General features: G+C 37.7%; 3 protein-coding genes, 1 non-coding gene and 2 pseudogenes across 8 annotated transcripts, besides 2 other annotated features; 4 read left to right on the top strand and 2 right to left on the bottom strand.

The window, feature by feature from the left end:
- LRCH2 (leucine rich repeats and calponin homology domain containing 2) lies at positions 17,465–140,945 on the bottom strand. Of its 4 annotated transcripts, none has more exons than XM_006724724.4 (21): positions 140,542–140,945; positions 95,075–95,219; positions 91,260–91,386; positions 86,495–86,600; positions 86,276–86,412; positions 77,148–77,281; positions 73,104–73,191; positions 72,711–72,801; positions 72,407–72,504; positions 72,254–72,312; positions 70,525–70,632; positions 63,451–63,516; positions 56,871–56,919; positions 56,676–56,792; positions 37,004–37,048; positions 33,692–33,742; positions 30,794–30,851; positions 29,929–30,041; positions 29,609–29,746; positions 29,376–29,453; positions 17,465–20,184 (listed from the first exon to the last, which is right to left on the bottom strand). In XM_006724724.4, the coding sequence occupies exons 1-21, from the start codon at positions 140,888–140,890 to the stop codon at positions 20,065–20,067; spliced, it is 2,277 nt and encodes a 758-aa protein (XP_006724787.2). In that variant the 5' UTR covers positions 140,891–140,945; the 3' UTR covers positions 17,465–20,064. The 4 variants fall into 4 exon arrangements, with proteins under 4 accessions (XP_006724787.2, NP_065922.3, NP_001230892.1 ...); NM_020871.4 differs by having other exon boundaries at positions 72,690–72,801; NM_001243963.2 differs by lacking the exon at positions 33,692–33,742 and having other exon boundaries at positions 72,690–72,801.
- Positions 33,165–33,291, bottom strand: SNORA35B (small nucleolar RNA, H/ACA box 35B). The gene has a single exon (NR_145764.2). It is a non-coding gene; the product is annotated as a small nucleolar RNA, H/ACA box 35B (small nucleolar RNA).
- TMSB4XP7 (TMSB4X pseudogene 7) lies at positions 39,762–40,343 on the top strand (annotated as a pseudogene).
- Positions 96,259–99,717, top strand: RBMXL3 (RBMX like 3). Its single transcript, NM_001145346.2, has one exon. It carries the CDS (start codon positions 96,291–96,293, stop codon positions 99,492–99,494), a length of 3,204 nt encoding a protein of 1,067 aa, NP_001138818.1. The 5' UTR covers positions 96,259–96,290; the 3' UTR covers positions 99,495–99,717.
- Positions 96,381–96,882: an enhancer, noted in NCBI's record as "H3K4me1 hESC enhancer chrX:114424095-114424596 (GRCh37/hg19 assembly coordinates)". NCBI's record gives its function as "activates a minimal SCP1, AML or CMV promoter by ChIP-STARR-seq in naive H9 embryonic stem cells {active_cell/tissue: H9 hESC(naive)}" and the evidence as "EXISTENCE:reporter gene assay evidence [ECO:0000049][PMID:30033119]".
- RPL36P18 (ribosomal protein L36 pseudogene 18) lies at positions 105,248–105,645 on the top strand (annotated as a pseudogene).
- Positions 196,564–214,412, top strand: LUZP4 (leucine zipper protein 4). 2 transcript variants are annotated; one of them, NM_016383.5, is made up of 4 exons: positions 196,564–196,699; positions 208,841–208,972; positions 210,149–210,267; positions 213,054–214,412. In NM_016383.5, the coding sequence occupies exons 1-4, from the start codon at positions 196,609–196,611 to the stop codon at positions 213,651–213,653; spliced, it is 942 nt and encodes a 313-aa protein (NP_057467.1). In that variant the 5' UTR covers positions 196,564–196,608; the 3' UTR covers positions 213,654–214,412. The 2 variants fall into 2 exon arrangements, with proteins under 2 accessions (NP_057467.1, NP_001305769.1); NM_001318840.2 differs by lacking the exon at positions 210,149–210,267.
- Positions 224,826–225,403: an enhancer, noted in NCBI's record as "OCT4-NANOG hESC enhancer chrX:114552544-114553121 (GRCh37/hg19 assembly coordinates)". NCBI's record gives its function as "activates a minimal SCP1, AML or CMV promoter by ChIP-STARR-seq in primed H9 embryonic stem cells {active_cell/tissue: H9 hESC(primed)}" and the evidence as "EXISTENCE:reporter gene assay evidence [ECO:0000049][PMID:30033119]".

A 247,766-nucleotide genomic window follows, 5' to 3' on the forward strand; every position in this document is an offset into this window, starting at 1 on the left:
CACAGCAAAGGAAACTATCAGCAGAGTAAACAGACAACCTACAGAATGGAGAAAATATTTGCAAACTATGCATGTCACAAAGGTCTAATATCCAGCATCTATAAGGAACTTGAACAAATTTACAAGAAAATAAAACATTAAAACGTAGGCAAAGGACATGAACAGACATTTTTCAAGATAAGACATACATGTGGTCAACAATCATGAAAAAAAGCTCAACATCACAGATCACTAGAAAAATGCAAAACAAAACCACAATGAGATGCCATCTTATGCCAGTCAGAATGGCTATTAATAAAAAGTAAAAAAAAAAAAAAACAGATGCTGGTGTGGTTTCAGCAAACAAGGAACACTTATACACTGTTGGTGGGAATGTAAATTAGTTCAACCATTGTGGAAGACAGTGTGGCAATTCCTGAAAGATATAAAAACAGAAAACAGATATAACACTTTTCAAAAACAAATATAACTTAATCCACAAACTAAGCAGGCATAATTAATTCCTTAGAAGGGACACAGAACTTTATTTCCCACAGGCGATGTGGTAGAACAAACATTCTTTGATGTGGCAAAGGCTCGGAATCCTAGATTTTACACCTACAACATGGGTAAACTTGAGCAGATTACTTAACCTCTGGCCTGTTTCCTCATCTGTAAAAGTAGCATGAGAGTACTCTTCTCATAGTGTTATTCTGAGGATCACACAAGATAATACTTAAAGCATACAGTACAATGCTATGTACATATGTATTAATAAGAACTCAATAAATCTTGGGTTTTATTATTCAGCAGTCCCACTTCATCCCTTTAGCAATAAAACATACTTCTATCTAGTCTGCCTAAAAGACACTTAGGTGTAGGTCATAGGACTAAACAAGATAATCTGTGGCATTTTTCTCTTTCATTCCTGTGGATCAACCAAACTGAAAAGTACAGAAGCAACATTAAAGAGACATGTTGGTTTATAAAAATATCCAGTGGAGAGAAAAACATTTCCATTTGTATTCATCAGCTGCAGGTTTGCCATAGGAAGAAAGAGAAAACAATATATATGCACACAACATCAGAACACCCAAATACATAATGCAAATAGTAACAGAACTGAAGGGAGAAATGGATAGCAATACAATAATAGTAGGGGACTTCAATACCCCATTTTCAACCATGGATAGACCATCCAGACAGAAAAATCAATAAGGAAACAGTATACCAGGACAAAACTCTAGAGCAAATAAACCTAACAGACATATACAGAACATTCCATCCAACAGCAGCAGAATACACATTCTTCTCAAGTGCACACAGAACATTCTCCAGGATAGGTTGTATGTTAAGCCACAAAATGAGTCTTAAAAAATTTAAGTATGAAATATTATCAAGCATCAATTCTGACCACAATAGTATGAAACTAGAAATCAGTAACAAGAGGGAAACTGGAAAATTCACAAATGTATGGAAATTAAACATCACACTTCTGAACAACGAATGGGTCAAAAAACAAAAGGGAAATCAAAAAATAAATGGAGACAAACAAATATGGGAACACAACATACTAAAATGTACTGGATGCAGCAAAAGCAGTTCTAAGAGAGAATTTTATAGTGATAAATGCCTACATTGAGAAAAAGAAAGATCTCACATAAAACATCTAAATTTACACTTCAAGAAAGTAGAAAAAGAAGAATAAATTAAGCTAAAAGTTGGCAAAATGAAAGAAATAATAAAAATCAGAGCAGAAACAAGGCAAATAGAGACCAGGAAAACAAGAGAAAAGATCTGTGAAACTAACAAGTTAGTATACTGAAAATATAAACAATTTACAAACCTTAAGAAAGATTAAAGAATGGCAAAAGACTCAAATAAATAAAATTATAAATAAAAGAGGAGACCTTACCACTGATACCACAAAAATGCAAAGAATCATAAAAGACTATGAACAATTATACTGCAACAAATTGGATAACCTTGAAGAAATGGATCAACTCATAAAAATATACAACTTACCAAGAATCATGAAGACATAGAAAATTGAAACAGATCAATCAAGAATAAGAAGATTGAATCAGTAATCAAAAATCTCTCCATGAAGAAAAGCCCAAGAACAAAGGCTTCACAGGTGAATTTTACCAAACATTCAAAGAATTAACACCAATCCTTCTCCAACTCTTCAAAAAAATTAAGAGACGAGAATACTTCTAAACTCACCTTACAAGGCCAACATTACTCTGATACCAAAGCCATATGAAGAGAGTACAAGAAAAGAAAATTAGAGGCCAATATCCCAGTTGAATATAGATGCAAATAGCCTCAGTAAAATAGTAGTAAATTGAATTCAACAGCACATTAACAGATCACACACCATGATCAAGTGGGATTTATCCCTGGGATATGAGGGTGGTTCAACTTTCACAAATCAATAAATGTGATGCACCGCATTAACAGAATGAAGGACAAAAATCATATGTCATCCGAATAGATGCAGAAAAAAGCATTCAACAAAATTTAACATCCTTTTGTGATTAAAAAAAACTATCAACAAATAAGGTGTAGAAAAAATGAAACTCAACATGATAAAAGCCACATATGACAACCCCACAGTTAATATAATACTCAATGGTGAAAAGCCAAAAGCTTTTTGTCTAAGTTCAGGAACCAAATAAAGATATCTACTCTCACCACTTCTATTCAGGATGATCCTGGAAATCCTAGCCATAGTAATGAGGCAAGAAAAAAAAAAGATATCCAAACTAAAAAGGATAAAGAAAAATAGTCTCTTTGCAGATGTCATAATCTTATATATAGAAAACCCTAAAATCTCCACCAGAAAACTGTTAGAAATAATAAATTCAGTAAAGCTGTAGGATACGAAATCAACATACAAAAATCAGTTGCATTTCTATACGCTAACAATAAATTATTGAAAAAGAAATAAAACAATCCCATTTACAATAGCATCAAAAATAAACAAAATACTTAGGAATAATGTTTAAAAAGGAGGTGAAATATCTGTACAATAAAACTATAAAAAATTGATTGAATAAGACACAAATAAATGGAAAAATATCCTGTACTCATGAGTTGGAAAAATTAATATTGTTAAAATGTCCATACTACACAAAGTGATCTGCAGCTTGAACACAATCCCTATCAAAATTTCAATGACATTTTCCATAGAGATCAAACAAAATAATCATAAAATTCATATGGAGCCACAATACACCCAGAATAGCCAATGCAACTGTTACCAAGAACAAAGCAAGAGGCATCATATTACCTGATTTCAAAATATACTACAAAAGCTATAGCAATCAAAACAGCATAGTACTGAAATAAAAACAGACACATCAACCAATAGAATAGGATAGGAAGCCAATAAATAAGCCTACATATCCATGGTCAACTCATTTTTGACAAAGGCCCTAAGAACACATAATGGGAAAAAAACAGTCTTCTCAATAACAGTGTTGGGACAACTGGATATCAACATGTAGAAGAATGAAACTGGACCCTAATCTCACACCATATACAAAAAAACAACTCAATACGGATTAAAGACTTAAATGTAAGACCTGAAACTGTAAAACACTAGAAGAAAACATAGGGGCAAAGCATCTAAACATTGGTCTGGACAAAGAATTTTTGAATATGACCCCAAAAGCAAAAATAGACAAATGGGTTTGTGTCAAACTAAAAAGCTTCTGTGCTGAAAAGAATCAACGAAGGGAAGAGACAACCTTTGGTATGGAGAAAATATTTGCAAACTATATATCTGATAAGGGGCTAATATCCAAAATAAATAAGAAACAAACAGGAGGCGAGGCGTGGTGGCTCACGCCTGTAATCCAGCACTTTGGGAGGCTGAGGCAGGTGGATCACGAGGTCAGGAGATCGAGACCATCCTGGCCAACATGGTAAAACCCCATCTCTACTGAAAATACAAAAATTAGCTGGGCATGGTGGTACATGCCTGTAATCCCAGGTACTCAGGAGGCTGAGGCAGGAGAATAGCTTGAACCAGGGAGTCGGAGGTTGCAGTGAGCCGAGATCACGCCACTGCACTCCAGCCTGGCGACAGAGCGAGACTCCATCAAAAAAAAAAAAAAAGAAACAAACAAACAGGGTTGCATCAGACTAAAAAGCTTCTGCACAGCAAAGGAAACAATGAACAAAGTGAAGGGACAACCTATGGTATGGAAGAAAATATTTGCAAACTATACATCTGACAAGGGGCTAATATCCAAAATATATAAGAAACTCACTAGCAGGAAAACAAATAACCTGATTAAAAAATCGTCAAAGGACCTGAATAGACATTTCTCAAAAGACATACAAATGATCAATAGGCATATGAAAAAATACTCAACATCACTAATGATCAGAAAAATGTAAATCAAAACCACAATGAGATATCACCTCACACCTGTTAGGATGGCTGTAATCAAAAAGTAAAAGATAACAAGTGTTGGTGAGGATGTGGAGAAAAGGGAACCTTTGTACAGTATTGGTGGGAATGTAAAATGGTACAGTCATTATGGAAAAACTATAGAGGTTCCTCAAAAAATTAAAAATAAAAATATAATCCAGCAATTCCACTTCTGGATATACATCCAAGGGAAATGAAATCAGTATCTTGAAGAGATATCTGCACTTTCCTGTACATTGCAATGTTATTCACAATAGCCAAGATATGAAATCAACCAAAGTGTCCTTTGATGGAAGAATGGATAAATAAAAGTTTTCTATATACACACATATAGTGGTATACACAAACAAAAAATGAAATACTATTCAACCTTAAAAAAGAAGGAAATTCTGTCATTTGCAATGATACAGATGAACCTGAGGGACATTATGCTAAATGAAATAAACCAGGCGAAGAAAGACAAATACTGCATGATTTTGCTTAGATGTAGAATCTAAAACAGTCAAACTAGGCATATAACTAAACAGTAGAATGGTGGTTGCCATGTTCTGAATGTGTCCACCTCCAAAATTCATATGTTGAAACCTAATTCCCAGCATGATGGTACTAACCTGGACTTTTGGAAGGTAATTGGTTTATAAGGATGGAGCCCTCAGGGAGAGGCCAAGATAGCCAACTAGAAACAGCTGCAGTCAGAGGCTCCCGCAAGAACAGAAATGGTGAGTGAATCCTGCACAGGCAACTGAGGTACACAGGTTCTCTCACTGGGACTGAGTAGGCGACTGCTGCAACCCACGGAGAGCAAGAAAAAGCAGGGTGGTGCAATGACCCACCTGGGAGCCACACAGGGCAAGAGGAGCTCCCACCCCCAACCAAGGGAGGCAGTGAGTGATCCTGCTATCCCACCCAGGAAACCAGACTTTTTCCACACGTTTGCACAACCCAAGGATCAGGATATCCTCATTGTGAGCCCATGCAAATAGAGCCTTGGGTCCCAAGGACAGCTGTGCAGATTCTCAGTGGCCACTTGGCTGGAGACTGCCTAAGTCTACCAAGTTCCCAGGGGGAGGGACAGCCATCATCACTCTGGCTGCCTGCTGCCTAAGATGACTGAGCTCCTGCAGGGATGGGTTGCCACCATCATTGTAGCTCTAGGCTGCCATTTTTCTCCTGCTGGTACCAGGGAGACTAAACAGTTTGAAACCAGGAGGAATTCCCCACAGTGCAGCACAGTGGTTACAGCAGATCACGGTCAGACTGCTTCTTTAGGCCGGACCCTGACCCATCCCTCCTCACCGACAGGGCCTCCATGCAGGAATTTCAGCAACTCCAGCCAGGTGTTTAGGGACAGAACTCTGATCTCCCTGGTACTGAGCCCCTGTGGGGAGGGGTGGCCAAAATCTATGCGGATCAGCAGACTTAGTCTTTCCTCCTGCTGGCTCTGAAGAATCTGGGCAGTCTGGATAAGTGGGACTGCCCCCAGTGCAGCACACTCCATCTGCCAAGGGGCAGCCAGAGTGCTTTGTTAAGCGGGTCCCAGATCTCGTGCCTCCTAACTGGGTGAGACCCCTAAACAGGGGCCACCAGATCACCAGACACCTTATACAGGAGTGTTCCTGCTGTACCAGTGCCCATCTCGGATGGAGACCCCAGAGGGAAAAGCAGGCAGCCATCTTTGCTGTTTTGCAGCCTCCACTGGTAACACCTCCAGGAGTGAGAGGGACTCAGGAGAATAGGGTCCGAAGTGGACCCCCAGCAAATCGCAGCAGCTATGGAAGAGGGGCCTGACTGTTAAAAGAAAAACAAACAGAAAGCAACAACAACAACAAAATCAACAAAAAAGTCCCCACAAAAACCTCATCCAAAGGTCAGCAGCCTCAAAGATCGAAGCTAGATAAATTCACGAAGATGAGAAAGAATCAGTGAAAAAACGATGAAAATTCAAAAAGCCAGAGTACTTCTCCCCCAAATGATCACAACGCTTCTCCAGCAAGGGCACAGAACTGGGTGGAGGCTGAGATGGATGAATTGATGAAAACAGGCTTCAGAAGGTGGATAATAACAAACTTTGTAATAAGAGAGTAAGACAAGATTAGAGAAAAAAGAATGAAAAGGAATGAACAAAATCTCCAAGAACTATGGGATTATATAAAAAGACTGAACCTATGACTGATTGGGGTACCTGAAAGAGATGGGGAAAACAGAATTAAGTTGGAAAACATACTTCAGGATATCATCTAGGAGAACTTCCCCAACCTAGCAAGACAGGCCAGTATTCAAATTAAGGAAATCCAGAAAACCCCAGTAAGATACTTCATGAGAAAATCAACCCCAAGACACAAAATCATCAGATCCTCCAAGGTTGAAATGAAGGAAAAAATGTTAAGGACAGCCAAAGAGAAAGGCCAGGTCACCTACAAAGGGAAGGCCATCAGACTAACAGCAGACCTCTCAGCAGAAACCCTACAAGTCAGAAGAGACTGTGGGCCAATATTCAGCATTCTTAAAGAAAATAATTTCCAACTCAGAATTTCACATCTGGCCAAACTAAGCTTCATATGTGAAGGAGCAATAAAATCCTTTTCAGACAAGCAAATGCTGAGGGAATCAGTTACCACCAGGCCTGCCTTGCAAGAGCCCCTGAAGGAAGCACTAAATATGGAAAGGAAAAACTGCTACCAGCTGCTATAAAAACACACTAAAGTACAAAGACCAATGACACTGTGAAGCAACTACATCAACAAGTCTGCAAAATGACCAGCTAGGATCATAATGACAGGATCAAATTCACATGTAACAATATTAACCTTAAATGTAAATGGGCGAAATGCCCCAATTAAAAGACACAGAATAGCAAGCTGGATAAAGAGTCAGGATGCATCGGTGTGCTATATTCAAGAGACCCATCTCATGCACAAAGACACACATAGGCTCAAAATAAAGGGATGGAGGAAAATTTAACAAGCAAATGGAAAACAGAAAAAAGCAGGGGTTGCAATCCTAGTTTCTGACAAAACAGACTTTAAACCAACAAACATCAAAAACGACAAAGAAGGGCATCACATAATGGTAAAGGGTTCAATTCAACAAGAAGAACTAACTATCCTAAATATATATCCACCCAATACGGGAGCAACCAGATTCATAAAACAAGTTCTTAGAGATCTACAAAGAGACATAAACTCCCACACAATAACAGTGGGAGACTTTAACACCCCACTGTCAATATTAGATCATCAAGACAGAAAATTAACAAGGGTATTCAGGACTTGAACTCAGCTTTGGATCAAGTGGACCTGATAAATATCTATAGAATTCTCCGCCCCAAAACAAAAGAATATACATTCTTCTTGGTGCCACATGGCACTTACTCTAAAATCAATACAAAATTGGAAGTAAAACACTCCCCAGCAAATGCAAAATAAACTGAAATAATAACAGTCTCTCAGATCACAGAGCAAACAAATTAGAACTCAAGATTAAGAAACTCACTCAAAACCACGAAACTACATGGACATTGAACAACCTGCTCCTGAATGGCTCCTGGGTAAATAATGAAATTAAGGCAGAAATCAGGAAGCTATTTGAAACCAATGAGAACAAAGAGACAACATACCACAATCTCTGGGATACAGCTAAAGCAGTGTTAAGAGGGAAATTTATAACACTAAATGCCCACATCAAAAAGCTAGAAAGATCTCAAATTGACACACTGACATCAGAACTAAAACAACTAGAGGATAAACAGCAAACAAACCCCAAAGCTAGCAGAAGACAAGAAATAAACCAAGATCAGAGCAGAACTGAAGAAGATAGAGGCATGAAAAGCCATTCGAAAAATCAACAAATTCAGGAGCTGGTTTTCTGAAAAAGTTAATAAAATAGATAGACTGCTAGGTAGACTAATAATGAAAAGAAAAGAATCTAAGAGAGACAATAAAAATGATAAAAGGGATATGACCACTGATAACTCAGAAATACAAACAACTATCAGAGATTACTATAAACACCTCCATGCAAATAAACTAGAAAATCTAGAAGAAATGGATAAATTCCTGGACATATACACCCTCCCAAGACTGAACCAGGAAGATGGAATCCATGAATAGACCAATAATAAGTTCTGAAATTGATGCAGTAATAAATAGCCTAGCAACCAAAAAAAAAGCCCAAGACCAGATGGATTTACAGCTGAATTATACCAGAGAGATACAAAGAGGAGCTGTTACCATTTCTTCTGAAACTATTCCAAACAATTGAAAAGGAGGAATTCCTCCTTAACTCATTTTATGAGGCCAATATCATCCTGATACCAAAACCTGGCAGAGATACAACAACAACAACAACAACAACAGCAGCAGCAACAACAACAACAACACTTCAAGCCAATAACCCTGATGAACATCGATGCAAAATTCCTCAGTAAAATACTGGCAAACCAAATCCAGCAGCACATCAAAAAGCTTATCAATACGATCAAGTCAGCTTCATCCCCAGGATGCAAGCTGGTTCAACATACGCAAATCAATAAAAGTAATTCATCACATAAACGGAACTAAAGACAAAAGCCACATGATTATCTCAATACACGCAGAAAAGTCCTTTGATAAAATTCACCATCCCTTCACGTAAAAAAATCTCAATAAACTAAGTATTGATGGAACATACCTCAAAATAATAAGAGCCATTTATGACAAAGCCACAGTTAATATCATACTGAATGGGCAAAAGCTGGAAGCATTCCCCTTGAAAATCCACACAAAACAAGGATGCTCTCTCTCACCCTCCTATTCAACACAGTATTAGAAGTTCTGTCACGGAAATCAGGCAAGAAAAAGAAATAAAAGGTATTCAAATAGAAAGAGAGGAAGTCAAACTGTCTCTTTTTGCAGATGACATGATCCTATATTTAGAAAACCCTATTGTCTCAGCCCAAAAGCTTCTTAAGATAAGCAACTTCAGCGAAATCTCCAGAAACAAAATCAATGTGCAAAATTCACAAGCATTCCTATATACCGATAACAGACAAGCAGAGAGCCAAATCATGAATGAACTCCCATTCACAATTGCTACAAAGAGAATAAAACACCTAGGAGTACAGCTAACAAGGAAGGGAAGTGAAGGACCTCTTCAAGGAGAACTACAAACCACTGCTCAAGGAAATCAGAGAGAACACAAACAAATGGGAAAACATTCCATACTCACAGATAAGAAGAAGAAATACTGTGAAAATGGCCAAACTGCCCAAGGTAATTTATAGATTAATTGGTATTCCCATTAAACTACCATTGACACTCTTCAAAGAATTAGAAAAAAAACTACTTTAAAATTAATATGGAACCAACAGAGAGCCCACATAGCCAAGACAATTCTAAGGCAAAAGAACAGAGCTGGAGGCATCACGCTACCTGACTTCAAACTATACTGCAAGCCTACAGTAACCAAAACAGCATGGTACTGGTACAAAAACAGACACATAGACCAATGGAACAGAATAGAGATTTCAGAAATAAGACTGCACACCTACAACTATCTGATCTTCAACAAAGCTGACATAAACAAGCCAATGGGGAAAGGATTCCCTATTTAATAAATGGTGCTGGGAAAACTGGCTAGCCATATGCCAAAAATTGCAACTGGACTCCTTCCTTACACCTTATACAAAAAATAACTCAAGATGGATTAAAGACTTAAATATACATCCCAAAACGAGGAAAACCCGAGAAGAAAATCTAGGAAATAGTATTCAGGACATAGGCACAGGCAAAGATTTCATGATGAAAACATCAAAGGCAATTGCAAGAGAAGCAAAAATTCACAAATGGGATCTAAATAAACTAAAGAGCTTCTGCACAGCAAAATAAACTATCATCAGAGTGAACAGACAACCTACAGAATGGGAGAAAATTTCTGCAATCAATCCATCTGACAAAAGTCTAATAGCCAGAATCTACAAGGAACTTAAACAAATTTACAAGAAAAAAAGAAACAACCCCATTAAAAAGTGGGCAATGGACATGAACAGACACTTCTCAAAAGAAGACATTTATGTGGCCAATAAGAGAAACACAAATCAAAACCACAATGAGATACCCTCTTGTGCCAGCCAGAATGGCAATTATTAAAAAGTCAAGAAACAACAGATGTTGGCAAGGTTGTGGAGAAATAGGAACACTTTTACACTGTTGGTGGGAAGGCAAATTAGTTCAACCATTGGGGAAAACAGTGTGACGATTCCTCAAAGACCTAGAACCAGAAATATAATTTGACCTAGCAATCCCATTATTGGGTATATACCCAAAGGAATATAAATCATTCTATTATAAAGACACATGCATGCATATGTTCACTGAAGCACTATTCACAATAGCAAAGACATGGAATCAACCCAAATGCCTATCAATGATAGACTGGATAAAGAAAATGTGGTACATGTACATCATGGAATACTATGCAGCCATAAAACGGGATGATATCATGTCCTTTGCAGGGACATGGATGGAAATGGAAGCCATTATCCTCAGCAAACATACGCAGGAACAGAAAACCAAACACCACATGTTCTTGCTTATAAGTGGAAGCTGAACAAAGAGAACAAATGGACACAGGGAGGGGAATAACATACACTGGGGCCTTTCAGGAGGTAGGGAGTGGGGAGGGAGAACATCAGGATAAATGGCTACTGCATGCGGGGCCTAATATCTAGGTGATGGGTTGATAGGTGCAGCAAACCACCATGGCACATGTTTATCTATGTAACAAACCTGCACGTCCTGTACATGTACCCCAGAACTTAAAATTAAATTAAGTTAAAATTTAAAGAATGAAGGAACCGTCATGAATGGCATTTGTGCCCTTAGGAGGCCGAAGGGAACTTGATTGCCCCTTCTGCCATGTGAGGACACAATGAGAAAGCATCATCTATTAACCAGAAAGTGGGCCCTTACCAGACACCAAGTCTGCCTGTGCCTTGATCTTGGATTTCTCTGCTTCCAAAACTGTGAAAAATAAAATTCTGTTATTTATAAGCTACAAAAGTTATATGGTATTTTGCTATAGCAGGCTGAATAGACACAGTTGTTTCCAGGGTTTAGGGCTAGGGGAAATGGGTCAAAAGGTGTAAAGTTTTAGTTATGCAGCATGAATAAGTTCTAGATATCTAATGAACAGCATGGTGACTATAGTTAGTAATATTATATTGTATACTTTAAATTTGCCAAGAGGGTAGATCGTAAATGTTTTCACCACCAAAAAAGAAAGGTAATACTTTGAGGTGATGGATATGTTAATTAGCTTGATAAGCGTTATCATTTCACAATGTATACATATATCAAACATCAGGTTGTATAGCTTAAATATATAATTTTTATTTGTCAATTATACTTCAATAAAGCTAGAGAAAAATGAAATGGGAAAAAATAAACATGTAAAATTATTTTTCAAAAAAATATAACTGTTAGAACCAACTAGCAGCAATAAATATTCAATTACGATGTTTAGTACTAAGAAGTAAACTTTAAAAATTGCTTACAAAACGTAAGAATTAAGAATAATACATTTCTTCTTTCCTTTTTTGAGACAGGTCTCACTCTGTAATCACAGCTCACTGTAGCCTCAGTCTCCCTGGGATAAGGTATCTTCCCACCTCAGCCTCCCAAGTAGCCGAGACCACAGATGTGCACCACCACATCAGGCTAATTTTTGTCTTTTTTGTAGAGAAGGAGTTTCACCATGTTGCCCAGGCTGGCCTTGAAGTCCTGGGCTCAAGTGATCTGCTTGTCTCAGCCTCCCAAAGTGCTAGGATTACAGGCGTGAGCCACCATGCCTGGCCAATGATAAATTTCAGCAACAAAATTTAATATTATAAATGTTGATCTATTTTAATGCAACAGCCAGAAGCCAGCAACTGATTTCCTTTGTAAAGCTCTCTACAAAAAGACCATGTCCTATTCATTGCCATACCCACAAGGCCTGCAATACCAATACTTGGTATGTAGTAAGAGCTCAAAAAAGTGTTTCAAATTAACTAATTCAGAATTATTTTTTCAGAGTATGACAATGTTACCATATTGAAAACAAACGGTCATACATAAAAGCTTTAAAGACTTGGAAAAAAAATCATACATACAAACTATGTTTTAGTACAGTAGGTAAATGATCCAGGGATGGTTACGAAAAAGTTCAGTCCTTAAATAATTGTTCAAATCATATTTCTGGGCCTTAGTTTCCTAGCCTGAAGAATGAAAACATGGCAATACCCAAATTCTAAAAATCTTTAATGGTTTAAAATTTTTTTATGATTATACCTAGGAGTATCATAAACTCTTCTTTATCTTTCACAATGAAAAACTAAAAACTTTGATGGTACAAATACCTAAAAATTATACCCATATTTTAAAATGTATATTTGTAAATATATTTTATTCACTACTAACCATGATTATATCCAAGTATGTGGGATTTTAAAATTTGAGTTACAGCATGATATTCATTTCTACTCAGTTGTTAATCTTAGATGTTAAAGATAATGAATGACAGACATATATAAAGATATATTTTATTTATAATTCAATTATAGAAAAAGGTTCTAGTTCAATGTTGCACGTCTGTGCTCTTCCTTTTCATATTTAATTATTAATATTTCCATCTATCGTCAAAGTAAATGAGTCATATCTTGCCAAGAAAGGCATTTGACTGCCTTTGGCATTTCAGGCTAACTTGGATCTTAATGTTTTCGAATTAGCAATGTATCCAGAACTTTTGTAAGGCTATTAAAATGAGTAAAATGATTCCAAATGTTTTAAATGAAGGAAATAGCGTTTCTCATTTGTTTTGTGAGGGGGAGAAATTTATCTTTACCTCAAAATTAAGCTCTGATCACGGAACATAACTATTATGTTAAATATATATTAGTTTATTTGTATATGGTCTACATTTAACATGTTATCCTAAAAAAAACATTATGTATTCAACTTAAAAGCAAGAATAGCAAGAAAATGGACGGACCTCAAGACTATAAAATATTCATGTAGTTTTCTAAGTGCTCCAAAAAAGAAAGATAACACCTTTGTGCTTTAATATTTGTTAATTTAACACTACATTTGTTAATTTAACTTGTTTAGATATATATGACCATTTTATAATCACAAATACCTGTGACTAGTTTCATTTATCTTGAAAATTATACAGCTGTGTGTGTTTAAAATTTTTTCAGAAATGAAAATGTGAGATAGTACTAATCACAACAAAAAGTATACCTTTTTAAACCATAAAGAAAATCCCAAAGCCCTTAATAAAGTAGAACACATTTTAGAATAGAATTTAAAATGTTAAGTAAAGATCTTGAAACATCACTTAAAATATCAAACTACTATACTATCGTACAGTAAATTGATATTACTACAGCACTTGAAAGACTATAGGGCTTTATTATTCAAGTTGGCTATTGGACCAGCATCACTTGGAAGTTTGTTAGAAATGCGGAATCTCAGACCCCACACATGACCTATTGAATCAATCTGTACTTCGTTAACAAAATCCCTAGGTGATCCATACTGATCCATATGGATTTCTTAAAATCCAAAGTTTAAGAATCACTGCCCTAAGGTATTATTTTAATTACTACTTCATAAATTATACAAAATCACTTTGTGTTTATTTGAATTGGAAATGAATATCTGAAGTTTTATAACACTCAATTTGCTATTGAAAAATCTATTTCTATTTATCGTTTACACATGTACATACCCAATACATTTCTCACCTATTTAGGTAGATAATTAATTGATGCATATCAATAGACTAGAGTAAAAATAAATTTATTTTTCTCTAACCATAAATGGCAGGGTACTCAAAATAAAGTATCCAAGAAATGAGGAAAATATGCAATAATTTAAATTTTTAAATTATCATATTTTAAAGAAACTTCTGTTTTTATTTTGGTAACTTTCAAATTATTCAATCACCAACCTTCCATCCTAAACTCTTTATGTAAGAATTCTCATAACTTCTGAACTCTGGTTTTCCAATGCAAATGCAATAAGATTCTACTTTGCTAAAACAACTGGAGCCTTACATGAAACATACACACACACAGACACACTACTACTGTGGAAATTCTAAGCTATTTAAACACTGTAAGCATAAGGATATTTTTCATGCTTTAAAATACAGGATTAGAAAAGTTTATGCCTTAAGAAGTAGATGACATTCGATATTTTCCAATTTACCAATTCCAGAATATATCTGGGCATTTCCACATGAATCTAATATACAGTAAATGTATCAGTACCCTGGAGTGCTCTGGATAGTGAGATAGGTTCCTGAGAATTCTAGGACCATTCCATGTAGTGTACCAAAACTGTACATTTACTGAAGGAGAAAACAAGCTTAGTACCATTATCTAAAGATAATTCAAAATTCTGTGATGAACTTAGAATCATTTTCAAACAACTTACACCAAATATTTACTTACTTAAGTACTTGTTTAAATCTGAAAGTTTAGGATGAGTAACTATAAAACAGGGAATAATATTATCTTCAATAACATTTACCTGGATGACTTTCTACTTGTAGGGTAAATCACAATTACAAATTAATAAAAGTTATTTTAATAAAATATGTGGATTTTTAAAATATTAAATTTACCTGAAAAAAGAAAGATTAATTTTTTATCATACAGCTTAAGGGCAATTCAATAATATACCTTTCACTAAAACTACAATAAAATTAATCACAATTGGCTGGGCGTGGTGGTTCACGCCTGTTAAATCCCAGTACTTTGGGAGGCCAAGGCGGGCAGATCACCTGAGGTCAGGAGTTTGAGACCAGCCTGGCTAACATGGTGAAACCCCATCTCTACTAAAAATACAAAAATCAGCTGGTGTGGTGGTGCACGTCTGTGGTCCGAGCTACGAGGGAGGCAGAGGCAAAAGAATGGCTTGAACTCAGGAGGTTGAGGTTGCAGTGAGCCAAGATCACTCCACTGCATTCCAGCCTGGGCAACAGAGCAAGATGCTGTCTCAAAAAAAAAAAAAAAATCAAAATTTTACCTATTCTACATTTATTTAACATAAGGTTCTCTTATATTGGCTGGGTGCGTTGGCTCACACCTGTAATCCCAGCACTTTCAGAAGCCAAGGCAGGGTCGTAACTTGAGGCCAGGTGTTCAAGACCAGCCTGGCCAACACGGCAAAACCACATCTCAACTAAAAATACAAAAATTAGCTGGGTGTGGTGGTGCGTGCCTATAGTCCCAGCTACTCAAGAGGCTGAGGCATGAGAATCGCTTGAGCTGGGGAGGTGGAGGTTGCAGTGAGCTGAGATTGCACCATTACACCCCAGCCTCCGCGACAGGGCAAGACTGTCGAAAAAAAAAAAAAAAAAAAAAAAAGTTCTCTTATATTTATGTTATATAGTTTATCTAACATAAAGGCAATATTATTTGGTGAGGATATCATAAAAATTATTGTTATTTAAAGAAAATACTACCTACTGAAAATGACATATTGTGAACCCCAAATATCTGAGACAGCTCTCAGTTAATTTAGACAGTTTATTTTGCCAAGGTTGACAACACAGAACACCCCAAAAGGGGTGAGTGATGCCTTTGTTCTGAATTTTTTAAAGTGGTTCAAGTCATTAGAAGCCTCCTCTAGATTTTTTTTTTTTTTTTTTTTTTTTTTTTTTTTGGTACTGCAAATGGCAAAAAATAGGGTGGAAGAAAAGTAAATGAAAGAATGTTTGTTTTTCAAGACAGGAAGCAACACAGAAACCAAGTGCACGGTTTTTTTTTTTCCTCTTTTGCAGCTGCAAGGAATTTTAGACAAATTAGAGAGGCTTTCTTACCCATAATTTGGAATCCTCACTCAGATTTGACGAAATCAGGTAGAGATGGTCAAATCTGATGGGAGAAAGACCAGAACAAACAACAACAAAAAACCCAACAATATGATCACTGAGTGCTCTAATGGTAAGGAGAAATTAAAACCAGCTGGTTGTTAATTTTAGTCAAATCAAAACCTCAATTCAGTTACTTACCTAGGGATGGGTCTCAGGCTGAACAATGTTCTCTACCATCCTAAAAGCACGAAAAAACTCAATCCCATCTTCCCTGTTGGGAGCGAGCTCAGACTCCATAAAGGATTACCTGCCTTCCATTGTCATGGAAGCAGGAAATCTTCCCTTCCTTGTTGGGAGCAAGTAAAACTCCAAAAAAGGGAATCATACAGCAAAATAAACTTTAGATTTCGACCAGATTTTGGGAGATCAGGGATTCTCTGGAGGGGGTGCTCCCAGACCTCAGCAAATTGCCTTATTCGTTTGAGCCATACAGTTAGCTCATGTTGGTACCAAGCACCAATAAGAGATTTGTCAAAGGTCAGGGGTACCTCCAATCAGAATCCCTTCATGGTTACCAAATGTGAAGCCTGAATATCTGAGAGAGGTCTCAGTTAATTTAGAAAGTTTATTCTGCCAAGGTTGAGGATGGTGCCTGTGACACAGCCTCAGGCAGTCCTGATGACCTGTGCCCAAGGTGATCAGAGCACAGCTTGGTTTTATACATTTTAGGGAGACACAAGACATCAATCAACATATGTAAGACAAATATTATTTCAGTCCGGAAAGGCGGGAAAACTGGAAGTGAGGAGGGGGCTTCCAGGTCATAGGTAGATAAGAGACAAATGGTTGCATTCTCTTAAGTTTCTGATTAGCCTCTCCAAAGGAGGCAATCAGATAGGCATTTATCTCAGTGAGCAGAGTGATGACTTTGAATAGAACTGGAGGTAGGTTTCTCCTAAGCAGTTCCCAGCTTGACCTTCTCCTTTAGCTTAGTGATGTTGGGGCCCCAAGATTTATTTTCCTTTCACAATATAAAGTGAATCTGGACCTCTAAACCACTTACTTTGAATATTCCCTCAAAGTCTGGCTATTTTTCTACACTAGGGAACACAGACACCATCTATCAAATGCTGACAAAAAATGGATGATGTGATGGTAAGAAAGGAGGTAGAGAGGGAGAAAAGAAATACCAGACTTAAATTTTTTCTTTCAACTTTATCCACAGTTTGCATCGGTAATATACATTTAAGTGTTCCATTTATTTTTAAATGCATCAGAAAAGCAATTATGATAGATCTGTGACCAATACAAACATTTCTGATTTATTCAAAAAATTCAGTTAAAAAAGTCATTAAACTAGCATTCTGTAAAGATAATTATTAAACAAATGGTAATGCATTTTTACTCCTTATTTCATTTCTAACATACCCAATGTCACTTCTTTCTTGTGCCATACAGTAATAAAATGTAACAGAAATAGATATCTATTAAATTTTGGGGGCCTAATAAAATATTTTTGATTATTCAACTGTCATTAAATCACAAATCCCACTCAAGTAATGAAAATCATTCTTAATTCAATAACTGATGAAATAGATAATAGCCATAAAAACATTTAGAATAAATTTTACACTTAGAAACTACTAAAAGAAATACATCAGAGCCTTGGTATAACATTGTAGGGGACCATGCTGTGAAACTGCTTTAGACGTGGTGTTGCCATTTGGCACAAGAGTAAATGAACTGCCATGATGTGGACCTCAGAGAAGCCCATCTTAAATTGAATTTTGCTCTGCAGTAAAGAATGCTACAGTGAGGTTCTGCTGTATTTTCTTTTTAAAGGAATAATTAACTGAAAAGTAACTGAAATGTTATAAGAAAATGGCCTACAATTTCACTACTACTTCAAAGATATGAAACAGGACAACACTTGTAAAATAATTCATACTAGATTGATTAATCAGAGACTATCATAACACCTATGAAAGCAGTATGAATGATTGCTGTGTTTTTAATGGTCACTTAATTTGTAATGCTGTCAAATTTCTACATAAAAAGTCATTAACTAAGGTATTTATTTGCCATTTCTTACATATATTACCCAAGTTTTCACTAGGGAGATTATGTCAGCGAGTTTTTTTTTTATCCAACTAAAAAATTAACAACTAATGAGGTCAAATATTTAAAATAATAAATTACTAATAATTTAATTCTTAAACCATATACTCATAGAAGCTTTAATTCTTTAAAAGCTCCAATTTGACCCTTGGGGAATGTAATGAACACATCTGTATTCTAAAGCCAAAATTTAATTCTATGGCTTCATGCCAACTGATCAAAAAAAGTACAGTTGTTCCTATACCATTTGGCACACTAGTTTTTTACCTTTTATATATACCCTTTGAAATACCCAGGCCAACATTTTTAATAAGTTGCATCCATATTAAGAGGTAACAAGTGCAAATGATCACATACTTAAGATATGATGCTTGCTTGGTTACTACAAAAGTAATTATTCAGGTTCTTCTATAGGAAACTCAGTTATTCATTACAGTAATGTTTTTGAAAAATTCCTGCAATACCACCAATGTAAATTTACCCATACCTAAGTTAAAACAAGGACTTTGTGTAACACAGTATCTCATGAAAATATTTATAGAAGAGTCTGTGTTTAATTTAACATCAAAGTAATTGAAGATCACAAGGTTTACAGGATTCACAAATGGCCAGATTTTGAGTAAAAACCTATTCCTCAACTGCTGCTCTCTGAGTATAGCTAAAGGCAGCACTGATAGAATGCTGCTCAAAGGGAAGATATAAACCCAAACTTTGGCAGTTTTATCAAAATGTCCTTGATAATTAGTACTTCACTAGTTCTCAAAAACTTTACTGCTTTGTGTAACATTTTCAATACAGAAATAAAATACTCTTCAAATAATACATTTTAAAAGATGATTAAGTTTCACAAAATTAAATAGCATAAATTAATCATATTAACATTGGTATTTTTGACAACATGAAATAACCAATTTAAGGGAAACTGCAATGGACTAACTAAAAAACCACAAATGTCACAATGTGAGGCTCATTTAAATCCTCACATATTACTGACTTTACAAAATCTACTAAAATATTTTAAAGTTCCATTGACTCTATTAATACATTTAAAAAATTGCAAAAATGCTTAAGACTATGTAAGAGTCATCAATTACACAGGCACTTCACATGTAAACAATCTACAGTACAACTGAAAATATTTTGGCACCAACCTATAATACTAAAAGAATTTAATATAAAGCCAGAATTGTTTTTTCTACTCCTTTTTTCTAGAAAACTAAGACCAAAGATTGAAGAAATTGTGTATAAACTAGAATTAGAAGTGTATTAAATAACTCAAATATAGAATTGCTCTAAATTGCTAAAAAAAATTACCTTTATCCAGATGTTTACTAATATGCTATGATGTAAAAAAATTAAACCTAATGTGATTATTAAATTGAAACTACATTTTAAATTTAGTATCAGTCTGCTTTCTGAAAAATAATCAAGATTATCAACTGACTTAGTAAAAAGAGAATTTGAGTTTATCAAATACTCTTATTAAGTTAATCCAGTTTTCCCCCAAAGAAGTTCGGGCAATTCAATGTTTAAGTTTGATGTTTCAATGTAATTTTTTTAAAATCCTAAGGCGTGACCTAAGGCAAACTATTTTTGACGGAATATTCTTATTCATGAATTTGAAATATTTGAAATCACTTCAAATAAATGAAACTATACACTTAGAATTTTAAAATGTTATATTAAGCCACAGAAAGCTGAGATGCCTTGGTTGTTGGTAATTCAAGGAGCGCCTGAACTGTGACACCAACTTTCACAAGTCCTCGTTCTTCCAAAATATGATGAGGCAAACAAAGTCTTTCCTGGAGAAAAAAAAGAGATATTTGAACATTCATTTTTTAGAAGTGTAATAAAATTAAGTCAGAATTTGATTTTAAAAACATGATTTCTATAAAATGTCAAGAAAACTACATAATTCTAAGTTTTCTCTTATAAATATTGTAATCTAAAATGTTTTTAGATTCTTAATTTATACTAAGAAAAAAGATTATAGAAGTCGGCCTTGTTTGAAATGCTGTCATTCCACACTTGTACCTCTTTCTCTACAAAGAAAATGTTTATAAAAGAGTTGGTCACCACTTTTGGATTTCCCACTCACTACTCAACCACTGCTATCTTACATCTAACCCTAAAGCATATGCCCACTAAAACTATTTTAGTAAAAATCACCAATGCCATCTTAAATGTCAAATGTTGCACATGTCTAGTTGACTGCTCAGTCATATTATGCCTTTGATTAATGCCTTTCTGGGAACCTTACTCCTCCCCTGTCTTGTGTGACACCATTCTTTTCTACTTCAACTTTTCTGACAGCAATTGTGCAGTAGCTTTCATTAATTAGCCCTCACCGATCCTCTTCCAACATTCCAAATGTTTCCAAGGGTTCTGTCTTCACTCTCTTCTCTTTTACACTATACCCTCTCTTTTGGTATTCTCATCTATTTCTAGTTTTAACTACCCCTTCCATACCGATGGCTTCCAAGTTTTTATTTCCTCCCAAGATCTCTCTATTGATCTCCAAATACAATATCAACTGGACACAGCCAAATGGACATCTAACAGACATATCAAAATCAATGTGTCCACAACAGAACTACTTTACCAAATTAATTTGCCCTTCTGCGATCCATGTCTTAGTAATACACTATTCAATCTCCATTGACAAACCTGTGAAATATAATAGTCTTCCTCTTTCTTCCTTACTCCCATAACCCATTCTCCAAATACTAATGATGGTATCCCATAAAGAGTTCTCAAAATTATTGCCTCATCTCCATCTTCACTGCTATATTTGTTGCCCTCTTAATATTTTGCTTATTTATTCAAATAACCACTGAAGTGTATGCTAGAAAAGAAGGAAGGCTTCAAATCAATGACTTCAGCTTCCACCCTAGAAACTAAAAAAAGAAGAGCAAATTAAACCAATGGCAAAAGAATGGTGCAAATAATGAGAATGAGAGAGGAAAACAATAAAGTAAAAAAACAAAAAACAATAGATAAAAAAAATCAATGCAACCCAAAGTTAGTTCATTTAGAAGATTTTTAAAAATTCATAAACCTCAAGCTAGGCTAATCAGGAAGGAAAGAGAGAATACACAAATTACCAATATCATAAATAAGGGAAGTGACACCACAAGATATTCTACAAATACCAAAATGATAATAAGGAGACATTATAAATAACTTCATAATAATAGTTTGACAAGTTAGATGAAATGGATGAATTCTTTGAAAGAATAATTAAATGATTCTGTAAAGAGAAACTCCTAAGGCACAGAAACACACACAAAAAAACTATTATAGAACTAATAAATGAGTTCTGCAAGGTTGCAGAATACAAGATCAATAAAAGAAAATCACTTCTATTTCTATGAAGTAGCAATAAAAAATTGACAGTGGAATTAAAGAAATAATTATATTTATAATAGTACCAAAGAGAATAAAATACTAAGCATTTAATTTAACAAATCTAATGAAAGACTCATACACTGAAAACTACAAAACACTGTTGGAATAAAAATTAAAAGATATAAATAAATGGAAAGATGTCTCATGTTAATGGATCACAGGAATAAACATTGTGAAGATGACAATATTCCCCAAATCATTTTAGATTCGGTAATCCCAGCAAAATCCCAAGTGGCTTTTTTGCAGAAATTGACAAGCTAATCAATCCTAAAATTGATATGGAAATGCAAGGGACTCAGTATAGCCAAAACAACCTTGATACAGAACAAATGTGGAAGACTCACACTTCTTGATTTCAAAATGCATCACAAAATTACAGTAAGCAAGACAGTGTGATACTGGAATAAGGAATTTAGTGGTAAAAAAAACTGAGAATCCAGAAATAAAGCCTTATATTTATGGTCACCTGATTTTTGACAAAGGTGCTAAGACAGACAATTCAATGGGGAAAAGAAGAGTCTTATCAACAAATGGTGCTGGGAAAATTGGATATCCACATGTGAAAGAATGAATTTGGATCCGTACCTCATACCATGCACAAAACTGATCTCAAAATGGATCACAGACAAAAAGGTAAGCCCTAAAACTATAAAACTTTTAGAAGAAAACACAGGTGTAAATCTTTGTGACCCTGAATTACACAATGTTTTCTTAGATATGATATCAAAATCATAAGCAGCAGAAGAAAAAATGGGATAAACTACACTTCATCAAATTAGTAACTTTTGTGCTGTAAATGATACCATCAAGAAAGTGAAAAGACAACCTGCAGAATGGGAGAAAATATTTGCAAATCATGTATCTCTTAGGCAATTTGTATCCAGAATACATAAGGAACTACAACTCAAAAAAAAAAGATAAATAATCTAACTCAGAAATGAACACAGGGTTTCAATAGACATTACTCCAAAGAACATATACAAATCAATAAGCACAAGAAAAGATGCTCAACATCATTAACTACTAGGGAAACGCAAATCAAAACCGCAATAAGATATCACATCACATACACACTAAAATAGCTACAACCAAAAAGGTAGACAGTAGTAGCCATTGTTGGTGATGATGTGAAGAAATTAGAACCCTCATATATTGCTGGTGGAAATGTAAAAATAGTGCAGCCACTTTGCAACATATTTTGTCAGTTTCTTAAAAAATATAAACATAGAGTTACCATATAACCTAACAATTTCACTGCTAGGTATAACCAAGAGAACTGAAAACAAGTGTTCAAAGAAAAACTTATTCACGGATGTTCAAAGCAACATTATTCATAATAAACAATGAGTGATAACAATCCAAATGTCTATCAACTGATGAATGGATAAACAACATGTGGTATGTATTTAGAACAGAACACTATTCAGCCATAAAAAGAAATGAAGTACTGATTTAGGCTACAAATGGATGAACCTTGGAAAAATTATACTAAGTCAAAGAAGCCAGACACTAAAGACCACATATTGTATGATTTCATTATATGTCATGTCTAGAGTAGGCAAATCCATAGAAAGAACAGAGGAAGGACTGCGAATGGGCAAGGGCTGTGTTTCTGGGGTGACGAAAATATTTTAAACAGATTGTTGTTAACTGTTGCTGAACTCTGTGATTATGCTAAAAACCATTTAATTGTACACTTTAAATCAGTGAATGCTATGGCATTGTAATTATATCTCAATAAAAATATTTTCTTAAAAAAATCAATGTATATGCCCAATCTCAGGCTTAAAAAAAGAGAACTTCAATCCATACTTTTTAACCACATACAAAAACTAACTCAAAATTGATCATAGACATGAACACAAAACCTAAGATTATAAAATTTCCAGAAGTAAACATAGGAAAGAAATCTTTGTGGCCTTGGATTATACGAAGATTTCCTAGGTTTGACACAAAAAGCACAGCCCATTTTAAAAAATAAATTGTACTTCAATAAGTGAAGATCCTGCTCCTTGAAAGACACTCTAAGGACAATGAAAGGACAAGCCAAAGATTTGGATGCAATATTTATAAATCTGGTAAATGTCTTTATCCATAACTTGTAAAGAAATCTGAAATTCAATCATAGGAAAATAAACAACCCAATACAAAATATACCTCAGATTAGAATATGTACTTCAAAAAAGAAAGTATACTTCAAAGTACTTCAAAAAGAAGATATACAGGTGGCAAATAAGCCTTGAAAAGATGATCGGCATCATTAGTCTTTAGGAAAATGCAAATTAAAACTGCACTGGCAAGTCAGTACATACATATCACAATGACTAAAATTTTTAGAAGATTGATCATACTGAATGTTAGTGAGGATGTGGAGGAACTGGAACTCTCACATACTGCTGACAGGAATGTAAAACAGTACAACCACTTTGGAAGAGTTATGTAGTTTCTTAAAATGTTAAGTATGCACTTCCATATGTTCCAGTTATTCCACTGCTAGGTATTTACTAAAAATTAAAGAATGTATAAATCCATACAAAGACTTGTATACAAATGTTCATAGCAGCTTTATTTGTAGCAGCCGCTAAAACTGGAAACAACCCAAATGTCCATCAGCAGGTCAAGGGATTAACAAACTGTGGTATATCCATACAATAAAATACTATCCAGAAATGAACAGCAATGGTCTATTCATACATGCAACAACACTGACGAGTCATAAAATAATTATGCTGAGTGAAAGAAGATAGAAAAATATAATACATATTGTATCATTCCATTTATATAAAACTCTAGAAAGTGCAAACTAATCTGCAATGACAGAAAGCAGATTAGTGGTTGCTGGAGAAAGAAGGATTGCAAAGACACATGAGGAAATTTTGGGGGGCAGTAGATATGTTCATTATTTTGACTGTGGTGATGATTTCATGGTGTATGCATATGTCAAAATTGATCAAATTGTACACTTTATTTATATGCCCTATATTGTATGTTAATAACTCAATAAGGCTGTTAAAAATTGGAAAACATCCTAAAACAAAGAAAATTAATTTAAAAATTATTATATATTACCAATTCTGAGTTCAGAGAAAAGCAATGAAGCTAAAAATAAAACCCTTAAAACAAAAATGACATAATATTAGTGAGGTAGTGAATGCTTGTAATCCCAGTTATTTGTGAAATGGAAGTCTAGAGCTCAGGAGTTCCAGTCCAGCCTGGGCAACACAGTCAGACTCCATCTCTAAAAAAAGGGTTTTTTTTAACCCTTCAAAAAATTAATGAATCCAGGAGCTGGTTTTTTGAAAGGATCAACAAAATTGATAAACCGCTAGCAAGACTAATAAAGAAAAAAAGAGAGAAGAATCAAATAGACACAATAAAAAATGATAAAGGGGACATCACCACTGATCCCACAGAAAAACGAACTACCACCAGAGAATACTACAAACACCTCTACGCAAATAAACTAGAAAATCTAGAAGAAATGGATAAATTCCTCTACACATACACCCTCCCAAGACTAAACCAGGAAGAAGTTGAATCTCTGAATAGACCAATAACAGGATCTGAAATTGTGGCAATAATCAATAGCTTACCAACCAAAAAGAGTCCAGGACCAGATGGATTCACAGCTGAATTCTACCAGAGGTACAAGGAGGAACTGGTACCATTCCTTCTGAAATTATTCCAATCAATAGAAAAAGAGGGAATCCTCCCTAACTCATTTGATGAGGCCAGCATCATCCTGATACCAAAGCCGAGCAGAGACACAACCAAAAAAGAGAATTTCAGACCAATATCCTTGATGAACATTGATGCAAAAATCCTCAATAAAATACTGGCAAACTGAATCCAGCAGCACATCAAAAAGCTTATCCACCATGATCAAGTGGGCTTCATCCCTGGGATGCAAGGCTGGTTCAATATACGCAAATCAATAAATGTAATCCAGCATATAAACAGAACCAAAGACAAAAACCACATGATTATCGCAATAGATGCAGAAAAGAACTTTGACAAAATTCAACAACCCTTCATGCTAAAAACTCTCAATAAATTAGGTATTGATGGGACGTATCTCAAAATAATAAGAGCTATCTATGACAAACCCACAGCCAATATTATAATGAATGGGCAAAAACTGGAAGCATTCCCTTTGAAAACTGGCACAAGACAGGGATGCCCTCTGTCACCACTCCTATTCAACATAGTGTTGGAAGTTCTGGCCAGGGCAATTAGGCAGGAGAAGGAAATAAAGGGTATTCAATTAGGAAAAGAGGAAGTCAAATTGTCCCTGTTTGCAGACCACATGATTGTATATCTAGAAAACCCCATTGTCTCAGCCCAAAATCTCCTTAACCTGATAAGCAACTTCAGCAAAGTCTCAGGATACAAAATCAATGTACAAAAATCACAAGCATTCTTATACACCAACAACAGACAAACAGAGAGCCAAATCATGAGTGAACTCCCATTCACAATTGCTTCAAAGACAATAAAATACCTAGGAATCCAACTTACAAGGGATGTGAAGGACCTCTTCAAGGAGAACTACAAACCACTGCTCAAGGAAATAAAAGAGGATACAAACAAATGGAAGAACATTCCATGCTCATGGGTAGGAAGAATCAATATTGTGAAAATGGCCATACTGCCCAAGGTAATTTACAGATTCAATGCCATCCCCATCAAGCTACCAATGACTTTCTTCACAGAATTGGAAAAAACTACTTTAAAGTTCATATGGAACCAAAAAAGAGCCCGCATCGCCAAGTCAATCCTAAGCCAAAAGAACAAAGCTGGAGGCATCACACTACCTGACTTCAAACTATACTACAAGGCTACAGTAACCAAAACAGCATGGTACTGGTACCAAAACAGAGATATAGATCAATGGAACAGAACAGAGCCCTCAGAAATAACACCGCATACCTACAACTGTCTGATCTTTGACAGACCTGAGAAAAACAAGAAATGGGGAAAGGATTCCCTATTTAATAAATGGTGCTGGGAAAACTAGCTAGCCATATGTAGAAAGCTGAAACTGGATCCCTTCCTTACACCTTATAAAAAAATTAATTCAAGATGGATTAAAGATTTAAACGTTAGACCTAAAACCATAAAAACCCTAGAAGAAAACCTAGGCATTACCATTCAGGACATAGGCATGGGCAAGGACTTCATGTCCAAAACACCAAAAGCAATGGCAACAAAAGCCAAAATTGACAAATGGGATCTAATTCAACTAAAGAGCTTCTGCACAGCAAAAGAAACTACCATCAGAGTGAACAGGCAACCTACAAAATGGGAGAAAATTTTCACAACCTACTCATCTGACAAAGGGCTAATATCCAGAATCTACAATGAACTCAAACAAATTTACAAGAAAAAAACAAACAACCCCATCAAAAAGTGGGCGAAGGACATGAACAGACACTTCTCAAAAGAAGACATTTATGCAGCCAAAAAACACATGAAAAAATGTTCATCATCACTGGCCATCAGAGAAATGCAAATCAAAACCACTATGAGATACCATCTCACACCAGTTAGAATGGCAATCATTAAAAAGTCAGGAAACAACAGGTGCTGGAGAGGATGTGGAGAAATAGGAACACTTTTACACTGTTGGTGGGACTGTAAACTAGTTCAACCATTGTGGAAGTCAGTGTGGCGATTCCTCAGGGATCTAGAACTAGAAATACCATTTGACCCAGCCATCCCATTACTGGGTATATACCCAAAGGACTATAAATCATGCTGCTATAAAGACACATGCACACGTATGTTTATTGCGGCATTATTCACAATAGCAAAGACTTGGAACCAACCCAAATGTCCAACAATGATAGACTGGACTAAGAAAATGTGGCACATATACGCCATGGAATACTATGCAGCCATAAAAAATGATGAGTTCATGTCCTTTGTAGGGACATGGATGAAACTGGAAATCATCATTCTCAGTAAACTATCGCAAGAACAAAAAACCAAACACCGCATATTCTCACTCATAGGTGGGAATTGAACAATGAGAACACATGGACACAGGAAGGGGAACATCCCACTCTGGGGTCTGTTGTGGGGTGGGGGGAGGCGGGAGGGATAGCATTGGGAGATATACCTAATGCTAGATGACGAGTTAGTGGGTGCAGCGCACCAGCATGGCACATGTATACATATGTAACTAACCTGCACATTGTGCACATGTGCCCTAAAACTTAAAGTATAATAATAAATAAATAAATAAATAAATAAATAAAGGGGTTTTTTTAATTTTAAAAAAGAAAAAATGGCAAAACGGGAAAATCTGTATAATGTAATGGCTGCAGAAAACGTTGCTAAGTTTGCTATTTCCCCACTGAAAGATTGAGAGTAGAAAAAAGAAACAACAAACATTTTTAAGAATTAAAAATTTAAAACATCACATCAGCCAAGCACAGTGGCTTGTGCCTGTAATCCCAGCACTTTGGGAGGCTGAGGCGGGTGGATCACTTGAGGTCAGGAGTTCAAGACCAGCCTGGCCAACATGGTGAAACTCCGTCTCTATTAAAAATAAAAAATTATCTGGGTGTAGTGGCATGTGCCTGTAGTCCCAGCTACTTGGGAGGCTGAGGCAGGAAAATTGCTTGAACTGGGAGGCGGCGGTTGCAGTGAGACGAGATCGTGCCACTGCACTACTCCAGCCTGGGCGACAGCGTGAGACTCTGTCTCAAAAAAACAAAAGCAAAAACAAAAACAAAACCATCACATCAACTATATACAAGAGGTAATTAGAGAACATTATGTAATTTCCAAATTACCCAACAATTCAGATTCTCTACACATTAAATTATGTTTACTTACTTGAGGGAAGAGATTAAAGTGGGATCTGTAGACCAGATTATTAAGACACTGTTCAAAAGACAGCTTAACAAGCACAACTTAATTGTGCTCTGATAACAATGTCATTTCTCTCCATAGTCATTCATGTTGAGGTTAGGTTTATAACACTTTACAAAGAAGCAATATTGTGATTATATATCTTCCTTACATATTTACAATACTGCTTTAATGATTATTGTATAGTAGTGCAATTATTACATGAAACATAAGACAATTCCTAAAAATTTCAAAGTTTGTCCAATACAGGTATTATCATAATATGCTGGTATAATTTCCAATTTTGCATTTTAAATAAAGTTTAAAAAGCTATTCACACTGAATGCAAATCTTCCAATCAGAATCTATCCAGTGAATTACAATGGGGTCCAAATGTTCTCTAGCAAAAAAAAAAAAAAAAGAAGGAAAAAAAGATGGTAACAATGACATCACAACCAAGTTGTAAATATGGCCACCGAGTTATGTTTGGTCAGTGATGTGCATGATTTTCCATATTTGTAGCTATTTTATAAATTACTTTAAAGGTAGCTTAAAAACATTCATTAGATAACTGCTACAGTGAAAGCTGGAGCTTAGGAGAAGGTACCAAGAGAAGGCATTCATTTTCATGTTCAGAAAGCATTATTCATTGCTCTAAGAAGAACCCCAGTTTGCATGTAATAAATTCAAATTTAAGTGATCACGTTGTTAGATAAATAACAATTACCTGTGAGACACCCAACTTTTTACAAGCATCAAGAAAATTTTCTACATTTCTTCGACATTTTGCCATGCTCAGTTTGGGCTGTAAAGTAAGAGGGAAAAAATGTACTTTTAGGCATTTTTCTATGGAACTTAATCAAAACTGAAAACTAAGTTCACTGAGGTATATTATTTAAAGACAATTTTAAGAAGCTATATCTTCCTTTAGAGAACTAACAAATTGTAAACAAAACTTACCACTGCTGGTGATGGTACATGAATACTAGCAACAGAACGTGGCCTTATATGATTGGCTAAATGGCAAAGAACAACCCCATCCATCAGTGCAGCTCCAATGTCATCAGGCAAAATTACTTTTAACCTGGATTCAAGATTCTATAGAAAAACAGGTATAAATCAGATACTCTATCTAAACATACATGTTAAATGTTTATATTACTAATTGTTGTATATCCAAACATTTTAAGGAGCATTGAAAATGAAATCTGTACGCCTTATTAATTTTCCAAGTTAAACCCATTTCCACAAAGCAGATCTGAAAGAGCAATCTGACTTACGTTGCGAAGTTGTCGTATTTGCTCTCGCTCTTCCCGTAAATGTTCCATCTTTCTTCTCATTGTAAATCCTGGATCTGCTGCCCCATATTCTTGGCGAGATGAGCGGCTAAAAGCTATAAAAACAGAAATTTCCTAACTTGTTACAAAGTTAATGGGAAGGAGCAACTATTGATGGGGAAAGAGGCATGATGAATCAATACAAAATTACATAAAATATTATTACTCACTAATACATTCCAAATATTTTTAGAGAATATATTTGAACTCTATTTATGTGCATAATTGAAAGCAACAGGGAAGATAAGTGTAATGATTTCTACCACCTATACATGTTCTTATTCAAACATACGTTATTAGAAACTTATGGCCCAGGTTAAAAATGATTACTGAACATATGTCAGCCTTTTATCTTTTAAAAAAGGAAATTATTCTTGAAGGTCAATACAGTTATTCAGGAATAAAAACTATAGTTCAATACCTTGACAAGTAACATGGATCCATTTTCTTTTGGGCTTGCCAAATGCGAAAAGATCCCTTTATAAAACCACAATATAATGGAGTGCTATAATTTCAAACAGTGTTTGGTCTGCTGGCAGAGTGGTCATTCTAACAGCAGTCACAGTAGAGTAGAAATAAGACTGCAGTATATCTAAGGCAAAAAGCTGAGGTTTCAGGAGCTTGAAGGTAAAGAGGAAGAAAGAAATGGGAATGGGAATTGGAAAGACAAATATCGTTAAGAGAAAATTGCTTTTAGGAGAGGGGAAAGAATCTATGTGTACTTAAGACTATGGAATCAATCCCATTTAAGCTGGGAAACTAGTTTCATATATAACTAATAAATTTTATTTACAGAATATCTATTTACCTGATCTAGGCTTCAAGCCAAAGGGACTGTGTGAAAAACCATCAGTTCTGTCATATTCCTAAAAAAAAATTAAAAAGTTAAAAATAAATAAATAATAAAACTTCTTTTCTTTCAAAATAATCAAGGTGCTTATTCACATCCATTCCAATTTGGGGAAATACTTATTTTCCTATGATTAGTGAAGAGAAAAGTAACTTGCATTTCAATTCAAGTTGATACATGTCACTTTTAAGAGGTCAACTAATATTTGCTAGTTGAGCTAACCATATAGGCTTTAAATACTTTCATAGTAGAAAGAAAATGAAAATCATTAGTGAACTGTATAAAATAGATCATACTTTTTGAAAGAATCAGACTGAAGTTTCCGAAAAAAAGAAGTAAGCTTCAATGAAAAGGTAAGTGAATTTAGCATTTACTCAGCATCTACTATGGACTTAACACCTAACAGTAGATAATCTGAAGGCAAACATATTTGTATAGGGACTGCAGAATGATAGATGATAAATATCATCTCTTCTATTTGAATGAATATTTTTTCAAATCTTTCACACACAGTGGTTTGCTATGGAAAGATTTGTAGTACATTAAACAAATCTGAAGATGGAGTTAGAAAGCTTAGGCTATGTTTTGAGCACAACATATAATTTCTCTGTGATTGTTTCTTCATCTTTCAAATGAGGTTACTGTGAAGATTAAATGAGATAACTAAATGATGATAAAATAATGTAATCTTAGCAGCACCTTATTTAATCTGTGCAACAACTCTGTGAAGTGAGTAGGGCTCAGCTTCAGTCACTTCTCTGCCATTTATTAACTAAGATAGTTTGGAAAGTTACCCATCTCTTCAGCTGTAAAATGATGAGGATCATACCTATTTTATGGGGCTGCTTTTAGGTACAAATATACAGGCAAGCACTTTGTTAATACTAAAGCATTACACCAATTAGTTTTACTCTTTTCCATTCACACATGAAATTAATGTAATCAGAATTCTGTAGATTACCTAAATCTTCTGTTAACACGTGATATGCAGTTCAGGTTAAATGTCAGTTGAGTTACCAAAGCACATACATACTCACCACCCTATCCAAATCTACAAGCCTCCCAGTTTGTCTTCACTATTTTGGTTAAATTAATATGAATTCCTAGATGAAAATTTCACTGATCCAAATGAAATAAAAAATATATTACAAAACTCACACCTGTAATCTCAACATTTTGGGAGGCCAAGGCAGGTAGATCACTTGAGGCCAGGAGTTCAAGACCAGCCTGATCAACATGGTGAAACCCTGTCTCTACTAAAAATACAAAAATTAGCCAGGTGTGGTGGCATGTGCCTGTAGTCCTACCTACTCGGGAGGCTGAGGCACAAGAATCGCTTGAATGTGGGAGGTGGAGGTTGCAGTGACCTGAGATCGTGCCACTGCACTCCAGCCTAGGCAACAGAGTGAGATCATGTGTCATATATATATATATATATATATATATATATATATATATATATATATATATATATATATATATATATATATATATATATATATATATATATATATATATATATATATATATATATATATATATATATATATATATATATATATATATATATATATATATATATATATACACACACACATATATATATACACATATATATACGTATATATATATGTATATATATACATATATATACATATATATATACACGTATATATATACGTATATATATATCAATGTAAATTATTTGGGAAATTTGGTATGAATAGTCTTCCCTGTGAACACAGATCATAAAATCATATATCAAGCAGACAAATAAGTAGTAGTCACTTATATGCTTATACTTGTAACTTAAAGTAAAAGAATTACAAAAGCATATGACAAAGACTAATTTTAAGATATCCTAATTTAAATTGTTTTCTAAAAGTGTGTATACCATTTTACCTATCATATGAATAATTTAGAAACATGTTTATAAAATTAATGTCCAAATCCATTCAAAAGTTTTGTAATGCAGATCACCCACAACAACAAAGAATCCTAGCCTATTAAAAAAGCAACACCACCTACATATAATGAAATATTAGCAGCATCTATGTAACCAAAGTTACACAGTGAATTTGGGCCATCCAACACTTTGAGCAAAGTGTTGAATTCATCAAATGAATGTGTAATCATTTACTTACTAATGCCAATACACTTTAAGGTAATCTTAAGTAGAAGAGATAGAGTTTAGAATTTTTTAAATTTATCTCTTGTTGTAAAGCAATAGACTTGAATAAATAAATTAGAAGAATCAGTCATTCAAGCCACCAGAGTATTTGATCGAGATTTCACAAACTCTAACTTTCTGATACCCATTCTCCCAAAAACGTGTAACCTCCTGTCGATAGGAACAACCCACTGCAGGGATGTTTCTCGTGGAAAAAGGAAATTTCTTTTGCATTGGTTTCAGACCTAACTGGTTACAAGAAAAACCAAAGGCCATTGCACAATGCTGAAGTACTTTTTTCAAATTTAAAATTTGAAAGTTGTTCTTAAAATCTATCATTTATTTTAAAATACGGATGAATGAGAAAGCATAGATTTGATAAAGTGAATTCTTTTCTGCAATCTACAGACACTTCCAAAAATCACTACAGACACTACAGACACTACAGAAAATCATAAATAAACAAGTGCTAGTATCAATATTTTTACCAAAAAATGGCATTCTTAGAATTTTTTATAGGCTAGAAGGTTTGTACAAACTAATCTGCCACGGATTTTAAAATATGAGTGAATAAATTATATTGCAAAAAAAATCAGGTTACAGAGAACTGGCAAGGAAGACTCTTATGTAAAACACAGAAAACATACAAAACGTATTTTTAAGACAAATAAAAACAGAACTTGTACCTCAGATGATACTGGAGATTGTGTTGACATATTAGCATTATCACTGTCTTGCTAAAACATAAAAATAAAAAGATGGAAGATGAAATTACAATACAAATGATGATTTAAACATATAAAAGGAAAATAAAAATTGTTCTGACCAACTACTAAAGGAAGACCTACTAAAGATATGCCATCCAGCACATTGCCACTCTACATGTGGTCTGTAAACCAGCAGCATAGGGATCCTCTGGGAGTTTAGAAATGCAGAATCTCAGGCCTCACCCGAGACCTAACTAATCAGAATCTACATTTCAGTAAGACCCTCAAGTGGTTCGAAATATAGTAAAGTTTGAAAAATACTATCTACATATAATAGCAGGGACGTGTTACCAATCTGAGACATGTAAATGAAGGCATGCAAAATCTCCATCACCCCAAATAACTTTCATCTGAAAATTTACATGTATCTAATATAGGCTTATTGATAATTACAAAGAATTTAATTTAATAAAACATTAAATGGTCCATGATTTTTAAATGACTATTCTACTGCCAACCAAATATGAAAATTTTGACATTTAACTTTGAATATGCACACTACATAGAAAATGTATTCATTCAACAAATGATTATTGGCTACCTACTATATGTCAGACACTATGCTAGACAGTGAGAGTACTGAAATTTAGTAAAATATCACCCATTCAAGGACCTTTCAGTCGAGGACAGAAATAGATTAATGTATACAGGTAATACAACATTCTCAGTATAATACAGAACAATGCATGGCATATTATGAGGCACAGATAAGGGGCACTTGGGGGGGATGATGAAGATGGTAGAGAAAGGCAAGTTTCCTGAGAAAGTATAAATTCAGTAAAAAACTGAGTGTCTACCAGAAAAAGAAAGAAGGGAACAACATGCTAAGATGAGAGGAGAAGAACCAAAGCATGGAAGCAACAAATGTAAAGATGAGTGCAGAAAACCTCTGAGCAGTTTTGTCTTGTTGGAGGGTAAGGTGAATGGAGGGTAAGGTGAAAGAAGAGCAAGTTGTGAATTAAGGCTGATGTGGCAAGCAAGGGCTTGATAAAGGAGGATCTAGAATTTATCTTCTAAGTTATGGGGGGAAACTGAAGGTTTCCAAGCAAGGGAATGGCCTGATTGCATCTGTGTTCTTTGAAACGACCACTCTGGCTGCAGTGAGAATGGACTAGAGAAAGGGAGAAGTGCAAGGAAGTTATTGCAGTAGAACAGGCAAGAAATGGACGAGGGCCTCTGCCGGAGCAGAAACAGTAGAAATAAAAGGGGAATGTATGCAAAATATTTTAGTGCAAATAAACAAACAGTAAGTCTTGGCTGCTGATTAGATATTGAGGCAGGCAAGAGAAAAGAGGGTATGAGGAGGCAGGGATAAGAAAATGTTTTCTGTCAAAGGCAGATGACAAATATTTTAGGCTTTGTGACAACTAACTGTCCCCCAATTCATGAGGAATATGTTCCAAGAACCCCAGTGAATGCCTGAAACCACAGATAGTACCAGACCCTTTATAATATATGTGCTATGTTTTTTCCTATACATACATACCTATGATAAAGTTTAATTTATAAATCAGGTATGAGATTAACATCAATAACTAATAATAAAATAGAACAATTATAACAATGTATTGTAATAAAAGTTATGTAAATGTGGTCTCTCTCTAAGTGTCTTATTGTACTGTACTCACCTATTTTTAGACTGTGGTTGACCACAGGTAACTGAAACCTTGGAAAGTGAAATGGAGAAAAAAGGAGAGCTACTATACTCAAACACTGCCACAGTAATGAAAAAGTAGCCATAGGCAAATGAGTATGGCTGTTTTCTGATACAGCTTTACTTACAATCCCATACAGCATGTCAAATTTGGCCCCTGGATCATAATTTGCCAGCCCCTGCTCCAGCTAGATGATGGAAGGTGATTCCATTAACTCAGTAGTTCTCAACCTTGGCTGGACATTAAACTCACATGGGAAACGTTAAAAACTTCATTGCTCAGTCCATACCACAACATACCACATGTCAATTAAATTATAATATCTAGGGGGTGTGACCCAGGCGACAGTATTGTCTAAAGCTCACCTGGTAATTTTAGTGTACAGCCAAAGTTGAGAGCCACTACACAAACTGTCGGATATTAGCGAAAAAGTGGGTTTAGAAGCAAAAACTTTTTAAAAACTCAGTTTTGAACATATTTAGTCCTATTGGGTTTATGAGATATATCCAGCAGAAATTCTAAGCAGGTAGGAAGATGGATAAAATATTGCAAGGGCTTGAACCTCAGGGGAGAGGTCTGGACTACAGACAAATCTGAGAGGCTTCAGCAGGTACACAGGTGTTATTCACTGAAGGCTTGACAGCTGGTGAAGACATGCTAGAGACCACACAGTAGGCCATTCCCTGGGAATAATATTTAAAGGGTAGGCTGGGATCTTGTGGAGTTGGTGCAATGGAAAGCTTGGGCAGGTGTACAGGAACTGATTGTGCTGATGCATGGGTAAATATTGCCAAGCATACCCATACAAAACATGTAATTTAGGCTTAAATATAAATACTAACAGTGAAAATATGACCAGCTATAGCCATAACTGACTTTTATTCATCCCAGTAAATACTACTGGAGAGGCCAATGGAGAGAAATCGGCATCTGAGCTGGCAGACGACCAATCATCTGGCTCTATTCATTATTTTTCCCTGTGTGATTCTATTTCCTAAAACTGAAGACATTTTCAGAAGCCCTGCCAAGTACCCAACATCAAATTAAATACCAATCTCTCCAACAAAAATACACAAAACTTAAGTATTTATGGTAATGAGAATATATCTTTTCAACAATGATAGGCTGCTGCATAGTTTACACTGTGCAGTAGAAAGGTTTATGGTAATGCACAAACTGTAGAAGTCGAATTTTAAATTTTAAAATAGCATGCAGAATTTGTGGAAGGAGTTCCTAAACAAAGTTCCTAAAAAAAATCTCAATTGACGACCAGGCTGATTTAGAAAGATAAAAGATGTGAAAGACAACACACACTCACATATGACAGGTCTAAGACGAATGATGATAAAATTCTAAAACTGAATTATTAGTAATTCCATTCTAAAGGACATATGGAAATTAAATGATTAAATTAATAATTGTATGATGATGCTCATATGTTTTTATTGTTGAAAAAAAACCATGCATTAAATCAATAACAAAGAAACTGAAAAATGGATTACATTTTACTCTCACTGAGCCAACTTCATATGATAAGTAAACATTTCAAATAATTATTAATATTATCTTTTCTCACCTCATCATTTTCATTGCCACTTGAACTCTTCCTCATTGATTTATACTGAAAAATATTTAAAACACATAATTTATTTTCCCTTGAACATATAAATTCTCTACTAGTAAATTATGTACAAGGTTCTTTCATATTTTGGTAGCTTTATTACATTACCTGATAACAAATTTAAGTATATAACAGGTGTAAATAGTCCTACTACTAATAACTAACAAAAATAATGCTTTCCATGTGCAAGGCATTGTTATAAGTACTTTATACAGATCAAGTAACATTTCTTTCTTAAGCCAAGCTATTTCCCATTCATTCAGGTGTGCAATCTGAGGGTTGTCTTAGAATTTTCCTTTTTCTTAATTCACTATATCCAATATGTCATCAAGTCGATTCTTTTTTTAATCTCTCTCAGACTTACTTCTTTGGAATTCTCACAACTACCACCCTTTTCCAGGCCCTCATTATCTTACACCTGGTCTATAATCTCACCATTCTAAGATGTCATTCATTATTAAGAAACCTACTGCTTTCATGTTAAAAAACACTACATTAAATGTATATATTGATTGTTCAATAACTGTAATAATGATGACAGCTAACACTTGTACTAGTGCTTGCTATATGCCAGGCACTGATTTAAATGTCTTACATGTATTAACCCATTTAATCTTCTTAACAACCCTACTACATAAGAACCATGCTTATATGTGAAAAAATGCTTCTTAGAGTCAAGAAAATACAGTATGACAACCACTGGAATTCTTACTTCTGACTCCTCTTCACTGCAAATGATCCTGCAAATCAGTGGCAGATTAACCTTCCGTTTACAACTCATGACTGCCCTGTTGTAACACCTACTAACTTTCAGATTATGTCCAAATTTCTATGCCTGGCATTCAAGGTTCTTTTTTGTAAATTTTTTTAAATTATTATTATTTTTACATTTGTATATAGTTATATTTGTGGTCAATTTTTTTTATTATATTTTAAGTTCTAGGGTACTTGTGTACAACGTGCAGGTTACATATGTATACATGTGCCATGTTGGTGTGCTGCACCCATTAACTCGTCATTTACATTAGGTATATCTCCTAATGCAATCCCTCCCCCCCCCTCCACACCATGACAGGCCCTAGTGTGTGATGTTCCCCACCCTGTGTCCAAGTGTTCTCATTGTTCAATTCCCACCTACGACTGAGAACATGCGGTGTTTGGTTTTCTGTCCTTGCGACAGTTTGCTCAGAATGATGGTTTCCAGCTTCATCCATGTCCCTACAAAGGACATGAACTCATCCTTTTTTATGGCTGCAGAGTATTCCATGGAATATATGTGCCACATTTTCTTAATCCAGTCTATCATTGTTGGGCATTTGGGTTGGTTCCAAGTCTTTGCTATTGTGAATAGTGCTGCAATAAACATATGTGTACATGTGTCTTTATAGCAGCATGATTTATAATCCTTTGGGTATATACCCAGTAATGGGATGGCTGGGTCAAATGGTATTTCTAGTTCTAGAACCTCGAGGAATCGCCACACTGTCTTCCACAACGGTTGAACTAGTTTACAGTCCCACCAACAGTGTAAAAGTGTTCCTATTTCTCCACATCCTCTCCAGCACCTGTTGTTTCCTGACTTTTTAATGATCGCCATTCTAACTGGTGTGAGATGGTATCTCATTGTGGCTTTGATTTGCATTTCTCTGATGGCTAGTGATGATGAGCATTTTTTCATGTGTCTGTTTTGAGAAGTGTCTGTTCATCTGCTTTGCCCACTATTTGATGGGGTTGTTTGATTTTTGCTTGTAAATTTGTCTGAGTTCTTTGTAGATTCTGGATATTAGCCCTCTGTCAGGTGGGTAGATTGTAAAAATTTTCTCCCATTCTGTAGGTAGCCTGTTCACTCTGACGGTAGTTTTTTTGGCTGTGCAGAAGCTCTTTAATTAGATCCCATTTGTCAATTTTGGCTTTCGTTGCCATTGCTTTTGGTGTTTTAGTCATGAAGTCCTTGCCCATGCCTATGTCCTGAAAGGTACTGCCTAGGTTTTCTTCTAGGGTTTTTACAGTTTTAGGTCTAACATTTAAGTCTTTAGTCCATCTTGAATTAATTTTTGTATAAGGTGTAAGGAAGAGATCCAGTTTCAGCTTTCTACATATGGCTAGCTAGTTTTCCCAGCACCATTTATTAAATAGGGAATCCTTTCCCCATTTCTTGTTTTTGTCAGGTTTGTCAAAGATCAGATGGTTGTCGATGTGTGGTATTATTTCTGAGGGCTCTGTTCTGTTCCATTGGTCTATTTAATGGTCCCCTTTACATACGCAGCATTATCTTCCATAACCCTTGGAAAAATAGATAACCAACCTGATATCTCAACCACAACCCTTGGAAAAATAGATAACCAACCTGATATCTCAGCCAAAAACTGGGAAGTGAGCTATATTAGGGATAATAAATACAAAACGTATTCTTCCTCCACTGTCTCTCCTATGGCAACTATCACTAATCTAGCAGCATGTTCTTTCCAGGTGATCTCACACAGAATCTCAATATGCCTTCAACCCAGTGTGCCAGAGAGCCACTGAATGAAATTGGCACGTGTGAAAAAATCCTATTTATCAGGCAAGACAATCACTGAAGTCACTTATTTTTGGTTTTAATCTATGTCAATGAAACAGTGATACTTGAGTGAATATGCTAATATTTACTAAGTGGTTACTCTGTGGCAAGTGTAATTCTAAGTACTTTTATTATTAAATAATTTAATAGTTATGAGCAGACCAGATTCTGCTTGCTCAAACGCCTTACTCCACTTCCTTGGCAACCACATCCAACAAACCCGATATGGCTGGGATTGAGAAATTTGGTAAGTCAAAATTGAAGAAGACAAAAAACACAAGAAAAAAATCCACTGCCTTCCAAAGAAATGACCAAACAGGAGAAGCAAGCAGACAAATCATAATGAGGTATACATCATGAAAACGAACTGTACATTGCACAAGCATTGCCTTCATATTTTACTTCTTTTGGCTGATTGACTTTGCAAGATGCAAAGAGGTTGGATCAAGTTTAAACGACTGTGCTGCTCCTCTCACATCAAAGAATCAAGAGCTACTGAAAATGAAGACCGCTCTTGCCTCTCCGATCTGCCTGGCTGGCAGATAAGGAAAAGAATTTGAATGTTGGTGAAGGAAGAAGCAGGGTGGAATGACAGTGAAAGCTAGAGTAAAACCAAGCTGGCCCAAGGTGTCCTGCAAGCTATAAAATTCAGTTTAATCAGAGTATCAGTTTTTTTGTTCCAGTGATTTTATTTATCGGGATACACAATTTTTTAAATGTGCAAATACAAAGTTTCAAAATGTGCAGAAAAAGTTTGTGGCAACCCTGTATCAAGCAAGTCTATTGGTGTCATTTTTCCAATAGCACGTACTCACTTCATGTCCGTCAAATTTTGAGAATTCTCACAATATTTCAAACTTTTTCATTATTATCATGTCTGTTATGGTGATCTGTGATATTGATCTTTGATGTTACTATTGTAATTTTTGAGGGGTGACTCAAACGACGCCCATATAAGAAAGCGAACTTAATCGATCAATGTTGCATGTGTTCTGACTGCTCCACTAACCAGTTGTTCCCTATCTCCTATTCCCTGACACACAATAATATTGTAATTAGGCCAACTAATAATCCCACAATGGCCTCTTTAAGTGTTCAAGTGAAAAGAAATAGTATGTCTTTCCCTTTAAATAAAAAGCTTGAAATGATTAAGCTTAGTGAGGAAGACATGTAGAAAGCAGAGATAGGGTGAAGCTAGGCCTCTTGCTCCAATTAACCAAGCTGTGAATGCAAAATAAGTGTTGAAGAAAAGTAAAAGTGCTACTCATTCCAGTGAACACACCAAAAATAAGAAAGTGAAACAGCCTTATTGCTGATATGGACAAAGTTTGAGTGGTCTGGATAGAATAGCAAACCAACCACAACATTCCCTTAAGACAAAGCCTAGTCCAGAGCAAGGCCCTCTCTTCAATCCTATGAAGTCAAGGTGAGGAAGCTGCAGAAGAAAAGCTGGAAGCTGTAGAGGTTGGTTGGTTCATAAGATTGAAGGAAAGAAGCTGACTGCGTAACAAAAGTGCAAGGCGAAGTAGCAAGTGCTGATGTAGAAGCTGAAGCAAGTTATAGAGAAGATCTAGCTAGCTAAGACAATTGATGAAGGTGACTACGCTAAACAACAAATTTTCTATGTAGACAAAATAGCCTTCTATTGGACTGCTGTAGATAGAGAGAAGTCAATGCCTGCTTCAAAGCTTCAAAGAACAGGCTGACTCTTGTTAGGGGCTAATGCAGCTGCTGACTCTAAATTGAAGCCAATGTTTATTTAACGATTCCAAAACTCCTAGGTCCCTTAAGAATTATGCTAAATCTATTCTGCCTGTGCTTTATAAATAGACCTGCAAAGCCTGGATGACAGCACATCTGTTTACAGCATGCTTTACTGAATATGTTAAGCCCACTATCGAGCTCAGAAAAAAAGATTCCTTTCATAATATTACTGCTCATTTACAATGAGTCTAGTCAACCAAGAGTTCTGATGAAGACGTTCAAAGACATCAATGTTTTCATGCACAACATCCATTCTGCAGTGCATGGATCAAGGAGTAATATCAACTTTCAAGTCTTACTAAGTAATAACATATCATAAAGCTATTGGGGCCATAGATAGTGATTCTTCTGATGGGCCTGGGCAAAGCAAATTGAAAACCTCTGCAAATGATTCATCATTCTAGATGCCATTAAGAACATTTATAATTCATGAGAGGAGGTCAAAATGTCAACATTAACGAGAGTTTGGAAGAAATTCATTCTGATCGTCATGGACGATTTTGAAGGGCTCAAGACATCAGTGGAGGAAATAACTGTAGATGTGGTGGAAACAGCAGGAGAACTAAAAGTAGAGTTTTTATTTCCTTTTCTTTTCTTTCTTTTTTTTTTTTTTTTTTGAGACAGGGTCTCACTTTGTCACCTGGCTGGAGTGCAGTGTCGTGATCTTGGCTCACTGCAGCCTTGACCTCCTGGGCTCTAAGAATCCTCTGGCCTCAGCCACCCCCGACCAAGTAGAGGGGACTACAGGCATGTGCCACCGTGACCAGCTAATTTTTTTGTATTTTTTGTAGAGACGGGGTTTTGCCATTGGCCCAAGCTGGTCTCAAACTCCTGAGCTCAAGGGATCCACCTACCTCAGCCTCCCAAAGTGCTAGGATTACAGGCATGAGCTGCCACGCCTGGCCTAGAAGTAGAGCTTAAAGTTGTGACTCAATTACTGTAATCTCATGATAAAACTTTAACAAATAAGGAGTTGCTTTTAATGGATGTGCAAAAAAGGTAGGGATTTTTAAGGTAGAATTTACTCCTGGTGAAGAAGCTGTGAACACTGTTGAAATGACAACAAATGATTTACAATGTGACATACCCTTATTTGATAAAGCAGTGGCAGGGTTTTAGAGGATTGACTCCAATTCTGAAAGAAGTTCTACCGTACGTAAAATGCTATCTAACAGCATCGCATGCTACAGAGAAATCTGTTGTGAAAGGAAAGTCCATTGATGTGGCAAACTAGAAATTGCCATATTCACCCAATTTTCAGCAACCACCATCAACATCTACACAAGACCCCCCACCAGTAAAAAGATTATGACTCACTGAAGGCTCAGATAATTGTGAGTAATTTTTAGCAATAAAGTATTTTTAATTAAGGTATATCATTTTTTCATACATAATACTATTACACACTTAGATTATAGAACAATGTAAACATAACTTTTATGCACTGGGAAACCAAAAAATATTCATGTGACTTGCTTTATTGATATATATTCATGTGACTTGCTTTATTGAATAGATATTTGCTTTAATGGCATTGTCTGGAATCAAACCCACAATATCTCTTAAGTATGCCTGTACTGTTACACTCATTTATAAAGTTTTAAAAAACAAACTTAATTAAGGTTACATGACTTGACAAAGTCACATAGTTAATAGGTATCCAAGTAAGGACTGGAACACAAGTGGTTTGATTCTATAAGCCCAGGCACTGTGCCATAAAATCATCTCTTGATATCTGCAAGGGATTGGTTCCAAGACCCCTACCCCCGCCTCACCCATGCCAAAATTCACAGATATTCAAGTCCCTTCCCTTACATAAAATGGCACAGTATTTGCATATAAGCTACTCACATCTTCCTGTATAGTTTAAATCATCTCCAGATTACTTATAATACTGAATACAATGTAAATGATATCTAAACAGTTGTTACACTATATTTTTTATTTGTATTATTTTTACCTTTTTTTTTTGCCTTTTTTCCCCACATATTTTCAATCAAGGTTGGCTGAATGCATGTGGAACCTGCAGATACAGAGGGACAACTATACTCCCATTTCTAAACACTAATTAATAGGAATTTGCCAGAGATAAAAGGGCTAATGGGCATTCTCAGAAGAAGAAAAGCAAAAAGAACTAAGAAAGCACAGCCTGTGTAGAAAACAAAGAGCAGTTTAATGAGGCTAGTGAGGAAAGTGAATTTTGGCAGGTAATGAAATATAGAAAAGGAAAGAAGGAATGGTCCACGAAGATTTTAACAAATCCAAACTTTATCTTATTGGTAATGGGAAGCCAGTAAGAAGTTTTTTGGATGATTTACAGTTTTACAGATTTAAGAGAAAATTTACAGATTTACAGTTTTATTTAAGGGCATTTTCTCACATTGTCTGATAATTATTTTTTATTGATACATAATTGTACATATTTATCAGGTACTTGTGATATTGTGATACATGCATACAATGTGTAATCATCAAATCAGGGTAATCACCTCAAAGACATTTATCATTTCTTTGTGCTGGGAACATTATCAATCTTTTCTTCTAGCTATTTTAAAATATATAATAAATTATTATTAACTATAGTCAACCTATGGTGCTACTGAACACTAGAATAAAGAAATTTAAAGCCAGAGAATTATCCAACGGCTGAGAAAGGAGGACCATTAATCAGTTATCACAATTGCCTGGGCAAGAAAGTATGAGGGTTCCAAAAAGGGCAAGGGCAATAGAGATAGACATGAATTGCAGAAACGATGCATATATTAGGGCTGATAACCAATTAGGTGATGGGAATGAGGGCATCCAAACAATTAGAAACACAGATTTAGGGAACAGAAAAAAAGTTATAGGATGTAAATTTAGACACAGCAGAATATAAGAAACATCTAGAGTCATTAACACTCCAGAGAGAGCTTTTTAGAGTAATAAAATGAGGATCAGACCCTAAGAGCAAGCAGAAGAAAAGTTAGAGAAGGACATCAAAATGATAACAGGGAAGAAAAATGAGATAGAAACCAAGACAGGAGTATCAAGAAGGAAGATGTGGTCATCATTGTCAAATGCTACACTGGATTTTGCCATTAGTAGGTGCATGTTAAAATCTAGCGAGGGGCTATTTCAATGGAGAAATGGAAGCGAACGCCAGATTGCAGTGGGTTAAGGAATGATCAGAAACTGGAGAACTAGAAATAGAAAGTTTGGCCCTGGCCATGGTCAGGAGTTCAAGACCAGCCTAGCCAACAAAGTGAAACCCCTTCTCTACTAAAAATACAAAAATCAGCCGGGTGTGGTGGAGGGTGCCTATAATCCCAGCTACTCGGGAGGCTGAGGCAGGAGAATCACTTGAACCCGGCAGGCAGAGGTTGCAGTGAGCTGAGATCACGCCATTGCACCCCAGCCTGGGTGACACAGCGAGGCTCCGTCTCAAGAGAAAAAAAAAAGAAAGTTTAGCCCTAAAAGAGAGCAAAGAGATAAGGCAACAGCTAAAAGGGCAGTCAGGGATAATGGTAGTGTCAGGGCTCAGAAAATACTACCCCAAGATATGGCACCTTCAAGGTCACTCTCTGACCTTCTCCAGGCCCCCCTTTCTTCGCCCCCCTTCCTCTCCCTAAGGCAGGTAATAGAAACTAGAATTCCCCGTCTCACAAAGCAAGCCATACAATCTAGAAAGGTCACTCTCTGACCTCCTCCCTTCTCCCTTTAAGATGCATGTGACAGGTTTCCTGCAGCATACCGAAGGAGAAGGAATGTCATAGAGAGACACAGAAAAGATTCTCAACAAACAGGCCCAGTTTGTTACCATTAGATCATACCCTTTTTTGTTCAATCACGTGTCTCCACAACTATTCATTTCTTTCATCAGACTTAGCATGAACATACGGTTTTCCCTGGGTCTTTGGGTCTTCATTTCTGAAGGATCCTGTGTCACATAAAAACTTGAGTAAATTTTTATGCTTTTCTCTTGTTAATCCATCTTTTGTTATGGGGTGTCAGCTATCATTCTTGCAACGAGTAGGGAAAAGATACTACTTTTTCTTCCCTATAACAGAGGTTTGAGCATATTTATAAGGTGAAAGGTAAAGAGGCAGGAAAGACATAGAAGAATAAGAGGATAACTGAAATGCAAAGAAATACAAGATGATATACTTAAGAACTTAGAAAATGGGAAATGTATTACTGTTACTCAACTATAATTCTAATTTAAAATACTCATTATACATGAAAACTTAGAAAGATGCTAAGTTTGCATTACTGCACATATTTAAATGTCTTGAAACTCCAAACCTAATATATACATAGATTTGAAAATACTCTCTAATTCCAAGTTTTTACTAATTCAACTCGGCTATCCCCAACTAGTATTAATCTGAATTCTGAATTACTGAAGTTTTATTACATCTAAATTCAAATGTTACAATAAAGGCCTAGTTTAAAAACCAGAAAAACAGAAAGGTCAGTCCATCTCAGAAGCTTTTATGTACATATACATATACATATACATATTTTTTGAGGCTAGTCAAGTGAAGCAGCAGGAGTGGAAAATAAACAAATGTGTAATTGTGAGCAATTCGTTGTAAACACCATTGAATTCGGACTAGCCTCAGAAGCTTGTAATAATTTCAAAAGAGAGACAATAACTTGTGCATAAACTCTGACTCAGAATAAATCAGGTTATTTTACAATCCCAGTGGCTTCTTTACTCCCATATAAAACGAACAATGATCATAGAAAATGTGTCAAAATATTTTCCAGGGGGTTAACCTTTAAATAAAAATAGTGTACTATATTTATGAAATCAATATGTATTTTATGAGTTATTATGTTTTATCATAATAGTAATGAGATACATTTGAAGACATATATGCCACTTAAATAAATCAAATAATATTTAAAACTAACTGGCTACAGATACTCTAATACTTTTTAACTGTTTTGTCTAGAAATCAATTATTAAATGCATTTAGAAATTCACCTGTGGCCGGGCACGGTGGCTCATGCCTGTAATCTCAACACTTTGGGAGGCCTGGGCAGGCAGATCACGAGGTCAGGAGTTTGAGACCAGCCTAGACAATATGGTGAAACACGGTCTCTACTAAAAATACAAAAATTAGCCAGCTACCCACAGTAGCCAGCAGTGCAGGGAGAGAAAGCCTGTATACTTGGGGGAGGGAGAGCACAGGGACTGGGGGGCTTTACATTGAACTTAGTGCTGCCCTGCCACAGAGGGGAACAAAGTTGTGCTGTGCTCAACAAGCACCCAGGCATGGCGGGAGCATTTGGATCAGCCCTAACCAGATGGGAATCGCTCATGCCAGCAGCTTGAACTTAAGTTTCTCAGTAACCTCACCAATCGCAGGCCAAAGTACTCTGGGGTTCTAGGTAAACTTGAAAGGCAGTCTAGGGCACAAGGATTGCAATTTCTAGGCAACTCCTAGTGCTGTGCTAAGCTTAGAACCAGTGTACTAGGGTGGCATGTGACTTAGGGAGACACCAGCAGGGGTGGCTAAGGGAGTGCTTGCACCACTCCTCCCCCAACCCCAGACAGTGCAGCTCGCAGCAATGAGAAAGAGACCCCTTCCTTTCACTTGAGGACAGGACAGGGAAGACTGAGGAGGACTTTGTCTTACCTCTTGGATACCAGCTCAGCCACAGTAGGATGGGGCACTGGCCAGAGTTGTGAGACCCCCATTCCAGGCCCCAGCTCCTGGATGACATTACTAGACATATACCCCTGGGCAAAAAGGGAACCCACTGCCTTGAAGGGAAGGACCCAGTCCTGCCAGGAGTCATCACCAGCTGATGAAAGAGCCCTTGGGCCCTGAATAACCAGCAGAAATACCCAGGTAGTATGCTGTGGACCTTGGGAGAGACTGAGATGTGCTGGCGTCCGGTAAGACTTAGCACAAAACCAGATGTCGTGGCTACATGGAGAGTCTCCTGTTTGAGAAAAGCAGAGGGAAAAACAAAGGGGAATTTGGCACCTTAGGAACCCACTCAGACACAGTGAGGTAAGCAACAAGCAGTCTCTTGGAGTTCAGGAATCTAGGCCTCGGCTCTTGGGCAGCATTTCTGGACCTGCCCCAAGCCAGAATTCAGGGTGAGTCCCAGGACTGGCAGCATTCACCACAAGCTGATTGAAGAGCCCTTGGGCTTTAACAGAACATGAGCAGCGGGCTAGCAGAACCTCCCATGGGCCAGTGGTGGTGGTGGCCACTGAGAGAGGTTCCTCTACCTGTGGAAAGGGGAAAGAAGAGTGGCAAGGACTTTGTATTGTGGTGTGAGTGCCATCTTGGCCGCAGTAGAATAAAACATCAATAATAACACTAAATGTAAATGAACTAAACTATTAAAATAAAAAGACATAGAATGGCTGAATAGATGAAAAAATAAGACACAATGACCTGCTACCTACAAGAAACACACTTGAGGCCAGGCGTGGTAGCTCATGCCTGTAATTCCAGCACTTTGGGAGGCCGAGAGGGGTGGATCACGAGGTCAGGAGATCGAGACCATCCTGGCTAACACGGTGAAACCCCGTCTCTACTAAAAATACAAAAAAAAAAAATTAGCCAGGCATAGTGGCGGGTGCCTGTAGTCCCAGCTACTCTGGAGGCTGAGGCGGGAGAATGGCGTGAACCTTGGGGATGGAGCTTGCAGTGAGCCGAGATCACGCCACTGGGTGACAGAGCAAGACTCTGTCTCAAAAAAAAAAAAAGAAAGCTTATTTTGCCAAGGTTGAGGATAGTGCCTGTGTCACAGCCTCAGGCAGTCCTGATGACCTGTGCCCAAGGTGGTCAGAGCACAGCTTTGGTTTTAAACATTTTAGGGAGACACAAGACATCAATCAACATATGTAAGACAAACAATATTTCAGTCCAGAAAGGCAGGAAAACTGGAAGCGGCCAGGGGACTTCCAGGTCATAGGTAGGTAAGAGACAAATGGCTGCATTCTCTTAAGTTTCTGATTAGCCTCTCCAAAGGAGGCAATCAGATATGCATTTATCTCAGTGAGCAGAGTGGTGACTTTGAATAGAATTGGAGGCAGGTTTCCCCTAAGCAGTTCCCAGCTTGACCTTTCCCTTTAGCTTAGCAATGTTGGGGTGAGGCCGAGGGGGGTGGATCACTTGAGGTCAGGAGTTCAAGACCAGCCTGGCCAACATGGTGAAACCCCATCTCTACTAAAAATACAAAAAATAAAAAATTAGCTGGGCATGGTGGTACATGCCTGTAGTCCCAGCTACTCAGGAGGCTGAGGCAGGAAAATTGCTTGAACCCAAGAGACAGAGGCTGCAGTGAGCCGAGATCATGCCATTTCACTCCAGCCTGGGTGACAGAGGAAGACTCCACCAAAAAAAAAAAAAAGAAAGAAAGAAAAAGAAAAAAGAAAAAAAAAGAAACACAGTTCACTTACGAAGATACACATAGACTGAGAATAAAGGGATGAAGAAAGATATTCCATGCCAATGGAAACCAAAAAAGAGCAGGTGTAGCTATACTTATATCAGACAAAATGGATTTCAAGATAAAAATGAACAAGAGACAAAGAAGGTCATTATATAATGAAAAAGGGGTAAACTTAGTCAGAGGATATAGTGATTTGTAAGTATATATGCACCCAATACTGGGGCACTCAGATATATAAAGCAAATATTATTGGAGCTCAAGAGAGATAGATCTCAATACAGTAATAGCTGGAGACTTCAACACCCCACTTTCAGCACTGGACAGATCTCCCAGACAGAAAATCATCAAAGAACAATTGGACTTAATCTGCACTATAGACCAAATGGACCCAACAGATATTTACTGAACATTTCATCCAGTGGCTACAGAATATATGTTCTTCTCCTCAGCACATGGATCATTCTCAAGGATAGACCATATGTTAGGTCACAAAATAAGTCTTAAAACAGTCAAACAACAAAGAAGTTGCTGAGATAACATGAAGCAACTTCTCTGACCACAATGAAATAAAACCAGAAATCAATAAGAAGAAGAATTTTTAAAACTATACAAACAAATGGAAATTAAACAATATGCTCCTGAATGACCAGTGGGTCAATGAAGAAATTAAGAAGGAAATCGAAAAATTTCTTGAAACAAATGATAATACAAATACAACATAGCAAAACCTATGGGATACAGCAAAAACAGTATTAACAGGAAAATTTCCAGCTATAAGTGCTTACATCAAAAGAGAAGAAAAACCTCAAACAAATAACATAATGATTCATCTTAAAGAACCAGAAAAGGAAGAGCAAACCAAATCCAAAGTTAGTATAAGAAAAGAAACAGCCCAGGTGTCATGGCTCACACCTGTAATCCCAACACTTTGGGAGCGTGAGGTGGGCAGATCGCTTGAGCCAAGGAGCTCAAGACCAGCCTGGGCAACATGGCAAAACCCCATCTCTACAAAAAATACAAAAATTAGCTGGGTGTGGTGGTGCCTGTAGTCCCAGCTACTTGGAAGGCTGAAAGGTGAAAGGATGGCTTGACCCTGGGAGGTCAAGGCTGCAGTGAGCCATGACACCACTGCACCTCAGCCTGGGAGAAAGAGTGAGACTCTGGTTTAAACAAACAAACAAACAAACAAAAACAAAAGAAATAATAAAGATCAGAGCAGAAATAAATAAATTTGAAATGAAGAAAAATAAAAAAGATCAATGAAACAAAAATATGGTTTACTGAGAAGATAAACAAAATTGACAAACCTTTAGTCAGATTAAGATAAAAAGGGGAGAAGACCCAAATAAAATCAGAGATGAAAAAGGAGACATTACAACTGATACCACAGAAATTCGAAGGGCCACTACTAGCTACTATGAACAACTATGTGCCGATAAATTGGAAACTCTAGAGGAGATGGACAAATTCCTAGACACATAAAACCTACCAAAATTGGATCATGAAGAAATCCAAAATGTGAACAGGCCAATAACAAGTAATGAGATCAAATCTGTAATAAATAGTCTCCCAGGAAAGAAATGCCTGGGACCTGAGGGCTTCACTGCTGAATTCTACCAAAAACTTAAAGAAAACCTAATACCAATCCTACTCAAAGTATTCAAAAAATTGAAGAGGAGGGAATACTGGCAAACTGATTCTACAAGGCCAGTATTAGCCTAATACTAAAACCAGACAAAGACACATCCAAAATAGAAAACTACAGGCCAAAATCTCGGATAAATATGGATGCAAAAATCTTCAATAGAATACTAGCAAACCGAATTCAACAATATATTTAAAAGGTCATTCATCATGACCAAGTGGGATTTATTCCAGGGATGCAAGCATGGTTCAACATATGCAAATCAATTGTTGTGATACATCATAACAACAGAATAAAGGACAAAAATCATATGACCATTCCAATTGATGCCGGACAAGCATTTGCTAAAATCCAACATTCCTTCATGATAAAAACCCTCTGATATGGTTTGCTTGTGTCCCCACCAAAACCTCATCTTGAATTGTAACTCACACGATTCACAAGTGTCATGGGAGATACCAGTGGGAGGTAACTAAATCATGGGGGCAGGTTTTTCCCGTGTTGTTCTCATGATAGTGAATAAGTCTCATGAGACCTGATGATTTGAAAAACAGGAGTTTCCCTGCACAAGCTCTCTTCTCTTGTCTGCCACCATGTAAGACGTGCCTTTCACCTTCCACCATGATTGTGAGGCCTCCTCAGCCATGTGGAACTGTCAGTCCAATAAACCTCTTTCTTTTGTAAATTGACCAGTCTCAGGTATGTCTTTATCAGCAGCATAAAAATAGACTAATACACTCTCAAAAACTGGGGTATAGAAGAAATATATCTCAACATAATAAAAGCCAAAACTCATAGCCTTTCCCCTAAGATCTAAAAGATGACAGGGATGCACATTGTCACCACTGTTATTCAACACAATACTAGGAGTCCCACCTAGAGCAATCAGACAAGAGAAAGAAATAAAGGGCATCCAAATTGGAAAAGAAGAAGTCAAATTATCCTTGTCTGCAGATGATATAATCTTGTATTTGGAAAAACCTAGACTCCACCAAAAAAAAAAAAATAGAACTGATAAATTCTGTAAAGTTGCAGGATACAAAATCAACATACAAAAGTCAGTAGGATTTCTATATGCCAACAGTGAACAATCTAAAAAAGAAATTTTAAAAATAATCCCATTTACAATACTCACAAACAAAATTAAACACCTAGAAATTAACCAAAGAAGTAAAAGATCTCTACAATGAAAACTATAAAATACTGCTGGAAGAAATTGAAGAGGACACACAAATATGGAAAGATATTCCACATTCATGGATTGGAAGAAACAATATTGTTAAAATGTCCATACTACTCAGAGCAATCTATAGATTCAATGCAATCCCTATCAAAATACCAATGGCATTCATCACAGAAATAGAAAAATCAAGCCTAAGATTTAGATGAAACCACAAAAGACCAAGAATGGCCAAAGCTATCCTGGGAATAAGGAACAAAACTGGAGGAATCACATTACATGACTTCAAATTATACTACAGACCTATGGTAACCAAAACATCATGGTACTTGCATAAAAACAGACACACAGACCAATGGAACAGAACAGAGAACCCAGAAACAACTTCACACACCTACAGTGAACTCAATTTCAACAAAGCTGCCAAGAACATACACGGGGGAAAAGACAGTCTCTTCAGTAAATGAGGCTGGGAAAACTGGATATCCGTATGCAGAAGAATGAAACTAGGCCCCTATCTCTTGTTGTACACAAAAATCAAATCAAAATGGATTAAGGACTTAAATCTAAGACTTCAATCTATAAAACTGCTATAAGAAAACATGGGGGAAAATCTCCAGGACACAGGTCTGGGCAAAAATTTCCTGAGCTACCCCATAAGCGCAGGCAACCAAAGCAAACATGGAGAAATGGGATCACATCAAGTTAAAAAGCTTCTGCACAGCAAAGGAAACAAGAAAGTGAAGAGACAACCCACGGAATAGGAGGAAATATCTGCAAACTACCCATATGACAAGGAATTAATAACCAGAATTTAAGGAGCTCAAGCGACTCTTTAGGAAAGTATCTAATAGTTAGATTAAAACATGGGTAAAAGATGTGAATAGACATTTCTGAAAAGAAGACATACAGATGGCAAACTGGCATACGAAAAGGTGCTCAACATCATTGATCATCAGAGAAATGCAAATCAAAACTACAATGATGTATCATCTTACCCCAGTTAAAGTGGCTTATATCCAAAAGACAGGCAATAACATACTGGTGAGGATGTGGAGAAAAGGGAACCCTCGTACACTGTTGGTGGGAATGTAAATTAGTACGAACAATATGGAGAACAGTTTGGAGGCTCCTCAAAAAACTAAAAATACAGCTACCATACAATCCAGCAATCCTACTGCTGGGTATATAACCCAAAGAAAGGAAATCAGTATATCAAAGAGATATCTGCACTTCCATATTTATTGCAAAACTATTCACAATAGCCAAGATTTGGAAGCAACCTAAGTGTCCATCAATAGAAGAACAGATAAAGAAAATGTGGTACACATACACAATGGAGTACTATTCAGCCATAAAGAAGGAGAGTCTGTCATTTGCAACATGGATTGAAATGCAGGTCATTATGGTAAGTGAAATAAGCCAGGCACAGAAAGACAAACACCACATGTTCTCACTTATTTGTAGGATGTAAAAACAATTGAACTCATAAAGATAGAGAGTAGAAGGATGGTTACCAGAGGCTAGAGAAGGGTAGTGGGGGAGTAGAGGGTAGGTGAAGATGGATAATGGGCATAAAAAATAGAATAAATAAGACCTAGTATTTGATAGCGCAATGGGGTGACTATAGTCAATAATAATTTAATTGTACATCTCAAAATAACTAAGAGTATAATTTGATCATAACACAAATGATAAATGTTTGAAGGAATAGATACCCCATTCCCCATAATGTGATTATTGAACATTGTATGCCTTTCAAAATATCTCATGTATCCCATAAATATATATACCTAATATGAACGCCAAAAATTAAAAATTTAAAATAAAAAAAGATGTTTAATAAAATACTTCCTGGCATCATGAAGTTCCCTGAAATACAGTGATTTTATTTTGGCTATAAGAACACTAAATTTTATATACTAGAATAATAATCTATACGATAGCGGCCTGGGAATCTAAAAGAGTCAATGTAACTTTCCTACCATGATTTACTTACTAACTTAACCTGACCCAATTTGTGTTCTTGCTCACATAATCTAGCCAATATGTTGAAACAGTTTTACCTAGTTTCAGGGACTTACCTGAAAAAAATACTATCCAAAATTAGCCTTCAAAACTAAGAAGAAATACAGTTGGATTTCTTACATACATACACACACACACACACACACACACACACACACACACACACACACACACACACATTCAATAAATACACTGAATAACCATGACAAATAATTTACCATGGGACAGAAACAAAGAAATCCTGTGCCTCAGTCATTTATACGTATTAAGATAAAGTTGCACAAAAGTTCTGTACATTTCGTAACATAGCAAAACCTAAAAGAGCCACCATTGAACAAACTCAGTGATAATCTGATATAAACCTCAAGTGTAGTGTATTTTACTGTTTAATGAACTATAAATCCAGATTAGCTTTAATAATACAACCTACCAATAGCACTTTCAATTATCGGGAGATAGGTGATTAAGAGAAATTTCCTCTTAGAAGCTGCTGATGTTTTAGTCATGAAAATAGTGACAATTCTGAATAATAGTGTTGATTTAATTTAGGAAACTGTATGTCAGTTTTATATTTTCTTGACATCTTAGGAAAAAAAACTAGTGACATACTCATTTTACTATGTCCTAATACTGACATCTTCTGACAATTTAGGAGAACTACACATCTCCTTAAAACATTTCCCAGTGACTGAAGCTTATCTTTGCACCTAATTTATTAAGGAAAAAAATTAACATTTGTTGAATGATGATTATGTAATGAGCACTTCAAATATTATATCATTTGATCTCTTTTAATAACTTTATAACATAACTAATATTATAGAAGATGTTTATTTTATAAAAAATAAAATACCAATAAATGATGCTATGAAACCAAAGAATTATGTTTTTAAAATGCTCAGTTTTTAAAATGCACATTTTTAAAATGTGGCCTCTATTAAGACATCTTGAGAAGTCCACTCAAGTTACTGTAAAACGTTTTTTAAACACTAAAAGTGGGCCAAAAATGTCAGTAATCTCAGCACTTTGGGGGGGCCTAGATGGGAGGATCTCTTGAAGCCAGGAATTTGAGACCAGCCTGGGCAACATAATAAGATCTCACCTCTACAAAAAATTTTAAAATTTGTAGGGCACTGGGGGACATACCTGTAGTTCTAGCTACTGGGGAGGCTGAAGCAAGAGGATCACGTGAGCCCAGAGGATGGCCTGAGCCCAGGCATTTGAGGCTGCTGTGTGCTATGATCACGCTATTGCACTGCAGTCTGGGCAATAGAGAGAGACTCTGTCTCTTAAAAAAAAAAATTAAAAACCAGTAAAACTGTGTTTGTTTGAAAGTGTTTGCTGATATGATATTAAGCTATACACAGTAGATAAAGAGGCAGCCTAGCATAGGCTTTGGGTTCAAATCTCAACTCTGCCACTTATTACTAAGTGAACTGAAGAATACTACTTTGCATCTCTGTGCCTTAATTTCATCATCTGTAAAACAGAAATAGTCATAATTGTACTTACCTCATAAGGTTGTTATGAGGATTAAATGAGTTGATCTTTGTGAAGTCTTAGGACAGTGCCTGGCACTTAATAAGTGCTATGTAAGTTTTTTGACAAATAGTCAGAATTGGTATTGTTACTATGATAAAGGAGAACTGGTTTTGTTATACTACGATATTGGTAGTATACTAAGAATTTGTATTGTTATACTACAATAAAGGAGAGCAAATAAATATTAAATTTCTTTTATTATATGAAATACTACTAAAATTTCCCCCATACCATCAGTCATTCACTAAGTTTTATCTACAAGCAAATTTTATTCAGTGCTTTGTTCAAGGTCCAATGAACTAAAAAGGGAAACTTTAAAATAATGCTGGAATGTAAACACAATTACAGATGTATAAAGGGTTAGGATAAATAAACTTTCACTATTATTGACCAGGGTTCTACTTAGAATGTCCTTCCCTTTTTCCTCATGTCTTCTGTTTCTTTGTTATCTCTTATATTGACCAGGAAATGTAAGACTCATTAAAAGGACTCAGTATTTATTTGTTGAAGGCTTAAATTTACCACAGATCCACTAAGACATATAACAGTTTTGTTTTAGTCATGATACTATTTCCAAATGTATGTTACACACCCATATATAGAAACAAACAAATGTGCATACAGACCTATTTCTACCAGAGAAAAACAGAGAATATAATCCTATTTATTAGTGATATAAACTTGAACCTACAATGTAGACTAGTACTATGTTTCAGATGAAATTACTATTATCATCTAATAATAATTAGGCTTTGGGAAACATAAAACGTGTACAAAGACAACAAAATTTGCTATTCATGGAGCAGAAGCTTGTTTGTACTATTCATTTGAGTCAAATCCAGTAATGAATTCTGGCTAGTATTGAATATTATTCTGAATTCTAATGATTGGCTTCTACAAATACAGCAGACCCCAATCACAAATAGACAATAATACAATATTTACAAATGTGTACACAGTAAAATTTCATTAAAACCCTGCTAACTAGAAATGTGGGATAATTTGGATGATCTGAGCTTTTCTTTTAGCTAAGATAAAAGACACTCAAGCAATCTACTAAGGTAACAAGAAGAAAAAAATGGAAAAATCTGCCCTCAAGCATTTTCAGAACTATATAAACAACACTTATTTACATAGGAACAGTTAAATGCTAATTGTAAATATGTGTCAAATATTTATTGAAACAAATCCAATGAAAGACTTTTCCTGGACAATTCTTTTAAAACATACTACATATTGCTACAACTAGCAGTGCAGCAAACATTCGTCTATCTTGCAAAGTATTTGGTAAATCATAATTTATATTTATCTACTCAATTATTCTCAATTACTGAAACCTTATGGATATAATTAGATTGTATTACCCCATATATGTGAGAAATCAAAATAACACATTTACTACATTTAACTAGAGAGTTACAGTCTACCTTATTAACTCAAAACAAAACTGACAAAATAAAAACTAATAATTACAAAGTAAATTTAAAAACTTAATATAGAGTACCTTGAAATATTCTTTTCTAATCTGTTTGCTCCGCCTCCTTTCTTCACTCTGCCAGATTATAGGGTGAGATTCTGGCCACGGTTGTTCATCTATTTGATCCTTCTGATTTTCTAAGGGCTATAATGAGACAATTTATTTTAACTAAATAAAAGAGAACAAAATGATAGATATAATTGTAATTTAATTTCTTCTTACCTGCCAGGTGAGGGGTGATAATGGTGAATTAACTTCATCTGCTGAGACACTAAAAAATTGAAGATGCCTTAATACGTTAAAATATTTAGAATAAATCCTTAAATATATATTATGAACCTTAGATGTTATCTTTTTAAAAACATTGTAAAGAATTTACCCATGTCTACACTTTGGCCTAACAACATAAAACTTAAAGTTGACAGAAATATATTTAAGTTTCTAAAACCTGTTGCTCTACAGGAAATATCAAAATGGGTTTATTCTATGTAGGCCCTATGCATAGGTCTATTCTAAGGAATTCCCAGAAGCTAAAATAAGTGAAATATCTAAAGATATATTGTCAAAGGACAGACAGGATATTTATTATATTAAAATAATTAACAAAGACTAAAAAAAACTAATAATTTCCTTTGTCTAAATGCCAAAGAGCTCAAGCGAGTAGTTATTTTTGCCTACTGAATTACTGATTATGAGATGCAACCTGTTCATTCTAACAAAACAGGGGCTATGAAGGAAATTATTTTCATCTAATTTTTTGTTGTTGAGATAAGGCAGACTATGCATGCTGTTGTTAGATGGCAATTTTGAACAAGGAGTTCCTGTGGAAAAAATATATAAACAAAATGTCCACTGAAGCTGCTATAACTTAACACTATTGTGGAATTTCTGTATAGTGCAATAACAAAAAGAAAATAAAAATTGGATATAAAGATCCAATTTTTAAAATTTATAGAACACATGATTATCCAAGAGAAAAAGACAAAAAATCTATTATTATAAGAGGTAAGGTTACCAGTTAAAGAAAAACATACAAAAGTTAATAGCTTTCCTACATATCAACTATAATGAGTTAAAAGATATATTAGAAAAAAATGCTATTCATAGAAGGAAAGAAAAGTATAAAATACCTAGGAAGAAACTTAACTATACTTCTACAAGACCTACATGAAAAAACTACAAATGTCTAGTAAGAGACTTGAATAACCAAAAGGTTCTTGGATAGATAAGTATTACAGGTATAACTTCTCTTTCAACTTAATTAATAACTGAAATGAACTGTAATAATAATTTTTTTAACTCAAGAAGTATTTTTTGGTTTGTTTTAAACATTTGACAAAGGAGTTCCAAAGTTAATTTGGAAGAATGGATGATCACGAAGAGAAAAGTTATATAATAAAGAGGACTTTTCAACCCTCCTTTCTACTAGCTCCAGAATCTACAGATTTTTCAATGGAAGAGGAGTACAGGACCACGAGTATAATAACTTCTGAAAAAAATGACATTTAAGATCATTGTGAAAGTAATGGCTTATATAACAAGTAGTAGAGAGACACCTGATTGATCACGTGTAAAATATACACTGAAAGAAAGAATAAAAAAGGGGGAGGAGACACAGTGAGAAAAAGGTGGGGGAGGAAGAAAACTAGATTCCTTACCTCATACCAAATATCAAAATGAAAAATTAAAAGATTTAAATATAAAGAAGAAATCACAAAGTATCAGAAAAATACAGGCAGTAATTTTTTAAATATTGGAATAGAGAGAGCCTATGGGACAAACAATCAAAATTAAATACTAACAAATTTGAACACATAAAATGTAAAAACTAGACTTTGCTAGTGGCCAAGATAGGCTAACAGTGACCAGATTTATATCCTGACTGAAAAAACTAAAAGAATGGGCAAAATATTTAAAATTATGCCTTCCATGACATTGAATATTAGGCAAAAAATGACATTATCCTTTAGAGATGAGTAAGGAGGTAAATCCCATAACTGAGCCAAGTTGCTGCATGGAAAGAGTTTCCAGTCCACATCCCAGGAGAAAAAAACTAAGGCAGAGTCTAGCAGGCCCAGAATTCAGGAGACAGAGCTGGAGCCAGGGAGAAAAGGGCAGAGTGAGTTCATAGCACACAGTAACAAACAAAAGGGCAATGCACAGAGAAAGGAAAGAGATCTACAGAGGCATCCCTCAAATTTTCATCTGAGCGTACTGATCATTGAACATGTATGTGAGGAAAATACCCTAGGCAAAAGGATAAAATCACCCTCAAAGCTTAGAGGGAATAATTCCCAGATTCTCAGAGGACCAGGAGTAGTACCAGTTCCCACCAGCTAAACTGGAAAACCTCATAATTCACAGGACATCCAGTAGAGAAATGTCTTGCCTCATTAAGGGGACAAATTTATTCCTAGACTAAATGCTGCACTGGTCCCACATAAATAAATTATAAAACCAAGTCCCAAAATATCAAATTATTTCCAAGTAATTTAACCATATCCCAGAACAAAAGTCAAAAGTATGTATAATAATACAATATCCACACTCAAGAATGTAAAGTACACAATGTCTGTCATTTAATCAAAAATTCAACCAAGCAATGTTCAAGAAGCTAAAGGAAAAGACTGAACATGTTAAGTACAGACATAATCAAACTTCTAGAAATAAAAAGTGCAACATCTGAAATTAAAACAAACTGGATGGAATTAACTGCAGATTAGACATTTCACAAGAAATGACTAGCAAACACAAAGACAAAGCAGAAGGACTTGCCAAAACCCAACACAGACAGAAAAATATTAAAGAATGAATAGAACATCAATGTTCCATGGCAAACTTCAAGTGGCCTAATTGGAGTTCCATAATAGAAGAGGTCAAATGATAGAAAACATATCTGAAGAAATAAGGGCCCCAAAATTTCAAATTTCATGAAAATAAACCCACAAATTCAAGAAGCTCAATGAACTCCAAACAAAAGTAACATGAAGAAAACTACACCAAGATATATCACCATCAAATTACTTAAAACGAGTGATAAAAAATGTTACAGACACCCAGAGGAAAAAAGGACACATTAGGCAAAGTAAAACAAAGATAAGAATATTCTCATAGAAAACAGTACAATCCAGAGGATGGTGGAGAAACCTCTTCAAGGTACTCGAAGAAAACTAAAATGTCAAACTAGAATTGTGTATGAGCCAAAATATCTTTCAAAAACGAAGGTGAGCTAGGCATGGTAGCTCATGCCTGTAATCCCAACACGTTGGGAGGCCAAGGAAGGAGGATTCCTTGAGACCGAGAGTTCAAAACCAGCCTGGGCAACATAGTGAGACCCTGTCTCTACAAAAAAAAAAAAAAAAAAATGTTTAAGTTGGCTGGGTGGGATGACACATGCCTGTGGTCCCAGTTACTTGGGAGGCTGAGAGGTGGGAGGATCACTGGAGTGCAGGAGGTCAAAGCTGCAGTGAGCTGTGATGGCGCCACTGCACTCCAGCCTCGGTGACAGAGCAAGATCCTGTTTAAAAAAAAAAAATTTAAAAAAAGACTTTTTCAGACATAGAAAAGCTAAAAGCATTCAATCAGCAGACCAGTAGTAAAATTATGTTAAAATCTCTCTTTTAGGCAGAAAGAAAGTGATGCACATGTAAATATGAATCTACACAAAAAATAAAGGGCACTGGAGATAGTAACTAAGGGATTGAACACATAAAAGACATTATTCTGATTATCTAAATGTTCTTAAGAACAAATAACTGTTTAAAGCATAAATAACAACTTGTTATGGTACACATAACAGATACATAAAAAGTAAAATGTATGACAACACACCAAGGCTAAAAAGGAAAAAAAATAAGTATACTGTTCTAAGGTTCTCACATGACACACGAAATGGCATAATAGCCCTTGAAGATAGACTGTGATAAGCTAAATATCATACTCTAACCCCTAAAAAAACCATTAACATAACAAAAAGTTACAGCAAATAAGCCCACAAAGGAAATAAACAAAAATTTTTAAATATAATTCAAAAGACAACAGAGAAGGAGGAAAAATGAATAAAAAGGATAGAACAGAAAGAAAACATACAGCAAACCTCAAAATATCATTAATTACAAAAACATAAATGATTTTTAACATTGCAATTAGAACGTAGATTGTCAGATTCAATAAAAAGCAGGAAGATACTACCATATGCTAACTATAAGAAATGCGCTTTCTCTACAAAGACACAAATCAGTTAAAAATAAAAGGATGGAGAAACACGCATCATGCTAATACTAAACAAAAGAGAGCTGGACTGACAATATTAATATCAGAAAAGTGGACTTCAGAGCAGAGAATATTATCAAGAATATAAAGAAAAGTCATTTCAGAATGACAGTACAAATTCACCAAGAGGACAATACAATCCTAAACATTTATATATCTAATAATAGAGCTTCAGAATGTATGAAGGAAAAATTATAGAACTGCAAGGAGAAAGATAAATCTACAATTAGTGTTGGAGATTTCAATAACCTTCTCTTACTAACTGATAGAACAAGAAAACAGAAAATAGGTAAGGTATTGAAGATTTAAACAATACTATCAACCAACTTAACATAGTTGACATTATATAAGACTCTAACCAATAACCACAGAATACATTTTTTTCCAAGTTCCTAAAGAACTTTTACCATGATAGGCCATATTCTGGGCCATAAAAATACTCAATATATTTCAACAATAGAAAGTGCTTCTGACCACAACAGATGCAAACAAACAAATTACAAAAGAAGCAATATAGATAGGCAATAAAAACTTGAAATAATACTCATCATCACTAATTTAATCACTGAAATGAAAAATAAAACATTTTGATATAATTTGTTCTTTTTAGAATGGCAAAGATTAAATAGATTGATAATGTATAGTGTTAACAAGTATGGAAGTAAAGCTATCCATGTGTTACTTGTGGGAATGCAAACATAAAAGCTTCTGGAGACAACATATCAAAAGCTTTAAATGTACACTCATGTTTTAATCCATCAATAACATATCTTTAAGCATTTAAGTTAAGAAAATAATACAAGTGGGCCAGGTGTGTGGTGGCTCACACCTGTAATCCCAGCATTTTGGGAGGCTGAGGCAGGTGAATCACTTGAAGTCAGGAGTTCGAGACCAGCCTGGCCAACATGGTGAAATCTCATCTCCGCGCCACTGCACTCCAGCCTGGGCGACAGAGCAAGACTCTGTCAAAAAAAAAAAAAAAAAAAAAAAAGAGAGAGAGAGAGAGAAAGAGAAAGAGAGGAAGGAAGGAAGGAAAATACAAGTGTACAGGATATATAAAGTTCATCAAAATGTATATTTAGATTTAGTAGGTATATAAAACCATCACTATAATATTAAGTGAAAACTGCATATTACTAAATAGTATACTCAGTATGATCTCATTTTTGTTAACAGAAAGTATGTGAGATTTTTCTAAAGGTGGGGAAGGGGTGGGGTGTGCTCACCCACGTACTGCTGAAAAAAGTCACAGAATTTAAAATATATTCCCATAATTTAATGTGTTTTGATACGTGCAGCAAACCATCAGAGCACATGTATACCTAGTAACAAACCTGCCGATTCTACACATGTATCTCAGAACTTAAAGTATAATTTAAAAAAAGAAAAAAAAGTTAAGGTCATATAATACTTCTTAATACCAGAAAAAGAATACCCACAAAGCTATTTCCCTTTTGAACAAAAAAGGAGGTTAGAATTGAAAAAGGAAGGGCTGAGATACAAAAGAAAGGAAAAATAAGAAAGTTCACAATAGTAATAACTTAGTTTAACAACTAATAACATATGTGACACTTTCTGTGTGCTAATCACCGTCATAAGCAATTTACTACATTAACCCATTTCATCCTTACAGTAACCATGAGGTAGACACTGTTATTATTTGTGTTTTATAGAAGGGGTAAATGTGGCTCAGAGTAAGCTAAATAACTTCCCCAAGAGAATGAAGAAAGAAGTTCTGTTCCTAAATGCAAATGGTGCCAGTGGGGGAATGTACAAGATGAAGCTCTCAGGGTAAGCAGAAACCCACCTCAATCTTATGGGTTAAGTTAAATATTTTAAGGTTTATTCTAAAAGTTGTAAAGAGTCATTAGAAGATAATAAATGGGAGTCACAAGTAAGATTTGTTTCAGAATTATCACTCTTCCATTGTGCAGAAGACAGACTTAAAGCTAGGCAAACCTGAAAAAAAGGAGCTATGTCTTGGGACTGCTGGAATAAGCCAAGCAGAAAAAGACTGGGCCTGAACATTCTCAGAGGATTGACTCAGGAGTTGAGTCTAATCTAAATTCAAACCATCAAAAAGAATAAATAGAAACTTTCAAGGTCTTCTAGTTCTCAGGAATTCATATATGTGGATTTATATCATGTATTCACATAGAAGAATTTAGTACCACCCAATTGAAAAGAAATGAAAACATAAACAGTATCATAGAGAATAAACACAATCAATGATAAAGAAACACATTATTCCTGGCAGGAATAGCAATATAATAAATGTTCACTGAATGAACAAATAAATGATTCTATCAAGACAAAAATGCATCTATGAGCAAAAAAGATCAGCATTTTTTATTTTGCTTACATCAAAAGTAAATTTAACTCATGTTCTAAAACATTTCCTATTTAAATTATCTAGTTATATTAAATCTGTATCACTTATTTAATTAAAGCCTATATACAAAAACATCACTGTCAAAGGATCAATACTCATTATAAAATATTAAATGTAAAAACTAAGATATTTTTATACCTCTTTTCACATTCCACAGTTTGTTTTGGCTTGTTTCTCATCACAGAAGTTGAATGATTAAGAATCCTAGAAGTAAATCAACACATTAATTCCCAAATCTATTAAGAATATTACATCACATGATATAAAAAAAATCTCTAAAATAAACTGCATCTGGTCCTTGAAGATCTTTGCTAGAAAATAATATTTAAATATTATTTAGATCAGATGCCCATAAGTGTACTATTTTATAACAAAATGAAGCTCGGCAACTTTTCCATGCATCTTCGTTTATAAACCCTTTCTCAAAGTTTGGATATCTTCTACCCATGCTATTATTGCCCTTTGCATATCTAACTTTTGGCTGAGATAGAAGATAAAGAGATACAGAGGTACCATCGTGACTGATTTATTTTTCCCAGCACAGCAAATGATATGAGGTATGTTTATGTAATACATAGTTATTTTGCCAAATGAAAAATTTTAATTCTAAATGCAAAATCAGCGCTCCAGTCCAATTCTTTAAAAAAACACAAGTTTCTTAAACTTTTAATAACTAAATAAAACCATTCAAAGAAAACCAAAGAAAGAAAATGATGAACCATTATAAGAGAGAACTATTTCTACATAATGTTACATAATTCTAAGTATTAATCTCAAAGTCAAAAGTAATGAATTACTGTCCTTAACATAAGGAACTATACTTAAGAGTTCTTAATGTTACTATATATAAATATAATTTTCACTTTTAAAATTTAATATAAGTAAAATCTCGGCCTTTTATTCAAAATAAAATCTCCAGACGTCAACTGCCAAAAGAATACAGAAATGGATTTTAAATAAAAGCTATATATTGACTAATAAAATACATAATGAATTAAATATAAGTTGGTAATTACAGAAATATGGTTAGCATAAAGAAACCAAAGTCCATTACGCTGGATTCCTCACTAGCGTGGATCTAGTAGGGCCTCACTAGGAAAAAGTGATAATGAGATGCAAAGGACAAGTATCACACACCAATCAGTGTAGCTTTGGGCCAAACAATTTCAGAATTAAGGACACTTCTTCTTTGTATAGGCATGCATTAAAATTGCCTTAAATTCTTAAATACAGAAAAATTAAGGTAATGAAATATCTAAAACTATTAGGAAAAATATATTTTAAAAGAGTGATTTTTTTTTAAAGAAGAGACCGCAGTAAGTACTACCCTGGGGGAAATTTCAGAATTATTGCAGGGGAGGGGACTCAAACTACAATGGCCTTCACTATAGTAAATTCTAACTCCTTCTCACCACACATTCATTAGCATTGTGATTACGGTTGTGTATGAGTTATATTGAAACAGAAAAACAAGTTGAGATCCACTTACCTATACAATATATTTTATGTACTTGAGAATTCACCTATGTAAAATTTTGCTATGTTCATTATTTTATGATTTACTCTGATACCAAAAGTCAAAACAAACATCTATTCTAATTAAACATCTAGATTATTAACATACTTCCCTAATCCAGTTACTAGTACTTATTTTAAGTAAAAGACTATACAATTCAGCTATGTCAACCTGGCCCCATAATACTTGAAGGCTTCCACAAACTCTAGATACCTTGATTCATGTCCTGCTGCTCTGGTCCTCTGGAAGAGTTTATCACTGAATGATGCTCCTACAACTTAAAGGCCTCTGTCTGTATTCATATTTCACATAAATCAACCAAACCAAAAGATGGGAGAAGATGTTTTTGGAGAGACAGGGTAGTCATTTGTAAAGAAAGCAGAAACAAAAGAATACATAGATTTCAAGGACTGAGAGATCCACCTAATTAGTTATAACAAGCTAGAGGTTAACATGATGCTCCTCAAATTGAAATGTTCACATGATCAGGGAAAAATCATAATAAAACAGGTAATGTCCATAATTTCTATAATTCTAAAACAAAATTATAAACTTCCTAAACCTAGTTTTGCTTTCCATGATCCTTAATTATACTTTAATTATAACTTTTCATAATTGCTTTTTGTTATTTAGCTGTATCACATAGTAATTAGAAGCACATCTTTCCACAATAAAGAAAAACTCTCAAGACACACCTAAAAGCAAATAAAATAATTACTAAAAGGAAAGACACAACAGAAAATACTACAGCGTAAGTTAGCAGGAACAAACATGCAATGGGAACCAGTTAAATGAAGCTATTTACTGCAAAATCACACATATATTTTAATCCTTTCTTTAGAATAGTAACTAAACAAAATTTAAGAAGCCAGCTAAACATCTACTTATTACGCCCCCAAAGAAAATCAGTATAAGAAAAAGAGCAGTAGCCACCTTTTCAACACTAACATAAATGAGTAAGACTCATGGAAATTTGTAAAACTGGCTCAATAATTAATAATACATATCAACTTTTTTGTTTTTCAACAGAATTTCCTTTTTTATTATCAAGTTAATATTAAGAATATTCTAATAGTATCATTTTATTCTCAGTTCCTTCCTTGATTTTTCTTGGTCTAAAAAACATGCTCCCTTTTGTCAATTTTATTTTATTTTGGTAAGAACATTTAACAAGAGATCTACTCTTTTAACAAATTTTTAAGTATACAATACTGTACTGTTAATTATAGGCACAATGTTGTACAGCAGATCCCTAGAACTTACTCATCATGCAACATTATTTTTAAGATAATGATTTTTTTTCAAGACTTGTTTTTATTTCCCAAAATAATAGTGAAGGTAAAATTAGAACTTGATGAATAGCTATTTAAATATAGTCAAAGTCATTGATTCAGAGTGACTTCAATACACTCAGATGCAAGTAGAAATAATAATCCAATATTTTGACAGGGGATGATAAAGACTGTTTATCAATTAAAAAAAAAAATTCAGGCCCGGCGCGGTGGCTCACGCCTGTAATCCCAGCACTTTGGGAGGCCAAGGCAGGCGGATCACGACGTCAGGAGATTGAGACCATCCTGGCTAACATGGTGAAACCCCGTCTCTACTAAAAATACAAACAATTAGTCGGGCGTGGTGGCAGGCGCCTGTAGTCCCAGCTACTCAGGAGGCTGAGGCAGGAGAATGGCGTGAACCCAGGAGGCGGAGCTTGCAGTGAACCGAGATCACGCCACTGCACTCCAGCCTGGACGACAGAGTGAGACTGTCTCAAAAAAAAAAAAAAAAAATTCAACAATAAACTGTAAACATAAAGTAGCTTAACCTACACATCTTAATCAGACAAAGTGGAGGCAGTCTTCTAAACAACTAGGCTTCAGACTTTAAAACCTTATGAGTTACCAATTTGATGGTTTATTTGCTGATCTCTTTTCTCACCCTTTTTGAGTATTAATTCTGTACAATATCCTCTTGCTGCTCCCCTAGGATAGTTTCATGTACCAAGTACTGGCATAAAGTTTCTTAAAGAATCAAAGACATTTTAAAAAATAATATGAACTGCCAGGCGTGGTGGCTCACACCTGTAATCCCAGCACTTTGGGAGGCTGAGGCGGGCAGATCACGAGGTCAGCAGTTCAAGACCAGCCTGGCCAACACAGTGAAACCCTGTCTCTACTAAAAATACAAAAATTAGCCAGGCATGCTAGCGCATGCCTGTAGTCCCAGCTACTTGGGAGGCTGAGCCAGGAGAATTGCTTGAACCCGGGAGGTGGAGGTTGTGGTGAGCTGAGATTGCACCACTGCACTCCAGCCTGGGCAACAGAGTGAGACTCCGTCTCAAAAAATATTAAAAAAAAATAAATTAAAAAATTAAAAATATATATGAACTAAGCAAGTGGCAAAACTGCCATAAGGAAATCATCACTGAACTCAATGTAAGCTGTTTTTTAATTACCTCTAGTTTGGGAGAAGATACATGGCTTCATTTAGCTGAGAGCTAACATTGCATTTGTCTTCTACTAGTAGCAAGTTAAAGAACAGTTAAGTAATATACAGTCAAAGTAGCAGTCCTGGATGATATTTCCTGGTAGGCGAGGGTAATCTTAATCCAGTTAAATTATTTTTAATCAAGACTAAAAACAAACAAAATTTACAATAATTATTTTAAAACCTAAAAAGAGATGTTACAACTCCTGGCCTACAATTTTAAATAGCATTTCAGATCCTTCACTAATATATTTGGAATATAAGACACAATAATACAGCATGAAAAGGAAAATCCACAACCAGAGAAGGTATAAATTATATCAAATCCACTGTAGGATATATTCTCATATAGGATTACGCTTAGATTTTTGGTCTCATTCAAATTCAAGTATTGTGACAGTAAACTAAAAATTTTAAGTCCCTAAATCTAAAAGATCTAAGCAATAGTAACATATTGTAGAAGGAAGAAAGATTATTTAATAGAAAAAATATTAGATTTAGCATTTAAAAATTCTGAGATCCAGTTTAAGTTCAGGCATTAACAGAATTGGCTAGGGATCTAAAATTCTCCATACGTTATAAATTTTAAAAGTAAAATGTGCTCTTTGGCCGGGCGTGGTGGCTCACGCCTGTAATCCCAGCACTTTGGAAGGCCGAGGCGGGTGGAACCCCTGAGGCCAGGAGTTTCAGACCAGCCTAGCCAACATGGCGAAACCCCGTCTCTACTAAAATACAAAAAAAATAGCCGGGTGTGGTGGCACACACTGGTAATCCCAGCTACTTGGGAGGCCGAGGGATGAGAATGACTTGAACCCAGGAGGCAGAGGCTGCAGTGAGCCAAGACTGTACCACTGCACTCTAGACTGGGCAACAGAGCAAGACTCTGTCTCAAAAAAAAAAGTGCTCTTTACTTTATGATCATATTATAAATATTTTAATGTCTGAAAAAATTAGACATACTTATCACAACAATGTCACTGTATATTAATATTTAATCTAAAAAGTTCTTATATTAGTATGTACTAACATCTAAAAAGGATGATAAAGAAGAGAATTAGAAAAAGAAATTACTTTTGCATACATCTTGAAGAACAGCAGAAGTTTTTTTTAGGGAGAACATATAATTTTTTAACTAATTTCTCCTACTAGTTTTAAATGTATTGATTTAATTTTCAAGCAGTCAATCAAAAATATTATGTATTTACTATGTATAAGGCACAGTGCTAGATGCTATTTTGTACTGATTACAAAACTATCACAAAAATAAAACCAATGAAAGATTAACTATTCAGTCAATGTTGTACCTAGGCTAGAAAGAATAATTTAAGTCACATGGATAGATGAAAAACTAATATGCTAATAAGAAAATGGAAATACAGAAATATCGTATATGACAATGTAAAAATCTATAATTATGCACTCAAATGCTATTCCTAATACCACGAGAAAAATGGATAGGCCTGTCGGTTTTTTTTTTTTTTTTTTGAGATCTGTCACCCAGGCTGGAGTGCAGTGGCATGATCTTGGCTCACTGCAACCTCTGCCTCTCAGGCTCAAGCGATCTTCCCACCTCAGCCTCCCAAGTGGCTAGGACCACAGGTGCACACCACCATGCCCGGCTAATTTTTTGTATTTTTGGTAGAGACGGGGTTTCGCCATGTTGCCCAGGCTGGTCTTGCACTCCTGAGCTCAAGCGATCCACCCACCTCGGCCTCCCAAAGTACTGGGATTACAGGCATAAACCATGGCACCCAGCTAGCTGTGGGTTCTTAAAAAAACAATATTATCGTCCCATAATGATAAATACAATTCTTTCACCTGCTAGGTAGAGGAGACAGAAACTTTTTAAGCTCCACAGAACAGGTGGTGGCTTGCTTCATCAAACCTTTTAAATCACAGGGCAATCAACACTTAAATTATATTGGAGGGGGAAAAACAAACACAGCCTCATAAGTAGCCAATTTTTAAAAGGCCCATTAGAAAAGAATCACAGGAAAAGTTGAAAAGATAAACATCACAGAAAAAGCAGACCGAAAGTTACAGCAGAAGAAAAATGTGAACTGCTGATGAAGATACATTTGATATGAAAGGAATAAAGGTTAGTGATTTTCTAGTATGATTTTGTATATCTATAAATGTAGCAACTGTGCAAAAAAGACACTTAGGCAATTTAGCTTATTAGCTATTATATAGATTGCCCCTAAAAAGTGGCCCCTAGAAACCATATATTTGTCATTTGATAAGTTTTAGTTGTATTTTTCAATGTACATTTAAACAAATGCCAGTATATTTAAATTTGAAACTTCCCAAAACATGGTCATATTAACCATAAACATTTATTATTTTGAATAAATGAAATAAAATATTTTACTTATCCATGTTAAATGCACCAAAATTATTCTCTTTTCTCAAAGCAAAAAAAAACCATTCAGATCTTTATCATTTCAAAACTATAAATGTAGTCCTCTCAGTACATGAAGATGGCAATAACAGCTGACCCTCAGCAGCATATGGAACTTTTCCTGCATTAGAAGTGGACATGTCTTGATTTTATTCTCATTCACACAGTACCCTTCTCATTGCCAACAACATGTACTTGAAGAAAGCCTAGCCAAAAGATGAGGAAAATGGTCTTTGACCAAGAAACAGACCAAAGTGAGCCAGTGACCCTCAAATCATCATACTGATTTAATCAACTCTTGCAAAATTCAACTCCATTCTAAGGAGTTTAGACGTATGCCAAGTTTGGAATCTGAGTTTTAAAAAGCACGTTATATTCATGACATGTACCTAGAAAAAAAATGCTTACAATGTAAATAATGCTACTGTGAGCTAAAATTAATATCAACAAATAAATCAGTTATTATGATTCAGCACACACACAGGAATAAAAAAGAAATACCTAGGCAATATTAAATATAGTGACTATATATATGAGTACATTCTGTTAGTTGTAAATGTAATTTTATATTCCCGTCCTAAGTATTTCCTATTGCCTTTTAGTACAGGTTGAGTATCCCTTATTTGAAATGCTTGGGATCCGATTTCAGATTTTTGAATGAGGAATACTCAATCTGTAGTTAGTCCCTTGAGATAGATCTTAAGAGGGCACTATTGTTTACTCAAAACTTCATATACTTTGATAATCTTTAAATAATCAATTTAATGATTATAAAATTTGCCAATTCAAATCTCATTACTGAAAGGAATACCTGTTCTTCTGTTCTTGCTGCAATAACTGAGCAGCTATTTTCCTCAAATCAGTTACTTCCTTCAAATCATCATCCTCTTCCTCTGCCAGTAACTGTTCTTTCTCAAGTCTGAAAGGTGACACAAACATGGTTATCCAAAAAGTAAGGCAGACTACATTTTATGCCAGCTTCCAGAAATAGAAACCATTTTTGTTTTTAACACCATATGAAAGTTAAAATCCTAGGTCCTTCTTTTAAAATGCTAAAATAAGAAATAAGGAAAACTTCTGTGTTCTCTACTCATTATGAAATGTAGCATACTGGCTGTATTAATATAATTAATGACTAACAAATAATAGCAAAGTATATAAACCATTTTTTAGATTTCTGAAATGTGTAATGGTTAATAGTAATCTAAAAATGTATATTCTCCAGCCTTCAGTATAAAAAGGACTGCAGAGTTCTATATGGCCTGTCTTAATACATAAATTTAAAATATTGTAAAATTTTGTCATTTAATTGCACCATCCTGTTTTTATCAGTTTATTGATTTTGATTTTAAAAATCTGTATATGTCTAAATAAAGAAAATCCAAAATAGGTTCAAATAAGATTGGCAAATTTGCGTGAAAATACTAATATGTCATCTTTATAAAAGAGAACAAAAAAATTTTAAAATAGTTATCCAAACTCTAGTCATTTTATCTTTAGATTTCACTTTAAAAACAGTATCAAACCATGAATCTTTGTGACTTTACCACATCGTACATGCTACAGGTGTTTCTCAAGTTTAAGCAACTGACCTCATTAGATGAGGTGAGAAAGTAAAAGAATGAAATCTAAACAGTTCAAGACAAAGCAATGTACCTCCTTACAGGACATCAGAGATGATTAACTAATAACTGTGAAGTCATTTGGAGGAAGCATAATGTAGAGAAAAGAGAAAAGTTTAAAAATCAAAGAGAGCTACTTTCACACTCTAGGTACTAGTGGACACTGGCTAAGTGGTTTTAGGCATAAAACTTAAGAGTCTTTGAACTTCACCTTCCTCACCTGAAAAAATGAGGTCAGTATCTACCCTACAGGATTTTAATGAAGATAAAATGAGAAACATGGGAAAGCACATAGCACTAATCCTGGTATATGGTAGGTATTCACCAAATGTTTCTTCTTTCCTTTCTGCATCTATAAAGCAACCTGAAGGAGTAACTGAAAAAAATGTGGTAGGTCATATTTCATCATTTTATAAGATGAATGGTTCAAAAAAGATCCAAAGCACAATTATTTTAATAAAATATGGACATAAGTACCCTTAAAAGTCATAATCAGCATGACCAAATGGAAAGTATAGTAGAACAAGAGACAATACATCTGAGTTCCAGCCATTTAAAACTCCTGGTTTCAGTGTCTTAATTGGTAAAGTGATGTCAATACCATCTATTGTTATGGTTGTTAAATAGCTCAAATGAAGCAATGTATATGACGGTATAGTCCTCCTCAATAATAATAATAGAAGTCATCATTACACTTCAGGGGTAAAAATAGTGCACATCCTACACTCAAACGCTTACTATAATTTTGTGTTTACTTGAGGAATACAGACAGATGTGAAGTATTTATAAATTAACTATCTAAACATAAGAGGTAAGTGAACAAAAAATTATATTTTTTTCAAGTACTCTTTCAAGTAGGAATATCTAATGAATGGCTCAAGGGCTTATAAATAACATTTCATTTTCATATGTGCTTACCTTTTTTCATCTCCTAATTCTTCATTTTTCCGAGATTTTTCAGAACATTTTTCTTTTCCCTTATATAAAAGAAAGTTACATTTTAAATTGTATAGTCCACTTTTATAAGATCAAGAGAACATGTTATTAATATTTGTTCAAAGTTTTATTTACCTTAAAGAATGATACAAATGATCCAATATGTGCATTTCCCTGTTCAGGAACTGCTACATCTTCTGTGTTGGGGTCAACAAAATCATATACCTCCTGGTCTAGGTACAGATTAATATTTATTAGAAAATGTACATAGTAAACTGTATGCTTGACACTGCTGTCCTTAGAAAAATGTGTATTTTCTCAATGTAAGAGTTTGCTAAAGACAATATAATTTTTCAAAGCCCATTTTTAATGTGGGCTATGTACATGAAACAAAAATAGCAGGTACCATATGAATTACCTTTCTGAGAATCAGTCTTACTTCCTATTATGTGACTGTCATTTCTTGATGTCTGCTCTCTATTTGATTCTGAGACTTGAGAATGAAGGCTGACTGTGTCATCATCTGATGGCTAAAAGGAATAAGCAAAAAGTACAAATGAGGCATTTTAAACTTACGATATGGATTATGTTACTTCAATTTTACATATGAATTACAGAATGTCTGCTTTACATCTCCAGTTTTCAAACCCAAAATTAACATAAGGTTTACTGCTCAGCTTTAAAAATCAGCATGCCCTTTTTTTCAGTTTTAGTCATAAAATATAATGATCATATTTTCAAGCAAAATAAACTCAAGTATGCACAAGGGTCTCTATTTCAATGCTCTAATAAAATTGTAAAACAGAATGGATCAGCAATAGAAAATACTCACTTCTGTTGTGGATAATCGTTTCTCTCCATTATCACTTCCAATTCCAGAGTCAGGGCCATGATTTTTATTTGGATAAAAATCTTCCATACTATGGAAATAGAAATCCTAAGAGCAGTTAGGATTTTCTTCTTAAATAGATAATGCACATTTGACCTAAAATTTCCCTAGATAATACAGAATATATACTTTTGATGTCTAAGATCCTTAATTAGGGACATGAGGAGAAAAATATCAGAACTCTTCCTACAAAACATTTTATTCATGCCACTCATGCAATATTGTTCCCTTCGTGTACTCTATAGTGTCAATTGTCAACAATAACCTATTATTTCTCCTCAGAGATTCAGAAAATCAGGCTGCCTTGTTAGAACATTATCTTGATGGAAGACCTGTTTTTCCCATTGGTTTGTCAAATTTCATCACAGAGCTTCGAAACATCTTTTAACTTCAATTTATATGCTTTACTCTTCATTGGCTCTAAAAATGTTTTATTTATATAAATAATGCCCATCTAATAAAGAGAGGATGTAAAAATGAAAGCTACAAAGTATTGAATATGCACTTTAATACTTTCAAATTCACTTTGTCCTTGCAAATTTCTGATTTACAAAATATGCCACCCAGGAAGCAAAGTATTTTTCACTTAATTTGCAATTTTACCACACAGTCTACAATGACCACTTATTATGTATGAGGAACTGTGCTAAATGTTTAAAAGACAAAACATTACATATTTATTGTGAAAAACTGTAGCAAATTGATGGTGTTTTCTCATTTTATATATGATAAAACTTTGACTGGAATGGATTAAGCAATTTATCCAAGGATACGCAACTTGCAGCCAGCAGTCCAAATTTGATCCCTCAATTATCTAGCACCAAAGTCCCTGGTGGTAATCACTATGTTTTAATTCCGCTCCTAAAACCAGTTTCATGCTAAAAAAAAAAAAAAAAAAAAAAAAAAAACAATAACAACAACAAAAAAAAACTTTTTTTTGTACTTTTCAGAAGTATATGAATACATTTAGGGAATCACCTACCAAGTATCAGGTACTATGCTGAATGCTTAAGAGAAAATACATTTTTAAAACTTGCCTCCAAAGAGCTAGCTCTCAGCCTAGAGGAAAAATGAATGTGTTTAAATGTTTTGAAGACTATGACAAAGGTAAATACAAAGTGCTATGAGAAAAAAAAAAAAGGTCAACTAATTCTCCTCGGTAAAGTTAGGAAAGGCATCACTCAAGAATGTGGCATTTGAGCTTAGTCTTGTGGATGAAGAGGCAATAACTGTTAGCATTCATTGAGTGTCTATACTGTGTTATGTACTGTGTTAGATGCACCTCATATTTTAGACATAATTCTTACAGTCTTGAAGTTATAATTATTATCTTTTTACAAAAAAAAATAAAGCTTACAAAAGTTAACGTCCCAAGGGGAAAAATTATAACATTTGCTGTTTATCATTTATTGAACTAATTGCTAGGCACACATTTAATTCTCACAACTGTAGAAGTGGGTATGGTTAACATTTTAGGTATGGAAACAGGCTCAGAGAAGTTAAATAACTTACACAAGGCCACAGAGAAATTAAGTAGTTAAACCATGATTAGAGCCAAAATTCATCTGACTGCACTGCACAAAATACTCCATGTATTTGTAGTAAATGACAATGATGATAATAAGCTATTTGTTGAGGAAATGTTATGGGTAAGGCATTGCACTAAGTGCTCTACATACATTGCTTCATTTAATCCTGACAGCACCTGTGTAATTATTTTCTTTTTTACATATGAGAAAACTGAGGACCAGAGACATTAATACACAAGGACATACAGTTATTAAGAGTCATAAAAGGGCTTCAAAGCCATATTATGTCTGACTCCAAAAGCTATTATATGTAAGTACTGTAGTGCCTATCTATGTATAATAAAGAGTTTACAAAACAGACAAGGCATGGAAGGGCATTCTAGGTAGTAAGAACCATACAGCCAAGAGCCTGAGTATGAAAGTGGAAAGCACATACAAGAATTTTCTAAGTAGTTCAATACAGGCTGTGAGTGAGAAATTAATACAACTGACAACCCACTCTATAGACCTGCACTGTCCAATACGGTAAGCAGCCAGTAGCCATATACAGCCATTCCAAATCGAGACACACTATACACATAAAGTACATACCAGATTTCAAAGATTTAATATTAAATAAGCATATAAAATATCTCACCAAGTTTTCACATTAATTACATGTTGAAATGATAATATTTTGGATATACTCAAATAACATGTATTTCTTTTTACTTTTTTCAAAATGGGTAACAAAAAATTAAAAATTATATATGTGGCTCACATTATATTTTTACTGGATGGTCCTGCTAGAGAATATCTCCAAAATATATCTTAATTCTGCCCATTTCTTTTCATCTGTATTGCAATTACTTTATTCTAGACCCCCTGATCTCTTGGCAATACTACAACAATCCAACTGGTCCCTGTGCTTCTATTTTTGCTTACTTCCAATCTATTCTCCTATAAGCCAAAATAGTTTTTTTTAAAAAAATGAGTCAAATCATGTTATTCCCCCACTTAAAACTGTCCAATGACTTCCCACTGTACTTTAAGTAAAATTCAAACTTCTTACCACATCCTACAAAGCACCCACATGACTTGAACTCTGACTACCTCTCTAAAATCAACATGTACCACGTTTCCCTTCAGCTACTCTGCTCCAACCACGCTGGTCTCCTTTCAGTTGTTTGAACACACAAAGTTCCTTCCTAACTTAAGGCCATGGCAATGTCATTCTTTCTGCCTAAGATGCTCTTACTTTGCTCTTCACAGAGCTGGCTTTTATTCATTCCCTGACGACACTCTTGAAATACATTCCTTCATAGCACAGAATACAATTTGAAATTTTATATGTGTGTGTATTTCCTTGCTTTGTTTATTCACTGACTCCTGCTCCACTACATTGTGAGCACCAAGAGGCCAAGACCAACATATATGACATTCAACAAAACATAACTGAATCTACCAGTAGGCATTCAACTGATATTTGTAAAATAAATGACTAAAACAGTAAATGCCATTACTAAAAGTAAATTCATGTTAAAATAAATATAAAGCAGATTAATAGAGATTAGAATGCCTTAATTCCAATTTTTGGAGCCTTGTTTGGTCTAATACTGTTCATAATATTAAACAAAATAATCTTTAAAAACTGAATCTAATGTTTAGATACTTAATTCTACTTACAAAATAAAAATATTCAAGAAAAAGTCCTATTTGGGAATTCACAAACTTGTGCTGTTAACAATAGTACTTACTATATTGCCATTCAAAGCAATATAAAATTTATATATATGCAATGACAAATCTTTAAATATTTTAGGCAAGGGCATGGTCTAGCTTTCTGTAGTCTCACCCCATTCTAGGTTATTTTCTAAACTATTACATGGATTTATACTTTCATAAAATCTTTCAGACCAATCTACATCTTGAAAGGATGAATTAAAAACAGAATGTTCAATCTACTATCTCAAAATCTCATGAGGATCAAAACACTGAAATCATAAAGAACATCAAAGATGTTCATCAAAGATGATATATCATTATATGTCATTATGATATATCATCTTTGATCCAGACATAAAGACTATGATGAAAGGGAAAAGGTACTCCCCAAATGTCTTGCTCTTCCACCAACCTCAGTTCAAAGTCAAATTCTACTTGTTGTTACAAATGTACAATACAGTGATCACAAAATAAATTAACAGTTGTCACATGCTGAGAAATTAGTGTTTCCGTAATATAATGTCAAACATTTACATTTTTACTACTAAAACTTTAATGATTGAGAAAATGTCAAAAATATTCTAGTATCCTAGAACTTCATTCTATGATGGTGATATGTAGCTTCAGCCAATTATTTATTTTAGTGCTGGACCAATCAGCCTAAATATATTCGGAACACTCAAGATTAATAAGTATATTTCATAAAAAGAGAAGACAGCAATCATCAAATGAAACTGTAAGAATGTTACATTACCTGTCTGTGAGAGGCTGTGAGGGCATTCGTTTACTCAATGATGGAAGATCCAGGGAATCTGGTTTCTTATCCATTCTGCAACATGCTTGAATATTTAAGTACTTAAATATGTGCACCTTACCCTTTAAACATATCTGTCAATAAAAAATAAAGATTTAATTATATAGTTCCAAATATAAATGACATCTATCATTTTAAACCATTCAATAGTCTCAAATTACATTGAGACATCACAATCTTGATTGATACTTTGCATATTTAAATAATTTGTACTTCTGACACCAGGTGGAAAAATCTGACAACACTGATACCAACTAAAATTCTATTGCCATCTCTGTTCTTATTGAAAAAAGTTAATTTTTCTATATTTCACTAGAGTTTTCTTGTCAAAAGCAGAATGTACAAACTATTAAACAATATGAAGTTTACAACTCATAAAAGTGGCCTTTATTTGAAAAAATGAAAAATATATATTCATTGGAATGGTAAGAAAAGAACAAATAATCTATGTGATTCTTTAAAGTAATCTCATCAGAACCACTAAGATGTTTGGCATAAAACCTGGAGAAGGCTAACATAAAAAATATAAATATAGGAAAAATGAATTTTTTGAAAGGTACGATATTAGGCTGGTGAGACTGAAATAATAAAAGAAAACACTGGTCAATTCAACTAGAATAATATCCTAAGAAATTACTTTCGTTGGCCATAGAGAAAATGAATAATGAGGAATAAAATACTATGTGAGCAAAGATACTCTGTATAAAAACAATAGAAAATGAGAGGTAAGAAAACTGTAAGTCAGCTTTATCAAGGTTAATTACAGTCACTAAGTGACATCAAATAAATATTTCTCAAAATTCTAATAAAAAATGTAACATTTTATGGGCTCACATAAGCTTACCTCACATGCAAAAAAATCAGCAAAGAAAACAGTAAGACAACAACATTAAAAAGCAATTATCATTCCAGGTCCAAAGGAAGAATGTTTCTTAGATAATTCTAACAGATACTAGGTCTGACTTGACCACTGAAAAATTTCATTTAAAAGGAAAATTAAAACTTTTGAGCTATTAGAATATAAATATATTGCCAATTAAATGTTGTAAATATCATTGATTTTTCTATTAATTATAAATTATTAATATTAAATACTATCAACTAAAATGTGCTAAAATTAAAATGTGAGGTAGTATTCTATTATACGTCCAAACTAAACAAAAATTTATCTTAATTACCAAATTAAGTGCTGGTAAATCACTCTCTTGTAAATTTTAACTTTTTATCATAGTACTTCATGTACACAGTTTTTAAATTTAAAAATAATTACAAAGCTGACAAGACATAATCCTCAATTCTACTTCTCCTTTTTTTTGTTTTTTTGTTTTTTTTTTGCTTGTTTTTGGAAAACAGCGTCTCATTCTGTCGCCCAGGCTGGAGTGCAGTGGCACAAACATGGCTCACTGCACCCTCGACATCCTGGGCTCAAGTGATCCTCCCAGATTAGCTGGGATGAAATTACAGGCACACACCACCATGCCCGGCTAATCTTTCTTATATTTTGCAGAGACAGGGTCCCACCATGTTGCCCAGGCTGTTCTCGAACTCCTGGGTTCAAGTGATCCTCCCACCTCGGCCTCACAAAGTGCTGGGATTACAGGCATGAACCACCGTGCCCAGCCCATTCTAATTATTTCAATCTCTAAGATCAAATTCCCACTTTAAACTCTTTTAGTTTAATTTCTATTTGCCCTCATATTTATTAATAACATGCTTCTACTGCTATTTGTTTTAAATTTTCCAATGGTAGATTTATTGGAGTATCACTAAGGAAGATGAGGACTTGGATTTCTTACATTACCCACACCACCACCACCATCCCAGCCTCCCCGCTTCCTATCAATTCACATAAACATACTTCTCTCTTCAGAAGTATAACATAGTGGTTAAAGAGCATGGACTCTGCAGTCACACTGCCTTAGGTTGAATCCTGGCTCTAACCCATGCTAGCAATGTGACCTTGAACAAGTCATTTAACTTCTATGCCTCTGTTTTCTTACATGTAAAATGAGGATAATGACAGTACTTGTTTTACAGGGTTAACATAAGAATTAAATGAGTTAATATATGTAAAGCATTTTCAACAGTGTCTAGAACACAGCAAATACTATATAAATCTCTGCTATTATAACTATGTCACAGTTTTTCACTAAATCAAAATCTAGTGTTTATATTATTATGACCAAGAAAATATTCACAGATAAACTCTACAGAGTAATATGATTACATTTCCTTTCTCCTGTAAGTTTTTGTTTTTCCTAAAGTAATTAATGGCCCCATTTTTTCTTTTGAAAAATTTTCTATATGCCTATTATAAATTCATTCTTGACTCTGACAGAAGTATAAAACATCTCTCCATGTGGACAAACGTATCAAATCATCTCTTACTTTCTATTTTTTTTTTTTTTTTTTTGGAGACAACTCCTGTACTCCAAACTACTGACTGGCTGCTTACTAGGCCTATGCATATCTGTCAATCTCAGACAAGAAGAATTCCCCTTTTTTTAGTTTACTCCCTCACTTTGGTATAGTACACCCTCTGCTAGCATCCTAAGAAAGGGTACATGGGAGTAAAAATTTCTAAGATCTTGCATGTTTGAAACCTTTTTCTACCTCACATTTGATGACAGTTTGAATGTAGAATGTTAGAAATACTCCCTTAGTCCTCGAAGGTATCATTCCAACATCTGCCAGTTTCCACAACTGCTGCTAGAAAGCCATGCTGATTAGCACTCCTATGAATATGCTCCATTTTTCCTCTTTATTTTTTCTTCGAGCTTTATTAAAGTATGAGTTACAAATAAAATTTTTTTATATTTAAGTGCCATGTCCATCCCGCTGACCCTGACCCAATGACGGATGAAAGACGTACACTGACACAGATACTTTGCCTGTCAGTCTGGCTAAGGGGCTCTGCTGCCTGAGTCTGCAGCATCTGCCTCGATAAGCCGGGGAAGTTCGCATTTATTTAGTACTGATTAAATTACAAAGGTCTCGAGTAAACACCGCTAGAAGGTAATTAACACTGCCAACCCCTCGAGTAGAGAGCAATCATGCACTCACAGATGATAAAAGGTTGGGCTTAGGGCCACATGAGTAAACAAGCTATTTAGATAAACTCCCTTACATTCCTTTGTACCTACTTTAAACTATTAACTCAAGGTAAGAGGATTAGGCTGACTTCAGCTGAACTTTTTACTGAAGCTATGCAACCCCCCCAGCCTTCCAAGAAGGTTTGTGTCTATTTCCTATAACTATCTTCATAACTTTTCTTCTATAATTTTTCCCACCACCCTGACTGAACTCCCAAATTTAAGGTGTACAACGTGATGCTTTGATATACAGTTGACCCTTGAACAACACAAGTTTGAACTGTGCAGGTCCATTATACATGGATTTTCTTCCACCTCTGCCACTCCTGAGACAGCTAGACCAACCCCTCCTCTTCCTCCTCTTCAGCCCTGTTCAATGTGAAGACCATGGGGATGAAGATCTTTATGATGATCAACTTCCACTTAGTGAATGGTAAATATATTTTCTCTTCCTTATGATTTTCTTAATAACATTTTCTTTTCTGTAGCTTACTTGATTGTAAGAATACAGTAAATAACATATAACATATAAAATATGTGTTAGTCAACTGTTTGTTATTGATAAGGCTTCCAGTCAACAGTAGGCTATTAGCAGCTAAGTTTTTTGTGATTCCAAAGTTATACATGGATTTTTTACAGTATGCAGGGTTCGATGCCCCTAACCCTCATGTTGTTCAAGGATCAACTGTATTATACATTGTGAAATGATTACCACAGTCAAGCTAATTAACATGCCCATCACCTCATGTAGTTACCTTGTTTGTGTGTGTAGTGAGAACACTTCAGTTCAACTCTCTTAACAAATTTCAAGTAAATACAATATTATTAACTATTATCAGCATGATATACATTAGGTCCTCAGTACTTATTCATCTTATAACTGAAGGATGGTACCGTTTAAAATCTCCCCTTTATCCACACCCCCCAGCCCCTGGTAACCACCATTCTACTCTCTGTCACCAGGAGTTCAACTTTTTTTTTTTAAGGTTCCACATATACGTGAGATCACACAGCATTTATCTTTCTGTGTCAGGCTTATTTCAATTAGTATAATGTCCTTAAGTTTCATCCATGTTGTTGCAAATGACAGGATTTCCTTCTTTTTCTAAGGCTGAATAATATTTCATTACACACAAACACACCCCCCCCCCCACACACACACACACACTATATTTTCTTTATCCATTCATCTGTTGATGGACATACAGGTTGTTTCCATATCTTGACTGTAGTGAATAATGTTGCAATGAACATGGGAGTGCAGATTATTTCTTTAAGATGGTGATTTCATTTCCTTCGGATATTGTAATTTGTAAGGAATGTATACTTGGTTTTGCTCCCATTTCCTATACACAGCTCCTAAAACTCTTACACGATCTCTTAAGTGGTAAGTATCCCTTTGCATGCTAATGAATGACTGGTGGCTGGGAGCTCCTGGATAGCCACAGGATAAGGGACTGATTGCCAGGAAAACCAACCATGGGATTAGGCGGTTGAAACTTTCAATCCTACCTCCCTCACCTCCAGGAACCAGAGAAGGGCTGAAAGTTGAGGTGATCACCAATGGCCAATGATGTAACCAATTGTGCCTCCACAACGAAGCCTCCATAAAAACCAAAAGGACAGGGTTCGGAAAGCTTACAAATTGCTAAACACGTGGAGGTGCCTGGAAGGTGGCGTGCCCACAGAGGGCACAAAAGCTTCATTGAGGTTCAGAAAATGATACCCCAAAATGAAAGCCTCAGAAGCAAAGTTTTTCTCTGACCTTCTCCAGACGCCCCTCCCCTGTCTCTCACCTCCTCATTCTCACTAGAGGCAAGTCATGGAAACAAGAATTTATCGTCCCCAAGGCCAGTCATAGGCACTAGAACCCCTTTTTTCCAAAGCCAGCCATAAAGCCTAATCTAACCTTCCCCTACCTTTCTGTGTAACCACTGGCCATAAACAAATTAAAACCCTCATTCCAGAGAAGTATTACCCTACACCCAGAAGGAACAAACGCTACAACAGAGACACCAAGAAAAGGCCTTGCTAGGTTTTCCCACTCCATCTATTACCATTAGCTCATGCTTTTTTTGTCCAATCACATTTCTACACTGCTGTCCCAGTCTGAATTGAATCGAAGCATAAAGTCAGCTAACTTTCTCTATATCCTTGGGTCCTTATTCTGAAGGCTCCAGTGTCACGTAAAACTATGATCAAATAAAGTTGTTATCCTTTTATCTTGTTTACTTGTTTTTTGTTATAGGGGTATCAGCCGTGACCCTTATGATGGGGAGGAAAGGGAACATCCCCTCTCCACCCCTTCAGTTAGCACCCCTTCTCATATGCCTTGTCCTATCCTTCTCTTCCATCTGGCTATTCATTTGTATCCTTTGTAATAAATTAGCAATAGTAAGTAAAGTGTTTCACTAAGTTCTGTGAACCACTCTAGTAAATTAACTGAACCTGAGGAGGGGGTCATGGGAACCTTAACTTATAGTTGGTCAGTCAGAAGTATAGGTGAGCAGTCTGTGGGACTGAGCTCTTAACCTGTAGGATCTGATGTTAACTCCAGGTAGTGTCAGAATTGAATTGAATTATAGGATACCCAGTCAGTGTCTGCTGGAGAACTGCTTGGTGGTGGGAAGAAATCTGACGCATTTTGGTGACCAGAAGTGAAGTATTCTGTATTGAGAATTAAAATAGAAAAAATAGTTTGGTTTATTTTTCTATCTCTTACAGATGTATACCCAGAGGTAGGACTGTAATATTATATGGTAGCTCTACTTTTAATTTTTTGAGGAAGCACTATACTGTTTTCCATAATGGCTGTACCATTTTACATTCCCATCAATAGTGTACAATGGTTCCCTTTTCTCCATATCCTTGCCAGCACTGGTTATCTTTTCTTTTTGATAACAGGCATCCTAACAAGTGTGAAGTGATATCTCATTGTGGTTGTGATTTACATTTCCCTGATGATTAGGAATGCTGAATATCTTTTCATATAGCTGTTGGCCATTTGTATGTCTTGTTTGAAAAAATGTCTATTCAAGTCCTTTGCCTATTTTTCAATTTTTTTTTTTTTTTGCTATTGAGTTATATGAATCCTTTTTGTATTTTGGCTATTAACCCCTCATCAGATATATGGTTTACAAATATTTCTGGATATCCACACACACACAAAAAATAAATGTGCTCCCTTTCGTTTCAATGAAAGCCTTTGGTGTTTTGGTCTCTGTCTTTCATGTTAGAGATTACTCTTGCAATGTCTAATGATTCTTGGCTGGCTGTTCATTTTCTTTTTTCTTTTTTTTTCTTTTTTTTTTTTTGAGACAGAGTCTCACTCTGTAGCCCAAGCTGGAGTGCAGTGGCACGATCTTGGCTCACTGCAACCTCCTCCTCCAAGGATCAAGCGATTCTCGTGCCTCAGCCTCCCCAGTAGCTGAGACTACAGGCGCGTGCCACCACACCCAGCTAATTTTTTGTACTTTAGTAGAGACGGGGTTTCACCATATTGCCCAGGGTGGTCTCAAACTCCTGAGCTCAGGCGATCCATCTGCCTCAGCCTCCCAAAGTGCTGCAATTACAAGTGTGAGCCACCGCACCCAGCCTTTTTTTTTTTTTTTTTTTTTTTTTTTAAAGACAGAGTCTCACTCTGCTGTCTAGGCTGTAGTACAATGGTACAATGGTGTGATCAGGGCTCACAGCAGCCTCAACCTACTGGGTTCTAACAATCCTCCCACTTCAGTCTACCAAAGTTCCAAAGTACTGGGATTATAGGCATGAGCTACCATCCGACCTGTCTGTTAATTTCCAAAAGGGATAATAAAAAACAAACTGGAAGCTCTGTGTGCATGGGGAAGTTTCCTGATGGTGAGCTTCCATCTATCTGGTGATCAGACACAGACTAGCCATTTCATCAGGTGACTCCAAAAATTCAGTATATAGATAGGTCTCTTCTCCTGCTGCAGTTTACTAAGGAAGAAATCCACCAATTCTGCCTGAAATATGTAAGACAGGTTGCAAGCATTCTGGGAGCCAAACTGGAGCGTCTCAACATTCAGTATGCAACCATTCACTGTTTTCAGTATGCGGTCTCGCTCTTGCTATATAAGCTGTACCTGGAGCCCCTGACTCTGTTTCAATCCCTTTATAGCTTCACTGTCCAATAGGGTACCACTAGCCACATGTGTCTATTTATTTATTTTACTTTAAGTTCTGGGATACATGTGCAAAATGTGCAGGTTTGTTACACAGGTATACATGTGCCATGGTGGTTTGCTGCACCTATCAACCCATCATCTAGGTTTTCAACCCCGCATGTATTAGGTATTTGTCCCAATGCTCTCCCTCCCCTTGCCCCCCACACCCCCACAGGCCCCAGTTTGTGACATTCCCCTCCCTGTGTCCATGTGTTCTCATTGTTCAACTCCCACTTATGAGTGAGAACATGTGGTGTTTGGTTTTGTGTTCTACATGTGTATTTAAATGTAAATTAATCAAATCTAAATAAAATAAAAATTCAGTTCTTTTGTCACACTATACACTTTCAAGTACTCAGTAGCCACTATGGCTACCGTATTGGACAATGCAGATACAGAACATGCTCATCACCACAGCAAGTACAAATGGGATGGTGCTTCTCTAAGGAGTAAACACCAGTCTTCTGCTGAGGCAAGAAGTGAGTCATCATCTGGCCACTGAGCTAACGGAGAAAACCTAAGGATCTACCTACTCCTTAGAATAAATTCCGGACTTCTGCTGATGCAAGTAAGGAATGGTCTGTGGCTGTGGGGCTGAGGGCAAGAATCTGAGGGTGTAAATCTTAGAGCCGTGGTGTTTAATATGGGAGCTACCAGTCACATGCAGCAATTTAAATTTAAATAAATCAAATTAAAATAAAATTTAAAATTTGGTTCCTTAGTTGCACTAGCTATATTCCAAGCATTCAACAGCCACATAAACAAGTGGTTACAGTATTGGACCAGTGTCGATTATAAAACATTTCCATCATTCAGAAAGTTCTACTGGACAGCACTGCCTTAGACATTCCACAAACCATCATGTTTTCAGTACTTAATCCCTATATTCAGAGTTACATGTTTCCTCCAATACTCAAGCCATTCCCAGGTTTGACGCTGTAAATCAACTTGAATCTGATTGCCTTCTCCCATAGCAGGCACAAGTTTCAGCTTTCTTCATTCTGCTAAGGTTGCTACCACCAGGACTCTAGCCAGTCTTTATTTGAATTAGAAAAGGTAACCCCTTTAGAATGAGTGGAATGTACTTTTGTAGGAAGAAAAAGAAGACCTTTCTTCTGGATGTCTGCAAACCCTCTGCCAGGGCACACAGCATAAAGTACCATTTCACTGCTACTTGCTCCTCAGCCAAATAATTTTGGGCAATCTAAGTAAAGGTACTTGTTTCTACTATTCTATTTTCCATTTTCAGAAATTCTATTGACATCTCTTCCCCACTGTCCTCTTTCTTCTCTTTCATACTTTGTCCATAGGGGATTATATCATAGTTTATTCCTTAACTATCATTTAAGAGGATTCCACATGGATTTAATCCTCACTAAACTAAAAGTCATAATTAATATTTTCCACTTGTATTTTGTTCTTTCTGTTATAATTCCATCTCTCAGTGCCAAGAATGTACTCCAATCAATCCCACAACAAATCCCAAGTAGATATATACCTGAGTGGGAAATAGGTAGAGAGACTTCAGAGTCACTTTTGTAAATAACTAACAACCAGAATTATCAGTTCACAAGCAGAAAGTTATTATCTGGGTTTTCCAAATGCTATCCTAGAGCCTAAGCTAAAACTCCTACCAAAGTGCAAAAGGCAATGCTCAGAAAAACTTTAGACAACAGTGCTTGAACAACAAATTGGCTCTTGATTTAGGTGCTTTTTGATTTACCAGTCATAAACAGATAAAATTATGAATAAAAATGAGAAGAAACATTATAATATTTTTATTACAAACCTGTGCTGGTGGTACTTGCAATGGATTGTTATCCAAAATTATTACTTGTAAATGATGCAGCTTTCTGTAACAAACTGGAATTTCGGTCACTTTATTACAAGAGAAATCCAGCTTGACTAAGGGAAGGTCTCCTAATTCTGGTCAGAAATGAAAAATAATTAATTAAATTTTACATAGTTACTCTCTTATTCATGTGAGTAAAAACAGTGAACATCTTACCATCTGGCAAAACATGAAGATTATTTCTTCTTATATTTAGCTCTCTAAGTGAATGTAATTTTCCCATTTGTTGGGGAAGGACTTGAATCTCATTGCAGCTAATATCCTAAGGAGAACAATAAAACAGAATTATAACAAGCTAACTGAGAAATACATATATTATATATATATATTCTAATTTTTAAATTAAAGCACATGGTTAATAGCTAGCAAAAGTTATCCTCTAATGTCATTGCTCTAAAGATGGATTATCTGGCAGATTTCTATTTATACGACATCATGAAGCCGACCTAGTACAGTAAATAGAAACTTCCCATACAAAAATTTGAGGTTATATCTTAGTAACTACAACCTCTCGAAAATCTCAACTAAAGGCCAACTCATACCAGCCAAAACCAGAAGTAAGAATGATCCAGCACTCTTCACGTGGAGGTAAAGTAAAAGACTAACAACTCTCAAACATTGTGTAATCTGTCAATTACAGTAGTTGTCTCGAGATACTTGGCTGGGCAGAAGCTAAGAAAGTCAAGGATTTATAAATGTGCACTGGCGAAACAGACTATGATAAAGATTGATTTAACTAAATCTCTTTCTCCAAAGGGATACAAAATGAGAAGTTACAAGCCCCAACACTTGTGACTCATCTCATAGCTCAAAGACATTCTAAGAGATCTGAGTTGGAAATCTCTCAGGTTATCTAAGGTGTCTCTCAGGAAATCTCTGTGGTTAAAATCCAAGCCCCAATTTAAAGGCAAACGATATCAAGTTTCCATAATAACAAATTGAGGTTTTTATTTATTATCATAATTAAAAAAAACAGAAAAAAGAACAGTTTAAGTTAACTGTGCTCTCTCCCCTCTTTCTTATAATAACATCAACAACAAAAAAAAGAGAAATCTACAACATGGTCTCAGACAGTAATCATTCCAGACACACTTCAAATGAAATTCATATTCTAATGCAACTGCCCCCAATTTCCAACTTTTAGTGAAAATGATAATAGCTTGGAGGGAGGAGAATAGTACATACATTCAGTTTTCAAAATAATATTAAAACCATGTAGGGAAGAATATAATAATGCTATAGATGATTAGGAAAATATATCCTACATACCTCTTTCAAACAATATCTAAGGCATCTTCATTCAACAATAAATATTTGTTGAATACTATTAACATTTGCTAGGTACTGTTCCAGGGACTGGGGATTTATCAAGGGGCAAAACAAAATTTCCTGCTGTCATAGCTCCTCATGGAGTTTACATGCTAGCAAGGGGAGTAAATTATATAATATGCTAGAAGGTGATAAGTGCTATTTAAAAAAGATAACAGGGTAGGAAAATGGCTATGCTCGCAATAGTGGGGAGGGATACTACTTTATCTCATAGAGAAGGTGATATTGAGCAGTACTGTCAGAGCTAAAAGGTGAACCATACTAATATATAAGAAAGGAATATTCCAGACAGAAGGAACAATAAAAGTGAAGGCGCTCAGGCAGAGCGCACCTGACAGGTACAAAGAACAGCAAGGAATCCAGTGTAACTAGAGGGAAATGGGCAAGGGAGAGAGTAGAATAGAGGGAGGGATATGACTTTAGCTTTTATTCTGAGAGATGTGGGCAGGATCCAGAAACTTTTGAACATGGGATTGACATGATCTGACTTATATTTTGACAGGATCACCTTAGCTGCTATGTTCAGAATAGACTACTATTCAAACGATGGATAATAGAAGTTTGTGAAAATGTTATTTAAACATTATTGCTTCTTTCTAAAGGTATTTGATACTTATGATTTCCATATGGAAAATCCATAGAAATTTGAGAGATAGCTGTCATTTCCCAAGAGAAATAAACCCAGGCATAGGAAATGAACCCACTCCAGTGGGTGCTCTACAAAATAGTCTGCAAAGGATTGGAAGCCAGAGAGTATTTCCTAGGTTTCTAATGACAGAATTTCATTGCAGTTGATTATCACATGATGTGGAAAAGTATCAAGAGAAAATATTCCAATGACAGGGAATATCCACCAATTCAATATGTGATTTACAACTGTCAATTAGCCCTCCTAATGCTATCTACCCATCTACTGTTACTGATTTCAAGAGTTTAAAGCATAATAATTTTACAGTACCTAGTAAAATAATAGTGTTAAACATTTTAGAATTTTCTACATAAATTAAAAAACAGTTGGTCCTCTGTATCCATGGGTTCTGCATCCATGAATTCAACCAAATACAAATCAAAAATATTCAGGAAAAAAAAAGCATGGTTGTGCCTGTACTGAACATATATTAACTTTTTTTTCTTGTCATTACTCCTTAAATAATACAACGTAACAACTACTCACACAGCATTTACACTGTATTAGGTATTATAAGTAATCTAGAAATGATTTAAAGTATATGGGAGAATGTATTTAGGTTATATGTAAATATTACTATTGTATATAAGAGACTTGAGCATTCGTGGATTTTGGTATGGGGTGAATCCTGGAACCAATCCCCCATAGAGGGACAACTGTACTAGAATTAATATAAAACTCCTAATTATTTTTTACATTTCATTTATCTAAAAATTACATCATGTAATGTAATTAAAAACGTAGGGCCAAAAACTAAATTAAAAACAAATAAATTACGGAGACATAAAATCTTAAATTATAACCTTTATAAAATCTGGAAAAACATTAATAGTGTTCAAGTCAAACAAAATAATGGTACCTTTTATTATGAACTTGTTAGATCATATCTGGAATCTCTGTTCATTTTTTAGTACAACATTAAGTGAGACTTTAACTAAAAGGAACATTTTCTAAATCGAATTAGCTAAAAGTAAAAAGTCATAAAAAGGAATAAAGGTAATAAGGATGTTTAAGCTATAGAAAAACACATCTTAAGAGTTTGGTACGCTGGGCGCGGTGGCTGACGCCTGTAATCCCAGCACTTTGGGAGACCGAGGCAGGTGGATCACGAGGTCAGGAGTTCAAGATCAGCCTGGCCAAGATGGTGAAGCCCCATCTCTACTAAAAATACAAAAAATTAGCCGGGCGCGGTGGCAGGTGCCTGTAATCCCAGCTACTCGGGAGGCTGAGGCAGGAGAATTGCTTGAACTCAGAGGGTGGAGGTTGCAGTGAGCCAAGATCGCACCACTGCACTCCACCCTGGGCGACAGAGTGAACTTCGTCTCAAAAAAAAAAAAAAAAAAAAAAAGAGTTTGGTAAAATGGAGTGTAAACACACAACAGATTACAAATATCTGAAGGGGAGAGAAGTTGTCATTATCTATATTTCTTCACATGGTAGTCCCAGGCCCAATGGAAAAAAATGATAGAAGCATGTATTTTGGTTCAAAATAAGAAAGATTAATAACAAATAGAGTTTTGCAAAGAAGAATTAGGACAGTCACGCATGCACACGCACGCACACGCACACACACACACACACAGAGTTGTCCACCATTGAAAATATACAGTAGATGTATCAGGGATTCCTACATTAGAAAGTGGTTGTATCTGATCACTTCTAAGATCTTTTATAACTTCAAAATTATATGGTTCTAAAACATAAGGTGAAATTCAAGGAAGTTTCCTTGTATTATAATTGGACATGCAGGTATTCCTTAATGAATAAAAGGTATTCCTGAAATTTCTGCTCATTACATTCTGTTAATATTAATTTCTCATTATGAAATTGTAGGTAAGTTCCTCAAGAAAACTTTTGACCTCCCCGGACATAATAAAGTCATACATAAGAATATTTTAGGACTTTAGTCCATGCACAGTGGCTGACACCTGTAATGCCAGCACTTTGGGAGGCCGAAGCAAGTGGATCACTTGAGGCCAGGAGTTCAAGACCAGCCTGGGCAACACAGTGAAACCCCATCTCTACGAAAAATGCAAAAATAAGTTGGGTGTGGTGGCGCATGGCTGTAATCCCAACGACTTGGGAGGCTGAGCACGAGAATAGCCTGAACCTGGGAGGCGGAGGTTGCAGTGAACCAAGATCATGTCACTACACACCAGTCTGGGCAACAGAGCGAGACTCTATCACAAAAAAAAAACTTTAAAAATACCTGTTTATTAGGAAAGCATCATTCAAAATAAAAGAAAAACATGAAGCATGGTATACTGCGTAAAGTGGAGGTAACCAGAAGATATGAAAAATAGCTGAAAGCTTCGAGGCTCTGAATATGTTTCTCTCAGAATTCAATGTCCTTTAATACCTAAAATGTTATGTCCAAGGTAATTAATTTAAATTATTCTGTATTTCTACAATCAATTGCATATAATGGCCTTTTACCATTTATTTCAGTCTAAAAAGTGTCATAACGTCACATAAGCAAACAGTGAGGAAGAGTTATGTTGCTAATTCTGTTTGCAGACACTCTCTTCTTTTATCTCCTTTGTTTAAGGATATATCATAGTCCTATAAAAGTTTTATTTTAAAAATTCCCTTAGCTTTCCTCTAAGACCTTTACTGTCCACAAAATGAGTAAACAAATGCTTATTCATTTGAAAAGTATTTCTTAAAGTTTGTAAGCAAGCCTTCTGACGTCACAAGGACTAAGGAAGAACCATGCTATTTTGTGACTGGAAAAACTCAGACATATAGTATCTCAAGATTTTACTAAATCTTACTGAATTTAGACATATACCAAGTTAGTACTTTTTTTAAAAATTACAATTAAATTCCATTAAAAATAGGTAATCTTCCAAAATGTAGATATATTACGCATATTGCATTAATTAATACAACTAAGTTACTCACCAATTCCATTAAATCTTTTAACTTCCCAATTTCTTCTGGAATGGATACCAGTTTATTATTACTGACGACCAAAACTTTAAGGGGAAGATCAAATAGGTATTTTGGCAATGTTGATAAAAGATTTCGGCTGAAAAGAATGAGAAAGTTTCATTACGAGAATATGTATGTAATGTGACATATTAAAAACGAAGAAATCACTTTGTAAGTAAATAATATTCTATCACTAAGTAATAACTTAATAAGTACTTGCTGAGTGCTCACTTTGTATCAGGCACAGTGTTAAATTTCTTATATGCACTGTCTCATTTAATCCTCATGTTAATGATACAAGATTAAGTAGTTATTATCTCCATTATACAAATCAGAAAATGAAAGTTAAAACTGGTTAAGTGATTTGCCCAACTACAGCAGAGATCCATAGCATAGCAAACCCTATGCAGGCAGACCTATGATACTACTCCACACACCATCAGTTCTCAAAAACCCAGAATGATTCCTCCGAGCTCAATAATGTCAGAACTTTGCTCCTTGATATAATTCTGGTATATTCAATACTTCCATGCTAGGGAAAGTCTCCAGGGATAAATGTGCATGCACTATGTTTAAGTTTATAAAAGAGTGAATAGGACTATATCTTCAAAAACATGTAGTAACCCTAACCCATTCCCTTTTAAGGTTTAACAGCCTATTAGCACCTTTATCTCAGCTCAAAGTTGATAAAACATTCTTATCTCTGTAGATACATTTAAATATAATAACTAACATTTACTGAGTGCCTACTATTGCCAGGCCATGTTCAGGGCAGCTCATGTGAATTAACTCTCACAGTGATCCTCATTTTGCAGCAGGTCATGTGAATTAACTCTCACAGTGATCCCCATTTTGCAGATGAAGAAATAGTCACAAAGAGTTTAAGTAAACTGCTCAAAGTCACACAGCTGTTAAATGGGAGAGGCAGGATTCAAACTCAGGCAATCTGGCTCTGGGGTCTTTGCCCTCAAAGTACTATGGTCAAATTTATATGCCAAAACAGACTGACTGACCCAAAGGAACCACTAACAAAATGTATATTTTTCCATTCCATTTACATACTAACAAGCACTGGTAAGCGATAAGCTATTATTTTTCCTGTTTTTCAAAGTGTCATTTATAGACCTATACCTAGCATTTCGTGTAACATACACAGCAACAAAAGTCCAGTGTTACTCAAGGGGGACTTGAAAGACCCTCCTCCCCATCTTTTCTCTGGCAAAGGACATCCAGAAATACTAGACTGGCTTTAATAACACGGCACAAACAAACAAACAAAAAAATGGCAATGCCCCTCAACAAGCAATAATGGCCAGACTGCTGGAATGTCAAATGTGCTAGGGTCCTGTCATAATCCTTCATACTTTCAGGATGAAGCAGGCTCCTTGGAAAAATGGTCAGTCTGGGTCCCTTCATACCAGGGCACACAAGGATCTTTCTACAGGATTCTACTGAAAAAGGGGGGTAGTATATAGGAAGAGAGAAGAGTTGAAAAATTATTTTACAAGTTTATTAAGAGATTTTCACCAAAATAAATAAATACATGGAAGAAATAATGGCAAACTCATTCTAATACATCTTCAGGCCAAAAATAGCTTAAAAATCAATTTATTTTCTTCCCTTAAAAAGCATATTCAGGCCGGTCACAATGGCTCACGCCTGTAATCCCAGCACTTTTGAGAGGCCGAGGCGGGCAAATCATTTGAGGTCAGGAGTTTGAGACCAGCCTGGCCAACGTGGTGAAACACTGTCTCTACTAAAAATTAGTCGGGCCTGGTGACAGGCGCCTATACTTCCAACTACTTGGGAGGCTGAGGCAGGTGAAACATTTGAATTTGGGAGGCGGAGGTTGCAGTGAGCCAAGATGGTGCCACTCCACCCTGGGAGACAGAGCAAGACTCCGTCTAAAAAAAAAAAAAAAAATGCATATTCATTGAGTTAACACAATCATCTTTCACCAGAATCTGGTTTCTTAATACCGGCAAATAAATTATTAATTGTCACTATTTTACTACATGCCTTAGAGAAGAATTCAGTCACTAGAACAAATGTTATTTCAATATAGTTTGCTCAAAAATTTTTGTGACTGTAAAAAAAGATCAAAGTTGACTTTTACAGATCGTGACAGGATAGAATCAGAGAAAGTTTTAGTAAAACTAAGATTACCATATGTGTTAATAGAGAAGTGTAATTCAGTTTTTGGCGAATCACTTTTTCCGCAAAAGAACAAAATGAAACAGAAACAAAGACAAAACTTAAAAATACCTCACTTTCCTCAAACCTCTCCTAAGCCAGGCCAAGGAGATTTATACCTACTTAGAGAAAGGAGCAACCCAAATGATTGATATCTTTGGAAGGAAACTTCCCTCACACTTTTTTTTTTTTTTTTTTTTTTTGAGACAGAGTCTTACTCTGTCACCCAGGCTGGAGTGCAGTGGCGCGATCTCGGCTCACTGCAAGCTCCGCCTCCCAGGTTCACATCATTCTCCTGCCTCAGCCTCCCCAGTAGCTGGGACTACAGGCGCCCACCACCACGCCTGGCTAATTTTTTGTAATTTTAGTAGAGACAGGGTTTCACCATGTTAGCCAGGATGGTCTCGATCTCCTAACCTCGTGATCCACCCGCCTTGGCCTCCCAAAGTGCTGGGATTACAGGCGTGAGCCACCGCACCCAGCCAGGAAACTTCTCTCACACATTTTAAGGTGTAAAGTGGTTTCAGTTAAAATAGCTTGTACTGTCAGGTAACACCACTGGGGGAGTCATACAAAAGAACTGATATATCACAGTGAGAAGGGAACATTATCATTTATGTATATTAATTATATTTACTACTTCTCTATATGGGAATTTAGACAAGTAACTTGGTTAATGAGGAGATTATCCCTTCCAACTGAATAAAAAAAGAAAAAAATTCTAAAATTAAGTCACAATATATCAATTTTCATTCAATGTTACTGATTTGGCAGGGAAAGTTTTTTTCTTATACTTACTGAGTGTTCATTCTTTTACATATATAGGGTAAAAGCTATGTATGAATGAGAGCTCTATAGCCAGACTGCTTTGATTTTAATCTTGGCTCTACCACTTGCTGAATATATCTATGAATTTGGACAAATAGCTTAACCCAATTTCCTCATCTGTAATGCAGGGATAACAATGGTACCTATCTCAAAATGCTGTCATGAAAACTAGATAAGGTAATATGGGTAAAGCGTTTGGAACACTGACTGCCTGGCACATGGTAAGCACTTACTAAGTATAAACATGAACTGTCATCCACTTCCAAACCTTTCAACATTCTCACCCCACTCTAACCATCCTTGAAGTAGAAGCAAGAAGTCACAAAAGTGAGAAAAAATAACTCAAGCACTGTTTGTTTCACATATCTAAGGATGCATATAAAATCTGTATCGTGGTGCTATAATTTCAGGAAATATTTATGGTCTAAAGCCTTGCTACTCAAACTGAGGTCTAAGGACCAGCAGGTAGGCATGAGCATTGCCAAGGGGCCTGTTAGAAATGCAGGCCCCATAACAGACCTAAGAAATTAGAATCTGCATTCTAACAGATCCCCGGGTAATTCCTGTGTGTTAAAGTTTGCTAAGCTCTGCTCTCAAGAACAAGACAAAAGCCTACAAAATAATGTGAACATATAAAAAACACAAATAAGATACTGTTGAGATAAATTTAAGCTACACAGCCAAATCAAACATATTCCTTTGCGACTAAAAAAGGATTAGAACAACAATAAAAACCAAAATTTATTTTTAAATTGTTTCCTTACCTAATGTTAAGGTATGTTAACATCTGCAGATTTTTAATGGCTTCAGGAATGGTTTTGATGCAATTATGATATAAATTTAATGTTTCAAGGGGTGCAAATAACCAGACATCAGAAGGAATTTCTGTAAAACGATTTCTGGAAAGATCTGAAAAGAAAATAGTGAGTATTAAACATATACCTATATCTATGGTAATTAAAAGAACTATTTTCACACTTGCTGAATCACTTAGAATCTAAGCAACTACTTAAAATACTTTAAAATATACAATATTATCCATCAATACCTTGAAGGCAAAAAACATCATTTAGAAATACACTCATACGGCTGGGCGCGGTGGCTCACATCTGTAATACCAGCACTTTGGGAGGCCAAAGCAGGCAGATCTTTTGAGCTCAGGAGTTGGAGACCAGCCTGGCCAACATGGCGAAATCCTGTGTCTACTAAAAACACAAAAATTAGCCGGATGTGATGGTGGGCCCCTGTAATCCCAGCTTCTCAGGAGGCTGAGGCAGGAGAATCGCTTGAACCCAGGAGGCGGAGGTTGCAGGGAGCTGAGATCACGCCACTGCACTCCAGCCTGAGTGACAGAGCGAGACTCTGTCTCAAAAAAAGAAAAAAACCTCATAGAACGCATGTTTATTAACCAGATGTATTTGATATGCTTCAGTATACCTAAATTCCAAATATGCTATTTGTCTTTTAAAATACCAACGAAGAATTATCTCTGATCTTTAAAAGCAAACACAAAAATACCTCCCACGATCCCACAACCCCCTCCATCTGCCTCTTCTTTTACAGCCAAACTCACATAAACCCACAACACAACTAAATTTCTTACTTACCATGGACTTCTTAACCCACTGCAATTTGGTTTCTATCCACTCTCACATCCACCAATGTAACCAACAACCACCATATCAATAACCATTCCATATGTCTGGAAAGATTATTTTCCTCTGGCTTAGAAGACTACACTTCTGGGATCTCTTCCTACCTCTCTGGCTACTTCTTATTTTCTATTCCTAGGATTTCCTCTACCTGTATCATAGACGTTGGTGTTCCCAAGAACTATGACGTAAGGTACTCTTTTCCTTCTTGAGACATCCACCCCCCCAACCGGTAGGAGCCGCCCTCCACGAGAGCGCTCGAAGGCCGCGACTGAACTGCCGCGTCATCACTTCCCACTTCCTCTGACCCACCATTCGGCAGGGAGACATGATGGAAGCGGATCGCCCAGAGAAGCTTTTCATTGGGGGCCTCAACCTCAAAACCGACGAGAAAGCCCTCAAAGCCGAGTTTGGCAAGTATGGCCACATCATCAAGGTGTTCCTGATGAAAGACCGAAAAACCAACAAGTCGAGGGGCTTCGCGTTCGTCACCTTCGAAAGCCCTGCAGACGCCAAGGCTGCCGCCAGAGATATGAACGGCAAGTACCTGGATGGTAAGGCCATCATGGTGGCCCAGACCATCAAACCGGCATTCAAGAGCAGCCGATGGGTCCCGCCAACCCCCGGCAGCGGCAGTCGCTCAAGGTTCTCACACAGAACCCGTGGGGGTGGCAGCAGCCCACAGCGACCCCCCTCTCAGGGCAGGCCTGATGACGGCCGCGGCTACGCGGGGTATTTCGACCTGTGGCCCTACAGGGCCCCGATGCCCAGGAAGCGCGGGCCGCCACCGCGGCACTGGGCCAGCCCACCCCACAAGAGGGCCACGCCGTCGAGCCTGGCTCACAGCGTTGGCTGTGGAATGCGCGGGAAGGCACCGACTGTGTCGGGGCAAGATGGCTACTCAGGCTTGCAGCCACGGCGCTGGGCCGGCCCACCCCACAAGAGGGCTGTGCCCCGGTCAAGCCTGGCTCGCATTGGCGGCAGTGGAATGCCTGGGAAGGCCCCGGCCGTGTGGGGGCAAGATGGCTACTCAGGCCCGCGGGTCCGGGAGCCACTGCCCCCGTGCCGCGACCCTGGGGATTTTGTCCCTGCGCTCAGAGACTACAGCCGCCGCTATTATGGCCACTCCAGTGTCCCGGACTACCGTCCCTTGAGAGGCGACGGCAACCAAAATGGCTACAGGGGTCGCGACCATGAGTACACAGATCATCCCAGCAAAGGCTCCTACCGAGAGCCCCTCAAGAGCTACGGAGGCCCATGCGGCGCTGCCCCTGTGTGGGGGACACCGCCATCTTATGGAGGAGGATGCCGCTACGAGGAGTACCAGGGCAACTCGCCCGATGCCTGCAGTGAAGGCCGCTCGTCCGAGGCCTTGCCAGTCGTCTTGCCAGACGCCTACAGCAGGGACCACTCGCCCAAAGCCTATAGTGGGGGCCGCAGCAGTTCCAGTAACGGTTACAGCCGGAGTGACCGCTACGGAGAAGAAGGCTGCTACGAGGAGTACAGAGGCCGCTCGCCCGACGCCCACAGCGGGGGCCGCAACAGTTCCAGCAACAGTTACGGCCAGAGCCACCACTATGGAGGAGAAGGCCGCTATGAGGAGTACCGAGGCCGCTCACACGAGGCCCGCAGCGGGGGCCGCTCCACTGATGCCCACAGCAGGGGCCGGTCCGACGACGCCTACAGTGGGGGCCATGACAGTTCCAGCTGGAGCGACTGCTGCGGAGGAGGAGGCCGTTATGAGGAGTACCAAGGCCGCTCGCTGGATGCCAACAGTGGAGGCTGCTCGCCCGAGGCCTACAGTGGGGGCCACGACAATTCCAGCTGGAGCGACCGCTACGGAGTAGGAGGCCACTATGAGGAGAACCGAGGCCACTCTCTGGATGCCAACAGCGGAGGCCGTTCACCCGACACCCACAGTGGGGGCCACAGCAGTTCCAGCAACAGTTACGGCCAGAGCCACCGCTATGGAGGAGAAGGCCGCTATGAGTACCGAGGCCGCTCGCATGACGCCCACAGTGGGGGCTGCTCTGCCGACGCCTACAGTGGGGGCCACGACAGTTCCAGCCAGAGCAACCGCTACGGAGGAGGAGGCTGCTACGAGGAGTACCGAGGCCGCTCCCTCGATGCCAACAGTGGAGGCCGCTCGCCCAATGCCTACAGCGGGGGCCACGACAGTTCCAGCTGGAGCCACCGCTACGGAGGAGGAGGCCGCTACGAGGAGTACCGAGGCCGCTCCCTTGATGCCAACAGTGGAGGCCGCTCGCCTGATGCCTACAGTGGGGGCCACGACAGTTCTGGCCAGAGCAACTGCTACGGAGGAGGAGGCCGCTACGAGGAGTACCGAGGCCGCTTGCTCGATGCCAACAGTGGAGGCCGCTCGCCTGATGCCTACAGTGGGGGCCACGACAGTTCCAGCCAGAGCAACCGCTATGGAGGAGGCGGCCGCTACGAGGAGTACCGAGGCCACTCGCTTGATGCCAACAGCGGAGGCCGCTCGCCTGACACCTACAGCCGGGGCCACGACAGTTCCAGCCAGAGCGACCACTATGGAGGAGGAGGTCGCTCACTCGATGCCAACAGCAGTGGCCGCTTGCCTGACGCCTACAGTGGGGGCCATGACAGTTCCAGCCGGAGCCACCGCTACGGAGGAGGAGGCCGCTACGAGGAGTACCGAGGCCGCTCGCTCGATGCCAACAGCGGAGGCCGCTCACCCAATGCCTACAGCGGGGGCCACAACAGTTCCAGCCGGAACGACCCCTGCAGAGGAGGAGGCCGCTACGAGGAGAACCGAGGTCACTCTCTCGATGCCAACAGCGGAGGCCACTCACCCAACGCCTACAGTGGGGGCCGTGACAGTTCCAGCAACAGTTACGACCGGAGCCACCGCTATGGAGGAGGAGGCCACTACGAAGAGTACCGAGGCCGCTCGCACGACACCCACAGCAGGGGCCGATCGCCCGATGCCCACAGCGGGGACCACTACACCGAAGCCTACAGCAGGGGCCGCGACAGTTTCAGCAACAGCTATGGCCGGAGTGACCATTACGGAAGAGGAGGCTGCTACGAGGAATACCAAGGCCGCTCGCCCAATGCCTACGGCGGGGGCCGCGGCCTCAACAGTTCCAACAACAGTCATGGCCGGAGCCACCGCTACGGAGGAGGAGGCCGCTACGAGGAGTACCGAGGCCCCTCGCCTGACGCCCACAGTGGGGGCCGCGACAGTTCCATCAAGAGTTACGGCCTGAGCGACCGCTACGGAGGAGGAGGCCACTACGAGGAGTACCAGGGCAGCTTGCCTGACGCCTACAGCGGCGACCACGACAGATCCAGCAACAGTTACGGCCGGAGCGACCGCTACTCGAGGGGTCGAGACCGGGTAGGCAGACCGGATCGTGGGCTCCCTCTGCCCATGGAAACGGGCAGCCCTCCCCTGCATGATTCTTACAGCCGGTCAGGCTGCAGGGTGCCCAGGGGCGGAGGCCGTCAAGGAGGCCGCTTCGAGAGGGGGGAAGGCCGGAGCAGATACTAAGCAGGAACAGACTTGGGCCCAAAAATTCCTTTTCAAAGAAACAAAAAGAAGAACCTGTTCTATGTTAACTACCCAAGGACTAGTATAAGTAGGAGTTGTTTTTACCTTTTAAGAATTTCCTGTTAAGATCTCCATTTTTATGCTTTTGTGAGGAAAAACTTAAAATTAGTTTGAAATTGTTAATGTTTCTTTCAACAAGTTCTTGTTAAAAGTATAAGATATGAACCTGAGTCTTAGTCTTCTTCTATTTACAAGTTGAAATACGATTAATGGCTTCTTCCCTTGTAAATGTTCCTGATAAATGAGGCAAACAGTTCTAAGATCTTTCATAAACATCTGCTCACCTAAAATGGAAAAATGGATCATTCTGCTCACTTAAACCAACTAGATTGTGGGTGGAGAGTGGGAGGGATTGGTGTATACTACTCTTAAGATTTTAGGGTATCTTTCAAACTGAATCTCTGTGTTCCCAGTATTAAAAACCAAACAACCAGCAACAACAACAACAAAAATGATTTAGATCAAATGTTTATGAAAAATTATGTTCACTCAGTAAATCTGAAAAGTAAATGGAAAAAAAAAAGATACTCTACTGGGTGATTTCATCCAACCTAGATCCAAATTATATTTACATACCGATGAATTGCAAATTAAGGATATGTCTAAAAGCCTATGTTCTGATCTTCAGGACTTCACCTTGATATCTCTCAGGCACCTCAAATTCTACAAATATAACATCTGAAATGAAGATCTTTTCCCACAATTTTTTTTTTCTCATCTCAATGTCAACAACATCCTCCTGGTGAGTTGCTCAAGCCAGAAACCTGGTATTCATCCTTGATTCATTCCTCTCCTAAATTATTGCAAGTACACACAAATATACTTCCATTCATTTAAATTTTCACAAAAATAAAATCATGGAATCGTTATAACCATTACTCCTATTAAGGGTTTATTTGTTAAATGAAATTTTGAAAAATACTTAGGACATTATAGCAGTGGGTTGAAAAATAAATACTCTAGAAGAGAGTTGCTCAACCCCACCACTGTGGACCTTTTTGGTCTGGATAACCATTGTAGGGGGCTATCCTGGGCACTGTAGGATATTTAGCAGCATCTCTGGCATCTACCCACTAGATGCCAGCAACAACCTCTATTCATGGCAGACAAATAATGTCCCCAAAGGTGCAAACCCCCAAAAACTACCTGAGTAACTATCAAGTTAGTTACCTTATCATAGAAATTTACTTTGCTCACACTAGCTCATACTTATTTAGTTAAAAATGTAAGAAAATTTTGTGCCTCTGTCAGGAAGAGCATCCAGCCTAGCTCAATGTACCTCATTTAGCATCTGGTCTGCCCTCATAAAAACAACCTCCTCTCAGTAATGCTCAACTTCCTCATTCCAAGGGATGAGGCCTATTCACTTAGCAATATAGTAAATTCCTTATTCAGAACATTAACATATGCATTACTATATATGTAATATATAGAGATACATATAGAGAAGGAGAGAGATATATATTCTCATTCTTAACCTTATGTAAAATTGTATAACTGGCAAAAAATAGCTATGTTTATATAATATGAAAATTTCTATTCTTCCTCCTCCCACCATAAAATTCTGAATAACTAAAAAAACAATAGAATTACTAGAAACCAAAATCTAAACTAGAAATAAATGTTTCCCAATATTCTGGCTTACCTCCTCTGGATACCCAAGCATCACACAGTTCTATTGGGGAAGAAAGTGAAGTCACTGTTTTTAGTTTAGGATATGTTTCTTTATATTTAGGGTTTTACCTCTTATTCTTGTAACTTCAGAATTCTGGGAGTTCAAAATTACTGTTTACAAGTAATTTGAAATCCTAAAAACAAAATCATGCCCAGTTTGTTATTCTGTATAATACCTAGTATTAAGTACTCATAAATAATATAGTGGTCTCAGAGATTAGACGATAGTAACTTGTATTAAGATTGCAAGAATAGGGTTAAGAGAAAATGGATAAAATTTGAAATATATTTTGAAATTAGTACTCATAGGGGATGGCAAAGAGCTAGGTATGTGGAAGAAATGAGAGGAAAGAATCAAGAATGGCACCCAGGATTCTGGCCTGGACAGCTAAAATAATAATATCTAATAAACAGTGGGAGTGTAACAGGATTTTTGTAGCTTCTTCTACTGGTGAGGTTTTTGCTTTTTTGAAACAGAGGTGCAATGAAGGGTTCAAGTTTATATCTGTATAAACCGAGACATCTGAGAGAGACTCAAAGAGGGGCTGTTAAATGGGCATTAGACAGATGAATCTTGATCTCCTAAGTGAAGTCTGGGATGGATATATAAAATTGAAAGTTGTGGCCAGGCACAGTGGCTCATGCCTATAATCCCAGCACTTTGGGAGGCCGAGGTGGGCGGATCACAAGGTCAGGAGTTCAAGACCAGCCTGAAGAATATGGTGAAACCCCGTCTCTTACTAAAAATACAAAAATTAGCCAGACGTGGTGGCGCACGCCTGTAATTCCAGCTACTCAGGAGGCCAAGGCAGGAGAATTGCTTGAACCCGGGAGGCAGAGATTGCAGTGAGCCGAGATCGTGCCACTGCACTCCAGCCTGAGTGACAGAGTGAGACTCCATCTCAAAAAAAAAAAAATTGAAAGTTGTAGGAATATGGTTAGTTCTATTAAATCACAGAAATGGAAGGCATCACCTAATATCAGAGTATTGAATTAGAGAGATCAAGAATGGGCTATCAGGAAGGCCAACACTTAGTGAGTAGAGAAAAAACAGCAAGCAGAGAAGGCTGAAAATAATAGTCATGAGAAAACACAGTAACCAAAGAAGTTCAAAAAGTGACAGGAGGATGACCTTTGTTTTCCAAGATAGCTGACTAAAAACATTTCCAGCACACCTCATCCACTTAGAAAAACCAAAGTGGTATGTAGACAATCACACTTTGAATACATTACCCAACAGGGAACACAGGGTTCAACAGAAAAAGTGAAAGGAAACTCCAAAATCTGGGAATGAGAAGAAAAGCAGACAGCCTGTCGTGGTCAAGACCGGCTGGGAACTGGCAATGAATCCCTAAGAGAGAGTGAGTGAGTATCTTTCTGCAGTCCACTTTCCCACTGGGGAATCATACAGTCCAGGCCACAGCAGAGCACCCTGACCCACCCAAATCCTGAATCTGATTTAGGGAGCATCCAAGAGACTGTGAGAAGGAACTGCTTCAAGGAGGCAACATGCCCTGGGTCCCACACAATTCCTGAGAACTAAGTAGCCACAGTAAGATGCGATTCTTAATCCTAGCTCTTAGCAAACTATGAGTGGTCCTGGGAATCTGCAGCACCAGTCTTGGCCATTGGGGAAGATCAGGTTGCATCTTGTGGAGCAGGGGCTTGAGCAGGAATGGGGATCAATGGGGAATCCCACAATCAAAACTAAGAAACGGACATGGCATGGGCTCCAGCCTCTGGCACTGGAACCAGGCTCCCAATGCTCCAATCCTGAGCAGGATGAGTTACTGCAGAGGCTTGGTCTTGAGCTGGGTGCTGGCTTCTATGGCTCATGGCTGAATTATGGGCTGGGTGCAAACTGCCATACTAACAGAACAGCCAGGTTGGCTGCCACAGATGGGATGAGGGAGGGACAGCAGTGGTCTCATCCTCCCTGGCACCCATGGCAGGACCTCAGCACAGCAGCAGTCACCTCTCACCCAAGCATTTCACCAGGGGCATGACGACTACACTGCCTGCCCCACCCCCACATCATGGCTCATGCACGCACTTGCCATTGGGAGGTGTTGAGTACAAGCTTGCCCAGTCTGGATCCACCCAGCTTCACCCTCCTAACCCTATGCCAACATGAACTGTGGGGGCCAGGTTCTGGGTGTTCCACAACCCAATCTACCACCAGGGGCACATGAGCACCAAGGGGACAGAGACTGAGCATAAACACCCTGCTTCTACAGTCTCAGCTGGCTCTTACCTGAAAGCACCACCTTCTGGCCTAGAAGCCAGTTTGCACAGCCTGTTGCAACCACTTCCAACACAAGAGCACAGTGCATGGGAACAAGGAGACTATCTCACCACCACTGCTACCTCTATCACCCACACTACTCCAACTGCTCAGGAGCTTGAGAGCCTGCTTATCTGCCTGGTATACTGCTACTAAAACTGGCATCTGAGGAAGCCACCCAGATGCCCAAACATGAGCCTGCCTGGAAACTGCCAACACAGGAGCCAGCATATGCTGTCCCAGGTCACAAGGATAGACATACTTAGCACACCTCTGCTACCATTACAACCTGATGATGGGCCCATCAGGCATTCCAGTCACAAGCACAACTTCACCACAGGCCCCACCAAGAACAACACATTAACAGAATAAGGATAGCCATACAAATTATACAGAGTCTTCACTACTGCATGCACCTGGAAGCAAAGCCAGAAGGCCTTACCCAACGAACATCATTGTCATATCTTCAAGAAAAAAGTCCCCCATCCACGTGAAAGTTATTTTTTTAAAAAGATGTAACTATGAAGCCAGATGAGCAGAAACCAACATAAAGATACAGAAAACATGAAAAAGCTAAGTAATATTATGGCCTCAAATGAATGTAATAATTCTCCAGCAGTAGATCCTAACCAAAAAAGAAAAAAAAATCCTCAAAATCCCAGATAAAGAATTCAAAACATTGATTTTAAAGAAGCTCAATGAGATGCCAGAGAAATCTAAAAACCAATACAAAGAACTCAGAAAATCAATTCAGAATACAAATAAAAACTTATAACATGGAGATAAATATCTTTAAAAGATAAAAAGCCCGAGTGTGGTGGCTAACACCTACAATCTCAGCACTTTGGGAGGCCGAGGTAAGAGGACTGCTTGAGCCCAGGTGTTTAGGACCAGCTTGGGCAACATAGAGAGAACCTGTCTCTACTAAAAATACAAATATTAGCTAGGCGTGGTGGCACATGCTTGTAATCCCAACTACTCAGGAAGCTGAGGCAGGAGGATCACTTGAGTCCAAAAGTTTGAGGTCATACTGAGCTATGATCACACCACTACACTCCAGCCTGGGCAAAAGAAAAAGTCTCTCTCTCTCTTTCTCTCTCTCTCTCTCTCTCACTCTCGCTCTCTACTACACTCCAGCCTGGGCAACAGAACAAGTCTCTCTCTCTCTCTCTCTCTCTCTCTCTCACACACACACACACACACACACACACACACACACATTCCGAAACTAAAGGATTCATTGAAGAAAATACAAAATACATTTGAAATACTAGATCAAGCAGAAGAAAGAATTTCAGAACTTGAAGACAGGTCTTTTGAAATAATCCAGTCAGACAAAAATAAAGAAAAAGAATGAACAAAGCTTTTTCTTTTTTTTTTTTTTTGAACTTGCTTATTGCTTTATTTTATTTTTTTATTATACTTTAAGTTCTGGGATCCACATGCAGAACATGCAGGTTTGTTACATAGGTATACATGTGCCAATTGAGACTGCATAAAATGACCAAACTTACAAATTATTGGTATTCCTGAGGGATATGAGAGATTAAAAGGCTTAGAAAGCCTATTTAACAAAATAAGAAACGAAACTTTTCCAAGTATAGCAAGATTTAGACATCCAGACACAGGAGACTCAGTGATTCCCAGGAAAACACAATGCAAAAAGGAGTTTGCCACAGCATATTATAATCAGACTGTCTAAAGTAAAAAGAATTCTAAAATCAGCAAGACAGCATTCCACCACAGCCACCATTGCAGAGCAGCAGCAATGGTTCTGTGCTACACTATGGTCGTGGGCCTCAACAAGGGCCACAAGTTGACCAAGAATTTGAGCAAGCCCAGACACAGTCGTAGCCTTGGGCGCCCGACCAAACACACCAAGTGTGTGCGGGGCATGATCCAAGAGGTATGTGGCTTCACCCCATACGAGCGGTGCACCATGGAGTTACTGAAGGTCTCCAAGGACAAACAAGCCCTCAAGTTCATCAAGAAAAGGGTGGGGACACACATCCACACCAAGAGGAAGCGGGAGGAGCTGAGCAATGTCCTGGCCATCACGAGGAAAGTTGCTGCTATGAAAGACTGAGCTCCCTGTCCTGTCCTCTCCCTGAAATAAAGAACAGCTTCACAGAAAAAATAAAATAAAATAAAATCAGCAAGAGAAAAGCACCCTGTCACCTACATAAGGAAACTCCATTAGACTAACATGAGACTTCTCACCAGAAACCTTAAAAGCCAGAAGAGAAGGGAATGACATATTAAAAATGCTGAAATAAAAAAAACCAAGACTGCCAGCCAAGAACTCAATATCCAGCAATAAGCTTCATAAATAAGAAGAAATGAAGTCTTTCAGAGACAAGCAAATGCTGAGGAATTCATCGCCACTAAACTGGCCCTACAAGAAATGCTCAAAGAAGTCCTAAACGTGGAAGTAAAAGCGATATTCATCATCATAAAAACACACAAAAGTATAAAACTCACTGGTAAAGTAATCACACAAAGGAGGAAGAAAAAGGAATCAAATGGCACCACTACAGAATTCCACCAAACCAAAGGCAAACATTCCAAGAAAAAGAAACAGAGAATTTATAAAACTAGAAAACAATTAACAATACGACAAGAACAAACCCTCACATATATCAATATAAACCTTGAAAATAAATGAATTAAATGCCCCATTTAAAAGATATAGATTGGCAAAATAGATTTTAAAAACATAATCCAACTATATGATGCTTACAAGAAACTCACATTACTTGTAAAGACACATATAGACCAAAAGTAAAGGAATAGAAAGACAGTCCACACAAACAAAATCCAAAAGTGAGCAGCACTAGCTGTACTTGCATCAATTAAATCAGATATTAAATAAAAGACGGTTAAAAAAGACAAAGAACTTCATTCTGTAATAAAGGGATCAATCTGGCAAGAGGCTATAACAATTTTAAATGTATATGCACCCAACACTGGAGCACCCAGATCCATAAAACAAATATCACTAGGCCTAAAGAGAGAGATAGACAGATACAATAATGGTGGGAGACTTCAACGCACCACTCACGGCATTAGACAGATCATCCAGGTAGGAAACCAACAAAGAAACATTAGATATAAATTGGACTTTACACCAAATGGACCTAACAAATTTACAGAACATTCTGCCCAACAACTGCAGAATATACACTCTTTCGATGAGCACATGGAACATTCTCCAAGATAAACCACGTTAGGCCATAAAACAAGTATCAACAAATGTTTAAAAATGAAATCCTATCAATTATTTTCTCATAACACAGTGGAATAAATAGAAATCAATACAAAAAGGAACTTCAGAAACGATACAAACACATGGATATTACACAAGCTCCTGAACAATCATTGGATCAAAGAAGAAATTAATACAAAAGATTAAAAATTTTTTGAAACAAATGAAAATGGAAACACAACAAACCAAAACCTGTGGGATATAGCAAAAGCAGTGGTAAGAGGGAAATTTGTAGCATTAAATGCCTATTATCAAAAAAAAGAAAGATTACAAATTATCAACCTAACAATGCATCTCAAAAAACTAGAAAATCAAGAACAAACCACACTCAAAACTAGCAGAAGAAATAACAAAGATCACAGTAGAACTAAATGAAATAGGGACCAAAGAAATACAAAGTATTAAAAAAACAAAGAGTTGATTCTTCAAAAAGATAAATAAATCTGATAAACCAGTAGCTAGACTAACCTAGAAGAGAGATGAACCAAATAAACACAATGAGAAATAAAAAAGGAAATATTTCAACTGATACCACAGAAACACAATAGATCATCAGAAACTATTATGAACAACTATATACTCAACAAACAAGAAAACCTAGAGGAAAGAGATAAATTCCTGGAAACATACAACCTACCAAGATTGAACAAGGAAGAAATAGAAAATCTAAACAGGCCAATAATGAAGAGCAAAACTGAATCAGTAGTAAAAAAAAAAAAAATCCCAATAAAGACAAGCTCAGGGATTGTTGAGGGAGCTTGGCTGAGGGATTCACAGCCAAATTCTATCAAATATAAAAAGAAGGAATACCGCTCCTCCTGAAACTGTTCCAAAAAATTGAAGAGGAGAGTATTCTCCCTAATTCTTTCCATGAGGCCACTATCACCCTAATACCAAAACTGGACGAGGACACAACAACCAAAAAAGGAAAACAGCAGACCAATATCCCTGATGAACATACATGCAAGAATCCTCAACAAAATACTAGTAAATTGAATACAGGACATCAAAAAGATAATGCACTGTATCAGTTCATTTTCATGCTGCTGATAAAGACATACCTGGGACTAGGCAATTTACAAAACAAAGAGGTTTATTGGACTTACAGTTCCAAATGGCTGGGGAGGCCTCACAATCATTGTGGAAGGCAAGCAGGAGCAAGTCACATCTTACATGAATGGTGGCAGGCAAAGAGCCTGTGTAGGGAAATTCCCGTTTTTGAAACCATCAGATGTCATGAGACTCATTCACTGTCACAAGAACAGCACAAGAAAGACCCACCCCCATGATTCAACCATCTCCCACCAGATCCCTTACACAACACATAGGAATTATGGGAGCTATAAGATGAGATCTGGGTGGGGACACAGAGCCAAACCATATCATACACCATGATCAAGTGGGTTTTATACCAAGGATGCAAAGATGGTTGAATATATGCAAATTAATAAATGTGATACATCACATAAACAAAATTAGGACAAAAAACATATGATCATCTCAATAGATGCAGAAAATGCATTTGATAAGGTTAAGCTTCCCTTCATGGTAAAAAAACCCTCAACAAACTAGGCATAGAAGGAACATACCTGAAAAAAATAAAGGCCATATACAACAAACCCATGTATCATACTGAATGGGGAAAAGCTGAAGGCCTTCCAACTAAGATCTAAAACAAGACAAAGATGCTCACTTTCACCATTGTTATTGAATATAGTACTGGAAGTCCTAGCCAGAGCAATCGGGCAAGAGAAAGAAATAAAACACATCCAAATCAAAAAAGAGGAAGTGAAAGTATCGCAGATTGCTGACGATATCATCTTATATCTAGAAAAACCTAAAGACTCCACCAAAAAACTCTTAGATTTGATAAAGTTTCAGGATACAAAAATTAACATATAAAACACAGTAGCATTTCTAAATACCAATAATGATCTCACTGAGAATGAAATCAAGAAGTCAATCCTATTTACCACACCTACCAGAAAATAAAATACCTAGGAATAAATTTAACCAAAGAGGTTAAAGATCTCTACAAGGAAAACTATAAAACACAGATGAAAGAAATTGAAGATGACAAAAACAAATGGAAAGATATCTCATGCTCATGGATCAGAAGAATTAATATTGTTAAAATGACCATACTGCCCAAAGCAATCTACAGGTTCAATGCAATCCCTACCAAAATACCAACATCATTTTTCACAGAATTAGAAAAAACAATCATAAAATTCATATAGAACCAAAAAAGAGTCCAAATAGCCAAAGCATTGGTCTTTTGCAGCAACATGGATAGAACTGAAGGTCATTATCTTAAGTGAAACAAACCAGACACAGAAAGAAAAATATCACATGTTGTCACTCACTCATTTTTTAGTGAATGCTAAAAAATGGTGTATACATAGATATAGAGAGCAGAGTGATAGACAATGGAGACTCAGAAGGGTGAGAGAGTGGGAGAGGGGTATATAATAAGAAATTACTTAATGGGTACAATGTATGTTATTTGGGTGACAGATTCTCTGAATCCCCTAACTTGACTACTATGCATGTAATAAATTTGCACTTGTATGCCATAAATTATATAAATAAATTTTTAGTGAAAAAACAAGAACAGCCACACTGGAAGACAGTCTGGTATGCTTTTACAAAGATAAATATGGTCTTAATTCAGCAATTGCAAGCCTGGGTATTTACTCAAATAAGTTCAAAACTAATGTCTACACAAAGTCTTCACACTAACATTTATAGCAGCCTTATTCATAATTGTCAAAATTTAGAAGCAAACAAGATGCATCTTTCAATAGGTTAATGGATAAACTGTGGAATATCCATACAATGGAATAGCTTCCAGGAAACAAGCTTTCAAGCCATGAAAAGAAATGGAGAGACCTTAACATATATTGCTTCTTGAAAGAAGCCAGTCTGAAATGTCTACATATGCTAGGATTCCTAGTAAATATCATTCTGGGAAGGGTAAAACTATGGTGGTAGTAGAAAGATCAATGGTTGCCATAATTTGGGAGGAAAAGAGGGAATAAGGGAAGAGGAAGAGAGTATTGGTCCATTTTCACACTGCTGTAAAGAACTACCAGAAACTGAGTAATTTATAAAGAAAAGAGGTTTAATTGACTCACAGTCCACATAGCTGGGAGGCCTCAGGAAACTTACAATCATGGCAGAAGGCAAAGGAAGAGCAAGCACCTTCTTCACAAGATGGCAGGCAGGGCAGGGGAACTGCCACACACTTATAAACCATCAGATCTTGTAAGAACTCACTCACTATCATGAGAGCAGCATGAGGGAAACCACTCTCATGATCCAATCACTTCTCACCAGGTCCCTCCCCTGACACATGGCAATTATAATTCAATATGAGACTTGAGTGGGGACACAGAGCTAAACCATATCATTCTGCCACAGCCCTTCCCAAATCTCATTTCCTTATCACACTGCAACACATTTGCAAAATTCCATCTCAACAGTCCCCAAATGTCTTAACTAATTCCAGCATTAAGTCAAAAGTCCAACTCCAAAGTCTCATCTGAGACAAGGCAAGTCCCATTTTGCCTATGAGCCTGTAAAATCAAGTTAGTTACTTCCTATATACAATGGGGGTACAGGCATTGTGTAAATACACACGTTCCAAATGGGGGAAATTGGCCAAAATCAAAGGGCCTCAGGCCCCATGCAAGTCCAAAATACAATGGGGAAGTCATTAAAGCTTAAAGTTCCAAAATAATCTTCTTTCAATCCATGCCTCACATCCAGAGCACACTGATGGAAGGGGTGGGTTCCCAAGGCCTTGCGTAGCTCTACCCTTGTGGCTCTTCAGGGTATAGCCCCCGTCGCTGGTTTCAGGGGATGGCATTGAGAGCCTGCAGCTTTTCCAGGTGCTCGGTACAAACTGTCAGTCTAGAGGTATGGAGGATAGTGGCCATCTTCTCACAGCTTCACTAGGCACTGCCCCAATGGGGACTCTGTGTGAGTCTCCAACCCCACATTTCCCCTCTACACTGCCCTAGTAGAGGTTACCCATGAGGGCTCTGGCCCTGCAGCAGACTTCTGCCTGGACGTTCAGGCATTACCATACAGCTTCTGAAATCCAGGCAGAGGTTCCCAAACCTCCACTCTTGTCTTCTAAGCACCCACAGGCCCAACACCATGTGGAGGCCACCAAAGCTTGAGGCTTGCACCCTCTGAGGCAACATTATGAGCTGTGCCTTGGCCCCTTTTAGCCACAGCTGAAGCTGGAGTGGCTGGGACACAGGGAACCATGTCATGAGGCTGCACAGAGCAGTAGGGCCCTGGGCCCAGCCCATGAAACCATTTTTCCCTCCTAGGCCTCCAGGCCTGTGATGGGAAGGGCTGTCATGAAGATCTCTGAAATGCCCTGAAGACATTTTCCCCATTCTTTTGGCAATTAACATTTGGCTCCTTTTTACTTATGCAAATTTCTGCAGCGGGCTTGAATTACTTCCCAGTAAATGGGTTTTTCTTTTCCACCATATAGGCTGCAGATTTTCCAAACTTTTATGCTTTTCTTCCTTTTTAAACATAAGTTCCAATGTCAGACCATCTCTTTGTGAATGCATATGACTGAACACTTTCAGAAACAGCCAGGTCACATCTTGAATGCTTTGCTACTTAGAAATTTCTTCTGCCAGATACCCTAAATCATGTCTCTTAAGTTCAAAGTTCCACAGATCTCTAGGGCAGGAGCAAAATGCCATCAGTCTCCTTGCTAAAGCATAGCAAGAGTGACCTTTACTTCAGTTCCCAGTAAGTTCCTCATCTCCATCTGAGACCACCTCAGCCTGGATTTCGTTGTTCATATCACTATCACATTTTGGTCATAACTATTCAACAAGTTTCTAGAGAGTTCCAAACTTTCCCATATATTCCTGTCTTCTTCTGAGCCCTCCAAACCGTTCCAACCTCTGCCCATTACCCAGTTCCAAAGTTGCTTCCATATTTTCAAGTTTCCTTATAGCAATGCCCCACTTCTTTAGTACCAATTTTCTGTATTAGTCCATTCTCACACTGCTATATAAAACCACCTGAGACTGGGTAATTTATAAAGAAAAGAGGTTTAATTGACACACAATTCTACATGGCTGGGGAGGCCTTAGGAAACCAATCATGGTGGAAGGTGAAGAAGAAGCAAGCACCTTCTTCACAAGGCAGAGGGCAGGAGGAGAATGCTACACACTTATAAACCATCAGATCTCATAAGAACTCACTATCATGGGAACAACATCGGGGAAACCACCCTCATGATCCAATCACCTCCTACCAGGTCCCTCCCCTGACACATAGTGGTTACAATTCAATATGAGATTTGGGTGGGGACCCAGAGCTAAACCATATCAAAGAGTGATTAATACATGGATCACAGAATTTTCAGGGCAGTTACACTCTTCTATGTGATACTGTGATGATGCATACATGACACATGCATTTGTCAAAACACATACAACTATACAACACAAAGACTGAATCCTAATGTACAGACTTTAATAATAAAGTATAGCTTCATCAATTTTCATCATCATCAAGTGTACCATATATTGGTTCATTAATTGTAAAAAATACATTACAAAAATGTAAGATGCTAAAAATAGGAAAACTATGAGCTGGAGAAAAGGAGTATGGGGTACCTGTACTATCTGCTCAATTTTTTTGTAAACCTAAAACTTCTGAAAAATAACATATGAAATAAAAAGTCAGCTGGGCATGGTGGCTCACGCCTGTAATCCCAGCACTTTGGGAGGCCGAGGCAGGTGAATCACAAGGTCAAGAAATCGAGACCATCCTGGCCAACATGGTGAAACCCTGTCTCTATTAAAAATACAAAAAATTAGCCAGGCATAGTGGCAAGCACCTATAATCCCAGCTACTTGGGAGGCTGAGGCAGGAAAATCACTTGAACCTGGGAGGCGGAGGTTGCAGTGAGCCGAGATCACGCCATTGCACTTCAGCCTGGGCAAAAAGAGCAAAACTCTGTCTCACAAAAAAAAATGCAAAAAAAAATGAAATAAAAAGGCAAATAAACTACCAAAAAGGGACAGAAAAATATACTAAAACATCAGTATTAATAACAAGAATAATTTAATGATTTAAATAATATCAAGACATTACTAATCTACACATTTTTCATGCTTCTTTATGTTCGTTCCCCTCCAAATAAAAGATTATTTAGTTAAATTACAAAGTAATATTAGAAGCTCCCTCAGGGAATTTAATTAAATGTGCATTCATAAACTATTTTCTGGATGATTTCATGTATTTATTTAGTAAACACCACTTAAAATTATAATTATTATTCTAATTTAATGGAGTTAAATAAAGAATAATAAATCTTGCTGGGAACAGGCCCCCAAATCTGGCCATGAACTGGCCCCAAAACTGGCCATAAACAAAATCTCTGCAGCACTGTGACATGTTTGTGATGGCATTGACGCCCACACTGGAAGGTTGTGGGTTTACCGGAATGAGGGCAAGGAACACCTGGCCCACCCAGGGCAGACAACCGCTTAAAGGTGTTCCTGAACCACAAACAATAGCATGAGCGATCTGTGCCTGAAGGAGATGCTCCTATCGCAGGTAACTAGCCAGACCCACCCCTTTATTTCAGCCCATCCCTTTGTTTCCCATAAGGAATACTTTTAGTTAATCTATAATCTATAGAAACAATGCTTATCACTGGCTTGCTGTCAGTAAATATGCAGGTAAATCTCTGTTCAAGACTCTCAGCTCTGAAGGCTGTGAGACCCCTGATTTCCCACTCCACACTCTATATTTCTGTGTGTGTGTCTTTAATTCCTCTAGCGCCGCTGGGTTAGGGTCTCCACAACTGAGCTGGTCTCAGCAAAATCTAATTCTTAGGTGTTTCAGATTTAAAATCAGTATAAACATCCTAAGCATTGGGTAAATACAATAACAGTGCCAAAAAAAAAAAAAAACTCAACCTTGGAAAGAAAAATGGGAAATAACATAAAACTATTTGTATCTTAATTTCTTGAACTATCTCACACTAACAGCATCTCATATTTTCCATCAAAAAAGTGAAGATTAACTTTTATATAGCTATAATTAATAAAATTTAAACTGATTTAAAATGTTTATCTTGTGATATACAATAAAGGAGCTTTTTAAACATTAAAAATCAATTAACATGTATACTAGGGCAACTAGAAAAATAAAATATGACTAATAATGAACAAATAATTGAGAAATACATGCAAAACTGGTATTTTAACTGAGTTCCAGCAAAAAATTAAATAAATAAAAATTCCACCTAAAAATCGGGGGAAAAAAAAACAGCTGGGTGCAGTCGGTGGCTCATGCCTGTAATCCCAACACTTTGGGAGGCCCAGGTGGGAGGATCATTTGAGCCCAGGTGTTCCAGACCAGCCTGGGCAATATGGCGAAACCCTATCTCTACAAAAAAATACAAAAAGTAGCTGGGCATGGTGCATGCCTGTAGTTCCAGCTACTCGGGAGGCTAAGAGGTGGGAGGATGGTTTGAGCCCAGGAGGTTGAGGCTGCAGTGAGCCATGATCATGCCACTGCACTCATGCCTGGGTGACAGTGAGACCCTGTCTTTTTCAAAAAATAAAAATAAATAAAAATCGGAAAACTGCTCACTTATTCCTCCGTGGGAGATTCACTTCACAACAATTTCAAAGCCTACCTTCTTAGGCAACAAACAGCACTTGGGAAAAGACAATTATAAAAATGGTTCACCTTTTCCACATAAAAAAGGACATTAAAATGTGTATTTATCTTCCTGTTGTAGGCTGAATGGTGGCCCTCAAAGATATCAGACCCTAATTCTGGAATCTGTGAGTGTTATCTTATATGCTAAAGGTTTTACAGATGTAATTAAGAGTCTTGTGATGAGATTAGCCTGCATCATCCATGTGGACCCTAAATGCCATCACAGGTATCCTTATAAGAGGAAAGCAGAGGGTAAACCAGACAGACTGAAGAGGGGGCCATGTGGAGAAGGAGGCAGCCACTGGAATAATTGTGCCACACAATGCCAGTAGCCATCAGAAGCTGGAAGAAGCAAGGAATGGATTCTCCCCTAGAGCCTCCCCATAGGGAGTGCGGCCCTGCCAAAACCTTGATTTTAGCTCAATTAAATTTGTTTCTAACTTTCAGTCTCCAAACCTGTGAGAGACTAATTTTCTTTTTTTTAAACTATTAAGTTTGTGATAATTTGTTATGGCAGGCACAAGAAACTAATATATACCATAATGATAGTTTATTGGAATTAATAAGAGAATGATTGTAAATATTTTTTAATTACATAGCTGTGTATTTTTTTCTTGTGCAGTATCGATATCTCAGTTAATTAGCATCCAAAGGGATAAGCACCTTTATAACCACTAAGCTGTTTTTCTTGTCTCATTTTTAATCATAAAATCCAGTATTGGCAGTAAATCAACAGTAGACAGATTGCTGTGTCCTGTTTCCTGCCTTCCTTCAAGACATTCCTTGTAAAACTGCTGGCAGTCTATTAGAGATCTTGGTCAATAATCTTAAGTAACCCAATCTAAATTATGTTCTGTATCACTCTTGAGCTTCAGAGGTCAAGGAAGCTAGAGAAGAAGGAGAGGAGTCAGATGGAATGGAAATCTGCTGTCTCCCAAGCTGCACCCACAGAGCCACAGATTGGTCTATCTGCGGCCCATTGAAATTCCTGGCCCACTGGCTACCATTTCTGCCAAATATACAAAATGACTTTCAGAAATTATACTATTATACTATACTAATTATAGTCTTAGTCTTATCTTATTCAGTGTATAAACGGGTAGAGAGAGTTTTTTGCACAAATTGTTAAACTTAAGTTTAAGTGCTGTTTAATAATATAGATTACCATAGTCTCTCCTTTTAAAAAAATCCTAGGTAATATTTGAAAGCCTGACACACTTTTATCTCTGGCCCTAAAAATGCCATCACGTGTATCCTTATAAGAGGAAAGCAGAGGGAAATTAAACAGACACATTAAGGAGAGGGCCATGTGATTTTTACCTCTGATAAAATTCCTAATAATGAAGTGTGCTGTTTGAACACATCTTCATCATTAGAGTAATCACCATAGAATTGTCTGCTTGAAGGAACATGGGAGTTAATGGAGAAATAACTTGAAATCAGAACTCTAAATTCACATCAAGAATAACCTAAGTGGAATTGAGGCAAATATTATACACATACACCCTATATGCTAGATCACAGTACTGTGCACTTTGCATAGATTATTTCTAATCCTTTTAACAATTTTGTAAGCTAGTTACTGTTTCTCATTTAACATACTGATATGGTCTGGCTGTGTCCTCACCAAAATCTCATCTTGAATTCCCACGTGTTGTGGGAGGGACCTGGTGGGAGTTAATTGAATCACAGGGGCAAGTCTTTCCCATGCTTTTCTCATGATAGTGAATAAGTCTCACAAGATCTGATGGTTTTAAAAAGGGGAGGTTCCCTGCACAAGCTCTATTCTCTTGTCTGCCACTATGTGAGATGTGCCTTTTACCTTCCACCATGACTGTGAGGTTTCCCCAGCCACATGGAACTGTAAGTCCAATAAACCTCTTTCTTTTGTAAATTGCCCAGTCTTGGGTATGTCTTTATCTGTAGCATGAAAATGAACTAATACAGTAAATTGGTACCAGTAGAGTGGGGCACTGCTGAAAAGATACCCAAAAATGTGGAAGTGACTTTGGAACTGGGTAATAGGCAGAAGTTGGAACAGTTCAGAGGGCTCAGAAGAAGGCAGGAAAATGTGGGAAAGTTTGGAACTCCCTAGAAACCTGTTGAATGGTTTTGACCAAAATGCTAATAATGATATGGACAATGAAACCCAGGCTGAGGTGATCTCAGATGGAGATGAGGAACTTGTTGGGAACTGGAGCAAAGGTGACACTCTTGTTTTGTTTTAGCAAAGAGACTGGTGGCATTTTGCCCCTGCCCTAGAGATCTGTGGAACTTTGAACTTGAGAGAGATGATTTAGAGTATCTGGTGGAAGAAATTTCTAGGCAGCAAAGCATTCAAGAGGTGACTTAGGTGCCGTTAAAAGCACTCAGTTTTAAAAGGGAAACAGCATAAAAGTTTGGAAAATTTGCACCCTGACAATGTGATAGAAAAGAAAATCCCATTTTCTGAGGAGAAATACAAGCTGGCTACAGAAATTTGCATAAGTATCCAGGACCCGAATGTTAATCCCCAAGAAAATGGGGAAAATGTCTCCAGGGCATGTCAGAGGTCTTCACAGCAGCCCCTCCCATCACAGGACTGAAGGCCTAGGATGAAAAAATGGTTTCGTGGGCCAGTCCCAGGGCCCCTGTGTGGTGTGCAGGCTAGGGACTTGTTGCCCTGTGTCCCAGCCACTCCAGGCATGACTATAAGGGGCCAAGGTACAGCTTGGGCCGTGGCTTCAGAGGGTGCAAGCCCCAAGCCTTGGCAGCTTCCATGTGGTGCTGAGCCTGCAGGTGCACAGAAGTCAAGAATTGAGGTTTGGGAACCTCTGGCTAGATTTTAGAGAATGTATGGAAATGCCTGTATGTCCAGGCAGAACTTTGCTGCAGGGGCAGGGACCTCATGGACAACCTGTGCTAGGGCAGTGCAGAAAGGAAATGTGGGGTCAGAGGCCCCACACAAAGTCCCCACTGGGGCACGGCCTAGTGGAGATGTGAGAAGAGGGCCACCATCCTCCAGACCCCACAATGGTAGATCCACCGACAGCTTGCACCATGCACCTGGAAAGGCCACAGACACTCAGTGCCAGCTTATGAAAGCAGCCAGGAGGGAGGCTGTACCCTGCTAAGCCACAAAGGCGGAGCTGCTCAAGACCATAGGAACCTACCTCTTGCATCAGCGTGACCTGGATGTGAGACATGGAGTCAAAGGAGATCATTCTGGAGCTTTAAGATTTGACTCCCCCACTGGATTTCAAACTTGCACAAGGCCTGTAACCCCTTAGTTTTGGCCAAATTCTCCCATTTGGAATGGCTGTATTTACCCGATGCCTGTATCCCCATTGTATCTAGGAAGTAACTAACTTGCTTTTCATTTTACAGGCTCATAGCCGAAAGGGTCTTGCCTTGTCTCAGGTGAGACTTTGGACTGTGGACTTTTGAGTTAATGCTGAAATGAGTTAAGACTTTGTGTGACTGTTGGGAAGGTATGATTGGTTTTGAAATGTGAGGACATGAGATTTGGGAGGAGTCAAGGGCAGAATTATATGGTTTGGCCGTGTTCTCACTCAAATCTCATCTTGAATTCCCATGTGTTGTGGGAGGGAACTGGTGGGAAATAATTGAATCATAGGGGCAGGTATTTCCCGTGCTGTTCTCATGATAGTGAGTAAGTCTCATTAGATCTGCTGGTTTTAAAAAGGGGAGGTTCCCTGCACAAGCTCTCTTCTCTTGTCTGCCACCATGTGACAAGTGCCTTTCACCTTCTGCCATGATTGTGAAGCCTCCCCAGCCACGTGGAACTGTAAGTCCAACAAATTTCTTTCTTTTGTAAATTGCCCAGTCTCGGGTATGTCTTTATCAGCAGCGTGAAAACAGACTAATACACATATGAAGCAAAGATAGACTGAATGACATGCCTTCCCAAAGGTAAAAAAAATGAAAAGCTAGTAATAACTGACAGCACTGGGGTTCCAAACTCATGTGTCTTCAAAGCCTATGTTCTATGTGTGATTTTCCACTCCTTTAACACACTACTGTGGCCTTCTGTCCCACATCTCAAATATTCTGTCCCACTGCAACCACACACCAGGGTCAGAAGAATTCTAAATCTAACAACATCCACACACCCCCCCAAGATTGCTTCTTGCAATAGGAGGCAGAATGTAAATCTTACTTCTAGGTTCAATTTTTGTTTTAGAGAATAATGAACACCATTATAAAGCCCTCAGCTTTTCCCAATTTACCAATTCAAAATTGTTTCATCTGAGATGACACACAGCTTTCTTGGCCCCTTAAAGAGATGGGCTCTTATTACTTTTCAATATTTTTAACCAATTCAATAAACAAGGATTAAAGAAAATTAGTCAAACAAATTTTGTCTAAAGGAGGATAACATCTTATAGCCAAAAGCATTGTGCTGAGTACCTGTCAAGAACTCTGAAGGGTCGGATTTTGCCCTACTTGTAAGCCAGTATGTTAGCCTAACACTGTTGTATAGATGCTAGCAGAAGACATGAGACTCCCGTGTGAGAGACAGAGGCCTTTATTGCTCACAGCACAGCAAATGGCATGAACAGTATATTTGGGTCAGTTCCCCGTACTCCCCAAAATCTCATGGGGGCAACACTGATGGGCCCAGATGGATGCATGCACATGCAGTATTATCACATTATAGGAAAGGAACCTGAGCTGAGGGAACCCAAATCTTTTATCATAGTAAGCATGCCTGCCTTTTATTCTAAGGGAGACATTATCTTTATTTTATTCAACATTAAGCATGATTATCTTTTGCTTTGGAGAGAAATACTATCTAATTTGTCCAAGGATGCAAGCAAATCTGCCCTTTGCTTTGGTTTGTTTCTGTTTTCTTTGTTTGCTTTTTAAGACAGTATCTTGCTTTGTCGCCCAGGCTGGAGTGCAGTGGTGTGATCACAGCTCACGGCAGCCTTGACCTCCCAGGCTAAAGCAGTGCTATTGCCTCAGCCTCCTAAGTAGCTGGGACTACAAGCATGCACCACCAAGCTTGGCTATTTTTTTTAAGAGACAGGGTCTTGGGTGGGGGCAGTGGCTCATATCTACAATCCCAACACTTTGGGAGGCCGAGGAGGGTGGATTGCTTGAGTCTAGGAGCTTGAGACCAGCCTGGGCAACATGGCAAAACCCCATTTCTACAAAAAATACAAAAAAATAGCCGAGTGTAGTGGCATGGACCTATAGTCCCAGCTACTTCGGAGGCTGAGGCAGGAGGATCACCTGAGCCTGGGGAGGTTGAGGCTGTGGTGAGCCGATTGTGCCACTGCACTCCAGCCTGGGAGACAGAGCAAGACCTTGTCTCATAAAAAAAAAAAGGACAGGGTCTTGCTATGTTGCCCAGGCTGGTCTCAAACTCCTGGGCTCAAGCAATCCTCCTGCCTTGGCCTCCTAGAGTGTTGGGATTACAGGTGTGAGCCACTGCGTCCAGTCTGCACTTTGTTTTGAAGGCAAACAGTAGGTTTATCTTGCAAAGCTGTTCACTGTACCAACATCATTGAAAATAAAGTTCAGAACACAGGGCAGTTAGTGTCTCACTTGTAAGATGCGCAGAAACATGAAGCCATGGTGAACTGTCTTTGAACAGTACCATTCCTTTTCCAGCAGGGCTTAGAAGTTGCAGCCTAACCACGGAAAACATACAAGGTAAAATATTCAAATATCTTAATATCAAATTATCTGTCGTCCTGCATTTCCAGAGTCTGTGATAGAGGCAAGCAAATTCTGATCCTCACCTTCCAAGCCTCATTCTCCATATTTGCCAGGTAGCATCCTGACTTGACTCACAGCCTTTATCATCCATTTGACAAAATTCCATTAAACATTAACTATAAACTAAGCATGAGATGTTAGGGTAAATCAAAAGCTCAACCAGACACCAACTCTAGGTAATATCAATTCTTATTCCACTCCAACACCAAATAATACCTGCTTAGATAGTAACACTTCAGTGAAAGAATGCAAAAAGAATCACCTCCATTTAGTTCTACTAAAATTGTAGTTTCTATAATATAAAGCTCTTGGGGCTAGACCAATACAGCATCATCCTTGGGGTATGTCTCAAAGTTCACAGAAGTCTTACTGACTAAAAAAGAGGGGAGATGAACACTAGACTTGATCTGAACTGCATTTCTGAATCTACTACTACCTATTAAATAGTGCCAAAATCACTTAATTCCTATTTCAGAGCTATTGGTAATGACTAAATATTCTGCAACAACCTAAAATCCCTAGAAGAAATAATCAATAGAAATGAAGGGAAAATTGTCAACTTGTACATAATGATAGGTAATGTTCATAAAGATAGAAAATAAAATGATGGAAATTAGACCATTATATTCATTTCTTGTAACATAAAAAATATATAGCAGAAATATGTCTTCAGGAGAGTGCATAAAATCAGCCAACTCAGATACTTATTTCCTAACATGAAAATGAAAAAATTAAATGTTCTCTGTTCTTTGGTAACTATTATTACTCAAATTTGAGCACAATTACAGTATGTAAAATCTGATTAATATGTTCTCAAATGTTAGCAATTCCTCATCTATTTTTCTATCTAAAAGAACTGTTAAGACTAGAAACAAAAGCAGCAAGAAAACAGAAGGCACCACAGCTGTCTGTCGGATGCAAGGATGGAAAGTGTCTTTGAAGTATTAGAGACTGATACTGGATGGAGCCTGATGGGAAATGACAACCCCATGGCTCTGGCATCTGCCTCAACAGATGCCCTCTGCAAAGACAGGTGATTTCTTGATTCAGTATTCCCTAGAAGGGTGTTGTGCAGGACAAAATAATGAACAGTCTATAACACTGAGACCTTGTTGAACAAGTAAGATGTATGGATTACAGAATTTCTAAGCTACTCCATGATGAATTAAAATTTTAACCATAAGTGCAGCAGAGAGAAAAAAACAACTTGTAGACATTGGAAAAAATGAAGGAAAAAAATGCTTCAAAGTTAACAATTATGATAAACAATAACAAGGAGATCTCACCGACCTGAAGCAACCAGTAATGAAAGGCTCATTTTCAGCACAGGAACCTTGAGAAGCAAAGGTGCAAACAAAAACAGATATTGCAAGGGGAAACCACAGCTGCTAACCAGAGGGCAGATACGTGCATGCTCAGTAAGGAAAGGACTGTGAGTCTCGCAACAATTAAGCCACATGGAAAGACAAGACCTTATTTAAAAGAAGAGGGAGGGGCAGCTCTATGCAGTTATCTGTAGGAAATTCTAGTAAGTTTTTCAGTTTCACCAAGAAATAATGACTAATGAATCACTGTAACAGCATTCAAACATCAAAGAGATATTTAAGAATGGCACTATACTTCAACCATTATAAAATGTATTATAAATTTGTCATTTCAAATCAATGTAGTATTACTTATTAAATGGCTATTGAATAACTATATTTTCAAGACAAATACTATTGCTTTATCACATAACTTTTACTAAAATAAAATCCAGATGGAAGAAAAAGATAAACATGAAAATGAAGCTTTAAGAAAAACATTATAGTGACTAGTCACCTAATATTAGAATGGGGAAGGAGTTTCAAAGTGTTAATATAAAGAAAGAATTCACACATGAAAGATTTCTAGGTTAAGTTACATAAAAAGAAGGAAAAACTTCAGTCTATCAAAAAGCAAAAAGATACCAACAACTCATAGATAAAACCTGGGCCAAGGACATAAACAGTTTCAAAATGAAAACTATCAACGACCAAGACGCATATGAAAATATCTTCAACCTCACTGTAATCAAAATAAACGTAAAAATTATGATAACATAATTTGGCCAGGTGCAGTGGCTCACGTCTGTATTCTCAGCACTTTGGGAGGTCAATGCCGGAGGATCACTTGAGGTCAGGAGTTCAAGACCACACTAGCCAACGTGATGAAACCCCGTCTCTACTAAAAATACAAAAAATAAAAATAAAAAATTAGCCAAGTGAGGTGCCGTGTGCCTGTAGTCCCAGCTACCCAGGAGGCTAAGGCAGGAGAATCACTTGAACCCAGGAGACAGAGGTTGTAGTGAGCCAAGATCGCACCACAAAACTCTAGCCTGGGTGACATGGGTGACAGAGCAAGACTCCATCTCAAAAAAAAAAAAAAAAAAAAAACATAATTCATTAATCAAATTTAAAGGTTTTAAAACTATCACTTGGTGTTGGCAAGGCTATTTTGAATTAGGCACTTCCATACATCATTGGTGGGAATACAAAATGAGGTAACTTCTCTGAAGTGCAATTTGGCAAAGTGAATCAAGGTCCTTAAAACTGTTCATAATAATTGATCCAATAATTCAATTAATAGCAATTTTTGATTGAAACCTAATAGAGATATGTAAAAAATATGCATATTTCAGGATTATTTAAAATAGTAAAAATTAGAAACAACTTAAATGTCCAACAATAAGATAAAGGCTAAACAAATTTTTATATCTTTAACATGGAATATCCTGTAGCCTTTAAAAATCATATTATAGACTCGATTCCTTAGTATGGAAATATGCTCACAGTATAATAACTAGAGTATTTAAAATGTAAAACTATATACACCAAGTGCAGCAATAGTTTTCTTTAAAGACCATACATAAATTTATAAAGACCTACAGGTATGTGCAAGATGATGAGTGTTGGGAATATAAAGGAAATATACCAAAATATTAATGTTTATTCAAGGTTGCTGGAATGAGAAGCAATTTGTATTTTTTTCCCTATGCTTCTATTTTCCAAATGTTCTACAATAAGCAAGCACCGCTTTTGTTGTATGCATACAAATGGCCAAGAAGCATATGAAAAAATGAAAAATATGAAATGAAGAAATACTCAACATCACTAAGCATCAGAGAAATGCAAATTAAAACAGACAAAATTTTGAGACAGCCAATGTACCACCCTACACCAGTCAGAATGGCTATTACTAAAAAGTCAAAAAATAACAGTTGGTGAGGATATGGAGAAAGGAGAACGCTTATATATTGTTAGTGAGAATGTAAATTAGTACAACCCCTGGGGAAAACAGTATGACGATTTGTCAAAGAACTAAAAATAGAACTACCATTCCATCTGGCAATCCCACTATTAGGTATCTACCCAAAAGAAAAGAAATCATCCTCTTTTTCCAGCTGGAACCATGGAGGGTGTAGAAGAGAAGATGAAGAAGGTTCCTGCTGTGCCAGAAACCCTTAAGAAAAAGTAAAGGAATTTTACAGAACTGAAGATCAAGTGCCTGAGAAAGAAGTTTGCCCAAAACATACTTCAAAAGGCAAGGAGGAAGGTTATCTATGAAAAAGCGAAGCACTATCACAACGAATATAGGCAGATGTACAGAACTGAATTTCGAATGGCGAGGATGGCAAGAAAACCTGGCAACTTCTATGTACCTGCAGAACCCTGAGACTCAGAAATGTAGGAAGGTAGGAGCGGGTTGAGGGGTGAGAAACTACCTAATGGGTATAATGTACGCTATTCGAGTGATGGTTACACTAATAGTCTAGACTTCATCACTATGTAATATATCCATGTAACAAAACTACACTTGTACCCCCAAACTCATAACAATTTTTTTATTATACTTTAAGTTCTGGGATACATGGGCAGAACGTGCAGGTTTGTTACATAGGTATACAAGTGCCATGGTGGTTTGCAGCACCCATCAACCCATCATCTACATTAGGTATTTCTCCTAATGCTATCCCTCCCCTGGCCTCCCACCCCACAACAGGCCCCAGTGTGTGATGTTCCCCTCCCTGTGTCCATGTGTTCTCATTGTTCAACTCCCACTTATGAGTGGGAACGTGCAGTGTTTGGTTTTCTGTTCCTGTGTTACTTTGCTGAGAATGATGGTTTCCAGCTTCATCCATGTTCCTGCAAAGGACATGAACTCATCCTTTTTTATGGCTATATAGTATTCCATGGTATATATGTGCCACATTTTCTTTATCCAATCTATCACTGATGGACATTTGGATTGGTTCCAAGTCTTTGCTATTGTGAACAGTGCTGCAATAAACGTACGTGTGCATGTCTCTTTATAGTAGAATGATTTATAATGCTTCGGTTATATACCCAGTAATGGGATTGCTGGGTCAAATGGTATTTCTGGTTCTAGATCCTTGAGGAATTGCCACACTGTCTTCCACAATGGTTGAACTAATTTACACTCCCACCAACAGTGTAAAAGTGTTCCTATTTCTCCACATCCTCTCCAGCATCTGCTGTTTCCTGACTTTTTAATGATCACCATTCTAACTGGCATGAAATGGTATCTCATTGTGGTTTTGATTTGCATTTCTCTAATGACCTGTGATGATGAACTTTTTTTCTTATGTTTGTTGGCTGCATAAATGTCTTCTTTTGAGAAGTGTCTGTTCATATCCTTCGCTCAGTTTTTGATGGGGTTGCAGTGAGCCAAGATTGGACCACTGCACTCCAGCCTGGGCAACAGAGGGAGCCCCCGTCTCAAAGAATAAAAAAGTTAATTAATTAATTAATTCAACAAAATCATGCTTTCATGTAACATTTTTTAAACCAAAAAAAACCCCTAATATCTGAATTGTTATGATTATTCTGATTAATGAAGTAACCAATGGCAAAACATGTATCTTAACCATGTCTAGTACATCAGAATTGATGATGTTCAATTAGTTTTGAGGCAGGAGTATAGGATCTGGAGGCAGGGCCGTTTCACGCTGACTTCCTAGAACTAAACTGAAAGGAAAACCCTAACTTTCCACACCTAAGTAACAAAAGGACCAGAGACTAGCCCCTTGGCAAACCCCCACTATTTCTGCATGGCAGATGGGAAATAGAAAGTACCTCTGATTGGTTGCTTTCTGTAACCAATCAGACTTTTGCATAGGCGTATAACTTTGTAACTTCAGCCTCTGATTGTTTGTTTTTTGCAACCAATCAGACTGATTGCACGCCAAGTCTTCGTTAACATAGCAGTGCAGCTTTGTAACTTCACTTTAGGCTCTGTTTCATCGCTTTCTGCAACCAATCAGATTGATTGCAGGCCATCACTTCATTTATATGAGGTAAACACAAAGTGGCCAATGGGAATCCTCTAGCAGGGTATTTGGACCCAAGAACATTCTGTATCGGGGCTGTGAGAGGCTGCTCGGCCTGCTGCCACCCTGTAGAGTGTACTTTCCCTTTCGATAAATCTCAGCTTTTGCTGCTTCATTCTTTCCTTGCTTTGTGCATTTTGTCCAATTCTTTGTTCAAAACACCAAGAACCTGGACACCCTCCACTGGCAACAGTTTGACTTTGATCTTTCTGCCTAGGTCAAGGTCAACCAGCCACTGAAAATCAGGTAGATCTGTGTATACAATATACATTTTATTTGCATGTTAAGATACCTTAGTACCTTTCTACTGCATGAGAAAGGAAAGTCTAATATAATACGAGAAAGGTCTGCATCCAACTGACTCTCCAGGACAACTTAAGCAGGCTTCAGATTGCAAAACAAAAGTAGTCCTTGAGAAGAGAGGAAGAAAAAAGAAAACCAAGTGCAGGCCACTGTACTAAACAAAACTAATTGCTTTATCTTTGATTTATTCAGATTAAGACTAATTTTATAGCTGCATGCTGTACCCCCTAAAATAATACTGTATTTACAGAGCAAGGACCATCCTTACCTGAGCTATTTGATAGCAAAGCACTAACCACTGAATCCTGAAATTAAAAGCAATTTACAATAAATTGACCAATTAAAAAGTAATGACAAATTCCACAAACTGGAAAAAAAAAAAATCCCATTTGTTTACATTAAGTGGTCAAGCAGCCCCTACACATCAGCACGGCGGCAGCTGCCAGTAAGACAAGACCAAATGGATTCAGATGGTTTATTACTAACACAGGCAGAGAAGGCATGATCAGTATGGTATCAGCTCCCCATGTCCCTAGTCCTACAAGAGAAACCCAAACTGGAGGGACTAAATGAAAGACAACACACACAGTGGGTTGCTCTGTTGTTGAGGAGTCAATTCTAGACTGCAGCTATGTCATTTTATAGTCACAACTGTGCCTGAAGGAAACTCCCATGCCTTACCAAAATGAAAATAGGAGATAATAAGCTGCCTTGAGGCCGCCTCCTGTAAGATACAGAGGTGGATAGGAAATGGCCTTGTGACAGCTCCTCACAAGTCTATCTTACCATGTATCAAGGAGGATCACAGAGTATTCCCCCAAGACTTGAGACAGATTGTGGTTGAGCCTTGCCTATGTGGCCTATGTGGGTACATGCAAGATCACCAAGGCACCATGGCAGAGGCATTGTCCTACACACAAATAGTATAGGAAGTCAGTATATAAAATTGTCACACTCTTTCCCATAAAGTTTAAAAATTTGAGAAGCATCTATTATAAACTATTTCAGAGAGTCATAGCATTGAACCAAACACTGTCGAGAATTTATATAGAGAATGCATTATCTGTCCTAAAGAAGTTTAAATTTCTCTGGGGAGAAAGCAATGTAAAGCCAGGAGCACAATTACACCTGGTTGTTTATTAATATTAAACAGTAACTTAAACATCTAATGATAGAGGAATGGTTAAATAAGTTATGGTGCATCCATACATTTTTCTTCAGTGGAATGGTGGCATAAGGAAAACTTTCTGAAAGAACAATGTAGAAGAAGAGTATACAATAGACTACAATGGAAAGATGTTTAAGGCAACAATATTATATTGATAAATGTGAGAAAGTTTAGTCATTCATTAAGTGATGAGGCTTTTTGCAAGAGAAGAAGCAGTGAATACAGAGAGCTGTTGTGAGTGCCTTTAAGCTCTGATCCTACTAAGGATGATAAACTTCGTAACTGAAAGGTAGCAGATCCTGGGATCTTAACTTTGCACATGGCTAATGGAGGAGAGCAGACAGTAAGAGGACAAAGTAAGACCAAGACATGCTAAAACACAATTTTAAACAATTCAGAGCTATACTACCGAGAAAACTCCTAAACCTAATCATGAAATGTCCATTTATCTCTAAATTTTTCCTGGACTTCATCTACAAACGTGATTTTCAAAATAGAATTTGTTAAAAGAACATATTAATCCTCAAAACATTTTGTAATGTAGTATTTTCAATGTCAATCTTATTTAACATCATAAACAGTACTTTCAAATCAATTTTAATGAAGCGCTAACCTAAATATTTTTAAACGGCCAGCTACTCTAAAATAAAAACATATCTAGCGGCATAGTATAAGAATATATAAAAACCGGCCAGGCGCAGTGGCTCACGCCTGTAATCCCAGCACTTTGGGAGGCCGAGGCGGGTGGATCACGAGGTCAGGAGATCGAGACCATGGTGAAACCCTGTCTCTACTAAAAATACAAAAAAAATTAGCTGGGCGTGGTGGCGGGCACCTGTAGTCCCAGCTACTCGGGAGGCTGAGGCAGGAGAATGGCGTGAACCTGGGAGGCAGAGCTTGCAGTAAGCCGAGATCACGCCACTGCACTCCAGTCTGGGCAACAGAGCAAGACTCCATCTTAACAAAAAAAAAAAAAAAAAAAAAAAAAAAAAAAATATATATATATATATATATATATATATATATATAAACTACAGCAAATTTCCAAACTGTTAAAGTTTAATACTCATATATCTGCTTATGAAGCAATAACAAGATATGTCTTTTTTCTAATTTTTTTCATTTTTAAAAATAACAAAACAATAAAAACAAAAATCAGGAAAACAATGAGGGGTTCAGATATACACCCTGAAGAACAGGGTATATATTTATGAAGTAGTGGAAAACACAGAGGAAAACCAAAGGGACAAATTGTGCAGGGACTCAAAAAGGCACCCATGGGAAGAAGCAGGCTTAATTGAACAAAATATGCTAAACAACTACTATGTACCACACACTGTACTACTAGCTACTGGAGTGGCAACAAAGTCACTATACTCAAATAACTCTAAAACCAATAAAAAGGGAAATGCAAACAAATAACCCATATTTCTTTAATTCAACAATGCATATTTTCTTCTAATGCTAACATTTTTGAAATCTATGTATGCATTTACTGAAGTGGTGTTTATTTGTCAGAAAAGTTATTAAATTGATGGTGCATACTAGGGTGAAGGAAATATATTCACTGCAATACAAAATCACAGCGGCTATAATAGAGGTATAGAGTAATCACTGTTATGTAGAAGATGAGGGGAAAGGGAAAAGATAAAGGCCTGATCTGGGATACAAAGAATCAATAGGAGTTCACAAGGTGGAAAGCCAAAGAAGGATATTAACAGGAAAAAAAAAAAAAAAGAAAAACCCTGAGGCATCGAACAGCATGATACTTTCAACGAGCAGCACATATTATAGTTTGATAGGCTGGAATGTAGAGGTCCGAGGCAGTATGAGACTAAACTGAAGTGCAGGTAGGTCAGGAATGCAAAGTGGGGTCATCTTATATTCAAAAACCAAACAATATTATATACCATGTTAATACAACAAAGGACAAAAACCATATGATTAACTCGATAGAACAGAAAAAGCCTTTGACAAAATTCAACACCCTTTCATGATAAAAACATTTGAAAAGCCAGGTATAGAAGGGAATTTCTTCCACCTGATAAAGACCATTTACCGAAAAAAACAGAGCTAACATTATATTTAATGGTTAAAGACTGAATATATTCCCCCTAAATTCAAGAACAAAACAAGAATGTCCACTTTCACAGCATCTGCTTAACATTATTGAAACTAGAAGTTCTAACGGGGACAATTAGGCAAGAAACAGAAATAAAAGGCTCCAGATTTGAAAAGAAGTAAAACTATCTCTATTTGCAGATGACATGACATAGAACACCCTAATGAATCCATTTAAAAGACTACTAGAAGAAACAAGTTCAGCAAGGTTGAAGGATAAATGATCACTTATAAAAATCAATTGTATTTCTACACACTAGCAATGAACAATCCAAAAACTAAATTTTTAAAATTCCAATTACAACAACATCAAAAACTAAAAATAGGAAACTACAAAATAATTGTTAAAAGACATTAAAGATATAAATAAATGAAAAGACATCCCCTATTCATGGATTGGACAACTTAATATTGATAAGATGGCAAAATTCCCCCAAATTGATGATTCAACACACTCCTTTTCAAAATCCCAACTTGCATTCTGCATTTTCCAAAGAAATTGTGTAGCTTATCCTGAAATTCATGCAAGGGTCCCAGAATAGCCCCAAAAATCTTGAAAAAAATGTCGGAAAATTCACACTTCCCAATTACCAAACTTACTGCACAGCTACAATAATCAATACAGTGTGGTATTGGGTTAAGAACAGAAATATAGATCAATGAAATACAATTGAGAGTTCAGAAATAAATCTTGACATTTATGGTCAACTGATTTTAAACAAGGGTCACAAGACAATCAGATGAAGAAAAAAATGACCTTTTCAAAAAATGGTGCTAGGACAACTAGATACCCACATGTAAAAGAATGAAGTTGGACCCTGATCTTACATGACACACAAAAATCAACTTAAATAAGCAGTAAAGCTAAATGTAAAAAAATGAAAGAGCTAAAACTATAAACTCAGAATACATAAGGATAAATCGTTCTGACCCTGGGTTAGGCAATGCTTCCTTAGACATGACACAAAAAGCACAAGCAACATAAGAAAATAGATAAAATAGGTGATATCAGTATGTTTTAATTTTGTGTTTCAGAGTAGATGAACCAACAGAATAGGAAAGAAATATTTGCAAGTGATATATCTGATAAAAAACTTGAATATAGAATTTTTTTTTTAAAAAAACCTCTTACAACTCAGTAATGAAAAGACACCCCAATTAGTAAATGGACAAAGGGTCCTAATAGACATTTTGCTTATGAAAATATACAAATAGTCAATAAGCACATGAAAAGATGTTCAACATCATTAGTCATGAGGAAAAGTCAAATCAAATCCACAATGAAATCCTGACTCACGCTGGGCACGGTGGCTCACGCTTGTAATCCCAACACTCTGGGAAGCTGAGGCAGGTGGATCACCTGAGATCAGGAGTTCAAGACCAGCCTGGCCAACATGGTGAAACCCCGTCTCTACTGGAAAAAAAAAAAAATACAAAAATTAGCCAGGCATGGTGGCACACGCCTGTAATCATAGCTACTCAGGAGGCTGAGGCAGGAGAATCGCTTGAGCCCAGGAGGCGGAGGTTGCAGTGAGCCGAGATTGCATCACTGCACTCCAGCCTGGGCGACAAGAACGAAACTCGGTCTCGAAAAAAAAAAAAGAAGAAGAAGAAGGAAAGAAATACTGCCTCATACCCACTAGGATGGCTATAAACAAAAAGATAAAAACAACTGCTGCTGAGAATGCAAAAAAAATTGGAATTCTCATAATACTGGTACATGCTACAACATAAATGAACTTTGAAAACATAGTAAGTTAAAGAAGCCAATCATAAAAGGTCACATCCTGAATTAAGTCATTTACATAAAATGTACAGATGGGGTAAATCTATAGAGACAGAAAATAGATGAATGGTTGCCTAGGGTTTGATTGGTTGGGGAGGAGGCAGGGAGAATGGAAAGGGATTTATTTGTACAGGATTTCTTTCAGGGGGAGATGAAAATATTCCAAAACTAAATTATAGTGATGGGTGCACAGCTAACAACCAATCAACAATATACTTTAAATTGGTCCACTTTTGGTCTGTGAACTCTCAATAAAATGTTAAAAAGAAAAGAAGTAGGCCAGGTGCAGTGGCTCACCCCTGTAATCCCAGCACTTTGGGAGGCCAAGGCAGGTGGGTCACCTGAGTCCAGAAGTTCAAGACCAGCCTGGGCAACATGATGAAACCCTGTCTCTACAAAAAAATACAAAAATTAGCTGTGCATGGTAGCACACCCCTGTGGTCCCAGCTACTCGGGAGGCTGAGGTAGGAGGATCACTTGAGCCTGGGAGGTTGAGGCTGCAGTGAGCCGTGATTGTGCCACTGTACTCCAGCCTTGGCAATACAGCGAGACTCTGTCAAAAAAAAAAAAAAAGAAAAAAGAAAGGGAGAAAAGAAGTAGATACAGAAGCCAAGGCCCTTGGTCCCTAAAGTTTCACAATTTCACTGAAAAATCACTGAAATGAGGCAGATTGATTAAAAGCAGAAAAGGCATACAAGTTTACTTAAAGTATATATATGGGAGCCTTCAGAATTAAGACCCAAAGGAGGAATTGCCTATTTTATGCTTAGGTTCAACAAAGTATGGACAGCCCAGCTGTGCAGAAATATGATTGGCCAAAAAGAATATATTCTAAAGCTGACAGACTGAGTGGGGAAACCTAGCAAGGCCTGTCTGCCTATTAAATAGATTCTTCTAGGCCTCTCTGAGCCTGTATTCCTTCCTTCTGACTGTGGGGCAGGGCCCTCTCTGGAATGGGGGTCTTAAGACCTACAGTCAAACAAGGTAGGTTAGATCATTTCTTTGTGTCCAGTTTTTACACAGAAAGGCAGAGGGGAAATTAGAGTAATATTTTTAGGTCTTATGGCTGGCTTTCAGGAAAAGGGGTTCTGGCTTCTGTGATCCTCCTTGGGGAAGAGGGATTCTAGTTTCTACGGCTAGCCTTGGAGGAGAATGGGACAGAGAGACAGGAGGGCAGGACAAAGTCAGTGCAAAACTTCTGCTTCTGAGGCTGCTGCTGAGGCCTTCATTTGGGGGTATTGTTTTCTGAGCCCCAACATAGGTAAGGATGGATCTGAAAAAAGATAATCCATATGTAAAAACAGGAACATGGAACTCCACCTCGTGCTATACATAAAAATCGATTCCATATGAATTAAGAACTTTAATACCAAAAACAAAACTAAAACTCTTAGTAAAAAATGTAGATGAATATATTTTACATATTCTTAAACAGGACACAGAAATCATTGACTACAAAATTCAAGATTGATACATTTGGCTGTATTAAAATTTACAAATTTGTCCATCAAAACACCCCTCAAAGAGCAAAAAGGCAAGTTATAAACAAGATATTCAAAATATACAAAACAAATGATTAGTATAAGGAGTATTTTTTTAAACCCATAGAATTCTATTTTTTAAAAAAGGACAACCAACCAACAGAAAATGGGCAAAATAAATGAAAAGCTATTTCACAGTACAGGAAAGACATATGACCAACAGACATCTGAAGAAAGGTTAACATCATTCGTGATCAGGGGAATGTAAATCAAGAAAGACTTCATCGAAATACCTTTTTAAACACACTTGGTCAAAATTTTTAAATTTGACAGTACTGTTTTGGAGGGCACATAGATTCATAGGATCTCCTATACATGTCAATGGAAACAGAAATGATAAATCGGTTTGAACACTGACATACTATACAACCCAGCAATTCCATTTTCAAGTATATACACAAGAGAAATCCTTGCACAAGTACAAGAGACATGTATAATAATGATAGTAGTGCTATTCCCAAGAGAAAAAGGAGGAGGGGGGAATGAAAATGGCTATCAGTGAGAAAGTGAATAAAGATGGTATATTCACATGATGCAAGATAACACAGCCATCCAAAAGAATGAACCACAGTTTTACATAACAATTTGGATGAATCTTAGCAATTTAATTTTAACTAATAAAATATAAAAATTACCACAGTTAAATAAAACATAGTGTATGTATTACTTTTTTTAATGTTCAAAACAAGGAATAAGGAAATAAGATTTTGAAACGTACGGCTTGAAAACTGGCTACTGGCTTGAAGGTGTTTTAGTAACATTGTTTTAGTAACACATGACAATCAGATTTGCATATTAGAAAGAATGGTTTAGCTACAGTGTGGAGGACTAACTAATTTAAGTTGAAGAAAACTTGAGACAGAGAGATCATTTAGAAAACTACTGACAGGTCCAGTTAAAGGTAAGGAATAGAGGAGAATCTGAACAATGACATTGAGAATAGAAAGGAATGAAACTGATCTGAAAGCTATTCAAAGAGTTATGACCAACAGGCCTTAGTCCCTCACTAGATATAGAGGCTGAGGGAAAGGGAAGAGTGGAGAATAACTCCCAAGTTTTAGATCTGGGTGACAAGGGGGCCTAGGGTGAATAACGAGAGTTCATTATTTGACATATTGAGTTTGAGGAGACTCTGAGATATCAGCATTCATGTAGTTTCCTCCATCTAAGAATAACTATAAAATCTGATGCCTCCTCTCTAAAGGCCAATCCTCCAACTTCTTTATAAAGCCCCCCTCTGCTGTTCAAACGACCAAATCAAATGTTATCCCTCCCTCTTTGAACCTATGCTGCACTTTCCATTTATCTTACTCTAACCCAGGGTTTCTCAACCTTGGCACCATGGACATTTTAGACAAGTTAAGTCTTTGTTGTATGGGGCTGTCCTTTTCAATGTAGGATGCTTGGCAGCATCCCTTGCCTCTACCCACTAGATGTCAGTAGCAACCCCCAAATTGTGATAATCAAAAATGTCTTCAGCCAGGTGTGGTGCTGCAGGACTATAGTCCAAGCTACTCAGCAGGCTGAGACAGGAGGATCACTTGAGCCCCCGAGTTAGAGCCTGTGAACAGCCACTATATTCCAGCCCAGGCAACATAGCCAGGGCAACATAGCAAGGCCTTGTCTCTTAAAAAAAAAAAAAAAAGTCTCCAGATACTGTCAAATATCCTCTGGAGGCAACCTCTCCAACCCTACCCTTCCCCACAATGAGAACTACTGATCTAGGATATAATAGGTATATGAGTTCTTATTTTAAACCATTATGAAATCATTAACTCACTGAAAGCAGCAACTTTACAACCTTTACAAAATATCTATATGACAAATCCATTCTTACATACTCATTAAGGTAGTTTAAGGACACAGTCATCTATGTTTAATTTACTATTTCTAATTCACAAAAACCTTTAAATGTAATTATTTCCCATTGACATAGACATCCCCAACCAAGTAGCTCAAAATACTAAGGATTTACGTATTGCAATTATTTTTTTAAGAAGTGAAAAACTCTAGACTATACATACTAGATTCTCTTAGGAACATAATCATTAACAAAAAGCCATTTCTGAGTGAAATCCAAATTCACAAATGTTCTAGAATCAGTTCATCTCCATATGGTTCAAAGAAAAGTTTATGTCACAGTTATCTTATACCTGTCTCTTGTCACCTTGAATCTCTAATATTCTACTGAGACAAGTAATTAATCTAAAAATAAAGTGACAACATTCTCTGTCACAAATTAGAAAAGACTACACAGAATCAAGTGTTCCTGAAAAGGAAAGAACTTACTTTCCTATTTGGAAAAAACTTTTCCTCAAAGAATTTGATATAAAAAATACATTAGAAAATATCTACTGTTGAATTATCCATTACAGTCCATTGACAGGTATTCTGTTAATGGAATGCTATCTATTTACATGAAACAAGAGAAATGTAAAGATTAAACATTACAGTTTGACCTTTAGCAGATTGAGTGCACTAGCTGAAAGTGAGAGTAAACATAAACTTACATTGTTATTAAATTGGCTTATACAGTTTTCTTTAATTACATTAAATGGTTCCCTGGCGTGTAAGGTATTTTTTTTTCTGTAAATGAGAAGCAGACAACCCTTTCTGAAACTTTCCAGATAACTGATTATAAGAGTATTACAATGTTTTAAGAAGCACCCAAATACACTCAAAGTGTAGAGAAAAAAAGAAAACTAAAATATTTCCCTTTCTAGGTCATGATGATCACTAGCCTCTGCAGAATGGGGAGGTGTGTATCATGCAGTTAAGGCATCTCACAGAGTGGGCTGCTAGGCTGGGCTGGGAGAACAAGATGCCTCTTTTGCAAAGTTTCACTGTGTGCCTAGGAACTTAAACAAATGGCACCTCCCAGCAAATCAATTTTGTAAGTCTTCAATTATCTTTATTTGTAGTAAGTGTCCCTAGCATTACTTCTTATGTTCTCAGTGAGGTTCTGGATCTTGTCTACCTTCATGCCAAATAAATGCTTCAGAATTTATATCACAAATAATCTAAATTGAAATATTAAATTTAAACCTTAAGCAAAAGTATTCCACTAACCCCAATTTTAAAACATCCCAATCAACCACTTCTGTTCTTATACCTGTCATGCAACAAATACCTAACCTAACTTTTCAGGAAGCTTTCTCAAACTAAATTAATCCCCTCTAAAATTAAGCCTTATGCCACAGTTCCAGATCTCTTATGTGTACAGTATATTAAAATATATTATTTTGAATACTATTATATATTATAGTGAAATTCTTTTCTAATGGTTATATTACTGTATACATTTGACTATTGTATAAATCCTTTAAGTACAAAAACCATGTCTCTTTTTATTAGCCATAATCATGTTTCCAAAGTAGGAGTTCAATAAATGCTTGCTTAATGAATCTATTCTAAAACCATAAGAGAGGCATGATAGCTATGCAAATACACACAAAACAAAACACACCATACCACAAACAAAAAGTATATAACCTACGAAGTTAAATAAGCATTGAATTTTCAGAATAAATAACCTATTTATTGGCATGGTGTTTAATAACTGCTTTTTTATAAAGAGAGAATGTGTTACACTGGAAATAACATTAGGATAGCACTGGAGTTGAAAAACCTAGGCTCTGACCCACACACTCTGCCAGACTCACCATTTAACTTTGGACAAATCACTTAACCTGTCTCTCAACCACAACGAGCAATTACTATGTACTCTGCCAAGCTCACAGGGTTATTATTAGGATACAATAGGATAATATATATGAAAGTACTTAAAAATGTATAAAGAGCTGTATAAATGGTATTATCTTAATGATGAATGTACCCTTCAATTAAAGATAACATTTTATTTTAAATGAAAGAAATTAAGGGATAAGTATGCTGTAGAACTTATCACTGAATAAATCAGTACAAGGTTCAGTAATTCAGATTCAATCTATAGCAATTAAAATATGAGTCAACTGTCAAAAATGTGCTTCACATTCGATTTTTCAGGAAGACATTTATTAAATGAAGCAAGGCAGATATTTGAATAAGGCCACAAAATCACAATCATGAGCTCATTCCACTAAATGCACTGAGAGGACCTTCACCTCACAAAATCAAATGCTGTGTTTATCTGGCTCCATTTTACAACCTGATACAATGCACCATGCCCTACAGTTGAAAAGGTGAACCAGCACATGTAGGAAATACTAGAGTTGACTCCTGGTTTACAGGAAAACACGTGATTATCCAGGACACGGCAGAATCTGATGTAAGAATTCCTAAATCTGTTTCACAGACCTACTGCTCATGTACATAAACAGGTATAAAGAAGCAGAGGGAGCAGCAGCAAGTACGCTGAAACATATCCACTTATTTGTAGCACTGGTGACAGAGTCAACTATGCAAGGTTTCAGGATTTGTTTGGGTAACAATTAAATTCACTTTCAAGTCAACAAATTATCATAGTATCCAGATGGACCAAAAAGTTCTATGCAATTTCCCTTCATCTTGTCAAATCTATCTACAGACCATCTCGGAGAAGACATTACAGCAAGAGTCAGCTACTTTACTGAAATGGGTTACCAACTTTCTGATCACTGTTTTATGTCCTTATGTGGGTGAAAATTTTAATCAAGGAGTATCTGGAAGGGAGATCTACTCAAAAAGGTCATGAATCTCCAATCACCAATTGGAGATTCAAGTAAATTAGCAAACTCCCCCTTTTAAATGTTAATCTCCTAGAGAGGCTGCCATAATCATTTACCTGAGCTCTATCCCAATAAAGTAAGAGGAGTGAGGTTGAAGAGAGAAAGAGAAAGGAGAAAAGTGTGATGGGGACAAAGGGAGGAGGCAAGTGAAGAACAGACACTAGAAATGCAGAGAGAGGTAAAAAGACACCAAAGATAAACTCTGCAAACAGCTGCCTAAAATACATTTTCCCTCATAGGAAGCCTGTTAGCAGAGAAAAGATTTTGCTGCTACATGTTTAGGGGGCATCATTTTCTTCACGTAAATTTATCAAACAATTTGAAACAATTTTTGAGTATTTAGTTCCTAGTTTTGGTTTTGACTTTCTTGACAAGTGGCTTTAAGGTTAATAACTAAACTTTTATCAATGTTCTTATTCACTCAAAGAACAAATATTTCTTGAGTGCTTAAAAAATAAACAATTTTAGGGTTTCTCAGCCCTGAGTGCATATTAGAATTACCTGGGAAGATTTTTTTTCCTTAAGTTCCTTGGCCCCTGAGATTCTGATTTAATTGGTCTAGGGTGGGATCCAGGCAGGGTTGAAAAAACAAACAAAAAATCTCCCTTGCAATTGTAATGTGCAGCCAGGGTGGAGAACCAGGGGTCTATTTCATCTTAATGTAAAAAAACCTTCCCCCATTTATTTTGAAATGTATTAATTTCTCCTTATTCAATATTGTTTCACCCAGATTCTCACCACCTCTCACCTAGATTAACATTAACCGCTTCTTAGCTATTTTCCCTTCCTCTTGTCTCTTCCTAATGCAATAAGGAATGCTTGTCTAACTAATCGGTTTGGTTCTGAAACAGTATTCCACTGAGTCATTTTAAGTATAACAAGATCACCAAACAGATCATTTTCATCAAATAGAGAATATACTGTATGTGTGTTCCTGTATGTATGTGTGTGTATGTATGTACATATGTATGTATAATCTCAAACACACTCTATTTTTCTTCAGTTCCAATGTACCTGCCGTCATTTACACATAATGAATAGTGGTCTCTCTACATTAAAAAATACTGCCCCTAAAAATTTCGTGGCTAAATTTTATCAAAAACAAATGGCAAATGAGTCACCCAAAGATATCTAATTTAAATGAAAAAAAAGAGCAGCACAAGATCTTGTTTACTCTGATTTTTGAAATGTTCCCACAAGAAATGCTCATTCAACTGAAGAGAAAAAGTAAAATGAAACTTATGATGAATGAATGTTTACCATGAACAGATATGGTTCTGCTTTGTGTTGAAGCTTGCCTCAGAAAACCAACTGAAGGCTTAAAAGCCAAAGGCTGTAACTGCATCAGATGATATTCATATTTATGAGAAATATTATCAAATACAATAAAGGGGATATATAATAAGAAGACTGAACAAGTATATGGCTTACACCCTGCCTTTTAAGGGGCTCTATTTCTTCTCAGGGATAGCAAGACAGAAACATAAAAAGAAAATAAAACCAGCACTGCCAAGTAAGTGGTAAAGACAATAAGTACCATGGGAATTCAAAGAAACAGGAGATTCTTGTGGACTAAGGGAGTTGGAGACAATTTCTTGGAAGAGCTGGGGCTTCAATAAAATTAAATAGACGGAGAAAAGAGGGAAATCCCAAGCATACAGATGATCTTGTACAAAGATGAGGCAGAAATGCACAAAATGTATTTGAGAGACAGAGAGTTGACCTAGTTGGAAGAGAGGATTCTATGTGGGAGCATTTTGGGGAATAAGGTTGCAACAATAAAGTGGAGCCCAACAATGAAAGTCCTGAATGCCAAGCTAGGATGCTTAAACTTTGTCCTGCAGGTAGAAGGATCCTTTATAGGTTAGAAAGAACAATAAGAAAAAAAAAAAAAAGAGGAAGAAGAAGAAAAGAAAAAAATCACTATAATGATGCAGTCTGAAACTGTTTTACTTGAAGCCTTTGAAGAACACACCAAGTTGCATAATATCTTGCTAACAGTCATGAATATGTGAACATATTATTTAGGAAATCTGTTCTGAGTGAAGGAGTAAATACTCCAACATGCTTTACAAAATATAAAATCAGTGGTCGATTACACATTCATAGTTCTTAGGATCATTGCTAAAAGAATCACTGGGTGGAAAGCTTCAATTTTAGGTTTTCCTCCTCTCCCCACTTTGTTCCAACACAAATACCTTGATTTAAGATCTAAAAACTGAATACATCTGAAATTGTCTTGTTTTGAAAATAAGTGGTATTTTACTACTCCTCATTATGGGTGAATTTACTTACTATATTGTTTCAAAATGACGACATCTATTAAAATAATTTTGTCCAGATTTATTTCAGCAAAGCAGATGAAAACAGAAATAAATAACAAATTTAAAGATTATAAAAAGTAAAAAAAAACCTTTCATCAAATCAAGACATATCTAAAATAATCCAGCATTGGTTTATAAGAGAGTGTGTCCCTAACAAAAAATGCCAGCCACAACAAAGACTACCAGAGAGTATATGAAGAACATTACAATAGCCAATTTCTCACCCAAAGTGATAAACCTTTAATCCACAACTCCATAAAGAATGGAGATAATTTTTTCTCAAAAATACCCTTAAAATTGTTGGCTTTCTACTATAAAAATTAAGACTCTAAGATAACTCAAAACAAGGATTAGCTTTCTTCTAGTAAGCAGACATGTAAGTGATTGATGATTTAATTTACCACTGCAGCAAATACTAATTTAACCACCACTACCTTCTCAACACCAGGAAAATGAAAAATCTCAGTCTTTAAAGGCATACGTGACAAGAAAGAAGCCAAGAATATCGTAGGATGATTAAACCACACAGAAAAACCATGGCAATCCTGCTGCTGTACTCTGAAAAAGGATATGCCATTCTTTCAGGCACGTATGCCTTTAAGGAATATGTAGAGATTATGATTTTTGTGTTTCGTTTAGTTTGGTTGGGTTTGGTTTTCCGGGAAAGACGGGAAGATCCAGGAGAGTTGAAAGAAGTGCATTAAGGAAGGTGTCAATGACTCCCTCCCACCCAAACTGGGGAAACTTGCTTTAACAATGATGCTCTTTCACCCCTAACATCCTACCAGTTTCTATACATCCTTCAGGCAGCATTCCTCCCCTCCCCTATTGCTTGATTCGCCCCTCACGTTCAGGAGAACGGGCTGCCCCGACTTTGTTAGTCTGGCGGTCCCCGCGCACCCGCCCAGACCCGCAGAGTCCAACAACGCAGCCACGCAGCCACCCACTCCCCGCACCTCCTCCTTCACAGCCAGCTTCCCCTCCCCCCGTCCTGTCACCTGCTTGGGTGGTGTCCGTCAGGTCGTAGCCGCTGCCCGGGAAGTCTCGGAGTTTCCGACCACTGAGGCTCAGGATGCCGGAGCTGCCCGCCTCTTCCAGGGCCCGGTCCAGGCTCCTCACGGTGTGCTGAGGCTGCAGGCTCCCCGGGTTCCACGGCGGCCCGTTGGGGAACGGCTGACCGAAAAGAGTCGGTACCGGGATGGGGACCACCAGGGTCCCGCCGCCGCCGCCGCCTCCCCCTCCAGCCCCGCCACCTCCCCCTCCAGCCGTGCCACAGCCACCGCTACTTCCACCTCCACCACAACCGCCGCCCCCACTGTTACCGCCTCCTCCCTGACTCGCCGCCATGTTCCTGGGAGAGAGAATAGCCCCCGACAATACTGTCAGCCTGTGCCGCGAGTGTAAGGGGTTCTTAGGACGCATGCGCAGACTGGGGGCGGGGGGTGGGGGGCGAGGTAGAGAGTGGGAAGGAACCAGGGGGCGGGCTGGGAGGAGGTGTTGGATAGAGAAAAGATGATGTTTGAAAGTGCAGAACGCTTGCTTTAAGAAATGTATGATAAGAAGGATGCTAAATCCCGGTTCTGCTGCTTTGGGTACCAAAGTCTTGCGAAACGACACCAGGCGAACTATAGGTCATCTGGGCTGTATGTCCCCAACTCTCTAAGTTGCTTCACTGTTTCCGTTCTGCAAAACAGAAACAAATATATGAGCTAGGGATGAAAGGGATTCGTTTCAGAATATACAGAAACAGCACTTAGAAGGGCTATGGGGCAGCTTATTGAGAAGCTTACTGCAAATGCCTCAGGAATCCTTTACCAGTGTTAGAGAAACGCTGGGGAGTCACTTGGGGAGGGAAATGAGTGCAGTGTTGAGTTTGGGGCATATATGAATTTCTCCATAGTTTAGAATTCTATAATAGGAAAAGATTTGTAAAATGTTTTCAAGGAAGCCTCTCGTTTCAATGTATGTAAGTCTCAGCCAGACTGTTGCCTTCCAAAACTTGGAAGAGTTATCCACATTCTGTTCTATCACTCTTTGAAGTTGTGCCAAGATCTCCAAAATACCTCTAGTTTCTTCTCATCGTGTCAGTACTGCCTGATGAAAATCTCTTTGATCATCAAACAATCTTAAGTTATTTCTGAAATACAGGTTTTGTTTTTAGATGGAATTCTGAAGATTTAACCCTGGGTATTATGAAGCCAATCGATCTTGAATTTTAGGAGTTCATTCTCAGAACCTGAAGATATTTTTAATGTAGAAGACATAGAGAAGAAAGTTCAAAGTCCTTTATCTGGCATTCCAGGCCTCCATAATTTAACCCCAGACTATCTAGCCGAGTTTATCACCCAACCATTTAGGCCACTGCCATCCCTTTACCCACTACCCTCTCCACTCTCAATCATAGTCATTCAAATCTTTTTCTCTAGTATTCAGTAAAGTTGATGAAGAAAACTATCAGAATGCTTGGACATATTCACTTATCATTGAGTATCCTATGTATCTCTTTTACACCTATTTCAATTTGAGCAATGTGTCAACAGCCTCATTTTTTAAGAGAAATCTCCACTTCAAAAAAGTATATCTGCCATAGGCTCTACTTTATAAAAGATTACAGGAAAGAATTACAACTTGTCTAAATTGATTTGTGGCTATACTGGTTAACTAAAATGATTATGTCATGAGAAATTACATTCACCATATGCATGACCCAGAAGGAAGAAAACAGAGAATCAGACTCTGTATAGTGAATTAGCAAGTGAGATAAATTATTAAAACACACCGGTGTCAAAAAGGCATGTTGCACCTTATATCTCATCTTCCTTATATCTTAAATCAAATTATTAATTCATAATTCATAATTAATTGAGAACTTCAGAATTAAGATGAATGAGAAAGGACACTAAGTTCATTAGAGAAAAGATTAGGAAAGAAAATATTTTAATAATTAGCCAATGAGAATTTTTGCAATTATTTAAAACAATGTATTGGACTCCAGGAAAAATATGTCCTATCAGGATACCTGTCCAGTGAAAAAAGGCATGTACAGCCAAATTTAAGAAGGAAAATAATTTTTCAAAAAGTTGAAAGATAATCTAAGAAAATGGGACGCTTATTAAGTAAGCTATGTATACCTTAAAATCAGACAAAATAACATGTTGTAGAGCTCTTTGACAAGAACACCAAGGCCAAAAGATTTAGAAGAGAGGGCATAAAGTTTAGAAATTTATTCTGAACTTTTAACTCCCTGTGTAATACTTGGGAAAGTGGCTTAAAAGCTCAGTACTTCAGTGTCTTCATATGTAACAATGGAAAATAATAATAATAATAATATTTTTAAAGTGCTTGCTACTTGCCAGGGAGTGCTTTGTATATACTTACTTGTCTATCGATCCTCATAACAACCTTGTAAAGTAGGTACTATTATTCTTCCATTTTATAGATGAGGGAAAATAGTACATACCTACTATATGATTGTTGTAGGAATAAATAAAGTCATACATGTAAAGTGGCAGGCACATACCTGACATTCATTTATTCATTTAATAAGCATTTAAGGAGCAATTACTCTGTGCCAGAAACTCTCCATGCCAGTAATACTATAGCATTGGGCACTCAATAAGTGTTAATCTCTTTACTACACCTCTACTCCTTCAAAAACTAAAATAATAAAGAACATTCAAAATGTAGGACGCCAAGGAAAAAATTAGTAAATGTCCTGATAACTGTGGGTAAAGACATTATCTGACATATTGCATGAATTTTTTGATTCAGTCTATACTAGAGGATATTTTACATTGATTACCACTGCAATGCAGTCCCTGAAATGACACATTGGTAACTGGTTGAATTACAGCCAGCAGTCAGAATTATCCAAGCCAAACTTATGAAATGTATGTTGGTAAGTCACCAACTATATGACATATACCAAAGATTATACAAGGAGAACAGAGGGAAAGTAGGGGAGTTTTGAACAAAACATGCAGCCTCTACTAAATCACTGGCAGACTCCAAATGTAGTTTCTGTTCAAAAGAACTCTAGAGAGGATTTCTGAAATTCCAGGCCAGTTTATAGTCACTGCTATTCCAAACAAACACTTATAAATATATGGAGAAAGAAAGGCACAACCAAATGTCCAAAGCTACAAATTCTATTAAAGGTCAAGATTATTGGGCTAAAGTACAGGATGTTCTTACTAATCTGTAAATAAATCAAATGTGAGATATGTTTTAGCTCAGGATCCAGAAAAAGGCAACCAACTTGGAGATTAAATAGCTCAAAGTATATTACGAATTTTTAAAAATCTTGATCAAGACCCAGGAAAAAAACATGAAAATCTCTGTAGTCTGTTTTTTGAAAACATCAGCTCAACTAAATGCTAACTTTAGGGGGAAAAACGAAATGTTGGGTGTCATCAAAACATGTATGAAAAACCTGAGAAAACATGTTGGTTTACCCCATACTAAACTATTGGAGTGAGCTGCAGCTGGAATGAGATATGCAGTTCTGCTCACTCCAATCTCAGCACAGTCTTGAATTAGAGAAAGCCTTGAGAAATGCATACAAAATGATTAGAGATAAGGAGGAGGAAATTCACTTGGCCCTCCTCTGTCTAGTAACTTGATCTTCAGTCTCTTCCAAAATCCCTGTTCTTTCATGGAGCCTTGTAAAGGACTATACATTAATGTGTTTTAGCATAATTTACCACATACTATATACAGCATCTCTGATCCTCCTTCACCTATCTGTTCTTGATTCTGCCTTTTCAGATAATCCTTTGTCCTGCTTTAACCAATCCTAACAAATTAATTAATCCCAAAGTTAATATTTATTAACTCATAAAGCATTTGGACAAATGTATGAATGATCACTATTACTTAAAAGGAGCTATTACATACCTAGTCTTCAAGGTTGATGTCAACAAGCACTATTATGTTCCATCTCGGTTAGAATCTCTGCCCTGACATTTGAAAAATGTGAGATGTTAGACAAGTCACTTAACCTCTCAAAGTCTCAGATACCTCATCTATAAACCAGAGATCATTACATTATTAGCTATCTTTAGGAGTGTAGTGAGAATTATATGAGATAATTGTATTAAGTAACTAGCATATTAATGATTATTTTCAATGGTTCTGGGTTCATTCTGTCAATAGGACACCTATCTGAGTGGACCATGAGTTAACAGCAGAGCAGTTCCTAAATTCTTCCATACTATTGTGCTACCAGCACTAATAGGCACTTCCTTTAGTGTCACTGTTGAGGTTATAGCCTTGTCAATTCACCCCAAGTTCCTGCCTCCCCTAATCATTGTGTTTTCACTATAAACAGTTAACCTGACTCCAATTTCTGCTTACTGCCTCTAATGCAATCCCGGATTTTGACCTCTGTGTTTCTAGTATTTTAACCTGATATCATGAAATTTATTTAAAATATATGTTCCATATCCTTCTTTAAAATATGTCCTAAATGTTTTTGTGTACACAACATCGGTCTGTTACAAATTTTGAAGTTTTCTTATTAGAGTAGTATGTAAAGATACAGAGATTGTTAAATTTTGCTAGTGTAGCTTGGTCAAAGGAAAGTAAGTAAAACATCACACAAAATTACTGTAAACCTGTTATGTCCAATTAGAAAACATAATGTTGAGGAAGATTTTTAGTCTTCCTTAAGATTACATTGGAAAATCTCCTCTTCATATATAAACATGGAAACACACATGCTATGATGTATAAACATGGAAAAACACCTGTTTGGGAGATGATTTGCCCCCTCCAAAACTCATGTTGAAATTTGATACTTAATGTGGTTGTGTTGGAAGGTAGGGGGCCTACTGGGAGGTGTTTGGGTCATGGGGCAGAACTCTCATGAATGTCTTGGTGCTGTTTTCGTGGTAGTGCATTTTCAATCTCTTGAGACTGGATTAGTTCCAGAGAGAGCAGATTGTTATAAAGCCATTTCCCTCCTCCTGCTTGGTTCTCTTCTTCCCACTGACCACTTCCCCTTGACCTTCTCTGCTATGTTTTGGCCTAGCACTTGGCCCTCACCAGAAGCCAAGCAGATGCCAGCACCATGCTTCTCATATTTCCCAACTTGTAAAACCATGAGCTAAATAAACCTTTTTTCTTTATAAATTACCCAGTGTCAACCGGACTTGATGGTTCATGCCTAAAATGCTAGTGCTTTGGGAGGCCAAGGTGGGAGGGTTGTTTGAGGCCAGGAGTTCGAGACCAGCCTGGGCAACATAGCAAGACCCTATCTCTACAAAAAAAAATTACTCAGTCTCAGATATTCTGTTATAACAACACAAAACAATCTAAGACCATGACATATGCCCTTTTCGGCAAGTGTGTCTTTTATATTTTCCTCTTCTTGCAGTATGGGAGAGGGAACAATTAAATAGGGTCTTTTCAAGCGAAATCCAAATGCCTAAAAGTAAAACCTAAGTAATTATCGTACTACCTCTAAGCAGGCATAATAAAGTGCCCATAATAAAATGCCCATAATCCTAACAGGTTGGGATGTGAAGGAGAGAAGATCCTTGAGCCCAGGAGTTCAAGACCAGCCCTGGCAATATAGTGAAACCCTGTCTCTACATAAAATTAAAAAAATAAAAATTTAGCCGGGAGCAGTGATGTGCACCTCTAGTCCCAGCTACTCAGGAGGCTGAGATGGGAGGATCTCTTAAGCCTGGAACTTCCAGGCTGAGTAAGCCTTAGCTGCTCCACTGCACTCTAGCCTGGGCAACAGAAGGGAAAAAAAAAAAAGAAGATTGGAATGAAATGTTGAAGAATCCAGTTGGGCATCTATGAAATTCTAATCATATTTTTTTACTTTAAAATTTGCTTCAATCTTAACCATTCTATATAGCATTTACTTCAAGTAAAGTTGACTGGTTTACAAGTTTATGTTTTTTAGTTTATCTTCCTCAATTGATTAAACTTATGAATTTCTGTTGGACTGTTATGAGGCATCTCCTAATGGCAATGCACCCAAATTACAAGGGGTTTTGTTTTATTTTGTTTTGTTTTGGTTTTTGAGAGTCTGGCTCTGTCACCCAGGCTAGAGTGCAGTAGTGCAATCTCAGCAGCTCACTGCAACCTCTGCCTCCAGGGCTCAAGCCATTCTCCCACTTTAGCCTCCCAAGCAGCTGGGGCTACAAGCACTCACCACCAAACCTGGCTAATTTTTGTAATTTTTGTAGAGATGGGTTTCATCATGTTTCCCAGCCTGGTCTCAAACTCCTGAGCTCAAGCGATCTGACTACATTGGACTCCCAAAGTGCTGGGATTACAGGAGTGAGCCACCGTGCCCAGCCACAAGGGTTCTTTTATTTTGTTTTGATGAATGATGAAATTTATTTTAAAGTCTAAATCTGTAAACTTAACACTAAACATAACAGGGTCACACATTACCCTAAAATCCAATTTTTCTATTTGGTGACAAGATTTGCTTCTTCTTGACCATGGACTACATCATGACCCTATTTAGCCTATTAGTAGAGAGTATGTGAGAAAATATTGCAGAATATCTTAAATGTGTTTTGTTTTGGTGAGGCAGTCAGAAATTCCAGCTTTCACTTACATTACAGGTTTAGGTTGGCAATGATAACCTTCAAGAGGATATTTATTTCTGCTTAAGTACATTGTCTACATTTATGGTATGATTCCACAAAGTAGGAAAAAATATATTGGTTGTTATGGTCTCATGTTTCACACTACCAGGTGTAATTAAGGTAGAAGACTAACATACTTTCCCCGTCTCTTGTGGTTTTAACAGTATCTTTATTAAAACAGCTAACACTAGTCATTAAATAATGGAGTAGATATTTCTAAGGTACTAATTAGTAAACAACTAGGTTCTTCTTGATGAACTCATCTACTTCTTCCATATTGTATATCTTAAGCACTCCTTAATAAAAACCTTCTATTTAAACACCTCTACTTAGATTAAAGCCTTTTATTCCAGGACACATACATAAAGTTTCAAGGAGCTTAAAATTTTCTTAGCTTCCAGTGGCTTCTTCTACTGGTGGTAAGCGATAGCTTTTTGAGAAGGTAGCAAAACTACAGACATTAATGCACCATACTGTTTGACCTCTGTTACAGTATGTCCCTGTATGCTTAGTCAACAGACAAAATGGACTCTTTGTGCTTAACTGAGGTGACTTAAAACAGAACCAGGTGGCCATCATGAGAGAGCCGTCATTTATTCTGTTCTCAGAAAGATGTTGTAAAGATATCACAGGACCTCACTTTCTACAGTCAAGCCAAACCAGTTCCTATTGTTGGTGCCAAGATAAACTTCAGACAGATCACCCCTCCCCAAGCTGTTTGAAAGAAAAGTCTCACAGACTTCTAGTTTGGAACTTGGAAACCAACCAATCAGAATTCACCTGCCCTGGACAATCGGGGTCAGTTGTATCAACCAATCAGGACTTGGCTGTGTCAACCAATCAGAACTAAGCAAGTTTGAATCCTTCATTTGCATAAATGGACCTCATTGGGAAACTTGGTTGGAATTTTTGCTATAAAAGACAAACTCAACAGGCACGGTGGCTCCTTCCTGTTATCCTAGCACTTTGGGAGACCAAGGTGGGAGGATCACTTGAGCACAGGAGTTGGAATCCACCCTGATCAACACGGTGAGACCCCCCATTTACAAAAGAAAAGAAAAAAAGCCAGACATGGTGGTGTGCACCTGTAGTCCCAGATACTTGGGAGGCTGAGGCAAAAGGATAGCTTGAGCCCAGGAGTTTCAGGTGGCAGTGAGCCATGATCGAGCCACTGCTCTCCAGCCTGGGTCACAGAGTAAGACTTTGTCTCAAAAATAATAATAATATTAATAATAATAAATAACTTTATTATTATTATTATACTTTAAGTTTTAGGGTACATGTGCACAATGTGCAGGTTAATTACATATGTATACATGTGCCATGCTGGTGTGCTGCACCCATTAACTCATCATTTAGCATTAGGTATATCTCCTAATGCTATCCCTCCCTCCTCCCCCCACCCCACAACAGTCCCCAGAGTGTGATGTTCCCCTTCCTGTGTCCATGTGATCTCATTGTTCAATTCCCATATATGAGTGAGAACATGTGGTGTTTGGTTTTTTGTCCTTGCAATAGTTTACTGAGAATGATGATTTCCAATTTCATCCATGTCCCTACAAAGGACATGAACTCATCATTTTTTATGGCTGCATAGTATTCCATGGTGTATATGTGCCACATTTTCTTAATCCAGTCTATCATTGTTGGATATTTGGGTTGGTTCCAAGTCTCTGCTATTGTGAATAGTGCTGCAATAAACATACGTGTGCATGTGTCTTTATAGCAGCATGATTTATAGTCCTTTGGGTATATACCCAGTAATGGGATGGCTGGGTCAAATGGTATTTCTAGTTCTAGATCCCTGAGGAATCGCCACACTGACTTCCACAATGGTTGAACTAGTTTACAGTCCCACCAACAGTGTAAAAGTGTTCCTATTTCTCCACATCCTCTCCAGCACCTGTTGTTTCCTGACTTTTTAATGATTGCCATTCTAACTGGTGTGAGGTGGTATCTCATTGTGGTTTTGATTTGCATTTCTCTGATGGCCAGTGATGATGAGCATTTTTTCATGTGTCTTGGCTGCATAAATGTCTTCTTTTGAGAAGTGTCTGTTCATGTCATTCACCCACTTTTTGATGGGGTTGTTTGTTTTTTTCTTGTAAATTTGTTTGAGTTCATTGTAGATTCTGGATATTAGCCCTTTGTCAGATGAGTAGGTTGTGAAAATTTTCTCCCATTGTGTAGGTTGCCTGTTCACTCTGATGGTAGTTTCCTTTGCTGTGCAGAAGCTCTTTAGTTTAATTAGATCCCATTTGTCAATATTGGCTTTTGTTGCCATGGCTTTTGGTGTTTTAGACATGAAGTCCTTGCCCATGCCTATGTCCTGAATGGTAATGCCTAGGTTTTCTTCTAGGGTTTTTATGGTTTTAGGTCTAACCTTTAAGTCGTTAATCCATCTTGAATTAATTTTTGTATAAGGTGTAAGGAAGGGATCCAGTTTCAGCTTTCTACATATGGCTAGCCAGTTTTCCCAGCACCATTTATTAAATAGGGAATCCTTTCCCCATTGCTTGTTTTTCTCAAGTTTGTCAAAGATCAGATGGTTGTAGACATGCGGTGTTATTTCTGAGGGCTCTGTTCTGTTCCATTGATCTATATCTCTGTTTTGGTACCAGTACCATGCTGTTTTGGTTACTGTAGCCTTGTAGTATAGTTTGAAGTCAGGTAGCATGATGCCTCCAGCTTTGTTCTTTTGGCTTAGGATTGACTTGGCCATGCGGGCTCTTTTGTGGTTCCTTATGAACTTTAAAGTAGTTTTTCCCAATTCTGTGAAGAAAGTCATTGGTAGCTTGATGGGGATGGCATTGAATCTATCAATTACCTTGGGCAGTATGGCCATTTTCATGAATATTGATTCTTCCTACCCATGAGCATGGAATGTTCTTCCATTTGTTTGTATCCTCTTTTATTTCCTTGAGCAGTGGTTTGTAGTTCTCCTTGAAGAGGTCCTTCACATCCCCTGTAAGTTGGATTCCTAGGTATTTTATTCTCTTTGAAGCAATTGTGAATGGGAGTTCACTCATGATTTGTCTCTCTGTTTGTCTGTTGTTGGTGTATAAGAATGCTTGTGATTTTTGTACATTGATTTTGTATCCTGAGACTTTGCTGAAGTTGCTTATCAGCTTAAGGAGATTTTGGGCTGAGACAATGGGGTTTTCTAGGTATACAATCGTGTCATCTGCAAACAGGGACAATTTGACTTCCTCTTTTCCTAATTGAATACCCTTTATTTCCTTCTCCTGCCTAATTGTCCTGGCCAGAACTTCCAACACTATGTTGAATAGGAGTGGTGAGAGAGGGCATCCCTGTCTTGTGCCAGTTTTCAAAGGGAATGCTTCCAGTTTTTGCCCATTCATTATGATATTGGCTGTGGGTTTGTCATAGATAGCTCTTATTATTTTGAGATAGGTCCCATCAATACCTAATTTATTGAGAGTTTTTAGCATGAAGTGTTGTTGAATTTTGTCAAAGGCCTTTTCTGCATCTATTGCGATAATCCTGTGGTTTTTGTCTTTGGTTCTGTTTATATGCTGGATTACGTTTATTGATTTGTGTATATTGAACCAGCCTTTCATCCCAGGGATGAAGCCCACTTGGTCATGGTGGATAAGCTTTTTGGTGTGCTGCTGGATTCGGTTTGCCAGTATTTTATTGAGGATTTTTGCATCAATGTTCATCAAGGATATTGCTCTAAAATTCTCTTTTTTGGTTGTGTCTCTGCCCGGCTTTGGTATCAGGATGATACTGGCCTCATAAAATGAGTTAGGGAGGATTCCCTCTTTTTCTATTGATTAGAATAGTTTCAGAAGGAAATAATAAATAATTTTTTAAAATTAACACAAACTTGCAGGGACAAGGAAGAAGCTGGAAGGGAAGCCATTATTCTCAGCAAACTAATGCAGGAACAGAAAACCAAACACTGTGTGTTCTCACTTATAAGTGGGAGTTGAACAATGAGAACACATGGACACAGGGAGGGGAGCTACACTCACTGGGGCCTGTCGAGGGAGGGTGGGTGGAGAGAGCATTAGGGAAAACAGCTAATGCATGTGGGCTTAATACCTAGGTGATGGGTTTATAGGTGCAGCAAACCGCCATGGCACATGTTTACCTATGTATCAAACCTGCACATCCTGCACATGTACCCCAGAACTTAAAAATAATAACAATAATAAAGAAAGAAACACACACTTGCCAGGTGCAGTGTCTCATGCCTGCAATCCCAAAACTTTGGGAGGCCAAAGCAGGAGGATTGCTTGAGCCCAAGAGTTCAAAACCACCCTGGGCAAAGTCCTCTTCATCTCTACAAAAAAATTAAAAATTTAACCAGCCCTGGTGGCATGTGCCTGTAGTCCCAGCTACTGGGAAGGCTGAGGTGGGATGATTCCTTGAGCTCAGGAGTTTGAGGCTCCAGTGAGCTGTGATCATGCCATTGCGCTCCAGCCTGGGCAACAGAGTGAGGCCCTGACTCAAAAAACACACACACACACTCTCTCTTTGTTCTCTGGAACACAACTTCATTTTACACCAAAATCTGTATCTCCCCTGTTTGCAAACTGTTCACTGGAATAAAGTCTCTTTGCACCAAATTCCTTTCCAGAGAACTTCTGTTCACATTACTAGCATCTCCACTGCTGTAACCTTAATTCAAGTCACTATTTTCTCTGGACTACTACAGTAACTTCCTGATTTAGGCCTTTCTGCTTCTACTCTTCTGCCACTTAATAACTATGTGGTTTTGGGCAAGTACTTATCTTCTCTTTGCCTCTGTTTCCTCATTTGAAAAATAGGGATGATAATGCTACCTACCTGATAGGAATATTGAGAGGATTAAAATTAGTTAATATAAATACAACACCTGAAAGAGCTTGTAGCACATAGTAAGTACTCAAAGAATGACAGCTAGTATTAAAGGTAAATTAACTCTCTTAATTTCACAAGAGTCTTGTGAAGCAGGCTTTTTTTTTTTTTGGACAAGTTCTTGCTCTGTTGCTCAGGCTGGGGTCCAGTGGCACAATCACGGCTCACTGCAGCCTCGACCTCCCAGGCTCAAATTATCCTCCCACCTCAGCCTCCTGAGCAGCTGAGACTACAGGTTTGCACCACCACATGGCTAATTTTTGTATTTTTTGTACAGACGGGGATTCACCACGTTACCCGTGCTGATCTCGAATTCAAAGCAATCCTCCCACCTTGGTCTCCCAAAGTGTTGGGATTACAGACGTGAAGCACCACACCCTGCCACAGGCATCATTATTATCTTCATTTTGTAAGTGAGGAAATGATTGTTCAGAGAAATTAAGTTATTTGTCTAAGGTTTCAGCTGAGAAGTGGCAAAGCAAAAATTTTAATAGAAGCATGCCTGACTCCTAAACCCAGTTTCTAAACCATTGTGACTCCTGGCAGTTATCCATCTGCATTAGTGTCCTTTCTCGCCCCCAAAATTTTTAGTTACTTTACTCCTTCCAAGCTATCCCCAAGTAGTAGTGATTGCCAATTGCTAAGTGCTGCCTGGTTAACTTAAGAAAAATTACAAAGTTTGCTCGTTAACAACTTCCATTAAACTTCAAATCAACCTACTTTCTTACATGGACTTAAATAGACTGGCTTCTTTTTTAAAGTATCATAAACGTAAGAGTATCACAACCTTTTTCAAGGTTTTTTCTTCATTATGAAAACTTACTCATAAACGCAGTTCCCAAATACAACCATTTCGTTGTATTTGGTGATGATATTTTTATATATTTGGTTCTATGTTTTCCTATTAGCACAAATTCTTATGTCATTCATTATCTATTTTATTTATAAATATTATTAGCATTTATTTTTATAGTGATATACTCTTTAGAGATGTTATAATCATATTCTATATACCATATAACAGCAGTCCTCAACCTTTTTGGCACCAGGGACAGGTTTCATGGAAGACAATTTTTCCACAGACCAGTTGGTGTTGGGTGGTGGGGTGGTTTCAGGATGATTGAAGCGTATTGTATTTATTGTAAACTTTATTTCTATTATTATTAATTATTATTATTTATTATTATCTATATATTATATATATATTATCTATTATTATTATTAATTTCTATTATTGTAATATATAATGAAATACACAATTTACCATAATGTAGAATCAGTGGGAGTCCTGAGCTTGTTTTCCTGCAACTAGATGGTCCCATCTGGGGTGATGGGAGGCAGGGACAGAACATCGGATGTTAGATTCTCATAAGGAGTGTATGACCTAGATCCCTTGCGTATGAAGTTCTCAATAGGGTTCATACTCCTATGAGAATCTAATGCCACTGCTGATCTGATAGGAGGTGGAGCTCCGGTGGTAATGCAAGTGATGGGGTGCGGCTGTAAATACAGATGAAGCTTTGCTCGCTCACTAGCCACTCACTTCCTGTTATGTGGCCCAGTACCAGTTCGTTACCCAGGGCTTTGGGACCTCTGCTATATGATATATATTACCTTATATTACATAATCATACACTACTTGACCTGTGCATTTATTATTTGCTATTTGAGTTCTTACCAATATTCCTTTATTATGTATAACCTTGTTATTAAGATATTATGAAAAAAATTTTATTTATATTTCTGTATGCTAGATTTCAAGATCAGTTAATCATACAGTAGAAATATATATATATATGCACACACACACACACACACACACATTTATTTATTTATTTATTTAGACAGGGTCTTGGTCTGTTCCTCAGGCTAGAGTGCAGTGACGTGAACACAGCTCACTGTAGCCTTGACCTCCCGGGCTCAAACTATCCTCCTTCCTCAACTTCCCAAGTAGCGGGGACCATAGGCACATGCTACCATGCCAGGCTAATTTTTATTTTTTGTAGAGACAGTTCTCATCATGTTGCCCAGGCTGGTCTCAAACACGTGGGCTCAAATGACTCTCCCACCTTGGCCTCCCAAAATGCTGGGATGAAATATTTTAAAATATTTTAGTAAGTATTGGCCAGGCGCGGTGGCTCACTCTTGTAATCCCAGCACTTTGGGAGGCCGAGGCAGGTGGATCACAAGGTCAGGAGATCAAGATCATCCTGGCTAACGCTGTGAAACCCCGTCTCTACTAAAAATATACAAAAAAATTAGCCGGGCGTGGTGGCGGATGCCTGTAGTCCCAGCTACTAGGGAGGCTGAGGCAGGAGAATGGCGTGAACCCGGGAGGCAGAAAGTGAGCTGAGATCGCACCACTGCTCTCCAGCCTGGGCAAGAGAGTGAGACTCTGTCAAAAAAAAAAAAAAAAATTTTGGTAAGTATTGCCAAGTTTCTTTCCAAAAGGTCTGTACCAATTTATATTGTCAACAATAATATATGCAAGAACATTGTCAGTGCTGGGTATGTTAAGTTTTCTAATACTTTTACTATATTATATACGACCCAAAAAACAGTGTTGGTTCTTCTGCTGTAAGCCAACATGGAAAAACAGGGACTGGATTTACCCTCCCACCTGAAATAACCAAAAACTTAGACAAAGTATATGAGACAGTGGTTTTCAAGACACCGAACATCAAGCAACAAAAACAGTAACACCTGAGTTATGGGACACAAAGGAGGTGAGACCTGCAAATGCCCAATCTTACTGCTTTAAGAGAGTTTCCAGGCCATGAAGCAAGGAGGGGAAATCCAGGCAGAACCTGGAGGGCAACCTAATTTTAGGAGAGAAAACTGAAATTTCATGGACACCAAGACAGCTACAATTTGCAGAATAGTTCACTGGATAGGAGAGAGCTACACAGAGAACTCAGGAGATATGCAGAGAGTCTACCTTAAATATTCATCAGAATGTGAGAAAACTACCCAAGGCTCAGGAAACAGCCCTCCAAAATGAGTAAAGGTAACAGTGTTTGGAACTCACACATGGCAGGGATTAGCACACATTCCTATAAACAAGACTGGAAAACCTTATAATTTGTGGGTATTGAGTACAGAGCCAAGAAGGATCTTGTCTTCGTAGTGGGGAATAATTAACCCTAAACTAAACACTGCTGTGGTTTGGCCTAACAAATCTTAAAAGTAAGAGTTAAAAGGATCAGTTTCCAAGTAACTTAACTGTGAAAACAGTTCAAGAATTTTATAGCAATACAAAAATATCCAGCAAGCAGAAAGATAAAATTAACAATTTCTGGCATCCAGTGAAAAAATTACCATACATGCAAGGGAACAGAAAAATATGACCCATGGCAAGGAGAAAATCCATCAATTGAAAACAACCTAAAATGGATACAGATGTTAAAATTACCACACATAGATATATAAACAGTCATTATAACTGTGTTCTATATGTTAAAACCTATAGCAGAGACATGCACAATTTTTAAAAAGACCCAACTGAACATCTAGACATGAAAATTGCAATAACCAAGATGTGAAAAATAACAAGATGTGATTAACTACAGGTTAGGTATTTTGGAAGAAAAGATTAGTCTAGACATAAAAATTACAATGACCAAGATGAAAAATAACAAGGTGAGATTAACTGCAGATTAGATATTGTGGAACAAAAGATTAGTGATAATAAAGACATAGCTATAGAAGCTGTTTAAAATGAAACACAGAGATTTAAAAAAGACCAAAAATAAATAAATGAATAGGGCAAACAGACACATTCAACTGGCCTAATATGTATGTAATTGGAGCCTCTTGCCAAAAAAAGGCAAGAGAGGTAAGTGACAAAAAAGTTTTTGAAGAAATAATGAAAAATTTTTTTCCCATTTGATGAAACTGATAAACTAACTCATCCAAGAAGCTCAATTAACCCCAAGCAAAAGAAATACAAAGACAACTACACCAAGGCATATCATAATTGAATTGCCCTAAGCCAATGACAAAGGAGAAATCTTAAAAGCAGCCAGAGTAAAAGATACATTGTGTACAGAGAAAAAAGCTAAAGATTACAGTAGATAGAAGCAATGCAAGTAAGAAGATATAGGAGCAACATCTTTAAAATATGGGGGAATAAACTGTCAACCTAGGTAGAGTTCCATATCCACTAAAAAAGCCCTTCAAAAATGAAGGATAAAAAAAGAGATGTTTTTCAAACATAGAAAAGCTGAAAATATTCATCACCAACAGACTTATACTGTAAGAAATGTTTGGCTCACGCCTGTAATCCCAGCACTTTGGGAGGCCGAGGCAGGCGGATCACAAGGTCAGGAGATCGAAACCATCCTGGCTAACACAGTGAAACCCTCTCTCTACTAAAAATACAAAAAATTAGCCGGGCGTGGTGGCGGGCACCTGTAGTCCCAGCTACTTGGGAGGCTGAGGCAGGAGAATGGCGTGAACCCTGGAGGCAGAGCTTACAGTGAGCCGAGACCGTGCCGCTGCACTGCAGCCTGGGCAACAGAGCGAGACTCTGTCTCAAAAAAAAAAAAAAAAAAAAAAGAAATGTTAAAGAAAGTGCTTCAGACAGCAGGAGATAATACCAAACATAAACATGGATCTACACAAAAGAATGAAAAACACTGGAAATGGTAACTTCATGGGTAAATATATATTTTTAATGTTTATTATTTAAATTTCTTTAAAAGATAAATGGCTGTTTCAAAAACAATAATGATAATGTAACATGGGCTTCTGACAGATGTGATAGTAAAATGTATGGAAACAAAAGCAAAAAGAAAAGGTTAGCAAACTATGGGGTCTGTGGGCTAAATCCAGCTCACCGTCCATTTTTGTAAATAAAGGTCTATTGGCACACAGTCATGTTAATTCATCTTTGTATTGTCTATGATTGCTTCTGTTTTGCAATTGCAGAGTTGACTAGTGACAGAAACTGTATGGCTCACAAAGCTGAGAAAACTTATTTGGCCCCTTACAGATAAAGTTTATTGACCCCAACAAAAAGGTTGTGAGAGGAAAACTGGAAATGCACTAATGTAAAGTTTTTATAATATATGTGAACAGGAAAAATATTACTTGAAAGTAGACTGTGATAAATTATACTATAAACCCTAAAGCAAGTACTAAAAAACAAAACAATGAGTTATAGCTAATAAGCCAACAAAGAAGATAAAATAGAATCGTAAAAATATACACATTTAATTCAAAAGAAGGCATTAAAAGAGGAAAAAGCAAGTAAAAGACTGGCGGAAGAAACAGAAAATAAATAGCAAGATGATAGAAGTAAGCAAAACCACACTAATAATTATTAAATGTGAATGTTAATAAATGTAAATAAAACCCCATTTAAAAGGCAGAAATGGTCAAACTGAATAAGAAAGCAAGACCTAATTACTTTCTACTTACAAAGAGTGCATTTTAATATAAAGACATAAATAGATAAAAAGTGAAAAATAGAAAAAGATATGCCATGTTAACGCTAATCAAAAGAAAGCTACATTAGTATCAGACAAAGTATATTTCAGAGCAAAGAACATTACTAGCAATAAAGAAAGTCATTTCACAATGGTAAAATGATCAATCCATTAGGAGGACATAACAATATTTTTATGAATAACAGAACTTCAAAATCCAGAAAGCAACAATGGACTATAAGGAGCAATAGATAAATCCACAATTATAGTCAGTGATTTCAATAACTCTCTCACAATAATTAATGGAACAGGAAGACAGAAAATCAGTAAGCATATAAAATACCTGAACAATACTAAACCAACTTGACCGAATTGACATTTACAGAATATTCTATACAACAGCAGAGTGCACAGTCTTTTCAAAGGCACACAGAACATTTAACAAGGTAGGCCATATGCTGGGACATAAAACATGTCTCAATAAATTCAAAAGAACTGAAAATATACAAAGTATACTCTCTGACCACAATAACAGAAAGAAATTTTGGATTCACAAATATGTGGAAACTAAATAGTATACTTTACATAGTCATAGGTCAAAGAATAAATCGTGCCTGGCTTCAAAATATATTACCAAACTATAGTAACCGAAATAGCATGATATTGGCATAAGAATAGACACATAGAACAATGGAACAAAATAGACAGCCCAGAAATAAATCCATGCATTTACAGCCAACTGATTTTCAACAAAGTTGCCAAAAACACACACTGGGGAAAAGATTGTCTCTTCAATAAATGGTGCTGGGAAAATTGCATATCCATATGCAGAAGAATGAAACCAAACCTGTATCTATCACCATATACAAAAAAAACTAAAAATGGATTAAAAACTTAAATATTAAGATGTGAAATTATGAAGCTACTAGAAGAAAACATAGCAGAAACACTTCAAGACATTGGATGGGGCAAGGATATTTTTGGATAAGACCTCAAAAGTACAAGAAACAAAAGCAAAAATAGACAAATGAGATTACATCATACCAAAAAGCTTCTGTGCAGCAAAGGAAAGACTCAACAGAGCAAACAGGCAACCCACAGAATAGAAAATATTTGCATACACTACATCTAACGAGGAGTTAATATCCAGAATATGTAAGGAACAAACAACTCAATAGCAAGAAAATATGAAAACAAATAATCCAAAGAAAAAATAGCTAAAAGATCTTAATAGATATTTCTCAAAAGAAGACATACAAATGGCCAACAGGTATATGAAAAAAATGTTCAACATCACTAACCATCAGAGAAATGCAAATTGAAACCAGAATGAGATACCATCTCACTGCAGTTAGAAAGGCTATTATCAAAAAGAAAAAAGATAACAAATGCTGGCGAGGATGTGTAAAAAAGAGATCTCTTAACCACTGTAGGTGGGAGTGTAAATTAGCACAGCTAATTTGGGAAACAGTATAGAGGTTGCTCAAAAAGTTAAAAATAGAAATACCATATGATGCAGTAATCCCACTACTGGGTATGTTGTACCTAAAGGAAATGAAATCAGTATGTCAAAGAGATATTTGCACTCTTATGTTTATTACAGAACTATTCACAACAACCAAGATGTGGAATCAACCTAAGTGTCCAACAACAAATGAATGAAGAAAATGTGATATGTATACACAATGGAATACAATTCAGCTATTAAAAAATAATCAAATTCTGTCATCCAAGAGATTAAAAAAAAGAATAAGTGACAGGATTTCATTCTTTTTAATAGCTGAATTGTTTCCATTGACAACTTGTTTACTTATTTCACATAATGTCCTTTAGGTTCATCCAAGTTGTCAGGAATACATCCTGAGGCCCAGGCTAGAGAATGACTTGTGTCCAGGAGTTCGAGATCATCCTGGGAAACATAGTGAGACCCCCTCATCTCTACAAAAAATAAAAAATTAGCCGAGTATAATGGCAGGGGCCTGTAGTCTAAGTTACTCAGGAGACTGAGGTGGAAGGATCATTTGAGCCTGGGAATTGAAGACTGCAGTGAGTTATAATCATGCCACTGCCCTCAGCCTGGGCGACAGAGTGAAACTCTGTCTAAAAAAAAAAGAAAAGAAAAGAAAAGAAAGAAAGAGAGAGAGAGAACAAACAGTGAGTTGATACAGAAAAATCAATGAAAGGGAATACTGGTTTTTTAGAAGATCAGTAAAACTGAAAAACCTCTAAACAGACTAATTAAGATAAAAAGTGAGAAAACACAAATTACCAATATCAAGAATGAAGAGGGAACATCACCACAGAATCTACAGACATTAAAGTGATAATAAAAGAATATTATGAATGGCTTTTTGGCAATAAACTTGATAACAGGTTAAATGAACAAATTCCTTGGAAGACAGACGGGTCACTCAAGAAGATAGAGGTAGACTGAGGAGCCCTATATCTATTTTAAAAATTGAATTCATAGTTTTAAAACTTCTCATAAAGAAAACTCCAGACTCAGATGGCTTCACTGGAGAAATCTACATTTAAGGACAAAATAATACCAATTCTATACAAGTCCTTCCAGGATATTTAAGAGAAGGGAGATTATACCACCTTATTATACCAGGCCAATCTTGTCATAAAAAAAGACAAAGACATTACAAGAAAACAACAGACTGATAACTTTTGTGAATATAGATGCAAAATATCTAAAAATAAAATCTAACCAAAAATTTATCAAACTGTATCAATATATTAAAAGAATAATACATCGAGACCCAGTAGGGTTTAACATTTAAAAAATCATACAGTGTAATTCACCATATAAACAAACTAAAAAGAAAAGCCATATGAGCATCTCAATTAATGCAGAAAAAGCTTTTTTTAAAAAAAGTCCGATATTATTTTTAATAAAAACTCTGTGTAAACTAGGAATAGAAAGAAACGTCCTTCTTCAACCAGAAAAAAAGAGGAAGATCTGTGAAACACATACAGATAACAAGACACTTAGTGATGAAAGATTGAATATTTTATCTCTAAGATCAGGATTAAGACAAGGATGTCTGCTCTCACTACTCATTGAACATTGTACTGAAGTTTCCAGAGAAAGAAGGCAAAGAGGAGAAAAAAAAAAGGCGTTGAAGAGAGGGGGAGGGGAGGGAGGGGGAAAAGAAACGGGGAAGGAAGGAAGAAGACATAGAAGGAAGGCAGGGAGGGTGAAAGGAAAGAAAGAAAGAAGGGAAGGAAAGAAAGGGGGAAGGAAAAAATGACATCCAGATTGGAAAGAAGTAAAACCATTATACTATTTTTATTTGCAGATTCTATGATCATTTGTGCAGAAAATCCAGTGGAATCTACAAAAAAGCTACACAAAAAAATAAACAAGTTTAGCAAAGTTTTGGCATAGAAAGTCAATATACAAAAATCAATGGTATATTATACACTCAAAGTAGATAATTAAAAATTCAAATGAAAATAAATACATTTCACCATAGTATCAAAAAATATAAAATACTTGGGTATAAATCTCACAAAAATGTAAAAACTTGCATGCTAAAGACCACAAACCATTGCTAAAAGAAATTAAATAAGACATAAGTGAATGAAGAGCTATATCAGTTTCATGGATTAGAAGAATCAATATTTTTATGATGTCAGCTCGCCCCCAAAATTTGGCAGGAATTTTTGTAGAAACTGACAAACTAATTTTCAAACTCATATGAAAACGCAAAGGATATAGAATAGTGAAAACAATCTGAAAAAAAAGAACACAGTTGGAAGACTAAGACTACCAGATTTTAAGACTTCCTAAAAAGTTACACTAATCTAGACAGTGTAGTACTGGTGTAAAGATAGAGAAATCCATCAATGGCACAGAATAGAAAATCCAAAGATAATCTCACACATATGGACAAATGGCTTTTGACAGAGGTATAAAGACAAGTCAGTGGGAAAAAGGCTAGTTTCAACAAATGCCGCTAAGCAGAATTGGATATCCATATGCAAAAAAAGATTAACTTGAATCCATATCTCACATCCTATGTAAAAACTAATCTCTAATGCATCATAGACTTAAATCTGAAACCTAAAATATAGGAAGAACTATTTGTGGCCTTGATTTAAGCAAAGATCTCTTAAGTAAGTCATTAAAAAAAAATGAAATTGGACTTCATCAAAATTATAAACCTCTGCCTTTTTTTTTTTTTTTTTTTTTTTTGAGGCAAGGTCTCCCTCTGTCACCCAGGCTAGAGTGCAGAGGCATGATCACAGCTCACTGCAGCCTCAACTTCCTGGGCTCAAGCAATTCTCTCACCTGAGCCTCCTGAGTAGCTGGAACTACAGGCCCCCATACCACCAGGCCCGTCTAATTTTTTTTTTTTTTGTAGAGATGAGGTTTTGCTATGTTCCCCAGGCTGTCCTGCTCTTTTTAAAAATAAACCTCTGTTCTTTGAAAAACACTGTTCAGAGAATGAAAAGACAAATGACAGAATGAGCAAAAATATTTGCAAATCATGTGTAGGTTAAAGAATTATATCTACGCTGTGCATACAACTCTCCAGAGGAATGAGTCACAAACAATAATAAGAAAACAAACAACCCAATAAAAAAGGAGCAAATGATTTTAACACTTTAACAAAGAAAATACATGAATGACAAATAAGCACATAAAAAGACGTCAACATCATTAGTCATTAAGAAATGAAAAATAGGTTGGGAGCAGTGGTTAATGCCTGTAACCCCAGTGCTTTAGGAGGCTAAGGCAGGAGGACTGCTTGAGTTCAGGAGTTCAAGACCAGTCTGGGCAACATAGCAAGGCCTTATCTCTACAAAAAATTTAAAAATTAACCTGGCATGATGGCACACACCTGTAGTTCGCGCTACTCAGGAGGCTGAGGCAGAAGGATATCTTGAGTTCAGGAGGTCAAGACTATAACAATGAGCTATGATCACATCACGGCACTTCAGACGGGCCAGCCTGGATGACAGAGCAAGACCTTGTCTCAAAAAATAAAATAAAATAAAAAATAAATCAAAAATAAAACTACATGAGATAATACTACACACCTACTAGAATGGCTAAAATTCAAAGGATTAGCCTTAGCCTTACCAAATATTGACAAGGATGTGGAGAAACTGGAATCCTCATACACTGCTGTTGGGAAGGTAAAATAGTAAGACCACTTTGGAAAATAGTGTGGCAGTTTCCTAAAATGTGAAACATACACTTACCATATGATCTACCCAAATGTATGATTCCATTTACATAAAACTCTAAAAAATGCAAACTAATCTGTACTGACAGAAACCAAATTAGTAGTTTCCTGGAAGGAATGTGGGTGTGGAAATATGGGAAGAGAAATTGCAAAGAGTTATGAGGAAACTTTTGGGGGTGATGTGTATATTCACCACCTTAATCCTAGCGATGGCTGCATGAGTATAAACATATGCCAAAACTTACGAAATTGTACACTTTCATTATGTGCAGTTTATTTTGTCAATTACACCTCCAGAAAAAATGTTAAGGTTGATAAATATTCATTGTAAAATTAATATGAAAGAGATTGTTTAAGATTAAAATTCCCATAAAATAAATTTAATATAGAAATATTAAAATGTTCTGATACAATTTAATAGAAAATTGGTTGAAGAGTTAAACTGAGCGAACTGGCTGGGCACAGTGACTCACACCTGTAATCCCAGCACTTTGGGAGGCCAAGGTGGGTGCATCACTTGAGGCCAGGAGTTCAAGACTAGCCTGGCCAACATGGTGAAACCCCATCTCTACTAAAAATAAAAAAATTAGCCAGGTGTCGTGATGTGCGCCTGTAATCCCAGCTACTTGGGAGGCTGAGGCATGAGAATAGCTTGAACCCAGGAGATAGAGGTTGCAGTGAGCCGAGATCATGCCACCGCACTCCAGCCTGGGTAACAGAGCAAGACTCTTGTCTCAAAAAAAAAAAAATGAGTGAACTGTGTTTATTCTTAACATACTTCTTCAACAAAAAGGGTCAGTGATATGTAATTCAGAACCAAATGCTTGTATGTATAAGTGAGAAGTCAAAATGTCTTTAGGGTCCAAATGTCATAGTCTACATTATCTACTGTATCAAAATGTTAGAATAAAAATGGCCTAAACTCAGTTGGGATGATTGAGGTAATATTGCATTATTATCCCCTTAGTGAATTTACAATGTAGTTGAAGAAGTAAAACTTGCCTATATTAAATACTTAAATTGTCTAGAGAGTATATGATTCCATCTAAAATTGTATTGGGAAATCAGAGAAGTAAGAGAGTGAAGGAAATCTTTATGAAGGGATTGGAACTTGACCTGAGCCTCGAAGGAAGATAGGGCAGGCAAAGCAGAAAGGATATGACACCTCAGGAAGGGACAAAGACGGAAATGAGCATGTAGTATTTTAGGGACAATATGCAGCATGGCCTCATCAGAGCAAAGGGAGAATGTTGGGGAGAATAGGAAATATCTTACGCAGGTAGAATGGAACTGAGTTATGGAAGACCTTCAAGTCAGAAAGAGGAAATTAGATTAGATTCATCAGTCAAGTTTCTCAGAGAGGATCTGGCATCATTATGCTCAATAGAGAAGTGGAGTGGGAGAGATTATTGTGGCAGACTAAGGTAGTGGTTTTAGAAATGTTTAAGAGACAAATTTAAGAGGTATTTTATGGGAGGATTCAACAGGACGTGGAGACAGATTAGACACTTATTTCTCTCACATTGTTAGTTCTCTCCCTTATTTCCTTAACATTGCAATCTAGTGTTAATTTAATGTTTATGTCACCTTTCACATCCATATTAAAAAATAATCACGTAATTTCATTTACATAATCTAAGCCTGGGATATTTTCTATTCTCATTCAGACATAATATTTCATGGAATTCTTCCTGATTAATTTATTTAGTATAAAGAATTTAGTTTCATCAATGTCCTGTGTATAATTGTGTTCCATTATAACTTCGTTTCATAATCCAGTACACTATTTATTCTGATTTTCGTTTTATACAAGATTCATTTTTAAATGATTATATCAATCTGTAATTTACAAAACTTTTTAAAGTATTTTAAACTTAATTCTCAGTGATTCTGCATCATGTCTTAATAATTTATTATTTATTCTGGTTATTTCTTCTTACTGTTCTTGCACATTGTGAATTAAATATCATCATCAATTGCATTCCATATGGTCTTCTGGACTCTTCCTTTGCAAAATAAACAGATTTCTGGCATGGAAAGCTTCTTTTTTGTGGGATTGCTTAGAGGGTATTTGTGCTTCTGTAAAGAAGAAAAAGAGACAGCTGGCTGATCCTTTCTCCCTCACTGTGACCCTAACTTGCCTTATTCCCACTGCACAAATTCCTAGAACATGCTAAACCACATGAGTTATTAACCCTCAATAGGCTAAGCAACCAATCTTCAGCAAATAATTACTCTTGCAAGTTGAGTAAAAAAACAAGGAATTTTTAAAAAGAGCACTTTCAGAATTAATTCTTTTTCACAAATATCTTATCTCAAATAAGCTTTTGTGATATTGCATCACACTATCCCATTGCCCTCTTTCTGCTGCTACCACATCAACTACTTTGACTTCCAAGTCAAAGTAAGCCTTGAATCAAAACAATACAAAACAAGGACAACAACAAAAGTTTTTCTCAATAGTCTCAAACCCATCTCCTTGCTGCCATCCCCTATGCTACTGCCTTTGTTGTGACCCCACTTACCTCTCTCCTCGACTATTACCACTCTTAACTAGTCCCTCTGCACTGGACTTGCCTCTGGTTCTTTCCATTCTCCATGCTGTTACCAGAATGAATATCAAAAATGGTCACTTACCAGCTTCTCTGTAGCCTGTAGGAGAAAGTTCAGCTGCTTTGGTAAGGCCTATGGGGTCTTCCAAATTTGGCTCTTGCCTATTTCTCTGTTCTCATCTCTCATCATTCACTTGCTTTGCACTTTATTATCTAGTCTAACCATGCTGAAATACTTACATATCATGCAGTTCCTCCTGACTAAAATGACCTCCTCAAACTCTTCCTTCTAGGTAAGTCCTACTTATCTTTTAGGATTCAGTTCAGGCATTGCTTCTCCAAAAAGCCTTTCTTCAACTTCTCATCAGTTGGCTTCCCTCCAGTTCACTGTGTTCTCAAAACATCCTGTGCTTAGCTCTATCAGATAAATTATTACAGTATATGACCATCCTTTTAATTGTCTTGTTTCTTCTCACCTGGACAAAAACTCCTAAAAGGCTGTATCAAATTCATATTTGTGTTCTGGCACACATTTGGTATTCAAAAATGTTTGTTCCATGAATAGAGAAATGCAAAGGTGACTACCTCCACCTCATATTTGGCTTCTAGGTACCACTTGAAAGAGTCTGATGCCAACTCTTTTTGAGGCACACATGTATGTGTGTGATCATTGAAATCATTTAATCCTAATGTCTGCAATAGTGTGATCCTTTTTTTCCTCAAAACCACATTCTAAATTCTCCTCTCCCCACATCACAGTTGCGATCATCTCTCTATCCTTGCATTCAACATAAGGCTGCTGTGTTTCAAAGTTTTGTTATTTGCAATCCTGTGTTTTCAGTTAATGTGACTATGCCCCCCACTCCCTGATTCCTGGGAGCCTCACACTCTAGCCTCGTGAGCAACAAAATTCCACTCCTTACTTCCCTAAGGCCAAATCCAAGAGAGGTTTTCTAGCTCATAAATTTTTCCTGCTGTTTAGAGTAGAAGGCACAGAGCCTGGGTGTCGTAACAGAAAGTGCTAATCTGTACACCGGGTGTATTGAGGCATGTAAAGCCAATTCATAACATTCTATGACACTTTTATGAGCTTAAAAGCATCTTTCCAGACCTATTCAAATTGTATGCATGTGAAAGAATTGTGCTTATAGCTATTTTTAGAGTTTTAGATAATCCTCCACAAATATGTGAAGGTACCCTCAGTAATCTGTTAGAGATCAAACACATTTTTAAAGAAGCATGCCAAGGTTCCAACTCCTCCTCATGTGGCAGGGTTTGGAATAAGGAAGACTGATTACAGAATTCTGATTCTTTTTGTGGGTTAAAAGGGTGGACAGCAGGTCTACTAGATTTCTCATAAGAGGCAAAGCAGACTTTAATCTGCTGATTGCAGACAGAAGATAAGTAGGTGACAGTGAGCAGTAGTTCTTGCAAATGGCTGGCTGTGAAAAACCTGATGGGCTGTGGGAAAGGGGAACTGGAGTTACTGAGAAGTCTGTGTGCCACCTTTGGTGGGAATACTACATATTGCTACCCCTCTCAGGATAAACTTTCATCTACTGTCATCTCATCCCATTCACACATCCCATTCAATTATGTTGCACATTAAAGCTTGAGAAATAATGACTTAGGAAGTACACGACAACATCCTTCAAATATTTGGAAGTGTTTTTGTTTTGTTTTGTTTTGTTTCGTTTTGTTTTGTTTTGTTTGAAACGGAGTCTCGCTCTGTCCCCCAGGCTGGAGTGCAGTGGCGCGATCTCGACTCACTGCAAGCTCCGCCTCCCAGGTTCACGCCATTCTCCAGCCTCAGCCTCAGCTGGGACTACAGGCGCCCACCACCACGCCCAGCTAATTTTTTTGTATTTTTAGTAGAGACGGGGTTTCACCGTGTTAGCCAGGATGGTCTTGATCTCCTAACCTCGTGATCCACTCGCCTCGGCCTCCCAAAGTGCTGGGATTACAGGCGTGAACCACCGCGCCCGGCCTGGAAGTGTTCTTATATGGAAAAAATAAAAAGATCAGTTTTGTGTTGCTCAAGAAGACAGAACTTGGATGAAAGAAAGAAGGTAGAGGAGTGGATGCAAATTATCACAGAAGAGTGTCTTGCTTCTGTTTTGCTTACATATTTGTGAGCTTTGAGTCATCCATTCCTGAAACTCATTCCTGCCCTAAGAGGTTTCAGTTAACAATACAATCACAGAGTAGATAATGTGACCAAGTCTACTAAAAATTGTTGAGATAATTGTGGACAGTTTCAGTAGAACATAAATCAGGTTAAATGTGATAATATCCTAAGTCCACTTCTAATTAGTCAAAATACACCTGAATATTTGGTTTCATTGTGGGGACTACACCTAAAGAGAATAGATACAAATATCCAGTGACTTTGAGGATTAAATTTTATAAGTACTATTTATTGAAACATTTAAAAAATATTTTTGCCTAGGCAGTGTTTCGTGACAAGTAGTCTGTGGACTACCTGCATCAAAATGTTCTAGTGTGCTTGTTAAAATTTTATATTTGCTGGGCACAGTGGCTCACACCTGTAATCCTAGCACTTTGGGAGGCTGAGGTGGGCAGATTGCTTAAGCTCAGGCATCTAAGACCAGCCTGGGCAACATGGCGAATCCCCATCTCTACGAAAATAATGTAAAAATTAGCCATGCATGGTGCATGCCTGTAGTCCCAGCTCCTCAGGAGGCTGAGGTGGGAGTGAAGCAGGATATTTCCCTGACCCCTTCATGGGCCTCGTGACGAGGTGCCTTGCTTACTCAGCCCACAGCACTCCACTTGCAGGAGGGAGAATGCAGGTGAGTGGGTGCAGGAGCCAGGGTGATTGCTTTTGGGCACCAACAAGAGCAAACTCCTTGTGGGGCCCCATGGCAGCATCTAGTAGGGTGACCATGACCCCTGAGGCCCCAGAGGGAGTGTTACAGTCAGTATTCTTTTAGCTCTGCCATCCGTGGACAGCTTAAGTGTTAATAGCTCAGTGGGCCCCCTTGTATCCACACTCATGGCTCTGAGCTCTTGTCCAGCATCCAGGAAAAATGAGGTCACATGAACAAACTGAATATGGTAAATGGGGAGATTTTATTGCCGATACAAGTGGCTCTCAGTGGGATGGGGAGTTAAAAAGGGGATGGGGCAGGAAAGCAATCCTCCCCTGAAGTCCAGCCATCCCCTGTCATACTCCTCTTCAAAGCTATGCTGTCAAGCTGTCCCTCTGAAGTCAAGCTGCTTCTGTCCGACATCCAACCATAGTCTCTGACGTCCAGCAGCTTATCCTCTCTCTGCCAGCTGAACCTGAGGTTTTTAGGGGCACAGGATTGGAGGCAGGATGGGCCATGGATGGTTTTGGAAAAGACAACATTCGAGAGGGAAAACAGGGATGTATATTCTCACTCTGGGTTGTGGTATCAGGCCTTTCAGCTTGAGGGTGGGGCCCTCGCTGGGGACCTGCTCTCTTCTGCCCAGAATTTCACTGCCTCCTGTCCCTATCACAAGGATTGCTGGAGCCCGGGAGTTTGAGGCTGCATTAAGCTGTGTTTACACCACTGCACTCCAGCCTGGGTGACAAAGCAAGAACCTATCTCAAAAAAAAAAAAAAAAAAAAAAGTATTTTCCTAGGATTCATACCAGACCTATTGAATGCGAGTCTTGGAAGGTGGGACCAGGAAATCTTCGTATTTAACCTGCTCCCTAGGCAATTCCATTGCAAATGAAAGCTTGAGAATTAATGGTTTAGGAAGCACATGACAACACCCTTCAAATACTTGGCAGTGTTCTTATATGTAAAAAGGAAAAGATTCATTTTGTGTTGCTCAAAAAAACAGAATATAGATAAAAGAAAGAAGGCAGAGGAATGGATTAAAGTTATAACAGGAAAGTGTTCAAGTATGAGAAAGACAAAAAATAGATATAGCCATCAATGGGATTAACTGTCTTGCAAAATAATGCATCCTTTAAAGTATTCACATAAAGATAGAGAGCTCTGTTTAAGAGATGAGGTAGTAGGGATTTTAACATTGAGTGGGAGATTGAACAAAGGGACTTCTCTAGTCCCTTCAAGCTAATGGATTTCATTGATTGATTTATACCAAAAGTTTCACATTAGTCAGATTATGCCATGGCTTCTGAAGTTGATAACCCTTGTCTCTTTGCTCTTTCCCTTAATTAGCATGCATCTGTAAGCAACTACTTTGTACTGGACACTGTGCTAAGTTGCAGGAATACAATGGTCAGCAGGCAACAGTGTTGCTGCCTTCATGAAATTTATAGCATAGTGAGGGAAATAGGTAAAGTACAAGGTTAGAGTGCTACTTGCTGTGGTGAAGGAAATAAAAGATGTGAAGGGAAAATAGAGAAGGGATACCTTATCAGACTTGGGAGTCAGGAAAAGCTTTCTGGAGGAGGTAATCTCTAAACTGAGAACTAAGGGATTACGAGGAGCTGTTGAGGTAAAGAGAGGGAGGAGCCCATGCAAAGGCTAGGAGGAAAGGTATAGGACGCCCATTCAAACAAATGAAAGTGGTTTGAATGGCTTAGAACAGAAGTGCCAGGAGACATAAAATGAGACCAAAATGGTATATATGGTCAAAATCTCTCTGAGCCTTGGATTTTATCCCAAGGGCAATGTGGAGTTACTGAAGGGTTTTAAGAAAGGAAATAGGCCAGGCACAGTGGCTCATGCCTGTAATCCCAGCAGTTTGGGAGGCCAAGGCAGGCGGATGACCTGAGGTCAGGGATTCGAGACCAGCCTGGCCAATGTGGTGAAACCCCGTCTCTACTAAAAATACAAAAATTAGGCAGGCATGGTGGCGGGCACCTGTAATCCCAGCTACTTGGGAGGCTGAGGCAGTAGAATCCCTTGAACCCAGGAGGCGGAGGTTGCAGTGAGTGAAGATCGCGCCATTGCACTCCAGCCTGGGCGAGAGAGCAAGACTCCGTCTCCAAAAGAAAAAGAGAAAGAAAGGAAATAAATTGACCAAAAACCATTCTTCAGTGAGGAGAAAGTTTTGGAGAGGAGGCAAGACTAGAGGGCCAAAGACAGATACAAAAGGCTTTTTTCAGTAGTCCAGAAGAAAGACAGTATTGCTAAGATGAGTGAAAGGGTATTGGAGATGGTGAGAAGTAAATTATTTGAGAAATATTTAGAAGCTATTATTGATGGGACTTGGTAATAGATTGAATATAAGGGCTTAAGGGAGACAGGAGTCAAGAATGACTCTCAGGTTTATGGCTTGAGCAGTTGTCTGGATAGTGGCACCACCGAGAGAGTGAGCCAGGAGTAGGAGGCTTTGTGCAGGGAAAATGGTTGTGATGAGTTAGATTTTGAACATGGAGAATTTGAGCATCCTATAAGATTTCCAGATAAGACTTCTTCCTAGGCAATAGAAAGCTGGGTATGTAAAGCAAGAGAGGGATCTGAACCAGAGATGTAGGTTTTAGAGTCATCAGCTTTTGGAACTATGTGAGTGGATAGGCTCACCCAGGGAAAATGTATTAACTGAGAGGGGAGTCTAGGACAAATCTCTTTGAAAACGATTAATTAAGCTACCAGATAAGGAAGAAGAGAATGCTGAGAATGTTCAGATTTTTTTTTACTAATTCATTTGTATTGTTATATCTCTTTCTGTGAGTCACTGAACTCTAATGATATGGTATATATTAGAATGAACTCTTTGTCCCATTTGACTAGTTGCTTTTCTGATAATTTCCTTCATGCACATAACAATCTCTTGCTCTGACTTTCAACAGCAGTGTTCTGGAATCCTACCTGCTTATCTAGTGCCTGAGTGTAATGCCTGGAACTAGTGATGGTTCACAAATGGTGGCTGTTTTTCTTATCATGATGCCTTGTTGCTCTTGGTTCTGACGTACCACTTTATCTCCCAACTGTAATGTAGTTTTCAGTCCTGGATGGACACCACTGACTCTGGGTTTTCTCCTCCTTTGCATAATGAAATTGCCATTTGCCTCAACGCTTGGTAATAGTTTCAACTTTTCTTGTATTTCTAACTCAGTGATTCTGGTTTCATCCAGACCCAGAAGATTAATACAACGTTATTTTAAAAATTCTAAAGTTAGGCCAGGCATGGTGGCTCATGCCTATTATCCCAGCACTTTGGGAGGCCGAGGTGGGAGGATTACTTTAACCCAGGAGCTCTAGACCAGCCTGGGAAACATGAGACCCTAGCTCTACAAAAATAAAAATTAAAAAAATTAGCTGGGCATAGTGTTGCACATCTGTAGTCCTAGCTACTCAGGAGGCTGAGGTGGGAGGATCACTTGAGCCCAGGAGTTCAAGCCTGCAGCTAACTATGATCATGCCACTGCACTTTGGCCTGGGTGACAGAGTGAGATCCTGTCTTTAAAAATAAAAATTCTAAAATTGTATTGATATTAAATGCTGAAAATGTATAATTCAGGATATTAAGAAAGAAATACATTGTTTACAACCTTCATAATAAAAGTCTTTGAAATTTAAGTTGTAATTAAAAAGAAAAGGAAGGTGAAACTATCAAAAACCAGAACACATTTTGATGCATTTTAAGTGCTCTCATCACCAGAAAATATTAAGTACATGAGGTAATAGATACGTTAATGAGCTTGATTTAGCTATTCTACAGTGTATACATATATCACAACATCATGTTATATACCATAAATATATACATTTTTATTTATCAATTATACAAACTTCTTAAAAAATTCAACAACTAGAAAAAACAAGAATGCATACTACAAAATTTAGTAAAAGAAAAGAAATCCTGTTAACTAATATTAAAACTGATGGGGTACAACTTTGGGTTCAGTTTCTGTTATACATTAGATATGCTCAAATCCTTAGAGAGCAAAAGCAGAAGATTTGGAAATTATGATAATGTGAAATGAATGAGGGAAAGATGGAATTGGTGAATTGCTTTGTTATCCCTGAGGCAGTGAATAAGTCTGTTTACCAGCTGTTTGCCTATTTTCCTAATGCATCTGTTGGGTATTTGCTGTAGAGATGAAAACAAATAATAGTCTTGCCAATACAGGTGAAATTCTAAATAAGTGGCCTAAATAAAAGTAATTGATATGGGAAGACAATGCATAATGTTATATAACACTGCTGAATTATGTATATTTAATGATTTAGTCTCTAAAAAGAGACATAGAGCAGTTCATGGAAAGAGGACTTAAATTTGTGCAGGCCTAATACTAATAAAATTGTTAATTTAGCCAAAGGTAAAAATACTTCAAATAACTAGAATCAGAAAAAGACATAAATGTTTGACAGTACATTGGTTAGCTCGATGTCATAGATCAGCTTTAGAATACTATTGCAGATGCAAAATTATAATACATGTATATATATTTATGTAAATATTTGAGAAATATTTGATAATACATAAGAATATCTAATTATATAATTATGACTATTATATAATAAGTAAAGAACTAATCCTATTTTTGTCCTCTGCTTAGAACTGAATTCATTCCATAACCTTTAATTAAAACAGATTTTAAAAGATAAAATACATGTTACGGTAAAAATAATAGCATAATTATATTAGCCTAATAAATCAAACCTCTTCATAGAAGAATAGGTTTCATCAGTCTATTAACTGGATTACATAATGAATCCCTATCAAAGAAGATCCTCCCAAGAACATAAATAGATTTTAAATTCATTGTTTTAGAGTATGTATAGCAACGGCCACAAAGTACAAGAAGAATGCATGAAGGATCACACTTACCAAATTAAAGGGTGTAGGCAGAAATAAGTCTTTCTCCCCAAGATTTAATATGTCTTCCTGAGAAGGAGAAAAACTAAGCAAATCTCTCTTTTCCTTATCTGCCAGTTCAATCTTGAATATAGGCCTTATTGTCAAGACTAACTAACATCTAGGAAACTATGTGTCTGCACTATAAGGTCTTTAACAAAGATGACATACCGACTGAGGCAGAGTGTAGAAGAGAATGAAACAAAAATGTGTAGCTTAAATGCTGCCAGAAAATCTCTGACAAATTAAGGCTAAATCCTGTTTACCTGTAACAGAACCAGTTCTGGAAGTCTGCAGATACCTCAAATATATTAAAAGAACTACGTTCTTCTAGCCATCTGATTTGGCAATGCAGTGCCTCTTAGTGTCCATGGTAACGCCCACAGAGTGGTTTAGAGATTCACCATTAAAAGGCTTGCTCATTGAAATATAATGGTGGGTCAGCCACAGTACTTAGGTAATGTTCAGTTTCTGAACTTCAAAGCAAGCTTAAACCATTCTACATCTTTAGAAACATATTGTCAGAGGAACATATGGAACTAGTGAGGGTCCACAAATAGTGGCTGTCTTTATTATCATGATGCCTTGTTGATATATTTTATATATATATATATATTTATATATATATATGCCCAAATTTTATTTTAATCCACAGCAATATAAGTTCTCTATTATTACAAAGTATACCTAGTGGTTAAGGGGTAGAAAAAGTAAAAACATGAAAGCATTTTAAAATCTACAGTGGCCTCACAAAATATCAGTATATATAATGTTATCATAAAAATGTAAATTTTAAAAATGGGAATTTCTATTCATGTCCTCAAATGGCCATTTTGGTTTTTTGTTCTTTATTTTAAAGGACTGTAACATGGTTGTATTTTTAAACTTCAAAACTGCTAACGTTTTTTGGTTATCCTTTAAGCAGTAAGAAGATAACTAAATTGAAGTAAGACAAGATTTAATTTAGTGGGTTGAAACTAAAGAAATGTGTCATGGTTCCTGCTTATAATCCTTCCTTGGCAGGTTGGGTATGATAATTTGAGAAATTGGTTAAATGCATGAAAATACCTCATGGGTTCATTGGTCACTTAAAAGCAACTGACCTTTACTTGGCCTTTAATCAGTGAGTGAATTCAGTGAGATGTGACTAATCCCAGAGGAACAGCTTTTGAATATACCTTAGTGTGGGTAAGAGCTGGCAGAAACTCAGGATCCATTTAGCTAAAATTAAGAATATGAAAGTCTTAATCCTTTAGTAGTTTGAATGCATTATATACATTTTAAAAGAATAGATGCCTCCATTTGAATTTTATCAGTCAACAGAACTGTAGGCTCGAAATACAATACACCCCCAGAATTGTTAGATGAGGTCAAAAAATGTTACAGTCTGAACTGGAAATTTAAAAGAAGCAACACCAAATGGATAAAATTAACCACCTGGACAAATATTTTCAGGAAAATAGCCCATGTAAGAGATGATCTCTGAGCATGTTGCCAGTTTGACTAGGGGTTCTTTGAGTCAGAACCACCTCCTTTAAAAGGAAATGTTGATTTTAAACATAATAATGGCCTATAATCAGTCTATCATGAGGAAGGATTGAAGTGGGAAAAAAGTTTTGATGATTGACAGAGCAATACATTAAAATAAGGGATTCAGAGTAAAACAATTTGTCTATTTCTCCAGTACCACACAAGAAAGGAGATTCCATTCTTGGCAACATCGTCCCTATAGAGGCAATGGATGCAATTGATTATCATAGTTGGATTACAGCAGCCCATTGAGATAATTCAGTTCTTCGTGCTATCTCTAAAGGAGACTTTTATCTGACGGTAATGCTTTTCATTGTGAACATTGCCTCCCAAGTCTCTGATGGGTAGACTGTATGCATTGTAACTCCCTCCCCCATACATATAAACACTCTGTAAGACACAACCTAAGCAGCTAGTGAGGCTCTTTCTGTGCTATCCTATGTAAAATATGGATATACTTGAGCTGCTCCTCTGCCATAGAGAATAGATGTCTATAGCTCCATTCAACGAAAATGTTCCTGATCTACAAAAGGATCTTATGTTTTATGTAAAATCAGGTGTATCCTGCTTTTAGAAAACTCAATAACATATATAAACTATGACACCAAAAACAGAAATTAGAGAATGAGTAAATTATTTATTTTAAAAGTCCTTTTCTTATGGTTTCACTATGTGTTTCTCTTAAATAAGAAATTACTCTGATAGGTTTCAAATATGAATCAGTTACAACTTTTTAGACATGCTCCTTATACATACTGTACGTAAAGTGAGAAATAACTTGAAAATATGTAGAACATTTGACAATCTTAATATCTCTATTTTTCTCACATTCTACATCTATTTGTACTCCTTCAAAATTTATTCCAAATCTAACCATTTCCCATTACCCTGTTCCAAACTACCATCGTCTCTCACCTGGACTCTTGTAATAGCACACGATTGATCTATTTCCTGCTTCCACTCTTGCCCCCTACAGTCTGTTCTCAATACAGCAGGCAGAATGACTTGTTTACAACAGAAGTCAAATTATTTCATTCCTCTGTTCAAAACCCTACAATAGTTTTTCATCACGGTCACATAAAAAGCCAAAAACTGTATGATGGCTCCTTCATAGCTGTAAGAAATGTTCTCCTTTCCTTCTTACTACTCTGACCTGATGTCCCTCTACTTTCTCGTCTCTCTCACTCTACTCACGCTACTTTAACCTGTCCCCCTAACACACCAGCCACTCATCCAACCTCATGGTCTTTGCATGTAGCTATCCCTTTTCCCTGTGAAACTCTTCCACCAGATTTCTCCTGATAGCTGACGCCCTCATCTCCTTCAGGCCTTTGCGCAAATGACACTTAGCATCAAGGTCTTTCCTGACCCTGCTATTTAATATTACAACTTTCCCACACACACAACTTCTTATCCTCCTTTATTGTTTTTTTTTTCTCCACAGCACTTATCATTATCTAATATCCTATTTATGTTACTTACAAGTTTATAGTCCACCTCCCATCACTGGAATGTAAGCTCCATAAGGGCAGGGATTTTTGTGTTCTTTGGTCACCGTTGTATCCACACAACCTAGAACACTATCTGGCTCAATAAGCATTTGTTGAGTGAATGAGTGAAGCACATGAGATGATGCTTCCAGCTGAGAGCATTCCTTCTACATATGCTATATATATTAATATGCTAAATAATTCACTATGTGTTAATATGGAGATAACATTCTCTAGGTTCTTCTTTCAAACCTCTACCACTAGACATTATTCTAAAGCATATTCTGCTAGTGATTTCTTTCTCATTCCTAAGTGTACACACTCAGAGAGCCTGCTCTCCCTTGCTTTTGCATTGCAGAGCAGTGGTAAGGGCTGAGAGCCAAATTCATGTTCATGGAGAGCAGTTCTACCACTGAATTTTATTTTCATTTTTCACTGAAAAACTTGGTCTACACATAATGACTGTGTCTGTGTATAAAGGATAGATATTTTTCATTTGAACACAAAATGTTTAAATGAACATTTAAGTAATGTATATTTCAAATTGACCATATGGTTCAGAAAGAGGAGTCAAACTCACATAGAGTTAAATATACTCCTCATTCTCCTACCCAAAGTTAACGAAAGTAGCTATAAACAATCCACCAGTTTTTAGAGGAAAAGGGGAAGCCTATAGGAAACCTTTCCAGGTGAGTGGAGTTAGTAACCAGTTTGCTGTGTTCAAGTAACAATATACATGTTTATTAGCTAGTATAGATAGTATAATTTAAAGTATGTGCATAGATGGCATTGTACATGCTATAGCAGAATTATTAGTCACAAAACTAAAGCAGTAACAACATCTAAAAAACAAGTATTGGTTCCTATCAAAACCAAAGAATAGATCCAAGGGAGTTTAAATCCAAAAGCTAAAGGTGAAGGCATTTATTTGTTATCTTTAAAAGGTGTTTCAGTTCATGTACTTTTACTTGTTTCTGTGTTCTGAAATATGAAAAGCAGCAGATGCTACATCTATTTTAAAGCATCAGTTTAGTATATAAAGCTGCAATTATGGCAAACTCTTTTTGTATTAAAAAATCAGAACAAATGGTGAATGAAACTTAACAAAACCACCTGAGCATGAATGAATACTTTCAGTGGGATACTTAAGGAAAGAAAAAAAAATTGTTATTATTATTATATGGTACTTTGTATACTAGTGGAGAAACCACAAAATGTTCCCTCCTATCCTTTGCAGAAGGTTATTAACAAAGAGCTCATATATTCCTAAGAAAATCTCAGATTTGCAGAGTATGCCTAAATATACAGCTGGTAATGCTTCACCACGCTTGTGAAAGTAGATAATTTATCTGAATATCTGAATGTAGAAGTACAACAGACAGGCTTCAGCCCAAAAAATGAAGCAGTCACATTAATAAAGGGTGTAGCTCTCCTACCAAACGTATCTTTTTACCCAATACACATAGGATATTTGATATAACAAATATGGAAAAATATGGTGGAACTGAACAATATGTTTCCCCTATTTTTAAATGTATATTTATTTGAATTTAATAGAAATAGGATTGTTTGAATACCATGTCTGTAACACGACTTTAGGGATAGATACTAAATTTTGAATTTTGAACAAAATGTTCAGATAAGAGGATGTCTTAACCAAATATATTTTCTGATTAAATGTAGGCTGAGCTAAATTCAGTTTTCTTCCAATTTTTGTTAAATAAAAATATTCTAAAGGATATTGTTCTTTGTTGAATTAATTTGTGCACCAAAACTTAAACGTTTTTTATGTTTGAACGTGTGATATACTTTAGAATCATCCTGTTGGACAGCAATCATTTTTCAGTAGTCTAAATATAGAAGGTGAAAGAATTTGTGATTGCTTGAGGTGTCAACAAACAGAAAAAAATAATCTCTGACAACAGGTTTATTGTGATGTTTCACTTTCTTTTCCAAGTGGAAGATAGCAAAATACCTGGATTAAGTAATTGGAAGTTATATTTAAGTGGATAATAGGACTGTAAGATTTCCCATATATAAAGAAAATGAATTGAATGAAAGGAATTCAAATATTTCACAGTTAGGCATTTTAATCTTTTTTTTCCTCAATTTCCAATGAAAGGAATTCAAATATTTCACAGTTAGGCATTTTAATCTTTTTTTTCCTCAATTTCCAAATTCAGGTTTGTGAATTTTCTCCATACAGCTAAAACAGAAGCTATGTGCCCGGCCCCAGCTCTGCAGCTCTGCAGCTCTGGATGTTGGTCCAAGTCAGGCTACATGCTGAGGGCTAAAAAATTCACCAGCTGTATATAGAGTGTATGAGCACAGGAGGATCTGCCACAAACTGTTCCTATTCATTGCATGGGAAAGATAAGGAACCAAAAAGAAAAAAAGAGAGAGAGAGAGAGAGAAAGGAAAGAAGGAAATTGATTTTTTTTTCTGGACTCTACTCTTTAGGAAGGACCTCAATTACATCTCTCCTCTCTATCTGAGCTTAAGTAATGGAACCCATGAAGCTGGCAACTCTTAATGAGAAAAAAAAAAAGGCTGGGGGGTAGAGGGAAGGAGTGAAGGCACCTTATCCAATGTAGTGGAAAGAGAAAAAAAGCAAAGACAATAGCTGTAGACAGAGGAGAATATGTGAAGCATGTTTCTCCTGAAAAACCTTACCATGACTCCGTGATGATTCATGAATTGATTTAAAAAATACAGAAATGCATATTTTAATGTGATTGAAAAAATACAAGGAATAAAAAAGGAGCAAGCTTAGGTCATTACTTGCCCAACTTCATGTTTTTTGATGCATTTATTTTTACCTCCCATTTATTTGAAGGTAGGTAGTTCAAAATGGTAGCAAAATTTTCACCCCAAAGTCAAACTTCTTAGCTAAGTTTTCTAAATTTTAAGACGATCTAGGTATGTTTTGACAATTAAAAAATTAAAATACCCAATTACCACCTTTCTCTCCTAAAATTTCCTTGATGGACAATGCAATGTGACTCAGAAAATCTGTTTATTCATCCTGTTTCACCAATTCCTAGTTGGGTGTCATGGGGAAAATAACAGACTTCTCAGGAGTTAAGTTTTCTTTGTCCCTAAAATGACAGGGTTGGACTGGACCACCCTCAAGGCTCTTTTTCCATTGCAAAATTCTGTACCATTTTAGAATTATTATTCCTATTTTTAAGTTGGGCCTACTTGATACAGAACAAAAGAGGGCACTGGAAGAATATGAGTTAGAAAACCAAAGCCAATTTAGGCCAGAGGAAAAACATGTAGGCTTGAATTATCCAAATGTACACAAACTAAGAGATATAATTTCTGAAATTTCCCTTCATTTTGTAGTGTACAATTGTACTATTTTGTAATGCAGTTAATAATATTCAGAATGTCACCATTTAGAGGAAGATTAATTTAAAATCTTTTACCTACAGATATAAAAGTACAAAACACCTTTAAAAATACTCAGAAAGCAAATATGTTAATTGGTAGCACCATTCAAGGCAGAATTGCTTTTCCAGGATCCTAGCAAGAGAGCATTTTCAAAGTCACACAAACCTAGGATGTTGCATACTCTTCAGTTGTGATATTTAGTTATTATAACAGGATGTATTTTTTCAGTGCCTCAGTTATTATGACATCTTTTGTGACTTGAATTCCAGGTTTGAAACTAAATGTTCCTTTGTCATCATGAAAATGGATAATGCCAAAAGGAATAAATTTAATAAACAGTTTTTTCTGACATCAAATTTAAGGTAATAAAAGTAACACATCTTATTGAAAATAATAATAAATTGTTTTCAAGACTTAATGCATTATGTCTTTTTAAAAATAGAAAAAAATAACATAAGTATCTCACTAGAGGGTGTTATTATCTAACAATTAAATATTAAAATCTGTTGTTTTCAATACAAATGATATTACATAAAATAAAATATAGCATCACCTCTCAAGCCTTATGTTTGCTATTCTGCACACAGGATATGTCATTATGTTGATTTATGAAAATTATCTTAGCAAGCCAAAAAATGGCATTATGCATATTGACCAAGAAAATTACATTTCAGAAATAGTACCCGTCTCAAGTGTGTTAAACCTCAATGTTATAACTAATATACGAAGATGCCATTTGGGTTTTTGTTTTCTTTTGTTTTTAATTTTTTATTTTTAATTTTTGTAGGTACATGAGATGTTTTGATACAGGCATGCAATGTTAAATAATCATATCATAGAGAATGGGGTCTCCATTCCCTCAAGCATTTATCCTCTGTGTAAAGGTGCAATTTTATAAACTTGCATTAGTAAATTAATATTTATAACTTTATTTTCCTCAATAACATCTTAATGCCTTGTATATTTATTTGCAAGAAGAATCTTTATTTTTCTAACTTTGTTTCAAATTTTCAATAATGGAAAATATCCATGTGGAAATTAGGCATATTTTTATAAAACCCCTAAGAATAAATAAAATTATTAAGTAGTGATCTGTAGGGAAGTAACATTTGTTGTATTTTTTAATATGTTACTGTAAGAGTATAGATTTGTTGTACAACAATGTGAATATGCCCAACACTGCTGAACTGTACACTTAAAAATAGTTAAGGTGGTACATTAAGATGGTAAGTTTTATGTTATATGTTTTACCACAATTTTTAAAATAAAAAAAATAAAGGGGTTTACATTTCTAAATCAATCAATGCTTTTGCAATGTTCTCTTGCTATTAAATGAAGTATGGGATAATATCTCAAATATTTTTTTCTGTACAAAGGATATGGCATTATGTCAATCTTTAAACAATTATCCTAGCTGGGGGAAAAAAAGCATTGCACATTTAACTTTGTGTATGAATAACCCCTTGAAAACATGGAAACAAAGAAGGTAATGCTGCCCTTTTAGGAGGTAAACTAGCCAAAATTGAGAAAGATCTGGTAATCTGGTAGGGAGACAGCTTTGATTTTGAATTTGGATATTGTATAAAGTCTATGTAATAAAGGTGAAGGTTAGTTTAAATTCAAACAGTTTCTGATGTGCATCACAAAAATCACAGACTTTCCATCAAAATCTTCTTGCCACTTTATACATATTTATGTGAGAAGGGGATCCTGAAAGACATAGATAAGGAATAGGAAATATAATGTAGTTTCCATCATGTTATAGGCAAATGTGTATGAGAGGACTTCCAATCATATGACAGGCCAAAGGCTAATATCCATAAGATTCAGAGACCTCCTAAAGTCAAGGAAATATAAATATCCCAGTTGAAAAACAGGTGTAGCATGTAAAATATATTTTGCAAAAGGAGAAACAGGAAATAGCCAGTAGACATGAAATAAAAAATCAGCCTCCACTGGGCAGGGTGGCTCACGCCTGTAGTGTTGGCACTTTGAGAGGCTGAGGCAGGAGGATTACTTGAGTCCAGGAGTTCGAGATCAGCCTGGGAAACATAATGAGACCTCATCGCTAGAAAAGATTTTTAAAATTAGCCAAGCATGGCGGTTGATACAGTTTGGGTGTTATTGTTGCCTTTAAATTCCATGTGGAAATGTAATGCCCAATGATGGAAGTGGAGCCTGCTGGGAGGTGTTTGGGTCATGAGGGAGGATCCCTCATAGCTTGATGCTGTCTTCGCAAAAGTAAACAAGTTCTCATGAGATCTGGTTGTTTGAAAGCGTGTGGCACCTACCCACCCTCTTGCTCCTGCTCTCACCATGTGACACCCTGCTCTAAAAAAATGAAAAAACAGTAATGTAGTCAGGTGTCGTGGTGTGTGTCTGTAGTCCCAGCTATTCAAGAGGCTTAGGTGGGAGGATAACTTGAGCCCAGGAGTTCAAAACGGCAGTAAGCTATGATCCTGCCACTGCACTCCAGCCTGGGCAACAGAACAAGACCCCATCTCTAAAAAATAAAAATAAAAAATAGAAATTAAACAGGTATGTTGATATATAATTTACATACCATACAAATCACCTACATGAAGTATACACTATACCCATTACTGAAAGTCTCCAACTATTGTTGTTGAATTTTCTCTTTCTCCCTTCAATTTAGTCAGTTTTTGTTTCATGTATGTGGGGCTCTGTTGTTATGTGCAAATATGCTTGTGATTGTTTCTCTACACCTTTATACCATAAGAGAGAATTTTTATTCTACTCTCCAATTCTACAGCACATTGATGATTAGTCTATTATATGACTTTTTCACAATTCTCTGTTATTTTATGATTTTGTATTTGTTGCTCTCCCTACTGCGTCTCAGTTTTCTCTGCACTACAGAACCTAGTGTGATCTGAGAGACCAAAATAGACACCCCTCTGTCAACTAAGATGAACCCAAAGGTTAAGGAAACAAAGTTATGGGTCGAAGATTCAGGGTCTGGTTGAAATGGCAAATTTCTAAATTCCTACAGCTAAACTCTCCAACAATGGGAGCTATCAGCTATAACTCTGATTGGACAGAAGACCAACCAACCACACAAACATTTTTTTTTCTGATAAGCTAACAGAAACCTTAGGCCAGTTTCATCCATCTTATAGAGGCTACACACAAACCGCTTTTGTGTCCTGGAGTTCACCTTTTCATGTAAAGAAAGCCCTGCCCCAAAGTGAACGTGGGATGTGTGTTTACTCAATCCATATGTACTTAGCTCCCCTCATAAATATGTAAAGCTTTTCCTCCAAACCTACTAAAAATGTATAATATCCTGAATATGTATGAGGCTCTGTAAGGCATAAAATCCAACCTGCCCTTCCCCTCTTCAGAGTGAGCACCTTCAGTCCATGCTGGGGATGTTCTTTTTCCAGCTTGCAAACCAGTATTGCCAATGAAGCTCTCCTTTCTACTATTTAGCCATCTTGGCAGTCTTTTGGAAGACACTAGTAAATTACGAAGGAGAAAATAGGTAGTCAACCCATGTTGTGAAATGACTGAATGAATGCCATTGTTTCGTATTAGCCTCAAAGATATTCTTGCCATGCTTAGCATTTGAGTTCAATATTCTGATATCCTACTGTCTTAGTCTATTTTTTGTTGCTGTAATAGAATACCTGAGGCTGGGTAATTTATAAAAAAGAGAAATTTATTTGGCTCCTCGTTCTGCAGACTGTACAAGAAGCATGGCTCTGACATCTGCTCAGCTTCTTGTGAGGGCTTTCGTGCTGCATGAAAACATGGTGGCGAAGGTCAAAGGGGAGTCAGGCACATGGGAAAAGAGGGAAACCTGAGGGGCATACTAGCTTTATAACTACCAACTCTGCAGGAACTAATCCATTCCATGAGAACAAATTCAGTCTGGAGAGAGTGAGAACTCAAGAATAGCATCCAAGCCACTCATGAGGGATCCACCCCATTGCCTTAACACCTCCCACTAGGACCTACCTCCCAACACTGCCACATTGGTAATCAAATTTTGACATAAGCTTTGGTGAGGACAAACAAACCATAGCCAAATTGCAGCACCAACTTTCTCAAAGGCAACTTTAAAAATGCAACCAACACTTGAAAATGTCAAGTAGAGAACCGGCAAGGTGGCTCACACCTGTAATCTCAGCACTTTGGGAGGCCAAGGTGGGCAGATCACTTGAGCTCAGGAGTTCGAGACCAGCCTGGCCAACATGACAAAACCCCGTCTCTACTAAAAATACAAAAATTGGCCAAGTGCGGTAGCTCACGCCTGTAATCCCAGCACATTGGGAGGCCGAGGCAGGCAGATCATGAAGTCAAGGGAACGAGATGATCCTGGACAACACTGTGAAACCCCGTCTCTACTAAAAATACAAAAATTGGCTGGGCATGGTGGTACGCACCAATAGTCCCAGCTACTCGGGAGGCTGAGGCAGGAGAATCGCTTGAACCCGGGAGGAGGAGGTTGCAGTTAGCCGAGATCACGCCCCTGCCTTCCAGCCTGACGACAGACCAAGACTCTGTCTCAAAAACAAACAAACAAAAAATAAAAAAATTAGCCAGGCATGGTAGCACGCACCTGTAATCTCAGCTACTTGGGAGGAGGAGACAGGAGAATCACTTGAACCCAGGAGGTGGAGGTTGCAGTGAGCCGAGATCATGCCACTGCACTCCAGCCTGTGCAACAACAACAACAAAAAAGGAAATGTCAAGTAAAATTTGGATAAAACTTCCCCCAAAATTTCCTTCATACATTTCAGCATATCCCATATGTAATTCATTTATGTGAGAAAATTAGCATAGTTACAAAGGGAGAGTTCTGCTCCTTTCTAACTTCTTCTTGTATATATTTACAACACTTTTACATAAATGATTTCATTTCTCTTGGTGTTTTTAAAGCATTTCATTTATTTTATTCATTGATAAGTAAAAATTGTACATATTCATGGCATGCAACATGATGTTTTGGTTTTTTTTTGGCTCGGAATCATTTGCTTCCAGTTATGTTTGGTTTCTTTGTATTTTTTGTTTTTTAAAACAATATTTTTTATTTATGCATAATAGATGGACATAGTTTTAGGGTGCATGTGATAATTTAATACATTCATATAATTTGTAGAGATCAAATCAGTGTTACTTGGGGTATCCATCAACTTAAATATTTGTCTTTTCTTTATGCTAGAAACATTTTAATGATTCTCCTCTAGCTATTTTGAAATGCACAAGATATTATTGTAAACTATAGTCACCCTACTGATGTATCAAACACTAGGTCTATGTCTTCTATTGAACCTTATATTTGACATGATGTTTTGATATATTATCCACCTGATTTTAAATTTCGACACCACTAATGTGTTCAGTGAAAGGCCAGGAGTAAGAAAGTGGAACAGGAAAAAAAAACTAGTAGCATTAAATATTTGCTCCACTTATATCTATTTTATTTGCTGTCTACCATTAGCCAGGCTTGTAATCTAGAATTGCAGGATAAGAGAAATAATAGATTATTTACTCTCTAGGAAAGTACTTAGGCAATTTTAAGAAATATGAACATGAGCTTTGATAAAAGTTCAAAGAGTTTACTCTCTTTAAAAGTTATATAATCCTCTCTTTATATGATTTTGTATTTATACTGCTAAATATTTGGAAACTTGTTTGGCTACCTAATAAGCAGCAGAAATTAATACTTAGAATATGCTTTTTAAAAGTCACCTTAAATAAATAATGCAGGCTGGGTGCAGTGGCTCAGGCCTGTAACCCCAGTCCTTTGGGATGATCGTTTGAGCCCAGGAGCTCGAGACCAGCCTGGGCAACATAGTGAGAACCTGTCTCTACAAAAAATAAAAAGTTAACCAGTCATGGCAGTGTACACTTGTAGTCCCAGTTACCTGGGAGACTGAGGCAAGAGGATTGCTTGAGTCCAGGAAGTCAAGGCTGTGGTGAATCATGATCACACCACTGCACTCCAGCCAGGGTGATAAAACTATATATACACACACACATATATGTGTGTGTGTGCGTGTCTTTTTAAAAACAAAAGGAAGTACAGCATCTTGAAAAGAGTTTTAAAAAATCTAATAGTATAACTAACAATCTTGTTTAAAATATTAGCCTTTAAAAGAAAGTCTCTTTAGAAACCTTATGTTTGAAACATATAGAAATATTTCTACAAGATCATAATCCATATTTTTTCTTGCAGAAAATTCAGTAACTAAGTTCTAATGAAATATTTCCAAGAAAGCAAGATGTTTGGATTGCATTCTATTAAATCAGGAGATTAAAAAATTAGTTAAGGTAATCCACCACATCAACGGGCTTAAAAAGAAAAATCACATGATCATATGAGTAGATGCAGAAAAAGCATACAACAAAATCCAACACTGATTCATAACAAAAACTCATAAGAAACTAGTGATAGAGAGGAACTGCCTCAACTTGATGAAGAATAGCTACAAAAAACCTACAACAATTAAAGTGGGTGGGGAAAGAGGGAGAAGGCAAATTTGCCTGGTTCAATCCCCTGTATAACATCGTTTCTTTTCTTCTTTCTTTTTATTTATTTATTTATTTTTTTTTTTTAGAGATGGGATCTTGCTCTGTAGCCCAGGCTAGAGTACAGGGATGTCATCACAGCCACTGGAGCCTTGAATTCCTGGGCTCAAGTCATCCTCCTGACTCAGCCTCCTAAAGTGCTGGGATTAAAACGTCATTTCTTTTGTGATCCTATAACACATTTCAATTATCCAAAGATAGAGGTGAAGCATGTGATTATATAACAAAACTAACTGACCACATGTATAACCACATGTTCCAAACATTCTTTGTTCTTTTGTCCATCAAACATCAGAATACCGACTATGTGCCAGATACTATGCTGGAAATATTGGTGGCATAAAGATGAAAAAGACTCATAAAGATGAATTCACCACCATTTAAGAATTCACAACTTAGTAGGGGTTCAGGGGATAGATTCATTTATTTATCATTCACTTACTCATGCGTGCATTCTCAGTTTAAATCCTGGCATTGTCACTTACTAGCTTTGTGACCTCAAAGAAGATACTTAACCTTTCTATGTTTCAATTTCCTCATATATAAAATGGGAGTAAAAATAATATCCAAGGCCAGATGCTTCTTAACAGCATGTACAACTGAGTTCAGTGGCTCGTGCCTGTAATCCTAGTACTTTGGGAAGCTGAGGTAGGTGGATTGCTTGAGCCCAGGAGTTTGAGAATAGTCTAGGCAACAGGGTGAAGCCCCGTCTCTACAAAAAAATATAATAATAAAAATATTAGCCAGGCATGGTGGTGCATGCCTGTGGTCCCAGCTACACGCGGGGCTGAGGATTGCTTTAGCCCAGGAGGACAAGGCTGCAGTGAGCTGTGTTCGTGCCACCACACTCCAGCCTGGGTGACAGAGTGAGACCCTGCCTCAAAAATAAATAAATAAATAAATAAATCCATTTCATAAGACTGTTTACAGAAAGTATGTTCTTAATAAATACTACTTAGTATCATTGTCATCAGAGTACTAGGTGCTGGTTATTATTATTATCATTAAACTACTAGGTTAAGAAGAGAAACATAATCCTTGACTTTTTGTAGTTGCAGTCTAGTGGAGGAGATGCATAACTGACAAATAAACAAACAAATTAATATGAAATACAAATTGTGACACATACAATTGAGGTAGATATGCAAATAATTCATATGCAACATGATATATGCTATGGTATAAGAGGGATACATAAAGTGCAACAGGAGTAGAGAGGAGGTAAAAATTCTCTTTGTCAGAAGAGATTTGGCAAGGCTTTACAGAGGTGGTGACATTTGAGATTGGTTCAGAAGAATAAATAAGTAGGGGCTTAAGTTGGAGGGAGAATCTTTAAGATCATTCTAATCTAAGGGGACAGTATATACAAAAGCACATAGTTTGCAAATGTGTTCAGAAAACAGTATTTCTTTTCATGTGGATGAAGCATGATCATGATAACATCATGCTCTTACATGGTAGGGGTGGTAGGGAGTAGCAGGAGAAGCTCTGAGAGACAGTGAAAATATTATGGGTTATGGTGTCAAAGAGTCTTAGGTTGTTATGCTGGTATTGCTACTTACGAGGGATAAAACCTTGCACAAATTACTTAAACTTTCTCATTCTTGGTTTTTTCATTTTAAAAATAGAGTTAACTGCCCCCCACCCTGTTGCTTGGGTATTAGTTCCCACTTGCCTTTGCAGTATTCAGAGTTGAGCTTAATCTCTCTCCCCTACTGGCTTTTAGGCTTTTAGCAGCCTCAAGACATAGTTTTTAGTTTCTGTCTCCAGTAATAAGCAGAAAAGAGGGATGAGGAAGGGGTTTTACTGGCTCAACCAGAAACAGAAACTAAGAACCCATGACTATATTCTCTCCCTTGCACACCCCTGCGAAGGCACTAGGAAAGAATCCTTCCTTGACTCTTCCTAGCTTCTTGTGGTTGTCAGCAATCATTGGTGTTCCTTGGCTTGTAGTTGCATCTCTTCAATCCCTTCCTCCGTCATCACATGGCCTTCTTTCCTGTGTGGCTGTATCTCTGTTATGGCTTTCTGATCAGGACAGTAGTAATTGAATTTAGGACCCACCCTAATCTACTATGACCTCATCCTAACTAATTACAGTTATGAAGGCCTTATTTTCAAATAAGATCACATTTTGAGATTCTGAGTGGACATGAATCTTGGAGGGACCCAATTTAACCTAGTACATCATGGAAGTAGAAAGCTCTATTGAGATCACATTGTGAGGGGACTCTTGTATGTTTGGATAAATGTTTTTTACTTTTGTTATGCAATAGGAAACTATCAAATGCTTTGAAAAAGTGGAATGACCTTATCAGATCTGTACATTTAAAACATAATCCTGAAGTATTAGGATGGCTAAGTGACCTAAAGTACCAGAATCATAGAAATGCAGTGGGTAAATCATAGTCTTTTATTTTTTTTTAACAAATGCTGACTCAACTGGATATATACATAGACAAAAATGAACTCTCACTCCTACTTAGCTCATATAAAGAATCAATTCCAGGCAGATTGTTTTTCTACATGTCAAAGGGAAAACAATAAATCTTTTAGAACAAAACATAGGATAATACCACCATGAACTAAGGGACAGGCAAAAATTTCTTATCAGATAGAAAAAGACCTAGCTACAAATGCAAAATTGATAAATTGAACTTCATTAAAATTAAGAACTTCTGTTCATCAAATGATAGCATTAAAAGAGTAAAAAGGCAGGCTACAGCCTGGGAGAAGATATTTGCCACGTGTAGAGCACTCATGCAAAAGATATCAAGAATCCCTACAAGCCAATAAGAAGACCAAACCCAATACAGTATGTGCAGAGAATTGAGCAAATACTTCACAGAAGAGGATATTCAAATGTCCAGTAAGAACATGAAAAGATGCTTAACATAATTACTTATCAGAGAAATATAAATTTAATTCATGAAATGATATTATTACATACCCACCAGAATAAACTCAAAAGAGGGAGAAAAAGATTGACGAGAAATTTGCAGTTTCATACACTGGATGTGAGAGTGTAAGTTGGTATAATCATTCTGGAAAACTAATAGTATCTACTGATGCTAAACATACATATAAATGATGACCCTGCTATCTATCAGTTCATCAATCTATCTATCCATCCACTAAGGAGAGAAATTAATGCGTATATTCCCCCAAAGGACTTATTGTACACAAATATTTATAATAGCCATTGACATTATGAAAATAAGATTACTCAGGAAGAGTATGATGAAGATGCTGCTAGTAATAATAATAATAAAAGTGACCATTAATATTTACTGAGGACCTACTATGTGCTAGGTGCTTTATATGCATTAACTTTAATCCTAATAACCCTTCAGGATAGATAATAATCCTGTTTTACAGGTGAAGAAATTAAGACTCAGAGGTGCCCTAGGCCCTGCAAATTATAAGTGAGCAGAGCTTGGAATTAAACTCATTTGTCTTAAGTCCCTTATTCATTCTAGCATGTCATACTACCTCCCCAATTTAAATATCTGACATAATCATGACAGATTTATTTACTTCTTTAATAAAGTTTTATTTTATTTGTTCCTACTGTATAAGCAATTAAAATAAAAAAATCTGAAAATACCAGAAAATAGAAACAAAAGTAATAACGCTTCAGTCCATGAACCCAAAACATTAGTTACCATTTGATGTATTTGTAAATCTGTTTTTTCTATAAAGGTTCAAATATAATTGTAAGTAGACTAGACTATTTTGTATTCAGCTCTTCACTTAAAATTAGAATATAAGCATTTTCATTATTTCACACCCTTCATGAGCATCACTTTAAATTAGCCATTTTGCAAAGGATCCAAAAATTCACATTGTACAGTATTGTATTTTGAAATTTTACCTAACAATAAAGGGTCCATGTTAAAACTGGAGTTATTTGGCTGTGAATTAAGCCTATCACATTTTGTTGTGGCATTGAGGTTGGCTATAGTATTCATTATCTGTAAACAATAACCTTTCATAAAATTGTTTTTTAAAATCTGGATAAAATTACCCCCAAATCAATGTCAACTGCTAGGGCTGTACTTATAATCATGAAATTAGGAATGTATCCCTTATATTTAAGTAACAACAACATTAGGTAGGTATTTAAAGCCATGCATTAAAGATTTATTTTTTTAGTTACACAACCAGAAGCTTACAAATCTGAGGCAGAAAAGCAAGAAACAAAATTTAATATATATACATACATATATCTATACTTTTTTTTTACTATGTACGGTTTTTTAACCTTTATTTTTTATTGATATATAATAGTTGTAATTATTTTGGAGTTACATGTGATATTTCGATACCTGTATACAATGTGTAATGATAAAATCAAGGTAACTGGGATATCCATCACCTCAAACATTTATCTTACCTTTATGTTGGGAACATTACAAATCTTCTCTTCCAGTTATTTTGACATATACAATAAATTATTGTTAACTATAATTTCCTACTGTACTGTTAAATGCTATATTCAAATTATTTAACGTAGAAAGTGTGGCTAGAAGGAAATAAATGAAATGTTTAAAATGATCTTTGAATATTTGGTTTTATTTACTTACTTTTTTTTTTTTTGAACTGGAATCTCATTCTGTCACCTAGGCTGGAGTGCAGTGGTGCAATCTCGGCTCACTGCAACCTCTGCCCCCCGGGTTCCAGTGATTCTCCTGCCTCAGCCCCACAGGTAGCTGGGATTACAGGCGTGCACCACCATGCCCAGCTAATTTTTGTATTTTTAGTAGAAAGGGTGTTTCACCATGTTGGCCAGGCTGGCCTCGAACTCCTGACCTCAGGTGATCTGCCCGCCTCGGCCTCCCAAAATGCTGGGATTACAGGCGTGAGCCACTGTGCCCAGCCTATTTATTTACTTTTTTATGTTTTCCAGACTGCCTACAAAAATATGAGTGAAACTGATCATTTAAAAGTATAATTTAAATATTGGGTTTGTTTTATTTTTGGAAAAGGAAGAAATAGAGGTTTGCCCTAGATATTGTTGGAACATATATCAGTTGATCTATTTAGGGATCAACTGATTACCCACGGAAGAATAAATTAAGCTTATCTTAAAAAGCACACAACCTAGCAATAGAAATTATTTTATTCCTAAAATGTGTTGGCCGAAAACAATATAACCGAGCTCTTTCTCTAAAGAACTTAACCTTGGCCAGGTGTGGTGGCCCACGCCTGTAATCCCAACACTTTGGGACGCTTACGTGATTGGATTGCTTGACGTCAAGAGTTTGAGAGCAGCCTGGACAACATGGTGAAAACCCATCTCTACAAATAATAAAAAAATTAGCAAAATGTGGTGGCACACACCTGTGGGCCTGGTTTTGCAAAGGAAATCTGCCTAAGAATTGATAGCTAAGGCCAGACACAGCAGCTCATGCCTGTAAATCCCAGCACTTTGGGAGGCCGAGGAAGGCAGGACACTTGAGCCCAGGATTTCGAGATCAGCCTGGGCAACACAGGGAGACCCCTATCTCTACAAAAAAATAAAAAAATTAGCAGGTTCAGTTTTTTACTGAAATATCATAGTGCTTAATTTCCATTCTAGGTACTTAAAATCGTTTATGTTGCTACTGCCTGTCTAGTGCAATGATTAACTATGTGTTCCTTTATTACTATGTTCATTTGTATTTTAAAAACCTGAGAAACTGAGAATGGTCTTAAGTCATGTGATTTAAATAACTAGCAAGAGAAGTCTCTGTGTGTCTGTTTTTTCTGCAATATCAGATTAAAAGGAAGCTCAGTAACCACTGAACCTAACTCATTGAAGTAGGCAGTAATCTAGCTTCTGCTTTAATATTCACAGTGTCAAGTATGTCAGTTCAATGCAGCTTCTCCTGTTGTAGTTTCGTCCCATTGTTTTAGTTTTCATTATTAGAAAGTTTGTCTCTATATAGTGCAGAAATCTGTTTTCCTGTAATTTGGGTCAACTTGGGATAATGCTGCCCTCTCCTGCCAGACCGAATAATAAATTCACTCCCTCTTCCATAAAATTATTTGAAGACAGTTATTATGGTCCCCTGAGATTTCTGTTCTACGGGCAAAATTTCTTCAACCATGCTTCAGATGACATGATTTAAATCTCCTCACAAACCTGGTTGATTTTCTTTGGTTTCACTGCAGTTTGTCCGGTAACAACTGGTGCCCAAAACTGAAGCAAAAAGCAATGAATTGTCTCCTTTATATTTCTCTTGATGCCAATAGAAAGAGTTCTTAGTTGAATGTGACAAATCCTAGCTGCTTTAAGCATAGAAGAAATTTATTGAAAGCCTGTTATGTTACATAGCTCAAGGAATAGCCATGACGTCTAAAGAATCAAGCTCAGGAAAAAGTGCAGGAACCAAGAGAGGTGAGAAATTTATAGTATTAGCTAAAATCACACATCAAAACGAATCTGAAGAGGCCACCACTGCCACACACTAGATACTGTGATTTGCAACACTGCCATTGCTGCCTCAAGAAACTGGCTTTTGCTGTTGCCACTGCTGTTGCCAGAATTCCACACTGTCCCTGCTGTTTTGTTTTGTTTTGTTTGAGACAGGATCTTGCTCTGTCTCTCAGATTGGAGTTGCAGTGGTGAGATAATGGCTCACTGCAGCCTCTGCCTCCCTGGCTCAAGCGATCCCCCCATCTCAGCCTCCTGAGTAGCTGGGACCACAGGTATGCACCACTACGCCTGGCTAATTTTTTAATTTTTTGTAGAGACGGGGTCTCACATTGTTGTCACTTTGTTGGCTGACCTCGAACTCCAGGGCTCAAGGGATCCTCCCGCCTCAACCTCTCAAAGTGCTGAGATTACAGGCATGAGCACCACGCCAAGACTGATGTTTTAAAAGGCTCACTTTGGTTTCTGCGTGGTTTTGCAAGTCTGTCCCTGGATGCTAGATTTGTGCTCATTCTTCGAATTTGAGAGAACCTATTTGAATGAAGGCAGAGAAGTTCAACTAAGAGAAGTGAAAGTTATGCAAGATCAAATTAATCAAATAACAAGCAATTTCAAGCAAAGCACGATGTCTTTCAAAGTTATCTCCTGGTCCCATCTCTACTATGGCTCAATTCTGAAACCTAGGGAGAAAGGAAATTCATTGATTATTTCCTTACTTCCTTTTGTTTATTTTTATTTATTAATTTAATTTATTTATTTGAAACAGAGTCTGGCTCTGTCGCCCAGGCTGGAGTGTGGTGGTGCAATCTCAGCTCACTGCAATCTCTGCCTCCTGTGTTCAAGCAATTCTCCTGCCTCAGCTTCCCAAGCAGCTGGGATTACAGGCGCACACCACCATGCACGGCTAATTTGTGTATTTTTGGTACAGTTGGGGTTTCACCATGTTGGCCAGGCTGGTCTGGAATTCCTGACCTCAAGTGATCTGCCTGTCTTGGCCTCCCAAAGTGCTGGGATTACAGGTGTTAGCCACTGGGCCGGCCTCCCTTTTCTTTATTTCTAATGTGTCTCTCTTTGCTAGCTCCTTTCTCATGACCTATAAGCATGTTTAATTTAATCTCTTCCATTAAAAAAAAACTACCCTCATGTCCTTTGTAGGGACATGGATGAAGCTGGAAACCATCATTCTCAGCAAACTATTGCAAGGACAGAAAACCAAACACTGCATGTTCTCACTCATAGGTGGGAATTGAACAATGAAAACACATGGACACAGGAAGGGGCACATCACACTATGGGGCCTGTTGTGGGGTGGGGGGAGGGGGGAGGGATAGCATTAGGAGATATACCTAATGTAAATGACGAGTTAATGGGTGTAGCACACCAACATGGCACATGTATACATATGTAACAAAGTTGCACGTTGTGCACATGTACCCTAAAACTTAAAGTATAATTAAAAAAAAACCACCCTATACTACCTTGTGTAAAGGTAGTAGTTACAAGCGTGATTTTTAGAGCTGAACTGCATGGGTTTGAAGTAATTGCAACATTTACCAGCTCTGTGTCCTTGGGCAATTTTTTAAATGTCTTTGTGCCTTCTTTTCCTTGCTGGTAAAAGGAGATAATATTATTTCTCATGGGGTTATTGTGAAGATTAAATTATTGAATATTTGTAAAGCTCTCAGAACAATGCCGGGCAGATAGTAAATGCTTTATGTGTTTGTTAAATAAAAATTAGTTGTTTATCAGTTTATAGCCTGCTAGAACTCTGCTGAAGGTAAAAACCGGATCTCATAATTACTAAATTTAATGAATTAATCAGTTCTTAGCTTATTTGACTTTCTATCAACCCTTGACAAGATGGACCCGTCGGTTCCTCCTGGAGTTCTCCCTTAATAAATGAATACCTCTTTCCTGGTTCTACCCATATCTCTCTGATATTTTCTACTCAATGTTCTTTTTAATTTTCTTGGGGTTCTATCTTTGATCCTCTTTCATTCTCACTTCATACCTGACAGAAAAATAAATCTGACAGAAAAAAAGGCCCAAACCATTAGCATAATATATTATAAAAGTCACTCCATGATCTAATATCTGTTGATCTCTTTAGACTCATCTCTCAGTACCCACCACATGGAATGAATAGAACTTTCCACAGTGTGTTAGTGGTGCTGCTTCCTCTGCCAAGAAATACCATTCCCACCCCTACAATTATTCCCTAATTTCTCAGGATTTAAATAATTTTTTCTTGATTCCTTGGGTGAATTTTCTCCTTTGAATCCCAAATACATTTTGTACATACCTGTATCCTCAGAACCTAACACAGCAGGAGCTCAGTATTTGTTGACAGACTAAATTACAGCACCTAAATTAATATTTTGCATGCATTTATTGTCTTCAGGCAATTGTATATGCATGGAGAAACAGATTTATTTATTAATCTTTAGGTCCCAGGTGCGAAGCATTTACTTAAATACAATAAATAGTTAAATAATTTACATTTTTCAAAATCTCTTCCGGCATTTATTTATGTTGTGGATTCTGTAATAGCTTGAACATATTTTTACCTTTGAAAATGTATTAATTTGATTTTTATTTCTACTGAAGAGCCAGTGACAAGATTTCTCTAATATTTTAAAGTAGCATTTGATTGAGCAGTATTAGGTGATAACAAGAACAATTACATTTTTCTTAAGAAATGTCATGGACACATCTTCAAGGTCATTGAACAGCATGTGGCAGGCCGGGTATGGTGGCTCATGCCTGTAATCCCAGCACTTTGGGAGGCCAAGGTGGGAGGATTGCTTGAGGCCAGGAGTTTGAGATCAGCTTGGCCAACATGGTGAGATCCCCATCTCTACAGCCCAAGAGGAGCCTGGGAGGTTAAGGCATGCCAACCTTGGCAACAGATCGAGGAAAGAAAGAAAAAAGAAAAGAAAGAAAAGAAAGAAAAAGAAAGGAAGGAAGGAAGGAAAAAAGGAAGGAAGGAAGCAAGGAAGCAAGGGAGAGAAGGGAAGGGAAGGGGAGGGGAGGGGAGGGGAGGGAAGGGAAGGGAATAGCCGGGTGTGGTGAGGGAGGAAGGCCGAGGCGGGTGGAAAGAGAGAAGTTAGGAAGAAGGAAGGAAGGGAGGGAGGGAGGGAGGAAGGAAGGAAGGAAAAGAAAGAGAGGAAGGAAGGAAGAAAGAGAGAGAGAAAGAAAGAAAAAAAGAAAGAAAGGGAAAAGAAAGAAAGAGAAAAAGAAAGAAAGAAAGAAAAGAAAGAGAAAGAAAAGAAAGAAAGGAAGAAAGGAAGGAAGGAAAAGAAATAACCAGGTGCGGTGAGGGAGGGATGCCAAGGCAGATGGAAAGAAAGAAGTTAGGAAGAAGAAAGAGAGGGTGGGAGGGAGGAAGGGAGGGAGGGAGGAAGGAAGGAAGGAAAGAAGGAAGGGAGGGACAGAGGGAGGGAGGGAAAGTGTGGGCGCTGTGGTATGAGGGTAGCACAGACGGGTAGATCACTTGAGCCCAGGAGACCAGCCTGGCCAACATGGTGAAACCCTATCTCTACTAAAAACACAAAAATTAGCCAGGCGTGGTGGCGCGCTCCTGTAATCTCAGCTACTTGGGAGGCTGACGTGGGAGAATCGCTTGAACCCCAGAGGCGGAGGTTGCAGTGAACGGAGTTGGCGCCACTTCACGCCAGCCTGGGTGACAAAGAGATACTGTGTCTCAAAAAAACAAAAAACAAAAAACAAAAACGAAAAGAAAGACAGAAAAGAAAGCGTGTGGCATTGCAAACCTGTGAATCCTCCCTAGATGTTAAATTTGTGCTCCCTCTTGGAATTTGAGAGAAGCAGAGCATCAGCCCATTAAGTCAAGATTATAAGGTTTTATTCGCCATGAATGTCAACAGCAAAGAGGAGAAATGGGTCCTAGGAACTGTGAAAGGCAAGGGCCGGAACACCACATACACTAGAAACTTGTAGCCAACTACATAGTGCTCTAGGTGGAGAGAATATTTTTAGAAAGGGGTATCGGGTGGGAGATGGGCGGGTCTTTCCTTTTTTTTTCTTCTAGCGAGCCAAGCTCCTGATAGGAGACTTGGTGAGGGGTAACGCCAAGCTCCACCCCTTGGGGCTTAGCAACACCGAAGGGAGAGGCTATGATTGGAGGATCAGGTTAGTCCACCACTCTGCTCCTCCTGCGCGGTGAGGGGGTGGTACACGCGCCCTACCTCGGAGTGTGTGGCGCCATGATGCAGGGAAGATGGCTTCGTTTCGGAAGCTAACGCTTTCTGAAAAAGTGCCGCCAAATCATCCCAGTCGGAAAAAGGTTAACTTCCTAGATATGTCTCTAGGTATGTAGATCTCGGATCCCAGTCTCCACTAGTTTGGGCTCACTGGTCTTGAGCGCAAGACCTCGGCATAGCGCTTACTAGAAGTGGCGTCGGGAGGAACACACCAGTTCGAGGAGAGGCTTCCCCTTCAGGGCATCTCCGCACCTGCCCCACCCTGACGAACCCTGGGACCACTTGGCCCCTATCCCTCCTCTCCTCTTTTTCTCCTCACCTCCAGCCCTCTCCTTTCAGGTGGGGAACTGAGGGAGGCTGACCAGAAGCGCGTGGGGATTAAGGATTGCTGAAAGGGGCAGGCGGAGAAAATAGACCGCTATTAACGTGTATTTTACTCTCCTAAGAATTGATACCTAACTACTGGCCTCCTTCAAACACATGGAGCCAAGTGCTCTTCTCAGTCCAAGCGGATGTCATAAATCACTAGATTCCAGGGCCCGGAGGAGCAAGCCTTAGGCTATTTTACTAGGGATCCCGGCGTGGTAGTGCTAGGAGTTGTTGGTGGGTTGGTGTATCTGCTTTGTTGGCTGGTGGTTATTCGAAGGGGTGGTTGGTCCATTTATTTGCTTGTTGGCTGGTGGTTATTCGCTCTGGATAGCCTTTCTTTGCTGGCGCTCTCTAGTCTCTAACCTGAGACCTCTACACGGAGAGTGGAACCTTAGAAAAAAGAACTCCTTTATCAAGGCCCCTAACCTCCTCCATTCGCACCAAACCCAGAAAAAGTGGATTTTACTTGGACCAGTTCCTCTGCTATTATCCATCTTAGAAATGGGGGAGGAGGGGAGGGAATAGACTTTCCAAGCCAGATAGGGAGTGAGCAGAGCTGAGTAGAGAGGATGGAAGCTGACTTTAGAAATGGAGAAGGGCATCAGAGCACGGAAGAAGGAAACTGTAGAAATGGGGGAAGGAGGACAAAACAGAAAAGGGCTACTTTAGTTAGGGGTGTGTGTGTGTGTGTGAAACGTGCTTGCTCTGTTTCTCAGGCAGGTGTGCAGTGGCATCATCTTGGCTCAGTGCAGCCTCCGCCCCCTGGGGTCAAGCGATCCTCCCACCTCAGTCGACAGAGTAGCTGGGACTACAGGCACGCGCCACCACACCTGTCTAGGTTTTTGTTTTTTTGTTTTGTTTTGTTTTGTTTTTTAGTAGAGCGAGGTTTCACCATGTTGCCCAGACTGGTCTCCTGGTCTCAAGTGATCCGCCCTTCTCGGCCTCCCAAAGTCCTGGGATTACAGGCATAAGCCACCGCCCCCGGCCTAGTTAGTTATTTTTGAGATAAGGTCAGGGACTGTTGTCTGGGTTGGAGTGTAGTGGCACGATCACGGCTCACTGTGGCCTCAAGCTCTCAGGCTCAATCAAGTGATCCTACCACCTCAGCCTCTCGAGTAGCTGGAACCACAGGTGCTCACTACCATGCCCACCTAATTTTTAAATTTTTGTAGAGATTGGGTCTCCTTATGTTGCCCAGGCTGGTCTCGAACTCCTGGCCTCAAGCAATCCTCCCGGCTCGGCCTCCCAAAATGATGGGATTGTGGGCCTGAGCCACTGCGCCTGGCCAAGGGCCACTTTAGAAATGAGAGGGGGAGAGGCAGAGCAGTGGGAGCTGAGCTTCAATGTGGAAGCGCAGGAGTGGAGCAAGGAGAAGCAGGAACAAGGAGGGTGGACCTCAGAAATTGATGGAGCAGTGGAAAGAGGGTTCACCTTAGAGATGAGGGTAGGGGAGCAGAGCAGGGAGGGCTGAACTTTAAAAGGGGCAGGATAAGTGGAGGGAGAGTGTACCATAGAAATGAAGAGGGTCAGCTGGGCTTGGTGGCTCATTCATGTAATCCCAGCACTTTGGGAGGTTGAGGTGGGTGGCTCACTTGAGGCCAGGAGTTCGAGACCAGCCTGGCCAACATGGTGAAACCCCATCTCTACTAAAAATACAAAGATTAGCTGGGCATGGTGTTGCGTGCCTGTAGTCCCAGCTATGCAGGAGGCTGAGGCAGGAGAATTGCTTGAACCTGGGAGATGGAGGCTGCAGTGAGTTGAGATCGCCCCACTGCACTCCAGCCTGGGTGCCAGAGTGAGACTTCATCTCAGAAAAAAAAAAAAGTAATGAAATGAAGAGGGGCGCCATGGCTCATGCCTGTAATCCCAGGAGGCAGAGGTCAGGCTGGTCTTGGAACTCCTGACCTCAAGTGATACACCCACCTCGGCCTCACACAGTGCTGCGATTACAGGCGTGGGCCACCTCACCCGGCCTAAACTTTCTTTATAGTGTCCTTTGAAGTCCCGAAGTTTCAGAATTTGATAAAATACAATTTATCTGTTTTTTGTTGTTGTTCATGCTTTGGTGTCAAATCTAGAAGATCATGAAGATCATACCCTTGTTTCCTTCTGAGAGTTTTCTAGTTTTAACTCTTAAATTTACATCTGTGATCCATTTTGAGTTAATTCTTGTATATGGGGTGAGTTAAGAGCCAACTTCATTCTGTTGCATTTTGATGTCTAATTGTTCCAACACTACTTGTTAAAAAGACTAATTTTCCTCCATTGAAAGCTCTTCTTGGTGGAATTGCTTTCTTAATTTCGTTTTTGGATAGTTCATTGCTGGTATATGTACATAGAATTAATTTTTGCATATAGATCTTGTATCCTGCAGCCTTGCTGAGTGTGTTCATTAGTGCTAATCTCCGTGTGTGTGTGTGTATCTTTAGGAATTTCTGCATACAAGATCATGATATCTGAGAACAGAGATTTACTTTTTTCTAATCTGCTTGCCTTTCATTCTTTTTCTTGACTAATTGCTCTGGATGGAATTTCTAGCAAAATGTTAATTAGATGCGGTGAGATTGGACATCCTTGACTTGTTTCTGATCTTAGGGAGAAAAGCTTTCAGTTTTTCACCATTAATCATCATTTTACCTTTGGTTGGGTTTTTGTAGATGCCCTTATGAGGTTGAGGAATTTACCTGCCTCCCACTTTACTTCTGAGGGGGAATGGCCCTGAAAAGTAACTAAGTATTTTTTGTTGTTGTTGTCTTTAAGATGTTTTTAGCAATCTATTTTAAGATCGGTATCAATTTCCTCTTCTAAGACATGGTCCCTGTTGATCCCATACTGCTACTTCCCCCTACCCCAACTTCATCACAAGTTCTGAAATATTTTGTGGCATTAAAATGACTTTAAAAATAATATTTGGTCACTGGCCAGGGCTGGGACTAGGGTGAGGTAAATGAGGCACTTGCTTCCAGTATAAAGTTCAAGGAGTCACAAAAAAAAAATTTGTTAATAGGGATAATTAATATTTTAATGAAATATTTAAAAAATCAAATGGACACACTACAGCCATCTGTCTGGCCACCTGTTTTTGTAAATAAAGTTTTCTTGACCTAAGAACTAGAGTGAAACAAGTGAAGGAGGGCTGTGCAAGTACAGGGTCTGATCTGATCCTATTTTTTTTTTTCTTTTTTGAAATGGGATCTCACTCTGTCACCCAGGCTGGAGTGCAGTGGCATTATCACAGCTCACTGCAGCCTCGACTTCCTGGGCTCAGGCAATCCTCCCACCTCAGCCTCCCAAGTAGCTGGGATACAGGCGTGTGCCACCACGCCCAGCTAATTTTTTTGTATTTTTGTAGAGACGGGTTCTCACTATATTGCCTAGACTGGTCTCGACTTCTGGGCTCAAGCGATCCATCCACCTTGACCTCCCAAAGTGCTAGGATTACAGGTGTGAGCCACCACATCCGGCCTTTGATACTATCCTTTTTTTAAAAAAAAAGCTTGATATTTTGTTCATCACGGATTGGTTTTGCATTGATTTTTATTTTTGAAAATACTGTGAGGCGGGCGTGGTGGCTCACACCTATAATCCCAGCTCTTTGGGAGGCTGAGGCAGGTAGATGACCTGAGGTCAGGAGTTCGAGACCAGCCTGGCCAACATGGTGAAATCCTGTCTCTCCTAAAAATACAAAAATTAGCCGGGCGTGGAGGCAGGCGCCTGTAGTCCCAGCTACTTGGGAGGCTGGGACAGGAGATTTGCTTGAACCCGGGAGGCCGAGGTTGCAGTGAGCCGAGATTGTGCCACTGCACTCCAGCCTGGGTGATGGAACTAGACTCCGTCTCAAAAAAAAAAAATAAAAAAAGATTGAAAAAAAGAAAATATTGTGTTGAGATATTTTAATCTTGATTACTGAGTTTTGGGGGACCTCCTTGAATTTTGTGCCTGAATTCCTCACTTACCTCACTCTAGGCCCTGCCTTGTCACTGGGACCTTGAAGGGAGAAAAACCTAGAACTGAAGGGAATTTATAGCACTGAGGTAAAACTTCATGCTTCCTGCACTTTTCTTTGTGTTGATTTCACTGATGTTTTTGCAACTGCTAACAGAAAAGACAAAACAAAACTGATAAATAGCTAAAGCAATGGGTTTATCTCAAAATTCAGAGAAATAAGGGCCATAGTTGCAGAGTGGCTTGGTCCCAAAAATGTAGTAGTTGTGTGACCTTGTGCAAGTTGCTCCATCTCTTGGGGCCTGAGTTTCCTGATCTGAATAAAATCTACATCATAGAGTTGTTGAAGATTAAATGAGAGAATACAGGTAATGTTCACAAAGTATGCTGCCTGACGTGGAAAAAGCTGAGTAAATATTTGCTATATGTGCCCCGGAAAGTGGGCCTAAACGCTCACGTTTGGGTAGCCAGCAATTTGGCAAGCTGGAGAAGTTACCTCTCCTCTTAGGATTTTGTTATCAAACTTCATAGATACAGTAGACATGAAAGAGATTAAAAACCATCTAGGTGAAAGATGGGGTTTAAACAGCTCACGTCAGTCTCTGGGAGACTGAGAGAGATGGTGGTGTCGTGTAACTTGAATAATAGTGAAGTAAACGGACTTAGGAGGCACTTATATTTTAGTAGATGATTACAGCTGGAAGGATACTGGAGAGTCTGCTTTGGGAAAGATTGCTTCAGTTATTTGAAAGGCTGAGGAAAGATGTTGAGTTGAATTTGGTAGGTTAGTTGGAGATTAAGTATGACTGTAAGATCTCATAGTCACCGAGTTGTAAAAAATCTTGAGGTCACTGTTTTATCCTTTTAAACGTTGGTTCTCTATATCCATATTTTAAACATTGGTTCTCTATATCCATATTTATACCTTTTTAGACAGATGAGAATCCCAGTTTTGATCATGTCAGGAGGAACAGCAAAACTTTCGACTAGTTATCACAGGCCCTTGCGGTTTATTTTATTTTTACTTTTATTTAATTTTTTGAGACAGGGTCTCTGTCGCTGAGGCTGGAGTGCAGTGGCACAATCACAGCTCACTGCAGCCTGGACCTCCCAGGCTCAAGCGATCCTCCCACCTTTGCCCCCAGAGTAGCTGGGACCCTAGGTGTGCACCACCACACCTGGCTCATTTTTGTATTTTCTTTGGTAGAGACGGAGTTTCGCCATGTTGCCCAGGCTGGTCTCGAACTCGTGGGCTCGAGCGATCTTCTCGCCTTGGCCTCCCAAAGTGCTGGGATTACAGCCGTGAGCCACCGTGCCAGGCTGAGGCCCTTGCAGTTTGAAGGCAAGAAAAATACACAATAAATAGCAAATACATGTTGCTTTCTATGATGTAATGAGAACGCCATACTTTTTCCTGATAAATTTCCCCATGTTTTTCTCAGTGAAAATAATACTTTTTAACAATGCATATCTTTGTTTTTAGATAACTAAACACATGCTTTAGAAAAGCAGTAGTATGTTGGATGCAAGGTTATTACTTCCATTGTAATACACGCTAAAGTAGGAAAAGGCTCTACAGATTTATTTTTGTTTTTGCCCTCAGTAAACATACCCAAAAAGTATTAGAGTCCTTTTTTTTTTTAAAACAAATAAAAGGCAAAAATAAGACCAAAATTCGAACTGGTAACAGCAAGAACTTAATAGGAACTCCACTCCCCTGTTAATTACTTTTACCTAAAAGAGACTGATGCAAAAGTGTTGTAGTTAGAAAGAAAAGAACTCTTTCTGCCTGCTAGATATGTTGGACCACGAATCCACAAATATGGATTATCCACTCTGTATTCTGTGCTAGGCACTTAGTACACTAGTAAATAAACAGTGGTCTCTTCTCAAGTACCTCCTAATCTAGCTGGAGAGACAGCTAAGTAAATATGTGCAATTATACATTGTTTTAAGTATTCTGGAAGTATGTATAGTCAGAATTTTTCAGAAGTTGAGAGGAACCTAAGTCACTTACATTTTTTGAGGTTTCCAGTGTTTTAAATATTTAAAAAATGGCAAAACAAAAATTGTGGTGTATTTTACATGTTTATAAATATAAAATAGTGGTTTCAACCCACTGTAAAATAAAATGCAATATAAGTATACTTTTCACAAGAAAATTAATTATGCAATTTAAATAAAAATGTAATTATTCATATGGCACCTCAAGCAGTGTGATCAGTTTTAAACTGTGTGAGGAATACTGTCTTTCTTCAGTCCTGACAGTTTATTTCTGAGAGTAAGTATATCAAGAATTCAAATTTAAGGCTCTTTGGTGAGGCCTGGATCAAATGTCTCTCCTTGAGAGATTGGCTAAGTGTTCTCTAGGTGGATTCAGTGGAGAATATCATTACAGAGAGCAGAATGAACAAAGCCCCGTGTCTCTGTAATGATATATTCTGAGAACTAAGGAAAAGGACATGAGAATCTGCAAAAATACTGTAGCATTAAGGACGCTTTCTTCATAACCTCATAGCCTATGTTGGAAGGGCGTTTAGACAGCTTACCCAGGTTCATAGGCATTTGCTTTCTCTTCAATATGAAGAGGCTGAGCAGCAATTTGATTTCATCTCTAAGTCGTAGCTGGTGAGATCTACCCAATTCCATTACAATCCAACAAATCAAATGGTGGTCTCTGGAACTACAAAGTCTAAGGATTAAAATTACGTATGATTTCACTTAAAGAAAAACCTTGCAACACATTCCAAGGTGTGGATAATTCAAAAACATTTTTAAAAATAAGTTTTATGCTGGGCGTGGTAGTTCACACCTATAATCCCAGGAGATGTCAGCCATTTCAAAGAAAATCAGAATCAGATTTTTTTCTTATTATTGTAATTGTTTATTATTTATTTGTAATTTTTGTGGGTATATAGTAGGTGTATATATTTATGGGGTACATGAGATGTTTTGATACAGGCATGCGTGCAATTGCAATGTGGAATAAGCACATCATGGAGATTATCCATCCTCTTAAGCATTCATCCTCTGAGTTACAGACAATCCAATTACGCTCTTTATTTTAAAACATATAGTTATTATTGACTATAGTCACCCTGTTGTGCTATCAAATAGTAGGTCTTATTCATTCTTTCTATTTATATTTTATTGTACTACCTATGTATTGAAAAGTTGTTGTAGTTATTTTTTATTGGTTCATCGTTTAGTCTTTCTACTTAGGATGAGAGTAGTTTATATACCACAGTTACAGTATTATAATATTCTGTGTTTTTCTGTGTACTTACTATTACCAGTGAGTTTTATACCTTCAGATGATGACTCATTACTCATTAATGTCTTTTCTTTCTGGTTGAAGCACTCCCTTTAGCATTTTTTGTAGGACAGGTCTGGTGTTGATGAAATCCCTCAGCTTTTGTTTGTCTGTGAAACTTTTTATTTCTTCTTCATGTTTGAAGCATATTCTCACTGGATATGCTATTCTAAGGTAAAGTTTTTCCCTTCAGCACTTTATATCAGCCCACTCTCTCCTGGCCTGTAAGGTTTCCACTGAAGGGGCTGCTGCCAGACATATTAGAGCTCTTGTTTGTTATTTGTCTCTTTTCTCTTGCTGCTTTTAGGATCCTTTCTTTATCCTTGACCTTTAGGAGTTTGATTATTAAATGCCTTGAGGTAGTCTTCTTTGGGTTAAATCTGCTTGGTGTTCTATAACCTTCTTGTACTTGGATATTGATATCTTTCTCTAGGTTTGGGAACTATTTTTTTTTTCTTTGACAGAGTGTTGCTCTGTAGCCCAGGCTGGAGAGCAGTGGCGTAATCTCGGCTCACTGCAACCTCTGCCTCCCAGGTCCCCGTTAAGCAATTCTCCTGCCTCAGCCTCCTGAGTAACTGGGATTACAGGTACATGCCACCATGCTCAGCTAATTTTTGTATTTTTAGTAGAGACGGGGTTTCACCATGTTGGCCAGGCTGGTTTTGAACTCCTGACCTTGTGATCCGCTCACCTCAGGAACTTCTCTTTTATTATCTCTTTGAATAAACTTGCTCTGTCACCCAGGCTGGAGTGCAGTGGCACTCTTGGCTCACTGCAACCTCAGCCTCCCAGGTTCAAACGATTCTCCTGCCTCAGCCTCCCAAGTAGCTGGGATTACAGGTGAGCACCACCACACACAGCTAATTTTTGTGTTTTTAGTAGAGGTGGGGTTTAACCATGTTGGCCAGGCTGTTCTCAAACTCCTGACATCAAGTGATCCACCTGCCTCGGCCTCCCAAAATGCTGGGAATACAGGCGTAAGCCACCACTCCCAACCCCTTTGAATAAACTTTCTACCCCTATCTCTTTCTCTACATCCTCTTTACAGCCAATAACTCTTAGATTTGCCCTTTTGAGGCTATTTTCTAGATCCTGTAGGTGTGTTTCATTGTTTGTTTGTTTTTTCTTTTGTCTCCTCTGATTGTATATTTTCAAATAGCCTTTCTTCAAGCTCACTAATTCTTTATTTTGCTAGATTTATTCTGCTATTAAAGGACTCTGCATTCTTCAGTATGCCAATGGCATTTTTCCAGTTCCAGAATTTCTGCTTGACACTTTTAAATCATTTCTATGTCTTTGTTACATTTATCTGATAGAATTCTGAATTCCTTCTGTCTTTGCTTGAATTTATTTGAGTTTCCTCAACACAGCTATTTGGAATTCTCTGTCTGAAAGGTCACATATCTCTGTTTTTCCAGGACTCGTCCTTAGTGCCTTATTTAGTTCATTTGGTGAGGTCATGTTTTCCTGGATGCTGTTGATACTAGTAGATGTTCTTCAGTGTCTGGGCATTGAAGGGTTAGGTATTTATTGTAGTCTTCACTGTCTGGGCTTCTTTGTACTCATCCTTTTGGGGAAGGCTTTCCAGATATTTGAAAGGACTGCAGTGTTGTGATCTAAGCAGTTTCTACTTTAGGGGACATCGCAAGCCCAGTAACGCTATGGTTCTTGCAAACTCATAGAGGTACCGCCTTGATGGTTTTGGACAGGATCTGGGAGAATTCTCTGGATCACCAGGCAGAGACTCTTGTTCTTTTCCCTTATTTTCTCCTAAACAAACAGAGTGTCTCTGTTCTGAGCCACCCAGAGCTGGGGTGGAGTGACACAAGCACCCCTGTGGCCGCCACCACTATGACTGTGCTGGGTCAGACCCGAAGCCAGCACAGCTCTGGGTTTCACTCAAGGCCTGCTGCAAATACTCCCGGCTACTGCCCAGCTTGCTCAAGGCCCTGAATCTCTACAATCAGCCAGTAGCAAAACCAGCCAGGCCTGTGTCCTTTCCTTCACGGTGGCAAGGTCCCCCAAGCCAGAGGTGTGTCCAGAAGTGACATCTGGGACTCAGGACCTAGAGTCAAAAACCTTAGAAGTCTACCTGGTGTTCTATTGTATTATGGCTGAGCTGGCACTCATACCACAAGATGCAGTCCTTCCCACTCTTCCCTTCCCTTTCCAAAGGCAGAGGAGCCTCACCCCATAGCCAGTCATCCTAGGCCAGGTAGAGTACTGTTGGACTACCATAGATGTTCCCTTGAGGCTCAGGGGCTCTTAAGTCAGCTTGGGATGAATGCTGCCTGGTCTGAGACTCACCCTTCAGAGCAGTGAGCTCCCCTCTGGCCTAGGGCAGTTCCAGAAGTGTTATCCAAGAGTCAAGTCCTGGAATCACGGATTCCAAGAGCCCACTTGGTGTTCTACCCTTCTGTAGCTGTGCTGGTACCTGAAGCCAGCAAGTCTCGGAGTCTCATCCAAGGCTCTCAACATAGTACCTGGGTATTGCTGCTAGTTATTCAGAGCCCAAGAGCTTTTCAGTTAACAGTTGATGAATTCTGCCAGGGCTGGGTCCTTTCCTTCAAGGCAGTCGGTTCCCTTCTGGCCTACGGTGTGTCTAGAAATGTGGACCAGGAGCTAGAGCCTGAAACAGGAACCTCATAACTCTAACTGGTGCCCTATCCTGCTGTGGCTGAGCTGGTATCTAAGATGTAAGACAAAGTCCTCCCCACTCTTCCCTCTCTTCTCAAGTGGAAGGGTGGGTCTCTTTTGGAGCTGTGAGCTGTCCAGCCTGGGGTTAGGGGAGGGGCGATGCCACCACTCCCTTGGCTGCCCCAGCTGGTGTCTCAGTATGTCATGTGGCCCCCCCAGTCCACACTCTGTTGGCCCAGTTCAGCACTAAGTCTTGCCTAAGAGTTGCAGTCCTTATGGCCTAGACCAGGTGTTTCCAATCTTTTGGCTTCCCTGGACCACACTGAAAGAATAATTGTCTTGAGCCACACATAAAATACACTAACATTAACAATAGCTGATGAGCTAAAAAAAATTGCAGAAAAAATCTCATAATGTTTTAAGAAAGTTTACGAATTTGTGTTGGGCTGCATTCAAAACCGTCCTGGGCTGTGTATGGCCTGCAGGCCACAGGTTAGAAAAGCTTGGCCTAGACTACCTTTCAGGTTTACTTGGAGATCCAGAGCACTGTAGCTCTTGATGGAGAGGTTTGTGGGAACTCATGTTCGGGCTGCCGGGATGGGTGATTCCTCTCTGACTGGGGCTGGTTTAAATCTTCCCTCCATGGGCAGGTGTCAGGTGAGTTTGGTCCACTTTTCCTTTCTGCTCTAACAGGACAGCACTAAATTCAATGCCTCATGATTGCTGTGTTCTTCCTTCCCCAGTGCCCAGAGATGCTCTTGGCACCACCATGTCATTGCTGCCGGGAGTTGGGGGAAGGGTGACATTGGCGATTCAGGACTGTTTTTTCTATCCCTTCAGTGCCTCTTTCAGTGATAAGAAGTTAAAACCAGTTACTATGAGTGCTCACATGATTTTTGGTTTTTATGAAGGTGTTTTTTTCTGTGTAGATAGTTGTTAAATTCGCGTCCTTGCTGGGGGGACGATCGGTGGAGGCTTCTATTCTGCCATCTTGCTTCCTATCCCAGAATCAGATATTTAGAGACCTGAGGCAGCACTAGTACTAAGCAAAATAATAAAGGAGTGGTTAATCTGTGTCACCCAACTGCCTCTTTTGTACCCTTTTCAGCTCTTCTTTTCTTTTAGAATCTCCAGTTTTTTCCAAATACCTAGCTTGTCCTTCTTTTTTTCTTTTTCTCTTCTTCCTGAGTGTAGCTTCCAGAAGGTGTGGGGGGCTTTTGCTTATTTCTAAAGATGCCTTAACATGAGTAAAGTTTTATCCACTGATAGAGCATCCCACCTGTAGACTCTTCCATTCTAAATGTTAGGAGAGATATTTTAGAGCAAGTTGTACCTGTCTGCCATTCTTTAAATTATGCCATGTAAGTGCTTTCTGCCTGAGTACGTAAATATGTGCCTGACTACAGAGTCAAGTCTGATTGCTTCCTGCTACTACAATAATCTAGGTTCCTCACTTCTGTGGTGTCTTCTATGAACTTCCATCACCACTTTCTTACTTTTGTCACTTCTTTTTTCTCTGTTAGTTTTTGATAATATACATGTAACTAATTGTCTATCACATTTAATCAGATAGACATTTAATGGTCTATCACTTTACATTTAATTGCTGATTTACATTTATTTAGTCAGCAACTTAATGACTCTCTTGCTCTATATTTCTATGACACTGAAATAACATTTAGTAAAATCATTTATTTAGATGATATCCCCCCTGAGCTATTGCAGTGTGAAAGTATTTTGCTTTTGCATAAATAAAGTTACCATATATCTAACAGGAATTGTTCTTTCTTGTTCCAGCAAACCTAAGATGTCGGTACTGTTTGACCTTTGTTAGAGTTTAACAAATTTATTATTATTATTATCATTTTTAGGGCTACCAGTTTTTAGGTATTCTGAAATATGATGAGATAAGATATAGATTATTCACTCGAGACATTATTTGGCTTTTGCCATTTTATTCATTTTTTATGTATTTTCTAATACAGACGACATTATAATCTATAAAGAGTTAGAAGGGACAAATGCTGAAGAAGAAAAGAATAAAAGACAGAACCATAGTAAAAAGGAATCGCCTTCAAGACAGCAATCAAAAGCTCATAGACATCGCCATCGGAGAGGTAAAGTATGCTGAAAATAGTCACACGTGGTAAAAAGAGTCTGAAATATTTGTGAATAACTAGATAAGTAAATCAAGAATTCACAATATTGTTCTAAAGTTGCATTATGTTGCTTGTTTTATTTTTTCTGGGCATGGGCTCATACAGGGTTGGTAAGAATTTATGCCATGTCATATGAATAAAAATTTATTTTAATTTATAAGAATTACTTCCCTAATGGAGAGTGGGATAAAAAAAGTAACCATATGAGCTGAGAGTTATTTTGTACTTGTTTACAAGCCTGGGTTGGTTGGTCCAGTTCCACTTTTAGGAGGCAATACAGGAGGGTTAAGAGCATAGTCAATAATCTGAACACTATGGCATCCACATTTTGAAAATACAGATGTTGTAAGACAAAAAGAGAAGGGTAGAACATGACAAATGTCCTCTATATACTTAACCTCATTGGTAATTGCAGTATGCATTTTTTAATATGAATGTGCTACAGATTGCCACGATACAGAAGTCTTTTCAACAATTAAAGGTCTTCATAATCTAGTCAACAGATTGGAACCATTTTGACATTGTGATTACTATAAGCCCCGACAGTTGCCTATGCAGCTTCATTTAAGTTCTTGTGTGAATCTTCAGTGGCTCAGCATGTTCTGAGAAGAGAAGCGATGATAGTTATTACAGGGGCAGAGCAGCCAAAAAGGGTAACGTGGCCCATTCTTATGTGCCTAACCAGTCATCACAAAATTGATCTTTGTGAGCCTTTTGGAGATATTCTTTGATGGGTTTTTAAACTGTCTTTATACCCAAACAAAGCAGACAATTGAGACAAATATTCACATGATTAATACAAAGCAGACAATTTCTCTCCATCTCTCCTTTTTCTACTGGAGTATTCTTTCATTTAATTTCAGATAGTATGTCCCAACTTTGGTGGCATATGAAACCAAAATTGACGTATTATATACTGAGAAGACTACCCTATTAAGGTATGCAAATTGAAATAGTATGGCAAAGACTGTTCTAGAATTCAGTGAGACTCCCAGATGATACCAGAGTAATGAAATATCAAAAGTTTTGCAAAACCCAGTGCATAGCCTTAAAAAAATGAGATCAGAGATAATACTTCTGAAAGATACATTGAATTTACTACTTGAAAATACAGAAAATATTTATTTTTCAAAGGCTACTCAAGATGCAGAAGCAACTCTGAGGAAGGAAATCATGATAAAAAACCATCCCAAAAACCTTCTGGATTCAAGTCTGGACAACACCCTTTAAATGGGCAGCCTTTAATTGAGCAGGTAGATAAGTACCAAGAATTAACCAATATTAAAAATCCTACATTTACTATATTTCCTAATATTAATGATTTACTTTAAATTCTATTGAAAGCAGGGATTGTTTCTTGGTATTCCTCCATGGTGCCTTGAACATATTTTAAATTCAATGTTTATTAGTTAATTTTTCCCCTGTAACTATTTTAATAAACATTTGATTTTTGCTATTTTCAGTCATTACTAAAACTTTTGAATTTATAAAACGCCAAAATAGATTATTAATTATTGTCATTAATCCTATATAAGAATTTTTATTTGTCCTCATACAGAGGCTTTGAGCTTAAGTTATAATATAAGAGTTTTAGTATCTTTGTGAATGAACTGTAAAAGCCAGAAGTCAGATGATATCAGATATGAAATATACTCTGGAAGCAACAGGTGGCACAGACTATCCCTGTACAAATCCATTTCCTCTAAACACGTATAGGTGAGCCAGTCAATAGACAGAAATTTGAGAGGTGCTCAGATCCAGAATCATTAGCTAACATTGGTGTTAATGTTTCATCCTAGCTTATAAACTGATTCTTCTTAAGGTGTTAAGTGGTCATTTATCAAAAATGGCAGTTCTGGGAGCTTAAATCATTTTTGCCAAATCATGTAAATGCAAATGTTTATTTATTTGCTTGTTCATTTATTTGTTTTGGAGAAAAACATGTTGCATTTTCAAATATTTAAAGGATTACTTTAAATTGTTCAAATTATGATTCAATGCCTACTCTATGCAGGCACTATGATACCAGAACAGCCTGCTTCAAATAGTCTGTGTGGTGGTGGAAGAGAAAGCTAAGAAAGAAATGTAATGCCAGGCAGTATGCAGTATGTGCTTAATAGGACATAAGTTATACATTGTGGGGATGTAGAAATTCATTCTGATTGGGATTCTTGAGAAACTTTGATGGAAGAGATGGCATATGATCTGTGCCTTATAGGATGAGGGGATTTTTTTATACAGTTTGGGAAGAAGAACATGAGCTTCCTTCTGATGCAGTCCAAGATGCATAAATAAACTGAGAATAAATATTAAACAATATTTTCAAATTGAAAGCATCCTTGTCCTTTTATTTATTTATTTTTTGAGACAGGGTCTCATTCTGTTGCGCAGGCTGGAATGTGGTGGTGTGATCATGGCTCACTGCCTCTTCTACCTCCCAGGCTCAAGCAATCCTCCCACTTCAGCCTCCCAAGTAGCTGGGACTATAGGCACGTGCCACCATGCTCTGCGAATTTTTTTTTTTCTTTTCTGTAGAGATGAGGTCTCGCTATGTTGCCCAGGGTGGGAAAGTATCCTTCTATTATTCATACTTTTGAAACTTTTGAGACTATCATAGCTGAACTCACTAGAAAAAAAAAATACCCTGCAATAAAGAAATGTATTAAAATTTAAGCATAATTATTTCACCAATAAATTGAATAATTACAGTTTTCAATAATACTTTACAATTCTATTAAGCTAGTTTCGTACTTAACAAGATTTTGTCTTATTATCAGTGGAACACAGTTGTATTTGTTCACCCCATGTATTTATTCAACACAACCTTTTGATAGAAGGCTTCACTTGTTTGTAAGGAAAGAAAACTAATGTGCATTTTGTTTTCCAAAGGTAGGAAATACATAGTACATTTCTTATATACTTATTTCTTATATAAACATTCATAAAAGGGACTGCAAGCTCCTTTGGAAAGGTACTTGGATACATACGGGTCTTTAGAAGATGGAACTCAGTCCTATCTTTCCTACTGACCCACTGTGCTCCCAACACCAATCACTTAGAAAAGAGAAAAGGTACATGTGCATTTCACCCAATCTCCTTATTTAGGTTTTTCAGTACAAAAGCTGGAGAGTGGCTATAGCTTTATGTTTTAGCAAAACAACTAATTTTTTACATTTTTATTTTAAAATAAGTTTTCTGTGCATAATACATTTTGTGCTGGTACCTTCCCTGCTGTTTAGCAGTTGCTTCCAGCTTCTGGTAGTGTTAAACTAGAAAGTCATAATGCCAAATTGAGGGGATGTTGTGTTTGTCAGGCAGCATATACTAGTAGAAAGCTTGATTTCTCAGCATGGTCTATATGACTTTATCCACTTACATTTATGTAGCATCATAGAGATTTGTCAAAGGTTTCGTTATTTCCATTTGGCTGATTCACTCCACTGTCTTTTTGGCTTAAAAATTGAAAAGGTAGAAAGGCTGTGTTGTTGCCAGGCTAATTTACTTGAATAGTATTAAGCCAACCTTCTGCTTTTTTTACAACTTCCTTTCCCCTTCCTTACTTCGTCTTTCTCTCTAGAATTAAGTATCACTTTATAATGAAAAGATAGTTTCTTTTTAATCATTGAGTAGGCAAAGAGTAAACAATATGATTTTGAACACTTTCCTTTTGATCCTAAGGACTTACACTACAAAATATTCTATCAAAGTCACAGAATCTGTTGTTTCTTTAGTAAAACATAGATCAAGAAATTGGTAGGTAGAACATGACCTTAGAGTACAGTCAAACTCATAAAACAACTAATTTTCCATATTTTTATTTTATTAAAGTTTTAGTTGCATAGCATTTTTGTGCCAGTGACACGATACAATGGAGCTATTCTGTAAGTTAGTTCTAAAAACTGGTTGATAAATAAAAGTAAGCACAGTGGAATTCTAAAAGAAATAGTTGCCCATAAAAATGGTCTTGAGAATATATCATTATGACTTAAATCATGAAGTATATGTTTCATTTGTTTTGAATAATTGGGATCCTTTTCAGGAGAAGTGCAGTGACAATTATGAGGCCCAAGCAGAGAAGAATCAAGGCCAGTCAGAGGGGAACCAGCATCAATCAGAAGGAAATCCGGACAAATCAGAAGAATCCCAGGGCCAACCAGAAGAAAATCATCATTCTGAGCGATCCCGAAACCACTTAGAGAGATCTCTTTCTCAGTCAGACAGATCTCAAGGGCAGCTAAAGAGACATCATCCCCAATATGAGAGATCTCATGGCCAATACAAGAGATCTCATGGTCAATCTGAGAGATCTCATGGCCACTCAGAGAGATCTCATGGTCACTCAGAGAGATCTCATGGTCACTCAGAGAGATCTCATGGTCACTCAAAGAGATCTCGTAGCCAGGGAGATCTTGTGGACACTCAGAGTGATCTCATAGCCACTCAGAGAGATCTCATAGCCACTCAGAAAGATCTCATAGCCACTCAGAGAGATCTCATAGCCACTCAGAGAGATCTCATAGTCACTCAGAGAGATCTCGTGGCCACTGAGAGAGATCTCATAAATCAGTCAGGGAGATCTCATGGCCAATCAGAAAGACATCAGAGATACTCAACAGGTAAAAATACAATAACTACTTAATCATCAGAACAATGTGTTGAATTCTGTGGAAATAGAAAAGCATATATCTATATTCTAATGGCTAAATATGTATTTGTTGAAACATGTATATTGGGACAAAGACATAAATATTAGAATGGAGGTAATACATACATAGTATCAATATTGTTTCAACTTGATGTCCTCTAAGCTATCATCCAGTTACCCAGGATGTCCCATTAAGTTGTTCCCGGTAGGTCTGCTTTCCCTGGAAGAGCCGTATGTACTCAGCCTTTCCTATTGGGCCTTCCCCACAATTAGAATATTTTGACTTAGTGTCCTGTCCCCCTTGGACGTTCCAACTTGACTTAGTGTCCAGTGCCCCTTGGACATTCCAACCTGGTAGGTAAGCTAATCTAACAACTAACTGCCAAATTGATAATATATAATCTATGATAATGAATATCTCTTTTGTGTCTCCTTCCTAAGCCATCCTCAGAGAGTCCTTAGCAGACAAATGGTAGATGTATCTTTGGGCAGCTGAACTTTTCTGCTTTCCTCAAATCAGACCATATGAGAGGATATATTCTATGCATAGATGTAATGCTAACCTTCTGAATATATTTTGAATACATTTATATATTCACTGTTGCCTTATAAAACTGTTAGGGTAGGTCTGTCTACCCTAGCAAAAGAAACACAGAAATTTAAATGTACTGGGAGTTATGTTGTTAAAAACACAAGATATGTTAACTGCAGTTTGTTTGGTTATTCAATAAAAGTTTTAGTTTTAATTTCTCAGTGATTGCCTTGTTTGTATTGACTGTAAATGTCTAGTCAAATATTTTAGGTTCATATTAACTGCTGCACAGAATTACTTACTTCAGCTAAAAAAAATTATTTCCGGCTGGGCGTGGTGGCTCATGCCTATAATCCCAGCACTTTGGGAGGCCGAGGCAGGCGGATCACTTGAGGTCAGGAGTTTGAGACCAGCCTGGCCAACATGGTCAAACTCCGTCTCTACTAAAAATACAAAAATTAGCCGGACGAGGTGGCGAGCGCCTGTAATCCCAGCTACTGGGGAGGCTGAGGCAGGAGAATTGCTTGAACCCGGGAGGCGGAGGTTGCAGTGAGCTGAGATCTTGCCACTGCACTCTAGCCTGGGTGACAGAGCAAGACTCTGTCTCAGAAAAAAAAAAAAAGTATTTCCAAGATGTGTGTATGAGTTATTGTGTATGTAGATGATGTCTGATGCAGGCATCATTTTAATGCAAAAGGTCCCACCCTACTTATATTAGCAGTATACACATAATCTGCTATAAAAATGAAAATGTTTAATACTGATGACAAGCAATCCATATTTCTGCATTTATTAGGGATTTGTACACATTTTACTTAATTTTACATATCAATTTTTGTTTGTCATGTGGCATAATACTTCCATTAAGGCACTAAAAATTCTATTTAAATTATTGTCCATTGGCATATTCCTATCATTTTGCAAATACATTTTAAAATATAATGAATAAGTCCACTCAGTTTTTTTCCTTTATGTTCCATTATAATTTTTTCATATTCTCAGCACAAATAGATACCACCTGAATGGTTAAGGTTAAATTAATCAATGTAGAGCTATTACTAAAGAATACATAAATTACAGAAAATTAACATGTATTAATTGATATTTTGGAGATTAATTATTCTACTCCATAACTTTCTACTCTAATATGTATTAGAATAACAATAAATTGACCAGATGGGTTTAATAGCACCCTTCAGAACTAAAATTTGCTTCTATACCAAGTATAAAATAAAGATTTCAGTGATTTCATGATCCCACTCAAAATCTTCCCCTCAGGCCAGGTTCACCAGAAGGTAAAGATATGCCAGAGAGGCTACATTTCTGCTTTAAACAAACAAGTTAAATCCAGAAGGCCATTGTGGCCTTAATAAATAGCTGGGCCAACACTTCAAATAAAATATGATAGCATATTCAGAATATTATTTATTTATGAAGTTTGGAATAACTTATTTTCATTTTTGAAAAACTAATATGCCTCCCAATAAAAACTCTAAACAGGATGTATGCAAACAAGGTGTAAATTTGAATTTTTAACTCCCTTAAAATACCTGATAATTGCAGCTTTTTGTCTTCTTTCCTGATATGGTAATAATACTCATAGTCAAATGCCTTCCTTGGCTGGACTGATAGGTAGAGAGGGATAGCAGAACAAAAACTGTCTTTTGTACCCCCACTAGGTGTGGCAAAATGAAATGTGTGGCAAAATATGCATATCTTTACATTAGTTGGGCTGTCCACCTGATTAAAGCTTTTCTAAACATAGATAATAGCTTCGGAGGAAATTACGTATTTAATTTAGTAGTGCTTGCTATTTGAACTCCAATTATAGAGTGACAACTAATATCTCATCATTTAGCATCTCTCTGGATTTTAATACTAGACAGCATTCCAAGTAATTCTTAAAATAGATTCAGGCTTGATTATAATTGACAATCAGATCTTTGGGTCTCAAATCCCTAATATATTGTATGTCATTCTGAAGACAGACGTTTTTTCTGATACTTGATTTTATTATTTGATTTTCCTATTTTTATTCCCAAATTCTTCACTTTTCCCTAGCCCCATTTGTTGCCTAGTTGTTCGTATTTTTCTTATTTCTTGAAAGAAGATGCCAGTGAGAATCTGGTTTGCATTTTTCTAAGGAATTGGCCTCTAATGCGGCATAAGTAGCATGAGTAAGTGGAAGTGACATAAGAATAAGAAGACATGTCTCCATGTCCCAAATCTGTCAAAGTATATGACATTGGACAAATTAGTTAATAACTATGCATCTCAATTTCCTAATATGTGAAAGGAGGAGTTTGGACTACATGACTTTAAAAACCTCTACCAACTAAAAACATCATATGAGTCATGAAAAATGAATGATTTATTCATTTTTTCATTAAAAAAATTGTGGTTAAAAAGATACAAAATTTACCATCTTATCCATTTTTAAATGTACAGTTCAGTAGTAAATACATTCAAATTATTATGCAATACATCTCTAGAACTTTTTCATCTTGTAGATCTTAATTCTATACCCATTAAACAACAACTCCCCTTTTCCCACTTCCCTCAGCATTCCCTACCATTTATTTTTTTCCTACAATTTTGACTACTTCATATACCTCATATAAGTAGAGTCATACAAGATTTGTCTTCTTGTGACTTTTATTTCACTTAGCATCTTGTCATCAACATTCATCTATACTGTAGCATGTGACAAGATTTCCTTCATCTATTAGGCTGGATGATATTTGTTGGAATGTATATACCACATTTTCTTTATCTACTCATCTATTGATAAACATTTGGCTTGCTTCCACAACTTGACTGTTATAAACAGTACTGCTAAGAACATGGATTTGTAAATCTCTTTGAGACTACCTTTTCATTTCTTTTGGGAATATACCCAGAAGTGGGAATACTGCATCATATGGTAGTTCTACTTTGAATTTTCTGAAGAACCCTCATACTGTTTCTATACCAGTGGAACCATTTTACAGTCTCAACAGCGCACAACTGTTCCAATTTCTCCACATGCGCAGCAATACTTGTTATTTTCCATTTTTCTGGTAATAGACAACCTAATGGATATGAAATGATATCTCACTGTGGCTTTCATTTTCGTTTCTCTAATGATTAGTGATGTTGAGCATCTTTTCACATGCTTGTTGTGCATTTGTATATCATCTTTGGAGAAATGGCTGTTCAAGTCCTTTACCTGCTTTTTAATTGGGTTATTTGAGTTTTTGATGTTGTAGGAGTTCCTTATATATTCTGGATATTAACCTTTTATTGATATATGATTTGCAAATATTTTCTCCCATTGCATAGGTTGTCATTTCACCCTGTTGATTGTGTCTTTTGATGCACAAAAGTTCTTAACTTTAATATAGTCTCATTTGCATATTTTTTGTTCTTATTGTTTGTACTTTTGATGTCCGTTCCAAGAAATTATTACTAATTCCAGTATCATGAAGCTTTCCCCTATGTTTTCTTTAGGAGTTTTATTGTTTTAGATCTTTAATCCATTTTCAATTAATTTTTGTATATGGTATATGATAAGGGTCAAACTCCATTCTTTCGCATGTGGATATTCAGTTTTCCTAATACCATTTGTTGAAAAGATTGTCTTTTCCCCGGTGAGTGGTCTTGGCACCCTGGTTGAAGATCATTTAATCATATAACCAAAGGTTTATTTCTAGGCTTTTTATTCTATTCCTGTAGTCTGTCTTTATGCCAGTATGATGCCATTTTTTTTTTTTTGGTAGGAAAAACAAAATTCCCAGTCCTCTTGACATGACAGTGGGATCTAGCAATCTACTTAGGTAGGTGTACAGAGAGAAGCTAGGATGTGCCAAGAAATGGAGGTATCCTAGACTGCCCCTACACAATTGGCACCAAGTCCTCACTTTTTTTTTTCTTTCTCTCATGCCTTTTGCAATGTTATCTCTTATTCCACCAGCATCTGTCCCCAGGCAGTTGGTTGATGCTGGAGCTAATTCCCATTGGTATGCAGATTTTCTAAGCACACAGCAGGCATCTCTCTTCTGGTGCCCCAGACATTACAGAATATCAAACTTCACATTGGAAGGTGCAGAAAAGGAAGGTGACCATGTCCTCGACAAGGCATGTACTTGATAAGTAGGTCATACTTTCTTTTTCTATATATATAGAGCTGTATGTAAACAGCATTGGGGTGTCTGTTTCTGCAGCTGGATTTCCAAAGGGTTTCCCCAGTCCTGTGCTCCAGGCCCTGTCTTTACTCTCTACTTCCTTCTCAAAGTGCCAACCGCAGCCTTTCAAGCCCTGGGTTTCCCCTCTGGAAAAAGGGAACCAGCATTCTCCAAGGACACAGGGTTTTTACCAACCTGTTTATCACTCTGGCCTGCTGTCTGCGTAGGCCCCACAAAGAAGTCCCATATTCCTGCAAGCTCTGGCTGCCAAGCAACCAGGCCGCCAGCGCCACCAGCTGTGGGGCCGCGTACAGCCAAGGCCAGTAGGTACGGTGCTCTCTGGGCGTGGGGCTGCCACGTGATGCACTGGTGCAGCTCCTTTCGGGGCTGTGGTGAGCTGCGCTGTGGCCGAGCGCAGCCCCAGGCGACCCGCGAGGCAGGCATACAAGGCCAGGGAGCTGTGGCCGCGGTGCAGGGGGCACGGGAGCATGACAGCTGGCCTCGCTCCCTCCCTGTGCTCCGGCAGCCCCTCGCCTCCTCTCTGGCCTCTGCGCCCACTGCGGCTTGCCGCCGGGGGCCTCCCCTGGACACCAAGTTTCTTCTTTTGTTGTGTGTTTGTTGTGCTGATGGCACTCACTATTTTGATTACTATAGTTTGTACTATGTTTTGAAGTCAAAAAGTGTGAGTCCTCCAACTTGGTTCTTTTTTTTCCTCAAAATTATTTTGTCTATTTGGGGTCCTTTGAGATTGCATATGAAATTTAGAATGAATTTTCTTATTTCCGCAAAAAACGTCATTGGATTTTGATAGGGATTTCATTGAATCTATATATTTCTTAGGGTATTATGGATGTCTTAACCATATTAAGTCGTATAATCCATGAACATGAGATATCTGTTTGTTACCGGTGGAGGGTGTCCAGGTTCTTGGTGTCTTGAACAAAGAATTGGACAAAATGCACAAAGCAAGGAAAGAATGAAATAACAAAAGCAGAGATTTATTGAAAATGAAAGTACACTCTACAGCGTGGGAGCAGCTGAAGCATAGGGGCTCAAGAGCCCCATAACAGATTTTTGGGGAAATACCCTCCAGAGGTTTCCATTGGTTGCTTGGCATGTGCCCTATGTAAATGAAGAGGATGAAGTAAAGTTACAAAGTAATTTACTTGGTATACTCCCTGTATAAATGGGGAGGATATTTCCTGTCGTAGCTGAAGTGTTTCCATTTGATTTAGCTCTAGGAAGTCAGCGTGAATTAGCCTTATGTTCCCTGCCTCCAGACCCTATTCTCCTGCTTCATTTCCCACCTGAGAGATGTGATCCCATAAATCTTTATGGGTGGCGGAGGGACCAATGGTCCTTGTTCTGTAACTGCTTCATACTGGCTTGGGGCATAGTCCCTACCTATTGGGGATAATAGAACTCTCGCACTGCTCTGTCTAGTGGAGGCAGGGTAGTTCCTTGATGGCCAGGGGTAGTGTCTTCACCTGGAACTGGCTGGAACCCTCGTTGCATGATCATCTGAAGCTTGATGGTCTCTAGGCAACAGGAAATGAATTTGGTTAAAAGATTTAATGGGAACTTCAGGAAGTGGATACCTCTGCTGTCAGGAATGTTTATTATAGAGATTTGCAGGAGAAAAAACAAAACCTGGTCTGTTCTAGGATCTATGTGTTTGCTTAAAGTCTTACACAAGCAACTCCATTTTGGTTTGGTTTGTTCTGTTGGGGCCTAGTGCATGAGCTCAGTCCAAAACAATGGCCTTCCTTAATTTTGTTTAAAAATATTTCCCCTTTTTGCTTAGGTTCTCACTTAGGTGAGAGTGTGACCAAAACTTAGGGCCTTAGTGCCACCCTCAGTTACCATCATTTTGCGTTTCCACTCTCAGCACATTACGCATAGGTTATGGTGTCCTCATAGTAGCACATTTTTTTCAGCTCTTGTCATTCCAGTTGAAGAGAGACCATTTGACATTGCAGAGATGTCTCCATGCAAGCATTTAAAACCTTTGAGAGAATACAGTGCACCAGGGAGACTATTATTATGACTATTGGGAGAATCATACCAAGAGTTTGGAGTATGCTTCTTACCCGGGGTCCCCATAAACCAAACCTCCTAAAATCAAATAGATCAAAGAATGAGCTAAAGAGTCTCCTCACTTAACTAAGCAGTCTCTTCATTAATCCGCTGCAACTGAATCTCTATAATACCCAATGTTTTCTCCATAGGCCATGAGTATCAGCAGCTGCACAGCTACTTCTTTGTTCAACCAATTCTATCATAACTTTCACAAGAGAATTTAAAGTTTATTGTGTAACTGTAGCCTGTACAGTAGAATTTGCTATAAGCCTATCATAAGGGATACATTTTTAATCATTGCTTCTTTTACTCCAAACCATGGAAAAAGTACCTAACGAATGATGCCCTTCTAGAAGGGTGAAGACCTCCTAGCAATGTTCTTTTTAACCTGTGATGTGGGTTAACAGGAGTGAACCAATGTTCTGTTTCTGACTGATTATGAGGCAGTGTTTGTACCATTAAAACTTCTTGGCAGGGCACGGTGGCTCACGCATGTAATCCCAGCACTTTGGGAGGCCGAGGCAGGTGGATCACCTGAGGTCAGGAGATCGAGACCATCCTGGCTAATACGGTGAAACCCTGTCTCTACTAAAAATACAAAAAATTAGCTGGGCTTGGTGGCAGGCATCTGTAGTCCCAGCTACTCGGGAAGCTGAGGCAGGAGAATGGCATGAACCCAGGAGGCAGAGCTTGCAGTGAGCTGAGATTGCGCCACTACACTCCAGCCTGGGGGACAGAGCGAGACTCTGTCTCAAAAAAAAATAAAATAAAAAAACTTCTTACCTACATTGGGAACATAATAAACATAATTATGATTGATAGCATATACTCAGACATATTAGAATTTTATAAATCCCATATAATTTTGGAACATATGTTAATATTATTCACTAAAATATAACCTGAAGATGATTAAACATTATTTTTTTAATTTTGACAATGCTTCCCATGTAACTAAACATGTCAAAGAATAAAAGACAATTGTAAAGCTTAAATTTGATTTTGGGAAGCCTATTAAATATTGTAAAGGTTTAAAAAATTTACACTCCCATGTCTTCTTATAATTTTCTACCAAAAACACATTTCACTTTTCTACACACCTTGCATGTAAAACTGTTTCTTCAGTAGTTTCAATTACATGTTATAATGTTAACTCTTAGTGGCTTTTACTTTTGGTGAAAACCTTGGTAAGTTCAGGATTTTAATTGTGTATTAGATGTGGAGCCTAGGACCCAGATAGGGTGCAGATAAGGTCTGACTCTGCAGCATCTAACTTCAAGTGTCTCAGGCATTACCTAGCTGTAAAGCAGGCAAGTTATACAGTTAAGAGTCATAGTGGCATTTTATGAAGCATTTAGGAGGCCTAATCACCTTTAAATTGTATAACACTTCTTGCATAAATTCTCCTTCATAAATTCTTTCACAACTTAACACAGTCCATCTATGACATGATTGGACTTCTGACTTGTCCTAAACATCCCTCTTTTAAACAACCAGTTATTTTACTTTAGGACAAGAATTTACCATACAAGTTCCTTTCTTATATATAATCTCTTTTCTTTATAACCTTCTTTGCATAGCTATGGGGCGTGGCTAATTTCACATGTCCCTAGGCCTTATCTAGAATCTAATGCTCCAAAATAAATTGAACAATTTTTAAACGTCAAAGAAGCAGTTTATGACCTTAAAGCATTTAGCATACCTAATATTCGACCTGCATAATTTAGACCAAATGTTTACATTTTTGAAGATATTTTTATTTTACCAATAATCTTTAAAACTGTCTTTATTTCCCAAAGATTACTTAAGTCACATAAATTAAAAGGCATTGCACTTTTTACTTTTCTGACAAAATATTGGATTTAAGCTCTTATTATTATTAAACCAGTTAAAGTTCTTTTATATTATACACACAACGCATATAAATACACAGAAGATAAAGGACTCATTCTCTAATCCAGGAATCGGACCCTAAACCCAGGCAGCCATTTTGAAAAGAGAAAGCATGGCCACATGGTTACAAAGTCAAGCTCCCAAGAACATGACTGACCAGCTTGCTGGGCCATGTTGAACAACAGCCCTATGGGGGGTCCTAGGCACACATTTTATCTTAAGGTACCCCTCTTTATGACAGAACAATACAGAAAGACACACAAAGCACACCAGATTCACAACAGCATAAGACCAACATCAGAGTTCTTTTTTATATTAATTAAAACTTTACAGAGGAAATAAACAGTGACTTTTACCTTTCATTTAACCGGTTTGCAGAGAGGCCAGAGTCTGACTGCTAAGAAATTCTTACCCTTTTGCTGGCATGTCAGATTTCTGTGTTCTCTCTCCCTGAGCAATCCTAGCAACTCTGCTTGACTTTATGCAAACAAACACATTGCCATGAATTAAGAATATTCACAAATAGTTTACAAATTTTGGACAAATTAGGCAGAAAGCAAGAAATATGACTCAAATTCTATTTACAAAAGTATACTCAACACACTTAAAGTATCAGGAAGCGTAAACTCCAAAAAGTTAGTTTAAGGTGAAAAAGCTGATGTGCTCCATTAATTCCTGTAGCCAAACAAAGGTAGCCTAGGAATTCCCGGGAAATGTAACAAATGATGACTTGCTAGAAACACATAGGAAACAAAGTAACTGTTCACAGAACCAAATAAAAGCCTTCCACTAGAAACTAAAAAAAAAAAAAAAAAAAAAAAGTGGTTTTACGTATGCATACACAAGCAAAGCCAGAGAAGAATAAACAGCAAATGAATGAAAACTAGAAGCAAAAACAAACAGGAAATCAACCCTAAACCTTTTCTATTCAGTCTTCCCTGGAGTCTACAGTGTTACCCAGGGCCCCCTAAAAACCACATAATGAATATTTTATCCCTGATACACATTTTAATATCCTTAAATTCACCACTGTCACCATACATCCTATGCAATAAAGAAATTCACTCTAGGCACATGACCAATAATTACTCCAGTGCCAGTACTATAAGCACAAAACAGTAAACATAGTGTGAAGCAATGCAACCATGTATGTGAAATTTGGCTCCATGCTACATTCAGGCTTAACTATATTAAAAAAAAAAAAAAAAGAATTGCCTAACTGCTGATGCATTTCTTTACAATACTTCTTATTTTACTTTAATCAGGCCTAAGAGCTTTAACTATGAAAATGTTAATTAGCCAAATGTCTCCAGTTCTCTATCAGGTTTTAAAGAATATTTTATTATCTAAACTTTGTCCACAATCTTCTCTCCTACTTACTGGTTCCTTAACACATTGTTTAACCAACTTTCGGATAATTAGACAAAATTATTCTTTTTCTCACTAATAACATAACCCTTTCTGGCACATTTTGTGTACAGAATTATGTGTTAATTAGAATTCTTATCCTTAGTAACCTAAAACTTTAGTGAAACCCTAAAAAGCAAGAAATCCTGAACCATAAGATATGGGCATTTATAGATAAGAACAATTCCACAATTTTGGAAACATATTTCCCCATATCACAACCCTTTCTTAATTGGAAATGACCCAGATAGTAATTGAGCATCAAAAATAATTTACACAAAAAGTTACCTAAAACATTTACTCCATTAACTGTACTCAGTTCTTTCACTTTTAACAAAGCAGACATGAGACATCAATCAACATATGTAAAATGAACATTGGTTCAGTCTGGAAAGGCGGGACAAAGTGAGCAGGGGTCTTCCAGGTCACAGGTAGGTGAGAAACAAACGGTTGCATTCTTTTTCAGATTCTGATGAGCCTTTCGGAAGAAGGCAAACAGATATGCATTTATCTCAGTGAGCAGAAGGATAACTTTGAATAGAATGGAAGATAGGTTTGCCCTAAGCAGGTATCAGCTTGAATTTTCCCTTCAGCTTAGTGATTTTTGTGGCCCAAGATATTTTCCTTTCACAAATTACTCTCATTAAAAAAAAAAAGGCACGCAAACCAAGATCATTTTGTTTTGGCTAGGTTTATAGTTTTATAACCTTCTATGCCAAACACTTGATATATCCAATAGTTTGGAACCTTAGCCATGAGATAGCAATACAAGCTTGCCAATTTTACTTTGTTTGCCCCAATAGATAATCCGATGAAGGCTGTGAACCAGTTTCAGATAAAGCAGTTTCCATGGCAGTGTGATTTTTAAAGGCCAAACCTCCCGACTCCAAAGAACACTAGGGCCAAACAGCACCAAAGGAGAGCATCACACATTAACCAGGCCCCCTGCTTAGAACAGCAGCACAAAAGCCTGGATACATGCAATACCATCCCACTTTCCCATTCAACAGTAAAATCCAGGTTCCAAACAATATTGGGGCCAAACAGTATTGCAACTGCAAGAGAAAATTCTAAGGATGGTTTAATACTAGACCTCAGAACCTCTGCTAAGGGTATCCCATTTGGAGTTGTTGAGGTCTGGAGGATCCCCCAGGGTATCCCCCTTTGAGGTCCAATCTTAGATTGTCAGACGTCTCTGACCTTAGGTGGGCACCAGTGCCACTTGCATGTTTTCTTTCCAGAGGTGATGGCCTACTATGAGCTTTCCTTTTGTCCCTGGATGAAGGCCTCAACTTCTAGCAGCCTTTTAATTTATAAGGCCACCTTTTCCCATGCTTCCTGTTCTTCGTTAGAGTGATAGCTATGAACTTTAATGATAGGAAACTAAAGGCTAGGTGGATTTCTTTTGTCCTTAGCCAGTCAAGTAGAAGGGAAGAATTTAGCATAAGAAAAGAAGGTTTCAGTCACCTGAAAAGCGTGTGAGTTTGCTCCAAGCTGCGCCACATGTAGAGATCAGGGACCACAACCAGAAAAGATAGAAAAGAGTAAAGAAAGAGAGGGGGAAAAAAAGGAAAAAGACCCAGATCCTTTACCCAAACTGGGTGGTGGTGGTGGTTAGGCGCCTCCACATGGACGCCCCTTAGTTTCACCTGCCATGGCCGGAAACCTCCAGTTGCCTCCATGTTTAGCTGCTGCTCACCAAGGCTCCCACATTGGAAAGAAAAAGAGAAAGAGAGAGATTCCCCTGTATGAAGCAGAAAGGAAACGGAGAAAATTAAATTCCAAACTTCGGGCTTACCTCCTGGCTGGCTTACCAGTATGTTACCGGTGGAGGGTGTCCAGGTTCTTGGCGTCTTGAACAAAGAACTGGACAAAATGCACAAACAAAGCAAGGGAAGAATGAAACAAAAAAAGCAGCAATTTATTGAAAATGAAAATGCACTCCACAGTATGGGAGTGGTCCCGAGCATAGGGACTGAAGAACCCTGTTTCAGAATTTTCTGGGTTTAATTACCCTCTAGAGGTTTCCATTGATTGCTTGGTATAAGCCCTATATGAATGAAGAGGATGAAGTAAAGTTAGAAAATAATTTACTTAGTGTACACCCTATGTAAATGGAGAGGATATTTCCTGTCATTTGATTTAGTTCCATTTGATATTTCCATTTGATTTAGTTCTCGGAAGTAAGGGTGAATTAGCCTTATATTCCCTGCCTCCAGACCTTATTCTCCTGCCTCATATCCATTTATTTGTGCCTTCTTTAATTTCTTTCAGTGATGTTTTCAGTGTAAAAGTCTTTAGCCTCCTTGGTTAGGTTTATTCCCAAATATTTTGTTCTTTCTGATACTATTGTAAAAGGAATTTTTTTCTTAATTTCCTTTTTGGATTGTTAATTGTTAGTTTGTAGAAATCAAACGCTTTTTGTGTGTTGATTTTGTGTTCTGCAACTTTGCTGACTTTGTTTATTAGTTCTAATAGTTTTTTAGTGGAATCTTTAAGGTTCTCTACATATAAGGTCATGTGATCTGCAAACAGATAATTTTACTTCTTCCTTTCCAATTTGGATGCATTTTATTTCTTGCTCTTACCTAATTGCTCTGGCTAGCATGTCCAACACTATGTTGAATAGAAGTAGTAAAAGCAGGCATTCATGTCTTGTCTAGAGCAATCAGTCAAGAGAAAAATATAAAGGACATCCAAATTGGAAAAGAAGAAGTAAAATTATCCTTGCTTGCAGATTATATGATCTTACATTTGGAAAAAACTCAAAGACTCCACAAGAAAACTATTAGAACTGACTTTAAAAATTTAGTATGGTCACAGGATACAAAATCAACATACAAAAATTAGTAGCATTTCTATAAGTCAATAGTGAACAATGTGGAGAAAGTAATTTAAAAAAGTAATCCCATTTATAATAGACACATAAAATGAAATGCCTAGGAATTAACTTAACCAATGAAGTAAAAGATATCTACAATGCAAACTATAAAACACTGATAAAGGAAATTGAAGAGGACACCAGAAAATGGAAAAATATTCCATGTTCATGCATTGACTCAGCTATTGTTACAGGCACATATTCCTAAGTTAAGGTTTCAATCTTGTCTACTTATTTAGGTTCATCCGCAAGAACCTAAATACAGAAGTATGGAGTCCGTCTCAGGCCATATTTACTTTGCTTTAACAGTGGGAATGTAAATAAGTACAACCACTGTGGAGAACAGCTTGGAGGTTCCTCAAAAAAGTCAAAATAGAACTGCCGTATGATTCAGCAATCCTACTACTGGTTATGTATCCAAAGGAAATTAAATCAGTATGTCGGAGAGATACCTGCTTTCCCATGTTTGTTGCAGCTGTGTTTACAATTGGCAAGATTTGGAAGCAACCTAAGTGTCCATCAACAGATAAATGGATTAAAATATGGTACTTGTACACAATGGACCACTGTTCAGCCATAAAAAAGAATAAGATCCAGTCATTTGCAACAATATGGATGGAACTGGAGGACATTATGTTAGGTGAAATAAGCCAGGCATAGAAAGACAAGCATTGCGTGTTCTCACTTATTTGTGGGATCTAAAAATCAAAACTATTGAACTCATGGACAAAGAGAGTAGAAGGATGGTTACCAGAGGCTGTGAAGGGTAGTGGGGTGCTTGGGGAGAAGTGGGGATGGCTAATGGGTACAAAAAAAATGGAATAAATAAGACCTACTATTTCATAGCACAATAGGATGACTATAGTCAAGAATAACTTAATTGTACACTTTAAAATAACTTAAAAAGTGTAATTGGATTGTTTGCAACTCAAAGGATGAATGCATGAGGGAATCAATACCCCATTCTCCATGATGTGCTTATTTCACACTGAATGCCTGTATCAAAACATCTCGTGTACCCCATAAATATGTACAGATACTATTTACCCCCCAAATTTGAAAAGAAATTGTTTAAAATAACAGTAAAGAGTATATTAAGTTATTGGGATAATACAGTTTTCTATCTCACTTAGCTATTATGAATACAGTCAAAGTCACAGGCCTAGTATATATAAAGATTTTCAGGGCACTATTCGTAGATTTTATCTCCAACTATGATATCTTTTCTAGATTCTGATAAGCAGTGTTTTGATCCAGGCCCCATCGAGATCTTAAGAGAGTTTGCCTCTGGGTCACCACTAGCTATCAGTCCTTCAGGAAGTCTTTTGACTCTTCTGAATCCCAGTTTCCTTATCTCTTAAGTGAAGAGGTTGGCCAGCTTGATCTCTAGGGGTTCACTGGCTTTGACATTCTTGCATCTGGTAATAGTGGCAAAAAATCTGAAATTGAATGTCAGACTGAGGATCAAGCAAAGAGAATATTGTCACTGAAAATGTTGAGTCAATTTTAAATATAGACAATAAACACCTTGTGCTGAGTAAGGATGGCTTTTGGATGATTTGTTTCAACTTTTCCCATTTGGATAACACCAGGAAATGAGTGTAATTCCTACAAAAATCATAGAAAGGTAATTGCAGGCAGACATCTGTATAACTATATTTAATTATTCTAAATGGACAATATGAAACAAAAAAATGTATTTTTCAGCAGGGAGCCTCTAGAATCTGACTGAACAATCCATAACAACGTCTGTAAATAATCCTAATGCAGAACCAGAAAATTCTTAAGTAAAATTACCTGGCTTGTTTTTCTGTTTTATTTTGTTTTTGTTTTTGTTTTTGTTTTTAAGACGGAGTCTTGCTCTGTCGCCCAGGCTGCAGTGCAGTGGCGTGATCTCGGCTCACTGCAACCTCTGCCTCCCGGGTTCAAGGAATTCTCCTGCCTCAGCCTCCCAAGTAGCTGGGACTACAGGTGCATGCCACCACGCCTGGCGTATTTTTTGTAGAGACGGAATTTCACCCAGTTATCTAGGATAGTCTCGATGTCCTGACCTCATGATCCGCCCATCTTGGCCTCCCAAAGTGCTGGGATTACAGGAGTGAGCCACCGTGCCCAGCCATCTGGCTTGGTTTTATTTTTATTTGAGATTTCCATGCATCAATTTTCTCTGGTGATTATAAATGTCTTGATGTTGTACCCTTTCTGCTTAAAGCATGCAGGCAATGTCATGTTGAAGACTTCAATGCTGTGAAGATTTTTCCTCATTTTCAATCTTAAAATTTAAAACTCTTCTGCTCTTTAGAAATACAATCATACTAGACATGCTAAATAAATTTCAGTATTCCAAATGCTGTTGGCTCCAATAGTGGAGGACTTTGCCTAGTGATGATGTAAGGGAAGAAAGAATACTTTTTCCTCTACCTTTTCTGAGTTAGTTGAGACAGACCCCTGTAACAAAAGACAGATTAACAAGAGAAAAATAATTAGAAGTTTATTTGCATATACAGGCATACCACAGGGATGTTGCAGGCTTAGTTCCAGACTACCACAATAAAGTGAATATCCCAATAAAGTGAATATAGCAATAAAGCTGTCACACAAATTTTTTGGTTTTCCAGTGCATGTACAAGTGAAAGAGGAGAAAAGAAAAAACCAGGTCAGGCAGGCAGTTAGGGTGGGTCCTGAGTTTAATCCTTTTGACCAAAAGAACAGCTGGCACACACTGATAAGGGAACTTGCACAAGGGGGCTTTCCTAAGATAGGCCCACAGCTGCACAGATAAGAAAGGCTACACAGGTGACTTGCCCAGACACAGCTGCAATAGAAAATTCTGTTCCCTGTCATGTGTGCAGTAAGGGAAAGAAAACAATATGAAGTAACTCAAGCTAAGGGCCAGCATGTACATTAGGAGGACAGGGCAGAGCTACAAGAAATTCATGGTTTATGCAAATGAGATGCCCAGCCCTCATTGGTTTCCTATAAAAACCTTTGTGTTCAACTGTAAAAATGGCAACCCACTTCCGGGCCCCCTCTCTGCAGCAGAGAGCTTTCTTTTTTTGCTTATTAAACTTTCACTCCAACCTCACCCTTTGCGTCCATGCTCCTTAATTCTCTTGGTTGTGAGACAAAGAACTTTGGGTAATACCTCACAATAAGAGACTGCTACATTGTGGTGCATTGGCAAGATTGTAACACAAGTTTTATGTATACTATACTATAGTCTATTAAATGTGCAATAGCATTATATGTACAAAGACAATGTGTATATCTTATCTTAAAAATACTTTATTGTGAGAGAATGGAATCATGTCCTTTGCAGCAATATGGATGCAGCTGGAGGTCATTATCCTAAGCAAATTAACACAGGAACAGAAAACCAATTACCACATGATCTCATTTATTTAAGTGGAAGCTAAATTGAGTACAAATGGACACAAAGAAGGGAACAACAGACACTGGGGCCTACTTTAGTGTGCAGGGTGGGAGGAGGGTGAGGGTTGAATAATTACCTATCAGGTAATATGCTCACTATCTGGGTGATGAAATAATTTATACACCAAACCCCACAAGTAAAAGTAAAGAAGTTAGATTATTTAAAAGCCTAGTGTATTAGTTTTCTATTGCTGCCAGATTACCACAGGCCAGGTGGGGTGGCTCACGCCTGTAATCCCAGCACTTTGGGAGGATGAGGTGGGTGGATCACTTGAGGTCAGGAATTCAAGACCAGCCTGGCCAACATGGTGAAACCCCGTGTCTACCAAAAAATACACAAATTAGCTAGGTGTGGTGGTGTGCACCCATAGACCCAGCTACTCAGGAGTCTGAGGTGGGAGAATCACTTGAACCTTAGAGGCGGAGGTTGCAGTGAGCTGAGATCATGCCACTGCACTCCAGCCTGGGCAACAGAGACCCTGTCTCAAAAACAAAACAAAGCAAAACAAAAATTACCACAAAAAGCAGCTTAAAATAGCACCCATTCATTATCTCGCAGTTCTATAGGTCAGATGTCCAGGCATGCTTGGCTAGTTCTCTCCCTAGGGTTCCATAGAGCTGAAATTGTCACCTGAAAGGGGTCCCGATCCAGATCCCAAGACAGGGTTCTTGGATCTCATGCAAGAAAGAATTCAAGGCAAATTCATAAAGTGAAAGCAAGTTTATTAAGAAAGTAAAGGAATAAAGAATGGCTACTCCATAGGCAGGGCAGACCTGAGGGCTGCTGGTTGCCCATTATTATGGTTATTTTTTGATTATATGCCAAAGAATGGGTGGATTATTCATCCCTCCCCTTTTAAGACCATATAGGGTATTTCTTGATGTTGCCATGGCATTTGTAAACTGTCATGGATCTGGTGGGAGTGTAGAAGTAAGGATGACTACAGGTCACTCTTGTCACCATCTTGGTTTTGGTGGGTTTTGGCCAGCTGCTTTACTGTAAACTGTTTTATCAGCAAGGTCTTTTTGATCTGTATCTTGTGCCAACCTCCTATCTCACCCTGTGACTTAGAATGCCTAACCATCTGGGAATGCAGCCAGGTAGGTCTCAGCCTTATTTTACCCAGCCCCTATTCAAGATGATTCAAACGCCTCTGACAAAATCAAGATGCTAGCCAGGCTGCCCTCTAACTTGGAAGTTCTGGGGAAAAATCTGCTTCCAAGCTCCTTCTAGTTGTTGGCAGATTTCAGTTGCTTGGGATTGTGAGAATGAGGTTCCCGTTTCCTTGCTGGCTGTCAGCCAGCGGCACTCTGCTTCTAGAGGCAGCTTGAATTCCCTCCATCTTTAAACCAGCAAAAGAAGGTTATGTCCTTCTCACTCTTTGAATCATTCTGACTTATTCTTTTGCTCCCTTTTGCTTTTATCATATGATTAGATTAGGCCAACCCAGATGTATGTTGTTAAAGAAAATAAAGAAAAAGCGAAATTACAACTGAAAAACAATTAGGAAACTAATTACTCAGAGCATTCTCTCCCTTTTCCCCAAAATAAACAGTTTTTGGTCCAGTTGGGTCATGGTAGGAAAAACATTTATAACCAGACTAAAAAAAAAAAACTGAGAAAAAAATACCTGATTTATTTGGACTACTAAGTACAGCAACTCAACTGACAATGTCAGAATCACCACACAGCATTTGGGCTTTTGTTGTATTTTACCTCTAACAGAATGTGACTACATGTGATAAACATATTCCCTTGAAATATCTAACTACCCATTAAAAAAAAGTCTTCAGCCAGGTCCTATGGCTCATGCCTGTAATCCCAACACTTTGGGATCCCAAGGTGGGCTGATTGCTCGTGCCCAGGAGTTTGAGACCAGCTGAGTAACATGGTCAAATCCCGTCTCTACTAAAAATACAAAACATTAGCGGGCTGTGGTGACGTGTGCCTGTAGTCCCAGCTACTTGGGAGGCTGAGGTGGGAGAATCAACTGAGCCAGGGAAGGTGAGAATGCAATGAGCTATGATACTGGAATGAGACCTTGTCTTAATGTCTCAAAAAAAAAAAAAAGAATGAAAAGAAAATAAAACTCTTCTGTACTGTTTATTTATGTGAAGAGCTGTTTTAGTAAGACAAAGTAAGAACCAGGCCCCACTAGCAGCCTTTCAGGAGTCCTCGTGTAGAACATGCCTCTACAATGTGGCAGAAGGAAATTTTGGATAACTGAGCTGCTTTTCATATTAACTGCTATGTAGCCATGTGCTCCAGCTACTTTTTTGGTAACAAGTTTATTGAGATATAATTCTTATACTATAAGGTTCGCCACGTTAAAGTATACGGTTCAGTTAGTATATTAACAGAGTGTGCAACCAATACTATAGTCTAATTTTAGAACATTTTTAATGTCCCCCAAAGAAACTCTGTACCCATTAATAGTCACTCCCCCTTTCCCTCCTTTCCCCCCCTTCTCACAGCCCAAGGCAACCATGAATCCATTTTTTTTCTCTATATGAAGGCTGTAGCTACTTTTGTTCCAAAATGCATATAGGGATAACTATACTTTAAAAATAGTGAGATTGATTTGGCATTTAAACAGTAGAATCTGGGCAGGGTGGCTCACACCTATTATCCCAGCACTGTGGGAGGCCAAGATAGGCTGATCACTTGAGCCCAGGAGTTCGAGTCCAGCCTGGGCAACAGAGTGAGACCCCCGTCTCTACAAACAAAGATACAAAAAATTAGCTGGGTGTGGTGGCAGGTACTGTAGTACCAGCTACTTGGGAGGCTGAGGTGGGAGGATCACCTGAGCCCAGGAAGAAGAAGAAATTTTTTAAAATAAACAGTAGAAAAACTCATCTAGGGATTTTGAAGTAACAATATAAAAAAGACTAGATTAATGCATGCATGCAATTTTTAAAAAAGATAAACGGTAGAAAAACTCACCTAGATATTTTGATGTAATGATTAAAAAAAGACTAGATTAATGCATGTTTACAATCCTTCTGAATGCTGCACTAATACTCCCTGATTCAGAACTTGGAACCTAACTACTAAAAAGGGAGCTTGAAGATTCTTGGATATACCTTCTTCATTTTACAGCTGGTGTTAATGAGACTTACATGAAGTTGAATGGCCCAAAGTTGCTCATCTAATTAGTGGCTGACAAATATATCTTTACTAATTATTATGCTTAAGTGACACAAATGTGAGATATAGGGTTAAAACTTTACTCCTAAGGACAAAATATACTACAACCAAGAGTTTTCTGCACCAGCCCAGAGGAATATACTTGAAATTCAACTTTCAAGCAATGGATAATCACGTGAGTGTAATAGAATTGCACAATAAGCTTGTTCACGTGATATTAAAGAATTCATGTCTGTTTTAGGACTACTTGATGTATAAAAAGGTATCTTTTATGTATCAGAAAAAAATGCAGTTAACTAGATTCTACCTGGAGCCCTTAATTCACAAAGAGTCTCTTCCTGTACTGCACCTTCATGAAGGATACAAAGGTCAAAGAAATAAGCCAACTTCAATTATTTATTTTTAAAACGAACTTCAAGTTGAACGTGGATTTAGTCCAATATACTATATTTGTCCCTCGGTATCTGTGGGGGATTAACTCCAGGACCCCAGTGGATACCAAAACCATGGGTCCTCAGGTCCCTGATATGAAATAACATAGTAATTGCATATAAGCTATACACATCTTCTTGTATACTTTTTTTTTTTTGAGACGTGGTCTCACTCTGTTGCCCAATGTGCATGAAGCTTCCTAATGTAATTTGTGGCAAATGATTTGGAGAGAGAATGTTTCTTCATATCACAAAAATAATACAGGTTAATTGCAGAAATTTTTCAAAATACAAAATACCAAAAATTATCACACACACACACACACGCACACACACACACACACACACACACACATGCAAACTTGTAATAGCTACGTCCGTATTTATTTTACTGCCACTAAGCCTTCTTCCACAGTAAAGCTTTCTACACTATTTATCCAGTTCCCCATTGCTGGATAGTTAGGCCGTTTTCAGTTTAAGTTTTTGTAAATTATGCTTGTGGTGAGTTTTCGTGTACTTATATATTTGCAGTACCTCTTCAATTCATTACATATGATAATTTTCCAGAAGTAAAATTGCTGGATCAAATAGTACATATTTGGAATGCTACAAAGAAGTTGCTGTACAGAAAGGTTGTACCATTTGACATCCCCACTACCAGAATACTAAAAGGCTTGTTTTCTCATAATCTCATTTACAAAGAATATGGGATGGATACATTGCTTTCAATGTCTTGCTTGCTAATGGGTAATTAGGGTAAGGAGCAACAGTATGGCCAGGCGCAGTGACTCATACCTATAATCCCAGCACTTTGGGAGGCCAAGGCATGTAGATTGCTGGAGCCCAGGAGTTCCAGACCAGCCCGGGCAACATGGAGAAACCCTGTCTCTACAGAAATAATAGCCAAGTGGGGCGGTGTGCACCTGCAATCCCAGCTACTCGGGAGGCTGAAGTGAGAGAATCATCTGAGCCTGGAAGGTGGAGGCTGCAGTGAGTGGCGCCACTGCACTCCAGTCTGGGCGACAGAGCGAGAAACTGTCTCAAAAAAAAAAAAAAAAAAGCAAGAAGAAAAAGCAACAGCATAAGGCAATGAGCCCAGCAATATTTCCCAAGCTTCAAATGGTTTTTCCCCCATATGAAACAGCAGCTATATAAGTCACAAACCTCTCCCTCTCTGCCTTGAATAACATCAGAAGTACAACATTGTCATAACAATCAGTTGGACAATGCCGAGAGATGTGCAGTCTAGCTGTTTGGCAGTATGTGAACAGAACAAAGAAACAGGCTGACTGAACTTTCCATTTTTGCCTCATTTGGCACCAATCATAGCATGAATTTTCTGTGTGTGGTCTTCAAACCAGCATTCTCAGCCTCACCTGGGAACCTGCAAATTCTCAGGCTTCACCTCAGACCTATTGAATCAAAACCTCTGGGTGTGGGTCCCAGAAATCTGTGTTTTAACAAACCCTCCAGAAAATTTTGATGTATACTAAAATTTGAGATTATGCGGGATCTTACTTCTTAGTGGTAGTTAAAACTCCTGCCCAAGATCAGGTGAAATTATAGTGCTTACCCCTTGTCTCCATCTCTCCATCCATCAGTCTTTCTGCTTCTTACTTTTTAATGTGCCAAACTCCCTCCCTCTCTCCTGTCTACTATATCCCCACTCTAATACTCTATCCAATAATAATAGTGGATGTTGGGTGACCCTCTGCTTGGCTGGATCATTACCACTCTATCAGTGTAGCCATCTTCGTCTGATCTTAGGGTTCCTAGAGATAGGGCCTATGATGTACTAACAGATTACACTGTATTTATTGGTTCGGGAAAAGGGAATCATGGTACAACCAGAAGTGGCAGAGTTGGGAGATCTCTCTCAAGTCCCAGAGCTCATACTCTTAACCTTAAAAGCACTCACGCCTTTGCTTCATCATTGGTCTCTTTCTGGGATGTTCTTTCCCGCCTTTGCTGACTGTGGATCCTGCCCATCCTTCAAGATGGAGCTCTGTTATGTTAAATGGATTTAAGTGGGGGAAAATAAAGTTTGTACATGGTTTGGCCCTGTTGTGGTTTGATCTCTGGCTGTGCTCTCCTATTTTATTTCCTTCCTGTTTTTATCTCCCACACACCTTCCCAGCCACACCAGCTTCCTTACTATGCCACTAATACAGTAAGCATGCTCCTGCCTCAGAGCATTTGCACTTCCCTTTCCTCTTAGAACACTTTTCACACCTAGGGCAGAGGTCCCCAACCTTTTTGGCACTAAAGATAGGTTTTGTGGAAGACAATTTTATCATGGATTGGGTGTGGGCAGGGGGGATGGTTTCGGGATGATTCAAGTGCATTACATTTATTGTGCACGTTATTTATATTATTATTACATTGTAATATATAATGAATATACTGAATGAATATAATGAATGTAATATATAATGAAATATACAATTTAATGTAGAATCAGTGGGAGCCCTGAACTTGTTTTCCTGCAACGAGACGGTCCCATCTGGATGGAGGTGATGGGAGACAATGACAGATCATCAAGCATTAGATTCTCACAAGGATTTTGCAACCTAGATCCCTTGCATGCACAGTTCACAATAGGGTTCACGCTCCTATGAGAATCTAATGCTGCCACTGATCTGACAGGAGGTGGAGCTCAGGCGGTAATGCCAGTGATGGGGAGCAGCTGTAAATACAGATGAAGCTCAGCCTCCTCTCACCTCCTGCTGTGCGACCTGGACAGATACCGGTCTGTGGCCTGGGGGTTGGGGACCCCTGCCCTATGGGACTCTTCCCCTACACATTTACATGGCTTTCTCCTTCTGGTCATTCAGAATGCTGCTCAAATGTTACTTATTACACTACCTCAGAGGGGCCTTTCATGACCACCCTATCTGAAGTAGCTCTGTAATCATTTTATTTCCTTTTGTTATGCCTTATTTTTCTTCATAGCATTTCTCATGATTTAACCTTTAATTATGTCTTTATTTGTTTATTGTTGCTCTTGACCCCGAATGCAAGCTCTGTGAGGACAGGGACTTTCTAGATTTTTTCCTTTGTTATTTTATCTCTAGTGCCTAACGAAGTACTTGGTATATATAAGGTGCTCAAGAAATATTTTTGGATGAAAGTCAGAGTTATGAAAAAAATTGATTTTTTTTTTTCTCTGAGACAGAGGCTTGCCCGTCACCCAGGCTGGAGTGCAATGGCGCAATCTCGGTTCACTGCAACCTCTGCCTCCCTGGTTCAGACGATTCTCCTGCCCCAGCTTCCCGAGTAGCTGAGATTACAGGCGCCCACCACCACGCCCGGCTAATTTTTGTATTTTTAGTAGAGACGGGGTTTCACCATATTGGCCAGGCTGGTCTCGAACTCCTGACCTCGTGATCCGCCCACCTCGGCCTCCCAAAGTGCTGGGGTTACAGGCGTGAGCCACTGCGCCCGGCAAAAAATTGAATTTTTAATGACACTCGGGATATTGCAAAGAATGCAATAAGCAAAGATTGGAAAAAATGCACCAAAATGCATTAGAATTTAAGAACTGTAGGAAATTTGTATTTCCCCACATGTACTTTAACATATTTTATAAATTCCTGAAATAATCATATTTTACTTATATTAGAAAAAATAAACACATTTGTGGGTAAAATAAAAAGCATTTAAGTTGCTTTTTGATTTGTACATCTCATGCTTTTTTTTTTCTTTAAGAGATGGCGGGGGGAGGGGGAGGTGGGCGGGGGGGTCTCACTGTGTTGCCCAGCTGGTCCGGAACTCTTGCCTCAGGTAATCCTCCCACATAGGCCTCCCAAAGTGTTGGGATTACAGGCGTGGCCACCGTGTCCGGCCCTACATCTTACGCCTTTAGTCCTGCGGGTTTTTTTGTTAGTTTGTTTTCTGCCACGGGTCTGGCGGAAAGATTTCCCTACTCCAGCTCACTGCTGCCTGTCAACCACCAGATGGCAGCATTCAACTTCCAAAAACTGGCCTTTCGTTAACTTCTCACAAACCGCAGTAAAATAAAGGAAAAAAGAAAACTCTTATGGTTAAACAAATTGTGGAGTTTTGGGCTACTTCAGAAAATAGATATTCGTTTGAAGGTGGAAAATATTTTATCCTTAAACCAGTTTCTCAATTTAATTCGGACAGTTGATCTTCAGGGTATTCAAACAACTAATCCTGAAAGTCTACTAGTAAAGAGGAGTTATGGCATAATTTTGCATTTCTCAGAACCACACCTGGCAGCTGTGGTAGTCAAGACCAGCCTTCTTTGGAAACGTTTTGGCATCTGCGCGAAAAGCGTAACTTTAAGACCTCTGAACAATTCTTCTCCCATCGCCACAGCTATAACTAATGCTCCCCCAAATCACTTTCCTTTACCAGATAAGTAACCAGGGAACTTTAAACGCCTGTTCGCTTTTTAAATTCAAATATCCCTCAGGGAATTTGAATTGTTATAGGTTTTTGTGTTTTGTTTTGTTTTTGAGACAAGGTCTTGCTCTGTCCCCCAGGCTGGAGTGCAGTGGCATGATCTCGGCTCACTGCAACCTCCACCTCCCGGGTTCAAGCGATTCTTGTGCCTCAGCCTCCCAAGTAGCTGGGACTACAGGCTCGTGCCACAGCACGAGGCTAATTTTTGCATTTTTAGTAGAGACGAGGTTTCACCATGCTGGCCAGGCTGGTCTTGAACTCCTGACCTCAGTGGATCTGCCCACCTTGGCCTCCCAAAGTGCTGGGATTACAGGCGTAAGCCACCGTGTCTGGCCATGAGTTGTCATAGAATTTTAGTGTCGTAAATCGTAATAAAATATAGTTTTATTTTGATTTTAAGGAAATAAATCTGGGACTAAGGGCTTAAACAACTTTCCCATGATTAGATAGCTACTTAGTGGCAGAGCTAAATGAAACAAGGCCTAGGTCTCCTACCTTCAGCCCACTGTAGGCTTTATGTTTATTTAGGTTCTGCTATTATATATATCATACTGCTTTTTTTTATGAATATATACCTTGCAATAGTACGCTGTCTGGGGCTCGCTTTAAAATATTTTAGAAATCAATCACCCATTCAGCAAAATATATAAATTATGTATAATTTATAAATAAATATTAGCTGGGCATGATGAGGCAGCCGCAGTCCCAGGTACTCGGGAGGCTGAGATGGGAGGATTGCTTGAGCCAGGGAGGCAGAGGCTGCAGTGAGCCGAGATCATGCCACTGCACTACAGCCTGAGTTATGGAGTGACACCCTGCCTCAAAAAAAAAAAAAAAAAAGAAAAAGAAAAAAACAAGAAATTTATAAATAAATAATATACAGTATATGAAATTATATAATAAATATAATAAAGTTTTTTTAAGAGTATATCTTATTGAGATACCAAGGAAGGAACATTAAAAAAGATGGAATGGAAAATGGAGAGGTTGAGGATGAGGACAAATTTCTTCCAGTTACTTCTTCATCTACTGGTGATGCTTGACTGAATCAGCTGTGTGATCTTAGGGAAGTCATTTCCCCTCTATAAGCTTGTTTCTTCATCTGGTAAGTGAGGTCTTTAGGAACGATGGCCCTAAAGGTACCTGGAAGCAATATGCATCTCAGCTCCCTACGAAAACCCCCAAATATTTAAATTCCTCTTTGGATTTTCTGAAAGGGATGGCAAAAGAAGCCTCAGATCAGGTAGAGCCCCATGGTTCTGACTAAATCATTTCTGACAGCTAGGCAGTTCCACGGCCCCACAGTTCCTCAGAATGCTCCAAAGCCACCAGTTCTGAACTGGGACTGAAGTCTTTAGGAAGCAGCCATACTTAGTGTTGCAGTTTCCCCATAGCTTAAGGGTACCCAAGGAACATGGCTATGTACCACTCCCATGGCTCCCCGAGGCTTCCATTTAAATGTAAGAACACAGACTGAGGTGGACCAAAGTTTAAATCCCACCTCTGCCACTTCCTAGACGTGTATGATCTTAGTTATTTCTAGTTCTCAATCTCCCCATAAATAAAACTGTTGGGAAAATTCAGTATTCAATAAAGGTGAGTAAGAAGGTAGATAGAGAGGTAGACAGAGAGGTGATAGGATAATATATTTGAGATATTGAATTTTTGCCCTCCAGGAGTTCGCCCCCTTCCCATTCAAAGTGCTAGTCATTTCGGTACTCATTTTCTCAGTGGTGGCATGTGACTATCATAAGGCATAAACAGTAAGATCTTTCTGACTTAAGAGGGCAAAATCTTCAGGCAGTGGTGTGCTGGAGCCGGTTCCAACTGGCTCCTTGAGCTAAAATTAACCATTTTAAAGTAAACAACTCAGTGGCGCACATCTTGTTCCAAAACATTTCCATCAATCACTACAAAATAAAACCCCACACCAATTAAGAAGTTACTCCCCATTCATCCTCCTTTCAGGCTCTGGTAACAACCATTCTACTTTTCATTTCTCTGGATCTTCCTATTCTGGATATTTCATATAAGTGGAATCGTGTGCCCTTTTGTTCCTGACTTCTTTCACCTAGTGTGACGTTTCTAAAGTTCATCCACTTTGTAGCATGTATCAGTACTTCATTCCTTTTTACGGCTGAATAATGTTCCATTGTATGAATATACCACTTTTGTTTGTCCATTCATTAATTGATGGACATTTGGACTGTTTCCTCTTTTTAGTTGTTATGAATAATACTACTGTGAACATTCCTGTATAATTTTTTTTGTGTAAACATATGTTTTAAATTTTCTTGGGTATATATATGGGAGTCGAATTTCTGGGTCATATGGTGACTGTGTTACCAGAGTTGTGAATAAATGCCTACAATCAGCCATCAAGAGCTATTTGGAAATCAGTACGTGGAAAGATATTCAACATCATTAGCCCTGGGAAGGGGGAAATGTAAACCAAACCACAATGAGATAACACGTCACATCCACTAGGCAGATAATAACAAGTGTCAGGGAGGATGCAGAGAAACTGAAACCCTCATACATTGCTAGTGAGATTGTAAAATGGTGCCGCTGCTTTGGAAAACAGTCTGGTAGTTCCTCAAACGGTTAAACTTCGAGCCTTCATTTGTGAATGCCTCCTGGGCATGGGAGGGGGTGGTCAGGCCCTGAACAGAATAGCTAGAGAAGCTTCTTCCCTCCTCCCCCTGGGATGAGATAATCATTAAACACATGCCCATTCAGATAGACAGATGGATATGTGGATCTGATATTCACCTCTTTGGTGTCACCTCACATCTTATTCCCACCCCCATCCCCAATTCTCACCTTCCTGAGTGGTAGATATCCTACTGCAATGCAAATTCTCTCCAAAACAACTAATGCAGAAAAGGTAATCCATGGTTTCCCCTCTTTGTTATAACTGATTTTCTGGGGGGTTTTTGGAAGTGCGAGCAGAGACTTACCATGTAACTTACATATGCAGTTCACATTACGTATTGTCCTGCCACTGGATCTGATTGCCACCATTCCACTCCTGGAAATGCCCACTTCATTCCTTTCATCCTGTCTAGCTCCTTCCCATCCTGTGAGATCCAGGTCAAATCTCGTGCCCTCTGTAAAATTTTTCCTCAGTTAAATCCAGGATAAAAGTGCCCAGTGACTGGGTAGCATAGCTCCCGGATATCCTAGTACTCGTAACTAAACACCGTAAAATGCTGCTTTTAAAAACTTAATATAGTGAAGCACATGATTTTTTTTGGATTTATGTTCCACTTTATGCTAAAGACATGGTGGCAGGCACAAAGAGTTTAAGAAATAGTTAAGGGGCCGGGCGGGATGGCTCACGCATGTAATCCTAGCACTTTGTGGGGCCGAGGCAGGTGGATGGCTTAACCTCATGAGCTCAAGACAAGCCTGGGCAACAAGGTGAAACCCGTCTCTACAAAAAATACAAAAATTAGCCATGCGTGGTGGCATGCGCCTGTAGTCCCAACTACTTGGGAGGCTGAGACAGGAGGATCGCTTGAGCCCAGGAGGTTGAGGCTGCAGTGAGCTGAGATCGCTCCACTGCACTCCAGCCTGGGTGACAAAGTGAGTACCTGTCAAAAAAAAAAAAAGAAAGAAAGAAAGGAAAAGAAAAGAAAGAAATGGTTAAGGGAGATAAGTTTAAAATGAAGTAAATGTGAACTAAATTTTGTGTGGAATGCGTTGGTTAAAGACTTTCATTGTTTGGTTTTACTTGGAATACTAATGCTTTGTAGCTGTATTGTTTACCTTCTCTTGGGTGGTAAATAGGTGGGATGAGGAATTGATAGGTTTGGGTTCTGGTCCTAGCTTAGTTGTTAACTAGGTATATACTCTTTCAGCTCCTTTAACCCTCTCTATGAATCAATAGGAAAATGGGAATGGTACTACCTATTGATAAACAATTCCTACAGATTCTATCTTCTTTTCTTTGTAAACCCTTTATTACTCCCAATATTCGTTCCCTGGTTCAGACTTTCATCATTCTTAGCCTAGGCTCTTGCTACCCAAAATGTGGTCTTCGGCCAAGTAGCAGCTTGTTGGGAACACAGAATCTTGGGCTTCACTCCAGACCCTAACAAATCAGAATCCACATTTTGAGATCTTTAGGTGATTCATATGCACATTAAAATCTGAGAAGTACTGGCCTAGACTAATTACAGCCTTTTAGCTGGTTTCTCTGTCCCCACCCTGGGCCCTTCCAATCTACCTTCACGTTGTAACTAAGAAGAACTTTTCTAAGCCAAGATTATATCACTTCTCTATTTAAAATCACTCAGGAAGCCAGGCACGGTGGCATGTGTCTATAGTCCCAGCTACTCAAGAGGCCAAGGCAGGAGGATTGCTTGAGGCCAGGAGTTCAAGGCCGCAGTGTCCTATGATCTTGCCTGTGAATAGCCACTGCACTCAAGTCTGGGCAACACAGTGATAACCTGGCTCTTAAGATAAATACACGAAATAAAATCCCTCAGTGGCTCACCATTATAAAATAGCAATATGAAAAGAGCAAAGGCAGTAGAATCAAACATATTAGGGAATCATATGTTTGAACCAGTAAGTTTTGCGGCTTTTTTCTTTCTTTTTTTTTTTTTTTAACCGGTTCTCGCTCTGTTGCCCAGCCTGGAGTGCAGTGGTGCAATCAAGGTTAACTGCAGCCTCGACCTCCTGGGCTCAAGCCTCAGCCTCTGCCTCCAGAGTAGCTGGGACCATAGGTATATGCCACCACACCTGGCTAATTTTTTTAATTTTGTAAAGGCTAGTTTGTGACTTTTGACAAGTGATACAAGCTTCTCTTGGTTGTAGTTTCTTCATTTGTAAATGGCAAAAAAAAAAAAAAGCCCACTAACAAGTCTATATATGCAGAAATGTTTGCAGATGAAAATGGGATGTCTGAGATTTGGTTTCACATAGTCCATGGAAGTGGAGGATGTGTAGGGGTATAGATAAAACAGGAATGGTGTGGAAGATTGTGTTTTCAAATATGGCAGCAACAATATCTCCCATTCTATGTGCTCTTCTACAAGGTGACATTGACACTCACCCCATTTAAGAGGTTGAATCTAATTCTGCTCTCTTTGCATCCTAGCAAACCTTGTAAATCACTTAGAACCAATATAGCAGAAGTGATGCTGTGTGACATCTGAGACAAAGTCAGAAAACTTCATGAAGCTTCCGCCTAGTTGTCTCTGGACACTTACCCTGAGACCGTCATGCCAGAGACGCTACATTTCGATATTCCAGTCAACAGTTCCAGCTCATCTCAGCCTTCCAGCCATTTCCATCAAGCCACCAGACATAGGTGTGAAGCTTTGTTTGGACCCTCCAGACCAGCTCATCTATTAGCCACTACTATCAGCCATCCATCAGTAGGCCACTCCTGAGTGGCCTCAATTGGTGCTAAAACCAACAGAATTGCCCAGGTAAGCCCTGCCCACATTCCTGGTGCCCCAAGTCACAGAATCTAATAAAATTCTTGTTTTATCCCATGAAGTTTGGAGGGTGGTTTTTCAATGCAGCAACAGATTACCAGAACAATTGGCATGAGTTGATAATTGTTGAAGCTGGGTAATTGGGTACACGGGGGTTCATTCTATTGTTCTTTCTACTTATACATATGTGTGGAATTTTCTATAAGAAAGAGTTTTTTAAAAAAGAAATATCTCAGCTTAAAGTTAATAGTCAATAAATAGCAGCTATTGTTATTGTGAATGGAAGTAGTCAATAAATAGTAGCCATTATTATTGCCATTGGAATGAAGTTCAATCTGAGCAGCACAGCATTCACAGTCCTCTTGCTAATTTGGTTCTTGCTTCTTCAAGTTCATCTTTCACCAACTCACACCCTTCACTTCGCTCTTACGTGCTCCAGAAATTACCAAAATACTTACAGTTCCTAGAATATGGCTCTGTGCTTATGCTTCCATGCTATTGCCTATGTTGCTTTCTCTTTTGGGAAGTATTTTCCCACCTTTGTTTCTATATAATGTTTCAAGATTCAGCTCATATGTAACTCCATCAGGGAAGCTTTTTCTAACACATAGAAATAGAATTTGTTCCTCTTGTTACTAGGACCCTACTCTAAACAGACTTCTTCCAAGGCATCAAGAGTAGTTTCTTATGCTTCTGTGTGTGCTTGTCTGTTTCTCTACCAGACTATGAAACCTTCCCCACAGTGCTATGTGTGGGGAACCACGTCTTAACCCTCTTGAAGCTCACAGTGCAAGTAGAGAAGCCAGACAATAAACAAATAAATCTATAATTAAATTTTGATAAGTCCGATGAAGGATATAAGCAGGAAATTAGGAGAAAGCAGGGGGCCGGAAAGGGAAATCCTCTCAGAAAAGGATGACATTTGTGTTGAGCTGAGAGGATGAGTAGGAGTTAGCCTTATTCATATGTTTAAGCCAAGGCCTAGCTCAAGGCTTGGCAGGTAGTAGGATGCATTAAATACTTATTGAATGAACTTGCTCTGCCTCGCTCAGAAGTTTCTTGTGAGCATCACATGTGATAACATCTGCAAAAGTTCTTTGGAGAGTATAAAGTGCAACACAAATGCAACTTTATTACAGACGATATCCTGAGAGGATAGGAAGCAGAATTCCCTCTTTCATCAGAGTGAACTTCTGCAGACAGGCAAGTTCTGCCCTGGCCAAGTGTATCCAGGCTTACAATCTTCTCTCCAAACATAGTTTTCTCATTTTTTTTTTTTTTTGAATCATCAACATGGCCTTTAATGAGATACAGGAGGGAGGAGACACATGGCTTGTGTGGGTGTAGGTTTGGATGAAGTCCTATAGCGGGAAAGCAGCCAGCTCTAGTGCAATGACTTGAAGATCAAACTGGATGATTTTCAAGGGTGGAGGGGAGGATGCTAAGGAAAGTGGGAAGTAGGGAAAGTGATTAAGAATAGTAATATTAACTCCATGTTTGCCCATCCATATGATCTGATTCTATCAAGTGCTTAAGTTCCTCCTCTCCCTTTTCTTTACCTCCCCAACTTACGGTTGTCCAAATATCGCCTGTTTTCAGTAAGACCAGAAGAGAATTAACGTATATTTAGCATCTACTATGTGAAAGGCACTATGGCATGTTCTTTTAAAACATAAAGGTGTGATGGCTCATGCATGTAGTCCCAACTACGAGGGTTGCTGAGGCTTTAGGATCGCTTGAGCTCGGGAAGCAGAGGTTGCAGTGAGCCACGATTGCACCACTGCCCGCCAGCCTGGGTGACAGAGTGAGACCTTGTCTCAAACAAACAAACAAAAATAAACAAAAACAAAAAAAAACAAAACAAAATACAAAAACCAACATAAAGAGCACAGGTTCTGGAGTGAAACTGTCTAGAATTGTACCCCTCACACCAGAATACCTGCTACTTAATGTGTATTTACCCTAATTCAGATACTTCATGTCGAAAAAAGTATCCTTGCCTATCTCTTGATCAAAATTACCATTATGCAAGAAAAGTATATTGCCATATTATGGGTGAGCTATGTGCTTTCTAATTCCAGCTCTCCCTCTATGAGGTGGATGGCACTAGGCAAGTCCATTTCCTTCTCTGGATATCAGGCCCATCTGTACATGAGGGTTTGGATTATGTAAGTGATTTTCAAACTGTGTTTCTTTGGAAACTTAAGGTTTCGAACAGGAGACTCAGGGAACTCTATAATGGTAAAAAGCAGAATTGGCAGGGAACTCAGTACACCCACTTTTGCTTCAACCAGAGCAGCTAAATTCTGCTTCTACCTTTTTATTTATTGCTCTTTCTAATAAGGTTTCTATTGAAATAAGGGTTTTATTTATAAATTTGTTTAACCACTGAAGTAGATCCTAACACCTTTTCCATGCCAAAATTCCATGGCTGTAAAGGAATTCTGTAACTAGTTAAATGTTGAATGCAGCAATGTATTTCCAAAAGAAAGTATAGCTTAAAAAGCACATTGACACCATTATCTCATTTGATACCCAGAACAATCCCATGAGAGTTAAAGAATGAGAGATCAGGCCAGGCATGGTGGCTCAGGCCTGTAATCCTAACACTTTGGGAGGCTGAGGCGGGAGAATTGCTTGAGCTCAGGAGTTCAAGATCAGCCTGGGCAACATAGTGAGACTCCACCTGTACAAAAAGTTTTTAAAAATTAGCTAGGCGTGGTGGTGTGCACCTGTAGGCCCAACTACTCACGAGGCTGAAATGGGAGGATTGCTCAAGCTCAGGAGGTCAAGGCTGCAGTAAGTTGTGATCATGCCACTACATTCCAGCCTGGGTGACAGAGCAAGATCTTGTCTCAAAAAAAAAATTGTTTTAAAAAAGAATGAGACATTAAGAGATGGGGAACTCCTTGCCTGAACTTCTGTAGCCAGGTATGGAAGAACATGACTGGAACCTAGGTCTATTTTTGCTGATTGCTTATCTAGCCTCCACTGCACTATATTACAACACTTCTCAAAATTTGATTGTGGTGGGAAACAATAAGCAGAAATTTTCCTCAGAAGTGATGTTGGGCAACATAGACACGAAAGTTGGAAAGTTCTTTGGCATCCTGAGAATTTCAGTTACAGAAGCAGAATCAACTAACTCTACCTTCAAAATGTTCAGTTCCCACAGGCCACACTTGGAAAGTACCCAGCCAGAGTGTTAAGTTGTTCTTCCTCTCTTTATCCCAGAGAGAACGTATGAAGGAAAATGATGCAACTGATTGTCTAATGAAAGCACTCCCCATATGGGAATGACTAGAGTATACACAAATGCCTTGTTGACTCCTTGAACAAAGACCTTAACTTACACCTTGACGTGATGGTTATGGCTGGAAAAGGCCTAGAGATCACTGAAACCAACAATACAAAGCTAGGATCCCAGAAAATTCTACTTACGACATAGAGTTGGCTTAGTGGCAAATATAGCACAAAGACATTTGCAGGCAAAGTGGTATAATGAAATGAATGGACCTCTGAGTCAGATAGAACTGGGCTTGAATTTGAACTCTTGCTTTTCTACTTGTGCATCATGGGGCAATTTATTTAATCTCTCTGAGCCTCAGTTTCCTAATCTGTAAAATTAGGACAATATCTCCTAAGGGGTATTCAAAAAGGGGTAAATAAGATAATTCTCATAAAACTCCATTGCTAGCTGTAGATTCACTTAACTTCACTAAGCCTTTCTTTGAAATGTAGACAAAAATAACTACTTTGTAGGATTAATACCTATTATGTAGGCTCGGTGTGGTTTTAAATGATATTTCAAGTATTTAACTACTGATAGAGCCTGGGCACTGACCAATCAGAGTGGCACCTGCTGAAAACAATTGGTTTGACCATTCTAGTGCCTAATTGCTGCACAGCCAAATATCAGCCTTCGTGTGGAAATTAAATTAAATGACATGAAACATAATAGTTACATAATGAATTATATTTATGTCTCTTTCCCTTCCTGCTCTTTTAGCTTTCCATCATATCAAACTACTTAACTAGAGGAATCTAGCTCCTCCCCTATGTGATTTAAGGTGAATTATGTTTGCCTTTCTGATTTCATAATTATATTTGGGTTCCCTATTCTATCCTGTTTTAAAGTCTTGGCATTCCAATGTAAAAACTTCACATTTTCATGATAATATCAAGGTATCCATAATATCTATTCTAAGGAACTTGGGGAGAGTAAGTTACACATCTTAGGAAGCTGCAATAGAGTGAGCTCAC

The sequence above is a fragment of the Homo sapiens genome, chromosome X (assembly GCF_000001405.40).
Source record: "Homo sapiens chromosome X, GRCh38.p14 Primary Assembly".
Classification (NCBI taxonomy): Eukaryota; Metazoa; Chordata; class Mammalia; order Primates; family Hominidae; genus Homo; species Homo sapiens.

Excerpts from the sequence above, each read along its gene's own strand:
- RBMXL3 (NM_001145346.2), top strand. The coding sequence starts at position 96,291 with ATGATGGAAGCGGATCGCCCAGAGAAGCTTTTCATTGGGGGCCTCAAC.
- LRCH2 (NM_020871.4), bottom strand. The coding sequence starts at position 140,890 with ATGGCGGCGAGTCAGGGAGGAGGCGGTAACAGTGGGGGCGGCGGTTGT. Across the intron at positions 72,505-72,689 it reads TAAGACTGATTCTCAGAAAG|ACCAGGAGGTATATGATTTT; the intron begins GTAATTCATATG and ends ATCTGTACCTAG. Across the intron at positions 70,633-72,253 it reads GAATTAGGAGATGAAAAAAG|ACTTGAGAAAGAACAGTTAC; the intron begins GTAAGCACATAT and ends GTCACCTTTCAG.
- LUZP4 (NM_016383.5), top strand. The coding sequence starts at position 196,609 with ATGGCTTCGTTTCGGAAGCTAACGCTTTCTGAAAAAGTGCCGCCAAAT. Across the intron at positions 208,973-210,148 it reads TAGACATCGCCATCGGAGAG|GCTACTCAAGATGCAGAAGC; the intron begins GTAAAGTATGCT and ends TATTTTTCAAAG. Across the intron at positions 210,268-213,053 it reads GGCAGCCTTTAATTGAGCAG|GAGAAGTGCAGTGACAATTA; the intron begins GTAGATAAGTAC and ends GATCCTTTTCAG.